At 43.0% G+C, this 280,852-nt stretch overlaps 4 protein-coding genes across 15 annotated transcripts; 1 reads left to right on the top strand and 3 right to left on the bottom strand.

The window, feature by feature from the left end:
- Window positions 1–43,404: 43,404 nt before the first annotated feature.
- elf3 (E74-like factor 3 (ets domain transcription factor, epithelial-specific)) lies at window positions 43,405–48,835 on the bottom strand. The gene is made up of 9 exons (XM_035778344.2): window positions 48,603–48,835; window positions 48,046–48,221; window positions 46,608–46,838; window positions 46,340–46,426; window positions 46,123–46,236; window positions 45,833–45,919; window positions 45,595–45,708; window positions 44,953–45,154; window positions 43,405–44,763 (listed from the first exon to the last, which is right to left on the bottom strand). The coding sequence occupies exons 2-9, from the start codon at window positions 48,212–48,214 to the stop codon at window positions 44,649–44,651; spliced, it is 1,119 nt and encodes a 372-aa protein (XP_035634237.2). The 5' UTR covers window positions 48,215–48,221; window positions 48,603–48,835; the 3' UTR covers window positions 43,405–44,648.
- A 26,967-nt stretch (window positions 48,836–75,802) lies between these two features.
- Window positions 75,803–85,643, top strand: apobec2a (apolipoprotein B mRNA editing enzyme, catalytic polypeptide-like 2a). Of its 2 annotated transcripts, XR_004826624.2 has the most exons (5): window positions 75,803–76,427; window positions 79,267–79,491; window positions 80,436–80,744; window positions 83,410–83,456; window positions 84,862–85,643. XR_004826624.2 is itself a non-coding variant. In XM_035778343.2 (4 exons), exons 1-3 carry the CDS (start codon window positions 76,069–76,071, stop codon window positions 80,737–80,739), a joined length of 888 nt encoding a protein of 295 aa, XP_035634236.1. In that variant the 5' UTR covers window positions 75,808–76,068; the 3' UTR covers window positions 80,740–80,744; window positions 84,862–85,643. The 2 variants fall into 2 exon arrangements, 1 of the variants encoding a protein (XP_035634236.1); XM_035778343.2 differs by lacking the exon at window positions 83,410–83,456 and having other exon boundaries at window positions 75,808–76,427.
- Window positions 85,644–86,877: 1,234 nt separating this feature from the next.
- Window positions 86,878–103,011, bottom strand: pth4 (parathyroid hormone 4). Of its 2 annotated transcripts, none has more exons than XM_035779432.2 (3): window positions 102,932–103,011; window positions 87,599–87,687; window positions 86,878–87,314 (listed from the first exon to the last, which is right to left on the bottom strand). In XM_035779432.2, exons 2-3 carry the CDS (start codon window positions 87,682–87,684, stop codon window positions 87,002–87,004), a joined length of 399 nt encoding a protein of 132 aa, XP_035635325.1. In that variant the 5' UTR covers window positions 87,685–87,687; window positions 102,932–103,011; the 3' UTR covers window positions 86,878–87,001. The 2 variants fall into 2 exon arrangements, with proteins under 2 accessions (XP_035635325.1, XP_035635326.1); XM_035779433.2 differs by having other exon boundaries at window positions 86,878–87,311.
- Window positions 103,012–110,095: 7,084 nt separating this feature from the next.
- On the bottom strand, window positions 110,096–257,010 carry LOC118388829 (plasma membrane calcium-transporting ATPase 1-like). Of its 10 annotated transcripts, none has more exons than XM_052527166.1 (24): window positions 251,503–252,060; window positions 251,242–251,399; window positions 213,735–214,262; window positions 176,636–176,833; window positions 176,179–176,436; window positions 175,765–175,890; window positions 172,752–172,877; window positions 170,775–170,810; window positions 167,700–167,882; window positions 163,827–164,041; window positions 163,360–163,602; window positions 162,991–163,125; window positions 162,659–162,768; window positions 162,291–162,528; window positions 145,651–145,830; window positions 145,198–145,285; window positions 144,626–144,732; window positions 139,979–140,170; window positions 139,609–139,822; window positions 139,203–139,414; window positions 136,178–136,285; window positions 126,111–126,293; window positions 121,691–121,780; window positions 110,096–115,894 (listed from the first exon to the last, which is right to left on the bottom strand). In XM_052527166.1, the coding sequence occupies exons 3-24, from the start codon at window positions 213,928–213,930 to the stop codon at window positions 115,652–115,654; spliced, it is 3,681 nt and encodes a 1,226-aa protein (XP_052383126.1). In that variant the 5' UTR covers window positions 213,931–214,262; window positions 251,242–251,399; window positions 251,503–252,060; the 3' UTR covers window positions 110,096–115,651. The 10 variants fall into 10 exon arrangements, with proteins under 10 accessions (XP_052383126.1, XP_052383116.1, XP_052383119.1 ...); XM_052527163.1 differs by having other exon boundaries at window positions 115,748–115,894; window positions 121,570–121,780; XM_052527156.1 differs by lacking the exon at window positions 121,691–121,780 and having other exon boundaries at window positions 251,503–252,059.
- Between the last annotated feature and the right edge of the window lie 23,842 nt (window positions 257,011–280,852).

Here is a 280,852-nt window from a genome sequence, read left to right as displayed (position 1 = left end):
TTAAAAAGAGAGGAGTGACGTAGCACATTTTTTCACGCTTCTTCAAGTAGGCTTTCCACTTTTAATTTATTTAGCAAAGGTAATAACAGATCATCACTTCCGACAGACACAAGCAAAAACTCGTTACATAAATGTTGCAGAAGCCTAGGCACACCAAAACATTAGAGATCTGACACGCTGTATGGAATGAAAACGAGACGATTTTTCAGTCTGTTCAACTGTAGGCTACTAATAATAGAGCCCAACAGTGGAGGTGTCACAATACCCATAAAACCTAGCGATCAAACAGGGAAGTTGTTTGTGGCGTGACATTGTGATAACCATGTAAATCTCTCGGACCAGGTGACTTATCAATATATTCGTCTATATTTACTCTCAGTTTAGAAAATCCCAATTGGCATCAAAGTAGACATCATACAAGACTACAAATCCCTGCAAGCACCTTTGCTAACAGGTATTGTGTAAATTTCAAACTTGCACAAGACAGTTCAAAGAATCATCAATTTAAAGAAATGTAGCCAATGTATACATTACAAAATGTAGATAACATTAAATATATAGTCCAGAGATTTGCCTTTGCCTCAATTCGGCCATTTTGTCCAGATCATCATGGCATTTGTAGTTCCTTATGATAACTACATTAGCAGCTTATTAGCATTTTATTTTGGGGGGGGTAAATACAGGCAAATATATTGATAGAAGTCACCTTGTCCTGGAGAGATTTACACGGTTATCAAAACTTAATGACAGCGTAAGCCTACACGAAACACAAAAATATGGAACCATTTCCTTGTTTGACCGCTAGGTTTTATGGGTATTATGTCATACTCTAATACTCTATAGCAGCTGCGTACAGTCTATGTGCTCTGTCCATCTGGTCAGGGTAAACAAATTGGTAACATTATGCATTTAAAGTCCATTTGTTTGTCAGGAGAAAATGTCAAAGTGATCAAATTTGGTTTACATGCAAACTTGGGCTGGCTAGACCTTTTCAATCCAAAATTATTCACTTGAATTAATCAATCAACATAATATTGATGACATAGATACAGTTTTAATTAGGCCTACAGTTGCATATGCCTGTGCTATGCAAACATGCATAAAGCAAGCTCAGCCCTGTGAGTTGTTGCCTCTGTCTAGATAGAGGAAACCCCCCTGTTAGTCTAGTCTAAATATAATTAATATAAAAGTATAAGGTTGCTGTAGTTTGACAGGGTTTTCATCCTCCCCAGGGCTTGTTGACCAAACCTTGTTGACCAAACTTATGGTGGCGCTGCTGTAATGGAATGTACAGTGCATTCGTAAAGTATTCTCACCCCTTGACTATTCCCACATTTTGTTACGTTACAGCCTTATTCTAAAATTGATTAAATAAAAAATATTCCTCATCAATCAACACACAATACACCCTAATGATGAAGCAAAAATAGTTTTTTAGACATTTTGGCAAATGTATATATACATTTTTTAAAAAACTTTACTTAAGAATTCAGACATTTTGCTATGAGACTCGAAATTGAGCTCAGGTGCATCCTGTTTCCACTGATCATCCTTGACATATTTCTACAATTTGATTGGATTCCACCTGTGGCACATTTTAGAAAGGCACACACCTGTCTACATTTGACAGTTGACAGTGCATGTCAGAGCAAAAACCCAAGCCATGAGGTCGAAGGAATTGTTTCATAGAGCTCTGAGACAGGATTGTGTCGAGGCACAGATCTTGGGAAGGGTACCAAAACATTTCTGCAGCATTGAAGGTCCCCAAGAACACAGTGGCCTTCATCATTCTTAAATGGAATACGTTTGGAATCATTAAGACTCTTCCTAGAGCTGGCTACATGGCCAAACTGAGCAATCGGGGGAGGGCCTTGGTCAGGTGACCAAGAATCCGATGGTCACTCTGACAGAGCTCCAGAGTTCCTCTGTGGAGAAGGGAGAACCTTCCAGAAGGACAACCATCTATGCAACACTCCACCAATCAGGCCTTTATGGTAGAGTGGCCAGACGGAAGCCACTCCTCAGTAAAAGGCAAATGACAGCCCGCTTGGAGTTTGCCAACAGGCACCTAAAGAACTCTCAGATCATGAGAAACAAGATTCTCTGGTCTGATGAAACCAAGATTGAACTCTTTGGCCTGACTGCCAAGCGTCATGTCTGGAGAAAACCTGGCACCATCCCTAAGGTGAAGCATGGTGGTGGCAGCATCATGCTGTGAGGTTGTTTTTCAGCAACAGGGACTGGGAGGCTAGTCAGGATCGAGGGAAAGATGAACAGAGCAAAGTACAGAGAGATCCGTGATGAAAACCGTCTCCAGAGCGCTCAGGATTTCAGACTGGGTTGAAGGTTCACCTTCTAACAGGACTCGAAGCTCACAGCCAAGACAATGCCGGAGTAGCTTCAGGACAAGTCTCTGAATGTTCTTGAGTGGTCCAGCCAGAGCCCGGACTTGAATCCGATCTAACATCTCTGGGGAGACCTGAAAATAGCTGTGCAGCAGCACTCCCCATCCAACCTGACAAAGCTTGAGAGGATCTGCTGAGAAGAATGGGGGAAACTCCCTAAATGCAGGTGTGCCAAGTTTGTAGCGTCATACCCATGAAGACTCGAGGCTGTAATCACTGCCAGAGGTGGTTTAACAATGTACTGAGTAAATGGTGTGAATACTTATGTGAAATTTCATTTTTTAAATGTTTATAAATTAGCTAAAATATCTAACACCTGTTTTTGCTTTGTCATTATGGGGTATTGTGTGTAGATTGATGAGGGGAAAAAACAATTTAATCCATTTTAGAATATCGCTGTAACATAACAAAATGTGGAAAAAGTCCAGGGGTCTGAATACTTTGTGTTCCCAGTCGAGTCCTGTCCTGCTCTCAGTGGAAGAGTTGATCTCTTCTCCAACACCGTCCATCGATGATGAGCCTGTCCTGCACTGAAGCCTCTGAACACCTCAACCCCAACCCCTGAAGTCAAGGCTCTGAACACCTCAGCTCATGCCTCATACTCTCATTCAGTCACTGCTGTGATCCCTTCCCAACACTGTGTAAGGAGCCCTTTCATTCCCATCCCCCATAATATTGTACTATAAATGTCTTTATTAAATGCTTTAGGTTAGAATAATTAGTCTTTCACAATTTATTTTACACGCTTTGTCGTCTCCATGCGGTCCGAGCCTATACTGTGGCTCTCCCATCCTCCTCAATTTTTCAAGTCACCACCCTCCACTGGTGCATGTGTTTGTGTTAGAAAATCCCAAACCGCAGAGGAGAATGCCACTAGTCTGCCTTTCCATTGTCTCGAATGCCTTTGTCCAACTCTCCTTTCAACATCACCTTGGTTTCTCACATCGATTATCTTTCACTTTCCCCAAAGCTGCCAGAACTAGATTCTCTGGTTCTTGCTAATCCCTTATATAGCAACGGTTCTGTTGAAGGATCGTTCTGCATCTGTCCCATGATGCAGAAAAACACATCATGGTGTTTTGATGTGGGAACTACCTGAGGGACTGATGTAAATACCTTACATCACTGTCTAGCCTTGCTACAGAGGCACTTTGCACCATAAATATGTTTTTATCCCTTTACCTGAACATACACCTCTTACCTTATCCTTAGCCATAAATGAGTTGTAGAGAGATACAGTAGTGAAAGTGAGGGGCTTGTAGATAAAGCAGTCAATGCTAGACTAATTCATATAAAAACAAAGCCTTTTTCATGAGAACCTTGTCCATCTTATCATCTGATCAGCAAGCAGCAATAAAATGTTGCCTGAATGGTAAACAAACCCTCACCAAACTCCTTCATTGGGTTTAGCTACTTTAATGGCTTTCACAGTCTGGTAAAGCAGCACGACGATCCCACATAGAAGTCTCTCTTCCAGATTGTTGAAAGGTCTGTAAACGTTCAAAGACGTTGCTCCTAATGTACACTATATTGAGAACAGTTGCTGAATCCATGGCTTTGGTAGGAGGCAGAGCGAATTGGATGAAAGAATGGTTTGCTAATCATTGATACGTTTTTTTTTATAATATCAGTCAATCATTTCTAAATGGTCATTTAGAAACTTAAACTTAGTAACACTCTCTGGATGCACTGCAAACCAAAATCAATTTTCCCAAGGTGAGGCTTGAGTGCCATATAAAACAAATATTACCAGATCTACTAGGTCCAGTTGATAAAAGTGTCTTTACTTCATGGGGTCTATGGAGACCCACATGCCCCAGGCCAGTGAGTGGGCACACTGTTCTACAAAGGCTGTATGTCTTCGGACATGAGATGGTGAACGAGATCCTGATTCTCTGCCATTCCATCATGGAAATTAACTGAGTTGATCTGATCTGTCTAGAAGCTGATTGGCTCTCTGCTTCTTGAGATAATCGGATCTCGGCTGACTGGAAACAGGTCCATGTTAACTGTAAACGAGCAACCGTCACTCGCCAAACCAGTCTTTAACTCAAAGAACGAACAACCCAAATCCATTCCTGACATCCAGTATTTCTCACCCGTTGCCTTGGTAGGAGGACTGGAAAGATTATTACTCTGCATGATTGCTGTTATGGTGTGTGTGTGTGTGTGTGTGTGTGTGTGTGTGTGTGTGTGTGTGTGTGTGTGTGTGTGTGTGTGTGTGTGTGTGTGTGTGTGTGTGTGTGTGTGTGTGTGTGTGTGTGTGTGTGTGGTCCTAAAACTTCCTTCTCTCATTATTATGGGTGAATACCTGGGCATATAGTCCTGTTATGTCTTGGCAGTGGCCCAGAAAAAGTATCAGACCATTTGTGTGACACAAAGATACAGAGACAGTTGAGGACTTCCTGACGGGCCACCCCCAGGTGGTGAGGGTAGGCAACAACATCTCCACTCCGCTGATCCTCAACACTGGGGCCCCACAAGGGTGTGTTCTGAGCCCCTCCTGTACTCCCTGTTCACCCACGACTGCGTGGCCACGCACACCTCCAACTCAATCATCAAGTTTGCGGACGACACAACAGTGGTAGGCTTGATTACCAACAACGACGAGACGGCCTACAGGGAGGAGGTGAGGGCCCTCGGAGTGTGGTGTCAGGAAAATAACCTCACAATCAACGTCAACAAAACTAAGGAGATGATTGTGGACTTCAGGAAACAGCAGAGGGAACACCCCCCTATCCACATCGATGGAACAGTAGTGGAGAGGGTAGCAAGTTTTAAGTTCCTCGGCATACACATCACAGACAAAATGAATTGGTCCACCCACACAGACAGCATCGTGAAGAAGGCGCAGTGGCGCCTTTTCAACCTCAGGAGGCTGAAGAAATTTGGCTTGTCACCAAAAGCACTCACAAACTTCTACAGATGCACAATCGAGAGCATCCTGGCAGGCTGTATCACCGCCTGGTACGGCAACTGCTCCGCCCACAACCGTAAGGCTCTCCAGAGGGTAGTGAGGTCTGCACAACGCATCACCAGGGGCAAACTACCAGGACACCTACACCACCCGATGTTACAGGAAGGCCATAAAGATCATCAAGGACAACAACCACCCAAGCCACTGCCTGTTCACCCCGCTATCATCCAGAAGGCGAGGTCAGTACAGGTGCATCAAAGCTGGGACCGAGAGACTGAAAAACAGCTTCTATCTCAAGGCCATCAGACTGTTAAACAGCCACCACTGACATTGAGTGGCTGCTGCCAACACACTGACTCAACTCCAGCCACTTTAATAATGGGAATTGATGGGAAATGATGTAAAATATATCACTAGCCACTTTAAACAATGCTACCTAATATAATGTTTACATACCCTACATTATTCATCTCATATGTATACGTATATACTGTACTCTATATCATCTACTGCATCTTTATGTAATACATGTATCACTAGCCACTTTAACTATGCCACTTTGTTTACATACTCATCTCATATGTATATACTGTACTCGATACCATCTACTGTATCTTGCCTATGCCGCTCTGTATATTGTCTCACTCCTCTTCAATGGCTGTCCAAAGTTGCTGGATATTGGCTGGAACTGGAACACGCCGTCGGACACGTTGATCCAGAGCATTCCAAACATGCTCAGTGGGTAACATGTTTGGTGAGTATGCAGGCCATGGAAGAATTTTAAAATGTTCAGCTTCCAGGAATTGTATTATCATGTTGAAAAATTAGGTGATGGCGTTGAATGATGATGATGGATGAAGGATGAATGGCACGACAATGTGCCTCAGGATCTAAAAACGCTATCTGTGCATTCAAATTGCTATCGATAAAATGCAATTGTGTTCGTTGTCCGTAGCTTATGCCTGCCCATACCATAACTCCACCGCCGCCTTGAAACTCTGTTCACAACGTTGACATCAGCAAACCGCTCGCCCACATGACGCCATACACGTGGTCTGTAGTTGTGAGGCCAGTTGGACATATTGCCAAATTCTCTAAAACGAAGCTGGAGGCGGCTTATGGTAGAGGAATTAACATTATTGTAAACAAATACGTGCACAATATATGAGTGAATTATTTTTTGTGCGTATGAAAAATGTCTATGATCTTTTATTTCAGCTCATGAACCATGGGACCAACACTTTATATGTTCAAATCAAATCAAACTTTATTTGTCACAAGCTGTTACAGATCCCTCTGGAACTTTCATTGCGCACACCTGGCCCCTATTCCCACTGATTGTATTTGTATATACAGTTGAAGTTGGAAGTTTACATACACCTTAGCCAAATACATTTAAACTCAGTTTTTCACAATTCCTGACATTTAATCCTAGTAAGAATTCCCTGTCTTATGTCAGTTAGGATCACCACCTTATTTTAAGAATGTGAAATGTCAGAATAATAGTAGAGAGAATTATTTATTTCAACTTTTATTTCTTTCATCACATTCCCAGTGGTTCTGAAGTTCACATAAACTCAATTCGTATTTTGTAGCCTTGCCTGTATATTGTTTCACTTGGGTCAAACGTTTCGGATAGCCTTCCACAAGCTTCCCACAATAAGTTGGGTGAATTTTGGCCCATTCCTCCTGACAGAGCTGGTCAGGTTTGTAGGCCTCCTTGCTCGCACACGCTTTTTCAGCTCTGCCCACAAATGTTCTATAGGACTGAGGTCAGGGCTTTGTGATGGCCACTCCAATACCTTGACTTTGTTGTCCTTAAGCCATTTTGCCACACCTTTGGAAGTATGTTTGGGGTCATTGCCCATTTGGAAGACCCATTTGCGACCAAGCTTTAACTTCCTGACTGATGTCTTGAGATGTTGCTTCAATATATTCACATAATTTTCCTGCTTCATGATGCCATCTATTTTGTGAAGTGCACCAGTCCCTCCTGTAGCAAAGCACCCCCACAACATGATGCTGCCACCCCCATGCTTCACGCTTGGGATGGTGTTCTTCGGCTTGCAAGTCTCCCCCTTTTGCCTTCAAACATAACGATGGTCATTATGGCCAAACAGTTCCATTTTGTTTCATCAGACCAGAGGACATTTCTCCAAAAAGTGCGATCTTTGTCCCCATGTGCAGTTGCAAACCGTAGTCTGGCTTTTTTTATGGCGCAGTGGCTTCTTCCTTGCTGAGCGGCCTTTCAGGTTTTGTCGACATAGGACTAGCTTTGTACCAGTTTCCTCCAGCATCTTCACAAGGTCCTTTGCTGTTGTTCTGGGATTGATTTTCACTTTTCGCACCAAAGTACGTTCATCTCTAGGAGATGGAACTCGTCTCCTTCCTGAGCGGTATGATGGCTGCATTGTCCCATGGTGTTTATTCTTGCGTACTATTGTTTGTACAGATGAGGGTGGTACCTTCAGGCGTTTGTAAGTGTCTCCCAAGGATCAACCAGACTTGTGGAGGTCTACAATTTTCTTTCTGAGGTCTTGGCTGATACCTTTTGATTTTCCCATGATGTCAAGCAGAGGCACTGAGTTTGAAGGTAAACCTTGAAATACATCCACAGGTATACCTCCAATTGACAAAAAATATGTAAAAAAATATGTCAATTAGCCTATCAGAAGCTTCTAAAGCCACGACCTCATTTTCTGAATTTTTCCAAGCTGTTAAAAGGCACAGTCAACTTAGTGTATGTAAAATTCTGACCCAATGGAATTGTGATACAGTGAATTATAAGTAAAGTAATCTGTCTGTAAACAATTGTTGGAAAGGTTACTTGTGTCATGCACGAAGTAAATGTCCTAACCGACTTGTCAAAACTATAGTTTGTGAACAATCCATTTGTGGAGTGGTTTAAAAATGAGTTTTAATGACTCCAACCTAAGTGTATGTAAACTTCCGACTTCAACTGTATGTGCCCTTTGTTCACCATGGTGGGATCGATTTTTGTTACAATGTCCGTTAGTGCGTGTGAGTACCTCTGCTGTGTGTTTTGGCTTTTGTGCCATTGTGGATTGCGCAGATGATTACGGGCCTCGTCCCATGTGTTAATCATCATGCGCTTGTTATTTTTTTGAGCTACTCCTTGCTCTTTTGTTTGGGTTTCCAACCTGTGTTGTTTTAAGTGTTCGTTTGGTCTTTGTCCTGCCGTAATTTGGGTACACATGCAATTCCTGCGTCTGTCTCCCGCATCATTCATACCAACGTGACATGTGCCAAACCGTGAAATGCTTACTTACAAGCCCTTAACCAACAGTGTTGTTCAAGAAGAGTTAAGAAAATATTTCCCAAGTAGACTAAAATAAAAAGTTACAATAAAAAGTAACACAATAACAATAATGAGGCTATATACAGGGGGCACCTTTACCGAGTCAGTGTGCAGGCTAGTTGAGGTAATCTGTACATGTTGGTGGGGGCGAAGTGACTATGCATAGATAACAAACAAACGGCGAGTAGAAGCAGTGTACAAAGGGGGGGGTCAATGTAAATTGTCCGGTGGCTATTTTATTAATTTTTCAGCAGTCTTATAGCTTGGGGGTAGAAGCTGTTGAGGAGCCTTTTGGTCCTAGACTTGGCGCTCCGGTACCACTTGCCGTGCGGTAGTAGAGAACACAGTCTATAACTTGGGTGACTGGAGTCTGACAATTTTATGGGCTTTCCTCTGACACCGGCTATTATATAGGTCCTGGATGGCAGGAAGCTTGGCCCCAGTGATGTACTGGGCCGATCGCACTACCTTTTGTAGTGCCTTACGGTCAGATGCCGAGCAGTTGCCATACCAGGCGGTGATGCAACCGGTCAGGATGCTCTCGATGGTGTAGCTGTAGAACCTTTTGAGGATCTGGGGACCCATGCCAAATCTTTTCAGTCTCCTGTGGGGGAAAAGGTTTTGTCGTGCTCTCTTCATGACTGTCTTGGTATGTTTGGGCCATGATAGTTCGTTGGTGATGTGGACACCAAGGAACTTGAAACTCTCGACCCTCTCCACTTACAGCCCCGTCGAATTGAATGGGGGCCTGTTCGGCCTAGCTTTTCCTGTAGTCCATGATCAGCTCCTTTGTCTTGCTCACATTGAGGGAGAAGTTCTTGTCCTGGCACTATACTGCCAGTTCTCTGACCTCCTCCCTATAGGCCGTCTCATTGTTGTTGGTGATCAGGCCTACCACTGTTGTGTCATCAGCAAAGTTAATGATGATGTTAGAGTCATGTTTGGCCACACAGTCGTGGGTGAACAGGGAATACAGGAGGGGACTAAGTACACACTCCTGAGGGGCCCTGTGTAGCGTTTATATTTTTATTGGTGTAAATGTAATTCAGGTAATTGAACCTATGTTGGTCAATTAGTTGTTTATTAACCAAAACCCCCCAGAAATGTTGGTTAATCACTCAGCACCAGTAGCCGATGTGAGTAAGAACTTTAAACAGGTTTACATTCACAAGGCAGTGGGGCCAGAAGGATTACAAGTACACATACTCAGAGCATGCGCTGACCAGCTGGAAAGTGTTTTCGCTGACTCCAGCCTAGTCGTAGGCTGTTCTTTCTGCTACCGGATGGCAAGCGTTACCAATGCACCAAGTTTGGAACCAACAGGACCCTGAACAGCTTCTACCCCCAAGCCATAAGACTGCAAAATAGTTAGTACGGGTAGCTATTGGTTAACTATTTAACTATTTGCATTGACCATCTTTTGACTCATCACTTAGGCTGCTGCTACTGTTTATCACCGGTCCTGTTGCCTAGTCACTTTATCCCTACCTACAAAGCCTTCAAAAAATATTCACACCCCTATACATTTTCCACATTTTGTTGTGTTACAGCCTGAATTTAAAATGGATTAAATTGAGATTTGTGTCACTGATCTACACACTTTAATGTCAATTTGGAATTTTGTGTGTAGAACAAAAATGAACAGCTGAAATTTCTTGAGTCAATAAGTATTGAACCACTTTATGACATGCCTTAATAATAAGTTCAGGAATAGAACTGTGCTTAACAAATCACATAGTGAGTTGCATGGACTCACTTTGTTCAAGAATAGTGGTTTAACATGCTTTTTGAATGACTACCCCATCTCTGTACCCCACACATGCAATTATCACTAAGGTCCCTCAATCGAGTAGTGAATTTGTAGTGAATTTTTGTTGTTGTTGATCATATTACTCCAGTGCAAGCCTCTCTACACTGGCTTCCTGTTAAGGCAAGGGCTGATTTCAAGGTTTTACTGCTAACCTACAAAGCATTACGGGGTGTGGTTAGAGCGTTGGACTAGTAACTGGAAGGTTGCAAGTTCAACCCCCCGAGCTGACAAGGTACAAATCTGTCTTTCTGCCCCCGAACAGGCAGTTAACCCACTGTTCCTAGGCTGTCATGGAAAATAAGAATTTGTTCTTAACTGACTTGCCTAGTTAAATAAAGGTAAATAAATGATATACCTACATGTATGCTACGGTCACAAGACACAGGCCTCCTTACTGTCCCTAGAATTTCTAAACAAACACCTGGAGGATTGGCTTTCTCCCATAGAGCTCCATTTTTATGGAATGTTCTGCTTACCCATGTGAGAGACGCAGACTCTGTCTCAACCATTAAGTCTTTATTGAAGACTCATCTCTTCAGAAGGTCCTATGATTGAGTGTAGTCTGGCCCAGGAGTGTTAAGGTGAACGGAAAGGCACTGGAGCAACTTGCTGTCTCTGCCTGGCCAGTTCCCCTCTCTCCACTGGGATTCTCTGCCTCTAACCCTATTACAGGGGCTGAGTCACTGGCTTACTGGTGCTCTTCCATGCCGACCCTGGGAGGAGTACGTCACTTGAGTGGATTGAGTCATTGACGTGATCTTCCTGTCTGGGTTGGTGCCCCAATTGGGTTATGCCGTGGCGGAGATCTTTGTGGGCTATACTTGGCCTTGTCTCAGGATGGTAAATTGGTGGTTGAAGATATCCCTCTAGTAGTGTGGGGGCTGTGATTTGGCAAAGTGGGTGGGGTTATATCCTGCCTGTTTGGCCCTGTCCGGGGGTATTTTCGGAGGGGGCCACAGTGTCTCCCTACCACTCCTGTCTCAGCCTCCAGTATTTATGCTGCAGTAGTTTATGTGTCGGGGGGCTAGGGCCAGTCTGTTATATCTGGAGTATTTCTCCTGTCTTATCCAGTGTCCTGTGTGAATTTAAGTATGCTCTCTCTAACTCTCTCGCTTTCTCTCTTTCTGTCGTTCTGTCTCTCGGAGGACCTGAGCCCTAGGACCATGCCTCAGGTCTATCTGGCCTGATGACTCCTTGCTGGCCGTGCTGCTGCTCCAGTTTCAACTGTTCTGCCTGCGGCTATGGAATCCTGATCTGTTCACCGGACATGCTACCTGTCCCAGACCTGCTGTTTTCAACTCTCTAGAGACAGCAGGTGCGATAGAGATACTCTGAATGATCGGCTATGAAAAGCCAACTAACATTTACTCCTGAGCTGCAGACCTGTTGCACCCTCAACATCCACTGTTATTATTATTTTACCCTGCTGGTCACCTATGAACATTTGAACATCTTGGCCATGTTCTGTTATAATCTCCACCCGGCACATCCAGAAGAGGACTGGCCACCCCTCATAGCCTGGTTCCTCTCTAGGTTTCTTCCTAGGTTCCTAGGTTTCTTCCTAGGTTCTGGTTTCTTCCTAGGTTCTGATATTCGCCGAATATCCCTTTTAGCATGGTGAAGTTATTAATTACACTTTGGATGTCGTATCAACACACCCAGTCACTGCAAAGATACAGGCGTCCTAACTCAGTTTCCGGAGAGGAAGAAAACTACTCAGTGATTTCACCATGAGGCCAATGGTGATTTTTAGACAGTTACAGTTAATGGTTGTGAAATGAGAAAACAGAGGATGGATCAACATCATTGTAGTTACTCCACAATACTAACCTAAATGACAGAGTGAAAAGAAGGAAGCCTGTACAGAAGAAGAATATTCCAAAACATGCATCCTGTTTGCAACAAGGCGCTCAAGTAATACTGCAAATAATGTGACAAAGTAATGGCATTTTTGTCCTGAATACAAAGTGTTATGTTTGGGGCAAATCCAACAGAACACATCACTGAGTACCACTCTTCATATTTTCAAGCATGGTGGTGGCTGCATCATGTTATGGCTGTACTTGTCATCGGCAAGGACTAGGGAGTTTTTTGGGGATAAAAAGAAACAGAATACAACTAAGCATAGGCACAATCTTAGAGGAAAACCTGGTTCAGTCTGCTTCCCAACAGACAATGGGAGACAAATTCACCTTTCAGCAGGATGATAACTTAAAACACAAGGCTACATTTACACTGAGTTGCTTACCAAGACAACATTGAATGTTCCCGAGTGGCCTAGCTACAGTTGTTCTAGCAATGATCAACAACCAACTTGACAGAGCTTGAAGAGACGTACCCAAAAAGACTAACAGCTTTAATCGCTGCCAAAAGTGATTCTAACATGTATTGACTCAGGGGCTTGAATACTTATCTAATCGATATACTTTTGTATATATAGTGTATGTGGACACCCCTTCAAATGAGTGGATTCGGCTATTTCAGCCACACCCTTTGCTGACAGGTGTACAAAATTGAGTACACAGCCATGCAATCTCCATAGAGAAACATTGGCAGTAGAATGGCCTTACTGAAGAGCTCAGTGACTTTCAACATGGCACCGTCATAGGATGCCACCTTGTTATTGTGAAGTGGAAACGTCTAGGAGCATTAACAGCTCAGCCGCAAAGTGGTAGGTCACACAAGCTCACAGAATGGGCCTGCTGAGTGCTGATGCGCGTAAAAAGTGTCTGACCTCGGTTGCAACACTCACTACCAAGTTCCAAACTACCTCAGGAATCAACTTCAGCACAATAACTGTTCGTCGGGAGCTTCATGACATGGGTTTCCATGGCCGAGCAGCCACACAGAAGCATAAGATCACAATGTGCAATGCCAAGCATCAGCTGCAGTGGTGTAAAGTTTGCCGCCAATGGACTCTGGAGCAGTGGAGTGATGAATGGGGCGGCAGGGTAGCCTAGTGGTTAGAGCGTTGGACTAGTAACCGGAAGGTTGCTAGTTCAAACCCCCGAGCTGACAAGGTACAAATCTGTTGTTCTGCCCCTGAACAGGCAGTCAACCCACTGTTCCTAGGCCGTCATTGAAAATAAGAATTTGTTCTTAACTGACTTGCCTAGTAAAATAAAGGTAAAATAAAAAAAAAATTAAAAAATGAATCACGCTTCACCATCTGGCAGTCCGTTGGACGAATCTGGGTTTGGAACCTGGCATCCGATGCATAGTGCCAACTATAAAGTTTGGTGGAGGAGGAATAATGGTCTGGGGCTGTTTTTCATGGTTCTGGCTTAGTTCCAGTGAATGGAAATTTTGAGACAATTCTCAATTCATTTGAGACAATTCTGTGCTTTCAACTTTGTTTGGGGAAGGCCCTTTCCTATTTCAGCATTACAATGCCCCCATGCACAAAGTGAGGTCCGTACAAAAATTGTTTGTCGATTGGTGTTGAAAAGCTTGACTGGCCTGCACGAGCCCTGACATCAACCCCATCGAACACCTTTGGGGTGAATGCCGACTGGGAGTCAGGCCTAATTGCCCAACATCAGTTCCCGACCTCACTAATTCTCGTGGCTGAATGTAAGCAAGTCTCCGCAGTAATATTCCAACATCTAGTGGAAAGCCTTCCCAGAAGAGTTGAGTCTGTTATAGCAGTAATATTCCAACATCTAGTGGAAAGCCTTCCCAGAAGAGTTGAGGCTGTTATAGCAGCACAGGGGGAGGGGTGGGGTCCATGAGCTCCATCAGCTCCATGATTTTGGAATGAGATATTTGACGAGCAGGTGTCCACATATATTATATTATATATATATATATATATATTTTTTTACAAATGGTAGAATATTTTCTTCCACTTGGACATTACAGAGTACTTTGTGTAGATCGTTGACAAAAAAAATGACAACGAAATCTTCAAATAGCGTTTGAATGTTTATTTATTTATTGTAAAGCAGTAAATTAACTTCAACTTTCAATTCCTTTCCTGTGGACCTCACTAAAACTGTTCCTGACATATTGCTTACCCTTTGACTGGGCATGTAGGAGGATAAATGCTTGAAAGATCTTCAATATGATTGGCTCTTATGGTAACATTGTGTGTGACTTCTGGTAAAGGAGATCCTATCAGGCGATTATCTACACACCATGAAAATACCTTCTGAGATATTGCATTCATTCCTATGGCTGAATAATTAGGCATATCTTCCCGCCATGCCTTGGCCCTGAAAAAGCATCACATGCAGAACTATATTTTATAACATGTGCCTGTTAAAATAGAAAATGTATTTGCTATCCAAATACTCACTGAAAAATGGCTGTTCTTTAGAGGACACAAGCAGATGTTGTCTGAATTATTTGAATGTTAATGCAAATAGGAGGTTACTGAAATACACACACACACACACACACACACACACACACACACACACACACACACACACACACACACACACACACACACACACACACACACACACACACACACACACACACACACACACACACACACACACACACACACACACACACTCTGTAAATGAATAATGACAGACATAAAAAAGGTACTGTCATGTCACTCAGAGTGAAATGTGTGTGTGCTTGTGTGCACGTACGTATGTGTGTACTGTGCATGTGTGTGTGAGCTAGTAAACTGTGGACAGCTTGGGCTTATTTTGACGTTTGGTTTATTACAACGATGGTGGTTGCTCTCTACAGAAATGAAGTAAAAGAAGCCACACCTCTGGAACCTTAATGTTCCTCGCTGGCTGCCATTTGGAGAAACTATCCAGGTCAACTACTCTGTGTGAGCTCCCGACAGGTTGTGTTGTAGAACCAGGTGAGAAATGAGCCCTGGCAGAATGTACATAGGATTTGGGGACAAACATTGTCTAAAGGTTTTCGAAACCATTCAGCATGCCAATGTCAATCACTGTGTAAATGTGAGGAAATAGCTTTGCGACAGGTATAGATAGAATGTCAATTTTAGATTGACCTTTTTGATGTATTGCCTATAAATCATTAAAAATAAAAAAGACAAAGACCAAAAGAGGATGTTATGAGTCATATGATAAACCTAAAATATTTTGTATAATTTTATCACAGGAATAAGTTGATTAACTTACTTATTTGACATCTGAACAAAATCTACTTTGTCAGTGAAAGGCAAATCATAATGGCCAACTCAGGCCTTTTTATTGGCCATCCACTTCCACAATACTGCCATTATCAGGCCTTTTTATTGGCCATCCACTTCCACAATTCTGCCATCATCAGGCCTTTTTATTGGCCATCCACTTCCACAATTCTGCCATCATCAGGCCATTTTATTGGCCATCCACTTCCACAACACTGCCATTATCAGGCCTTTTTATTGGCCAAAGGGAGATTATTAACCTCATAATGTGCTCTTATGTGTCTCTGCATCATAAAATAATCATATTTACAGTCCTGGTATTTTCTTAAATCACCAGAAATGGGCTTCTTGACAGGGCTTTATTTAGTCAAACCAGAAATCTGGTGAAATGGCACTGCAGAAAATGTCCATCAAACATGTGCCCTGAAAATGCATGATTTTCAAAGTATTTAATCATTGAATGTTTACTAGTTTACCCCACAGACCTTTAGGAGTGCCTGTGACGGGTGGCACTAGTGGTACAACATCTGTTTTGTGTGTGTTTGTGACCTACTACCCCTTCTCTTTCCTATGTACTTCTCTAGCAAATAGATACAGATATTTGTTAAGCTAAACCTTGCCTGAAGCCTGAAAAAGTCAGGCTCAACTGCTGCAAGGTAAAATCACATTAGTGAAAATAACATCTAATCACTGGTCTTTCAGATGGGCTCTTATTATTTTCACACTAACTCCCTTTCAGACAATTTTTGTGAACTCAGTGCGGTTCACTTAATGTTTTTGTGCAGTGTGAACTCTCCAAAGGAACTCAGACTCCTCAAACAGTCCCCGAAACGTACCGAACTTACACCATCTTCAGAGGTCGCTTGAGTTCCGTTCGCTTGAATTACCCGATCCGGTTCTATTTTTTAGGGAAATGTGAACACAAAGCTCCCCAGGTTCGCTTGTCATAATTTTTTGTATAGGCCTATTGATTAGCGATTGTCAAGGATGCACCAAAATGTAAAAATATGTGTGAAGTTCTTAGTTTCCAGTAACTGGCGCCGGAGAACATGGCTGACGTTTGACATTCTCCCAACCAATTGTGCTATTTTGTTCAGTTGTTTTGCGTTTTGTGTAACTTGTTTTTTAAATGATTGTGTACATAATGTTGCTGCTACCATCTCTTATGAATGAAAATAACTTCTGGACATCAGAACAGCGATTACTCACCGTGGACTGGAAGAAACTTTTTCCTTTAACGAGTCCGACGAGAAGGATATCCCGCTTTCACTGGAACCGGCCCAGGCAAGCGAGTATACTCCCACTGCCATCTGTTCTTCTTGCTAATGTGCAATCATTGGAAAATAAAATTAATGACCTACAATTAAGATTATCCTACCACGGGACATTAAAATCTGTAACATCTTATGTTTCAACGAGACGTGGCTGAACGACGAGACGGACAATATAGAGCTAGCGGGATTTTCCATGCATCGGCAGAACAGAGAGGGGTGGGGATGTGTGTCTATTTGTCAATAACAGCTGGTGCGCGATATCTAATATTAAAGAGGTCTCAAGGTATTTCTCGCCTGAGGTAGAGTACCTTATGATAAACTGTAGACCACACTATCTACCAATATAGTTCTCATCTATAGTATTTGCAGCCATCTATTTATCACCACAGAACGAAGCTGGCACAAAGACCGTTCTCAACCAACTCTATAAGATCATAAGCAAAGAAGAAACTGCTCACCCAGAAGCTACGCTCCTAGTGGCCGGGGACTTTAATGCAGGCTTTTACAATTTTTTTTACCAGCATGTGCAACTAGAGAAAAATCAATCCTAGACCACCTTTACTCAACACACAAAGTGTAAGGAAGTCTGTGTGTAGCTGGTGTATAGGGGTCAGGTGCAGGACAGCAGATATGAGTAAATAAACATATTTTACTCAACATATAATAAATGCTATACAAAAACAGAGCCCACAATAACAGACCTTCCTACATAGAAACAATCACTCACAAACAAACAGAATGTTAAATAATGAACAGGTAATTGGGGGATTGAAACCAGGTGTGTAAGACAAAGACAAAACAAATGGACAATGAAAAGTGGATAAGCGATGGCTAGAAGGCCGGTGACGTCGACCACCGAATGCCGCCCGAACAAGGAGAGGGACCGACTTCGGCGGAAGTCGTGACACAGAGATGCATACAAAGCTCTCCCCCACCCTGCATTTGGCTAATCTGACCATAATTATATCCTCCTGATTCCTGCTCACAAGCAAAAACTAAAGCAGGAAGTACCAGTGACTCACTCAATACGGAAGTGGTCAGATGACGCGGATGCTACGCTACAGGACTGGGGCGGCAGGGTAGCCTAGTGGTTAGAGCGTTGGACTAGTAACCGGAAGGTTGCAAGTTCAAAACCCCAAACTGACAAATCTGTCGTTCTGCCCCTGAACAGGCAGTTAACCCACTGTTCCTAGGCCGTCATTGAAAATAAGAATTTGTTCTTAACTGACTTGCCTAGTTAAATAAAGGTAAAATAAATACAAATTTGCTAGCACTGACTGGAATATGTTCCCCGGATTCATCCAATGGCATTGAGGAGAACACCATCATCGGTTTCATCAATAATTGCATCGACGATGTCGTCCCCACAGTGACTGTACGTACATATCCCAACCAGAAGCCATGGATTACAGGCAAGATCTGCATTGAGCTAAAAGGCTAGAGCTGCTCAAGGAGTGGGAGACTAATCCGGATGCTTATTTCCTCAGACAAACAAGCAAAGTGTCAATACACTCGTCAGATGTGGCAGGGCTTGAAAATTATTACTGACTACAAAGGGAAACCCAGACGCGAGCTGCCCAGTGAAGCAAACCTACCAGACGAGCTAAATGCCTTTTATGCTCGCTTCAAGGCAAGCAACACTGAAGCATGCACGAGAGCACCAGCTGTTCTGGATGACTGTGTGATAACGCTTTCGGTAGCCGATGTGAACAAAACCTTTAAACAGGTCAACATTCACAAAGCTGCTGGGCCAGATGGATTACAAGAACGTGTACTCAAGGCATGCACGGTCCAACTGTCAAGTGTCTTCACTGACATTTTCAACCTCTCCCTGACCGAGTCTGTTATACCTACATATTTCAAGCAGAAGACCATAGTCCCTGTGCCCATGGAAGCAAAGGTAACCTGCCTAAATGATTTCCACCTCGTAGCACTCACATCGGTAGCCGTGAAGTGCTTTGAAAAGCTGGTCATGGCTCACATCAACAGCATCCTCCCAGACACCCTAGACCCACTCAAATTCGCATACTGCCCCAACAGATCCACAGATGACGCAATCTCAATCACACTCCACACTGCCCTTTCTCACCTGGACAAAAACACCTATGTAAGAATGCTGTTCATTGACTACAGCTCAGCGTTCAACACCGAAGCTCATCGCTAAGCTAAGGACTCTGGGACTCAACACCTCCCTCTGCAACTGGATCCTGGACTTCCTGACAGGCCGCTCCCTCCTCCTCAAAAGGTTCTACAGCTGCACCATTGAGAGCATCTTGACCGGTTGCATCACCGCCTGGTATGGCAACTGCTCAGCATCTGACCGTAAGGCACCACAAAGGGTAATGTGATTGGCCCAGTACATCACTGGGGCCAAGCTTCCTGCCATCCAGGACCTATATAATAGCCGGTGTCAGAGGAAAGCTCATAAAATTGTCAGAGACTCCAGTCACCCAAGGTATAGACTGTTTTCTCTGCTACTGCACGGCAACCAGTTCCGGAGTGCCATGTCTAGGACCAAAACAGGCTCCTTAACAGCTTCTACCCCCAAGCCATAAGACTGCTGAACAATTTATATAATCGCCTCCGGACAATTTATATTTCACGGTAAAGTCTACACTGTTCTATTTGGTGCATGTGACAGATATAGTTTGATTTGATTTTGATCTATAGGCTAAGAGAGCTTCACAACACAGGACACAAAATCAATTCTCGCTCTTAAAGGGGCAGTAGCCTACATTGGGTTTACAATTTTCAACTGCAGCACTATTTAATCTGCAGTTATTCTTCTGCTATTTATTCTGTTACCAATAATATTTACATGTTAATAGTATTTTCTGATTACAATTATTATGTTTAATCCTTTAACTAAATGCAATCTATTAGTTTCCAAAATGTAAGTAGGCATACAGTATCTAGCTGTCCGATAACACATTCTGATGTAGTTGCTTGTCGTGCACTTTGTAAAAACTCAGAGTGCATTGACTTAATGTTGGAAAAAGATCTTGGTTTCTTTCTGTAAATAGCAATATGAATGTAAAGAGTACTCGGACAACAAAATAGGTCAAGTGAACTGGTCAAGTGAACTGAGCCCTGATCCAGAGGCAAGGGCAGTGTGAATACAAAGAGAACGGGGCTATTTTGGACTGAGATTGGTTATTTTAAAGAGGACTATATGAAATCACCCTTTTATAATGCTTCTGTTGAACTTAAACTGTTATCCAACATCCTCCCCCTCTTCCAGTCAACTCTTATCTCACCATGGAGTCTAGATTATTATGCATTTACAATCTTGTTTGTTCATACCTGAGAGGTGTGGGTTGTGAGTTATGACATGTACTGCCTGTAACACTTTATTTCGTTTGCTGTTGTACCACGGGGTCAGTCACAGGTCTACAATGTACAGGAAGTACAAATTCTCACCATGAAACACTACAGTGAAGTGTTTCAGTAAGAAATTATCTAATTTACCAATAAATAGGTCTTATATTTGATGGTTAGTGATCAATATTGTTATGTTTCTTGTCATTAGTTTATGTTTCTAAGGAATGTTTCTTGTCAGCTAGTCAATCTTGAATTTAGTTAAACAAACAAAAAGGTTTCGAAACGTACACCCACGTTGGATTTGAGCAACTGGGGGGGCATTGTACAGAGTCACTCAAACCTCTCGATTCTAAAAGTGACTGAATTATTGTTGAGTTTGTGGACAAGTCAACATAAGTGCCTAGGTCATTCGCTGTTACACTGTAGGTTTGATAAAGGGTCAAAGTAAAGTTAATGTTCATCCCAGGCAAAGTACTGATTCACAATGCTGGGTCTGATTTTGCATACCCACAAGGGAAGGGATTTCCCCTGACCTACCCCTTATTCCCAGGAAACTCCGAAACAAACAGAGGCCGTGTATTCACCACACAAAAATGTCTATTGATCTGCCTGTTCTGGTTAAACTTGGCTAAAGTACACATAACACACACGTACGCCACTAACACCTTTACCCAACGGTCCAAACAACAATGGATTTGTACATGGAAAAACAATGTGACTATGTTGTCACCAGCGTTTCCAAACACCCCTCGTACATTAGATACGATTCATCAACGCCTCGTGTTAGAGACCCATTCGCCATGTCATGTATTCTCCTTTCAGAATACAGGTTCAGACAATGAGAGGCTCCATGTCTATTTCAAACCATCTCCCCGAAAACGGTTTCAACTCTAGTTTCAATACAGACCCCAACATTCCGTCATGACATCTGGTGCCATACAGTCGAGGCATCAATCAGTTGACGTTCAAAAACGCATCCTCTGTTGGGATGACAACCCAATGTTTTCTGGAGGAAATGGTACGTGTGGTGACTTTGTTGCTCTGTATCGTTGTTGCCAAACAGTCAATGGATAGATTACGTAAGACACAGATGTTCATAGTGGATGACATTCAGAATTACTGTCATGATTACTCACTGTGTTTAAATACAGGCTTCTCCTTTTGTCCGAAATGTTAAGTGTTGAAAGTATTACCGTGGGCACCACGATTAGTGGCAATGTTGGTCCAGATCACTTTTTTTTAGGGAACTAAATTGAAGTTATTGGAATCAGTAAATCCCATTCTGTAAATTGTTAAGTTTGACTATTGTCCTATTGTGTTGGTCATTTCGGTGTAAATGCCCCAAATAGGTTTTGGCCTGCCTGTCAAATGACGGGATGTTCCCGCTGGGCAACCCCGGGTTGAATCAACATTGTTTCCCTGTCATTTACAACAAAAATAATTCAACGTGATGACGATGAATCATAGTGGAAAATCGGATGGATTTGCAAACAGTAATCAACGTAAGGGAATTTCATATTTTGTTTTCCACCCAACTTTGAACCTAAATCCAATGGCATGGTAGTTTTTGGGGGATTCACTTTGAATTCACTTTAGTTGACAACTCAAACAAATGTAAATCAAAACTAGACATTAAAATGATATCTGTGCCCAGTTCGTTGTGTGTTGCTAATGCTAATCTTGACCGGTTTCACAGAAATATTCCAATCTCAAAATTCTGTCACTTTTGTAATCTCACCCGATTCTGAGGCCGATGGGAACTGAGGGATGAATTTTAATTTTATTTAACCTTTATTTACCTAGGCAAGCCAGTTAAGAACAAATTCTTATTTACAATGACGGCCTACCAAAAGGCAAAAGGCCTCCTGCGGGGACAGGGGCCTGGGTGTCACGTCCTGACCTTAGTTCCTTTTTTATGTCTCTATTTTAGTTTGGTCAGGGCGTGAGTTGGGGTGGGTAGGTGGGTATTCTATGTTTGTTCTGTGTGTTATAGTTCTATGTGTTTGGCCTGGTATGGTTCCCAATCAGAGGCAGCTGGCAATCGTTGTCTCTGATTGAGAACCATACTTAGGCAGCCTGTTTCCCCACAATGGGTTGTGGGCAGTGGTTTTCTGTCTCTGTGTCTGCACCAGACAGAACTGTTTCATGTTGGTCTATTTTTGTTATTTTGTCTTAGTGGTCTGAGTTAAAATAAATATTAACATGGACAGTTACCACGCTGTGTTTTGGTCCGATCTTGACTACTCTTCATCAGACGAAGAGGAGAACCATTACACTGGGATTAAAAATAAAATATAAATATAGGACAAAACACACATCACGACAAGAGAGACAACACAACATAAATAATAATATAATATATATGCCATTTAGCAGACGCTTTTATCCAAAGCGACTTACAGTCATGTGTGCATACATTCTACGTATGGGTGGTCCCGGGAATCAAACCCACTACCCTGGCGTTACAAGCGCCATGCTCTACCAACTGTGCTACAGAAGGACCACAACACAGCAAGGCAGCAACACGACAACACAGCATGGTAGCAACACAACATGACAACAACATGGTAGCAACACAACATGGTAGCAGCACAAAACATGGTACAAACATGAAAGAGAAACCCTTTTCCTAAAACTCTGCTCTAATCCTGACAGACGGGTAGCATAGGCTGACAACAATAAGGGGGACAACAATAGCGTTACGACAGCGATTGTTGTGGCTGTTTCTACAGAAGAAGAGGGGTGGTCTTAGTTTACAGTGTCGAGATTCTGTTACGCAAAACCAGATAGAGGGAAAACAAAGGGTAATTGAGGTAGTGTGTTTGTTTTTGTGGGTGTGGAGTGCATGTGGGTCTGAGCATCCGTGTGTGAGCATCCTGGAGGCTGGGTTCAGAGTTTAGGGTTGTTTCTGTATCTGGAGTGCCATTTCAAATCCCTTTATGCACTGTGGTATAGAAGTTAGAGTTGGAGGACGATCTTACTCACATCCGTAGCCAATGTAAGACCTTTAAACAGGTTAAAACGGGTTAAAACGGATTACCAGGACGCGTACTCAGAGCATGCGCAGACTAGCTGGCAAGTGTATTCACGGACATTTTCAACCTCTCCCTGACCGAGGCTGTAATACCTACATGCTTCAAGCAGCCCACCATAGTCCATGTGCCCAAGATCGCCAAGGTAACCTGTCTAAATGGCTACGGCCCTGTAGCACTCACATCTGTAGCTATGAAATGCTTTGAAAGGCTGATCTTGGCTCACATCAACACCATTATCCCAGAAACTCGGGCCTTTCTAAGAAGCTATTTTATCACAGTAAAGGCATCCGCATGCTTCCCATCTGAAACAGTTCAAAACAGTTTGTGTATATATTATGAAATTTAGTTAATGTTTTTGTTCGTTTTGGTCTTTGGTATTTTTTCCCCCCAGCTGTGTGTTTACACATTCTTTTCTTGAGGCAAGCCAAAGTTCAGCATCCGAACTCTACGCCCCTTCGTCGGTGATTGGTCAACAGTACGGATTCTTCAATTAAGTGTTTGTTGTCATTCAATGACAGATGAGTAGTTTTCATGCACAGTTTTCCACTTGAGAAATACTCCCTCAAACGTACTTAATTCTGACTATTTTGAGGAAGTGTACTGGCTACAGCTTTCCAAGAGGGACAAACAGTAATATTGCACATTTTTCTCGTTTTTCAAGTGAAGATATTTTAAAGGAATATGCTAGCACACTCGTTCGGTTCACCTAGCCGAGTTCAGCTAGGTGCCAGCCGAACCAATGTATGAGGATGGCTTTTGCTACTTAACTGTTACCCAGAAATGATTTGATATTGAGATAAAAACAGCTGCCGTGATCATTATTTTTTTGTGGGTTAGGACAGCAATTAACAACACAAAGAGAAGAGGTGGAAGGAAATTCAGTGTTCCATATCATCAATGTGTGGAACATGTTCATCTGAACGCAACTCGTGATTCCACCCGAAATCAGCGTGTAACATTCAAGTGAACACCACTCATGATGTCATAAAACAACAACCACAACAACCATGACCGGTCCTGGATGTTCTGCCACTCTAGGCAAGAAAATAATCTGCCACCCCCACAGTAGGTTTGGCCTCGGGCCAATTTTTTCTCTCAGCTAAAAGTCGAAGGAACAGAACATAATAACAGCCCAGTTAATAGGCCTATGCTGCAAATTAAACACCATTTTTAACACATCAGGTTAGTAGGCTATATAATCAGTTCAATGTCAATTACACAGCCTAATATTTTCAATCTTTTACATTGATAAAATCACCAGTGCCCTGGACGTTCTACCACCCTAGGCGAGACAAAAATAATGACATCTTAGACGTCCTCATGAATATAAGCATGGCCCTTTCAAAAGTTACCTTTCCAATCAGACAGAGGCTTTACTGACACAGAAAACTGTAAGCTTCAACTGCTGGCTACTTGTCCGTTGTATAACCCAACAACAGAAGTGCTTCCCTAAAAGCTGCCTGGGTTGAAACAAACATCGCTCTTCAGAAAGAGAAAAGCTCAATGAAAAGGGACAGAATAGCAAAGTACATTTGTTTTATCCCCTCAAATATTATAGGCTACAGCTCAGCTTCAGATTGTCATAGAGAGGAATCATTGTATCCCCATATGCATTGCAGTCACATCTTTCGCGGGCATTTTTGCGCTTGTTTCTACCACAAGGCATCACAGAGTTAAGCATTATTTTGCCCTTTTCTTCAACAAAGGGTATTATCACGTTTCAGGTAAGACCCAAATGCAGACTGTGTTGAAGTAACAATGTTTATTAAAGCAAACAGGGGTAGGCAAATGAACAGGTCAAGGCAGGCAGGGGTCGATAATCCAGAGTAGTGACAAAGGCACAGGACGGCAGGCAGGGGCAGGCAGAGATCAAAACCAGGAGAGAGAGAAAAAGAGAGACTGGGGAAAAGCAGGAGCTGAGACAAAATGCTGGTTGACTTGACAAACAAGACAAACTGGCAACATACAAACAGAGAACACAGGTATAAGTACCCAGGGGATAATGGGGGAGATGGGCGACACCTGGAGGGGGGTGGAGACAAGCATAGGGAAAGGTGAAACAGATCAGGGCGTGACAGGTATGTGATACCCTCACTCAATTCGAGCCCTGGTTTTATTCAAACACACCAAGCCCTTCCCAGACACGGAGGTATTTCATCAGTGCATGCGACAGTATTGGAGCGTTTGGCTATACCAACATCTATGGATAGGATAATTGTGTCTGTCACTTGTTTTTTGGAAGATGAAGAAATAGCTCCAATTATATATGTAATTCTATGATTATGCCCATAAAACATTTGGGTGCACACGGTCCCTTACCAGGCAGAAGGGAATTTTACTGTAACCCCTGCATTAGATAGTTACAATGTTGCTATCACTATGAAACATACTACCTATAGTAGGACAACAAGTTTCTTCGTAATAGTATCCCACCTGTTATCACAATGGCAAGACCCCATAATTGTTACAATTACAATAAAAATAACACTTTTATATATATTCATATTCTTGTAGAACTGTAAAACAGATTAAGATCATTTGAACTTTGGAAACAAGTGCTTTCATAAATGCATGGCGGGCATCGTTTCGCTGGAGCAGTGTAAAATAAGCTTAAAGTCAATGACCCAGCCTTAACGAATTTAGTTTATTTACATATCGAATTTGATTGTCCAACTTCAGTTCCAGCATTTATTATATTTATTTAGTCTCCACCTACAGTGGTCTCTTTCCTTTGCTGGTGTCCTGCATTGCAGACAGCGAATTTTTTATCTCGGTAGCTGTCCACCTCATCGTTCTCGGCGAATGAATGACCTGTCCTTCGGCTTGTCATTCTCCACACTAGCTGATGGACATTGCTGCACGCTGATTCATTTCACCAGTGCATTTATTTGGTTTAGAGATTGTGCCTCTTTTCTCATTGTTCCCCAAAAAATATTAAATTCCTGATAGTTTTTGTCTCTTACATATGGTAGCAAATAGTTTCAAATCTCTATAGATTACTTTTAGCTAAAATTATATCCACTAGGCTACTGCCTTAATCACTAATCGTCTTCATCACACACAAACATAAAAAAATACAATAATTTAATTGGCAGATTCATTCATTAATGATTCACAATTGGATAATCCCATATGGTCACGCCCTGGCCATAGAGAGGCTTTTATTCTCTATTTTGGTTAGGTCAGCCTACCACGCTGCACCTCGGTCTCCTTCTTCAACCCACGAGAGTCGTGACAGAACTACCCACCACCAAAGGATCAAGCAGCATGGCCAGGAGGAGCAGGGATCCTGGGCCCGGGAGAAGAGGGAGTGGAGGACCTCATGAACATGGGAGGAGGTTATTGCAGGGGACAAGACCCTGCCATGGAAACAGGCGTAAACAGCAAGGGAGGATTGGCGACGATACCAGGAGTCATGGCAATGAGGCAAGCACGAGAGGCAGCCCCAAAACATTTTTTTTGGGGGAGCACACGGGGAGTGTGACAGAGTCAGGGTTCAGACCTGAGCTAACTCCTCGTGCTTACCGTAGGGAGCGTTCCAGCTCCCCGCATTGGATGGGCTAGAGTGGGCATCCAGCCAGGACAGATGGTGCCGGCTCAGCGCACCTGGCCCCCAGTGCATCTCTTCGGCCCAGGATATCCTGCGCCGGCTCTGCACATTGTGTCTCCGGTGCGTCTGCACAGCTCAGTGCGTCCTGTGCTAACGCCCCGCATTTACCGGGTGAAAGTAACCATCCAGCCAGGACGGGTTGTGCCGGCGCTACGCTCGAGACCTCCACTGCGCCTCCATGGCCCAGTGTATCTGGTGCCTGCTCCAAGAACCAAGCCTTCAGTATGTCTCCCCAGCCTGGTGAGTCCTGTGCCTGCTCCCAGAACCAGGCCTCCTGTATGTCTCCCCAGCCTGGTGAGTCCTGTGCCTGGCCTCCAGTGTGTCTCCCCAGCCTGATAAGCCCAGTGGCAGCTCCACGCAACAGGCTGCCTATACGTCTCCTCACTCCAGGGATGATCCATGGCCCGAAGCCTCCAGTGATGATCCATGGCCCGAAGCTTCCAGTGATGATCCATGGCACGAAGCCTCCAGTGATGATCCATGGCACGAAGCCTCCAGTGATGATCCATGGCATGAAGCCTCCAGTGATGATCCATGGCACGAAGCCTCCAGTGATGATCCATGGCACGAAGCCTCCAGGGATGATCCATGGCACAAAGCCTCCAGGGATAATCCATGGCACGAAGCCTCAAGGGATGATCCATGGCACAAAGCCTCCAGTGATGATCCATAGCACAGGGCCTCCAGCAACGGTCTCCGGTCCGGAGCCTCCAACGACGGTCTCCGGTCCCGAGCCTCCAACGACGGTCTCCGGTCCCGAGCCTCCAACGACAGTCCCCGGTCCGGGGCCTGCAGCGACGGTCCCCAGTCCCGGGGCCTGCAGCGAGGGTCCCCAGTCCGGGGCCTGCAACGAGGGTCCCCAGTCCGGGGCCTGCAACGAGGGTCCCCAGTCCGGGGCATCCAGTGAGTGTCCCCAGTCCAGAGGCGCAACCAAAGTGGGAGACGCCAGAGGTGGAGCGGGGTCTGCGTCCCGCACCGGAGCCGCCACCGAAGTAGATGCCCACCCGGACCCTCCCCTATAGAGTCAGGTTTTGCGGCCAGAGTCCGCACCGTTGGGGGTGGGGTACTGTCACGCCCTGGCCATAGAGAGGCTTTTATTCTCTATTTTGGTTAGTCCAGGGTGTGACTAGGGTGGGCATTCTAGTTTCTTTATTTCTATGTTTTGGCCACGTATGCTTCTCAATCAGGGACAGCTGTCTATCGTTGTCTCTGATTGGGAATCATACTTAGGCAGCCTTTTTCCCACCTGTGTTTTGTGGGTAGTTATTTTCTGTTTAGCTGTTAAGTTGCCTGACAGAACTGTGCACTTTGATTTTCTACTTTGTTATTTTGTTGCGGTGTTCAGTTTGATAAATATCATGAACGCTTACCACGCTGCATCTTAGTCTCCTTCTTCAACCCATGAGAGTCGTAAACACACACGTCACCATAGCTACCAAGGATAGTGGGACTGAACTTCGAGAGAAGTGGGAATGGGTTGGGGGTGGGAACTGCAGCATCGCTATAAGCTGGTGGCTGGGGTGCCGCGGGCGGTGTAGTAGCCGATCAGGGGCGCCCGGAGGGAGGCAGCCAATTGTGAAAATGCCATCCCAAATTCAAGTGCCGCCATAGGCGGCAGCTGAATCTTGCCTAATGGGAGGGCCGGCCCTAACAACAACAAAACAAAACAGAAATGCTATGTCATGTCATGCTGTCTCATCCACTCATTGTCTTAAAGCTCCAACGGCTGTTAGCATGTCACTCACAGAACCTTTTTAAAACATCTATTATGCTCTGTGTTGCCTAATGGTGGTATCTTGTTTGCCTTTGTAGTCTATCTATTATGCCATTGATTGTCTCATGGCAACTTTTTAGCCTTTGGGCTCACCGGTCGCATGGTGCATTAACTGCATGCCAAGCAGGGCAGTAATAAGGATTAAATTACACAGTCAAACATAATCCCACATTCACTATGTAGAGATAAGAATCTGTTGCTTTCGTTAGAGACCAAGGGTATATTCATAAGAGCAGTGTTCGTTCTGGACACCTAATACCCAATACTAACAAACCTGATTCAACTAATCAAGGGCTTGATCAATAGTTAATTAGTTGAACCAGGTGAGTTAGTACTGGTCTGGAACAAAAGCCTGCAAACCATGTGAGTTCCCAGCACCAGGACTGAGGAACAATGTGTTAAAGTCAACCTCTCAGAGAGTTAAATGTAGAAATGTGATAGAAGGAAAATAATGGGGAATGGTTGATACGCTCAGTCGGCTAAAGTTCATTTGGCATGCTGGATGAAAAGTAGAGAAACATATCTATTCCATGCATCATATCTCTTTCTGACTTCCTCGTAATGCTACATTAGTCATGAATGCATTACAACAATTATCAACACAAAGAGCAGAGTTGGATGGATATCCAGTGTACCATATCATCAGTGTGCGTAACATTCCAACTAAGCATTTACCGACGGTGACGTCTTTTGGACGTCTACTTTTGGCCCTGTAATCTTTTTTTAGTCTTTTTTTTGGTGCAGTTCGGACCAGCCTTGATTTCAACATTCAAGGATGTCTATTTGTTTTTAAATCTGAACCAATCATTGATTGCCTATATTTGGCCCAAACATAGACATCTATAATTGATTAAAATTTGGTCCAGTCCAGACTGGCCTTGATTTGGCCCAAACATGTAAACCCGAGATGCTGCATTTCTATGACATGAATTATGAATGAATTACAATTCATATTATATATTACAATTGGCAAAATGTACAATATGTTAAAACTTGCAATAGCTTATGAATTTGTAGCCTAGCTCGCTAACGTTATCCAGGATAGGGTTTAGGAGTTAGTAAGGTTAGGATTAAGCTTAAGGGAAGGGTTAGCTAAAAGGGTTAAGGTTAGGGTTAGGCGAAAGGTTAGCTAAAATGGTTAAGGTTATGGTTCGTGGACGGTTTAGCTAACATGCTAAGTAGCTGCAAGTACTAAAAAGTAAAAAAAAAAGGAAAGTAGTTCAAAATCTGGAAGTCAAAGAAATGCACACCTGGTGAGGTGAGGTGAGATGCTGGCTATTGGAGTTGAACACTTGAAAAAGAAAAGGAACTCCGCACACTATAGGAGCTCAGATGCAATAATCTAATACCAAAGTTTTGACAGCCATGCTGGTTTCATCAGAGTATAATGGACTACTTTGAACATTATCATTGCTGCCAGTTTTAAAGCTTTTGAAAGCTTAATGGGTGCAATAATAAATATTCTCTTGCAGTCTTAGCTCCTCTTTACTATACTAAGGATGGATATAGAATCATTGACCGAAAAATGCATCTATTCAACTTATATTCACCTTTCATTTAGCACCTAAAATGCACCTAATGTCAACGTCTGGAATAGACGTCTAAAAAACATATTTTCAACGTCATTATGCTTACTGGGATTGTTAATCTAAATGCAACTCCTAATTAGTGTGTCTATGTGTAACTAAAGATGGTGGAAAAAGGAGGATCGTTCACTCAGGCCATTTACCATTGAAAAATAATTGTCGGCCTCTCGAGTGGTCTAAGGTGGTCTAAGGCACTGCATCGAGGTGCTAGAGGCTTCAGTACAGACCTGGTTTCGACTGCAGGCTGTGACTCCAGGCTCACAGCTGTGCAACAGGCTGTGTCGTCCGGGTTAGGGGATGGTTTGGCCGGCCGGGATGTCCTTGTCCCATCGCGCTCTATCAATTCCTTGTGGCTGACACATTGGTGCGGCTGGATTCCGGGTTAAGCGAGCAGTGTGTCAAGAAGCAGTGCGGCTTGGCAGGGTCGTGTTTGGGTGGATGCATGGCTCTCGACCTTCGCCTCTTCCCAGTCCGTATGGGAGTTGCAGCGATGGCACAAGACTGTAACTACCAACTGGGGAGAAAAAGGGCAAAACATTTTTGGGGGGATTTGTCAGTTCCGGTGGGTTTGGTCACTGGGTCTGGTCTACTTAGTTAATTGACAAGAAAAAAAGAGTTGGGTGTCTCGCTTCCTTTTCCGCCACTCACAATTGTCCTAAACATCAAAACAAAACAGAAACGCTGTATCATGTCATGCTCCATCCGTCCTACACAGTAGGCACCAGCTGTTAATCATCATGTCATCATTTTCCAGCTCCAGGGGCTGTTAAAAGCAGTTAGCACGTCACTCACAGAGCCTATTAAAAACATCTATTATCCTCAATGTTGCCTCATGGTGGAAACTTGTTTGCCTTTTGTAGTCTATTTGTTATTATGTCTTGGATTGCCTCATGTTAACTAACTCGTTTGTCTTTGTCTATGTCTCTTTAAGTGTAGCAGGTCTTTGTGGTAATTATTTTCTATCTTTTCCAGAATTGAGCAACTCCATTGGGTGAGGCCGTGCTGTTCCTTGTGCCCATATAGTTTGTGTGTCAATGGCAATCCACTGGGCACAGACTGGTTGAATCAACATTGTTTCCACGCAATTGCAATGAAATTACATTGAACCAACTTTTATCCAAAATGAGTTTCAGTTAGCACCTGTATAAAGTTTTTGTAGTATATTAGTGTTAGTATATTTAGTACCACACCAACAGTCTCTTTGCAATGACTCTTCACACCTTAGCACAACACACTCGCTCACACATTCACTCACAAACTCTCACACATTCACTCACACATTCCGTCACGCGCTCTCACAAGTTCAGTCACACGCTCTCACACATTGTCACTCGCACTCACACATTCACACACATACACTCACACTCTCACACATTCACTCACAAACTCTCACACATTCACTTACACATTCCGTCACGCGCTCTCACAAGTTCAGTCACACGCTCTCACACATTGTCACTCGCGCTCACACATTCACACACATACACTCACACTCTCACACATTCACTCACACATTCACACACACATTCACACACACTTTCACACACTCACTCACTCACCCACTCTCGCACGCACACGCACGCTCGATTGCACACACAAACACACACCATGATTTACATTTATACTGTTATTAATTGTACAAAGTTATCGCTCAATTCAACACTTTTCTGTCCATATCTCCCCTCCCCCGGCACAGGTGTAAATATCCTACTGTAAATGTGTAAAATAAACTTTACTTGACTTTAATTGATATGGGGAGCATCCACATTTCGGGTGTTGCAAGCACCATAGCTCCGACTGCTCAAATGGCTATTCAAAGAAATCACCCTTCTTCTGCAGAAACAAGTGTAGCATTGTCACAAAATGGTGAAAAGTGCCAACCATTGGAGGATCATGACTCCATTGTCATATTCTTATTCATTAGCTCTGTTTGTGGTTTATTTAACTGAACAGCTTATATTAATAAACATCCAAGCCCCCAAAGCAGTGACGGGATGACAAACTGATTGAGCTTTTCCACAGAACTATTTTACAAGGCAGCAGAGATACAGAGGAGAAATAACGTCATGTTCCAACTACGTAACTTCTATGTAAGAGTGTCTGGACCTCCCTAACTCATCCTCCCCCTCTGCCCCTTACCCAGTCTAATAGATCCTGATAGCGGTGGATCAGGTGTATTATCAAAGCTCCCTCTCTAACAAGCATTTATTGACATGAGGCTTCTGCCAGTAACTGGATTATATTCCAGACTTCATGACTGTTGGGTGGCATTGAGCCATGACCTAATTAATGTATTGGTCCTGATGTTATTATCTGAATGCCAATTTGACAGAAAATAAATTAGAGCTTGGGAAATTAACTCTAAGTGGCTCATATGGCTAAGTGCCATATGTGTTGGATTTAGGATTAGGGGTCAGGGTTCAATGAAGCTTCTGGAGAAACCTTGGTATATTTGAGTAGCCACGTTACTCCTGACAACCATCCAACAGAGTGTCCCCTCAGCTGATTATCAGCTGTTGTCAAACATGTGGGTCTTGAAAGATTCTCTTCCTCAATAGTGTGCAGCGAATTCTATTAGATGAAAATCCAAAATGAGTATGACATCCTGGCATTTAAAGCATACTCAATTTGAGAAATGTCACATAATATACCCAAAATTGCCTACTAAACATACATACCTTCCACATACCTCCCTACCTACCACTCCACACATCCCTTTCCCACTCTTTCCCACTCTATGCCTATCAGACACACACACCCTCACTAACATACCTATTAATGACGCCACACACTTACACCCACACACCCCTCTTACACCCACACACCCTCTTACACCTACACTGCTGCTAAAATGATTGTTGATTCAATGTATTACTACCATTACGCTGCTATTCATTGATTATTGCCATTAATATCTATATATTTATCCTGCTACTGGTCATTATTACTCCTGTTTACATTATTACCTTTAGTATATCACCATATTATTTACATACAGTATTACTGCTACCAGTCACTTTTCAGCCCAGTTTACACTGCTTGTTTATTATTATTATTATTATTATTATTATTATTATTATTTCTTTCTCATGCTACCGGTCACTTTCTCCTAATCCCTGCCTACATGTACATCTCTCTATCAAATACTCCAGTATCCCTGCACACTGTAAATTTGGTACTGGCACTGACCCTGTATATAGCTTACTCTCCTGTTTTTCCCCCCCCCATTTCTTATTTCTTGTGTTTAAAAAAAAGTACAACTATTTTGATATTGAATACTGCATTGCTGGGAAGGGCTTGCAAGTAAAACATTTCACTGTACTTGTGCAAGTGACAAATCCAATTTGAAACTTGAAACTTACCATTTAAAACACAAGGACAGGTATTCGAACATGGCCAATCTTTTTTATTCCACTTTCACGTGGAACAACCCATAAACAGATAACAATCATGTGCTCATAGATGAGCTGCATAAAAAACACTCAAACTATACAGTTTTATCTCCATCTCTTCATTGAAAGACTCAATCATGGACACTCTTACTGACAGTGGTGTCTGCTTCCCATAATGTATAGTTGTCTGTACCTTCTTGCCTTTGTGCTGTTGTCTGTGCCAAATAATGTTTGTACAATGTTTTGTGCTGCTACCATGTTGTGCAGCTGCCATGTTGTGTTTCTACCATGTTGTTGTCATGTTGTGTTGCTACCATAGTGTGTTGTCATTTGTTGTTGTCGTCTCTCTTTATGTAGTGTTGTGGTGTCTCTCTTTTCGTGATGTGTGTTTTGTCCTATAATTGTATTTTTGCTCACACTGAGGGAGAGGTTGTTGTCCTGGCACCACACTGCCAGGTCTCTGACCTCCTCCCTATAGGCTGCCTCATCGTTGTCAGTGATCTGGCATACCACTGTTGTGTCGTCAGCAGACTTAATGATGGGGCTGGAGTTGTTATTGGCCATGCAGTCGTGGGTGAACAGGGAGTACAGGAGGGGACTAAGCACGCACCCCTGAGGGGCCCCCTAGGGCGGCCTGTCAGGAAGTCCAAGATCCAGTTGCAGAGGGAGGTGTTTAGTCCCAGGGTCCTTAGCTTAGTGATGAGTTTTATGGGCACTATGGTGTTGAACGCTGAGTTGTAGTCAATGAACAGCATTCTCCTGTATGTGTTCCTTTTGTCCAGGTGGGAGAATGGGTAGTATGGAGTGCAATTGAGATTACGTCATCTGTGGATCTGTTGGGGTATTATGCAAATTGGAGTGGATCTAGGGTTTCCTGGATGATGGTTTTGATGTGAGCCATGACCAGCCTTTCAAAGCACTTCATGGCTACCGACATGAGTGCTATGGGGCGTTAGTCATTTAGGCAGGTTACCTTAGTGTTCTTGGGCACAGGGACAATGGTGGTCTGCTTGAAACATATAGGTATTACAGACTCGGTCAGGGAGAGGTTGAAAATGTTGGTGAAGACACTTGCCAGTTGCACTGTGCATGCTCTGAGCACATGTCCTGGTAATCTGTCTGGCCCTGCGGCCTTGTGACCTGTTTAAAGGTCTTGCTCGCATCGGCTACGGAGAGCGTGATCACACAGTCGTCTGGAACATCTGGTGGTCTCCTGCATGCTTCAGTATTGCTTGCTTCAATGTGAGCATAAAAGGCATTTATTAATCTGGTAGGCTAGCGTCACTGAGCAGCTCGTGGCTGGGTCTCCCTTTGTAGTCCGTAATAGTTTGTCAGCTCTGCCACATCCGACGAGCGTCAGATTCGGTGGAGTAGGATTCAATCTTAGTCCTGTAATGACACTTTGCCTGTTTGATGGTTCGTCTGAAGGCCTAGCAGGATTTCTTATAAGCATCCAGATTAGTGCCCCACTCCTTGAAAGCGGCAGCTCTTGCTTTTATCTTGGTGCAGATGTTGCCAGTAATCCATGGGTTCTGGTTGGGGTATGTAGGTACGGTCACTGTGGGGACGACGTCGTCAATGCACTTATTGATGAAGCCGGTGACTGAGGTGGTATACTTAAGCAATAAGGCACGAGAGGGTGTGGTATATGGCCAATATACCACAGCTAAGGGCTGTTCTTATGCACAACATAACGCGGAGTGCCTGGATACAGATCTTACCTGTGGTATATTGGCAATATACCACAAATCCCGAGGTGCCTTATTGCTATTATAAACTGGTTACCAACATAATTAGAGCAGTAAAAATAAATGTTTTATATATATAATAATAATATATGCCATTTAGCTGACGCTTTTATCCAAAGCGACTTACAGTCATGTGTGCATACATTCTACGTATGGGTGGTCCCGGGAATCGAACCCACTACCCTGGCGTTACAAGCGCCATGCTCTACCAACTGAGCCACAGAAGGACCACGTCATGCCCATGGTATACTGTCTGATATACCACGGCTGTCAGCCAATCAGCATTCAGGGCTCGAACCACCCAGTTTATAATCCTCAGTGCCATTGGATAAATCCCGGAACATTTTCCAGTCTGTGCTAGCAAAACAGTCCTGTAGCGTAGCATCCGCGTCATCTGACCACTTCCGTATTGAGTGAGTCACTGGTCCTACATGGTTTAGTTTTCACTTGTAAGCATGAATCAGGAAGATATAATTATGGTCAGAATTGCCAAATTGAGGGCGAGGGAGAGCTTTGTATGCGTCTCTGTGTGTGGAGTAAAGGTGGTCTACTAGTTGCGCTTGTGTAGGGTGCCATCTTTCGGATGGGACGTTAAACGGGTGTCCTGACTCTCTGTGGTCACTAAAGATGGAACTTATCATATGAGTAGGGGTGTTAACCCTGGTGTCCTGGCTAAATTCCCAATCTGGCCCTCATGTCATCATGGCCACCTAATCATCCCCAGCTTACAATTGGCTCATTCATCCCCCCTCCTCACCCCTGTAACTATTCCCCAGGTTGATGATGTAAATGAGAATGTGTTTCAGTCAAATTACATGGTAAAATAAGGGTTAAATAAAATAAAATAAATGTGACATGCTGGTAGAAATGAGCTAAAACGGATTTAAGTGTGCCTGCATTAATGTCCCCGGCCACTAGGAGTTCCACTTCTGGATGAGCATTTTCTTGTTTGGTTATGACCTTATATAGCTTGTTGAGTGCGGTCTTAGTGCCAGCATCAGTTTGTGGTGGTAAATAGACAGCTACGAAAAATATAGATGAAAACTTTCTTGGTAGATAGTGTGGTCTACAGCTTATCATGAGGTACTCTACCTCAGGCAAGCAATACCTCGAGACCTCCTTAATATTAGACATTGCGCACCGGCTGTTACTGACAAATAGACACACACCACCACCCCTCATCTTACCAGATGTAGCTGTTCTGTCCTGCCGATGCACGGAAATCTACATGAGCTGGATGAGCATAAGGCCCTTAGTGTGTTGCACCTCTGAGGGGAGAAGAGGGAGTTCTGTGAGGGAGTTCTGTGAGGGAGTACAGTCCGGGTGTTCCTGCAGCTCATTCATTATGACCGGAGGAGAACAAACAGACATCAGCTAAACACATAATAAAAGATGAAAGGTGGGACAGAATGTGACCTTTTTATATACCGGCGCTGTTGAGTGGAACAAACTCCCACAGCAACTCAAAGCCATGCCGACCATAACTTCATTAAAAAGAATGCCAAAAGCTGGCTAATGATCAAGCAAAATAGAAAAAAACCCGGTTAATGTCTGTATGGAATGCTCTAGGCTATGACAATGTCGTCCTGTCCTTTGTTTTGTTTTGTGTTATATGTGTAACCCAAGTATGCCTCATAGGCTAGGTCTACTGCGTAGTTTAGGACTACTATGTTTGTTTGTTTATTTTTTTGACCTTTTATTTAAGAGGACACACAATTCAAACGTTTTGGTGTCATCCCCGATCATTGTATTGTGTCTGTCTATCCCTGTGTGCCTGAAGATGATATTACAAAAAAACTAATTCTAATTGTGCAATGAAATCCCAAAAGGCTGATGAACATTCTGATTGTAAATGATGGCATCATAAAGGGCTGTTGAAAATTCTGATTCTACTCAATGACATCACAAAGGTCTGTTGAATGTTCTAACTGATTCAAATTGATGACATCACAAAAGGCTGATGAACAATATAATTTGTTGTATATATGACATCACAAAGGAATCTTTAATCCATATAGAACATTTCTAGAATAGAATTCATAGGCTGCACCTCCGTCACACGCGTCATACCATTCTTATGAACATTATCAAGCCACCCTCTATTGGTACCATAGTGGTGCCCTAAAGTGGTGATAACCCCAGGCATTCTGGACAGAGGCTAACTACTGTTAGGTCTAAATCACACAATATTTAGTAGGAAACCAGCATTATCATGTCATCAAATTTACTTTAGACAGATGGCAATGTTGTCATTAGTTAGCAAAGTTTGTCAAAAATAGCAAAATGCAAAATGATGACAAATGGTTTTTCTACTAATTATTTGCCTCTTGAATGTCATTGCAATGCGCTTTTGATTAAATCTCCATCAGTGCTCATTGACGATGCATTGTGTAGAATTCAGTGGGCATCAGTCCAAAAGGAACATTTCAAGCAATATTGTGACGGAACACGCAACCACCCATGAATTCTATAAATAAAACAAATAGCACAAGAAATTTCCACAATGCAAAGGGTTGATCTTGCAATGCAGCCATGGTGGCATCTCTGTCCCTTCTTCTGACCAGTGCTGTGTGGGTGATTGCAGGGTTATACAAATGTTAGTTGTAGATGGTGTCCACATAGTTAGCAAACCATTCTGACTGTGCATGTTATGGAGTGCAGATTGATAGAATCAATCTGATCAGAGCTTTGAGCTATCAGTCTCACAGTATTATCTTTAAACACATAAGATTACCTATGGTCAGATAACCCGATCCCCAATCCAATACATTAACCATTAGGGAAAACAATCTGACCCTGCAACAGTTGTAAGGAGCAACTTATACCTTCTCTCAGTGTCAACAACTCCATCATGGAGAGGTGTGGCATTCCAGACCAGGGGGCTTGTCCTAGCAGAAACCATTATCTTTAAGAGAGGTAAGGGTTATGTCAAGATATTGTAGGTTTACGGTAAAGTTTGCTGATAGTGTAATAAACCTTTGACACGTTTACCAGAGGTATAGTGATTGTGGAGCAATAAGATGTGATAATGAAAAAGGTAATTTAGCAGATATTCTTATCAAAAGCCATTGACATTCAATTGTATGCAGTGTTTGTGGCCCTTGCTCAGACCTTACGGTCCCCGCGAAACTGCGGTACACAACTGGGGTCATCTGTTTGTTCATCTGCACCCGCCTGCAATTGCTATTAACCCATCTGCAACCGCCCGACAATATGTAATAATGTGAACATTTTGAGGCCTGCACCTGAACCTAACCCGGAAATATAGAAAATGCACTGTAGGCTACAGTCAGAGACGGTGCAACGATTTCTTGACAGGTGGTGCAGGATTTCCAACATTCTGGTAGACTATTTGTTCGTCAACTTGTGTTGTCAACTATATGTTGCCCTAGAAATGCCCTGAAGCTTAAGCTTATGCACTAATGCCAGATAGCCTAAAAAATAATGAAAGAAAAACCTTAATGTAGCCTATAGAAATAAATTGCACAAAAATGATACATTTATACATTTTTGTATGTATTGTTTTCCGTTTATTTGACCCGACCGCCACCCGCCCTTCATCCATACAATTTTTCATGATCTTAAACCCGGCTGCCCTGGTTATGAGTCAAGTCGTGCATCACTAGCATGCATGTACTGTGTGTGTCGGTGTGTCCTATGGAAAAAATGTATTGATTTCCCCCAAAATGAATTAGTCGATGTCCACACCTGTCTGTTTAAGCTAAAGCAGGGATGGGCAACTAAAGTCCCGCAGACTCACGGCCCCCCTTTTTATTTATTTTATTTTTATTTCACCTTTATTTAACCAGGTAGGCCAGTTGAGAACAAGTTCTCATTTACAACTGCGACCTGGCCAAGATAAAGCAAAGCTGTGCGACAAAAAACAACACAGAGTTACACATGGGATGAACAAACGTACAGTCAATAACACAATAGAAAAATGTGTAGGCAGTGTGTGGAAATTAAGTAAGGAGGTAAGGCAATAAATAGGCCATAGTGGTGAAGTAATTACAATTTAGCACTTTACACTGGAGTGATAGATGTGCAGATGAGGATGTGCAAGTAGAAATACTGGTGTGCAAAAGAGCAGAAAAACAAAACCAAATATGGGGATGAGGTAGGTAGTTGGTTGGATGGGCTATTTACAGATGTGCTGTGTACAGATGCAGCGATCGGTAAGCTGCTCTGACAGCTGATGCATAAAGTTAGTGAGGGAGATATAAGTCTCCAACTTCAGTGATTTTTGCAATTCGTTCCAGTCATTGGCAACAGAGAACTGGAAGGAAAGGCGGCCAAAGGGGGTGTTGACTTTGGGGATGAATAGTGAAATACACCTGCTGGAGCATGTGCTGCGGGTGGGTGTTGATATGGTGACCAGTGAGCTGGATCGGTAGGATGGTCAGTTTTACGAGGGTACGTTTGGCAGCATGAGTGAAGGAGGCTTTGTCGCGAAATAGGACGCCTATTCTAGATTTATCTTTGGAATGGAGATGCTTAATGTGAGTCCGGAAGGAGAGTTTGCAGTCTAGTCAGAGTCCCTCTGATCAACAAAAAAGAGTAATAATCAGTCGTGGGCTCAACTTACTGTTTCGAGGTAGAATAGTAGAATATGCAAGGTGCAATTTCGAAAATTTGGTTCTGCATCAACAGTTTTTCTCTTATGTCAGACTCTGTGATAGTCACTCAATTAGCCCATGTCAGCTAACATGTTTTAGATTGGTAAGATAGTCTAGTGGCCAGCTATCTATATTTGTAGTAATCAAGGTACAATTAGAGGCAATGATTTTGTTTGTCAGTCTCACTCAGATATCATATTAAAAACGTCAAATTTTCCTCTCTGCCCCATGGCAAAATGTGTAGGGTTGAAGCAAAATGAACTCTAAAATGTATAAATATTCTCTCCATATAAATGTTCTATAGATAGCCCGGTAACAGTTAAAAATGTTATGGAAGTATATATGGAAGTAGTTGTCCAAAAAAATATGTAAATAATTTCCTGATCTTTCTTTTAGTCTCTAGGGGTTTAATGAGTGACTATTGAAAGGCCATGGTCACTGTCTCTCTGTACACACACATAGAGGGAGAGAGAGAGTGGCAATAAAAGCTACATCCCCGCCCTCGCTATATTTTTCCTGGCAGCAGACAGAAGGCTTCCAGTAAGTTACGTGCTGGAGTCACATTCTGGCAGCCTGCCAAACACACCTGTTAGACAGGTATGTTGATCTAGCGGGGAGGTGTAGATACCCTTTGTCACCTCACTAAGGTGTGTGTGTGTGTGCGTGTATGTGTGTGTGTGTGTGTGTGTGTGTGTGTGTGTGTGTGTGTGTGTGTGTGTGTGTGTGTGTGTGTGTGTGTGTGTGTGTGTGTGTGTGTGTGTGTGTGTGTGTGTGTGTGTGTGTGTGTGTGTGCGTGCGTGTGTGTGTGTGTGAGATAGAGTGTGAAGAGGGAATGAGGGAGAGCTTTGAAATCCCTATAGTGTTTGTTAAAGGTGAAAGGCCTTTTAGTCTTGTGTTCTCCAATTGGAAAACCACAGCGCTTTTGATTTATGCATGTTTTCAACAGTGTTTTCAACGGTGCTTTCAACACGTCACATTACTACCCGCAGTGGGCACAGACATCAATTCAACGTCATTTCATTGAAATGACATGGAAACAGCGTTGATTCAACCAGTGTGTGCCCAGTGGTCAATCACAAGATGATTTTGTTGCTCTCATTAATCCTGGATGTTTCAGTGCGAATTCTTCCAGGCCTAAATAAGGCAATATCTTGATTTGTACAGGAACCTATGACCCAGCTCACCCAATGAAGAGTCTGGCATGGAATGGAATGCCCAGAAACTCCCTGCCAGAGTGTGGAGGTGTGTCTTCCTTAAGTGTGTGTATGTGTATGTGCACGTGCATGCATGCGTGCGTTTGTGTGTGTGTGTGTGGGAGTGAGCATCAGACTGAGATGTAAAACCATGTCGCAGCAGTGAATCCCAACTCAACCTCAATACTCTCCTGGCAACAGTGGAACCCTTGTAAAAAGTAACATCTATAGTCTCGTCTCTGAAACGTCACACAACACATACACTCTCATCCACATGCATCACGTGTCCTTAAACATGCGTCAGTCAATGAAAAGTGTGCCTTTGAACTTTGATACTTTGAACTAATATTTTAAGTAGAAATTGTGCACCAATATTGCATTTTAAAAGCCGGCACCGGAATTAAAACACGTATTACCTTTATGTAGTTAATAAATCCAATGTGAAAAGTGATAACTATAGTATCCTTAACTAGCATTAAAAAGTTAATTAATTCTTATCTAATTTAAAATATCTCCCTTGTTTCTGAATCAAACTTGTAATGTCAGCAGGCTACGGTAGCCTATGTTTCACAGGGGCAGGTAGCTTGCACACGCAGGTAGCCTACACATTTTCAGCTGGCATGCAGACACTATAATACGTTTCTGAGTGACAGAGTGAGGGCTTTGCATAGAGCTTTTTTTTGTTGCGTTTTTTTGTGGAATTTGGAAGAAAATCCAGGAACGTAAAAGAACGTTATTAACCGGTTACCATGCATTTAAAATAATGATTATGTTCCAGAAAAGAATACATCACTTTTGTTCCCGGTTCTGATTCTGTTCCTTGAAAAATATGCACACATGACTGTAAGTCGCTTTGGATAAAAGCGTCAGCTAAATGGCATATATTATTATAGGCACTTTTTTTATTTAACCTCTTGAGAGGGGGGAACATGTATTTATGAAGTTGAACATGTGCTCTTTATGACAGAATGTGAAAATGAGTTGAAATCCAACGTTTTTTTTTTACCAAGTTATACTTCTGAAAGGCACCGAATTGGTGAAACGGCCCTGCTATAGACAGTCTGTCACGGTTGCATGGTGTTTTTACAACATGACAACAAGAGCTGCAAGTTCCATTCAGCTCCATTTAGTTCCATTTAACACAAAAGAGAATTAGGGCTCTATTCAATTTGTATTGCTGAAGTGTTACTTATAACGCAATAGAATTGTAAAGGACATTTCCAATTGAGCCTATATCTGCAGCATTTACAGTGAAAGTTGTCTCTGCTAACACAGGAACATTGCCTTTGAATTTCAATCACGCTGTGACGCTGAATCTTAACCATACGGACTGAATAGAGCCCTTAAACCAACACACTCCAGTCGAGCCATCTCCAATCAATTCAGAATGCTGTGTGTTTGTGGGTGTAATGAGAGAGAGAGATTGTGTGTGTGTGTGTGTGTGTGTGTGTGTGTGTGTGTGTGTGTGTGTGGGTGCGTGCGTGCGTGCGTGCGTGCGTGCGTGTGTGTGTGTGTGTGTGTGTGTATATATATATATACATATATATATACATGCATACTGTACACTATGTGTTTGTAAGCAGCAGCCATCAGTTATGGTCCGTAGGCTGGGAATTGTCCCATCTGCCACACTACTCTACAATATGTCCTCTCAGTAAATACATTTGAATTGAGCCTGTCCATGTACTGATGGATCATGTTTGAACAGCAAGCTTACTGTTGCGCTGTAGCAAATCCGAAGGGTAGTTGATGTTAAAAAGCAAACACAGACAATCAGTCATTACTGTCGCCAGGGTGGTGGTAGCTAGGAGGAGTATAAGCTTACTCCTGTGCCAACCAGAGACAATTGCAACTGAGAGACAGGTGCAAAGCACTGCTTCATGTAAAGTAGAAACTTGACGTGTATCTGAAAACGGCAGTCGATTCAATTTTGATTACACACCTAGGATGACCTCTGTGCTAAATGTCTTGTTCTGTCAGTAAATAGGCCTTGACCGAGCCAGAAAGGCCCAACTTCTGTTGTTTGTTGTCTTGTCTGACGATGGATGGCAGGAGTCAGACTGCCAACTGACTCGTCCTCGAGATGAGATGTTATACTGAGGTTAAACAGGTGAAGACGTGAAAAAGTCATGTCAAGGGAGAGAATATAACTTTAATATATATTACACCGATTTAATTAGGAGTGCTTTTAATTTAAGTTTATGTTCAGTTGGGGTACTATGTGATTTTCTTTCAAACATAATAGTACATTTTGTACCAAATACACAAGGACACTTACATTATTTAAAACAGTTTATTTCCATAAAAAGGCTCTTAACTGTACAAAACAAGACAATGTGCTGTACATACATGCGTGTGAAAATATCACAAACGATACAATCTGAGATTGAATTCTTATACTCATGATATTGAGTGATCTAGAAGGAAACAGACCAGCTGCATAACAGAACTAATAATCATGAAGAACAGGAATTGAGCCGCTGATTTGTTTTAATCTGACGTAGGGCTCGTCTGGTGAGATACAAAAATATTAATATGGCTACAAAGGACACATACCTCATAGACAACATTCACGCTGAAACAGCGAAGTACACAACGTCGTATCACCGATAGTTTATAAATGAGTATCCCTTCATTTTGTTCCCTCTCCCTCTTCTCTATATTTTGTTTGTCCTCCATTTTGTCTCCTCCCTCCTTCATATCAGGTTTACAATTTAACACCAGACCTTATATACCCATAACTCCCAGAAGAGTAAAACACAACACGAGGCTCTTCTAACCATTGGCTCAATTTAGAAGTCAAAAGTTTGGCAACTAGCCGTCTTGCAAATAGACATAGAAAAATTATAGGCTGCACAGGGATAGACTGTCACTTGTTAAATATCAATAGAAACAAAAAACAATACAAACATATCCGGTGCTTACATTGCCACAGCAAAATTCATAATGCCCAGGTGGTTGTCATAGTGACACACAAGGTGAGTTACACCCATACAATGTAAATGTCTTCATTGTTATATTAATCAGACACTTTCATCCAAAGCGATTTACAGTCATGCATGCATACATTTCACATATGGGTGATCCCGGGATTTGAACCCACATTCCTGGCATTAGCAAGCACCATGCTCTACCAACTGAGACATCCAGTCATACAGGACCACTATTATCTAGAATATAACTGAAAACAAATTAACAGACACACCATCATACCTACCACTGGTAGGCACAGAGCGATGTCCACAACAATGCCCGATTCAAAATTGAAATACACATAATTACTGTACAATAACTATATTGGTTCATAAAACCTACTGGAGCCAAAAACACTGGCTTAAATTTTCTGCAACACCTCCCCTGGAAGAAGAGAAGTAAGTGTCTTTATATTCTTTCAGGTAGAGTAGAGCTGTCATCCAGAGACTGGGTCATCCTATCTACAATAGGACCCAGGGGAACTGGTCTGTCCAGTTTATACCTTCGCCACTCTTGGCCACTCTACCTGTCCTGTCTCCTGCCTTGTATCTCACATGCCATGCAGCTCGGTCTCTTCCACCTTCCAGCCGGTGGAATTCTTCCCAAACTTATAGACCAGCCGTCTACCATCCACTCTATCCAGGATCTCTCTCTTATAGTAGTATCTTTAGGAGGGAGGGAGGAAAGAGAGCCACAGGTTATTCTTATGACCAGGCAATGGTTTATCATTGTCGACACAAAAACAAATCTAACTTCATCCTCAACCGGTTAGCTCTGTTTAGCTTGGTTGCTAGGATTAGGGTTTCCATGGCTAATTGCCATGATGGTGCTACTACATTACCATGGTTTCCTACCTCATGGCGCGGCTGAGTTTCTCATAGGTCATGCTGCTGTTCTTCTTCTTCTGCCCCCACAGCTGGGCCACAGCCTCAGACTTGAGGAACTTGAAGACACCCTCACGGCGGTCCTCCCACTTCATCAGAGCATGGTTTTGGTTCTGCTCTGGGTGGATCAGGATGTCCCTAATGAACTCCCACAGGTGGGTCCCACGAGGCGCTATAGGGAGAGCTACCGTTAGGTGGGTGTAAGACAGCGCAGGTGTGTGTGTGTGCTTAAGCAAGCAAGGAGGAGGTAGAGCAGGTGTGCTTGTGTGTGTGTGCGCATGCGTGGGTGTGTTTGTGTGTGTGTCCGTGCGAGTGTGCATGTGTGGTTATTGGTCTATGACCTAAAAGCACCTGTGATGTTTTGACTGTGGCTGTTTTCAGTACCAGATGCAAAAATGTATGCAAATCACGTGACTGATAAAACTGTGCTTCTACAGAGCACCATTGAAAACAGTTGTTGACGTGTGTGTGTGTGTGTGTGTGTGTGTGTGTGTGTGTGTGTGTGTGTGTGTGTGTGTGTGTGTGTGTGTGTGTGTGTGTGTGTGTGTGTGTGTGTGTGTGCGTGTGCGCGTGCGTGTGCGTGCGTGTGTTAGAATGAGAAGAGCCACTCACCATGTTTGCTCTTTGTGGAGGTCTGGTAGAAGTGTTTGGGGTCTCGGCTGAGTTTGGGAGGTCTTCCTCTGCCTCTCTTCTTCATCTCTCCCCTCTCTGTCTTTATGTGCACTTCTGTCAAACACAACGGTTCCGGAGTTTAGAACACCAGACCGGCTTTCAAAGAGACATGCACTTTCAAGGCTCATCCATCTGAAGATCAAGAATGTGACGTGCACTTATGAAAAGTTGTACTCACTCGCGAACTGAGGGTAGGAGAACTCTGGGTCAGACTCACTGCTCCTGGATTCTGGAGAGCTGGGGTTCTGGAAGCTCAACATTCCACCTGGGGGCAGGAAGAGAGGAAGGAAAACACTTTCAACACGGCCGCTCCTTCGTCCTGCCTTGATCGATTAATAAGGCCATAGGCTCAGTGATACAGGCCAAACCAATCACACACTGATCGAGTGATGTGAGAAGATTTGGGGGAAGAGGAGATGAGAGGAGTGATGATAAAGGAGAAGAAGAGGAAAGAGGGACACCACTCACCTGACGAAGAGCTGTGCATGCTGTCGGACTCGTATCCGTTATCGCTGAGCGGCTTCATGTTTTCGAAGTTCTTGAAGATGTGTGAGAAGTCAGTGTAGCTGGTGTCTCTCACAACTGTAACAGTAACATCACAGTGTCAGCAAATGTGTCCTACTAACACTTGAGGCTTTGGCGTGGTAGGAGGAAGTGGGAAGAAAAGACGAGAGGAGGTGTTTACCTTCGTTCACTTCTACTGTGCTGAGCAGAGGGAAGTCTGGGAACTCCTCTAGGAAGTTGTCCAGAAGCTTACAGGTCTCATTCAGATCTGGAACCAAAATGACAGACACAAAAATACATTTAATGACTGAATCATTACTATATTGACAAATCAATTGTCTAAATTAAATTACTAAAATGTCTGTGTCTGTTCCTGGAGCCAAATCTAAGATTCCCCCTTTTACAATTATCAATAAAGTTGATTAATTTCACTTCCATCAGATCCTTACCATATTTGGCCTTGAGTTCCACCAGGCTCTGGTAGAGCTGAGTCCCGAGGGACATTCCAAACATGTTTAACAGCTGATCTCTGGTCAGTTGGCATAGTGTAGGTCCATCCGTGGAGCAGTAGGACATGCTCAGTGTGCTGGCATCAAACTTACTGCGCTCCACGTGAAAACTGATCCACTCCAAAACGTTCTGCTTGCTCCAGTACTGAGGGTTCAGGTCATACCATTGAGCTAGAGGAGGACACAGAAGTGAAGGGGGGAGTTAGATGTGTGCACTGTGTGTGCCTGTGTATGTTTGTGTGCGTTCATATGTGTGTTTTTTTTCTACAGCTTTTTCTTTTGTTGTTACATGTACATTTGTTTGTGGCACTTTATTTATTTTTTAAACTACAGTTACATAGCAAGAATAAAGTAATTTGATATAAAGTCAATCTGGATAGATAGTAATTATACATGATGTTTTCAGTCATAACTATTATAGAACATTTAAAATATAAAACCTTTGTCAATCTAACCACCCACAAGATGATAACTAACTCACGTTTTCCAAATAAATGACAACCCACCAAGAACGCAGATCCTGATCTGGACCTGTGAAAATCTGATTTTGTGGTTTCGCCAGGTCAGAATGTCTGGCTCTAGTTTATCTCTGCTCTGCTGACGCTCTGTCTAATCACCACTTACCACTCGCTATAGGCTACGGCAAATAAAATAAAGATTGAGACGTCTGCAAGATGAAAAGACTCTATTAAATACAAGTTAAACATTGTCCCGGTTAATGATTTAACAGCCTTCTAAATGAGGTCATTGCAAAGTTCAGCCAATCCCCTGTCTGTCTGACAGTTTCGCTTAAGGATATGCAGTATGTTTAATGTGTGCTTCGACTGAGTGTCTGCCAACAAGCTCAGCCAATAGGTCTATAGGCCAATAGGCCAATAGGTCTATCCAGGGTGAGGCAATGGGAAATATCCACGGACTTCACCAGCAAACACATCAACTAAAACCAAACAACCGCCAAAACTCATGACTGAATAAAGATCCTCGAAGATCCTCGAACTTTACACACATCCATACTGTGGTTTACCAGGTGATCAACACACAATGACATATTAGGGACTAAACTATCCCACATGCTGATAACAAAGCAGAGAAAGTTACACATCCTCCTCTTCTGTCATGATTCAGTTTGTGTCTATTGTTTCTTCCTTCAATAGACATCATGGTTATATCATCTTCTGGGTGTTCTCAGTTATTATTGTTATAGCATTGTTATAAGACGCCTATAGGGTCCAGGTGACCGCAGATGGAAATGAGTTGTTAGCTAAATCTGTCGAAATGCAGAATTTCTCAGTATATTGGGAATTCTTCTTTTTTTGTTGTTGTACACTGTCCCTGTCAAATAAATACATTTAAAAAAAGTATGAGTTACTGTTCTCACCCAGTATATTGCCACTGCATGAGGAAAGGTCTGAGAGGTGCAGCAGGTCTCCTACGGCGGGCAGAGACACAGTGGTGAGGCTGGGCTGCAGCGGCTCTGAGCTCCCAGTCTGGTACATGGTCATGTTAGCGTCGGTCAGGATCATACACAGCTCACTGGCAGACGACATGGGCTATCTACAACCAGGAGACAGTCCAGTTAGTAAGACATTACAATGCTGTTTATGGACACAGATTCATAAACAAATCTGTACATGGTTTCTCTAGGAGACAACTAGGAGACAATTGAGTGAGCCATTCGGTGCGTATACAAGGACGATCAACATTTGGATATTGATGTGTTAGTGAAACATGCCTTATTATAATTCATTGATTTGAAGTGGGTCACTGTGGTTGTATTTTGCATGTATGCGAAATATTTGTCTGTGTATGAATACACAGTTTTTCCTCCGGTGTGCATGAATATACGCAAAACATATGTTGTCAAGATGCTTGTGACCCCCGACCAAAACACCCACCCCATTACTCCCCAAAGAGCAACTCCATCTCCACACGTACCTGATTCTGAGGCGACCGACAGGTAGCGATGAACAGGTAGCGATGAACAGGTAGCGATGAACAGGTAGCGATGAACAGGTAGCGATGATAATACTCCACAGTTTGATTTAGAGTCCGGTGTTCAGGATTCACTCAGAGAGCTTGTCAGTACACTGTTAATCTTAACTCGATTTCTTCTCTCTCTCTCCCTTTAGCTCTCTCTCTATAAAGTAAAAGATGTACCTGTTGCTAGATTTACCTGTGTAAGGCTTTATAGCCCAGTAAGACAGGTGGGAGGGGCCAGGTCAGGCTAAACTGGGGGGGAATTCCATGGTACCATTAAGCCATGGCATGGGTCACACCCCCCTCTCTCTTCTCTCCACCTCCCTCTCGCTCTCTTCCAGAGAACAGTGAAAAACAAAACAAACCTGCCCTCCCGCTATGCCACCCCCGACACACTCCACGTAGTGCCTCCCGCCTCCCTCGCTCCTTCTCTCCATGAAGAAGCTCAAGAGCGTTGGCGGGTGTGTAGAATGGAAAGACAAAGACAGAAGGAAGGGGTGGAATGGAGGGGGAGTTGATGGGTGAAGAGAGTGAGGCTGGAATGGAATTAATGGGACGGTGTCAAACACATGAAACATATCGAAACCACATGTTTGACTCTGTTCCAATCATGCCATTCCAGTTCCTATCATATTTTCCGTCACTTTATTTGGCAGTGACAATGCACAACAAAAACATACGTTTCAAGAGAATTGAGAAACGATGCGTCGCACCAGATTTAGCTACTTTCCCGACATTGATACCTGCCACACACTCACTCACTTACACATGAGTGCACGCACACACACACACACACACACATTACCACTTCTGACATTTACGTTTATTTCTGAGGAATTAAGTCATTTGTTCCAAACATTTGCTGTTGACCTTAGCTCAGTGGACTGGTTCAGCCACAGCTCCACACATGTTTACCCAACGCAAGGACCTAACACTGCAAGTCATTCACTTGATATGGTTACCATGACGCAGGTTCAGTGGCCATTTTAAATAAGATATCCCAGAGAAATTGTCTGGCTTGCCAAAACAAACACAACATTAACTTTTCTGATTGGCTTTGTTTGCAGGGTCATAGTGGGACTTGTTAGGTGGTGGCAGAGGTGTTGCCTTAAGAAATTCTTCCTGGATCCTTTGTTTGAACTTCCCTAGTTAGCTGCAACAAAACACTGATGCCGGAGAAGAGGTAGAAGGAGTGGGGCCCTAGTCAGACTCAGGTGGCTTGCATACCATCCATCTATTCTGAGTATATTACTCTCTAATGTTCAGTCCCTGGACAAATAAAGTAGACAAGCTCAGGTCGAGGATCTCCTTCCAGAGAGACATCAGGGACTGTAACATACTCTGTTTTACAGAGTCATGGATCTCTCCGGATATATTGTCCCCGTCCATTCAGCCAGTGGGGTTCTCCGTCCATCTCATAGACAGGAAGAAAGAACTGTCTGGTAAAAAGAAAGGAGGGTGGGTTTGATTCATGATTAATAACTCATGGTGTGATTGTGGTAACATACAGGAAATCAAGTAATTTTGTTCTCCCGATCTGGAATACCTAACCATCAAATGCTGATCGCATTACCTCCCAAGATAATTGTCTTTGGTCATCGTCACTGCCATTGTACAGTTCCATTCAAAAGTTTGGAAACACCTTGGAAAAACCTGTGTTTGGAAAAACACAGGTTTTTCTTTATTTTTGCAATTATCTACTACTTTCAGCTTTGCTCACTCTTAGCTGTCATGCCTTCTCCTGCTTTCGAGGGCGCGCCAGGCTGCCCAGCACTATGCACTCCTACCACAATCATTATGCACACCTGTTTCCCTTGTCACGCGCATCAGCGATTCATTGAACTCACCTGGACTCAATCACCTGCTTTCATTACCTCCCCTATATCTCCCCTATAAAAAACTAAAAGGAGTGGCAAAAACCCTATTCCTCTTAAACATTTTAGAAACACACTTTAGCTGCCTTTAATGTTTAGATTTTATGTTGGAAAATAACATTCAGCAGTAAAAAAATAAAACAGGGTTAGAAGTTTTTTTTTTAGGTTTTTAAAACTTTGACTGGATATGGACATTCATTTAAACAAGGCATAAAAAATGGATATGAACGTGACCAGCTCTGTTCCCCACTTCAGCATTATTGGTCCTTCTGTAGCTCAGTTGGTAGAGCATGGCGCTTGTAACGCCAGGGTAGTGGGTTCGATCCCCGGGACCACCCATACGTAGAATGTATGCACACATGACTGTAAGTCGCTTTGGATAAAAGCATCTGCTAAATGGCATATATATATATATTATTGTCATCATGTCGTTTTTGTTTCCCTTGTTGTTGTTCCTGTCCTGTTCCATATCCTTTCATAATTAAATATTCACTCTCCGTACCTGCTTCTCTACTCCAGCATCAGTTCTTACACTTGGTGTTCTCTCAACCAGCTTTATGATGTATTCAACTGCAATGCATTTCAATTAACAGGTGTATCTTGTTAAAAGTACATTGATGGAATTTATTTCCTTCTTAATGTGTTTGAGCCAATCATTTGGGTTGTGACAAGGTAGGGGTGGTACACAGAAGATAGCCCTATTTGGTAAAAGACCAAATACATATTATGGCAAGAACAGCTCAAAGAGAAGCAAAGATAAACGACAGTCCATCATTACTTTAAAAAATGTTTTACAAATAAAGAAAAATTGTTGAATGAGTAGGTGTCCACATTTTTGACTGTATATTCCCCCTCATTCCGACACCTCAATGGCCCTCAAGGAACTTCATTGGGCTATGTGCAACCTGGAAACTGCATATCTGGAGGAATCATTTATTGTAACTGGGGACTTTATTAAATGAAATCTGAGGAAAATGTTACTGAAATTCTATCAACACATCTCCTGTACTGCACATGCAACACAGACCCTGGATCATTGCTACTCTCCCTTCCGGGATGGCTACAAGGCTCTCCCCAACTCTCCCTTCAGCAAATCAGATCCCACTCCCCCCCACCTGTAGGCAGAAACTTAATCAGGAAACTCCAGTGGTAAGGACTGTTCAAGGTTGGTATGACCAATCGGAATCTGTGCTTCAAGATTGTTTTGATCACTATGACTAGGACATGTTCTTGATTGCTTCTGAGAATAGTATCGATGTATACACTGACTCTGTGACAGGGTTCATCAGGAAGTGCATAGAGGATGTTGTTCCCACTGTGGCGATTAGAACTTATCCAAACCAAAAACTGTTCATAGATGGCAGCAAAACTGAAAGCACAAACCACCGCATTTACCCATGGCAAGGTGACTGGGAACATGGATGTGTACAAACAGACCTGCTATGACCTCTGTAAGGCAATGAAAGAGGCAAAATGACAGTATAAGGACAAAGTGGAGTCTCAATTCAACGGCACAGGCACAAGACGTATGTAACAGGGACTCCTGACAGTCACAGATTAGAAAGAGCTTAAACACCTTCGCCCGCTCCGAGGGGCCCGCAGACATGGGCTCCCATCGCTTACAAGGACTGTATGCTTTCATTCTTCGTGGCAGATGTGAGCAAGTCATTTAAGTGTGTTAAGGACCATATCACCTCCACCTTGACCCACTACGATTCGCATATCGGCCCAACAGATCCAAGGACGATGCAATCGCCGTTGCACTGCACACTGCCCTATCCCACCTGGACAAGATAAATACCAATGTAAGACTGCTGTTCATCAGTCTTGTACACCACAGTGCCCTCCAAGCTCAGGGCCCTGGGTCTGAACCCCTCCCTGTGCAACTGGGTCCTGGACTTCCTGATTGGCCAACCCCAAGTGGTGAAGGTAGGAAACAACACCTCTGCCACGCTGATCCTCAACATGGGGGCCCCACTGGGGTGCTTGCTCAGCCCCACCTGTATTCTTCACCCATGACTTCTTGACCACACACTTTCAAACTCAATCATCGAGTTTGTTGATGACACAACAGTGCTAGGCTTTATTACCTTATTATTCCTATCTTGCAGGAAATCACGCACAGAAGGAGCAGTATACATTTACATTTACATTTAAGTCATTTAGCAGACGCTCTTATCCAGAGCGACTTATAGCTGGTGGCATTGTCATGCTGGAGGGTCATGTCAGGATGAGCCTGCAGGAAGGGTACCACATAAGGGAGGAGGATGTCGTCACTGTAACGCATAGCATTGAGATTGCCTGCAATGACATCAAGCTCAGTCCGATGATGCTGTGACACACCGACACAGGCCATGACGGACCCTCCACCTCCAAATCGATCCCGCTCCAGAGTACAGGCCTTGGTATAACGCTCATTCCTTCGACGATAAAAACAAATTCGACCATCACCCTTGGTTAGACAAAACAGTGACTCGTCGGTGAAGAGCACTTTTTGCCAGTCCTGTCTGGTCCAGCGACTGTGGGTTTGTGCCCATAGGCGACGTTGTTGCCTGTGATTTTGGGTGAGGACCTGCCTTACAACAGGCCTACAAGCCCTCAGTCCAGCCTCTCTCAGCCTATTGCTGACAATAACTCAGGCAGTAACATGAAGTGATGGCGGCAGATGAATGGCACGACAATGGGATTCAGGATCTTGTCATGGTATCTCTGTGCATTCAAATTGCCAGCGATAAAATGCAATTATGTTCATTGTCCGTAGCTTATGCCTGCCCATACCATAACCCCATCACCGCCATGGGGCACTCTGTTTACAATGTTGACATCAGCAAACCACTCGCCAACATGACGCCATACACATGGTCTGATGTTTGTGAGACCGGTTGGACGTACCACCAAATTCTCTAAAATTATTTTGGAGGTGGCTTATGATAGAGAAATTAACATTAAATTCTCTGGCAACAGCTCTGGTGGACAATCTGTCACGCCTGCTCACGCTCTCCCTCTCTGGCGCTCGAGGTCACCAGGCTGCCCTTCATTACGCACTCCTGTCACCATAATTACGTGCAGCAGCACTCATTACCTGGACTCCTTCCCTTTGTTGATTGCTCTGTCTATAACTGTCTGCTTCCCCGTGTTTTCCCTGTGTTTGTATTGATGTCGTTATGTGTTATTGTTCAGACGCTGTCATGTCCTGTACCGTTCCATGTCTGCTGATAATTAAATGTTCACTCTCTGTACCTTCTTCTCATCTCTACCAGTGTCAATCCTTACAGAATGCAGACACCCCTAAAATAAGCATTAGGGAGTTTTGGTTGGTGACGTCAGTTCCGGGTGCTATCGCCGAGGGAACCGGTGGTGTCTCAGCTAGCTTGTCGGGCTTCTACGCCTTAGCTGGCTCGAGAGGTCGTCTTGCCTCACTGGGCTCAGCAGGCACCCACCCCACGTCATGCTTCAACCGGCCCATCAGGCTCCCACGCCTCAGCCAGTTCGTCTAGCTCCCACGCCTCAGCGGGATCGTTGGGCTTTCACGCCTCAGGCGGATCGTCTAGTTCCCACGCCTCAGCCGGCTCACCAGACTCCCATGCCTCAGCCTGTTCGTCTAGCTCCCACGCCTCAGCCGGCTCGCCAGACTCCCATGCCACAGCCAGTTCGTCTAGCTCCCACGCCTCAGCGGGATCGTCGGGCTCCCACGTCTCTGCCGGTTCGTTGGTCTTCTCCCCAGCCGGCTTGTCCAGCACCCATGCCTCGGCCGGCCCATCAGGCTCGCCCAGGTGGGATGCCGTGTGGCACCCGGGGTACTGTCACTCTTGCTCCCACTCTCCCTCTCTGGCGCTCGAGGGTGCCAGGCTGCCCTTCATTACACACTCCTGTCAACATCATTACGTGCAGCAACGCTCATTGGACTCACCTGGACTCCTTCCCTTTGTTGATTTTCCTGTCTATAACTGTCTGTTTCTCTGTGTTTTCCCTGTGTCTGCATTAATGTCGTTATGTGTTCTTGTTCAGACGCTGTCTTGTCCTGTTCCGTTCCATGTCTGTTGATAATTAAATGTTCACTTCCTGTACCTGCTTCTCGTCTCTACCAGCATCAATTCTTACACATTCCTGCAGTCAGCATGCCAATTTGCACGCTCCCTTAAAACTTGAGACATCTGTTGCATTCTATTGTGTGACAAAACTGCACATATTAGAGTGGCTTTTTATTGTCCCCAGCACAAGGTGCACCTGTGTAATGATCATGCTGTTTAATCAGTATCTTGATATGCCAAACTTGTCAGGTGGATGAATTATCTTGGCAAAGGTGAAATGCTCACTAACAGGGATGTAAAGAAATTTGTGCACAAAATTTGAGAGAAATTAGCTATTTGTGCGTATGGAACATTTCTGGGATCTTTTATTTCAGCTCATGAAACATGGGACCAACACTTTACATGTTGCATTTATATTTTTGTTCAGTATATATTTATATTCCACTCTCTGACATTGCTCTCTGACATTGCATCTGATATTTCTTAATTAATTAATTTTTCTGGATTATGTGTATTGTTTAAAAAAAAATATATATATTGCTTTTATTTTATTTATAATCCTATACGCTTTTCTGTTTATACACATGTTGGAGTGCAGCATGTTGATAACAGTCTAACTGGAATATACTGAGACGTGAAACTAAGGGTGAGCACCAGCTGGCAACTAGTCAATGTGTCATTAGCTGAAACTGCGTCTGGCTCAAAGAGAGCTGCACCGAAACTTGGAAACAGAGCAGAGGCAGTCGTTTGATTGTAGACTGAATGGGCAATTAGACAATAAACCACCCCTCAAATATACCTAATCCTTCCATTGTGTGCTGCAGAGCCTGGAGCCGTGTGGCTTTGGTGTGTGGTTTTTATTGTCAAGCCGATGGGGTACAAGGGGTTGTTGTGGCTCACTGTCACCTCTTAGTGACTGATAAAGGCCAATACACGTATACTGTAAGATTCTTCGGCGCAAAGACAGAGAGAGGCCTGAGTATCTTAGCTCATATCATTCAAAGGGTGATAATGGTTTTAATTCTACTTCTATCTTACAGTGTAACAGGTTAATGCATGAAATCTCTTGTGCGTCATTTCTTTTGCATGGGAAAAGGGAAAGGGTTCTTAAAGTGCTCAAGTTTGTATTTGAGTGAGGTAAGGCGTTGACTGTAGAGGTCAAAGGTTATCCTTGCCTTCCTGAGAAAGCAGATAAGTAGCATTATAAATAGCATTTCCAGTCACAGTATTGGCATGTTGTCAGTATACAGTGGCTTTAGTAGAGGAGTTTGATCAGTGGTTATAGTGTCCATGTATGACAGGGGTGGGCAATAATATCGGCTCGCGGGCCACATCAAGATTTCAAAATTCAGCAGAGGGCCGCGCAGATGTTTTGGGGACCGATTTGTTTGTCAAAACCAATTTGTGGGCCAGAAAAAAAGCAGGTATTTGAAAATGTATAGGTCCATTATAATTACTGCATACTTTATATCTAGTTTTAAACATTCAAGAATGACCTGGTGTTTTTTTAGTAACCTGAAATAGTAATCCCCCCCCCGGGCATAAATTGAATGGGCCACACTATATGGTTATTGCCTGATGTGTGTAAACAGTTATGCAGGTGAGGAGTTATGTCTTAGCAGCTTTGAAGTTGTGACCTCCAGAGTGATCTCTGCTGATTACCACTATCTGTAAAGAAGGGTAGTCATTTCCCCCAAATTTCACAACGCCAATTGTCCCCTTCCTTTCCATGTTAAAAGAGAAAACAGCGGTGAGGCAGGAATTCTGCCTGACAAAGGCCATGCAGCCGAAACACGTCAGAGTTTTTAAACTGTATTTCCATTGAATTTGCCATACAAATACATGGATTTGAATTAATTATATGAAGAGTGCCTTGGTCCTCCTTTCTTTTTGATGACCAATTTACCCCTTTTACCAAAGAGCCCCTTCTGTCTACCACAATCTACTACTGTGTACCTTAGTAGCGCTTCCCTTCCTCCTTTTTCTACATAGGCTGGAATGCTGTTGGACTGGTTGGTGTTGTAACACTGGCTTTTGTGTCCTTTGGGCATACTGGCGTGGCGTCAACAGGAACCATTCCATGACTTGTTTGTCAGTCTCTCCTTCTTTCTTGCCTCTGACATTACTCACACCTACTGTCATTGCTTGAAAGACTGGGTTGCCATGCTTTCCCTTAGAAGAGGGATGAAGAGTGAGAAAGGAAAGGAAGATAATTGGAAAGGAAGATGATTAAGAGTGTGCAGATAGACAGGTCTATGCATGTGTGTAGGGGTGCGCTTCTGCTTTAGACATCCTGTGTGTGTCATATCTTTGAGTGTGTGTGTGTATTTGTAGTAGTTCTCGTAGCAGTAGTAGTAGTAGTAGAAGCATTAGTAGTAGACCAATGAAGAGAGACCATAATTCCTCCCTTATAATTACTGAAAGAGCATTTCCTTTCAACATGTAACTACAATTCAGGTTAAACAGTGATTGTGAGATCTGTGTTTAGTGAGCTTTGGTTTGTTGGTGGTTTGCCAACGACCGTTAGAAAACCCCAGTTACACATTCACTAACCCTGGCACACACTAACCCTGTCACTGAGGAATCTCAGCATTGAGGGGGTCTGGAGGGCTGAGAGAGAGAGAGAGAGAGAGAGAGAGAGAGAGAGAGAGAGAGAGAGAGAGAGAGAGAGAGAGAGAGAGAGAGAGAGAGAGAGAGAGAGAGAGAGAGAGAGAGAGAGAGAGAGAGAGAGAGAGAGAGAGAGAGAGAGAGGCCAAACCACGACCAACAACACTGGACACTCTATGGAACAAAAAGCCTTCACTATATTATCCTGGAATATCCAAGGCCTGAGGTCATCTGCCTTTGGCCTAAAGAGCAGAAACCCGGACTTCACCAAAGAAATCGGTAATACAGACATTGTCATCCTGCAAGAAACCTGGTATAGAGGAGACGGACCCACTGGTTGCCCTCTAGGTTACAGAGAGCTGGTAGTCCCATCCACCAAACTACCAGGTGTGAAACAGGGAAGGGACTCAGGGGGTATGCTAATTTGGTATAGAGCAGACCTAACTCGCTCCATTAAATTAATCAAAACAGGAACATTCTACATTTGGCTAGAAATTCAAAAGGAAATTATCCTAACAGAGAAAAATGTCCTCCTGTGTGCTACCTATATCCCCCCACTAGAATCCCCATATTTTAATGAAGACAGCTTCTCCATCCTGGAGGGGGAAATCAATCATTTCCAGGCCCAGGGACATGTACTAGTCTGTGGCGACCTAAATGCCAGAACCGGACAAGAACCTGACACCCTCAGCACACAGGGGGACAAACACCTGCCTGGAGGTGACAGCATTCCCTCTCACATATGCCCCCCTAGGCACAACTATGACAACATAACCAACAAAAACGGGTCACAACTCCTGCAGCTCTGTCGCACGCTGGGTATGTACATAGTCAACGGTAGGCTTCGAGGGGACTCCTATGGTAGGTACACCTATAGCTCATCTCTTGGCAGTAGTACTGTAGACTACTTTATCACTGACCTCAACCCAGAGTCTCTCAGAGCGTTCACAGTCAGCCCACCCACTAACATTAAGAAATGCTATAGATGGAAGGAATGCAGTTTGGAAACCTACCAAAAAACAATTAGGCAACAACAAATTCAATCCCTTTTAGACAATTTCCTGGGTAAAACGTTCCACTGTAATAGTGAAGGTGTAAACTTGGCAGTAGAAAATCTTAACAGTATATTTGACCTCTCAGCTTCCCTATCAAATCTAAAAATCTCAAATAGAAAACCAAAGAAAATTAACAATAATGACAAATGGTTTGATGAAGAATGCAAAAATCTAAGAAAGAAATTGAGACACCTGTCCAACCAAAAACATAGAGACCCGGAAAACCTGAGTCTACGCCTTCACTATGGTGAATCACTAAAACAATACAGAAATACACTACGGAAAAAGAAGGAACAGCATGTCAGAAATCAGCTCAATGCAATTGAAGAATCCAAAGACTCTAACCACTTCTGGGAAAATTGGAAAACACTAAACAAACAACAACACAAAGAATTATTTATCCAAAATGGAGATGTATGGGTAAACCACTTCTCCAATCTTTTTGGCACTATAATAATATATAATATATGCCATTTAGCAGACGCTTTTATCCAAAGCGACTTACAGTCATGTGTGCATACATTCTACGTATGGGTGGTCCCAGGGATTGAACCCACTACCCTGGCGTTACAAGCGCCATGCTCTACCAACTGAGCTACAGAAGGACCACAAAGAGCAGAAACATATACATGATCAAATATAGATCTTAGAATCAACTATTAAAGACTACCAGAACCCACTGGATTCTCCAATTACATTGAATGAGTTACAGGACAAAATAAAAACCCTCCAACCCAAAAAGAACTGTGGTGTTGATGGTATCCTCAATGAAATGATCAAATATACAGACAACAAATTCCAATTGGCTATACTAAAACTCTTTAACATCATACTTAGCTCTGGCATCTTCCCCAATATTTGGAACCAAGGACTGATCACCCCAATCCACAAAAGTGGAGACAAATTTGACCCCAATAACTACCGTGGAATATGTGTCAACAGTAACCTTGGGAAAATCCTCTGCATTATTATTAACAGCAGACTCGTACATTTCCTCAATGAAAACAATGTACTGAGCAAATGTCTAATTGGCTTTTTACCAAATTACCGTACAACAGACCATGTATTCACCCGGCACACCCTGATTGACAACCAAACAAACCAAAACAAAGGCAAAGTCTTCTCATGCTTTGTTGATTTAAAAAAAGCCTTCGACTCAATCTGGCATGAGGGTCTGCTATACAAACTGATGGAAAGTGGTGTTGGGGGTAAAACATACGCCATTATAAAATCCATGTACACAAACAACAAGTGTGCGGTTAAAATTGGCAAAAAACACACACATTTCTTCACACAGGGTCGTGGGGTTAGACAGGGATGCAGCTTAAGCCCCACCCTCTTCAACATATATATCAACGAATTGGCGCGGGCTAGAATGCTAGAATCCGAAGTCAAATGTCTGCTGTTTGCTGATGATCTGGTGCTTCTGTCACCAACCAAGGAGGGCCTACAGCAGCACCTAGATCTTATGCACAGATTCTGTCAGACCTGGGCCCTGACAGTAAATCTCAGTAAGACCAAAATAATGGTGTTCCAAAAAAGGTCCAGTCACCAGGACCACAAATACAAATTCCATCCAGACACTGTTGCCCTAGAGCACACAAAAAACTATACATACCTTGGCCTAAACATCAGCGCCACAGGTAACTTCCACAAAGCTGTGAACGATCTGAGAGACAAGGCAAGAAGGGCATTCCATCAAAAGAAACATACATTTCAACATACCAATAAGGATTTGGCTAAAAATACTTGAATCGGTCATAGAGCCCATTGCCCTTTATGGTTGTGAGGTCTGGGGTCTGCTCACCAACCAAGACTTCACAAAATGGGACAAACACCAAATTGAGACTCTGCACGCAGAATTCTGCAAAAATATCCTCCGTGTACAACGTAGAACACCAAATAATTAATGCAGAGCAGAATTAGGCCGATACCCACTAATTATCAAAATCCAGAAAAGAGCCGTTAAATTCTACAACCACCTAAAAGGAAGCGATTCACAAACCTTCCATAACAAAGCCATCACCTACAGAGAGATGAACCTGGAGAAGAGTCCCCTAAGCAAGCTGGTCCTGGGGCTCTGTTCACAAACACAAACACACCCTACAGAGCCCCAGGACAACAGCACAATTAGACCCAACCAAATCATGAGAAAACAAAAAGATAATTACTTAACACATTGGAAATAATTAACAAAAAAACAGAGCAAACTAGAATGCTATTTGGCCCTACACAGAGAGTACACAGCGGCAGAAAACCTGACCACTGTGACTGACCCAAAATTAAGGAAAGCTTTGACTATGTACAGACTCAGTGAGCATAGCCTTGCTATTGAGAAAGGCCGCCGTAGGCAGACATGGCTCTCAAGAGAAGACAGGCTATGTGCTCACTGCCCACAAAATGGGGTGGAAACTGAGCTGCACTTCCTAACCTCCTGCCAAATGTATGACCATATTAGAGAAACATATTTCCCTCAGATTACACAGATCCACAAAGAATTCGAAAACAAATCCAATTTTGAAAAACTCCCAGTAGAAGTTCCACAGTGTGCCATCACAGCAGCAAGATTTGTGACCTGTTGCCACGAGAAAAGGGCAACCAGTGAAGAACAAACACCATTGTAAATACAACCCATATTTATGCTTATTTATTTTATCTTGTGTCCTTTAACCATTTGTACATTGTTAAAACACTGTGTATATATATATGATATATATATGATATGATATATGACATTTGTAATGTCTTTTCTGTTTTGAAACTTCTGTATGTGTAATGTTTACTGGTAATTTTTGTTGTTTTTCACTTTATATATTCACTTTGTATGTTGTCTACCTCACTTGCTTTGGCAATGTTAACACATGTTTCCCATGTCAATAAAGCTCTTGAATTGAATTGAATTGAATTGAGAGTGAGAGAGAGAGAGAGAGAGAGAGAGAGAGAGAGAGAGAGAGAGAGAGAGAGAGAGAGAGAGAGAGAGAGAGAGAGAGAGAGAGAGAGAGAGAGAGAGAGAGGACCAACTAGGGTCACCCAGCCACATAATAATACACACAAGCACAAATGACCTGAGACCACAGCACTCAAGGGAGTGATTGATAAAGCTTCCCCAACGTACAAGTGGTTATCTCCTCCCTGCTAACACAAAAAGACCATCCTGCTACTATACAGTGGGTAAATTCAAGTATTTCCCGTGAAATTCAAGTATATGCCTCAAAACCAAATGGTTACCTGGCCCACAACTACTCCCTTGACTTGAACAGCCTTTATGACCAGGTTCACCTATACAAGGCAGCCCCCCAACTCCCGCAAAAAGAGCCTCCACATGAAAGTCACACATACACACAGGCAATGAGCAGGCAAACAGGCCCAACCCCCACTCTTTCACTAGCCCAAGCCAATGACATAAATCAGATGCTCAGCAGGCTCTGCTCACACTTGCTGTTCTGAGGCCAAACCACACAATTAACAACATTGGACACTTTATGGAACACAAAGCCTTCCCTATCTCATCCTGGAATGTCCAAGGCCGGAGGTCATCTGCCATTGGCCTAACAAGCAGGAACCTGGACTTCACCAAAGAAATTAGAAATGCAGACATTGTCATCCTACAGAAAACATGATACGGTATAGAGGATATGGACCCACTGGTTGCCCTCTAGGTTACAGAGAGCTGGTAGTCCCATTCACTAAACTACCAGGTGTGAAACAGGGAAGAGACTCAAGGGGAATGCTAATTTGGTATAGAGCAGACCTAACCAACTCTGTTTAAATTGATCAAAACAGGAACATTTTACATTTGGCAAAAGGAAATGATCTCAACAAAGAAAAATGTCCTCCTGTGTGCTACCTATATCCCCCCACTAGAATCTCCATACTTTAATGGAGACAGCTTCTCCATCCTAGAGGGGGAGATCAATCATTTCCAGGACCATGGGCATGTACTTGTCTGTGGTGACCTAAATGCCAGAAAGGGACAAGAACCTGACACCCTCAGCACACATGGGGACAAGCACCTACCTGAAGGGGACAGCATTCCCTCCCCCATATTCAACTACGACAACATAACCAACAAAAACGGGTCACAACTCTAACACCTCTTGCGTATCGTGGGTATCTACATAGTCAATAGTAGGCTTCGTGGGGACTCCTACAGCAGCAACACCTATGTTAGGTACACCTTTAGCTCATCTCTTGGCAGTAGTACTGTAGACTACTTTATCAAATCAAATCAAATGTTATTTGTCACATGCACCATATACAACAGCTGTAGACCTTAGAGTGAAATGCTTACTTACAAGCCCTTAACCAACAATGCAGTTTTAAGAAAAAATAAGAAATATAACAAATAATTAAGGAGCAACAATAAAATAACAGTAGCGAGGGGGTTCCGGTACAGAGTCAATGTACGGGGGTACCGCTTAGTTGAGGTAATTGAGGTAATATGTACATGTAGGTAGAGGTAAAGTGACTATGTCTGGATAACAATGATAGTTTGTTGGTGATGTGGACATTATGGAACTTGAAGCTCTCAACCTGCTCCACTACAGCCCCATCATTGAGAACTGGGGGCGTGACCGGTCCTCCTTTTTCTGTAGTCCACAATCATCTCCTTTGTCTTGATCACGTTGAGGGAGAGGTTGTTGTCCTGACACCACAAGAGGTCTCTGACCTCCTCCCTATAGGCTGTCTCATTGTTGTTGGTGATCAGGCCTACCACTGTTGTGTCGTCTGCAAACTTAATGATGGTGCTGAAGTTGTGCATTGGTGAACAGGGAGTACAGGAGGGGAATAAGTGTTGCTTGCCTCAAAGCGAGTATAGAAGTTATTTAGCTCATCTGTTAGGCTCGTGTCACTGGGCAGCTCTTGGCTGTGCTTCCATAATCTGTAATAGTTTGCAGGCCTTGCCACATCCGACGAACGTCTAAGCTGGTGTAGTATGATTTAATCTTAGTCCTGTATTGACGCTTTGCTGTTTTGATGGTTCGTTGGAAGGCATAGCAGGATTTATTTTTAGCATCCAGGTTAGAGTCCCGCTCCATGAAAGTGGCAGCTCTACACTTTATCTTAGTGCGGATGCTGCCTGTAATCCCAGGCTTTTGGTTGGGGTATGTACGTATGGTTGCTGTGGGGGTGACTTCATCGACTTATTGATGAAGCCAGTGACTGATGTGGTGTACTGTACTCCTCAATGCCATTGAAAGAATCCCGGAACATATTCCAGCCTGTGCTGAGAAAACAGTCCTGTAGTTTAGCATCTGCGTCCTCTGACCACTTCCTTGAGCGAGTCACTGGCACTTCCTGGTTTAGTTATTGTTTGTAAGCAGGAATCAGGAGGATAGAGTTATGGTCAGATTTGCCAAATGGAGGGCGATGGAGAGCTTTGTAAGTGTTTCTTTGTTTGGAGTAAAGGTGGTCGAGAGTTTTTTTCCCTCTGGTTACACATTTAACATGGTGGTAGAAATGAGGTAAAACGGATAAAAGTTTCCCTGCATTAAAGTCCCCGGCCACTAGGAGTGTCGCCTCTGGATGAGCATTTTCTTGTTTGCTTATGGACCCATACAGATCGTTGAGTGCCTTCTTAGTGCCAGCATCGGTTTGTGCTGGTAAATACACAGCTATGAAAAATATAGATGAAAACTCTCTTAGTAAAAAGTGTGGTCTACAGCTTATCATGAGATACTCTACCTCAGGTGAGCAAAACCTTGAGACTTCCTTAATATTAGTTTTCGTGCACCAGCTGTTATTTACAAATAGACACAGACCGCCACCCATTGTCTTACTGGAGGCAGCAGTTCTATCTTGCCGATGGACCGAAACCCCCGGCAACTGTATATTATCCATGCCGTCCTTCAGCCACGACTCGGTGAAACATAATATATTTCAGTTTTTAATGTCCCGTTAGTAGGACATCCTTGATCGGAGTGCATCCATTTTGTTATCCAATAATTGCATGTTGGCTAATAGGACTGATGTTCGAGGGGGTTTACATACTCGCCTACGAATTCTCAGAAGGCAACCCGACCTCCGCCCCCTTTTTCTCAGTCTTTTCTCAAATGATGGGGATTTGGGCCCATTCCCGAGAAAGAAGTATATCCTTCGCTTCGGACTAAATAAAAATTATTTGTCCAGTTCGATTTGAGTAAATCAAATCAAATCAAATCGATTTGTAATTGCTGTTCTGATGTACAGAAGTTATTTTTTGATCATAAGTGATGGTAGCAGCAACATTATGTAAAAAATAAGTTTAAAAATAAGTTACAAACAACACGAAAAAACGAACGAAATAGCACAGTTGGTTAGGAGCAGTAAAACGGCAGCCATCCCCTCCGGCACCATTCACCAACCCAGAGTCTCTCAGAGCGTTCATAGTCAGCCCACTGACATCACTATCAGATTACAACCAATCACAATCTACCTGAACAGAGCAATAATCAACCATGAGGCATCGAAACCAAACAAACTGCATACTATTAAGAAATGCTATAGATTGAAGTAAGGTAGTGTAAAAACCTACCAAAAAAACAATTGGCCAACAACAAGTCCAATTCCTCCCAGACAACTTCCTGGACAAAATGTTATTGTTTTTCCTGTAAACGTGTAAAATTAGCAGTAGGAAGCCTGGACAATATATTTGACCTATCAGCTAACATATCAAATTGAAATTCTGTCAGAAAACAAAAGACACTGAGAAATGGTTTGATGAAGAATATAAATCCTGAGAAAGAAATTGAGGAGCCTATCCAATCAGAAACAGAAAACCTTAGATTATGCCTTCACTATGGTAAAACACTAAAATAATACAGAAATACACTAAGAAAAAGGAAGAAACAGCATGACAGAAAACAGGTCATTGTGATTGAAGAATCCATAGAATCAAATCACTTCTGGGAAAAGTGGAACACACTAAACAAACAACAACAAATTTTGGAGCTATCTATCCAAAATGGACATGTATGGATGAACCACTTCTCCAACTTTGTGCATATAACAAGGAACGAATAACAAAAACATAGATTCAGCTATTAAAGACTACCAGAACCCATTGGTTTCTCGAATTACATTGGATAAGTTATAGGACAAAATACAACCCAAAAAGGCCTACGGTGTTGATGATATACTATACAAAATGATTAACTATACAGATCACAAATTCAAAGTGGCTATTCTTCAACTCTTCAACATTATCCTCAGCATTATCTTGGCATCTTCCCTAATATTTGGAAACAAGACCTGATTACCCCAATCCATAATAGTGGATCTGGCTACTTCAATCAGTTATCGAATCCATTGCCCTCTATGGTTGTGAGGTCTGGGGTCCACTCACCAACCAATAATTCACAAAATGTGACAAACACCCAATTGAAAATCTGCATGCAGAATTCTGCAAAAATATAATTTGTGTAGAATGCAAAGCCCCAAACAATGTATGCAGAGCAGAATTAGGACTATACCCACTAGTTATCAAAATCCCAAAAAGAGCTGTTCAATTCTAGAACCATCTAAAAGGAAGCAATGGCCACACATTCCACCACAAAGCCCTCACCTACAGAGAGATGAACCTAGAGAAGAGTCTCCTCAGCCAGCTGGTTCTGGGCCTCTGTTCACAAACAGGCACCACAGAGCCCCAGGACAGAAACACATTTAGATCAAACCAAATTATGAGAAAGCAAAAATATCATTATTTGACACACTGGAATGAATCAACCAAAAAACTGAGCAAATTGGAATGCTATCTGGCCCTAAACAGAGAGTTACAGTGTCAGAATACTTAATCACTGTGACATACCCTAAATTAAGAAAATCCTTGACTATGTACAGACTCAGTGAGGATAGCCTTGCTATTGAGAGAGGCGGCCATAGGCAGAACTCGAGAGATGACAGGCTATGTGCCCACTGCCCAAAAAATAAGGTGGAAACTGAGCCACACTTCCTAACCTCCTGCCTAATGTAAGATCTAGGTGAAATACTGCAGTGTGCCTTCACAGCAGCAAGATTTGTGGCCCGTTGCCATGACAAAAGGGAGCACAAACAACCTTGTATTTATCTTGTATTTATCTTGTATTTATCTGTTTATTTATTTTCTCCGTCATACTTCAACTACTTGCACATTGTTACGATACTGTACAGAGACATTAATATAACATTTGCAATGCCTATGTTCTTTTAAAACTTTTTGTGAGTATAATGTTTACTAATGTGTTGTTTGTTCATTTCCCTTTTGTTTATTGTCTATTGCATTTGCTTTGACATATGATATGTTTCCCATGCCAATAAAGCCCTTTGAATTGAATTTCATTGAGAGAGAGAGAGAGAGAGAGAGAGAGAGAGAGAGAGAGAGAGAGAGAGAGAGAGAGAGAGAGAGAGAGAGAGAGAGAGAGAGAGAGAGAGAGAGAGAGCGAGAGAGCGAGAGAGCGAGAGAGCGAGAGAGAGAGAGAGAGAGAGAGAGCGAGAGCGAGAGAGAGCGAGAGAGAGAGAGAGAGAGAGAGAGAGAGAGAGAGAGAGAGAGAGCGAGAGAGAGCGAGAGAGAGCGAGAGAGAGCGAGAGAGAGAGAGAGAGAAAGAGAGGTAGAAAACAAGAGTGAGAAAGTGAGTAAGAATGAAAGAAGGAAAAGGAGAGAAAGAAAGGGCCGTGAAAACAGAACCTAGCCTGAGAGAAGAGAGGGGGGCTACAGCTCTCTGACCATGCCTACCTGGTTAATGTTCACACAGTCATGTGGTGTAATGCCTGAGAATCTGGGTACAGATTAGCATGGTCAACACAACCACAAATGTTTGAAATGACCTCATCTGGTTTGTGTGTGTTTATCTGTGAATGTGTGTGTGTGTGTGTGTGTGTGTGTGTGTGTGTGTGTGTGTGTGTGTGTGTGTGTGTGTGTGTGTGTGTGTGTGTGTGTGTGTGTGTGTGTGTGTGTGTGTGTGTGTGTGTGTGTGTGTGTGTGTGTGTGTGTGTGTGTGTGAATGTGTGTGTGAATGTGTGTGTGTGTGTGTGCGTGTGTCTGTGCGTGTGTCTGTGCGTGTGTCTGTCTGTCTGTGTGACCTACTTCCCTTTCTCTTTCCTTTGTGCTTCTCTATCAAATTGAGATGTATAGTATTTAGGCAAAACCTTGCCTGAAGCCTCAAAAAGTCAGGCTCAACTGCTGCAAGGTCAAATCATATTGGTCTCTCAGACGGGCTCTTAGACAAAGTTTCTATTGAATTTAAATTGTATAGAAAATCAACGTCTGTGTTTCTCCGCATCTTCTAGTGAGCTCTTATCTCACCATGGTCTAGACCAGGGTTTCCCAAACTCTGTCCCCCAGCACTACACAGATGATTCAAGTAACAAACTCATCATCAAGCTTAGATTATTTTAATCAGCTGTGTAGGGCTAGGGTAAAAAACTAAACGTGCATGGGGGGGCAAGGACCGAGTTTGGAAAACTCTGATCTAGACTACTATCCATTTGCAATCTTGTTTGTTCATCCATGAGAGGTGTGGGTTATTAGCCTCGTACGAACCATCCTAATCTCGCCAATTTACATTGTGTTACCGTGTAGCGTTACAAAGTGAAAGCTGGCGAGACCAGGAGGGTTCATACGAGGCTAACAACCAGGGAGGGAGGGAGGGAGGGAGGGAGGGAGGGAGGGAGGGAGGGAGCGAAGGGGGAGGGAGGGAGCGAAGGGGAGGGAGAGAGAGGGGTGAGAGAGAGAGAGAGAGAGAGAGAGGGGGGAGGGAGGGAGGGAGGGAGGGAGGGAGGGAGGGAGAAATAGTGAAAGAAGGAGAGAATGGCTCCTTAAATCATAGGCAATGAACTGTTCTCTTCTTGTAACTACTGTACACAGACACATTCATACTCCCCCCTAGTGGCAGAGTCATGAAAGTGCATGACAGATTTAAACGACCCGCTAATACCGTAATGGCATCAATCTCCAATCTTCAAATCCCATCAAAGCAGAATTTAATATGAGGATAATTTAATCATCATAGCATCATTGGTGTAAAATAGAGCTGATATCAGGACTATATTCAGTGGTTGACTATTTGACTGTATGCTTCAATGGTGACTGACTGGCTAATTCTGTTCGCCATTTGGCATTTTGCAGCGCCACATATAACCCTGAGAGCACCGTTTAGGGAGCTGGGAGCAGGGCAGGTGGTGTTGGAGATGGGAAAAACCCCTTCAGCATTAAGTTACACAGAGACAGATTTACTGTAGGCTAAATCCATTTGAATTCAATCACTTTTTGACAGCAGCCCTTTTGATTTGAACAAAACCTTCCATACATATTTGCCCATTGTAGAAGTGCTCAGAAAGTGACTTTTTGGACCTGAATGACAAAACATTCAAGAGATAAAGGTGCTCAAAGTACCTATTTTGCGTACACCATCACACCGTGAGACACGATGTCTGCATCACAGGAAAAGATACACGGTTGCGATTGATATAATTTAAAAGCTTTCAAACCGTGTCGTCAAACTGTTTAATTATTTATTTAAAACCTTAAACGTAAATTAACTAAATCTAAATCTTTCATGTTTTGCCTGAGAAATGTACAAACATTTTTGTCTTTTAAATGGTTGGAGGTCCACACATCAGAGACTGTTGACTTGAATGGGAATGTCTTTTGTTTTAAATTATAATGTCAACCCTCCATAGGAAACCTATTGAAATCATAGAAACATAGATAATAGAATAGACATTACCATTTAACTTGACATCCGAAGGTGAGGGAACTGGCGGCCATCTTTGTGGCAGTAATTAGAAGTTAACTTTACATTTCAATATCAATGGTGTAACAGCTTAATTGCAGTGGTCTGAAGGGATAGATCCATTCTATGAATTATATTTCCATGATTGAAATGACACCCATGCTGTATTCAAGAGCATGTTGTGTCTCAACCAAATGCGGGCATAACACAACTCTAGACGGGATACAGCTTTTGTAAAATTTGACTTCACAAGCATATTTTTTTTAGCATTTCACCTAATTATCCTAACCTGCTACGCTAGTTCTCTTAACCTGCTGCGTAAGTTCTCCTAAACCTGCTACGAAAAGTACATTTTGACAAAAGCTGTATCCCTTCTAGACAAAACCCACAAAAACATCAGAGGACGTAAAGTAGGGCCTAAGCTATGACATATGCGAATATGAAATTGTAGTTTACGCGTTTTTAGATAATTGACGTTAAAGGTTAAAGCACTATTCAAGACTGTATAAAATAGTTTCATAACCCAGTTTGTAAGCTTTGAAATGATATCAAACTCAACCGTTTATCTTTTCCAGTGCTCGATGTCGCATGGCATGGTGAGGTATTTTATCTCCTGAATGTTTTGGGATTCAGGTCCAAAAAGTCCCATTCTGACCACTTCTTCCATGGGTATTTTTATTATTGAATTCATATGGATTTACCCAGTACACACTGATCTGCTTCTTTACACTGTTGTTTCTCTATACTGGGAATGGTTCACTGCTGTGGATGGTATGTTCAGTGGGCCAAGGCCAAGGCTGTGAAAGCAATTGAAAGTAACTGTAACGGATGTGAAATGGCTAGCTAGTTAGCGGTGTTCGCGCTAAATAGCGTTTCAATCGGTGACGTCACTTGCTCTGAGACCTTGAAGTAGTAGTTCCCCTTGCTCTGCAAGGGCCGCGGCTTTTGTGGAGCGATGGGTAACGATGCTTCATGGGTGACTGTTGTTGATGTGTGCAGAGGGTCCCTGGTTCGCGCCCGAGTATGGGCGAGGGGACGGTCTAAAGTTATACTGTTACATAAACAGGTTTAATGTTTCTTTTATTATATTCACTTGCAAACCCATATGGTACACATCATGCACTGAGTGTACAAAACATTAGGAACTCCTTTTGCCCTCAGATACGTCATCAATTCGTCAGGACATGGACTACAAGGTGTCGAAAGCGTTCCACAGGGATGCTGGCCCATGTTGACGCCAATGCTTCCCAACGTTGGGTCAAGTTGCCTGGATGTCCTTTGGGTGGTGGACCATTCATGATACACACGGGAAACTGTTGCGTAGAAAAACCCAGCAGTGCCTGGCACCTACTAGCATACACAGTTCAAAGGAACTTAAATATTTAGTCTTGCCCATTCCCCCTCTGAATGGCACACATACACAATCCATGTCTCAATTGTTTCAAGGTTTAAAAATCCTTCTTTAACCTGTATCCTCCCCTTCATGTACACTAACTGAAGTGGATTTAACAAGTGACATCAATAAGGGATCAGAAATTTCACCTGGATTCACCTAGTCAGTCTATGTAATGGAAAGGACAGGTGTAATAGAGCTGGCGGGATTTTCCATGTAGCGGCAGAACAGAGAAGCTACGTCTTTTTGTCAGTAATAGCTGGTGCGCGATGTCTAATATTAAAGAAGGCTCGAGGTATTGCTCACCTGAAGTAGAGTACCTTATAATAAGCTGTAGACCACACTATCTACCAAGAGAGTTCTCATCTATATTATTTGTAGCTGTATATTTACCACCACAGACCGATGATGGCACTAAGACAGTACTCAACCAATTCTATAAGGCCGTCAGCAAACAAGAAGATGCTCATCCAGATGCGGAGGACTTTAACGCAGGCAAACTTAAATCAGTTTTACCAAATTTTACCAGCATGTCACATGTGCAACCAGAGGGAAAAAAAACTCTAGACCACCTTTACTCCACACACAGAGATGCATACAAAGCTCTCCCCCACTGTCCATTTGGCACATCTGACCATAATTATATCCTTCTGATTCCTGCTTACAAACGAAAACCAAAGCAGGAAATACCAGTAACTCGCTCAATACGGAAGTGGTCAGATGACGTGGATGCTACGCTACAGGACTGTGTTGCTAGCACAGACTGGAATATGTTCCGGGATTCATCTAATGGCATTAAGGAGTATACCACCTCAGTCATCGGCTTCATCAATAAGTGCATCGGCGACGTCGTCCCCACAGTGACCGTACGTACATATCTCAACCCGAAGCCTGCATCGAGCTATAGGCTAGAGCTGCCGCAGCGGGACATTAATCTGGACGCTTATAAGGAATCCTGGTTTGCCCTCAGACGAACCATCAAACAAGCAAAGCATCAATACAGGATTAAGATTGAATCCTACTACACCGGCTCTGAAGCTTGTCGGTTGTGGCAGGGTTTGAAAACTATTACGTACTACAAAGGGAAACCCAGACGCAAGCTGCCCAGTGACGGAAGCCTACCAGACAAGCTACAGTAAATGCCCTTTATGCTCGCTTTCAAGGCAAGCAACACTGAAGCATGCACGAGAGCACCAGCTGCTCTGGATGACTTTGTGTTAACTCTCTCGGTAGCCGATGTGAGCAAGACCTTTAAACAGGTCAACATTCACAAAGCCGTGGGGCTAGATGGATACCAGGACGTGTGCTCAAAGCATGCGTGGACCAACTGGCAATTGTCATCACTGACATTTTCAACCTCTCCCTGACTGAATCTGCAATACCAACATGTTTCAAGCAGTCCACCATGGTCCCTGTGCCTATGGAAGAGAAGGTAACCTGCCTAAATGATTTCCACCCCATAACACTCATGTCGGTAGCCATGAAATGCCTTGAAAGACTGCTCATGGCTCACATCAACAGCATCCTCCCGGATACCCTAGACCCACTCCAATTCGCATGTCGCCCCAACAGATCCACAGATGAAGGAATCTCAATCACACTCCACACTGCCATTTCCCACCTGGACAAAGGGAACACCTGTATGAGAATGCTGTTCATTGACTACAGCTCAGCATTCAACACCATAGTGCCCACGAAGTACATCACTAAGCTAAGGACCCTGGGACTAAACACCTCCTTCTGCAACTGGATCCTGGACTTCCTGACAGGCCTCCCCCAGGTGGTAAGGTTAGGCAACAACATGTCTGCCACGCTGATCCTCAACACTGGGGCCTCTCAGGGGTGTGTATTTAGTCCCATACTGTACTGTACTGACTCCAACACCATCATTAAGTTTGCTGACCAAATCAAATCAAATTCATTTATATAGCCCTTCGTACATCAGCTGATATCTCAAAGTGCTGTACAGAAACCCAGCCTAAAACCCCAAACAGCAAGCAATGCAGGTGTAGAAGCAGGGTGGCTAGGAAAAACTCCCTAGAAAGGCCAAACACCTAGGAAGAAACCTAGAGAGGAACCAGGCTATGTGGGGTGGCCAGTCCTCTTCTGGCTGTGCCGGGTGGAGATTATAACAGAACATGGCCAAGATGTTCAAATGTTCATAGATGACCAGCATTGTCAAATAATAATCACAGGCAGAACAGTTGAAACTGGAGCAGCAGCACTGCCAGGTGGACTGGGGACAGCAAGGAGTCATCATGCCAGGTAGTCCTGAGGCATGGTCCTAGGGAGAGACAAAGAAAGAGAGAAAGAGAGAATTAAAGAGAGCATACTTAAATTCACACAAACTGACCCTAGCCCCCTGACACATAAACTACTGCAGCATAAATACTGGAGGCTGAGACAGGAGGGGTCAGGAGACACTGTGGCCCCATCCGATGATACCCCCGGACAGGGCCAAACAGGAAGGATATAACCCCAACCACTTTGCCAAAGCACAGCCCCCACACCACTAGAGGGATATCTTCAACCACCAACTTAACATCCTGAGACAAGGCCGAGTACAGCCCACAAAGATCTCCGCCACGGCACAACCCAAGGGGGGCAACCCAGACAGGAAGATCACATCAGTGACTCAACCCACTCAAGTGACGCACCCCTCCTAGGGACGGCATGAAAGAGCACCAGTAAGCCAGTGACTCAGCCCCTGTAGTAGGGTTAGAGGCAGAGAATCCCAATGTAAAGAGGGGAACAGGCCAGGCAGAGACAGCGAGGGCGGTTCACCTTCCCACTCCTGGGCCAGACTACACTCAATCATATGACCCACTGAAGAGATGAGTCTTCAGTAAAGACTTAAAGGTTGAGACCGAGTTTGCGTCTCTCACATGGGTAGGCAGACCATTCCATAAAAATGGAGCTCTATAGGAGAAAGCCCTGCCTCCAGCTGTTTGCTTAGAAATTCTAGAGACAATTAGGAGGCCTGGGTCTTGTGACCATAGCGTACGTGTAGGTATGTACGGCAGGACCAAATCAGAGAGATACGTAGGAGCAAGCCCATGTAATGCTTTGTAAGTTAGCAGTAAAACCTTGAAATCAGCCCTTGCTTTGACAGGAAGCCCGTGTAGAGGGGCTAGCACTGGAGTAATATGATCATTTTTTAAAGTTCTAGTCAGGATTCTAGCAGCCGTATTTAGCACTAACTGAAGTTTATTTAGTGCTTTATCCGGGTAGCCGGAAAGTATAGCATTGCAGTAGTCTAACCTAGAAGTAACAAATGCATGGATACATTTTTATGCGTCATTTTTGGACAGAAAGTTTCAGATTTTTTACAATGTTACGTAGATGGAAGAAAGCTGTCCTTGAAACAGTCTTGATATGTTTGTCAAAAGAGAGATCAGGGTCCAGAGTAACGCTGAGGTCCTTCACAGTTTTATTTGAGACAACTGTACAACCATTAAAGATTAATTGTAAGATTCAACAGAAGATCTCTTTGTTTCTTGAGACCTAGAACAAGCATCTATGTTTTGTCCGAGTTTAAAAGTATAAAGTTTGCAGCCATCCACTTCCTTATGTCTGAAACACAAGCTTCTAGCGAGGTAATTTTGAGGCTTCACCATGTTTCGTTGAACTGTACAGCTTTGTGTCATCTGCATAGCAGTGAAAGTAACATTATGTTTTCGAATGACATCCCCAAGAGGTAAAATATATAGTGAAAACAATAGTGGTCCTAAAATGGAACCTTGAGGAACCCCGAAATGTACAGTTGATTTGTCAGAGGACAAACCATTCACAGAGACAAACTGATGTCTTTCCGACAGATAAGATCTAAATCAGGCCAGAACTTGTCCGTGTAGATCAATTTGGGTTTCCAATCTCTCCAAAGGAATGTGGTGATCGATGGCATCAAAAGCAGCACTAAGGTCTAGGAGCACAAGGACAGATGCAGAGCCTCAGTCTGATGCCATTAAAAGGTCATTTACCACCTTCACAAGTGCAGTCTCAGTGCTATGATGGGGGTCTAAAACCAGACTGAAGCATTTCGTATACATTGTTTGTCTTCAGGTAGGCAGTGAATTGCTGCACAACAGCCTTTTCAAATAAATTCGAGAGGAATGGAAGATTCGATATAGGTTGATATTTTTTTATATTTTCTGGGTCAAGGTTTGGCTTATTCAAGAGAGGCTTTATTACTGCCACTTTTAGTCACTTTTAGTGAGTTTGGTACACGGACTACAGGAAAAGTCGGGCCAAACATGCCCCCATTAACATCAATGGGGCTGTAGTGGAGCGGGTTGAGAATTTCATGTTCCTTGGTGTCCACATCAACAACAAACTATCATGGTCCAAACACACCAAGACAGTTGTGAAGAGAGCATGACAAAACCTTTTCCCCCTTAGGAGATTGAAAAGATTTGGCATGGGTCCCCAGATCCTCAAAAGTTCTACAGCTGTACCACCGAGAGCATCCTGATCGTTTGCATCACCGCCTGGTATGGCAACTGCTCGGCATCTGACCGTAAGGCGCTACAGAGGGTAGTGCGTACGGCCCAGTACATCACTGGGGTCAAGCTTCCTGCCATCCAGGACCTATATAATAGGTGGTGTCAGAGGAACACCCATAAAATTGTCAGAGACTCCAGTCACCCAAGTCATAAGACTGTTTTCTCTGCTACCACATGGCAAGTGGTACCAGACCGCCAAGTCTAGGAGCAAAAGGCTCCTCAACAACTTCTACCCCCAAGCCATAAGACTGCTGAACAATTAAAAATGGCCAACGGACTATTACATTGACGACCCCCCCCCACCCCCTATTTGTTGTGTACACTGCTGCTACTCGCTGTTTATTATCTATGACTTCACCCCTACCTACATGTACAAATTACCTCAACTAACCTGCACCCCCGCACACTGACTCGGTACCAGTATCCCCTATATATAGCGTTATTGTTATGTTATTGTGTTACTTTCTACTTTTGATTATTTTTTACTTTAGTTTATTTGGTAAATATTTTCTTAACTCTTCCTGAACTGCACTGTTGGTTAAGGGCTTGTAAGTAAGCATTTCATGGTAAGGTCTACCCTTGTGACAAATAGAGTTTGATTTGATTTGTTCCAAATGTTTTGTACACTCAGTGTACAAACCCGGCTCCCCACTTCCATCTTTATAACCATCCCCCTGCAATAACAAACACATTAATCAAGGCTCTCATGTTACATCGTACACAATAAATCCCTATCAAGCCTTTGCCCCCCCTGGGGTCCCTCCCCACTTCCCCCTCCCTCCTGCCACAACAGAGGGGAATCAGGGGGGTGCATCAGAGGGGAGTCAGGGCCGATCCCCTCCCCCTGGGTCTTTTAATAGACCTGGCTGGAGTTAGAGCAGCAGCTGCCGGAGTGTGTCTGCACCACCTCTCCCCTGTCCCTGTCTGTCCCCTTATCCTGATCTCTCTCTCTCTCTCTCTCTCTCTCTCTCTCTTTCTCTCTCTCGTTCCCTCTCTCGTTCCCTTTCTCGTTCCCTCTCTCGTTCCCTCTCATTCCTTCTCTCTCTCTCTCTACTACCCCTCCTCTCTCTTTCTCTCAACCCCACTCCTCATCTCTCTCTCTTTCTCTCTGCTAGCCCCTTCCTCCATCTCTCCGGAACCTTCCTGTCCTCTTTCCCCTATCTCTGCTTCCACCCCCAAACCCTTACCACATCCCCTTCTCACACACACTCAACTGCACACTTCACAATCACACACACCTCACACACAGGACTACCATTCCCAGACCAGTCACCATGGCCGACAAGAAGGGCGCTGCTGCCAGCAGCAAACTGTTGGTGAGGAAGAAAGAGAGGACGACAAAGACAGCGGTGACTGTGGAGGTCAAGAAAGAGGTCAAGAAAGAGGTGAAGACGGAGATGAAGATGGAGATGAAGAGGGAGGTGAAGAGGGAGGTGAAGTCGAGTTTAGTGAAGAAGGAGGAGAAGGTCCTGGCAGTGGGGGAGAAAGTGGAGGGGAACGGAGATGTCCCAATGGAAGAGGGAGCCACAGCTAACGAAGACGTGGCTAACGGGGAAGCGGCGGCGGCTAAAGCTAACGGAGCAAATGGGGAGTACGAACCCATTGAGCTGCCCCCCTGGGAGATCATCGAAGGGTGGGTGACAACAGATACCATGTGTGTGCGTGCTGTATGTCTGCTGTTGGCAGCTGGTTGGCTGTCATTCTCATTTCATTATACATACAGTGCCAGGGACTTGCCTTTCATATCATTACTATTCAAGTCGTGTTTCCTACAATACAGCTGAGTAGTTACATAGTAGTTACCAAAGTACAGAGTAACTTACTACTCTATATAGCAGTTACTATGTTCAGCTGAGTAATAACGTAGTTGTTACCAAAGTAGGCATAAAGAACTGAATGTAAAAGTGTTGCCAAATGACCTTTAGAGGGATGGCGAGGGTTACTTTTCCTACTCTGGAGAGAAAGATCCACTGTCATTCCAACATGACAGGAAGAAATGGCTTTAGAACGTTGTGAAACACTGAAAGACATTGTAGAACATTGTGGAATGTTCTACAACTCTGTTGAACATTGGAATGTTCACAGTGGTTTCGTTATGTCTGTCCATACGACTCAACATTGTGACAGCAGTGAAACTCTTAACTAAGTGGTCAAATGTTAGGTAGGAACATAGCCACTGAGTTTTACCATAAAGTCAAATTAAATCCAAAATGAAGGCATACTGTTTTGGTTAGTTTCCAACCCATTGAGGCCAGACAGAAAATGTAGGGAAGTTCCATTATCATTACCTTCACAGTGATGTCAGAGGGCTTAAATATGTCTCAACAGATTCCAACCGGCCCAGTCATTGGTTATCCACCAGAGGCCTAGATAGTAAAGTTGCACAGTCATTGGTTGATCATCTGTGAGTTTGTGTGTTAGCGTGGTGGGTCATGTTGCAGCAGTGAGGGGCTTGGTTCAGATATAGCTCAGGGGTATTTTTCCATTCTGAGATGATCTGTGTTTGGGTTCCTGTTTAGGGTGAGATTTAAGGGTCTTGGTTTGGGAGGTCATCTTGGGACTGAAGGGCCCAGAGCCCGGAAATACCCTCTGATTTTGTTTTTATCACCCCTCCATCTGGTGGATCTGTTGTCATCCTTTGGGTATGGCTGTGATGGGGGTAACATTTGTTAACACTGCAACAAATGGAATATAGACGGCGCATATGTTGCGAAAACCAAAGGGATAAAGTGTAATACTTCCCAGTCACCCACTTTGTATGGGTTTCAGCTATGTTTTCTGTATTACTTCAGATGTGTTGTCTTCTTGAAAGTGTCCTGACTTGGTTCAAACCAGCATGACAATATAAAAGGAACGCAATCAAAACCAGCACGACAACATCTAAGGAAGGAACAAGTGATAAGAAAAGAGTCATTCTCCATATTTTTGGGACAGGGCTTCTGTGTCTGTGAGTGTCACGTCTGGTAGAGCCCAGCCTGACTAATAGGAGATCTGCTAGTCAAAGGGGATTAAGACTCCGTTATGAGTTTGAAACACATGGCCCTCTTAAAACAGGACAGGCCCAAACAACAAACCCTCAGCAATTTCTGTGGACAGAGCCTACACATTACTCAGTCATTACTGGTGTATTCACTTCACAGTTGACTCAAGACATCCATTAAAAGCCTCCTTTAGACACACAAAATAGCTGACTCATAATCAAAACATTTGGACTGGGTCAGGTTTCCGGAATGCCTGTCATGATATGGACCTGCCTTCCAGAGAGGACTCCTGAAGAGCTGTGACAGCTTGGGAAATAAATGATCGTAAAAGTAGTGTGCACTTCGTCTAGTTTACGGTGAGGCACTAAAACTATTGTAGTCAACAAGCGACTGTTCCCCTTCACCATCTGACTACATCACAATATACAGTAGCATAGATTATTACTAGACAGGGTAAAAGTGGAAAAACAATTGAAATAGATGAGCTCAAATATGAGCTTTTTGCTCTTGATTTTGGGTTAGGGCAATGATAAAGGTTAAAAACAGGGTTTGTGAATAGAGTTGTGTCCATAGCTAGATAGTGTAGTCCTGTCCAGTTAGTACCAACCACGTACTATACCAGTGGGGTGATCTTGAGCACCTCAAGCCACACAAAGCCCTGGACCGCCATGGTTAATGTTGATGTGGGTCATTGAGTCAGAAGGCTAAAAATACAGAGCTGGCATTCCACGCTAAGCCACACCAATACCCTAAAATTAGTCCTGCGTACCCCCGTCTGTCTGATACAAGAAATAATTTGTTATTATATACATTTTTTTACCCCTTTTTCTCCCCAATTGGTAGTTACAGTCTTGTCTGATCACTGCAACTCCCGTACGGACTCAGGAGAGGCAAAGGTCGAGAGCCATGCGTTCTCCGAAACACAACCCAACAAAGCCACAGTGCTTCTTGACACAATGCCCACTTAACCACGTAACCATTTAGCCTTCTGACTCAATGACCCACATCAACATTAACCATGGCGGTCCAATGTGTCAGAGGAAACACCTTACACTTGGCGACCATGTCATTGTGCACTGTCCCTAGCCCGCCACGGGAGTCTCTGGTGCGCAATGGGATAACAATATCCCTGCCGGCCAAACCCTTCCCTTACCCGGACGACACTGGGCCAATTCTACACTGCCCCATGGGTCCCCTGGTCACGGCTGGCTGTGATTGAGCCTGGACTAAAAGCCAGAATCTCTAGTGGCACAGCTAGCACCTGCGATGCAGTGCCTTAGACCATTGCGCCACTCGGGAGGCCCTTATAGGAGTGATTCTGTAATGATAACTGTATAACATTTGTACTCTTAGAATAAACACTTCTATATAAATACGTTTGGGTTGACAAAATGTTCCAAAGTGAAATAACCTTGAATAGAGACCTGAAGGTAGAGAACCCTTCTCCCATTTGTTAAATTAAACCCATCCCCATATTCCCTCTCCATCCAGGGACCGCATCGACCCGTTCCAATTCAAGTTCCAGTTCAAGAACGTGGAGTACTCGTCAGGTCGTAACAAGACGTTCCTGTGTTACCTGGTGGACAAAGGGAAGGCTGATGCCGGTCTGCTGAGAGGTTACCTGGAGGATGAACACTCAGGAGCCCACGCTGAGCAGGCCTTCTTCCTCCAGACTCTCCCAGACTACGACCCTGCTGTCAAATACACTATCACCTGGTACGTACACTACAGGTCAAAAGTTTTAGAACACCTACTCATTCAAGGGTTTTTCTTTATTTTTACAATTTTCTCCATTGTAGAATAATAGTGAAGACGTCAAAATTCTGAAATAACATATGGAATCATGTAGTGACCAAAAAAGTGTTAAGAAAACTTCTGATGCCAGCTAAATAATTATAAAAATGATGGATATTACCTAACATTTAGGTACATATAAGTGTCTTATATCGGTTGAAAGCTTATATTCTTGTTAATCTAACTGTACTATCCGATTTACAGTAGCTATTACAGCGAAAACATGCCATGCGATTGTTTGAGGATGGCGCCCCACATCAAAATATTTTTCCACTGACAGGTTTCATAAATTTACAAACAGCGATAAAATATTCACTTACTTTTTAAAAATCTTCCTCTGATTTGTCATCCAAAAGCGTCCAGTTATAACATGTAGTGTTGTTTTGTTAGATAAAATCCTTCTTTATATCCCAAAAAGTCAGTTTAGTTGGCGCCATCAATTTGAGTAATCCACTCGTTCAACATGCAGAGAAAGGAATTTGAAAATCTACCACTAAACTTTGTTTCAAAAAGTCAAAATATGTTTCTATATACTCCCTAGATACCCTAAAATTTTATCAAACTATATTATTTCTTACAGAAAGACATATCGCTCAAATACAAGGTCTCCTGGTACATATCTATCAGACACATATCTGTGAAATACACCTGGTAACGATTGGCCAAACACACCTGGTCCATATCTCTCAAATACACCGTGACCTGTGAAATCTCTCTCAAATACACTGTCACGTCCGTACAGTATCTCCGCAGATAGCTGTGACTCGTTTCACAGAAATTTAGCAGCACTTAATGAAACAATTAGAACCCTAACTATGACCTCATCATCTGTGCCTAATTCAACTTTACCTTCTCCCCTGTCCCAGGTACATGTCATCCAGTCCCTGTGCGGTCTGTGCAGCTAAGATCGCAGAGGCCCTTCAGGCCAGGAAGAGCATCAAGATGACTCTCTTCTCAGCCCGGCTGTTTGAGTGGGAGGATCAAGACATCCAGGCGGGGCTGAATGCTCTGTCTCAAGCAGGGTGCAAGCTGAGGATGATGAAACCCATGGACTTCACCTATGTCTGGGACACTTTTGTGGAGAATGACGACCTAACGTTCACCCCCTGGGAGGACTGCCAGGACAACTACGAGTACTACCACGAGAAACTGGCAGACATCATGCAGTGACTACAGTGAGTTAATGTAGTGTTACTGTAGTATGACTACAGAATCTGGCTGATATCATGCCGTTATCGCTGTGAGTTACTGTGGTATTACTGTGGTACAGTGGTCACCAACCGGTTGAACACGATCAACTGGTCGACCTTCAAGGCATTCCTAGTAGATCACCAAACATTTCTGTAGAAAAGCCAACGATTAAAGGCTTGTTCTCCTTTTGTTCTTCGTGCTGCACTGTTGGCGGTAGGTGCACTTGATTCAGAAGCCCTGCACACTGGGTAGGCAAAGTGTTCCCATTTTGAACCATTGCATTTGTCTGAATAGAGAAACTCTGCCAACACGGCAGACCGGGAGATCTGTGGCTAACTCCAGTGCATCTACTTTGCTGGCCAATTGGATATCTCAAATCACTGTGCATACCTACAGCTTCCATGACCCCGTCCACAGCAAAGTGTGATGCTAGCCCACGTGAGATTTCGTAACTGTCAAAGAGCACAGCAAAGAGAGCCTGCCAAATATAGCAAAGAGCTAAAGTTTTTATGAGTGAGTTCATGTCTAAGTTTTGTTCAACACTGTCAACACTGTTTCTATTCAACACTATTACAAAACTTAAAACAAGCTTCTCTCTACTTCCACTCCCGCTGCAATGTATGCAAAGCCAAGTGTATAGATAGCCCTGCGTTTGTATTATTATTAGCAGCTCGTCGTGTCTATTTTAATATGGAGGAGTATTTCACTTGCTCTGGTCATAGGAACAACATGAATTTGTGCCTGAGGCAGTGTGACTTGAGGTTCGCCTCCAGGTGGAAGACTGTGTCTTCTCTCTAGTCAGTCTCACTGGAGGAAAGAGCAGGGACCGTGAGAGGCAGACCCTCTGCTGCTCTCTCCCTCCCTCGAGACTAATGCCATTGTCGTGTCTTTACTATCATTTACTGAAGACTGATAGTTTTTTATCAAAGATTCTCTGTAATGAGTTACTATGCGATCAACTGATTAATCACGTAACTAATTAACTGTGAAATCGGGGCACCAAGGAAAAATATTCAGATTACAAAGTTATCATTTCGTAAAATAACTTTTCAGATATTTTATCTGATCAATTAGTCTTCAAATTAATTAATTATTTACTTTACCTCACGTTAGTCTCATTCCAAACGTCATAATTTGTTCGTTATCTGCACGAACCCAGTCTTCACTGTGAGTCATCCATACATCAATTGTCTTAAATCATTTATTTATTACTAACTAAGTAATTCACAGAAATGCATAAACAAACAAACAAAGGTAAATGTAATGATAGGAGGATGTGCCCTTGTGGGCAAAACCGGCATGGCGGCTTGTTAGACAAAGGAGAAGTGGGGGTCAACTAAGAAGTCACCACAGAGTTAATAATTATAACAATTGAAATGCTAATCCTTTACACATGAACGCTCACTCATTCGGGAACAATTGCAATCAATATATATATTTACGCTCAGTGTGTCGTCTTGATGGCTGGTGAAAAGTCTTTCTTTTGTAGAATTTTCCGTCTCTCTACCTCTCTCTCTCTGTCTTGGTTAGAAGGGATAGTTCAAAGTGACATTCGTTATAGAATGGATGTTTCGGCGGTTGTCGTTCTTCGAGTTCAATGATTCCGAATTCCTAGCTGCAGACTAGTAATTAATATCAAAGACTTGTTCTCATTCTGTCGGTATCGATAGTCTAAGAGTTTAACCACGTGGTATGGTTAAAATATTCAGCAATGGTCTGCAACCTTTAGCCATCTCGTAATTGAGGTAAGCTCGGTCTGGTGATAATTTCTCAAAGTTGGGTTTTATTCGGAATGGCAGGAAAGGGCTATCCCAGGTTGTCTGACCCTAACTGGGCTCAGCGATGATCCTCTGATTTAGTTCAAATCCAATTCCCTTTTTGAGTTTTCCTTCATTAAACAGTCCAAAATCACATTGTAAAATTGTGTAAACAGTATCATACTCACTCATTCATCTTATACAACAATTAGATGTAAACCTTATATCTGGGGCTATTATATAAACAGCGTTATGGTAATGTAGCCACACCGTCTCCCATGAGCTTCCCAAGTTGTGACAAATGGACCAGTTCGTAGCTGGATTCTTCACCGATCTTTTACACTTTCTCCAGAACATGAGATGTGTTCGTACCTCAAGTTCTGTGAGGTGGAAGTTCAAATTTCCTTTGTCTCCATGAAAAACGACTCTCTATAAATTGTGTGTCGATGAGGTCTTCTCAGGAATTTACGACCTCTGACCACAGCAGCCTAGTTGAAGGAGGCAAGGAGAGGGGATGGGCTTGCTATGGGCCAACGTCATGACACCATGTTCAATCGATTATATATATCTTTTTATTTGACTAGTCAAGTCAGTTAAGAACAAATTCCTATTCACAATGACGGCCTACCCCGGCCAAACCCAGACAACGCTGTGCCAATTTGCACCGCCCTATGGGACTCCCAATCACAGCCAGATGTGATGCAGCCTGGATTCGAACCAGGGAGTGCAGTGACACCTTTTGCACTGAGACACAGTGCCTTAGACTGCTGTCCCACTCGGGAGCCCGATTGGCAACTTGGATATCTCAGAATTCCAACTTCAGTGCATTCAAAACATCTGGGAACTCCGACCTGAAATTCACTGTTGTCATGATTTTGTTTTTTTCCCCCAGCTGTCTTGAAAGCACCATGACCATCAGACCAGGTACCATCAGACCAGGTACCATCAGACCAGCAAAATAAAAAAGCAAATTATCTGCAAATTATTTATATTTATGCTCAACTGTGCCTCGCAACTTCTACACCAACTGATCTATTTAGTTATGGTCCGAGAATAAAAATATTGGCAGGCCAGGCATAAAGCTAATATGCTGTGATAATGTATGAGACCACATTCCTACAGAACTGTTTTCTGAGCGGTAGAGCTCACCTTGCTTTTTGACTGCGAAAGTGATCTTGAATCAGAAAAGGTCGGTGAACACTGCTATAGTACAACTAGAGACACTGACTGACATCATGCAGTGATCACAGTGAGTTACTGTAATATTACTGTAGTATAACTAAAGATAAACTGGCTGACATCATGCAGTGATCACAGTGAGTTACTGTAATATTACTGTATAACTAAAGAGAAACTGGCTGACATCATGCAGTGATCACAGTGAGTTACTGTAATATTACTGTATAACTAAAGAGAAACTGGCTGACATCATGGAGTGATCACAGTGAGTTACTGTAATATTACTGTATAACTAAAGAGAAACTGGCTGACATCATGCAGTGATCACAGTGAGTTACTGTAATATTACTGTATAACTAAAGAGAAACTGGCTGACATCATGCAGTGATCACATTGGGTGGAGGGAGAGGAACACACATATAGGCCATAGGCCAACATATGCACACTTATGCAGGCACAAATACACATGCAGGTATTCAGGGATGCAGTCATTGATCTCAGAAATGTGTATTTTTCTCATGCAAAACCAGTGAGGGGCCAGAACAATGAAGCCAACGAGGATGACGCCAGAGAGAAAGACAAACAGATACAGTTACTGTTTTCCCCTGGCTGATCCACTGCTGCCTAATGGGGACAGCTGCTAACATTTCTGGGGAGACTGGAAGAGGCAGAGGAGAAAGGAAGAGACAGGGGAGGTATGGAGAGACAGGGGAGGTGGGGAAAAGCAGGAAGGTAAGGAAAGGCTGGAAAAGACAGATCAGGTAGGGGCAGGGAGAGGCAGAGGGAGGCAGGGGGGAAGCAGAGACGTGCCTTGGGAGGGAGGCTGGAGATACAGGGGAAGGCAGGGGTATACATGGAGGCAGGGTGTCGATAAGCATTGAATGTTAGGGCCACGAGAAGGGGTAGAAGAGTCATCAATCAGCCTCATAACCAGTCAGTGTGGGATTAAGGCCTGGAGACTTGAAGTTTAGCTTCAACCCTGGGGTTCTGATCCTCAGAGAAAGCCTAAAGATTAGTTAGAGTCAATAGAGCGTGATGTGTAGTATTCCTGTTTTTCTGATGAAGCGATATCAATAACTTTTGAGTTGCTATGGATTTCAATGCTCGCTCATTCCCTCCTCTCTCTCTTTTTTTCTCTCTCTGTCTCTGTTGCTCTCTCTGTCAGGAATGTTGTCAGCCCAGAATTATCCCATCACCTGCCACCTCCACTATCTAAGGACCTCAGTGATGTGCACAGGACTCAACCAATCAGAGGGCAGTTTGTGTGCTTGTGCGTCAAGCCGTCCTGCTGTGTTTGTTTGCCTTTATGAAGCCAGTTCCAGACCACCTCCTCCACATGGAACTCTCTGTCCCAGCTTCCACTCTCTATTCTGGGGTTGTCCTCACAAGACACATGGATCTGTGGATCAATCCTCAACTTCAAGATAACAGCTTTGCAATTATGTACTATTGGTTATAATTCAAGTATAAAAAGTTATTTTATTACAATTTAAGTTATAATTCATCCTTCTCCTTCTGTCCTGAAAGGACGTTTCATAACTGCACCAATGTTGCCTCTGTCATCCAGAGGACTAGAATGATATTCTATGCATGAATATTCATATAGATATTGTTAATGACAATACCCCAAACAGTTAAGTTCTAGAGAATTAACAGATATGTTTGTTATTGTTATTAGGAGTAATTCAACATTTGTGAGTTATGAGATACGTTCAATATCTTTTACACATTTTAATGTAGCAAAAAAACAAACATGAATGTTACTTGGTGTTCGTTTTAAATAGTGATTGAATGATCCAACATTTCTTACAGAAAGAATGAATAGAGATTGTAGCGTCGCATGAGCACACGATTTCAACTTCAAGATTATATCGATCTGCCTGTAGAAATTTAAGCAAAGTACATTATTTATACACAGTGAAAATAAAGAAGTGTGGAGTTTTAAAAGTGTTCTCTTTTACTCATTTTTAAGTCATTGTTAGCACAAAGAGAACTGACAATTTGGATTTGAAATAAATGTGGTTGACCCCTTTTTTCTTGTTGTGACAACTAAAGCCATCTACTTCCCTTTAAATGATACTTCCCCCGGGCAACAAGTTTCCCTATAATCATCTCCACTAATAGGTTGAAAACCCAGTTAGAATCCATGGAACTCTGAGAGCAGAAACCCTTGGCTGTTGAGTTATCTCCAGCCTACTCTTAAGAGGACTGCCTCTAGTCTCCCGATGGGACAACCGAGCGCCAATCAGCCACTATTCACAGATTAGAGTGGTTCTATAATAGAGGGGTTCTATTAAAAGACTGTGGAATGTTCGTCGCACAATATTTACAGCACTGATACACTTGGAATATGTGAACGACCAGCAGAGGCAGGGGAGTCAAAGCAATCTGCAGATATTTCTGGGTCTCGGTTAATAAAGAAATTCAACAGAACATTAGAGTAAATTAGGAATCAATTAAGAATGATTGCGATCATCATCAGCAGATAAAGAAAAAGTATTTTAATGAGACGACCATGCATTGTTGCATACAGCACTAGTTGACATTTACAGTACATCTTCACAGAGATCCAACCTGGTCTCAGAGCATTTAGTGTTATTCTGCATGTAAATCCGAGTCACTCCATTTAGTATGATATGCTACCTTTCATATCATATGTATTCATTTGTGGATGTCCATCACCCATTTCATATGATTTGTTACAAATTAAAATTCATATGTGTTACGAATTTACAAAATGTACAATGTTATGAATTTGAAAAACATACAATATGTTATATTTTTCAAAATGTATGATATGTTAGAAATTCTAACCAGGTATCTAACGTTAGTTAGCTGGCTAAAGTTAGCTAGAATAGGGGTTGAGGTTAGGGGTTAGAGTTTAGTTGAGGAGTTAGGTCAAAGGGTTAAGGTTATAGTTAGGGTTAGGGTTAGCTAAAAGGGTTAAGGTTAGGGGAACGATCAGCTAAAAGGGTTAGGGGAAGTAGCTAAAAAGTAGTAAGTAGTTGAAAGTTGCTAATTAGCACAAATACTCGTTGTCCTTGATGACATTCAAACTCGCACTTTAGTTTATTTAGTGTCCCGGATTTACATTTACTATGTTACGTCTAGTCTATGAGACCAGGCTGAGAGATCTGATGGGTGAAAAACATGCCAAAAATAGCAGGCTCAAAGCAGATACCCATGAATAAAAGTCATGATCTGTTTTACTTTCATCTGCAGACTTTTAGTAGGCTAACATACTCATTGACAATCAAAGCAGCGACACAGAATGCGAAATAGAGATGGTTCGGGAGTTGTGGGGTCTATGGTTCCCCCTCAGAGAGGTCCATGAGGTTGGAGCTGAAGAAGTTTTTCATAAGTCTCTCCAGTGACCCCTTGTGGTTGTTGCTGGCCTCTCCAGATTGTGAGCCAGCAGAGTGTGGTTTGAGGGCAGGGGCGAGGCCCGGGGTGTAGCGCGGGATGGGGTTGAGTGCGGTGGGGGGCAGCAGGGAGGAGGAGCGGGTCTGGGCGGTGTGGAGCCCCTCCATGGCACTGGACAACCAGATGAGTCTCTTCAGGCTCTGGATGGTCCTGCCACGGTCATGCATCAGCTGGTGCTCCGTTACCGCTCGCCTGCTGGTGTGGAGGGGAGGGGAGGAGTGGAGGAAAGAGGAAGGGTGAGGGGGGCAGAGATATTATGTATTATTGAGCAGGGAGGGAGAGGAGTACAGTAATATCTTCTGGAAAATAATGTGATAGAAAGATGATTAAGGAGGAGAGACGAGGAGAAAGCTGTAGTGTGTAGTTTGCTCGCAACAAATACAAGGTGTGAAAAATAGACTTCAGGAACTTTCAGCATGTTTAAAAGTATATATAAATAACAATAAAGGAATTAACCTTAAGAGGAACCAGAGACTTACCTTTCATTCTCCTGACAGTGACCGACTGTGAAGACGACAAGAACCATGACAGCAACGGCCTGCACATGCTTTTGGGATACCAGCATCGTCTGCAGAGATCAAGCGTTCACAAAAACTTCATGTAATTCCTCAACTCACTGGGGCCATACTTGCGAACATTAGAAAAGTGTTTTCTGCGTCTCAAAATGCGCGTCAGCCAATTAAAATCGTTGATGTAGTTGCACGTGATTAAACGCAACATGTTAGCTGTTCCCATTACATAATCTGGCACATGTATCCCCATGCTAACCTGAGCAGTGGACAGTGATTATTTCCTGTAACAAATTCTGCATCCTTGACTAGTGTAACAGGCTGAAGTTTGTTCTTCTTGAATACAGCCTTCTGCCTCTGTCAGTCAAAGGTGTACCTCGTTCTATTTAAGGGTGTGATTCTAAAATCTGTGCTTAACTTTTGTTTCAGAGTATACCCTAACAATGGTAAAGGCTGGCATTGTCATAGGAGGATGGGAGAGGTGCCCATGATGTGGAGAAAATTGATTTTAAATCATTAGTGATGTTCTATGGTGCCCATCTCCGTTGGTGCCACTCTTCTTCTCCCCTGGCGTGCCCTCCTGGGTTGTTGGTATGTTTTGTATGTTGGCCGGAGTTAAACAACTTAAATGTGATAGCTTGATTATTTAATAATGGGCGGTGATGATGATGATTTAACTGATCAGAAGATTCTTTACAGAGTGGAAGGCGCTGAAGATGTTCCAGTCTAAACTTTCTATTGTGAATCACATAATTCCCATGCTCCACATTTAAAGAACCTGTGTTTTAGTTTCGGTAAATCCCCCACTTTATGTTTGATGACAGTCGGCAGAGAACGGAGCATTAGAATATTTTAAGCGTTAAATTAAATAATTTGAAGGTCATATTTTTTAGTATAGACATGGGATAACTATAGTTTGAAGTATGCTTTGTGGAATGTAATGATTGATTCCGTGGAACAAATAGCTTAGTTTTGAGGTGACTACATATTTGTGGAATGAGTATGCTATTTTGTTACGTTACAGCCTTATTCTAAAATCGATTAACTTGTTTTTTTCCCCCCTCTTCAATCTACTCACAATACCCCATAATGACAAAGCGAAAACAGGTTTTTAGAAAAGACAGAAATACCTCATTTACATATGTATTCAGGCCCTTTGTTATGAGACTTGAAATTGAGCTCAGGTGCAGCCATTTTTCATTGATCGTCCTTGAGATGTTTCTGCAACTTGGAGTCCACCTGTGGTAAATTCAATTGATTGGGCATGATGGTAAAAAGTGTAGAACCTGTCTATATAAGGTCTCACAGTTTACAGTGCGTGTCAGAGCAAAAACCAAGCCATGAAGTCGAAGGCATTGTCTGTAGAGCCCCCGAGACAGGATTGTGTCAAGGCACAGATCTGGGGAAGGGTACCAAAACATTTCTGCAGCATTGAAGGTCTCCAAGAACACAGTGGCCTCCATAATTCTTCAATGGAAGAAGGTTGGAACCACCAAGTCTCTTCCTAGAGCTGGCCGCCCAGCCAAACTGAACAATCGGGCCTGTACAGTAGAGTGGCCAGATGGAAGCCAGTCCTCAGTAAAAGGCATATGACAGCCAGCTTGAAGTTTGTCAAAAGCCACCTCTGGTCTGATGAAACCAAGATAGAACTCTTTGGCCTGAATGCCAAGTGTCACGTTTGGAGGAAACGTGGTATCATCCCTACGGTGAAGCATGGTGGTGGCAGCATCATGCAGTGGGGATATTTTTCAGTGGCATTGACTGGGAGACTAGTCAGGATCAAGGGAAAGATGAACGGAGCAAAGTACAGAGAGCTCTGTGATGAAAACCAGCTCCAGAGTGCTCAGGACCTCAGACTGGGGCAAAGGTTCACCTTCCAACAGGACAATGACCCTAAGCACACAGCCAAGACAATGCAGGAGTGGCTTCGGGACAAGTCTCTGAATGTCCTTGAGTGGCCCAGCCAAAGCCTGGACTTGAACCTGATCTAACATCTCTGGGGAGACCTGAAAATATATGTGCAGCAATGTTCCCCATCCAACCTGACAGAGCTTGAGAGGATCTGCAGAGAATAATGGGAGAAACTCCCCAAATACAGGTGTGCCAAACTTGTAGCTTCATACCCAAGAAGACTCTATACACACACACACATATATATATATATATATATATATATATATATTTATACCTTATGTTAAATTTAGTGCTAAATGGATATTGATTGCTGCATTGTTAGGTTTGGAGCAATTAAGGCATTTCACTGTACTTGTGAACATGACATTTGAAAACATATCTGGAAAGCTACAATTAATTTTATGATACCTGAACATACTGAACAGTATTTAATTTATTTGTACCTTTATTTAACCAGGCAAGTCAGTTAAGAACATATTCTTATTTTCAATGACAGCCTGGGAACAGTGGGTTAACTGCCTGTTCAGGGGCAGAACGACAAATTTGTACCTTGTCAGCTCGGGGGTTTGAACTCGCAACCTTCCGGTTACTAGTCCAACGCTCTAACCACTAGGCTACGCTGCCGCCATTTGCAAAATGTGCAAACAGTAATTTGGATGATTAACAAAAACCACTTTGAACGTCTTTGTTCATCTGAGGGCAAGTGTTCTTGTTTCAAACACACTATGCCATCTTTAGAGACAGGTTACTCAGAATACAAAGTAACATGATTTTCAACCTACCTTGCCTGTAGTCAGGGCCGCATTACCAAACGGGGGCCCCACCTCAAGGGGGCCCTCCACCACCCCCACCCCAAAAAATGGTTCAGGGGGCCCCCAGATGGCATATGCTAGCAAAATGTGTAAAATTACAGGATTACAACTTTCTCAACCCCATGGATTTTTTTTTAGAAGAACCAAAACGTAGCTTTAAAATGGCAGAATCCTCTCTCAGCTTCCTGTCAAAATGTGAACAAAAGCATGAGATGAGCTATAAAACAATACTATTTTTTTCTGCCCAATGGTAAAAAGTGTAGAATTGCAGGATATTAGCCGTTTTCTTAAAAAAAAAAGGTCTGTGCCTCGGGGCCTCAAATGCTGTAGTCCGGCACTGGCAGTAGTTGATTCAAGCAGGCAGTCACCTTGTCAAGACTTAGTAGCCATGCTTTGTTACTGTTAGCATTGTCAGTAACACTTTACACTTTACATTTTAGCTAGCTTTCCCAATTCAACACCTGTGATTACTGTATGCCTCGCTGTATGTCTCTCCCAAATGTCAATATGCCTTGTTCAGGTTAGTTATCATTGTTTTAGTTCACAATGGAGCCCCTAGATCCACTCTGCATACCCCTGTTACCTCCTTTGTCCCACCCCCCACACATGCGGTGACCTCACCCATTACAACCAGCATGTCCAGAGATACAACCTCTCTCATCATCACCCAGTGCCTGGGCTTACCTCCGCTGTACCCGCACCCCACCATACCCCTGTCTGCGCATTATGCCCTGAATATATTCTACCATGCCCAGAAACCTGCTCCTCTTATCCTCTGCCCCCAACGCTCTAGGCGACCAGTTTTGATAGCCTTTAGCCGCACCCTCATACTACTCCTTCTCTGTTCCGCGGGTGATGTGGAGGTAAACCCAGGCCCTGCATGTCCCCAGGTACCCTCATTTGTTGACTTCTGTGATCGAAAAAGTATTGGTTTTATGCATGTCAACATCAGAAGCCTCCTCCCTAAGTTTGTTTTACTCACTGCTTTAGCACACTCTGCTAACCCTGATGTCCTTGCTGTGTCTGAATCCTGGCTCAGGAAGGCCACCAAAATTCAGAGATTTCCATACCCAACTATAACATCTTCCGTCAAGATAGAACTGCCAAAGGGGGCGGAGTCGCAGTCTACTGCAGAGATAGCCTGCAAAGTAATGTCATACTTTCCAGGTCCATACCCAAACAGTTTGAACGACTAATTTTGAAAATTACTCTCTCAGAAACAAGTCTCTCACTGTTGCCGCCTGCTACCGACCCCGTCAGCTCCCAGCTGTGCCCTGGACACCATTTGTGAATTGATCGCCCCCATCTAGCTTCAGAGTTTGTCCTGTTAGGTGACCTAAACTGGGATATGCTTAACACCCCGGCAGTCCTACAATCTAAGCTAGATGCCCTCAATCTCACGCAAATCATCAAGGAACCCACCAGGTACAACCCTAACTCTGTAAACAAGGGCACCCTCATAGACGTCATCCTGACCAACTGGCCCTCCAAATATACCTCCGCTGTCTTCAACCAGGATCTCAGCGATCACTGCCTCATCGCCTGTATCCGCCACGGAGCCGCATTCAAACGACCACCCCTCATCACTGTCAAACGCTCCCTAAAACACTTCTGTGAGCAGGCCTTTCTAATCGACCTGGCCCGTGTATCCTGGAAGGACATTGACCTCATCCCGTCAGTTGAGGATGCCTGGTCATTCTTTAAAAGTAACTTCCTCACCATTTTGGATAAGCATGCTCCGTTCAAAAATGCAGAACCAAGAACAGATACAGCCCTTGGTTCACTCCAGACCTGACTGCCCTCGACCAGCACAAAAACATCCTGTGGCGGACTGCAATAGCATCGAATAGCCCCGTGATATGCAACTGTTCAGGGAAGTCAGGAACCAATACACGCAGTCAGTCAGGAAAGCTAAGGCCAGCTTCTTCAGGCAAAAGTTTGCATCCTGTAGCTCCAACTCCAAAAGTTCTGGGACACTGTGAAGTCCATGGAGAACAAGAGCACCTCCTCCCAGCTGCCCACTGCACTGAGGCTAGGAAACACGGTCTCCACCGATAAATCCATGATTATCGAAAACTTCAATAAGCACTTCTCAACGGCTGGCCATGCCTTCCGCCTGGCTACTCCAACCTCGGCCAACAGCTCCGCCCCCCGTAGTTCCTCACCCAAGCCTCTCCAGGTTCTCCTTTACCCAAATCCAGATAGCAGATGTTCTGAAAGAGCTGCAAAACCTGGACCCGTACAAATCAGCTGGGCTTGACAATCTGGACCCGCTATTTCTGAAACTATCTGCCGCCATTGTCGCAACCCCTATTACCAGCCTGTTCAACCTCTCTTTCATATCGTCTGAGATCCCCAAGGATTGGAAAGCTGCCGCAGTCATCCCCCTCTTCAAAGGAGGAGACACCCTGGACCCAAACTGCTATAGACCTATATCCATCCTGCCCTGCCTATCTAAGGTCTTCGAAAGCCAAGTCAACAAACAGGTCACTGACCATCTCGAATCCCACCGTACCTTCTCCGCTGTGCAATCTGGTTTCCGAGCCGGTCACGGGTGCTTCTCAGCCACACTCAAGGTACTAAATGATATCATAACCGCCATCGATAAAAGACAGTACTGTGCAGCCGTCTTCATCGACCTCGCCAAGGCTTTCGACTCTGTCAATCACCAAATTCTTATCGGCAGACTCAACAGCCTCGGTTTTTCGGATGACTGCCTTGCCTGGTTCACCAATTACTTTGCAGACAGAGTTCAGTGTGTCAAATCAGAGGGCATGCTGTCCGGTCCTCTGGCAGTCTCTATGGGGGTGCCACAGGGTTCAATTCTCGGGCCGACTCTTTTCTCTGTATATATCAATGATGTTGCTCTTGCTGCGGGCGATTCCCTGATCCACCTCTACGCAGACGACACCATTCTATATACTTTCGGCCCGTCATTGGACACTGTGCTATCAAACCTCCAAACGAGCTTCAATGCCATACAGCACTCCTTCCGTGGCCTCCAACTGCTCTTAAACGCGAGTAAAACCAAATGCATGCTTTTCAACCGATCGCTGCCTGCACCCGCATGCCCGACTAGCATCACCACCCTGGATGGTTCCAACCTTGAATATGTGGACATCTATAAGTACCTAGGTGTCTGGCTAGACTGCAAACTCTCCTTCCAGACTCACATCAAACATCTCCAATCAAAAATCAAATCCAGAGTCGGCTTTCTATTCCGCAACAAAGCCTCCTTCACTCACGCTGCCAAGCTTACCCTAGTAAAACTGACTATCCTACCGATCCTCGACTTCGGCGATGTCATCTACAAAATGGCTTCCAACACTCTACTCAGCAAACTGGATGCAGTCTATCACAGTGCCATCCGTTTTGTCACTAAAGCACCTTATACCACCCACCACTGCGACTTGTATGCTCTAGTCGGCTGGCCCTCACTACATATTCGCCGCCAGACCCACTGGCTCCAGGTCATTTACAAGTCCATGCTAGGTAAAGCTCCGCCTTATCTCAGTTCACTGGTCACGATGGCAACACCCATCCGTAGCACGCGCTCCAGCAGGTGTATCTCACTGATCATCCCTAAAGCCAACACCTCATTTGGCCGCCTTTCGTTCCAGTACTCTGCTGCCTGTGACTGGAACGAATTGCAAAATCGCTGAAGTTGGAGACTTTTATCTCCCTCACCAACTTCAAACATCAGCTATCCGAGCAGCTAACCGATCGCTGCAGCTGTACATAGTCTATAGGTAAATAGCTCACCCTTTTTCACCTACCTCATTCCCATACTGTTTTTATACTGTTTTTATTTATTTACTTTTCTGCTCTTTTGCACACCAATATCTCTACCTGTACATGCCCATCTGATCATTTATCACTCCAGTGTTAATCTGCAAAATTGTATTATTCGCCTACCTCCTCATGCCTTTTGCACACATTGTATATAGACTGCCCATTTTTTTCTACTGTGTTATTGACTTGCTAATTGTTTACTCCATGTGTAACTCTGTGTTGTCTGTTCACACTGCTATGCTTTATCTTGGCCAGGTCGCAGTTGCAAATGAGAACTTGTTCTCAACTAGCCTACCTGGTTAAATAAAGGTGAAATAAAATAAATAAATAAAAACTTTACATTGTTATATAATACTTTGGTAATTGTACACAAGGAATAGTGACTGTAATAATGCCATTATTATGCGATTTCCAAAGTCCTATGCCACAATGTTTCTATTGTAATCAAAGTTACTACACATGTATAAGAACTTTGTCAAGTGCTACTGTATTACCTTTGTCTAAGAGCGTCTGCTAAATGACTTAAATGTAATGTAATGTCTCACTCATTATGAAAATATATCTGTTAGTCATTTTGAAGCTTACAAAAGTGGTCTGTACTTGTGTTGAGGTGATTCCATTTCCCTCGTGTATTGTGCTTATGATCATAGATTTAGACTAATTCAACTAACGGTTGTAGTTTTTGGTAGCCATCAATTACACCGTTTTCTCATTCAAATAACTTAAATATATTCAAAATATTATTTGTTTTTCTGAGACCTGTATTTGAATATAATTTGTTGGGTTGCCTATTAGTTAACTTTATATAAACTATTGTATTGGTCAGTGGCGATTTTAGCATTTGTGGGGAATTATTTTTTCTTTTTTGATGCACACCAGCAAAGCCACTACACGACACATCATAACACTAAACAATACATGAATTGCACTATAATGGTGACAAACCGTGCCAACAAACTGTTAGGGTTTACATAAAACTGTCCCAACAGCAGTCCCAACACCTTACCACTGCTACACCTGGCTTTCAGCGGAGCCTTGTCTGGCAGCGAAACAGTCAAATTCAGCCTAATTCATTTCCTGGCATATTACATGATTTATGCAGCAGCATACACTACACTTTGGACTCCCATTGTTTTGCTATGCTCACTTGAACAGGAAGGTGTGGTGGCGGTCCTTCGTGGGCAAATTTTGTCATCAAACTTTGTCATCAAAGTCTGTCATTCTCTGGATTTATGGTGCTTTCAAGACAACTGGGAACCCTGAAACAAAAACAGGGTTGAATCATGATGACGTCAGTGAACTTCAGGTCGGAGCTCTAGAAAGAGGTCCGAGTTCCCGACTTGCAATTCAGAGTTGGATGACCATTCAAAAAGTATTTTCCCAGTGGAAGCTCGTTTTTTCCCCAGTTTCCAGTTGTCTTGAACTCACTGAAGTCTGAGATTTGCAGTTGTTTTGAGCACGGCAGAAGTCATTCTGGATTGACAGCATGGCCAATGTTGAATGTTGATCCTTTTAAGCTTGGAGAAGAGACCCTTAAAACCAGACTTGGACCACACACCCACTCCATTGAATAGCAGGCTAGTGATTGCTTTACAATGCTTGTAGTTAGCCAATGATTCTTTCCAAACCACTCTTTGTGAATTTATGATTTCCAACTTGTTGTGTATTGTTTGTGTCCAATGGCCGATGAGCACCGATACATTTGATCTATTATTTCTCTTCATATGACTAGAAATTAAAAGGATTTGCCAGTAGATTGCCTTGATTCATGATGATGAATGCTAGCTTGCTAGCTAAGATTTGATTTTGAAAGTATGATGTCCAATCAAAGCTACTGTAGATATGTGATTCTACATCATTTTATCTGTGGCCAATGACTTTGAGCCTTCTTGGATGGGCATTTTCGAGCTCTATCCGTAGATTTTGTGGTGACATAGTATCCCCATGAGTGACAGAACTCTGAGCCAATCACAGCGCAACTGTAGAACTCCCCACCACCACAGAAAGCCCTGAGCTAGGCTGGAACACCTGCATTTTGGAGATTCCTCATATAAGAAAGCAAAAAATAGACCATGTTTGTATGCAGCTTTATTAACTCAATTATTTTTTTAAAATATTTTTTTAAACATTATTTGCAAATGGATTAATTCCAAAATAACGTGCAAAACAGGCACTAAATATATATATATTTTTTTAGCTAAACAGGTTTGGCTCAAAACAGGTGCTCTGATCCACCTGCCCTTGATGACGGGTCGCTACTGGTATTGGTGCATTATGATTTTGTGTGCAGCCCTGGGTTGGCCTTGGTTTTAGGGAGCCTCTGAAGCCTGGTGTGCGCTATGGAATTTGGGTGAGTGGGATTGAGATGCGCTAAGGAGCGGTACTTGGCACGGTTGTGTCCATAATTCCATCACAGTGTGTGTGGCTTGTGGCCTGGCGGCTGGGTAAGTAGGTTGGAGGTGTCAGGTTGGAGGTGTCACTGCCATGAGGGAAGTTGGAGGGGATGTTGCTGAGAAGAGTGCTTCTCTGTTACGGAGATTATGGCTGCCTCAGTGACAACACACGGTTTGAGCATAGAGGGACTGGGCTCTTCGTTCGGTTCGGCTGTGGGGTGCAGGCCGAGAAATGGCCCATGTCATCAGTGTAACCAACGAGCGTGTAAGAGCCGCTACATGGTCAATCTGACATCGTCTTTAGTGGCCGTGTAGCATTTACTGAGATGCGGTATCCGCAGAAGTCAGAGCATTCTTACTTCTTGTGTTTCGCATATATGTTGCGAAGGGAGTTGCCAAGGAAGTGAGTTTATGTTTATACAGAACCTCCAAACGCCCTCATCAACCAGTCATGTCGATACTGAGCTATACGGACCGCACCGCATTGTTACAAAATGTGGGAGGCACATGGCGATTAAGTACGAAGCACGAACCCCAAGTACGGAGCCTCCAGATCGCATTTCCAGAGCAAGCATAACTTGGCTTCAAGCGGCTGACGAGGAGCTCCGGTAAGTAGGCCTACTATTGTTAACATTTGGCAACTGATCCTATGCACCAAGTATTTTTTTAAATATAATTATGAAGATGAAACAAATGATATATGAAGATAACTGTGCCAGTGTGTGCAAGAGAGTAGGGTATGACGCATTATAGAATCTGGCGAGCGACAGTACCAGTGAAAAGTTTGGACACACCTACTCATGCAAAGGTTTTTCTTTATTTTTACTATTTTCTACATTGTAGAATATTAGTGAAGATTTCAAAGCTATGAAATAACATATGGAATCATGTAGTAACCAAAAAAGTGTTAGGTTTTATATATGAGGTTCTTCAAAGTAGCCACCCTTTGCCTTCATGACAGCTTTGTGCACTCTTGACCTTCTCTCAACCAGCTTCATGAGATCACCTGGAATGCATTTCAATTAACAGATGTGCCTTGTTAAAAGTTAATTTGTGGAATTTATATCCCTCATAATGCATTTGAGCCCATCAGTTATGTGACCAGGTAGGGTTGGGATACAGAAGAAATCCCTATTTGGTAAAAGACCAAGTCCATATTAATGACAAGAACAGCTCAAATAAGCAAAGAGAAATGACAGCCCATCATTACTTTAAGACATGAAGGTCGGTCAATCTGGAACATTTCAAGAACTTTAAGTTTCTTCAAGTGCAGTCACAAAAACCATCAAGTGCTATGATGAAACTGGCTCTTATGAGGACCGCCACAGAAAAGGATAGGTTCATTAGTTACCAGCTTCAGAAAATGCAGCCATAATAAATGCTTCACAGAGTTCAAGTAACAGACACATCTCAACATCAACTGTTCAGAGGAGACTGCGTGAATCAGGCCTTCATGGTCAATTTGCTGCAAAGAAACCACTACTAAAGGACACCAGTAAGAAGAGGCTTGCCTGGGCCAAGAAACACGAGCAGTGGACATTAGACCGGTGGAAATCTGTCCTTTGGTCTGATGAGCCAAAATATGAGATTTTTGGTTCCAACCACTGTGTCTTTGTGAGATGAGGAGCGGGTTAACGGATTATGTCTGCATGTGTGGTTGCCCACCGTAAAGTATGGAGGAGGAGGTGTGATGGTGCTTTTCTGGTGACACTGTCTGTGATTTATTTGGAAGTCAAGGCACACTTAACCAACATGGCTACCACAGCATTCTGCAGCGATATGCCTTGTCATCTGGTTTGCACTTAGTGGAACTATCATTTGTTTTTCAACAGGACAATGACCCAAAACACTTCCAGGCCATGTAAGGGCTATACGACCAAGAAGGAGAGTGATGGAGTGCTGCATCAGATGGCCTGGCCTCCACAATGACCCGAGCTCAACCCAATTGAGATGAGGATGAGTTGGACCGCTGAGTGAAGGAAAAGCAGCTGACAAGTGCTCAGCATACAGTATGTGGGAACTCCTTCAAGACTGTTGGAAAAGCATTCCAGGTGAAGCTGGTTGAGAGAATGCCAAGATTGTGCAAAGCTGTCATCAAGGCAAAGGGTGGCAACTTTGAAGAATCTCAAATATACAATATATTTTGATTTGTTTTTTTGGTTACTACATGATTCTATGTGTTATTTCATAGTTTTGAAGTCTTCACTATTATTCTACAACGTAGAAAAGTCAAACTAATGAAAACCCTTGAATGAGTAGGTGTGTCTGTTACGTTCGTTGGATGAATTAGACCAAGGTGAAGCGCTGTAGGCGAACATCTTACTTACCGCGAGTGAGGTAGCACAGGACGTACTGGACTGAGGAGGCGTGATGCGTGGGACCGGTACAGGTGGCACCGGGCTGGTGACACGCACCTCAGGGTGAGTTCAGGGAGGCAGCACAGGACGTACTGGGCTGTGGAGGTGTACATCAGGGCGAGTGCGGGGAGCAGGGTCAGGACGTACCGGACTGGTGACACATACTTCAGGGAGAGTACGAGGAGGAGACACAGGACGTACCGGACTGGGGAGGCGCACTGGAGGCCTGATGCGTAGGACCGGCCCAGATTGCACCGGACTGGTGACACGCTCCTCCAAATGCTTACGTTGCAGCATACTCCTCGCCAACTCCATTCTCCGGTATCCCTCCTCGCACTGTTCTACTGAATCCCAGACGGGCTCTGGCACTCTCCCTGGGTCGACCGACCACCTCTCTACCCCCCCCAGGTTGTCTCTGGTTCACACCTCGGTCGACCGGTTATTTGGGGGGACTGTCCTTTGGGCTGTCTTTGTGGACGCGAACCCCGGTGTTGTCGTTGTTCCTCCCTCGCCGCCTCCGTCTGCTCCCATGGAAGGCGATCCCTTCTGGCCATGACCTCCTCCCACGTCCAGGATCCTTTACCATCCAAGATATCCTCCCATGTCCAGGATGTCTGCTCCTCCTGGCCATGCTGCTTGGTCTGTTTGTGGTGGGATCTTCTGTTACGTTCGTTGGATGAATTAGACCAAGGTGCAGCGTGGTAGGCGAACATCTTACTTTATTTAAAATGAACACCGAAAAACCAACAAAAATACAAAACGACCGTAAAGTTCTGCAGGCTACACAGCACCTATACAAAATCAAGATCTCACAAACTAAAGGGGAAAAAAAGGCTGCCTAAGTATGATCCCCAATCAGAGACAACGATAGACAGCTGCCTCTGATTGGGAACCATACCAGGCCAAACAAAGAAATAGGAAAACTAGAATGCCCACCCAAATCACACCCCGACATAACCAAATAGAGAAATAAAAAGGCTCTCTAAGGTGACAGTGATGAAACTTTTGACTGGTACTGCATATGGTTATGGTTCCCAAGTCAACTGACTGGTGATGAGAAGCTGGAGAAAATATGAAGAAACAAGAAGTTAACGAGATTGCATACCTTTTCGTTCTGTCTTTTTGCATGGTGGTTTGATATTTACTATCCCTTAAGTATCTCTTGAGTGAGCCTTTTGCGTGTTATTTTTTGACCAAACCTTTATTTACATGGTGTGTTTTTGTATTATTACCCTTTACCCTTATTTTATAAGATTTTGAGTAGAGTGCTTATTTGACTTTGTGTCAAATATGAGGACACATTCCAAAATTAAGATGGAATGGATTGAAGTTTGTTGTGGTTCTTGAACACAGCCTCTTGCCTCTGTCAGTCACAGGTGCACCTCAATCTAATAATAAAAAAAGTAAGTCGATAGATGCGCCTGTGGCCCGTGAGTCAAACAGTAACATCATTTTGGATATTAAATAGTTCTCCATATGTCTTTATGCTAGAGCCTTACCATTTGATGGAGTGGCTGCAGCTCAATTTTTGCCAATATAAAGATTGCTTTCACAATCCTCATGTCAGGCGCAATGTTATCTGCACATGAAAGGATTCGGACAATAAAATTGTCACAATCGTCTATAAAATCTGAACCGTTTGAGCTACAAACTAATAAGTCACCAATATTGAAAGGTATTCAGGGCAGTCAACTGAAGGTAACCCATTAAATGGCACAAAGTGCATAGGGGGTCAAAAGTGGCACAAATAAAGTTACCCAACATGGGTCTATTTTTTTTCTTCATATCTCTCAGATATAGGACAGACACTTTAAAATCTTATTCCTAAGGATTTATTTTCTGACTGTTTTGCCATGTGCAAATGTGTTATTCAATGTGTTTCTATGGGCTACAGCAGTAAAGGCCAAATTCAACATTTCATCATTTTTGTCCTTATTAAAAACAAATGGCAAAATGATCCATTTTATGACCATCTTCAAACAATTACATATGTTAGCTTCTTGGATAAAAGGCTTAGACCTACAGGGGCTGTTGGTATAAAAACGGTGATTTTCTTTTGTTTCAGGGGCTCACCTAACATTGTAAAGACTGGCATGTCATGGGAGGACGGGAGCAGTGACCACGGTGTCGCTCAAATGGAGGAGTTTAATGTTCAATGGCAAGAATGCCCGTCTCCATTGGTGCCGCTCTCTTTCTCCCTTGATGTGCCCTCCTGGGTTGTTGGTATGCAGGTTTTGTATGTTGGCCAGAGTTCAGCAGAACTTACATGCGACACCTTGATTATTGAATGACGATGATGATATTGATGACGGTATAACTCTGATTCCTTGGCCAGATGATTCTGTGCCGAGCGCTAAGCGCTGAAGATGATTGTTCCAGTCTAAGCATTCTATTAGTCCTATTATGAATCAAATCTATATTTGTGTATTATACCTGGCCTGTTTATTCCCAGGCTCTACTCCTGATTTGAAGAACTTGTGTTGAAGTTAAGTCCTGAGGACGTCCCGCTCGTGTATAACAAAGGCGGTGTAGTATTGGCTACGGGAATAGATATTTAGGTGTAAATTCCCCGCGCTACACTAGGCTACTACTAAAATGAGACAAAATTCTAAAAGGCATGTTTTCACATATGACAAAATCACACATTTTTGCGAATCTGTTTCGCACACAATCCATGTGCTTTAATGAGAAAAAAAAACCCATAAAGGTCTATACAACATTTACATTTATCGTACATCATTGACCATGGGTTCGAGCCCCCCCTCACATCAGCCATTTTCTTTTTTTTAAGGAAAACACTATTCACTTCTGGTCCTCGACGCTCGATTCAAATAACGTATATGTGGCTAAGTGGGTGATTATAATAACGGATATAACATGTTGTATACGTAATTGTAGGCCTAAACATCTACGTAATATAGCCTATAGTAGCGATGGTCATTTAGGTAGCGTTGCCAGTAGCCTATGTGTTGGTCTGCAAAAGAGGGACTCCAGCAAGAAGCTCCTCATTAAATGTATTTGTAATCTTCATTTACAAGGTTTTGGCGGCATTTCTCTTCTCAATACACTAACACAATAAATGTCATTATACATTTCAAAGAAAAAAAATAAATACATATATGAGTTTTGAGCCCATGCCACAATCTGCAACAATTTCAAAGAGCTAGGCACTCTATACCAGAGCGCTGTTGGAGAAGTCAGTCAAGCACGCATAATCTCATTGTTCGGATTATCACAACGTGCCGTTGGACTTCTGTTAAGGGCGCTTTGGTGAACGAATGTTGGATCAGGTCCAACTATGCCAACCATTTTATTTGTCTGATATGAGATTTGAACCGGATATAATCCCAGCCAGCTGTGCAGGTTAGCACAGAGCTCTGTTGGGAATAGCTAACGAACATATTTGATTACTTGCAGCTACGTCAACAATTGTAATTAGCTGAAGCACATTTTGAGATGGAGAAAATTGTCTAATCTTAAACTTTTTCTAATGTTCGCAAGCAATGGCCCAAATTTATTTTGTATCTGCATCCTACTGTATCTCTGCCTCTATTTGCATATTCCTTTGAGAACGAGCAACATTTTCGGTGTTCTAATGTTAAATCCATCGTTTAGGTGTTAATCTGTTCATCATCAATCAAACTCTCAGAAACACAAAAAAAAGACATGTTGACTTTTAGTAATTACCAACAGGAGTAATACAGAGTTTGTTTGCATAGCCCTTGGAGTACACACCGTTTGGGAAACCTCTTTTTGAATAAAATGATGTCATGTAGACATACATGGTAATAGCAGATACTGTGAAATAATGCTGAAATGTAATAACAGACTTGACACATTTAAAATGAGTTACCAAAGTGATTACTACGTAGTTACTCAATTCACACTTCACAACATAATGTATGATAAATTCCTGAAACAAAGTTAGTACACACGCCCGGAAATCAAGAATCTCTAGTCAGTAATGGTCAATTCTAATTTGATCTCTAGCCAGTTTACCTGTGGGGAAATTAGAAGGTATCAAGGTGTACTTACATATTCCCTGATACAGCTATAGTCTTCCCTGATTCCTCAGACTCTTACTGTATTAGCCCCCAGAGAGGGTGACATTAACCTTTTATACCTCTCCCTGACACACGCGTGCACACACACCATAGCTGACCTCACACATACACCCACACCCCTCGTTAATTAGGCTACACAGTCACACGTCAGACTGCTAAAGATAAAATGTCACTCCGTTTTTTTCCCTTCCTCAAATAGAGACACAAATCATTCCCTGCCATTGATATGCTAATATACAGTATGTTCAAATTGCCAAGTCAATGTAGGAATTAACTCCAATCCCAAAATGGATTTTCAAAGCTTTTTGTCTAGTGTCTATACTCTTTTGACTGGTGTTTTTCCCAGAGGAGGTAGGGATGTGAGGGGAAAACGTGCAATTCATCAGATTATTTGTATCAGCATAATTGAATTCCTCTGATGTTCAGGATTTGGGGTTTGGATAGCTTTCATCAGTTGAGGTATTGTCTACATTGTCTGGTTTAATGACAGGTAGGAGGAGGAGAGGATTTATAAGCATTGTCCAACAATTTCTCTCAAAGACAATTTTGAAAAACCATTAAATGAAAAGAGAGCGCTTTGAATAGGGGTGCATGTCATTCCAATGCATACCAAATCAATCTTATTTACAGTGTTTGTGAAGTACAAGACAAAGGCTGTTCAGCAACATCTTGATGCTTTGGGTCCTTGGGTATTGTGAGGAGCATTCAGATTCAACTTGAGTGTCAGTCAACAAACTGTAGCACAAGCATGAAGAAACAGAGAAGAGACTGAGTGGGCAGTAGGTTGAACTTCTCTGTTAGCATACCCACCTCACCTCACCACTAGTTAAGATGCCTGGGCCTTAGAGCTGTTCTGTTCTTCAGCTCTCTGACATAACACAACCCTCCCTCTAATGAACCTGCCACAGTGGAGTCTCCCGTTACCACGGCACTGAGAGAGTTGCCATTGGAAATGCAGTCGTCTTGACACCTTCCGGGCCAGGTTTCCCTAGGTGAGAAATGCAGCCCGCTGTTAAAGGTCTGTGGGCGAGAGAGAGAAAAGAAAAGGAAAAAGAAAAGAGCTTGGACAGTTACGGTATGCGTTTATAATGCTGGATTCTCTCACTGTTGAAGACCTCTGACCAGCAACCAACTACACTGAACACTAGTGTAAAGTGTTGGTCTCGCTGAAGTAAAAGATCCTAGAAATGTTCAATACGCAGAAAAAGATTATTTCTCTCAAAGTTTGTGCACAAATTTGTTTACATCCCTGTTAGTGAGCATTTCTCCGTTGCCAAGATAATCCATCCACCTGACAAGTGTGGTATTTCAAGAAGCTGATTAAACAGCATGATCATTACACAGGTGTACCTTGTGCTGGGGACAATAAAAGGCCTCTAAAAATGTGCAGACAGAATTCAGCTGGGTTAATGCTTTAAATTTCTCAACGGTCACCATGTTGGCATTAAAAGTTCCAACACGATTCCATTGTTGTGAGACGCCAACCCTGTGTTTTCAAATCAGGTTGAGGTAACAAAGCTACTTTTAATTGATTTAAATTAAAGATTCACCCATTTGAAATATCTTATTTATGCATTTTTGAGCAATGTTCTGTCTTTCCTTCAATTGTCCAACTGAGTTTAGCTGAACAACAATATTGGGTCTCAACGTTTCTTCAACCAATCAATTTTTTCAGAACATTGATTACTTCTAGGAGGGAAGGAAGTATGCAGTATTCATGCTCAGCCCTGACCTGACCTACTGTGGTTCCATTGATAAGGGATTATGCAGTATTCTTGCACAGCCCTGACCTACTGCCGCCCCATTGATTCAGAATGTATAGTCCCTCTAGTGGTGTGACGTCTTACTACACCCAGGCTATGTTAGAGATATGTTAGAGATTTTGTTCAGTAAAATTGCATCCAAAGTAAGGATGGACCACATCTGAAGGGGAACAGAATTGAACCCAACACAGGATAATTTTGATCTGGATTAATTTTCATTTTGAAAAACTAGGCCCTTAGTGACCCTGTAAACACACAAGCTGCCCGCTTGAGCACAGAATAAGACCTTGTGCTGTTGTTCTCATTTGGTAAATCATTTGGCCATGTACATAATTTCTTAGGCCATAGACTAGGAAAACCTCAATGTTTTAATGCTAGAATCTGAACGGTCCTCTTTCAGCTACAAAATATGGTACAGAGAATTTGATTGATGGCTTGATTGAATACCAATGTTGGAATACCTATGTTACCCACACGGTGGTGGTGTTTGATCATGTATTTGATGTCATTTAAAACCCTTTCTGACCTTGACTTCATGAAAGAGAAACAAATACTGTATATTTGCGAAAATGAGAAGGATCCAGAAAAAAAAGAAGTTGATGAACATGAAAAGAATGGACTAAGAGGATAAATAAATTACTCTTTCTTACAACTCTTCGAGCAACATCTCTATTCTTGGAAAATCAGCATGGACTTTTTCCATAACTAGAAGGCCTGAATGGACTAAGAGGATAAATAAAGAGGAAGGATCAAATGTGATACTGTATCAGAGAATAAAAAATAAAAAAACCTTCAATCGTGATTGAACACAAGATTGGCTGACTTGAATCACAAGACAATGAACCATGACAAAAAGAATCACGCTGAAACCAATGTATTTCAAATTCCAATGGCTTTATTTTATGTATATAGATTTGTTTATATATATATATATATTTATAATAACTTTCACCTCAATTGCTTGATTATCATTTTTTTTTGTTCTGTTAAATTCAAAACAACAGGACATAAAGACCAAGGCATTCCACATGATCATATATTACAAAAGAGTAAAGAAAAATTCAGGGTGCGTGCACATCGTGCACACACGTACATAATACACCGGCTTTTCTTTTAGTATAAAGAATTGAAATATGGGAAACAACTGCATCCATTGAGACATAAACAAGCACACAGACAAAAAGAAAGAGGAGCGAGAGGGAGAGAGGAGGAGAGCGCTAGAAGGTCCAATGCAGCTGTTTTTATCTCAATAGCAAATCATTTCAGAGTAACAGTTAAGTACCTTACGGCGATTGTTTTCAATTGAAATGGTCAAAAAAATAAGTACAAATAGCTTCTTAGCAAAGAGCAATTTTGCTAGGAATGTCTGGGAGTGGTTTGAGTGAGGAGGGGAAAACTGAAAACTAGCTGTCCATTTGTCTATTAACTCATTTACTGGTGATATCACCAGGCAGGCCTAAACTCCATCCCACCAAAACAGCCTAAGATTTCAGGTGGTCTTTTCAACAGCTCTTACACTAAACAGTCATTATCATAATTTTCACAATTTCACAGTAGGGGAGACGGGTAAATTGAGCCATTTTTTAAATATTCAGCATCACTCTGTCAAGGAAATAGTATTCTTTCTAACAAAGATATCTACATGTATTTAAATACATGTATTTGTACTGTAAACATTACAGTTTTTAAAACATAGTTTGTCCCAAAAAAGTGGTCTCTTAGCACAATTTATCCAGGGTATGGGATAAGTTAAACCTCCTACAAGTATCTGTACTAAATTAAATATTATCCATACCTTTCTAAAACCATGCCTATCTTTTGTTTCCCAAATACAACTCAACACAATCACAAATCGCATTTTTGTCTTTTAGTCATTTTGAAGCATCTTTAAACAAAGGCTTTAATAACTCAGAAAAACGTTGTGCCTTTTTAAAACACTTCAATTTGCTCATCTTGCCCCAAGGCAAACACATTTGGACTATATTAGCCCACACAGCCACAAGGATGCACTTTCATGCTTGATTTAGGACCTCATATTGTAGCTTTTAGAGACTGATGTATAACACATCTTAAAATGATCTACTTTGGTTTAGATACAAGCATCATGAAACCTCTACACAAAAGGGTTTCCAAACGGTTTTGTCCCACGACCCCATTTTAAATATTTTAAATGAATCGCGACCCCACCATATAAAGACAATAATGTAATCAATTGACAATGTTAACTTTGTAATTGGGCTATGACAGTCCATTACAAATCAGTCTGAAAGTATTTTTGAAAGTATTTAATTCTGCTGGAAATATGGGTTGAAGTGACTAAAATGCATCAGAAAGGTATTGGGAAGTTCAGATCCTCAGGCAATACTTTTGTATGATCTTCTGTGTAGAAAATAATGTATTGTTGATGATTTTCTTTTTTCCAACAGCCTGACTTATTGCCTGGTCTTGTCCACTCTGTTCTATTGAGTCATTGTGGGTATTGTAGAGGGAAACAAAAATACTCTTTCTAAACCGTTAGAAAGAGACACACATTAGGAAGAAAACAGAAATGGCTCTGTTTCTTTACAACCACTTGTAGCGGCTACCGGAGGCTACGGACCTAATGTTTTGATTATTGTCAGAGTTTCTCTCGCGACCCCATTTTTAAAAGACTCCTAGTTTGGGAAACGCTGCTCTGACACAATTAATTCATTTGATTTGGCTAAAATCTGTTGTTAAAAAAAAAAAATCTAACTGGCTTACCACTTTTTCCATATGGTTTCTACCTTCAGACTCCACGAAATGACTTTCTTAAATATTTAGTCAAATTATACATTTATTTTATTTGTATGATTTCCTTAACACAAGGGTTGCTCAAATTACCCCATAGGCTCAACTTAACCCACTCCCCCCTATTATTTCAACCTCATAGTGTGGAAATATATATAAAACGCAAGAAAATCACGTTTGACTGCACTGGGCCTTTAAGAGAAGAACTGGGAAAATAACTAAACAACAGTATTATAATTGTAGAATATTGTTGCATAGTTTGAAGCAAACATGGGTGACATTTTAGAATGATAATGAATCTTATTTACAAAAGGGGGATATGGAGAGTACAGCGAATGTGTGTTGTTGTGTCTGTATGTTTGTCAGGTGAGACACACACTGAGGAAAAGTGCTGCTTAAAAGGGCCTCCAAGAACATTTACAGACCGTTACTGTACCCACAGAAAATGAGCTTCAATACAAACCCTCACACACATATTCACACATTCATTATTATGCGCACACACACACACAAACACACACACACACACAATTCAAGGAACCACAGCAACGTATGTAATGAACAATTTCAGCCAATTGAATTCCTCCCTTATCTTTGATGCTGCGGTTGTTTCTCCTGCGTCAATCAAAAACAACATGCCTGACTGTTTCAGTATCTCAGCGCTGTGGGAACATGACCATGAAGCCAAAACGCATTTCGCTTTAACGCCAAACCATGCCGAGTGCCTGTCAGAATTAGTCATGATTGCATTAACGTCAGCACAGGCCAGGGTGATGAAACAACGGCTCATCCAAAGTGCGAGAGAAATTAGCAAAACACATTTCAAAAGCTGTCAGTGTTAACACAGTTCAAGATAACAAAACAAGACAGCGCTCTTTGAAATGGTTGAACAATTATGTTCACACCAAGCCAACCAGAATGAGTGATGGAACGCGGTCACTCCAACATGCTCAGATCAACCAATCAGCCGCCTTCTCGGACAGGTCTCCTTGGGAACAGAAATATTCAGAATATCTCTCGGTCTATGGAACTGCCTGGTTTCAACAGCATAGCTATGAAGAGAGACACCAGTTGAAAGCGGTGTTCAAGACGAGGCACAGCTGTGATGGTCACAGTAGCTGGTGATGTAAACGACACAGACTCAGAGGAAGAACAGAGGAGAAGCTCTCCTTCTCTCTCTTATGTCTTACTCCTCTGGACCAGCAGCTCAAGCGGAATACCATTCATTTGTTACCGAGATCGAATTCTTCTCTGGTGCAAGTTGGCCACGTTTTTTTAACTAGACAAGAGACGTATTGCCTCAAACATCTCTGCTCTGCCCCATAGCCCTTGGTGACTGCACGCAGACACACACACATACGCAGACACACACACACACAGATCTGAGCCCTGGCAATCTAAGCGAGTCTGGGCAGATGGTGCAGGACTATTAACATGGAAAGCTGGGGCCCCAAGACACACAGAGACAAACACACAGGTCTCACCGACAGAGCAACAGCCTTTCTAGGAAAAAACAACTAGCGAAATATTGAAAAGGAGAAAGACAAACTGTGGTGGTCGATTTGTGTACGAGCCACAAAGCGTCAACTAAAAAGAAACTACCATAATGGATAGAACTGTTGAATAGACCAGTGAAGAATCTCAGTAATCTAGATGCTGCAGCTAGAAGAGAGGTTGACTGCTGTTTGGCACTGACAGATGAGCGCTGTCCTTGGATGGAGGGAGACGGAATGAGAGAGGAGAGTTGGAGAGTTGAGGGAGGGCAATGAGGAAATCGATTCATGTGATAGGTGTGAAATGAGTTGATGAGCAAATGCCTACCTTGGTAGTGAGTGATTCTCCGTGGCTGTGGCTGGATGATGGAATAAACAATGAACAGCGTGGTATCATAATGACTTCTCATTTGGTGGTGAAATAGATTCAGCATGGGGGTACTGATTTAGGAATGTTCTAAAATGCCAAATAAAACCTCAAAGTAATGACTCCTCTCATGGATAAATAAAACGAATATTAACTGCAAAACTATTATTGCGTTATGCATGATAAACAGCAGTGTTGTGTGTATGGCGTTTTTGTTGGTTATCACATCAGGCCTCTGTGGTGAGATGGGGTAAAGTAGGATGGTCGACTGCATGGCTGCTGTGAGACACACTGGGAATGAACAGACACAGGATACAGTCAAGAAGTACCTTAGCTAATAACCAAGTAGGAATCATTCAACACTAGTGATGAAGAACCCAACAGGGACTTGCTACCTGCAGATAAAACCCTTCAATTGAACAGATCTTTGTGCAACTGAATTTAAGTCCCATTCACTCACACATCCACCCATTCCATATCTTCAAGGCAGCATCCTCTCAGTGTATGTTTCACGGGGGACAGAAACGGAGTCAAAATGTGTACGAGTTTGTACGTGCAAGTTTTGTTTTGAAAGCAAGTCAACGTTTGGGGTGTCTCATTCCATACTTAACCATGCAGAACATTGAACACATATTAAACACTTAGATTTTTTCCCCCCCAAATGCAGGTCTTTTTTCCCTCTTTTAGTACAGTGTGGTTTAAGCTACACAGAACACGAAAGTACCAATCAACCAGGTCGGACATATTGCTTTAAACCACAAAATTGTTTATACGTCATGCATGCCACATAGATGGTATTATGTTTATACAAAAATAACACCAGTGTCTATTACTGTGCATCATATCAATGACAGAAAGTTATTTTTCGGTCTTTTCTCAATTAGATACAATTGAAAATGTATTAAAAACACAAGAACTGGTTCGGGTAAATATCGTCCTACGTAAAATAAGGGGTTAATGACTTTAAACTGTGATATTCCAGTTTTCAAACCTTTTTTTGTTTGTTTTATTATTTACAACTGCGGAGAAGCTTCCCCAAAGAAATCCCCCAAATCGAAAGAAATAAAAAGCTGTCTAAGAAAGAGAAGCTTTAGAGAAGCAATGCAGTCCATTACAGTTGACAGGTATTGCACAATGCCTTAGCAATTTCATTTTGTCATACATGAGTCATTATTGAGACCTGTGCAATGAGAAGGAACAGATCTTACAGATTGGTCAGAAGCCACGGTGGGCTTATCCATCAGAGAAACCAAACATCGGCTTTATCAGGTCAGTCTAGCCGTTCTTTAGTTCTCCCTCCACCTCAGACATGCAGACCTGTTGGTCTGCTTCTGTTGTACAGTTGTGCCGAGGTACAAATAAACAAGAACAAAACAACAAACAAAAACATTGGGGTGTTTCTAGAGGATGGAGTACATGTTCACCTGTGGGATGGAATGGGAGGGAAACCAGTAAGAGATCACAACAGCACAACCAAGGCCATGGCAATAGAAGAGGGACAATCTTAGTGACGCTTCAAGCTCTTTGTAATTCTCTGTCCACGTTTACATGCAAAAACATTTGCTATTTTGGGAAGATGGAAAACAAGGAAAACACATTCACCTGACAATAATCGTTTAAAACAATCTGTGCAAAAATAAAAAAGGACAAAAAAGCAACGATTGTACAAAGCAAGACTTTGGCAGAACATTCTTAAAGCTATGCTCGGTGATCCCTGACTGGTTGCCCCCTGTTCATTACCAAGAGTTATAAGTTAAGTTCAACATCATCCTATGACAATATTTACACATACCAAATAGAGTAAGTCAGAAGAAAAGAAAGGATTCCAATTGAAAATGTGTCCCCAAAATGAGACTGTCTAATGATCGAACGGACACCACATCGAAGGCATCTAGTTTCTGTTTATGGACAAAAACAGGAAGAGGAAGTGATGTCACTACCAGTTTAACAGCTCTACTCTCTTCCCATAAACAGTGTTCTAAGCCATTAGAATTAAAAGGGTAATGCTGAATTTGGATGAAATTCATGCCCTCTTTGACAAGTCGACTAACGTCACTACACAGGCATCTGAGAGCACCGATCCTCACAAAATAAGTTAAACTCGCAGTCATATTAGTCTGAAAGAACAGAAAAAAATTAACAAATACATTTATATAGAGATTAAAAAATATATATATATATACCCCCAATTAATTTAGCAAATCTTCAATGTTCTGTATACTACCATGTTCGATTTCACTCACTTTCATTGGACCACATTTGATTTAAAGGGATAGTTCGGGATTTTGACAATGAGGCCCTTTATATACTTCCCCAGAGTCAGATGAACTCGTGGATACCATTTTTATGTATCAGTGTGCAGTTTGACGGAAGTTGCTAACTAGTGTTAGCACAATTTATTTAGCATTAGCCCCCGAAACTACCTCTAATTTCCTTCATACTGGACGCAGATACATAAAAAACGGTGTCCACGAGTTCATCGGACTCTGGGGAAGTACTGTAGATAAAAGGGTCTCATTGCCAAAATCCAGGAATATCCCTTTAAGCTATTGAAAGAAATAGCAGAATTTAAGATACTCTCTTTAAGACTGTATATAGTGAAAGGGAAAGGGGCGGTAAGACTAGATTGCTGAAAGAGTATGTCCAATCACATGACCTACAGTGAGTAAACAATTTATTTTAATTTAGTTAGCCCCAGCATCAGACGACCAAGCATGGTTTACAAATGTGGCATAAATATACTGTATATAGAACGGCAAAAACATGTTACACTGTCGATTGATCTTATTCATGGTCTGTACTGTCATCAAAACTCTTCAGCCTATACATATTTATATATTTCCAAAAAAGTACTTAATATAAAAATACAGAAGAAGAATTGTAAAAAAATGAACAAAAAACATTGAGTTTCTATGAAAATCATGCAAGAAAGCTTCCCCATAACTGTGTACTAAGACTCACGAAAGCAAGGGAATGAAGGAGACTAGCCGGTTGGAGTGAAGTGCAGCGCGAGCAGGCTTACTGCATCAGGCTGACTATGTTCTGTAAACATCGTAGTGGTCCATGACTTATATACTGTATCGGCAGTGACACATTATTTTGTCTTGGTTTTTTTGTTTGTTGGTCAGGGGGAATAGAAAGGAAACCTCAATAACGATGGGATACAAAACAACAACGACAACCTAGAAAATATGGCTCTGAGTAAGTAGAAAAGGCGCATCACCAGAGGGTTCTATCGAAGTAAGCAACCTAGATATGAAAATAAAGGTTGAAAATATGGCAGTAGTACATTACTGGTAATCGATAGCACACGTCCTGTCGAGGGCGTCACAATCTCTGTCACAGAGTTGGTGGCCGGAGGCGGAAAAGGGAGTCAGCCCAAGTTAACACTCTCTCTACCATATACAACAATGACCAGGGGAATCATGCACCCCAAAAAAATCTTAGGGGGCACAAAGTACGTGAGGATGGCTAGGGGGGTGGTCCGGAGGGGTGGTAAGCCCACCGACCATAAATTGGAGAATTTAGCATTTTTCAAACATCTGAAGCAGCTTTTTGTCCTGTAATCTAGAGCCATAATCATTATGCTTAATTCTATGTAAAAAAATGTATATTTTTCTGAATATTTAAGCATACCAAATGAGCTGTCTGTATCCTTCTGACTGGTGGTTCTTAAAAAAACAAACAAACAAAAAATACGTCTCTGCATCTCTGGTACAATATTGAAAGGAATGTGAGTCTTATTCAGTACATTTAGTTATTGCTTGCTTTTCTGAAGTCTTACCAACCTTGCCAGCGGGCATGCCAGCTAAGAGGACGACAAGCTAGCTACTCTAACTGTATTGATAGCCTGAAATGGTTTCTTGGTAGCTAGTTATATAAAATTGCTAAGTGTCTAGTAGTATTAGAGAGAGAAAAAAAAGGCCCGCAAAAAAGATATTTTAAACATGACAAATCTGAGGGAGCACGTGCCCCTGTGCCCCCTACGGGCATGACACCTCTGACGACAACATACACTACTGAATACAGGAGCTCTCATACACATCTCTGGTTGAGTCTATTTTTCTTCTTCTTCTTGTTAAGAGTATTCCTCTTATTGTTACACCATTATCTGTGGTTGGTTGACATGTGGGGATGTGCTGTGTCCCTATCCTAGCAGCCCGGAGGAGGGAGGGTGGGAGGGAGCGGTGCCGGGTGAGGAGGGAGGGGGAGATATTGGATTTATATCTGGGCCGCTCACGGTTGGCTCTCCCAGAGGCATGATGGGAGAGATCGATAGTCCCCCGTGTCACTCTGCAGCCAACACAGTGATGCTCGATAACAACATACAACACACTCACACCGGAGCTAACAGGAACAAGCCCAACGCCCCTTCGTCGACAGTGTAAAAACGAGGACTAGATTTGTCTTGCTAAGGTACAGAGAATAAATTTGTGTGGACTTTTTCATTTTTTGTGTGGATTTTTTGTTGTTGTGACAGACTGGAGCAAAAACAATGACCCATTTCTGTCCACAGGAATACGTACGCCCTAACCCCACCCCAAATAATGTTTCACATAACCCATCTCTAAACTCCCATTCCACTCAACACAGATGAAACACGGATAATATACGTCATGCATACGAGCGATGGGGGTGAAATATCATTCACTTCACTCTGACGTTCTTAATCGTACTCCATTATTGGCAGTTTCATGAGCTGCCAACTTACTCTCAAGGGGCTGGGGAAAACCAGAACCCTGATTGGATGAGATAAGGATGAGGTCATCGGATGAGGGAGATACCTCCACATCGTCTTGCCATGACCCTGCTCCACAGAGAGGGGGTGCCCTCTGGCTCTAGCCTGCTGCGAGCTTTACTTTGAAAATGTTGTTTTAAGAGAATTCACTTTTCTGTTAAAATATCATAGCATTCTTTACACTGTCCTTCAACAAAAACAGGATAAATCATAATGGAGTCACATGTCAAATGGACCCAGAAGAACCAAATTAAAGTGAGAGATGTTTAGATGATTGAACCTATATCGTTGAAACGCTGTAGACATGGTTTCCTGCATTGAACTGAGTAACCCATTAGTACATCCTGCTTCAAAACAGATCAAATGCATACATGCTGTACAATTAAAACACAGATTGACAAATAGAGAAGAGAAACTTAGTAGCTGAAAGCTGTTAATCACATGGGCCATGTACATCTGATCATCCAATCAGCTTGGAGCTTTGAGCCTATAAAGCATATATACAGTTAACTGCCAAAATAAAGGAAACACCAAAAGTGTCTTAAATAGGGCGTTGGGCCACCACGAGCTGCCACAACAGCTTACATTGCGACTTGGCATAGATTCTGACAAGTGTCTTGAACTCTATTGGAGGGATGTGACAGCATTCCTCCACGAGAAATTCCATAATTTGGTGTTTCGTTGATGGTGGTGGAAAATGCTGTCTCAGGCGCAGCTCAAGAATCTCCCATAAGCGTTCAGTTGGGTTGAGATCGAGGGACTGAGACACGTACACACACTTTAAACCCCCTATGCTCCTTTGAGGCCTCTTCTTCTAACCATGGAAGCCAAAATAATGGGCAACTGGGTATTTGTATACATGACGGGATGTTAATGGCTTAATTAGCTCAGGAACCACATCTGTGTGGAAGCACCTGCTTTCAATATACTTTGTATCCCTCACTTAAGCGTCTTCTTTATTTTGGCAGTTACATGTATGTACATACAATATTAATGTACACATGGGTATATTCTTAAAGTTCTGTGCCAGTTAGTGTATGCAGAGTATAAGCTAGTACAGAAGGATAAACATGTTGCGTTTCAGTTCTAGGCTACTCTGAGGTTAAAAAAAAAAAAAAAAAAAACTGATATAAAACCCCAAAGATGGACAGAAGGACAGGCTACGGCCTTCGACGGAGCAGATTGGTGGACCCCAAATGGTCCTTCCCACCCATGAGTTAGGGGCACAATGTGATTGGATGCTCTGCATGTCACTCTTCTGCACAGACTTAAAGGGCACACGCGACACAGTCAGTGCAAGCCGATGAGAATGGCAAGGTGGGGGTGGCCAGGTGAGAGGTGGGTGTAGGGTTCAGGAAGTGGAGGGAAGAGGTGAAGAGGGGGAGGCGCTGGGACCGGGACCCCTTGCCCACTCTGGGTGCACCCTCTGTGGGATGAGTCTAAGGATCTGAGGGGCGCACCGCTGGTCCTCCTCATGGTGGAGGAGAGGAACTGCAGGGGGGGAGCCAGCTGGCCGACGGGTGGATGGATAGATCAGAGCGGAGGAGAAGAGAGGAGGTGATCAGCAGGTGGTCTCGTGGCTGACGTCTAGAGCTTTCCCCCCCCCAGTCGAGGAGCTGGGGATGGGCTGGATCTCCATATCCACCTCATCGCTGCTGGAGTCCTCTCTCTCAGGGATCTGCGCCTCCTCCTCAGACAGGGGGACAAACTCAGGGTGGGCCATGAAGTTATGGATGGAGTTTCTGGATTCTGGGTTCTCTAGCCCCGGGTAAAGGGAGCTACGGAACGCATTGACCACCTTAATCTTTTAGAGAGACCGAAGAGAGAGAGAGAGAGAGAGGGGGGGGGGAGAGACAGAGAGACAGGGGAGATAAAGAGGGGAAAGATGGATAGAAAGAGAGATAAATAAAAAGGACAGTTAGTATGAGGGTCCTGGCTCGGTCTTCCTCTGTTGATGGCGATGAGAGGAGTCAGGCAGACAGGCAGGGGTTTATGGGTAATCTGCTGGGGGGGGCAAAAGGTGGTCAGTGAGAGGTGGGATGTGAAGGATTCTGGGATGTCATGGTTGCTCTTTGCAGTCTCGATCATTCACCGATCATTAAATCAAACAGCAAGCATAAAGGAAGACAAACAACCCCCAAATCATACACACAAAAACCTCCAGTCCACTACAATACAGTACATAAGAGCGAAGTGGGAAATAGAGAAGGAGCACCGCAAAACAAATAGAGCACAAAAACACAGAGTAATACTGAAATACCAACGAGGTGGGAACAGTTGATGATGACGGTGGACGGATATTTAGCAAGCATCAGGAGCACAACCACACAGCTACTTAATTCTACAACACCCCCCCAAACACCCTGACACATACAGTGCTATCTGAGGCTACAAGCTGCAGTCTCTTATCACTGTGACGCTAGGATGCATACCAACACACCAGCCTTCACACAGCTACAGAACAGCACAGCTAGCTGGCAGCATCTCAATGTTCTTCAATGAATAAAGGGATGGATGGAGGGAGTTGTCTGTTGGGCTCCCTGGTTGACGACCAACGACGAGTGGGATATTTGGTGTGATAGGTGGGAGTGTGGTGAGGGAAAGTGCAGGAAGAGCTAGATGATGAGAAGACGTTGGTAGAGGGCATGAAAGGTTGACGCTGCAATGGGGGAAAAAACATGCACTTCATACACACGCACAGTACACACTCAGCCTTTCACACACAAACACACACGCACAGTACACACTCAGCCTTTCACACACAAACACACACGCACAGTACACACTCAGCCTTTCACACACAAACACACACGCACAGTACACACTCAGCCTTTCACACACAAACACACACGCACAGTACACACTCAGCCTTTCACACACAAACACACACGCACAGTACACACTCAGCCTTTCACACACAAACACACACGCACAGTACACGCTCAGCCTTTCACACACAAACAGTACACACTCAGCCTTTCACACACAAACACACAGTACACACTCAGCCTTTCACACACAAACACACATGCACAGTACACGCTCAGCCTTTCACACACAAACACACAGTACACACTCAGCCTTTCACACACAAACACACAGTACACACTCAGCCTTTCACACAAACACACATGCACAGTACACACTAAGCCTTTCACACACAAACAGTACACACTCAGCTTTTCACACAGAAACACGTATAGTACACACTCAGCCTTTCACACACAAACAGTACACACTCAGCTTTTCACACAGAAACACGTATAGTACACACTCAGCCTTTCACACACAAACACACACACACAGTACACACTCAGCTTTTCACACAGAAACACGTATAGTACACACTCAGCCTTTCACACACAAACACGCACGCACAGTACACACTCAGCCTTTCACACACAAACACACACACACAGTACACACTCAGCTTTTCACACAGAAACACGTATAGTACACACTCAGCCTTTCACACACAAACACACACACACAGTACACACTCAGCTTTTCACACAGAAACACGTATAGTACACACTCAGCCTTTCACACACAAACACGCACGCACAGTACACACTCAGCCTTTCACACACAAACACACATGCACAGTACACACTCAGCCTTTCACACAGAAACACGTATAGTACACACTCAACCTGTGGTGTGGTGCAGATTATAGTCTAATGAGCTCTACTTTGGTGGACTGTATGTGGACCTCATCTCTACAATCAGCATCCAACCTCTGTGATGATTCTTGATATTTAAATTCTTATTTCAGGCAGACTTCTCTGGCTATGCGTGTATGTGTTTGTTTAAGAGAGCATTGTGATGTCGAACAAAATATATTTCCATTTTCATGGCTCCATTTCCGTGCCAGGAAGAAAATAGTCACACACACACACACACACACACACACACACACACACACACACACACACACACACACACACACACACACACACACACACACACACACACACACACACACACACACACACACACACACACACACACACACACACACACACACACACACACACGTACGGACATGGTAAAACAAAGATGAAAACTACTGGTCTGTTATTGTTACCCTGTAGTCAGAAAGGAGAGCGTCTTGGGAGAAGAGAGGGAGACCGAGGAGTAGAAAGAGACATACGAGTGGGAGAGGATGGAAACATACGCAGAGCGAGAGAAGCAAGAGATGAAGGAGGGCAACATGGGGAATTGTATCAGAGAAAACAGAGTGAAAGACAAATAAGAAAAATAGCAAAAGGTTTGGGAATCAAGGCCTACAGCAATTGGATCAGAAAGCGAAAGGAGAAAAGGTCATGGGTGAAAAAAAGAAGTGATCATGTTAAACGACCACCATCCAGCAGCTCTAAATGTGTGCATAAATTGGGGATGGGGTCAGGGGTGAAAGGTAGAAGGTGACCGCTTGCCTCAATACCGCATGAGCCTTTAAAGCTGATACAAATTCCTATGAGTTACGGGAAGAAAAAAAAAACAGCTACTTCAATTCCACTTTGTATTCTCAGTCTTACATGACCTATTTAATATATTTAGATATTTTCCACACTGTACTCTTCAGTCCTAACCATCCTTTCTTCCTTTTAATCATATTCACACGTTTTCCAGAGACTTTAGTTCAATTTGCAAATCCGTTACCTGCACCACCTCTTCCTTTACTCCAGAACCTCAGTGTGTGACAAGTGTCTCTGCAACCTTGCAGTCCTCTAATATGGGTTTGTGTGTGTGCGCGTCTACATTTGTGTGTAGTTCTCTAGGTTTCTAAGTCCTCTCATATCCGTCTGATCTCTGTGTGACTCTCGTGTGAACGTGTTGGAGGTTGCGAAGATACACCAGTGTACCACAGGCATCCATCACCCTTTTTACATAACAAAATGTGGTAGAAATATATGGCTATCTTTCTTCCCCATAAATCCCTTTTAGTGAGAAAAAAGCAGAGTGAGATGCAGAGGCTGTCATGGAGGAAGAAGTCAGCTCTGAGGTTGCCAGCCAAGTCTTTAATTTTTCTTTTTTATAAAACACACACTGAGTCATAAGTCCTCCCTGAATAGCGGAATGACAGGGAGAGGGAGGAGAGAGAGAGGGAAGAGAAGAAGACGAAGACAGAAAGACGACAAGGCGAGAGAGAAGGAGAAAGAGAGATTGAGGGCAAGGCAGAAAGAAAGATGCATGTGAAGTAGAAAAACGAGAGGGCCTCATCCATACATATGAGTTAGGGGGCAACTGGAGAAGAGAGACAGGGCGCGAGAGAGAACGAGAGAAAGGGGGAAGGCGAGAGAAGGGAGTAGCTGCAGCATCTGTCAGCCATCTCCCTGCAGCCCTCTGAGGGTGTGAGGGTGTGTGTGCGCACGAGCGAGTGTGTGTGTTCGTGCGAGAGTGTGTGTGTGTGTGCGCGTGTGTCTCTCTCAGTACTCTGTTGCTGGGCAGACGACATGTGTGTGTCTTGGAGGGGTGGGGGGGAGTGCTGTGTCGTGGTGTGAGGAATGACGTCCCCCTTTTCTTCCCTCTCACCTCTCCATCCCTCCCTCTAGCAAAGGGCAAGGTCATCCCCCATCCCTCTGATCCGTACAGAGGAAGCTGCCTATCATATCTCACATGACTTGGCTCATCTCTCTTACTAAAACAGTACAACACCATCACCGGAACGAATGGACTCTCTATACACTAACCACGCAGATGACTGCATGACTTCTGACACAGAATCAATCACTCACACACTCATTCAGTCATACACAGACTTTCTCCTTCTCCACACATGTATCCTCAGGGCTGGACATGGAGATGGCTGAGCTATCAGTGACCGACTGTGACCGTGACCAACTGTGACCATAGCCCTTTAAGGTGCCCCGTGTGTCTTTAGTAACAGTTGGAGAGAAGGTAGAAGATACATGCTTTCTGATATGTTGCCACTGGAAGTAGAAACAGGAATCTGAAAAATACTAAACAAGACAGAGACAGAGACACAGACAGAGACACAGACAGAGACACAGACAGAGACACAGACAGAGAGACACAGACAGAGACACAGACAGAGAGACACAGACAGACACACAGACAGACAGACAGACAGACAGACAGACAGACAGACAGACAGACAGACAGACAGACAGACAGACAGACAGACAGACAGGACAGACAGGACAGACAGGACAGACAGACAGACAGACAGACAGACAGACAGACAGACAGACAGACAGACAGACAGACAGACAGACAGACAGACACAGACAGACAGACAGACAGACAGACAGACAGACAGACAGACAGACAGACAGACACAGACAGACAGACAGACAGACAGACAGACAGACAGACAGACAGACAGACAGACAGACAGACAGACAGACAGACAGACAGACAGACAGACAGACAGACAGACAGACAGACAGACAGACAGACAGACAGACAGACAGACAGACAGACAGACAGACAGACAGACAGACAGACAGACAGACAGACAGACAGACAGACAGACAGACAGACAGACAGACAGACAGACAGACAGACAGACAGACAGACAGACAGACAGACAGACAGACAGACAGACAGACAGACAGACAGACAGACAGACAGACAGACAGACAGACAGACAGACAGACAGACAGACAGACAGACAGACAGACAGACAGACAGACAGACAGACAGACAGACAGACAGACAGACAGACAGACAGACAGACAGACAGACAGACAGACAGACAGACAGACAGACAGACAGACAGACAGACACAGAGAGAGAAGTGCTGAGGCAGCTCAGTAAATGGAGTGATGCACGGTTATTAGACAATGCAATTAACCCTTCGCTATTAACCCCCGTGAGACCTCCTGGGCCCTGCCTCAGATAACGGCCTCTCAGATTAGGGCCTGCCTGCGGGATTTAACCTTTTCAGATTATACCCTGTGTGAGATTAGCCAGTCCAATTATCTCTCTACCGAGGCCGCTGTATTGCCGGACAGCCAGGGAAATAAAATGGACGTCAGGATTCCAGATGATAGGATTTTCAGAGTTAGGACTGAGACAGATTTGGCTCTTTGTAATTCCTGACAATTATTTTAGGTTGATCTCGTCTCACGGCGAGGTCTCACCTGGGTTAATACATGCAGATCATATTAGGAGTTTGGAGAAGTCCAACCCCCAGGATGCACTGGGAAAGCCATAGGAAAGCCAGAGTGAACCGAGGAGAGAGTGAAACCGAGGAGAGAGTAAATAAAACAACGAGAGAGAAAGGGAACAAAGCAGACATAGAACAAGAGAAAGATAGAGAGACAATCATAGAGAGGAAGTAGTCAGCAGGCATCGGCAGGCTGTGGATGGGGTAATGACGGCATGTCAGCAATTAAATCAAGAAATCAAACAGTCAGTCATGCAGCATTCTGACTGGAGGAGAGGGAGGAGGAGGCGGCAGAGAAAAGATAGCTTGTTGTTAAGGGGTCGCCATCGCAACCGCTCACTCACTGCCTGCAGTGGAGGGGGAAGCAGCGGCGGCGGCTGCAGGAAGGGGCGTGGCCCCGGCAGAGTTGGCAGACAGGGAGGAAGAGGAAAGCCCTACGTGGGTGGGGCTAGAGACAGTTTTGGCGTCGTTGTGCTGGCTGACCACAGAGGGCTGGCGTCTCAATGCCCCCGGGACCGGAGCCTGACCCGTCTGGAACGTATAGACCACGTCCATCTGCAAACAACAGCCCACAGCATAGTCACAAGAAACAGAGACGTAGGGAGAGAAAGAAAGAGAGAAGGGGGCAAGGAGAGAGGGAGAGATAGAAAGAAGGGAGAGAGGAAAAGAGGAAGTGAAAAGAGGAAGGGAAAGATATCAGAAAGAAACATTGTATGGGCAGAGCAGACAGTGGTTATTGCACAAATTTAGAAAATCCCTAAATCGTTAGTTGGACAGAACAGGGGATTGGAGAGATTGAGGAAGAGGGGAATGAATGGAGAGGGAGAGGACTGGAAGGCCTGCCACTGAATGAAAGGGATAATATTTTGTGACAGAGGAAAAAGGCTGAGGGCACTGGTAGGAGCGAGGGAGGGAAACAAACGAAGACGTCAGAGAGTGTTCCTACAGGCCACTGATAAAGTTTGGTGCAAAGTCGTCCTCCTCTTGCCAATTATGTCCTGGTTGTATTTGACTAACCAGCCGTGCTGACACACATACATCCTAACCACACAGCCCACCAGGATTAGACAGAGGGAAGGGAGGGGAGTCAGAGGGGCAGATAAGGACCTAATTACCTCACTGCCTCTCTCCATCACCCCCCCCACACACACACCTTTCTCCCTTCTATCCTCCCTCCTCAGGAGAAAGAGAGAGAGGAGTGCTCGACTGAATCTCTTCCTTTATCAGTGTGATGGAGGGAGAAAGGGAGGATGGAGAGAGGACGGGAAGAGGGTGATAAATAGGGAAATTAAACTGAGGAAGTGGAACGTCGGAATGGGAATTAGAATCCGTCTCGAACGACACAGAAACCAACTTGGAAGAAACTAATAAGAACGGTCAATTATGGCGTTGTGTCCCAGTAAATGAGGAACATTTGTCAACAGTAAAATATGTTATTCAGTTCTAAATCTACACACATACGAATAAATACCTTAAAACACAATATAAAAGACAAAACATCTATTTCTTTATTATTCTGGTCAACCGTATTGAGACTCTTTCCATCGTAAAAAAAAGACAGTTAATGGACAATAGCAGAGGGAGAGAGGGCTAAAGGACGAGAAGAGAGAAAGATTCAGAAACAAATGTGAGACGAAGAGTTGCATACTTCAGATGAAGAAGAGGGTAGAAGGTTAGTCAGTTACAGGGTGCACAAACAGTATAGGCTTCTGGAGTGTGTGTGTGTGTGTGTGTGTGTGTGTGAGAGAGAGAGACAGAAAGTAAAAAGAGAGAAAGTGAGCGAGAGAGAAACAGACACTAGAGAGACGGGACTGGAGTCTTCCACAGCCCTGTAGATAATGAAATAGTTCAACGTTAAAGCAACCCACATCCCTCCATCCGCACCCCCAACGGCAGACCGAGAAAGGCTGAACTCTTTTTGACCCACTGTACGAGAGGGACGTATACGTTTACATCCAAACAACACAACAAGCTAATCATCCTTCGCCCACTCTACAGGGGTTTTTGCTGCAGGTATGTTGTTTCAGCGTTGTTTCAGCGCTAGCGAAGGCTAATGAGGCCCATAGGGACACAGAAATAGCCTCCGGACATGCTAGCGCTACGACTGCCTATAGCTCACTCCTGTAGGAGGGGAGAGCAGCACTGCCGAACCAAAGCTCGGCTTCTGGAAACGTCTCCATAGGCCTACTTTATTGTAGCGTTCACGGCCTAGGAATCCCACTCACGGGGCCGAAGAAAAGACCCAACTTGGCCGATGCACCGATGCATTGTCGGGAAGAACGGGACAATTGGCCCAGAACAGCGCAGCATGGCTGGCCCTTAAACACGTAAAGCTTACATTACTAATATGCATGTAAATCTCTCCTGGCTCAAAGTAGAGGAGAGATCGACTTCATCACTCTTTGCGTTGACTTGTCGAATGCACCGAGCTGTCCGTTTAAACTACTAGCACAGTTTGGACACCCATGCACACCCCAGAAGACATGCCACCAGAGAGGTCTCTTCACAATCCCCAAATCCATAAGAGTATATGGGGGGTTCACAGTACTACATAGAGCCATGACTACATGGAACTCTATTCCAAATGAATTAACTCATGCTAGCAGTAAAATGAGAAAGGGAAGAGATAAAAATACACCTTATGGAACAGCGGGGGACTGTGAAGAGACACACACGTTGCATTTTGTATTGTAGATATGTGACAGTAGAGTGGTGGCCTGAGGGCACACACTTAGTCTGTTGTGAAATGTATTGTAACATTTGTAATTATATAGAACTGCCTTAATTTGGCTGGACCCCAGGAAGAGTAGCTGTGAAATCTGGTGGGCATGGGAGTGGTGCCATCTCTACTGCACTGTGCGCGTGTGTGTGTGTGTGTGTGTGTGTGTGTGTGTGTATGGAGACAATGGACCTCTGCTTCCTCTCCACCTCCAATAGTCTTGCCACTCGGATTTCTTTGAGCAGTGGTGGCGCATGCAACAAATGTCCCGCAATTCGACATATTCTGCCATGGAACCAAGAGACAATTCTGCAGTTTGAAAGCTAGTTTCTTGCAATTCTGCACATTTTACCATTGCCTTTTTTGCTATCCATGTGCCTCAAATATGAAAGGGCCCCATTCCATGACATTTTGGGGAATTTCAGATTCACCCTGACTGTGTAGGTTTTATTCTGGAGGTTGTTAGTTCTCAAAGATGATCTAATAAATATATAGGTCCATTATCTTTTCTACATACTTTATATCTGGTTGTAGTCATTTACATTTACACCGAAACTGTTTTACCATCACAAAATGTATTAAATGCAACACACACACACACGTCAAAAGTTTGGACTTTTCTATGTATGTGACCACCCCGGGGGTGTGTATGAGTCTCCTTCCGATACACCCACAGAGGAAACCCAGTGGAGTCCCCTGGCAGTTAAAGGGTGCGTGTGTGTGTCCCACTACATAAGGCGATTGGAGACCTGGTGAAAAGCTCTATTTGAATACAGTCTCTAAATATAAGCTAGCCAATGGTGTGTGTGTGCGCAACAGGCAGTAAGTGTGTTTCTGCTCCTCATCTCCCATCACAGTAAGTCTCTTCAACCCCAAGGCTGTGTACACTGAGACAGTTGGAGAAAGAAAGCGAGAGAGGGAGGGAGGGAGCGAGAGAGGGAGCGAGAGAGCGAAAGCGAGCGAGACGATCCTTTGTAGCAGCAACAGCAGTATTAGTATGATCCTGAGAGTCATCCATTATAACTCTCCATCAGGTTATATAGAGATATGTCTAGTTGTGTTGGTGGGTAGTGACTATCGCTAAAGGCAGGCCTCCAGTGTGTCTGAGTCGGGTTTCCACTCCCCCACCTGGGGGCCCAGAGCTACTGACACCTTACATCCCAGGACCCATATTTACAAAGCGTCTCAGAGGAGTGCTGACGTAGGATCAGCTCCCCTCTATCCATATAATCGTATTCATTGTGATCGAAAAGGCATAGCTGATCTGAGATCAGCTACTACCCTGCAACACTTGATACATACAGCCACTGGTATCTGATCTCCTCTTGATATTATCCATCTGGATCCTGACTCCCAACCCACCATTTTAGGGATCACCTAGTTAGACAGCTATCCAGCTAAGGGGTCACAAGTTAGACAGTAGAGACAGAGGTGGCATAGTGACAGGAAATCAAAGCCCAGACATCAGACTCTGTCACAGTCCCATTGTCTCCCTCAGACGACAACACACACCTGCCTTTCTTCACAGGAGGCAGCAGCAAAATACATCCCAGAGAAAAACCCTTACTTAAATGCTTAACTTTCAGAGAGACTTAGAACTAGCCTGGGTACCAGTCTGTTTAGCTAGCATTCCACTCCTTGTACTCTGTGTCATTGCAAAATCTTTGGCACATGACACAGATTACAAGGAGGGGATTGCTAGCTCAACAGACTGGTGCCCAGGCTAATTTAGAATGACGGAATTTTTTAAAAGTCGGCTGAAACAACCACACAATATCAGCACAACAGTTATCAAAATGGTCACGGTGACGAAATATGTTGTCTTATTCTTCCCCTTGGAGAACAGACAGCAGGTTAAAGCTCCTCACAACAGGGAGGACAAGGGGGAAGTATATCCCTCCTCTCATCACAATGCAGTGCTTCTGTAGCTCTTCTCATCTCTTCTCGGTCTTTACCTGTGAACACTGGCGAGGGGAGAGATGGGAGAAAGGGGAGGGAGAGGAATATCCAACCCTGTCAACCCCTTATAGATGGTCCTCTCCTCTCTTCTCCTCCTCCTATACCTGCGGAACCCCTGGAGGGGACTGGAAGGAAAAGAGGGAGATCGAGAGGGGGGCTGCTAAAGCGAGAGCAGGTGATGGTAGTTGAGGACCCCCTGGTGCGTACCTGAGTCTGGATGCGGTTGAGTCCCCTGAACCAGAGGACCTGTCCCCTACGGAGCTCCATCTCAGCATGGTCGATCTCGTCATCCCCCTCGTTCATTTCGTTTTCGGGAACATCCTCCTTATGGGTGCCGTGGCCAGCCTCCTTCAGGAACTTCAGGCGGTGGGTGGGGATGGCTGTGATCAGCTGGAGGAGAGAGGACGCGAGAATGTTTGAATAAACAGTTTCTCTCACTCAGCACAGTAGGAGTAGTTAAACACCCTGTAATGACGCTGTGTGATTGTACTGGGGAACGGTCGAGATCATCTGGGAAGAAAGAGCGCAGTGCACATGAGAACAGTCAATTTGGTGCATTAACATTCAGAGCCACATACAGTGCCTTCAGAAAGCATTCACACTCCTCGACTTTTTCAGGAGAATAAAAGTGTGCTTAACAAGTACCATAATACGCTGCATGGACTCACTCTGTGTGCAATAACAGCGTTTAACATGATTTTGAAATGACTTCACCATTTCTGTACCCCGCACATACAATTATCTGTAAGGTCCCTTAGTCGCGCAGTGAATTTCAAGCACAAATTCAACCACGAAAACCTGGGAGGTTTTCCTATGGTTCGCAGAGAAGGGCATCTAGTAATTTTACACTTTGGATGGTGTATCAATACACCCAGTCACAACAAAGACACAGGTACCCTTCCTAATTCAGTTGCCAGTGAGGATGGAAACCACTCAAGGATTTCACCAGGAGACAAATGGTTATTTTAAAACAGTTACAGAGTTTAATGGCTGAGATAACAGAGGATGGCTCAACAACCTTGTAGTTACTCCACAATACTACCATAAATGACAGAGTGAAAAGAAGGAAGCCTGTACAGAATACAAAATATTCCAAAAACATGCATCCTGTTTGCAATAAGGCAGTAAATTAAAACTGAAAAAAATGTGGCAAAGAATTGCACTTTATGTCCTGAATGCAAAGTGTAATATTTGGGCCAAATCCAACAATACACCACTGAGTAATTTTTTCATGAATGGTGACGGCTGCATCATGTTATGGGTAAAAGCTTGTAATTGGCAAGGACTAGGGAGTTTTTGAGGATAAAAAGAAACGGAATGGCGCTAAGCACAGGCAAAATCCCAGAGGAAAACGTGGTCCAGTTTGCTTTACAACAGACACTGGGAAACAAATTCACCTTTCAGCAGGACAATAACCTAAAACACAAGGTCAAATATACACTGGAGTTGCTTACCAAGATGACATTGAATGTTCCCGAGTGGCCTAGTTACAGTTCTGTCTAAAATCGGCTTGAAGATCTATGGCAAGACTTGAAAATGGCTGTCTAGCAATGATCAACCAATAATAAAGAATAAATGGGCAAATATTGTACAATCCAGGTGTGCAAAGCTGTTCAACTTACCCAGAAAAACTCACAGCTGAAATCGCTGCCAAAGGTGATTCTAACAATCAAGAGATTGAATACTTATCTAATCAAGATTAGTTTTATATTCCATTTATTTTACCAAATATTTATATTTTTCTTCCACTTTGACAGAGTATTTTGGGTAGATCGTTGAACAAAAATGACAAATCAATTTTATTCCCACTTTGTAACACAAACAAATGTGGAAAAGGTCAAGGGGTGTGAATACTTTCTGAAGGCACTGTATATACACTCTCCTATGTATTCATTTGGACAGTGAGGCTAAAACCCTTAATGTCTCTATAGTCAACGATTTTAGAATTGAGATCAAAGGTACGGTGTTACGTTCCCCATTTCACCTTTTATTTGAGAGCATGCTGAATCGTTTAAAAACAAATGCACTTTAATCGAGTCCACCCCTTTTGAAAGTACATTTAGTCAAAAGTGTGCATTGGGGTCAACATGGTCCATGCCCCAACGATTTGAGGAGGGGAGTCACCTTTATTGTAAATAATAATATATGTTTCTGAACACTTCTACATGAATGAATAATGATGTGTGAGAACGTTTCAGATGCACACAGATCATGCCTCCAAAACCTGTCACATAGGGCTGTCACACTGGCAGTCATGAGTCAAGACCGCAGTAAAAATTCAATTTGCCGTTGAGTCACGGTAATCTCCTCTTATGCACATGGTAGTAGTACACACCAACTCGCTAACAATCGTCAGGTCACTATTGACACTACTCTATTGTCCCTCAAACCATATTGACATCAATGCAAAAGCAATCGAAAATCACATCAAAAACACGTATCAAAACTGTATGCATTATAATAATAAAAAAACTCGCCTCACTGTGATTGATCAATTTGAAGAAAGACATTTTTACAACAGGTTGAAACTGAGTAGAAAACATGGTCATTGTGAACGTTGTTTCAAAGCCTAACACAACGACCTGGACAGCGCTTTCTAAAGCGATAATGAATTAAAAACACCATATGCATGTTAGAGTTTAAGCATAGGCCTATATACGAGCCCAGGTCGAAAGAAAATCAGAATTAAAAGAATGATTGTGATATTATACATTACATAGCCTACACATATTAAGCAAGGCAAAAAAAACTGTTTTAACATCTTTGGTTTATAACTGGTAGCCTAAATTAAACAAATTCAGCGTGAGTGGCAGCGTAGGCCTTTGACCTATCAGCAAAGACCAGATTCAATCGAGAATAGACTGATGAGTGAAAATATGATCACTTGGAGAACAGCATGTACAGCCTGAGGCAAGGAACAGAGTGCAAGCTTTCTTTTGCAACTTTCTCATATCAAATCAAACTTTTTGTCACCTGCACCAAATACAACATGTATAGCCCTTACTGTGGAATGCTTACTTACAAGCTCTTAGCCAACAGTGCAGTTAAAAAAAAAAAAGAGTTAAGAAAATATTTTCCCAATAAACTAAAGTAAAAAAAGAATAAAAAGTAACAAAATAATGAGGCTATATACAGGGGGTATCAGTACCGAGTCAATGTGAGGGGGTACAGGTTAGTCGAGGTAATTTGCAGCTGTTAAGGAGTCTTTTGATCCTAGAATTGTCTCTCTGGTTCCGCTTGCCGTGTTGTAGAAAAAAACAGTCTGACTTGGGTGACTGGAGTCTTTGACAATTGTTTGGCCTTTCTTCTGACACCGCCTAGTGTATAAGTCCTGGATGGCAGGAAGCTTGGCCTCAGTGATGTACTGGGCCGTACACACTACCCTCTGCAGAGCAGTTACCATACCAGGCGGTGATGCAACCCGTCAGGATGCTGTAGCTCAGTTGGTAGAGCATGGCGCTTGTAACGCCAGGGTAGTGGGTTCGATCCCCGGGACCACCCATACGTAGAATGTATGCACACATGACTGTAAGTCGCTTTGGATAAAAGCGTCTGCTAAATGGCATATATAAAGGATGCTCTCAATGGTGCAGCTGTAGAACTTTGAGGATCTGGGGACCCATGCCAAATCTTTTCAGTCTCCTGAGAAGGAAAAGGTGTAGTGCCGTCTTCACGACTGTCTTAGTGTGTTTGGACCATGAAAGTTCATTGGTGACTCTCGACCAACTCCACTACAACCCGTCAATGTTAATGGGGGCCTGTTCGGTCCACCTTTTCCTGTAGTCCACGATCAGATCCTTTGTCTTGCTCACATTGAAGGAGAGGTTGTTGTCCTGGCACCACACTGTCAGGTCTCAGACCTCCTCCCTATAGGCTGTCTCATCGTTGTCGGTGATCAGGCATACCACTGTTGTGTTGTCAGCAAACTTAATGATGGCGTTGGAGTTGTGTTTGGCCACGCAGTCGTGGGTGAACAGGGAGTACAGGAGGGGACTAAGCACACACCCCTGAGGGGCCCCAGTGCTGAGGAGCAGCATAGCAGACGTGTTGCTGCCTCCCCTTACCACCTGGGGGTGGCCCGTCAGGAAGTCCAGGATCCAGTTTCCACATTCACTTTTAACAAGGCACACCTTTTCATTGAAGATCATTCCAGGTGAAGCTGGTTGAGAGATTGCCAAGAGTGTGCAAAGCTGTCATCAAGGCAAAGGCTGGCTACTTTGAAAAATCTCAACTATAAAATATATTTTGATCACTAACACTTTTTTGGTTACTTCATGATTCCATATGTGTTATTTCATAGTTTTAATGTCTTCACTATTATTCTACAATGTAGAAAATAAAAAAAATAAAGAAACCCTTGAATGAGTAGGTGTGTCCAAACTTTTGACTGGTACTCTATATGCAGGAACACATTCAATTGGAGAACCATCTAATGAGTGAACATGCAAAACATTCTTACGCGAGTTTTAAAACAACATACATTCTATTCCCCCCCCCCCCCAATAAGTACAAGTTTTAAAATCAGTAAAGGATTCCTGCATAGCTATAAAATCTGAATGCAGTTGACACAGCCAGATCAACAGTCAAGGAAATAGCATACATAATAGTATCACCTGCATATAGATTAAGTTGACCATTTTTACCAGATTGACCAACAGTGTTTATATAAATAGAAACAGGTCCTACAATTGACCCCTGTGGTACACCTTTATGTAGCAAGAAATTCAGACTCAACCCCAATCAATCACGATGGCCTGAGTTCTGTCACAAAGATAATCATAAAACAATGAACAGGCATCAGAACTCAGGCCTATCTAGGACAACTTAGTCAATAAAATAGCATGATCAACAGTATCAAAAGCTTTTGACAGGTCCACAAACAAAGCAGCACTTTTAATTTTATTGTCTAAAGCATTGACAAGTTCATTAACAACTAGAGATGTTGCTACAATAGTGCTATGGCCAGGCCTAAACCCAGATTGGTTTACATTAAAAATACATTTCTCAGATAAAAAAAAAGTTGTATATTTACCAAGATTAGAGAATCTTAGCTGGACAAGAAAGTCTTGAAATGGGGCGATAATTATTAAGATCACTACTAATCACCTCTCTTATGGAGTGGCAGCTCAAAAGCTGATTTCCATACTTGGAAAATTTCCTGATAACAATATAAAATAAAAAATGAGGGTTATTGAGCCAACATTGATGGGCGCTGCACACTCAAGCCGACCAGGATCCAATTGGTCGCCCCCTGTGGATTTATTGTTGTCTGTTGCTAGCAAAGCATCCAGGACTTATTTTTTAAATAGCTTAAAAGAAAAGCTTTCACTATCATTTCTCTGATAATTCAGCAAATTTCTCCTATCAGCATCCAACCCAATATCATTTTGAATAGACTAGTAAAACTCTACATCAACCCAGGTCCTTTACGATTTTTTAATTCACATGGAAACTCCAGCTCAAACAAGCTATGCTCAATAGGCGGTTGCAGGCCCTGTCTGATGGTTGACATTGAAATAGTTGGTATGGCTATACGTTTGCATAGAACTGCACCATTTGGTCTATCCCCATTAGGAAAAGAGGAAGGAGAAGAAATTTGAGATACTTTTCCAAGGTTAGCGCCATAGGGTCGGAGGCCGCAGCCAATGTCAATATGAGGAACTCAGAGTAACCAATGATGGAATGTTATAAACTGACTTCCATGGGCTTTGGTTGCTATTGCGCAACAGCCCAAGCCCTCTACATGATTTGAAAACCGAGGGGGTATTAAAGTTTATGGAATTCTCATTTGAACTAAAAGCACTGGGTGAGCAGACCACATACTCCTCTCTTGAGCTAACAATAGCAGAACTAAGAGGAATTCAAACTAATGGGTACAAGATTGCAACTGACAACACACCCAACAGTAACGTTTAGAGAGGATTGGAGATATGAGTGGGGCTTGGTACGTACTCGGAGTCAATATCTTAACGCGGCCTTGAAAGATCGGGTCCAGGCTCTGAGATGGTTTGGGTGGAGTACATAATCCCCGTAGAGTATCTTTTGTTACCAAAAAGTGTCAAAATTGTCAATAAAAGTTAGGCCATGTGAGTAACACTTTTAAACAGGTTAACATTCACAATGCCGCAGGGCCAGATGGATTACCGGGATGCATACTCACGAGCATACACTGACCAGCTGACAAGTGTCTTCACTGACATTTTCAACCTCTCCCTGATGCAGTCTGTAATACATGTTTCAAGCAGACCACCATAGTCCTTGTGCCCAAGAACGCCAAGGTAACCTGTCTAAATGAATATCGCCCCATAGCCCTCACATCTGTAGCCATGAAATATTTTGAAGGGCTGGTCACGGCTCACATCAACACCATCTTCCCAGACACCCTGGACCCACTCCAATTTGCATACCGCCCCAACAGATTCACAGATGGGGCAATCTCTATTTCCCTCCACTCTGCCCAACGCCTATGTGAGAATGCTGTTCATTGACTACAGCTCAGCCTTCAACACCATAGTGCCCTCCAAGCTCATCACTAAGCTAAGGACATTGGGACTGAACATCTCCCTCTGCAACTGGATCCTGGACTTCCTGATGGGCCATCCCCAGGTGGTGAGGGTAGGCAACAACACATGCGCCACTGTGACCCTCAACACGGGTCCCCTCAGGGGTGCTTTCTTAGTCTCCTTCTGTACTCCCTGTTCACCCATAAATGTGTGGCTGTGTACAAATCCAATACCATCATTAAGTTTGCTGAAGACAACGGTGGCAGGCCTGATCACCGATGACCATGAAACAGTCCATAGGGAAGAGGTCAGAGACCTGTTATAGCGTGGTGTGAGGACAACAATCTTGCACCACACAAAGGAGCTGATCATGCCCCCATTTACATTGACGGGGCTGTAGTGGAGCTGGTCGAGAGCTTCATGTTTCTCAGTGTACTCATCCCTAAGGATCTATCATGGTTCACACACAACACAGTCATGAAGGCACGACAACGCCTCTTCCCCCCTAAGAGGACTGAAAAGATTTGTCATGGACCCTCCGATCCTTAAAGGGTTCTACAGCTGCACCATTGAGAGCATCTTGACTAGCTGCATCACAGCTTGGTATGGAAACTGCTTGGCATCTGTCCACAAGGCGCTATAGAGGGTACTGTGTATGGCTGGGGCCGAGCTCCCTGCCATCCAGGACCTCTATACCAGGCGGTGTCAGAAGAATGCCCCAACAATTGTCAAAGACTCCAGCCTCCCAAATCATAGACTGTTCTCTCTGCTACCACGCGTCACCAAGTCTGAAACCAACAGGACCCTAAACAGCTTCACCCCCAAGTCATAAGACAGCTAAATAGTTAGTTAAATAGTTAGTCATTAGGTTAGTCCGGGTAGTTATTAGGTTATCTGCATTTACCCTTTTTGCACTAATTATATGTTCATATGTACCTCAACTACGTTGTAGACCTGCACATCGACTCCGTACCCCATGTACAGTATATAGTTAAGTTACCGTTGCTCATTGTGTACTTATTATTAACCTTGTAGACCTGCACATCAACTCCGTACCCCGTGTACAGTACATAGCTAAGTTATCGTTACTCACTGTGCATTTATTATTACTTTTAAAATGATTTCTCAATTTTCGTTCTCTCTGCATTCTTGGGAAGGGTTTTCTACACCGGTTGTTTACAAAGCAGCTAATGATTTGAGTATACCATTAAAGAGCTCGGACTTGAAAATAACACCTTGTCTGATCTAAATGTAATAGGTCCACTGGTTTCTCCTCCCATCATATTTATTGTCAGGCTCATGCATGAATAATGTTTCATATGAACTTACACGGAGTGTACAAAAAGATTCCTAATATTAAGTTGCACCCACTTTTGCCCTCAGAACAGCCTCAATTCATCAAGGCATAGACTCCACAAGGTGTCGAAAGCGTTCCACAGGGATGCTGGCCCATGTCGACTCCAATGCGTCCCACAGTTGTGTCAAGTTGGCTGGATGTCCTTTGGGTGGTGGAGCATTCTTGATACGGTTGAGTGTGAAAAACCCAGCAGAGATGCAGTTCTTGACACACTCAAACCGTTGTGCCTGGCACCTACTACCATACCCTGTTCAAAGGGATTCAAATATTTAGTCTTGCCCACTCACCCTCTGAATGGCACATTCAATCCATGTCTCAGTTGTCTCAAGGCTTAAAAATCATTCTTTAACCTGTCTGCTCCCATTCATCTACACTGATTGAAGTGTATTTAACAAGTGACATCAATAAGGGATAATAGCTTTCACCTGGTCAGTCAATGTTTTGTATACTCAGTAACTCAATTAAATTAATGGTCTGAAATTCATTAATTTAAAGCATTCCCTCCATTTTTCCCAGCAATAATGCCACTTAAGTGCAAGCAAGGTCATTTCCCAGGCCCGAACTGAAGAAAGGGTTGTCCACAGAGAACTTACTAAATTACTGTAATTTTATGGTGTTGTCAGCATAGAGATACATGGGCCTCCCGAGTGGCGCAGGGGTCTAAGGCACTGCATCACAGTGCAAGCTGTGCCACTAGAGATTCTGGGTCAAGTCCACGACCGGGAGACCCATGGGGCGGAGGACAAATTGTGGAGGACAATTTGCCCTGCAACGTCCAGGTAAGGGGAGGGTTTGGTCGGCAGGGTTGTCCTTGTGCCATCGCGCACGAGCCACACCTGTGGCGGGTCGGGCACAGTGCACGCTGACACGGTTGACAGGTGTATGGTGTTTCCTCTGCCACATTGGTGTGGCTGGCTTCTGGGTTAAGTGGGCATTGTGTCAAGAAGCAGTGTGGCTTGGTTGGGTTGTGTTTTGGAGGACGCACTGCTGTCGACCTTCGCCTCTCCCGAGTCCGTATGGGAGTTGCAGCGATGAGACAAGACAAACTACCAATTGGATACCACGAAATTGGGGTAAAACAAGAAATAAAGAAAAATACATTTCAATGTTGCCAGCCAGTTTGTCTTCATGTGACTGTTTTTAAGACATGGGTTGGTTAAGCAGAGAGATATGGTAGGATTCCTCAACTGGTAGCCCGCGGGTGGTTTTATTTGGCCACCAAAGTTCTGAGCAAAAATAAATAAATAAAATACAATTTTTTTAATGGTTTATTGTTGGACATAAAAGACTGTAAAAACACCAGGAAACCAGCTCCAGGTGATTTTAATTTAAGACATCTGTTCCCAATTATTCCCATGCATAATAGAGAGACACATGCCATTTCGGATGCAGCCTAAACCAAACTGCATTGTCAGTAGAAGGGTGTCAAACTTTCTTGCTGTATCATTCCTTAGGGTAGAGATATAGATACTAAGGTAATGTGGTGCTGCGTTATGTTCTCTTGTCTGCATTTCAAACAAGGTACGCTTATGTAACAAGTCATGATGACTCAAATTCATTTAGTCACCTCTGAACGATTATGCTTTCAAAGACTCCCACACACAGACAAACACAGAAATGTATATGCATGCACGTACACATGCTGGAGGGCATCATCATGTAATATTTTAAAATGGGCGATTCAAGCCCTGAATGCTGATTGGCTGACAGCCGATTAATGATAGGCGGATACAGGGAGACTTACACTCGCTTGTTCTACCTGGTTTTACAGAGAGATCTCTCTCTCTCCGCCTCCTAGCTGAATTCAGTGTGGGGAAGCTCGTCTTTGAGGGTACAGGCTCCTGTCTATAGACAGTAATGAGATCTCTTTCTCTGTATATATGAGTCTGTGGGTGTGAGTGTGTAGGTGTAAAGTGAGAAGAGCGTGTGTCTTTGAACGTGTGTGTGTGTGTGTGAATTCATGCAGATGGAGAAGTGTGTGTCCATGTCTTTGAACATGTGTGTGTGTGAATTCATGCAGATGGAGAAGTGTGTGTCCATGTCTATGAACGTGTGTGTGTGTGTGTGTGTGTGTGTGTGTGTGTGTGTGTGTGTGTGTGTGTGTGTGTGTGTGTGTGTGTGTGTGTGTGTGTATATATATATATAGTCGCAGAGGGAGTATTGTGCTGGGTTCTTGTCCTCTGGGGTGTGGGCAAATGTGGGCCATGCTGCTTTCATGTGCGCCAGCGCTTATTACCACAGTGACGTATGTGATGGTAACCATGGAACGCAACTGCTTTGTGTTCCTGAACCCGTCTCAACATAGCAACAGTTCACTGGCACCTATAGTACCAGCTGCCTCACGCACCTATAGTACCAGCTGCCTCACGCACACACAGACGCACGCACACACAGAGATTGTTTGTGTGTCTTACCTGTCCCCAGAGCAGCTCTCCCACTCCAATGAAGACACACCAGAGCCACTGGTCAATGCTCAGAGCTGTGCAGGAAAAGGGCTTTCCTCCAAACTGGACAATGACAATCTGAGACAGAGACACAGAGTGAGTGTGTGTACCTGTAGATCTAATAGACACTAATACAGATGGAGAAAGTGTGTGTGAGAAAGAGTGCATGTGGTGTGTGTGAGTGTATGCCTGGTTGTGTTAGAGTTCGTTTTAGTCCTCATTTGGACTAATATTCCAGAGTGCTTACACATAAAAGTGCAATTTATAATACAATCACATGTTCATATATAACACACTGTTACAAACAGACATACACTGACGTATTGACCAGATAAATACTCTTGACAGTCTGAAAAGATAGATTGATAGATCTACCCTAGTCTGCACAACCTTCCGATTTAGTATATTTAAATTGTTCTAAAGTATTGTTTGAATTTATAAAGTATATTGAAAGGTTTCTGGTTTGCTCAGATTAATTCATCTATTTCTTCATTGCTCTGAATCAAAATATTATTTTGCCCATTTCTCTTTTCTGCCAGAATGACTCAGATGGTGGACAATCTATTCCTAGTATTGACTGAATGTTTGTCTCTTAACAACTGAATACGTAATAATAAGTGGACCAATGCAGCTGCCCTGCGGTACTTCATGAGGGAAAGAAAATTACCAATTGATCAAGGCGGACTCTTTTCTGACAGTTAGATATGACTGTACCCAATTCAACACTGCCTCCTTAAACCCATGGTGCAATATTTTTGATAGATAGAGACATACCCCAAGCGACTTACAGCTGTAATCGCAGCAAAAAGTGGCGTTACAAAGTATTAACTTAAGGGGGCTGAATAATTTTGCACGCCCAATGTTTCAGTTATTGATTTGTTAAAAAAGTTTGAAGTATCCAATAAATGTCGTTCCACTTCATGATTGTGTCCCACTTGTTGTTGATTCTTCACAAAAAAATACAGTTTTATATCTTTATGTTTGAAGCCTGAAATGTGGCAAAAGGTCGCAAAGTTCAAGGGAGCCGAATACTTTCGCAAGGCACTGTATATCTCTGTTACTATGTGTGGCCTGGTCAAACCCAGTACCTATGTCATCCAGAGAAGACACTTTTGAGCTAAGAGGTCTGTACACACATCCTATCAATATGGGTGCCTGGTGAGGCAGATGTACGAGGCTATAGTGTATCTATCTACTTGACATACATTAAGGTCATCCCTAGGGCTGTGGAGGTCACAAAATCTTGTCTACTGGTGATTGCCAAGCAAATAATTGTCAGTCTCACGGTAATTGACCGTTAATTAGCATAAACACACTTAGCATCTCCTGGCTTCCAGCCTACAAGCCACTGATGCAGACCTTCGTAAGATACATTTTCCTGATCTGGCTATGCCATATGGCTGTGGGCTACACTAGTTCATTTAGTAGACCAGATCTGGTTAGAATTCCATGGCATTATTTTATAGTATGAAGAATACAAGTGAACAAAGCTGAATAAAATAGGAATTTGAGGGAGTGCGCACATTCGGCTATACTGTGTTGAGCGATTAACAAAGAAATAGGTCCCCCTATAGGCTTAATTTAGAGTTCTTAATGTTACTTGTTCTACAAACGTCGGGCTGTATGTTTGATTCTTAATACATTGTAAAGCTGCATGATGCGACTAATGATGATTTGAAAAAAGCAAACAGGTGCCGAGTTTGAAGGTAGGTCTTGAAATGCATCCACAATTAGCCCTATCAAAAGCTTCTAAAGCCATGACAATTTCCTGGAATTTTCCAAGCTGTTTGAAGGCACAGTCAACTTAGTTTATGTACATTTCTGACCCACTGGAATTGTGATACAGTGAAATAATCCGTCTTTAAACAAAGTAGATGTTCTAACTGACTTGTCAAAACTATAGTTTGTTAACAAGAAATTTGTGGAGTGGTTCAAAAACGAGTTTTAATGACTCCAACTTAAGTGTATGTAAACTTCTGACTTCAACTGTAAATATAGTAGGCCTGGCCTATAGAAATCTGATGGCATCCTCCTCTTTTTAAGAGGCCATCACTCTGTTTTCTCTAGCAATTGCATAGCCTTTAGAAATATTGCGCAACATGAACTCATTGGGTCTCATGTAGTGTTTGATACGATTTGCCATTACATTTGCATTGATGTCAGAGTGATTAGAGGGACAATAGAGAGCTGAGTACCAGGCAGTTAGCAAGTTTGGTAGGCTACTAATGTCCATCAGCAGCATCAGAGTTTGTAGAAGCCTAATTACTGTGACTAAACGGTCACGTGGAATTTGACTGCCTTCATGACTCGTGACTGCCGGTGTGGCGGTAATAGGTTCGCTGCAACAGCCCTATAGTCATCCCTCCTCTTGAAAGGTATAGGATTCTGAATGTACAACGCTACACCTCCATCTCTATTCCTGTCCCATCTATGTTCATTTGCCCATCGTTAACGGATGCATCCAAATGCGTTTTGGTTAAAGCTAGAATGTGAATGTTATTTATGTTGACCAAGTTCAAAACCTCATTTATTTTATTAGGAAGGCTACATACATGAACAAGTTCAAAAACCAGTAGAGCATGTATTTGTTGTCGTTGAAGTCGTGATGATACACGACAACACACAAGCTCAGGTTTGAGCGACGCTTTAAAATTGCCAGGGAGTGATTCTAGAGTCCCAATGCAATTGCGTTGCCCGTTGACGTAAAGTCTATCCATCACCAAGGAGACTCGTTAGTTCAGGCAATGCTTTTTGTTTTCATGACGGGATTTTTTTCTTCTTTCATTGATCTCCGTGGGGAAGTGATCATTCATTCCAAAAGCAGTGCATCTTGAGTTCTCCGCCCCTGCTCTTCACCATCTACTTTCCTTGTGTGTGTGAGAGTGTGCATGTTAGTGTGTGTGTGTGTGTGCGTATATGGTGTTTGTGAGTGTATGCATATTTGTGTGTCTACAGTATGTGTGTGTTTGTGTGTGTCTACAGTATGTGTGTGTACCTGCAGGATGAAGGTTCCCATAACCACGCTACAGAAGATGGGGTTACGGTAGATGGCCTCGAAGACGTTCCTCTCTCCGTGGATCTTCCTGGCGTTGATCTCGTTGAACAGCTGCATCATGACGAACACGTTGAACACGATGGTGTAGTGCTCCGACGGTGGTGAGTGAAGAGGCGCGTTACGCCCGCTGTCAATATTAAAGAAGTTCTCTCCTGGGAAAGGGGAAGAGCAAACAGGATAATATATTTCAATTTTTGTTTAAGCATACGGTCTCGAGATTTCAGCGTGGTCTGACTCTGTGTGTTCCAGCGGGGTCTGACTCTCTGTGTGTTCCAGCGGGGTCTGACTCTCTGTGTGTTCCAGCGGGGTCTGACTCTCTGTGTGTTCCGGTGTGTGATGGTCTCACCAGCGAACAGCAGGGTGAAGATGATGGTGAGCTGGTAGACGGCATGACCCAGGATATTCTTCATCATGGTGCGGGAGATCAGGGGCTTGTTGCGGCCATACGGCTTCCTCAGCAACAGGGACTCGGTGGGGGGCTCAGTGGCCAGAGCCAGGGATGCCAGGGTGTCCATGATCAGGTTAACCCACAACATCTGCACTGCTTTCAGAGGAGAGTCCTGGAGAGAGGGAGGAAAAGAGGGAGGTGGAGTGGAAGCGTGAGAGACAGAAAGAGAGAAAGCGAACGAGGGTGGGAGAGAGAGAGAGAGAGGTGGTGTGTGGGGTCTAAAAAAAAAAAAAAAAATTCAAGAAGAATCAAAGGGTAAGTGTGTGACCTGTGTGATGCAGGCGCCAGTGAAGGCCACGATGACGGCCACCACGTTGACAGTGAGCTGGAACTGGAGGAACTTGGAGATGCTGTCGTAGACGTTGCGGCCCCACATCACAGCCTTGACGATGCTGGTGAAGTTATCGTCAGTCAGAATGATGTCAGATGCTTCCTTAGCCACATCTGTACCGGCAATACCCTATCAGGAGACAGAGATGGAGGTGTTCGGTTTATAGGGATGATGATGAGGCTGATGATGATAGAAATGGCCGTGATCGTTCCCATTGTTTTTATATATGCTATTACATATTCCCTTTAGGCCTATTAACAATGAATTACATTTATATAGTGCTATCGATTACATCTCAATTGCTTTACATTGTATGGGGAACTAACCTAATCCACCACCAACGTATAACACCAATCTGCTGTGCCTGGCTGATAACGGCAGCCATTTTTTTGCCAGTAGTGACCTCAGTTCGGCCGGCCGTAATAATAAAGGTTCAATAAAAGATGCAGTCAGTCAGGGACATGAACCAGCTACATCATTGCCAGCTGACGAGTGGTGAGCGGTTCAGCACAAAATGGCTGCCGTGCATCAGCCAGGTGGATGAGGGTGAGTAACTGTGGGTCAGTGTTAAGTGTCAAAGTTTGAGTCCCGGTGAAAAGAACTAGCAAGCAAACCGCCTGCATTTCATGACATATTGGTACTGCATTCCACCCTTTTAACATCTGCCCCTTTCTCCTCTAAATCATGTGAGTCAATCAACTTTGGAGAAAAAAAGGGAAGGAGACAAAGTCTAGCTATTAAAATGTATTTCATCTCTCCGTGACCCTTCGTCTACACAGAACATTTGGGGCCACTAATACCCAAGGCTATATCATTATCCTTTCTATTTTCAATTACTGTGCTTTTAATTTTCTTCTCTTTCCCTCAAAGCTTTGTTGAACTCACTTAGGCCATTTTCCTCATTACATACAATGACAATGAGTGTTTCATGAAGATCTATGTGGGACTATAGACTCTGTACCAAGTCGGTGTTTTCCTCACTTTTCTATCAGACACAGTGGTCAGATAGTCTGCCACCATGTACTGTCTGTTTAGAGCGAAATAGCATTGAAGTTTACTTTGATTTTTTGTGGTGTCTTTCCAAATCGGTGATATATTTTATTTTTGTTTTGTGATGATTTCGTTGGGCCAGATTTTCTGAGTGCTGTCATGAGGCTCTATGGGTTTGGTTTGGGTTTGTGAACTGAACCTCAGAACCAGCTGGCTGAGGGGACTCTTCTCTGGTTTCATCTCTTGACATTGTAGAGCTGTGTGGTGGAATGTTTTGGGGTCACTTGTTTTTAGATGGTTGTAAAATTTGATGGCTCTTTTTGTTCCATTCGAATGAGGGGGTATTGGCCCAATTCTGCTCTACATGCGTTATTTGGAGTTTTTCTTTGCACTTGCAATACAGTCTTGCAAAACTCTGCATGCAGTATTTCAATTGGATGTTTGTCCCATTTGGTGAATGAATTAGAGAGTGGACCCCATACTTCACTGCCATATAGAGCAATTGGTTCTATAACTGATTGGAACATTTTGAGCCAGATTCTAATTGGAATTTCAATTTTAATGTTCCTTTTAATGGCATAGAATGCTCTTCTTGCTTTGTCTCTCAGCTCATTCACAGCCATGTGAAAGCTACCTGTGTTGCTGATATTTAGTCCTAGATATGTTTTTTTTTTTGGTGTGTTCTAATAGAACTGTGTCCAAATAGAATTTAGATTTCTCATCCTGATTTCCAGACCTTTTTTGGAATATCATTATATTAGTTTTTTTTTAGGTTAACGGTCAGAGCCCAGGTCTGACAGAACCTGTGAAGACGATCTAGGTGCTGCTGTAACCCCTCTTTAGTGGGAGACAGCAGCACCAGGTCATCTGCGTACAGCAGACACTTGATTTCAGTGTTGTGTGCGGTGATACCAGGTGCTTCCGATTCTTCTAAATGTTCTTGCCAATTCATTAATGTAGATGTTAAATAGTGTTGGACTTATTGGGCAGCCCTGTTTCACTCCCCGTCCCTGAGAGAAGAAGTCTGTTTGCTTGTTGTCAATTTTAACCGCACATTTTTCACGTCACCCCGCTCCTCCGCTCTCTCCACTGGCTTCCAGTTGAAGCTCACATCCGCTACAAGACCATGGTGCTTGCCTACGGAGCTGTGAGGGGAACGGCACCTCAGTACCTCCAGGCTCTGATCAGGCCCTTACATTCCGGAGACACCTGAAACCCCACCTCTTTAAGGAATACCTAGGATAGGATAAAGTAATCCTTCTCACCCCCCCTTAAAAGATTTAGATGCACTATTGTAAAGTGGCTGTTCCACTGGATGTCATAAGGTGGATGCACCAATTTGTAAGTCGCTCTGGATAAGAGCGTCTGCTAAATGACTTAAATGTAAATGTAATGTAAATTTTGTTTTTAGTGTACAATGATTTAATAACATCATAGGTTTTCCCTCCAATACCACTTTCTATTAGTTTGTAAAAAAGACCTTTGTGCCAAATTGAATCAAATGCTTTCTTGAAATCAACAAAACACAAGTAGATTTAGCCTTTGTTTTGGTTTACTTGTTTGTCAATTAGAGTGGGTGTAAATGTGGTCTGTTTAAGATAATTTTTTAGAAATCCAATCTGACTTCTGCTCAGGACGTTGTGTTGGTCAAGGAAATGGTGTAGTCTGCTATTTATAATACTGCAGAGAATTTCCCCCAAGCTTCTGTTAACACAAATTCCTCTGTAATTATTTGGGTCAAATTTGTCTCCATTTTTAGATTGGTGTGATCAATTCCTGAAACCAAATATCAGGGAAAATACCTGCAGTGAGGATAATGTTGAAGAGTTTGAGTATAGCCAATTTGTGGATGTATATTTGATCATTTAATTTCAAATACCATCAGCACCACAGGCCTTTTTGGGTTGGAAAGCACATAGTTTTCTCCCCAATTTCGTGGTAATTACTATCTTGTCTCAATTGCTACAACTCCTGTACCGGCTCGGGAGAGACGAAGGTTGAAAGTCATGCAACCTCCGATACACAACCCAACCAAGCCGCACTGCTTCTTAACACCGACGGGTTGGATGCGCGCTGAGGAAAGACCGTGCACCTGGCAACCTTGGTTAGCGTGCACTGCGCCCGGCCCGCCACAGGAGTCGCTGGTGCGCGATGAGACAAGGATATCCCTATCGGCCAAACCCTCCCTACCTGGACGACGTTATGCCAATTGTGCATCGCCCCACGGACCTCCCTGGGGCGCGGACCCAGAATCTGTGGTGGCACAGCAGTACAGCGCCCTTAACCACCCGGGAGTGTCTCTCTCGCGCAGCTCGCTCTCAAGCAGCTCGCTCTCTCGCTCTCAAGCAGCTCTCTCGCTCTCAAGCAGCTCTCTCGCTCTCAAGCAGCTCTCTCACTCTCAAGCAGCTCTCTCTCTCAATTCTCTCCTCCTGTTTCGGAGGACCTGAGCCCTGGGACCATGCCTCAGGACTACCTGGCCTGATAACTTCTTGCTGTCCCCAGTCCACCTGGCCGTGCTGCTGCTCCAAATGCTACCTGTCCCAGACCTGCTATTTTCAACTCTCTAGAGACAGGAGGAGCGGTAGAGATACGCTGAATGATCGGCTATGAAAAGCCAACTGACATTTACTCCTGAGGTGCTGACCTGTTGCACCCTCGACAGCCACTGTGATTATTATTATTTGACCCTGCTGGTCATCTATGAACATTTGAACATCTTGGCCATGTTCTGTTATAATCCCCACCCGTCACAGCAAGAAGAGGACTGGCCACCCATCATAGCCTGGTTCCTCTCTAGGTTTCTTCCTAGGGAGTTTTTCCTAGCCACCGTGCTTCTACACCTGCATTGCTTGCGGTTTGGGGTTTTAGGCAGGGTTTCTGTACAGCACTTTGTGACATCAGCTGATGTAAGAAGGGCTTCATAAATAAATGTGATTGATTCTATGAACTGGTCTTCCTGGCTGTGGGGTCTCCCCGTTAGTGTGACACAGGCTCGCAGAGGGAGTGTAGTCTGAATGAATGTAAAGGGGACTATATTGGGATGGTATTTAACTGAACCACAAGGACGACTGCTAATCTGAAACAAGGCTCCTCACAAAGGCATACTGACACGGGCTGCCAAGCACACAGATCGACAACACAGTCTAGACAACACAGTATAATTACACATGTACGCTCACACACACACACTCACTCTTATTCTGTAACTCCCAAACCCAGAGTTCTTTCTACGAGGGGTGCAGTGTGTGTGTGTGTGTGTGTGTGTGTGTGTGTGTGTGTGTGTGTGTGTGTGTGTGTGTGTGAGAATGTAGTGGGGCTTGTCTGGTGATAAGCAGATTTATCCATTCGTTACTCCCTCTAATGATTTATTATCCAATTACACAGCCATCTTAAATGGGGGCACTTGGGGTAAATTGGAGAGTTGCAGAGATGAGGTTTGGGCAAAATTAGCTTGTCATGGCTGTTGTGTATTCGTAAATACTTACTAAGTTCTCGCTAACAATTATTGTCTGAGAAAATAGAGGGAGTAAAACCGGAAGGAAATTAGTTACAAGGGAACCATGAAAACAGACCGATATGAATAGAGAGTGTTACCATAGCGAATCCGACATCGGCCTTCTTTAGGGCGGGGCCATCGTTAGTTCCGTCGCCTGTCACAGCCACCACCTGTCGTGTCTCAAGGACGGTGCTGTCCATGATACCTGAGGGAGAGGAACAAGACCACACCCCTCAGATATCAGTACACTGGACAGCAGTATACACATTCTCTGAGGAATGGAATTTTGTTGGATGAACATAACTAACAAATGTCGGTCCCCCAATATTTTGAAATGGCCTTTTACCCATTTCATTTGCTTTTTCAGTGACTGAAATTCAGTGTTTTTTTTTCCCAGTTAGTCTTCTAGTCAAGAGTCTCCACATTCATGACCAACACCTGCGTTATGCCTCATCTGGCCCGTAACTCTCTCTCCACCCCTCCACCACCCCCAACTGAGATGAAACAGGCTAGTCTTTGAAGAAAACTGGGTTGGGCTGAAGGGGATGGCAGTGCTAGAGACCCCTGGGTCCGCTGTGTGTGTCGATCACACACGAAAGAGAACACATTTTAGGAAGGAGGAGGGGAGTAAAAACAAGAAAAGGAGAGATGTGTGACAGCTTTAACCCACCTTTGACCAGAGTGTGTTTGTCAGTGGGAGAGGAGCGAGCCAGCACACGCAGCTTGGGCCACACCTTATCCAGACGCTCTTGCTCCACCTAGAGCACAGGAGGACACGGAGTCAGAGGGACTGAATCTCGAGCAATGAAGAACTTAAAAAATGCATCACTCCCAATGTTAGTACTACTACTAGGACATAATTTAAGTCCCCAAGCCTGTCTAATCTTTAATATATATATATATATATTTTTACCTTTAACTAGGCAAGTCAGTTAAGAACAAATTCTTATTTTCAATGACGGCCTAGGAACAGTGGGTTAACTGCCTGTTCAGGGGCAGAACGACAGATTTGTACCTTGTCAGCTCGGGGGTTTGAACTTGCAACCTTCAGGTTTACTAGTCCAACGGTCTAACCACTAGGCTACCCCTTTCAAAATAAAAAAAGTCCTGTGGTGTGTCTCACCTCTCCCTGGTCGTTACGGATCAGCTGGTTGAACTCTTTGCCCTCCAGACACAGGAAGTCTTCACCCGGCAACAGGATGCCACACTTGGTTGCTATGGCGCGGGCAGTGTTGATGTTGTCCCCGGTAACCATGCGCACGGTGATGCCGGCCTTCTGGCACTTGAGGATGGCATTAGGTACCTTAAGGGGAGGGAGGAGAGAGTCATGACTTGAACATCACTACAAGGACATTGATCAGCCAGTATTCTGTAGTTATATATCCACTTCACAACAACATTCCTTGGTATAGTATCAGTGCTGATCTCAGGCCAGTCTGTGTAAGGTATATGTTTGTATCTGAGTGATTCTGTATGTATATTCCCCTCCATATGTTCCCCACTCCAGGGTTAGTCTCAGTAACAGTAAGTGTCGGATGTTATTTTAGTTTCTCTCTCAGCATGACAATGTGAAGCCCTGACAGCTTTTGCTCATTCGGGCCTGACCTCTCAACCCGCTGTGTATGCGAGACGCTCTCTCTGTGTGTTTGAGTGAGTGTGTATATGTGTCTGTGCTTGTATGCGAGCTTGTGTTTGAAGTCCTGTGTAATTATCCACCCTCAGGCATGTGATGAGTCACTTCTCATTAGACCAATCAGATTACTTATTTATAGATCATTAGAAACCCCCCACAGTTGTCTGCCTGTCAATCACACCGCTGAACCCCAAACTGGCACCCCCACCTCCCACCTCCTCTGCCCTCACATAGACCACTAAACATGTAGCTACACTCTTTGCGTAACCCTCTCACACCCCCAAAGTAACAGAGAACCGCAAAGAAACAATAGAACCTTGACCCACTATGGTGGAATGATCCCATAATAACACTGGCAGACCACCTCATGCAAACATCCACTCACGCCCTAACGCAGAACAACTCAGGGGCATGATGGACTGATACGACGTTAGTTGTAATTAACTAGGCTATTCTTTGTCACCGGAGGTGGGCAAGGTGTCGCCTCTACCGGAGAGTTGACAACTGGAAGAGGGACCCACGCATTAAGGACCAGGGTATGTGAACAGTTGGCTAAACTCGTGGGTTAGGAGTTTGAGCTTGTTGCCATAGGTTTATGAACCAAAATACTGAAATGATAAACCATAATTTCTTTGGAGTTTACTTTATTGGCCATTATGCCAAATGGCTGCCACTGGGCTATATAGCACATATTTGCGGTGGCAATTCCAAACATACTATTCCATCTAATGATGTATCCGTTATAGCCTATATAATAAACAGATACCAGCCTACAAAGACAACGCATTGTTTATCTATATGTTTAGTCATGTTATAATCATGAATAGGTATAATGCTGGTAATCAGACTTTTGAAATCAGTGGAATGCCCAGTGGAAGAAGAGAGGTCATTGCCAAATGTGGAGAGTCAAAAAGAAAACACAGAAGGCTGTTGTATAAAACACCCGTCTCCGGATTACATCTTCAAACTAAAGGGCAACCATGGCATCCATGACAGAGAGGGAGAAGTGTTCATCCATGTATACGGGTAAGAGTCTAGCTAAATGGGTCTGTATGATCTATGTAGTAATATTATTTGTATCTCAGAGATACATTTGCATTGCTAGTAATAGCCTAATTAGCTAGCTAGCTAACATTGAACTTAGTTGGTTAGCTTTAGACACCTGCAGATTCATGCATGGTGCATGGTAGTATGAGTTAGGATTAATTTATGGTTGATTGTTTAGCTAGCTAGCCACATGTCTAAACAAAATATTATACTATGCAAGTAACCATTTCACTGTACCGTTTACACCTTCTGTATCCTGTGCATGTGACGAATAAACTTTGATTATATTTGATATAGTGTGTGTTTACCAAAGACAAATGTGAAGAACAATATGGCCTGCTTCAAAGTCAGATTAGGATATAGGCCAAGGACTAGATAAAGTGTATTTTATTACTACTTCTTACTACAACTCACTACTTTTAGTCTTGAAATCTTTGGTTGTTTACTACACTACCCTATTCACCATGTTTAGCACAAGGCCTCACATGTGAATCCTTAAAGAGATGGGTGGGGCTAAGGCTTAAGAGGATGTGAAGGATGCTGAATGGGTGTAGACAAAGAAGCGCTCTCCAGTAGAGGGCCTCCTGAGTGGCGCAGTAGTCGAAGGCACTGCATCGCAGTGCTTGAGGCATCACTACAGCCCCAGGTTCGATCCCTGGCTGCGTCGTGACCGGGAGACCCATGAGGCATACACTACATGAAAAAGTATGAGGACACCTGCTCGCCGAAACATCTCATTACAAAATCATGGGCATTAATATGGAGTTGGTCCCCCCTTTGCTGATATATTTAAAAAAAGAATAATACTATTTCACCTTTATTTAACTAAAATGAATAAATATCAAGACATTCAACCTTTCTCTTAAAGCTTATATTATACTGAAACTATATCTAAATCCAAGCTGGTTTTCCAGGAGGAGACTAAGTGGGACATCCGACGTTTAAAAGGGGGCTCTTTGCTGTTATATAGATTAAAACTATCAATTTCCAGTGGATTGTAACCCTGTTTAAAGTATTCTTATTTTTAAATGGAGGTATACAGAGTTTTCTAAAATTACAATTTATCCTCCAGAAGAGGCAGAATCTACACGACCCTTCAAAAGTTTGGGGTCACCTAGAAATGTCCTTATTTTTAAAAGAAAATCACATTTTTTGTCCATGTTAATAACAAAATTGATCAGAAATACAGTGTAGACATTGTTAATGTTGTAAATTACTATTACAGCTGGAAACGGCAGATTTCTTAAATGGAATATCTACATAGGAGTACAGAGGCCCATTATAAGCAACCATCACTCATGTGTTCCAATGACACGTTGTGTTAACTAATCCAAGTTTATCATTTTAAAAGGCTAATTGATCATTAGAAAATCCTATTGCAATTATGTTAGCACAGCTGAAACTGTTGTGCTAATTGAAGAAGCAATACAATTGGCCTTCTTTAGACTAGATGAGTATCTGAAGCATTGTGGGTTCGATTACAGGATCAAAATGTCCAGAAACAAAGAACTTTCTTCTGAACCTTGTCAGTCTATCCTTGTTCTGAGAAATGAAGGGTATTCCAAGAAATTGCCAAGAAACTGAAGATCTCGTACAACGCTGTGTACTACTTCCCTTTACAGAACAGAGAAAACTGTCTCTAACCAGAATAGAAAGGAGTGGGAGGCCCTGGCGCACAACTGAGCAAGAGGACAAGGACAAATACATTAGTGTCTAGTTTGAGAAACAGATGCCTCAAGTTCTCAACTGTCAGCTTCAATAAATAGTACCCGCAAAACACCCGTCTCAATGTCAACCGTGAAGAGGCAACTCTGGGATGCTGGCCTTCAAGGCAGAGTTCCTCTGTCCAGTGTCTGTTCTTTTTTCCATCTTAATCTTTTCTTTTTATTGGAGAGTCTGAGATATGACTTTTCCTTTGCAACTCAGCCTAGAAGGCCAGCATCCCGGAGTCGCCTCTTCAATATGGCTAAACACCAATGTACTGAGAGAGATGTATAAGAAAGGTATGTTTATGAATGACATTTGAACAACGACGGTGTTACAACCAACTCATCCAGGTGTATGGAAAATATAACCAACTCATCCAGGTGTATGGAAAATATAACCAACTCATCCAGGTGTATGGAAAATATAACCAACTCATCCAGGTGTATGGAAAATATAACCAACTCATCCAGGTGTATGGAAAATATAACCAACTCATCCAGGTGTATGGAAAATATAACCAACTCATCCAGGTGTATGGAAAATATAACCAACTCATCCAGGTGTATGGAAAATATAACCAACTCATCCAGGTGTATGGAAAATATAACCAACTCATCCAGGTGTATGGAAAATATAACCAACTCATCCAGGTGTATGGAAAATATAACCAACTCATCCAGGTGTATGGAAAATATAACCAACTCATCCAGGTGTATGGAAAATATAACCAACTCATCCAGGTGTATGGAAAATATAACCAACTCATCCAGGTGTATGGAAAATATAACCAACTCATCCAGGTGTATGGAAAATATAACCAACTCATCCAGGTGTATGGAAAATATAACCAACTCATCCAGGTGTATGGAAAATATAACCAACTCATCCAGGTGTATGGAAAATATAACCAACTCATCCAGGTGTATGGAAAATATAACCAACTCATCCAGGTGTATGGAAAATATAACCAACTCATCCAGGTGTATGGAAAATATAACCAACTCATCCAGGTGTATGGAAAATATAACCAACTCATCCAGGTGTATGGAAAATATAACCAACTCATCCAGGTGTATGGAAAATATAACCAACTCATCCAGGTGTATGGAAAATATAACCAACTCATCCAGGTGTATGGAAAATATAACCAACTCATCCAGGTGTATGGAAAATATAACCAACTCATCCAGGTGTATGGAAAATATAACCAACTCATCCAGGTGTATGGAAAATATAACCAACTCATCCAGGTGTATGGAAAATATAACCAACTCATCCAGGTGTATGGAAAATATAACCAACTCATCCAGGTGTATGGAAAATATAACCAACTCATCCAGGTGTATGGAAAATATAACCAACTCATCCAGGTGTATGGAAAATATAACCAACTCATCCAGGTGTATGGAAAATATAACCAACTCATCCAGGTGTATGGAAAATATAACCAACTCATCCAGGTGTATGGAAAATATAACCAATTCATCCAGGTGTATGGAAAATATAACCAATTCATCCAGGTGTATGGAAAATATAACCAATTCATCCAGGTGTATGGAAAATATAACCAACTCACCGTACCTCCGACACAAAAGAAATGGAAAATGCAATGAAGTAGTTTCTCTGCCACCAATTAAAAATGTCAAATCCTTGAAATTGTAAAATGTATCAGTTTCACTTACGGTCTAGAGTGTTGACAAATATGCCGCATAAAATTCAGGATAGTTGTCTCAATACCATGGCATTGGGTTTATGAACTGATCTACCGAACAATTGATGCATCAATTTAATCTATCATATTAAATTATCGCCCCACAGAATCAAGAGAGAATCAAGAGAGAATCAATAGAGCATCTCTATGGTACTGTCCATCAGAAGCTTGTTTTTGGAGTCAGGTCCAGGAATGGTTATTATGACATAATATCAGGGTAAGGTTGACCTGCAAACTGTATTGCTGAGGGATTTGAAGGACCACACAGTCAATAGGAAATATAATTGTGCTCTTGGCTAAATTGTTTATTTTTGGGGCAATTTTGTCAGAAATGCTGCAAACTGGGAGGTTCAAGTCCCTAGTGAGACACCATGGGAGAATGGTGGGATGAATTGCGATAGGAAATGGTAGAATTACTTATTGGGAAAGAGGGGTTGATCTGTGGCTGTCTGAATGGTGGAATTGATGGGTGTTGGAATAATTATATACACAAATGTACAGTGTAAATGTTTGAGGTCATCCAATCAGGGGAAAGGGTGGGAATGGGATTTTTGTACGCTTTGCATTTCACTATTTATGTTTTGTGGTTTGGTTTCATGCTGTGTGCTGTGTGTGTGTGCTGTGTGTGTGCTGTGTGTGTGCTGGTCCTGGTAGTTATTTGTGCGCTCCACCCGGGCGCCTGGCTGTGCTTGGTTTTTCCTGCCTTTGGAAAATCCATTTGGGCCAGGGCCTTGCTGGTGTCTCGGGACGGGTGGGGGCGAGCGCACCATCTGACCAGAGCACTCACTGATGGGAGCAGCCATTTGTATTGTCTGTATTGTATTATTACTTGAAAAAAAAAAGAATTATATATAAAATTCAAAACAACTCACAAACCTACCATCACTCACTCTCCGATGTTCCACATTTCTGGACTTTAGTCGAAAACCATGATAATATCCCTGATACTTTGCATTTTCCCCTCAGTTATGCATTTGAATAATAAAATGACACAGGTGTCCTTTCCTCATTTATCATGGAAATGAAGTGTTCCTCATCTCCATAATTAATAGATGATACGAGTAAATCTTCGACATACCAGCAGCTCATTTCAGAGACGCCGCTGTCATGAAAGATCAGCACTAAAGTGCACAGCCATTATACTGGCGGCTACAGTACAGTATCTTTCATCTAGCAGCTAGCCGCCCTTTCCTTCCAACTCTATTGGGAAATGGTAGAGTCAGTCACCCACTGGCTACGAAGCTATTTCCATCCACTCTTATCTGCTGCTGCTTGACATTCAAAACTCTAATGACTATCAGTCTGTCACGTGAAGAACACAGCAGGTGGCGGTTGGGCGGAGCAAGGAAATAGCTAATATGTCACAGTCACACTCTCAAAAATGGCTACATTAGATTTACATAATACTGTTTTCACCAAAGTTCAGTGCTCTGTGAGATTACATTTGCATTCTAATTATCAGGTTTACGGGCAATATGGCTCTGGCTGGAGCTATAGAGAATACTTTTTGTAGGAGACAACAGGGACATTTCAGTCCTCTAGGGCCACAGTGGAGTGAGGTGGTGTGTTCAGCTGGGGGGCATCCTAATAAAATACTTGGGCTTCACTGAACGGGCGTCACTTACATGTGATGTGTGTGTGTGTGTGTGTGTGTGTACGCATGTATGTGAGTGAGAGTGTGTGTGTGTGAGACTGTACACGTGTGTGTGTGTGTGTGTGTGCAGATGAGCTTTTCAATCATACTCGCAGTTATTTACATTTACATTTAAGTCATTTAGCAGACGCTCTTATCCAGAGCGACTCACAGCACAGCAGAACTTGGATAACAGCACAGCAGAACTGCATCACTGGCTTTATAACATTGATTTGAACATGTTGATTTGATACACTGTTAACATCAGTGTCATATGCCCCAGTAAGCAATTCTAGTGCCTGTAACTGTATTTAGACATAGCTTATTTAAAACAAGTTGGGGTTTAATTTTGATTCGAAATTTTAGGCCTCATCAATAGTCAATTTAATCGTGCTTATTGACAATGTTTGGCATGTCCATGGCATGTACACGGCACCTGGAGTAAAAATGATCCATACTGTTCCCGGAAACAGAATCGTTCTTTTAAAAGCTTGGCAACCGGTTAATAATGTTATTTTACACTCCAGTTATTTTTTTTCATAGTCCCACAACAAAATGCAACAAAGCGCCTATGCAAAGCGTATTTATGCTTCCTGCACCTCCCCCTCCGAATCATAGGCTACTTTACTGAAATTACAAGCTTGATTCAGAAGACAGGGAGAGAGATTTCCTATTAGACGAATGGATAAACGCTTGCTGATGACACTATAGGGCGAGTTATCAGGTTTAATTTGGTTTGGATTTATTAACTACAAATAAATATGTAAGACGCATTTTTAATTCTGGTGCCACTCTGCACACACAAGCGTGTTAACTAGCTAGTTCAAAGGACATTCACATATTAAAGCAACAGACTATGGAGGGTTTTACGCACATTAAACTTTTCACAGAAGCTGGACAAAGATCTAATATAAAGAGAAAGGGAGAATGTCCACTCACTGCTCCCAAATATGTTCTAGAAGACATTATGTAACCATCTTACAGAATGCATTAACACTTTCTCATCATAAAGCTAGGACTGAATTATTCTAAGAAATGTGCAACATGTTGAATTAAACCGTCTCCCTCTCACTCTAATATTGAATATCTTACTCCTTCCACAGTCAAGAGACTCAAACTAATCTTTGGGCTTCTTATAATCTTCTTTCCTCTCCTCTACCCTCTTTCACCGTCTTATCCCTCTCCTCTAATTAAACAAGAAACAAGCAATATGTATTTTTTACCCATATATTTTTTAAACAAAAACAATATTTCTTAGTAGGTTGGGGTCAGAAGCATGATATCATAAAATCTGCAGGATTACAAAAAAGACGATGCATTGCAGTTGAATAAGCTTTCGTTATTGTAGCCTAGGCCTTAGAGTAAAGGAGGGAGGGCTTGGTTTTTAGTCATGTGAAATGGAAAACGAGAAATTGTTTGTAAAAGGGTCACCATCATCATCTCATCTCTTGTTCCATGATGGGCATATGTACACAGGCAGCCAACATGGAGTTTTTATTTTTACACACGTCCAAAACGGGAGCTTGCAAAATAGTAGTAAAATTCCGTTCGCCAAATAATAGTTTGCCAAATTTCAGTTTAAGCAAGTATAATATAGAGAATCTTTGTACCATCTAAACCGCTGTGAAATATATTTTCCATAACCAAACTATTGTGTTTTCAGCTGTTTGATGCTGGTGTCCAAAACCGAAAGTAAAAGACAAAAACAAAACTTAAGAACGGGAAGCATAGAAACAGCGCACATAGAACAGATCTATCAGTTCTTAGAATTTATGTCATTCGCATTGAAAGCAAGTCTATGTGAATTTGGTCAGGTCAGCCAAAAAGTTACATATTGCAGCTTTAAACAAACTTTTTTGTGAACACATGTTTTGTTTACGTCATCTGTTGCAGCTCAATTTGATTACAAAACCTACAATGCAATGCTCTCGGTCTGGGCTGGCTGGTTAACTAGCTAGCAAACGTAGCTACACTAGGGTGACCAAACGGGAACAGTCCCCGTTTTTGGTGGCCTGTCCCTGACTAGAGATGTACCCGGAAATGTGACCGTTTTTAATTGTGTGTTCAAAACAGACCACAAAGTGAAATAATATTTTAGGTGTCAAGAAAGACCAGGCAACAGAGCCTACCGGTTGACGTCTCAATCACATTGTGCTTGTTTTGGCCAACAGAGGGGGCTGCTCGCTATAGTAGCTTCATTCACTCTTCTTCTTCTACTACCAACTACTTAGTCAAGCTAGTTGTAGAGAAAACTGCTGTGGAAAACTCTGCCAGAAGCTATTAAGTGTCAAGTGAATCCACAACGTCACCACAAATGTCTTTTCAAGCCAGGTAAGTAAGTTACAATCATTTGTGTTACTAGCTAGTGATGTTATGTCACAATTTATTATATAGATAGATGATCTGCTCTATAAGGTTTTAAATAAGTTATACTAGCTAACGTTAGTCTACATAGACAAGTTAGCTAGCTACTGTCATGGTAGCTAGGTTATGAATTTTATTAAATTAATGGATAATATTAGCATAATGTTTTCTGTTAGAGAGTGGAGAGGAAGGAGACGAGGAACACTGGATAGGAAGAAGAGTGAAAGAGAGGAGAAAAGGTTAAAAAAAATATTATTACAGAGCCTGCAAATGTATTATTCCAAACTATGTTTTTGAGATTAAATTTAAAAAATGGGTCAAGCAAAGGGAATCTGTTAACCAAAGTATTTGATCTAATAGTGTACTATTTATTATTAAAGATTGGAGCAGAAGGAGAAGAGAGTGAGAAGGAACAATTGAGTAAAAAGAGTGAAGCGAGGAGAGTGCAGAAGAGTGAGGTGGAAAGGTAAAGAGAAGGAAAGGAAGAAAGAGAAGGAAGACTGAGTGAAGACCAGAGGAGGAGCTAGATTGGAGGAGAAGGAAAGAGTTGAGAGCAAAGAAGAGTGACACGGAGAGTGAAGAAGAGCAGACAGAGGAGGTACAATAGCTCGTTCCAAGAAATGGAAATGCCACTTTAATGACAACATGATGAAAGAATTTCCATTTATACACTCAGATCAAGAATGGTTCACTGCACCCTTTGTAATTCCTCTTTTTCAATTGGCAGCGGGGAAAGAACAGCAGTGGAAGAACATGAAAAAGCATAAAGCCTCTGATTGGCTGTGTTGGTTTGCCCTCTGTCACCACATTCTTCAAAAAGGTAGAGCCTTCCCAAGAAGAATATGATTTAGCTGTGCAGGAGGGTGTCTTTGCATACCACACTATGCGACACAATCATAGTTACAGATATATGGACTGCACAGCACAACTGACACGGAAGCTTTAGATCAGGTTGAATTTGTGTCCCTGTCCATTGGTGCGTCCAATCATAGACATGATGGCAGCACATCTGTGGAAACAAAACTGCTTGATTTTGTTGAATTGAAAGGAGAAACAGCAGAGGGAATTGCAGAGGAGGTCCTGGTGTTCATCCAAAAATGGAACCTGGAAAACAAAGTTGTGGCATTCTCTGCCGACAACACAAATACCAACTTTGGAGGACTGAATAGACTGGGGAGGGTGAATGTCTATACCAAAGTTTAAAATAATCTGCAGCGGGAGGTGATTGACTTAGGTTGTCCTGCCCACATAATTCATTACATAGACAGAACAGATTTGCATATGATTCCCCTTGATGTTGAGTACCTGCTCAAAGATATTTTCATATTTTTACCAGAGTAGAAAGACTGAAGAGGTTTTGTGAGTTTGTTTGCCAGGAGTACAATAACATTTTATTACACAACAATGTTCGCTGGCTGTCCATGCTCCCTGCTCTAGAAAGAATGCTGAAAATGTATGTGCCATTGAAATCCCCATTTCCTTTCTGAAGACAAATGCCCTGTTGTCCTGCAAAAACTGACTGAACTTTGTCCATGGAAACTTGACTGTTCAAGATGCTTGAAGGCCAGGACCACTGTGCCGTGGAGTCCGCTGCAATTCTGAGAAACGTTGATGCAAAATTGACAGCAAGACGTGATGAAAACATCACTCCAGTTTTGGTCAGAGGACTTCTGAGAGAGCTAGAGGAAAATGGAGCAATGTCTAAAGAGAGGTTTCTCCAAACATCCCACTCATTCTTCAATATGGCTGTGAACTACATGCAAGCAAAGATTTACATGGTCTCCATTTTAAAAAGGCAACCTCTGCGAGAAGAGATCCAGAAGGCAGCAGCCACACTGCAGAAAAAAATGCCCCAATGTGACCATCAATGAGGATGCATTGTGTGATGAGGTTACTGCCTGCAAGAGTTCCTAAAGGGGGGAATCGCTTGAAGAATGGAAAACATCTGAAACACCGCTTAGTCAGAGATGGAGCACGGTGGTTACCCACTTCAAAGAGAACGACATCCCACACACTAACCTGGCTAGATTAGCGTCTGTTGTCATGTGCTTACCTGGAAGTAATGCACCAGTCGAGAGAGTGTTCTCCCAAATGAATGATACAGTGCCTTACTTTCAGTGCAGCAAACTCTCTCCAGAAGTTCAGTGAGGATCTCTGAATGATCCAATGTTGACCTAAATGACTAATGATGATAAATACAATCCACCTGTGTGTAATCAAGTCTCCGTATAAATGCACCTGCACTGTGATTGTCTCAGAGGTCCGTTAAAAGCGCAGAGAGCATCGTGAAGAACAAGGAACACACCAGGCAGGTCCGAGATACTGTTGTGAAGAAGTTTAAAGCCGGATTAGGATACAAAAAGCTTTAAAAAAAGCTAAACAAAAAGCTTTAAACATCCCAAGGAGCACTGTGCAAGTGATAATATTGAAATGGAAGGAGTATCAGACCACTGCAAATCTACCAAGACCTGGCCGTCCCTCTAAACTTTCAGCTCATACAAGGAGAAGATTGTTCAGAGATGCAGCCAAGAGGCCCATGATCACTCTGGATGAACTGCAGAGATCTACAGCTGAGGTGGGAGACTCTGTCCATAGGACAACAATCAGTCGTATATTGCACTTTATGAAAGAGTGGCAAGAAGAAAGCCATTTCTTAAAGATATCCATAAAAAGTGTTGTTTAAAGTTTGCCACAAGCCACCTGGGAGACACACCAAACATGTGGAAGAAGGTGCTCTGGTCAGATGAAACCAAAATTGAACTTTTTGGCAACAATGCAAAACGTTATGTTTGGCGTAAAAGCAACACAGCTCATCACCCTGAACACACCATCCCCACTGTCAAACATGGAGGTGGCAGCATCATGGTTTGGGCCTGCTTTTCTTCAGCAGGGACAGGGAAGATGGTTAAAATTGATGGGAAGATGGATGGAGCCAAATACAGGGCCATTCTGGAAGAAAACCTGATGGAGTCTGCAAAAGACCTGAGACTGGGATGGAGATTTGTCTTCCAACAAGACAATGATCTAAAACATTAAGCAAAATCTACAATGGAATGGTTCAAAAATAAACATATCCAGGTGTTAGAATGGCCAAGTCGAAGTCCAGACCTGAATCCAATCGAGAATCTGTGGAAAGAACTGAAAACTGCTGTTCACAAATGCTCTCCATCCAACCTCACTGAGCTCGAGCTGTTTTGCAAGGAGGAATGGGAAAAAATGTCAGTCTCTCGATGTGCAAAACTGATAGACATACCCCAAGCAACTTACAGCTGTAATCGCAGCAAAAGGTGTCGCTACAAAGTATTAACTTAAGGGGGGGCTGAATAATTTTGCACGCCCAATTTTTCCGTTTTTGATTTGTTAAAAAAGTTTGAAATATCCAATAAATGTCGTTCCACTTCATGATTGTGTCCCACTTGTTGTTGATTCTTCACAAAAAAATACAGTTTTATATCTTTATGTTTGAAGCCTGAAATGTGGCAAAAGGTCGCAAAGTTCAAGGGGGCCGAATACTTTCGCAAGGCACTGTATATGGACAGCAGCAAGAAATAGGTTCCTACCATCAAGGACATGCTTATTGTGAAGACAAAATTCATCCTCCCCTGCCAGGAGTTCATGGAGAAGCTGGCCAAAGACAGAGCAATCCTCATGAAAATACATTCTTCTGAGAAATGAACAATTAGGTTGGTATAAGTCTATTATGTCGTTACCAATCTCCTCATCATCTTATTTCTTTATTATGTTATACTATTGTCTCTGTTTTTTCAATTTTGCTCATGTTCTCTTCTGCTCTTATTCTACCAGGACCACTGAATGGCTGTTCAGTTCGGACAGTTCTGTCTTGTCTGTAGTGTTACTGTAGTATAGTTGTTTTCTCTATATTTAATTGATAATAACATTGGATATTTTAATGACATATTGACCGCCGAACTGGAAATGTCCCCGGGTTTTCATTTCAGAAATTTGGTCACCTTAGGCAACACACAATAACATCAAAGTCAATACCAGCATGTGAAGTAGCTAGCTAGCTGTAAAATCGGCTAAACAAATTGCGCTATATACTTAGGAGTCCATCTCACAGAGTTCAACTCACAGTTGCTATGGCAACACCAGCCCTTTCCCACGTTTCTCACAGACACACTGGCAGCTTCATTAAATAAAAAACACCAGTCTCAACGTCAACAGTGAAGAGGCGACTCCGGGATGCTGGCCTTCTAGGCAGAGTTGCAAAGAAAAAGCCATATCGCAGACTCGCCAATAAAAAGAAAAGATTAAGATGGGCAAAAGAACACTGGACAGAGGAACTCTGCCTAGAAGGCCAGCATCCCAGAGTTGTCTCTTCATTGTTGACGTTGAGACTGGTGTTTTAAGGGTACTATTTAATGATGCTGACTGTTGAGGACTCAAAGTTTCTCAAACTAGACACTAATGTACTTGTCTTCTTGCTCAGTTGTGCACCGGGGCCTCCCACTCCTCTTTCTATTCTGGTTAGAGCCAGTTTGCTCTGTTCTGTGAAGGGAGTAGTACACAGCATTGTACGAGATCTTCAGTTTCTTGGCAATTTCTTGCATGGAATAGCCTTCATTTCTTAGAACAAGAATAGACTGACGAGTTTCAGAAGAAAGTTATTAGTTTCTGGACATTTTGATCCTGTAATCGAACCCACAAATGCTGATGCTCCAGATACTCAACTAGTCTAAAAGGTCAGTTTTATTGCTTCTTTAATAAGAACAACAGTTTTCAGCTGTGCTAACATAATTGAAAAAGGGTTTTCTAATGATCAATTATCCTTTTAAAATTATAAACTTGGATTAGCTAACACAACGTGCCATTGGAACACGGGAGTGATGGTTGCTGATAATGGGCCTCTGTACGCCCATGTAGATATTCCATTAAAAAAAGGGTTTTTATTTCAAAAGCAAGGACATTTCTAAGTGACCCCAAACTTTTGAACAGTAGTATATATGTGGACAGCGCTTCAAATTAGAGGATTCGGCTATTTCAGCCACACATGTAGGAGCAACAACGCCTCAGCTGAGAAGTGGTAGGCCACAAAAGCTCATAGAATGGGACGTGCTGAAGTGCGTAGCATAAAAATCACCTGTCCTCGGTTGCAACACTAACTACCGAGTTCCAAACTGCCTCTGTCAGCAGAAGACCTGTTCGTCGGGAGCTTCATGAAATGGGTTTCCATGGCAGAGCAGCCACACACAAGCCTAAGATCACGCTGCGCAATGCTAAACGTCGGCTGGAGTGGTGTAAAGCTCGCCGCCATTGGAACAGTGGAAACGCGTTCTCTGGAGTGATGAATCACGCTTTAATATCTGGCAGTCCAAAGGACGAATCTGGGTTTGGTGGATGCCAGGAGAACACTACCTGCTACAGTATACAATTAATCTAGACGATTCTGTGCCTCCAACTTTGACAACATCTCTTTCCTGTTTCAGCATGACAATGCCCACATGCACAAAGCGAGGTACATACAGAAATGGTTTGTCGACATCGGTGTGGAAGGACTTGACTGGCCTTCGCAGAGCCCTGACCTCAACCAAATCGAACACCTTTGGGATTGATTTGAACGCCAACTGAGAGCCAGGCCTAACATCTGTCCCCGACATCAATGCCCGACCTCACTAATGCTCTTGTGGCTGAATGGAAGCAAATCCACGCAGCAATGTTCCAACATCTAGTTGAAGCCTGCCCAGAAAATTGAGGCTGTTATAGCAGCAAAGGGGGGACCAACTCCATATTAATACCCATGATTTTGCAATGAGATGTTCGACGAGCCGGTCCCAGCATACTTTTGGTCATGTGCGGTGCGGCAGGTAGCCTAGTGGTTAGAGCGTTGGACTAGTACCCGAAAGGTTGCAAGATTGAATCCCGAGCTGACAAGTTAAAAATCTGTCATTCTGCCCCTGAACAAGGCAGTTAACCCACTGTTCCAAGGCCATCATTGAAAATAAGAATTTGTTCTTAATGGACTTGCCGAGTTAACTAAAAGGTTAAATATATATATATATATATATATATATATTTTTTTTTTAGTAAGGCAGCAAAGGGGGGACCAACTCCATATTAATGCCCATGATTTTGGAATGAGATGTCCGGCGAGCAGGTATCCTCATATCTTTTCATGTAGTGTATGCCTCATGGGTCTCCCGGTCACGGCCGGCTGTGACGCAGCCTGGGATCGAACCCGGGGCTGTAGGGATGCCTCAAGCACTGCGATGCATAAAATGCCAGAGCGACAGTTTACACATGGCGAAATTGACAAGTTTTTTTTTTAAAGCTACAAATCCAAATAATTCTGATTAAATGAATCAATAAGGTAGTACATAACAATTAATTACAAGACTTGCACCGCCTTAGCGCCAGCTGAAAATATAGCCCCCGTACATTGGGTTTCATGTCTAAACCTCTGATACTGTGGACAACATCCACACAACCTCCAGTCAACCTCCAGACAACACACTACACAGCTAATCTAACCTCTTAAGTCGACCCTCTACTTGTTCGAACATTGTGTTAAAAATCGCGCAACATTTCAGCGCCCTGCTTCTCATGCCAGGAATATAGTATATGCATATGATCAGTATGTGTGGATAGAAAACACTCAGACGTTTATAAAACTGGTTAAATCACGGCTGTGACTATAACAGAACGTGCGTTTCATCGAAAAGCGCAGGAAAATATGATCACTGAAAATTGGAAAATATATCAATGCGCCACTTGCATGTATTGTCTATGGGAAAGCAAATTAGCTGGAGCCGAGATTGCAATTCCTACAGCTTCCACACGATGTCAACAGTCTTGTCATTTGCCTAGGCTTTGTTTCTTGGTCAAACGAAGAAGAGACAGCCCATTTCTTCAGGTCTCCGACCGGATATTTTGGTTGAGATTTACCCGGACATTATTTCCAGACGTACAGCTATAGAATACACATCGCCTCGTGATCAATTTGATCGCTTATTAACGTTTACTAATACCTAAAGTTGCATTACAAAAGTATTTCGAAGTGTTTTGTGAAAGTTTATCGTCGACTTTTTTAATTTAAAAAAATGACGTTACGTTGTAAGACGCTATTTTTTTCGTTGATCACACAGTCTTCATAGATCGATATCTAGGCTATATATGGACCGATTTAATCGAAAAAAAAGACCCAATAGTGATTATGGGACATCTAGGAGTGCCAACAAAGAAGATGGTCAAAGGTAATGAATGTTTTATATTTTATTTGTGCGTTTTGTGTAGCACCGACTATGCTAATTATTTTGTTTACGTCCCCTGTGGGTCTTTTGGGGTGTTACATGCTCAGATAATAGCTTCTCATGCTTTCGCCGAAAAGCATTTGAAAAATCTGACTTGTTGCCTGGATTCACAACGAGTGTAGCTTTAATTCAATACCCTGCATGTGTATTTTAATGAACGTTTGAGTTTTAACGAGTGCTATTAGCATTTAGCGTAGCGCATTTGCATTTCCAGATGTCTAGATGGGACGCCTGCATGTCAGGTAGGAGCAAGAGGCTAAGCAGTGTCCAGCCATATCCAACCTCAGCTCTGAAGGGATCAACTACAAAAATCCCACAATTATTTATGCGCTTTCTGATCAGGCTGAGGGTGTCCACCCGTGTGTTTTGTTCATGCAAAATATGTCTTTCTGTGTCCCACCTCGTGTCTGACGGGATCCTCGATGCCGACCACACAGATGCAGGTGAGCTCATCAAGGATATCGCCCTCGTTGTCCCAGTCTGGTTCTCCTGCCTCGGCAGGGAAGTCCCTGTAGGCCACACAGATTGTCCTCAGACCGTCACAGGCCATGGGCTCAATCACGTTCTTCACCATCTCGTCACGGTCCTTAGGCTTGAAGATACGTGGCTCCCCGTTCGTGTTCAGGATATGAGAACATCTAGAGAGGGAAGGGGGAAGAGATGTTTAACTCATCACATCGCAGATGATCAACTCCATCTTTCTGTTTATCTATCTCTGTGTATCCGTTCATCAGGGAAAGACAAGACCAATCTCCCTCCCTCCCGTACTTGCGTAGGACGATCTCGGAGGCTCCCTTGCTGTACATGCGGAAGCCACTACCGTCTGTGTTCTTCAGCACCGTGCTCATGCTCTTACGGGACGAGTTGAAGGTGTACACCTTGAAACACACCAATCAGTTATAACTATCATATTACTCTATATTATTATAGTACAGTAGCTTGTGTATAAGTTAGCTCTCTGTAAGAATAATGGGTAGTAGGTTATTTGAACATTCTCTCTTGGGGCCACCGGGAACAAAACACACATATACATACATTAGATAGACAAGTTACAGATTGCACCATTAACGTTATGGATACATTTTGAAGCAGCTACACACCTTGTACAGACTCTCTTCGGGAATCTCGTCCCTGATTGGCTGGTAGTCTCTCTTCAGCTCCAGCACGAAGCCCAATAGGGAGCACTCTGTCTTGTTGCCGACGTGGCGGGGCAGACCTCCCTCCTTCTCTGGGGACTGGAGCAACAAAAACGTTACATATAACCTACATACCGTATCCTACCAACATACCGTATCCTACCAACATGTATATTTCATGAAGACATACAGCAAAAGGGGCATTGAAACATGCATCATATAGAGTGTAAAAGCAACCATGTAGATATGCACTAGAGAAGAAGACACTATGCTTTCGTGTGTGTGTGTGTGTGTGTGTGTGTGCGTGCGTGCGTGCGTGTGTCTCTCTCTTACCAGAATCTTAGTAGTATAGGCTGAGTTGATGGCGATGCTGTTGACCATGACTTCCAGAGTGAATGGTTTGATGACGTCAGGTTCCGGTACTTTCTTGTAGTGTGTGTCTCCCAAGTAGGCCTGCACCACGGTCATACGGTTCATGGTGAGGGTGCCTGTCTTGTCAGAGCAGATGGTGGTAGCGTTCCCCATGGTCTCGCATGCATCCAGGTGACGCACCAGGTTATTGTCCTTCATCATTTTCTACACAGGGGACAAGACAGACAGTAGAGGTTAGAGCTGTGTGTGTGTGTGTGTGTACCTGACAGAGTAAGTCTGGGAGATGGTGACAGCTAGCGGCAGCCCCTCTGGCACTGCCACTACCAGCATTGAGTGTGTGTGTGTGTGTGTGTGTGTGTGTGTGTGTGTGTGTGTGTGTGTGTGTGTGTGTGTGTGTGTGTTCACACTGTGTGTCTCTCTGTGTGTACCTTGACAGAGTAGGCCAAAGAGATGGTGACAGCTAGGGGCAGCCCCTCAGGCACAGCCACCACCAGAACAGTGACTCCGATGATGAAGAACTTGACAAAGTACTGGATATAGATGGGGGTACACTCCTTCAGCCATGGGCGACCCTGCACCCCGAACGTGTCAATCACGAAGTACAGGATGAGAATGATCACCGTCACAGCTGACATGATCAGACCTGGGCATAGGAGATGAAGTAGAGAGTTGCAATCCTGCTGTCAAATCCAGGAAAAGGAATATAAGAACGATGATGTGTGTCCTAACGTTTTTAAGACCTTCTCTGCCTTCCCAATCTGCATGGTCCGTCTCTGTGTGTGTCTCTCTATGGTTTTTCTGTCTGTGTGTGCTCGTTAGTGTTGTCACAATACCAGATTTTTTTTATATTGTGAGTTTAATATCAGGATAGTCGATACCGTCACAATATCAGATACCAAAACGATATTACGGCAAAACAAAAATAAGGCGCATTATTAGCCAAAGTCACAGAATGGCACTTCCAGACAGATCTTTTGAGTTCAATATCATTACATGCATACAATCAATCTAATCACATAACAAAACGGTCATCATTTATTTCAATGATAAATCTCGGTTGATAAACTGGGTAAGTCAAGATGTAGCAATACAGGTGAATGCATATTCAATAGGAGTGTGCACATGCATTGAGTTATTGAGCTTCGTTTGTGTGATTACATGGGGCTATAGATGAAAAACGGTTTCCATTTGGGACTAATTGTGTTGTACTGATCAACAACATTTTCACGCAAGCAATCTCTTCTTTTATAATAGTGTGCATGGTCTATTTAAGACCCATGATGTCATTCACACAGTTTGAGGAACAAGCAAAGATCACCTTGACTGGGAGAGACATGAGGTTTGTGACAATCAGCTTTTAAAATCAGCAATATTTTTGCATTATGGTTAGCATATTATCACAAAGAAGGTACAATGGTGGTACATTGATGTTAGCTTTATCTGTACAGTGCCTTCAGAAAGTATTGATAATCCTTCATTTATTCCACTTTTTTGTGTTACAGCCTGAATTTTTATTTAACTAGACAAATTCTTATTTACAATGACGGCCTACCGGGGGACAGTATAGGTATCGTTTCTCACCAATCTACACGCAATACATAATGACAAAGTGAAAACATGGTTTTAGAAATGTTTTCAAATGTATTGAAAATGAAATGCAGAAATATCTCATTTACATAAGTATTCACACCCCTGAGTCAATACATGTTAAATCACCTTTGACAGTGATTACAGATTTGAGTCTTTCTGGGTAATATCTAAGTGCTTTGCACACCTGGATTGTACAATATTTGCACATTATTATTTTCAAAATTATTCAAACTCTGTAAAATATTTATTTGTTATCCTGATAAAAAAAACACCCCAGTTCTTAATGATTACAAGCATACCCATAACATGATGCAGCCACCACTATGCTTGAAAATATGGAGAGTGGTACTCAGTAATGTGTTGTATTATTTCCAAACATAACTTTTTGTCCTGAATACAAAGTTATTTGCTTTGACACTTAAGCAATACTGCAAAAAAAATGTAAGTGCAAACAGGATGCATGTTTTGGAATATTTTCTATTCTGTACAGCCTTCCTTTTCACTCTGTTAATTAGGTTAGTATTGTGGAGTAACTACAATGTTGTTGATTCATCTTCCATTTTATCCTACCATAGCCATTAAACTAACTTTAAAAAAAAAATCATTGGCCTCATGGTGAAATCCCTGAGCGGTTTCTTTCCTCTCCGCCAACCGAGTTAGGAAGGACGCCTGTATCTTTGTAGTGACTGGGTGTATTGATACACCATCCAAAGTGTAATTAATAACTTCACGATGCTCAAAGAGATATTCAATGTCTACTGTTTATTTTTACCCATGTACCAATAGGTGCCCTTCTTTACGACACTTTGGAAAACCTCCCTGGTCTTTGTGGTTGTATCTGTGTTTAAAATTCACTGCACGACTGAGGGACCTTACAGAAAATTCTACATGTGTGGGGTACAGAGATGAGGTAGTAATTAAAAATAATAATTTGAACCATTATTATTGCACACAGAGTGTGTCCATGCAAGTCATTGTGTGACTTGTTAAGCACATTTTTTACTTCTGAATTTATTTAGGCTTGCCATAACAAAAGGGTGTTCAGCTTTGTTTTTTAAATTAATTTGAATTAAATTCATTTTAAAATGTCTAAAAATTATTCCACTTGGATATTATGGGATATTGTGTGTAGGCCAGTGACCAAAAAAATAAAAAAATTCAGGTTGTAAAAAAAAAAATGTGAAAAAAAGTCAAGGGGTGTGCTGTACTTTCTCTATGCTGTTCTATGCTCTTAGTAGATGGACTAAGACACATTTGACAGGAGTAAGACACATTTGACAGAAGTACAGTAAGTAACAAAAATACTAAAACCAAACCGTTTTCTATGTTCTAGTATCGAAACAGTACAGACGTTTGGTATACCGTGCAACACTAGTGTCGTCATCAATCTACACACAATACCCCATAATGACAAAGCAAAAAGAGGTTTTAGATAAATACCTTATTTACAGAATTATTCAGACCCTTTGCTATGAGACTTATTGAGCTCAAGTGCATCATTGAGACTTATTGAGCTCATCCTTGAGATGTTTCTACATCTTGATTGGAGTCCACTTGTGGTAAATTCAATTGATTGGAAATAATTTGGAAAGGCACACACTTGTCTATATAAAGGTCCCACAGTTGACAGTGCATATCAGAGCATAAACCAAGCCATGAGGTCGAAGGAATTGTCCGTAGAGCTCCAAGACACAATTGTGTCGAGGCACAGATCTAGGGAAGGGTACCAAAACATGTCTGCAGCATTGAAGGTGTCCAAGAACACAGTGGACTCCATCATTTTTAAATGGAAGAAGTTTGGAACCACCAAGACTCTTCCTGGTGCTGGCCGCCCGGCCAAACTGAGCCATCGGGGGGAGAAGGGCCTTGGTCAGGGAGGTAATAAAGAACCCGATGGTCACTCTGATAGAGCTCCAGAGTTCCTTTGGGGAGAACCTTCCAGAATGACAACCATCTCTGCAAGCCTTGATGGTAGAGTGGCTAGATGGAAGCAACTCTTCAGTAAAAGCACATAACAGCCTGCTTGGATTTTGCCAAAAGGCACCTAAAGGACCCTCAGACCATGAGAAACAAGATTCTCTGCTCTGATGAAACCAAGATTGAACTCTTTTTGCCTGAATGCCAAGCGTCACCTGGCACCATCCCTAAGGTGAAACATGGTGGTGGCAGCATCATGCTGTGGGGATGTTTTTCAGCAGCAGGGACTAGGAGACTAGTCGGGATTGAGGGAAAGATGAACAGAGCAAAGTACAGAGAGATCCTTGATGAAAGCCACCTGCTCCAGAGTGCTCAGGAACTCAGACTGGGGCGAACCCTAAGCATAGAGGCAAGACAATGCAGGAGTGGCATCAGGACAAGTCTCTGAATGTTCATGAGTGGCCCAGCCAGAGCCCGTATTGAACATCTCTGGAGAGACCTGAAAATAGCTGTGCAGCAACGCTCCTCCTCCAACCTGACAGATCTTGAGAGGATCTGCAGAGAAGAATAGGAGAAACTCCCCAAATACAGGTGTGCCAAGCTTGCTGCGTCGTACCCAAGAAGTCAAAAGGCTTACTAAAAAACAGTTTTTCCTTTGTCATTATGGGGTATTGTGTGTAGATTGAAAGATTGAAAAAAAAAAAAACAATTTAGAATACGGCTATAACGTATATCGTTTTATGTCCATCTGTGTGTGTGTCCATGTAAGTGTGTATCTCCGCCTCGGTCCTCACCTGCCTTCCCGATCTGCACGGCCAGTTTGGTGAGTTTGCCCTGCAGCACAGACTTCTCCTTCTTGTTGACCTGAACCTTCTTCACCCGTTTCACCTCAACCTCAGGCTCCTTCTCCTCAGACTCAACCGCCTCGTCACTCTTCAGGGGCTGGATCTCCAGGGCAATGCCGTCCTGGGTCTTAGCTATTGGATAGGGTAACGGGATGGGGAAGAGGGATGGGTGGGATAGAGGGAGGGGGTAAAGGGAAGTGGGATAGAGGGAGGTGGAGTGGGAGGTTGAGCGGAGGGAAGCATTTAGTAGTGGTGTGGGGAAGGTTTTGTGGGGGGGGTTAAGATAGTGATATGAGGATGAAGATGATCGGTGGGGAGGTGTTGTTGAGTCGGGGAGAGGAGCAGCAACAGTAAGGGGATCAAGGAGGGGTTGGGGTGAAGGGCAGAGAGACAGAGAGTTTGTGGTTCAGTTACGGTTGAAAGAGAGACAGACACAGTCAGTCACCAAACCACCAGACTCCGGTCCTGAACAGTGATCCACTGAAACAACTCCGCTGCAGATCACTTAGATCTCTTTAACCAGAACAAATCCCTTAAGGTGATCAACACTGATGTTATTATGTGTTGTTACCTGTCAGGTTGATGGAAAGTTCAGCAATGTGATGTATTCTTCATTAAAGGAAAATCGGTATTCATTTTTTTTTTTTTTTTAAATCGACTGATTGTTTAAGTACTCTTATGCATAAATGAAACATTATGAAAGAAGGTATTGGAAAGAGAAAACACATAGCACAGAATTCAGCAGGAAATGCTTGAGATAAAAGGATTTAATGATACAAAACGGATTTAAAGCAGCAATTTAACGATATACAACTTGTCCCAGAGTCTATGGAGAAATTTTTACAGCATTCATATAAACAGAGAATAGATTCAGAACAAGAGATACAGGTTGTACATTTTACAATGGTTCATTGTCGGGGGATTGTCAACTGAACATTTTCCATCTCTGCTACAGAGCTCAGTCATGTTTTACATACGCAAATATGAGATTTGCATTTCACCACTTCAACAGCTTAGATTTGCTCTGTTTGTTCTCTGGGAGCATTGTGATCTCGGTGTTTCATCTTCATTCTGCCAACAACCTGGCACTGCAACAATTCATCTATTTTACAGTAGAAATAATCCACAATATCTAAGGGTGAGTATAATAAAGGTGATAAAGTAATGGATGAATAAAGATATCAGAATTCTATGGTAATCAGTGCCTTATGCATTCCATTTGTGGCACATGCAACACTCAACACTAGTCAGTTCACACAAAAGCAGTACATTCACAATCTAAGCAGGATCATTTTGTACTGTCTACTTATGTTGTTTTTGCCTAGATAATATGACTTTACATGAGTCCCCCTGTGCTGAGCAGAACAGGCCACCAGTCTCAACACAAAACCCATTAGAACAGACCAGAATAAACACAGCCACACACTGACTGGACTGGCAGACGGACGGACTGACTCACGCACAGCACTTACAAAACGCAGCACGGACCACGCACCACGACGAAGAAGGGGGGGCGAGTGTGTGTCACGGAAAGAAAAGAAAAACATGTCAACAAACAAAGGAACCGACAAACTGCAAAAAGATACCCCCCCAAAAAAACAAGCAGAGCGATACAACCACCACAAAAAAAGAAGAGAAGGAGAGTAGTAAAGAAGAGGTAGAAGAGGAGGCTGCAAATCTCCAGAGGTAGTTTTTTTTTTTGCGAAAGAGAGGGAGAGAGAGAGAGAGAGACAGAAAGAGAGGTAAAACAGTGATAAGAGAGTACGAGACAGCATGAGGTCCTGAGCAACATCCTGGAAAGAGGCAACAGTGAGAGAAATTAAAGAAAAGAGAAACAATAGAGAAACAGACCAGACAACAATCCACAGCCAATTGATACTGTCAGGGTGCAATTCCCACACTGAGCCACTTCCCAGAGCTAATGCTGTCTCCTTAACACCTAGAGACTAGTGTTAGATATTCTAGTATTCTATTATAATTCTATTAAGATCCCTTCTCTTTTACACTAAGCCCAGTCACTATTGCCAAATTCCCAGATTCATGAAATGTATGTGGAGCATGGTATCAGGGGTCCTACAACTCCCATTCCATTACCTCTCAAGAGCCAGAGATGACTTGGCGTCCATAAAGCTACACTGGGTTCACTGCAATTAAAATAAGTATGTAGACATTTTCAGAATATGATATGTTGTGAAGTGAATGCAGGTCAGGTCGACATGTCCCAATTAATTTGACCTTCTCCAGCAATATTTCTCCATGCTTGAAAGGAGAGAATCTGTTCACTAGTGATAAAGTCCAAGGGCGAGGGGAAAGAGAGGGCAGGAGGGCTGGGGAGGTGTAAGTAGCAGATGCTCAGGCCCTGGGTGGCTGGGGGACGGTATGGTGTGTGAGGGGGGAGGCAAAGCTTGGATGAGTTCTGAATAACACGCCACAGAGGGTGGGAGGGAAGACCCGTCCAGGCCAGGAAAGCCGGGAAGAGCTACAACACCCGGGTCCTTTGTTTAATGTATCTGACCTCTCCACATCTGACACACACACGCACACACATTTTTTTTTTTAAGTACTTTAATTAAACCTTTATTTGTTGAGATGAAAATATATGTGGAATGTATCTTTTCAATCTCAACATAGCATGTGAGGATGGTGAAACTTCTAGAACTAATCCCATTGCAGCTCTGTGTGAGGCGAGATAAAGCTAAACCCATTTAGCTCTATAAGGGTTAAAAATCTACTGGAGTTAAATAGCTCTGAATGATATAACTGTCAATAACAGTAATGCTGAATGCTAACCCTAGCTAGCTTAGTGATTGGGTCTGCTACGGTGGCATTGACAGCCTACCCCACTTTTCTCTGTGTGCCAGTGGCAGGTGAGAGTTGCATCCTTTCACAGGTAAAGCGAGACGAGAAGAACCTCCCCTTTTCAGCAGGTGGAGGGAAGCGAGAGTGAGAGAGACAGAGTGAGACGGACACGAGACTCCCAGACTGCTGCTGAATGGAGAGGGGAGGGAGGGATGGAGGGGTTACCTTTGTTGCGATTTTCGGGGGGTCCTTGTTTTTTACCTGTTCAGACAGAGAGAGAGAGTGCGGAATGCTGACAACATGGCTTAAAAGGAAATTAAAAAATCATAAAGCCAAACAGAACAGAAGATCAAAACAATAGAAATTCACGTGTGTTGGGGGCTGGAACGGGCCATCAGAGGAGAGAGAGCACTAGTTTGTTTAAGGCTGTAGAGTATTAAGTAGAGCATCCACCCATAGACAGCAGGTCGGTTACTGATGACTGGTTTCACTGGACTCTTGTCTGTTTCAGTCAATACATGTGTAACTAACGGTAGTAAGTTTATAAAAACACACACACACACACACTCACACACACTCACACACTCACACACACACACACTCACACACACTCACACACACTCACACACACTCACACCTCGGTCTTGACATTCAGGGAAGCAGTCATTTCAGATTGATGTCAGACAGACGAAGAGGCTGCACTGCCGCAGGTTTTTCTCCTTCTGCCTGAGATTGGTGGTGAAGAATTGGGGGGTGTATGTCAGTTCAAGATGTGTGTAGCCCTGAAGGTGGGGTGTATGTGGAGATTAGATGTGTGCGTGAGTGTGTGTGTAACAGTTGTCAGCAAAATGCCCTGAAGTCTCTGCCCCCTCATCTACTCTATGAGTAACTGTATCAGTATGTGTCTCTGGCAGAGGTGTGTGTGTGTGTGTGTGTGTGTGTGTGTGTGTGTGTGAGCATGAAGGGGAAGTGTGTGTGCATGAGTGAACGCATGAGAGGTGAGTTTCTGTGTGTGTGTGTGTGTGTGTGTGTGTGTGTGTGTGTGTGTGTGTGTGTGTGTGTGTGTGTGTGTGGGGTGGAGGTGACACAGCACTCTTTCTGTTTCCATCCTCGCTGTACACACCTGTCTCAGAGGAAGACAGCCATTTCAACATCTAGTGTGTGTGCCTGTGTTGCAGCCAGTGTGTGTGTGCGCCTGTGTTGCAGCCAGTGTGTGTGTGTGCCTGTGTGTGTGTGTATCTCGCCAGTACTTGCTCTGATCTACTTTCTTATAAACCCAAAACATTAAGATCATGATGGTGGCGCTCTGCAGTTTCATGAACAATTGAAATCACAGTCTAATTCTGTGATGCCATGAGATGCCAATTGGAATGAGTTGTTGCCTTGCAGCTCCCTCCTCTGAGCAGGCACATTCAGCCCCTTTAGAATGAATGCCTGAAGAACTGAAATCTTAGCAAAAAACTCTTACCAAACAGAAAAGAAGACGTGGCAAAGTGTTAGTACGGAATACACGCTTATTAGAGGCCATATTGATAGATACACAGATCGAATGTATTGGCAGGCCTCTGTTGTTTAACGTGATCATATCTATCCACGTCAAGTCCCTTGAGAGGTAGATGCATGACAGATGTTGAACACATACAGTGATGTCCCCGCTTTAGCTCTTCTCACTTCAGCGCCTGTGACGTCATAGATTTAAGTAGGTTAAGTACAGGGTTCTGACAATGGCGTTCCAGTGTAGTTAGAACAGATACGAAAGGGGGAGGGGGGGGGGGGGGATGAAGGAGTGGAGAATAAAATTACCACCCATGAACAGAACCCCTTCTGGGAAGGAGTGGTCTAGAAAGGGCCTTGGCTTGGATGTGAAATCTAACACCAAGGATTCGATTAAAGAAGGGTAGGACAGCGAAGACAGTGACACTGAGCATTCAGAATGGAACCGCTGGCCTCCATAGTACAGTGTCTATCATGGCCGTCCCATTCTTCGCAACAACATTCTAGAGTTCAGCAGACTCAACCTCGCACCAGAATCTTACCTCAGGGAACCAGCAAACCGAGAACTCACGTAGAAAGACCGAGAGAGCTCGGCGGGAAAGAAACGCAAAGGAAGGAGACCACTTGTAAAAAGCAAGTCACTGACTCTCTGTGAACTGTGACCATGGCGACATGCGTTTTGTCAATTGTTCCCCGTTCATCTCTCACCTTTCTTGATCTTCTTTTCCTCATCGCTGTCTCCTGCCCCCAGCAGAGTGAAGATGATTCCAGTCTGGGAGTTGAGACCCACCGCAGACACCACCATTCGGCCTGATCCCTCCATCACATGGGTGCCTGGAGGAGGGAGGGGAAGGAAAGAGAGAATACTAGCACATAAACAGAAAGGCCATGACTGTGCTACAGTATACTGTACGTATGAATGGCTGTACTGTATGTTACTCCATGGTGTCCTCCATTTTCAGTCTCCATATACTACATCACATGCTTCATGTTATCATGAAGGGGCGGCAGGGTAGCCTCATGGTTAGAGCGTTGGACTAGTAACCGAAAGGTTGCAAGTTCAAATCCCCGAGCTGACCAGGTACAAATCTGTCGTTCTGCCCCTGAACAGGCAGTTAATCCACTACTCCTAGGCCGTCATTGAAAATAAGAATTTGTTCTTAACTGACTTGTCTAGTTAAATTAAGATACAAAAAAAAAGCTAGAATCCTTAGTTGCTACACCAATTGTTGGACTTCTAAATGAGTGATATATACCCATTGATTCCTGAAGACTATAACCTATGCGTAAACGCCTCATGAGCTTATTTCAACTTTCGTACCCCATCAGAACACAAAGTACAAGATTGTTTTAGACCAATGTTTGTAAACAACAAATGTAAACACAATTTGCATAGCATAAAAATATGCTTAAAACTATAATTGGTATATCATGGATGGTCAGTCCTATGAATTTGAGAGTGGTAACATTTTTTTAGGCCCTTCCCACAGCTTTTTACAAAAACAGAAGTGGGATGAAAGCTTGGATAGTTTGAATTGCGGATTCTATCTTTAAAGGGGCAAAATGGATGTAGCAACTGCATATTACCCCTTTTAAAGACAAAGTTCCTGACTGGAATATGTTCCGGGATTCTTCCGATGGCATTAAGGAGTACACCACATCAGTCACAGGCTTTACAGTGACTGTACGTTTCTACCCCGACCAGAAGCCATGGATTACCGGCAACATTCGCACTGATCTAAAGGGTAGAGCTGCCGCTTTCAAGGAGTGGGACTCTAACCCGGAAGCTTATAAGAAATCCCACTCTGCCCTCAGAAGAACGATCAAACAAGCAAAGTGTCAATACAGGACTAAGATCGAATCATACTACACCAGCTCCGACGCTCGTCGGATGTGGCAGGGCTTGCAAACTATTACAGACTACAAAGGGAAGCACAGCCAAGGGCTGCCCAGTGACACGAGCCTACCAGACTAGCTAAATAGAGGCAAGTAACACTGAAACATGCATGACAGCATCAGTTGTTCCGACAACAGTGTGATCACGCTCTCCGCAGCCAATGTGAGTAAGACCTTTAAACAGGTCAACATTCACAAGGCCACAGACGGATTACCAGGACGTGTACCCCGAGCACGCGCAACAAATTGGCAAGTGTCTTCACTGACATTTTCAACCCATCCCTGTCCGAGTCTGTAATACCAACATGTTTCAAGCTGACCACCATAGTCCCTGTGCCCAAGAACACCAAGGTAATCTGCCTAAATGACTACAGACCCGTAGCACTCACGTCTGTAGCCATTAAATGCTTTGAAAGGCTGGTCATGGATCACAAACACCATTATCCCAAAAACTCTAGACCCACTCCAATTTGCATACCGCACCAACAGATCCACAGATGATGCAATCTCTATTGCACTCCACACTGCCCTTTCACACCTGAACAAAAGGAACACCTATGTGAGAATGCTATTCATTGACTACAGCTCAGCGTTCAACACCATAGTGCCCTCAAAACTCATCACTAAGCTAAGGACCCTGGGACTAAACATCTCCATCTGCAACTGGATCCTGGACTTCCTGACGTGATGCCCCAGGTGTTAAGGGTAGGTAATAACACATCTGCCACACTGATCCTCAACACGGGGGCCCCTCAGGGGTGCGTGCTCAGTCCCCTCCTTTACTCCCTGTTCACTCATGACTGCACGGCCAGGCACAACTCCAACACTATCATTTAGTTTGCTGATGATACATTGGTAGGCCTGATCACCGACAACGATGAGACAGCCTATAGGGAGGTCAGAGACCTGACCGTGTGGCACAAGGACAACAACCTCTCCCTCAATGTGATAATTGTGAACTACAGGAAAAGGAGGTCCGAGCATGCTCCTATTCTCATCGTCGGGGCTTTATAGTTGAGCAGGTTGAGAGCTTCAAGTTCCTTGGCATCCACATTACCAACAAACTAACATGGTACACCAAGACAGTCATGAAGAGGACACGACAAAACCTATTCCCCCTCAGGGGACTGTGTTACAGCTGCACCATCGGGAGCATCCTAACGGTTTGCATCAATGCCTGGTAAAGCAACTGCCCGGCCTCCGATCACAAGGCACTACAGAGGGTAGTGCGTACGGCCCAGTACATCACCGGGGCCAAGCTTCCTGCCATTCAGGACCTTTATACCAGGTGGTGTCAGAGGAAGGACCTAAAAATTGCCAAAGACTCCAGCCACCCCAGTCATAGACTGCTCGGGACTGCTTGCCGTGCGGTAGCAGAGAGGAGTGCCAAGTCTTGGTCCAAGAGGCTTCTAAACAGCTTTTACCCCCAAGCCATAAGACTCCCGAACAGCTAATAAAATGGCTACCCAGAGTATTTGCATTGCCCCCCCCCCCTCCTCCTCCTCCTATACACTACTGCTACTCTCTGTTATTATCTATGCATATTCACTGTGACAACTCTACCTACATATACATATTACGTCAACTACGTCGACACCGGTGACTCCGCACATAGATTCTGTACCGGAACCCCCTGTGTATAGCAACACTATTTTTATTTACAGCTGCTATTTAACTATTTGTTACTTATTTGGGGGGGTATTTTCGAAGCATTTCACTGGTCTACACCTGTTGTATTCGGCGCATGTGAAAAATACAATTTGACTTGATTTGACTGGGATATTGAATGTCTGATAATAGTGATGTTATTAACAGGCGCTCTCACCGGACAGCAGCATGGGGTCCTTCTCCAGGGACTTCCTGACTTGGTCTGATTCGCCGGTCAGAGAGCTCTCATCGATCTTCAGGTCGTTGCCCTGGATCAGGATACCATCAGCTGGCAGCAGGTCACCTAGGAAACAGTGACACAGTTATATGACTGCGATATACAACGTCTCATCATATACCCTACCTTGGTGCATTCGGTCAATGTGTTACCTCATTATATTGGTTCACTGTATCCTGTCTGGGGTATATTACAGAATGTTGAATTCAAGCTATATCTTTCACCGTGTTTTAACGGAACCCTGTCTCACCATATTTGATCTGGGTGATGCCTTACCTTGTTTTATCTGAACCATATTTTACTGCGTTTTAATTAAACCATGTTTTAATGAGTTTCAAATGAACCATGTCTTACCATATTTGATCTGGGCGATGTCTCCTGTCACCAGTTCGGACACGGGGATCTGGATGACCTGGCCCTTGCGAATGACGGTGAACTTTTGCTCCTGCTCGATGCGGTTCTGCAACCCACGGAACTGCTTCTCCTTGCTCCAGTCGTTAAACGCTGTCACCAAGACAACGATTGCCACAGAGAACAAGATGGCGGCGCCCTCGATCCAGCCCGCCTGCGCCTCCCCCTCATCCTCCACTCCTGACGCTGTCTCACCACACACTGGGGAAACCAGAACACAACCATTTTTAATAACAGACAAAAACACAACCATGTCAGTGGAACAGAGCTGAAACACCACCAGGTCAATAGAACAGGAACAAAACATGGCCAAGTGAATAATACAGGACCAACACTTTTACAAACACTCTTCATTCTCCCACCTGTCCAAAACTGCCCCGGGTTAGGGTGTACTACTCACGCTCGCTATCTCCCCCAGGGGGGTGGTAGAAGGACAGGCCCAGGGAGATTACAGCAGCAATCTCCAGGATGATGAGAGTAACATCCTGTAGGGCCTCCCATACCAGCGCCAGGAAGGACTTAGGCTTTTTAGGAGGGATGAAGTTCTTCCCAAATGCCGCGTGGCGCTTCTCCAGATCCACTGGGTTACCAGACAGACCTGAGAGAAATGGAGGAGGAGGAGAGGGAAGAAAAGGAGGAGGAAGGAGAAGAGACAGTTAATAGAGTAACCAGTTATCATAGAAATGCATATAACGAGATCAAAACAATAGATGTTGAATATATACACTTACTATAAAAAGGTATGAATACATAACCCGTCAGGGTTAGAAGTCTTTAGGGTATTCTATAGGAAGTGGTGTAAAGTACTTAAGTGAAAATACTTTAAACTTTTACTACATTCCTAAAGAAAGTAGATGTACTTTATACTCCATCCATTTTCCTAAACACCCAAGCTAAGCAGGACAGGAAAACGGTCCAATTCACACTCTTCTCAAGAGAACATCCCTGGTCATCTCTACTGCCTCTTATCTGGCGGACTCACTAAACACAAATGCATCGTTTGTAAATGATGTCTGAGCGTAGGAGTGTGCCCCTGGTTAATTGTAAATAAAATAGTACCATCTGGCTTACTTGATGTAAGGAATTTGAAATGATTTATTACTTTCACTTTTGATACTTAAAAGTATATTTAAAACCAAATACTTTTAGAATTTTCCTCAAGTAGTATTTTACTTTTACTTGAGTAAAAGTCTAGATGTCTTAATAGAAAATTACTCAAGTATGACAATTGGGTACTTTTTCCAACCACTGTCTATAGGTTGCTGTATAAGTCTGGGTACAAACGTCTAAAATGACTTTTGTAGTGAAACATCTACATCACCCTTTCTTTATCTGAGGATAAACATGACAACAATGGCTGTTGCCATACCAAACAGAACCAAGTCGAGCTGACAGTTCAAACACACCCATCCACACCCCATGTCAGCCTCCCGCTGCTGTCACAAGCTGCTAGACAACCACTGCCAAAGACTTTGAATTTCAGTTGGACAAAACCACACATCGGTCCGACAAAACATAATATCCCTTTGGTACATTTTTCATCAATCAAACCGCTAGATGATCTGGTATTGTCCTATTAAGATCAAAAATATTTTTAATACATTCTGAGTAAGATATCATCACCTCATGGAAATCTTATGATTCATACATGTTGCAAATAAATCTAGAAAACTGCAATTAAAAAAAAATACAAAAAGGAGGTCAGTCAATGAGATCCCATGAGGCGTTTGAAATTATCACAAGGGTGTTGAACACATTGGGCGCATCCCAAAATGGCAAGCTACTCCCTATGAAGTGCACTACTTTTGACCAGGGCCTATAGGGAATCGGGTGTCATTGGGGATGGAGCTGTCATGACTGTTTCCTGTCCTCTGGGATTGAATGTCGGAAGGATCAGACAGTGAATCAATTATGCTTTAGTCACTCCCACATTGGTCCAGGATTTAACCACTCTCCCTGCTTCGTTCAATCTTTCACTCAGCAGCTTTACACTATGTCCTCGTTCTATCAATCTCCCTCGTAGTTCAAGTTCTATTCAAATAGATCAGCTACTGAGATATGTGGCTAGCTATGGATAACTGGTGAGGTGTATAGGATACATCGATAGTACAGCACACTAACAGTTATACAATATCAATAAGTTCAGAATACATTTAGTATTGACATGGCTAGTTATGGTAGTGCATGACTGGTGAGTAGATCCACAACTAAAGGCAGCTAGTCATGCTAACATGCTGATGTATTACACTGCTGATATGCAGAACTGTAGTTAGCTATGCTAACTACACTGCTGATATGCAGAACTGTAGTTAGCTATGCTAACCGGATAAATGTGAGAACGAGCTGGATGAGCAAAACACAGTATACAGAGTCCCAGCCCTCTACGACAGATGCCCCTTAAAACCACCATCATATTGCTTTCCCGCTACTGTGAGCCAGCTGGACAACCGGAGGGAGGGAGGGAGGGAGGGATGGAGGGTTAGAGGGGGGCAGGGGGTGGGTGAGGCAGTGGGGAAGAAAGGCAGAAGGTGAGGGAAGTGTGAGGGGGGACTGTCTTATGTTGCTAAAAACAGCTGGACGTAATGACGTCAAACCCCCCCAAAATATTGTTATGCAAAAACCTTGAGTGTCAAATAAAAATGGAGTGGTTGAAGTATTTCCATTATTCAGGCAAGTTGAATATTAATACATTGTCGACAGTCTGCATACCCTCCCACCTATCGGTTCCACGTCTCAGGAAGACCGCAAAAACAGCATGGATAGAAGGCACTAATTTAATCATATTTGCCATATTCTAATAATTTTCATGTGCCAATGTATCCCACCGGTTCGTGCCATGGTGAAACTTGCACTCCTGTAGATCTGAAATAATTTGATGACGAAACTTGCATCCAGCCAGCCAGAAAATCAAGATGAAGCAATTCAGGCATTCTTGAAAGTCAAGACAACCCTTGTCCTGCAAAGAAGCATTATTTTTATAGTTTAAAAATAGATTCAGCAAGCAGTAGGAATTTTGAATTCAAATGTAGAGTTCAAAAAAACAAATCGTTCCCATTATGATTTTTCGCAATAAAGAAAGTTCAGCAAGATAAAAATTCACCCGTCGAACAGTTCTTGACAACATTTCTCCGATAGTTGCCGTGACCATTAAACATGCCGCAATGTTTTTTTGTTGTGACATTGCTTTTGTCAAATAAAATTGGGTCAACGGAAATCTGCCTATAGTTTTGATACAGCAACCTCCAATAGCTAACAGAGAACCATCGCTGAATTTACAGTACCAGTCAAAAGTTGACACACCCACAAGGGATTTTCTTTATTTGTACTATTTTCTACATTGTAGAATAATAGTGAAGACATCAAAACTATGAAATAACACATATGGAATCATGTAGCAACCCAAAAAAGTATTAAGCAAATCAAAAAACATTTTTTTTTTTTAGATTCTTCCTAGTAGCCACCCTTTCCCTTGACAGCTTTGCACACTCTTGGCATTCTCTCAACCAGCATCATGTGGTAGTCACCTGGAATGCATTTCAATTAGCAGGTGTGCATTGTAAAAAGTTATCTTGTGGAATTTCTTCCCTTCTTAGTGCGTTGTGTTATGACAAGGTAGAGGTGGTATACAGAAGATAGCCCTATTTGGTTAAAGACCAAGTCCATATTATAGCAATCAATAACAGCTCAAATAAGCAGAGACGACAGTCCATCATTACTTTAAGACATGAAGGTCAGTCAATTCGGGAAATTTCATGGTCGAATTGCAGCAAAGACACCACTTCTAAAGGACACCAATAAGAAGATACTTGCTTGGGCCAAGAAACTTGAGCAATGGACAATAGACCAGTGGAAATCTGTCCTTTGTTCTGATGAGTCCAAATTTGAGATTTTTGGTTCCAACCACTGTGTCTTTGTGAGACGCAGAGCAGGTGAACGGATGATCTCTGCCTGTGTGGTTCCCCCCGTGAAGCATGCAGGATGTGTGATGATGCTTTGCTGGTGACACTGTCTGTTATTTATTGATAATTCAAAAGGCACACTTAACCAGCATGGCAACAACAGCATTCTGCAGCGATACAACATCCCATCTGGTTACACTTAGTGGGACATTCATTTGTTTTTCAAACAGGACAATGACCCAAAACACCCCTCCAGGCTGTGTAGGGGGTATTTGACCAAGAATGACGGAGTGCTGCATCAGATGACCTGGCCTTCACAATCACCCGACCTCAACCCAGTTGAGATGGTTTGGGACGAGTTGGACCGCAGAGTGAAGGAAAAGCAGTCAACAAGTGCTCAACATATGTGGGAACTCCTTCAAGACTGTTTGAAAAGCATTCCAGGTGAAGCTGGTTGAGAGAATGCCAAGAGTGTGCAAAGCTGCCATCAAGGAAAAGGGTGGCTACTTTGAAGAAACTCAAATATAATATACATTTAGATTTGTTTACCACTTTTTTTGGTTACTAAATGATTCCATGTGTTATTTCATAGTTTTGATGTCTTCACTATTATTCTACAATGTAGAATATAGTACAAATACATAATAAAAACCCTTTAATGAGTAGGTGTGTCCAAACTTTGGACTGGTACACATATTAATGATTTCACATAGAATGGAGCAGGTATGGTAGGGAGCATAGAGGCAACGAGATGGGATTTTCATTGTAAAATGCATCTGAAGACTTTTTTTAGCAGAGTTCAAACTGTCATGTAAAGCATTGCTATCCTGTTGTCTACTATAATAAAGTAAACATCTAACATTACTTAATTCTTTGGGGGTTCATTTAGTATTTAGTAGCCTATGCATAATTGATTGAGAAATACCACAGCCCTAAAGTGAACAGTTGAAATTAATCAAGACAGCTGATCGGATTCGATAAAAAGTTAAAGATTCTGTTGCATTTCAAAAAATGTAACACAGTATGTAACACACTTAAATGTCAAACAACTATGGAACAACATTGTTTGATTTAGTGACCGGTGTGTTAGAACTGTTTATGTTTTATTAAACAAAGACAAATTACAAACCAGGTTTTCGTAGGTTTTGCATATTGACATGCAATTCTGATTGGTAAGGTTTCACATCAGCATGGTGTTGACAAAATGTGTCAAGTAGAAGTCTGCTAAGTAGAAGTCTCCTTTATCTCCTTTTGACTGTCACGACAGACCTAAATGACTTACATCAAGTAGCATAATACAAAGGTTATAAATGGAATATACACAATTTACGGTTATTGTAGAAGATATTAAAACTGTACAAGAAGCAAACATTGGGTGACTTGATGACAGCGATTGTTTTCCAGGCCCTCCTCCGTCGATGCTACTTGTTGAGCCTAGAAAGTGGACAGCTGAGAAGATGGGCTAGAATAAGATGTAATAACTTTGCCCGTTTGGGTGAGGGTCATAAAACCCCTTTTCTCTCTCTTCCCCTCAGCAGTTTATGACCCCCCCCCCCCCATGAATACCAAAACTCTCCCTCTCCACTCTATAGAATGGACTTTGCAATAAATCATTTGTTACCACAGAGAGAGACTTTGCAAACTTAAAAAGGTTGGGAAATGGAACAATGTTTCTGTAATCCAACCAGTTGAAAGTGTCCGTTGGTACAGATCAGTTGTTTTCTGGGACATTATATCTGATGATAGGATGACATAAATTGTATCGTGGAAAGTCTACACATTCTAGTTATCAGATTCACATTGAATTGTTGTGCAATTTAAATGTTTCAATATAAGATAACATTTCATTTTAGCCTTCTAAATGAGAGAATTGTTTTCACAAGTAATTTATGCCCATCCAGGGGCCACGCCCAAGTGAACAGACATTGGTTGGAGAGGGATGAAACATGCCCTTCTCTTCCCCAGTATAAAGCCCCCATGACCCAATTCACGTCAGACTAAGTAAACCTAAGCGTGAGCTGTGGTTTCAAAATGGTTAGGACCCCTACAAAATGATAAGACTAGAAAACCATCCCATGTGGAGCTTTGGCTACATGGCTGGAAATGGTTCAACTCTGAGACTATCGATTCACTGCAGAATGAGTGAGAAATTCTAGACGACACTAATTACTAGACTGCGGCTAGAAATGACATAAACCTGGGACGAGAACACCGACAACCGCCGAAGCAACTATTCCATGAGAACATTTCTGAACGATACTCTGAAGTATCCATTCTAAACATCTACAACCACGAAAGACTTTGTGACTTCTGGGAAAGTTAATCAGAGACAGATGAACCCTACAGGATGATCGAGGATTCCAACAGAAGACAACAACGACATACGGGCATAAATATAAATTGCAATTTATTTTCGAATGAGCGGCCATTTATAGACAAAGGATTATCATTTCAATGAATAAAATTATAGACTAATGAATCCATTTGTCTTTCCCGCTCTCTCAGTCCCACCCCTTTCTCTTTGTCTACCAAGCTGTCATATCGGCTTAGCCCACTAGGGATTTCTCCATCATTGTTGGTAACCAATATCTACTGTTTCTTTTTATGTATTTCTGTGATTATTTAGTTAGTAAATAAATAATTAAGCCAATTTGTATATTGCTGATTAATAATTAATGCCAGGGTTCATACAGATAACCAAGAATTTTACAACCTTCACATGAGACTGATAGAAGGTAACAATTAATAATGAATGGAAGACTAATTGATAAGATATTAAAATATCTGAAGAGTCGATTCGGGAAATACCACGTGATTATAATAGACCATTTGCATACTGTTTGGATGGTTAGGCCTACTATATGCACACAGCCTTCCAGATGCATGCCCACAGATAAGGCTAAGAACTGCAACTCCTTCATGGTTAAATGATCTATCTTGAATGGAAAACAACAACCTACAACAACTACTCACACAAAGGTTCTCTCTTCCTATCTGATCAACTCTCACCATCTACACCAGAGACGACACAGACATTGTCAGCTATCGTGACAAATGCATGTGTGAACTCTGTTGAAATGGCACTCTCACTACATCCTGTTGGAGGGAGTGATACTGAACAGAGTCCACCGCAGGGAGCTAGTGTGCACGGATGTCTCGCTAGCGGATTGGGGGGCAGTGTTCAGAGGAATGACAGCGAGCGGACGCTGGAGCCCCCATGGAGTGGCAAGCACATCAATGTGCTGGAGATCAGGGCGGTTCGCCTGGCACTCCAATAGCTCCAGAAGCATGGAAGGGAAGCATGTTCTGGTCAGATCAGACAACGCGGTAGCGGCGTATATCAATCACCATGGCGGACTGAGATCATGGCACCTCCACAAATGGCTTCCGAGCTCTTGCTGTGGGCTTAGACCCCGGTTAACGCACATCCACGAGGTCTTGAACCGTGTAGCGAACCTGCTTTTGAGAAATGGCCTGCTGAAGGAGGACTGGAGTCTACACCCTCAGTTGGTGTTAGAGCTGTGGGAAAGGTTTGGGAGAGGGCAGGTGGACCTGTTTGCATTCATTGTCCCAGCTGGTTGTAGATGTCAGACAACAAGATCTTAACTAGCTGAATCGGAAATTATGAATCAGGGTTGGACTGAAAACCTAGAGGACAGTAGATCTCCAGGAAGAGGATTGGGCAGCCCTGCTCTAGACCCTCTGGGTTTGGATGCCCTCGCTCACGATTGGCCAGCAACAACACTTTGTGTTTCCACCATTTCCCCTGATCACAGCTACGCTAGACAGGGTCAACTTGAAGGGCCACCGGCGGCTCTTGATAGCCATATACTGCTCTCCAGGTTTATGGAGAGAGTTAGTCTGTGTCTAGTGAAGGCCCCTTCGGTGTGAAACTGAGACCTTGACGTGGTGCTGTCTGCACCTTGCTAGGCCACCTTTTGAGCCCCTGGGTTAGCGTCTTTGAAGCACTGATCCATAAAGGTGGCATTTCTGTTGGCTATTACCTCGACTAAGAGGCTTAGTGAACTTCATGCTCTTTCAGTGAGCGCTGAATGTTTCCGAATGGGTGCAAACAAGTGCAGTGTTATCCTCCAGCCTTGCCCCTCTCATGTCAAAGGTCCTGTCTGACAGACACGTGAACCGGCCCTCGCATTTACCTTCCATGGCTGCAAGTGGGCTGGATTTTTACCCTTTCTCTTTGCTGTGCCCGGTGAAGGCACATGACACTTACGTTACACAGACTAAGACAAAATAACAGTCGGATCAGCTGTTCGTATGTTATGGTGAGAGTTCTGGGGAAGAGCCTATCGAAACAGAGATTCTCACATTGGATTGTGGACACTATTACTACAGCATATCCACTGGCTGGCCGGCCTTTGCCATTTGCTGTAGTGGCGCATTCTACTAGAGGAGTAGGTACATCATGGGCCCTGCCCCGAGGAGTTTCCCTTGATGAAATTTGCGCCTCGGCAAGTTGGGCGTCGTCTAGCACTTTTGCTAGGTACTATCGAGTCAATGGGGCTGCCGCGGACCAGGTCAGGATAGCCGTGTTGGGTGTTGCCTCCACTTCCTTAGAGGGGGATGGAGGGACACAGCAACCATGACTGCCCTGAGTTCAGTCCGACAAGATTATGCTCGTCTGGCCATGCCTAGTTCACGATTAATCTGGTATTGTGATGCCATATTGGAGTGATCAAATACAGACGACGCAATCGCAATCACACTGCCCTAACCCATCTGGACAAGAGGAATACCTTTGTAAGAATGCTGTTCATCAACTACAGCTCAGCATTTAACACCATAGTACCCTCCAAACTCGTCATTAAGCTCGAGACCCTGGGTCTCGACTCCGCCCTGTGCAAGTGGGTCCTGGACTTCCTGACGGGCAGCCCCGAGGTGGTGAGGGTAGGAAACAACCACTCCACCCCACTGATCCTCAACACTGGGGCCCCACAAGGGTGCGTTCTCATCCCTCTCCTGTACTCCCTGTTCAACCATGACTGTGGTTACGCATGCCTCCAACTCAATCATCAAGTTTGCAGACCACACTACAGTGGTAGGCTTGATTACCAACAACGATGAGACGGCCTACAGGGAGGAGGTGAGGGCCCTCGTAGTGTGGTGTCAGGAAAATAACCTCACACTCAATGTCAACAAAACAAAAGGAGATGATTGTGGACTTCAGGAATCAGCAGAGGGAGCAGCCCCCTTTCCACATCGATGGGACAGTAGTGAAGGTGGAACGTTTTAAGTTCCCCGGCGTACACATCACAGAAACTGAAAAGGGCCACCCACACAGACAGCGTGGCGAAGGCGGCGCAGCAGCGCCTCTTCAACCTCCCGAGGCTGAAGAAATTTGGCTCGTCATCAAAAACACACAAACTTCTACAGATGCACAATCGAGAGCATCCTGTCGGGCTGTATCACCGCCTGGTACGACAACTGCTCCGCCCACAACCGTAAGGCTCTCCAGAGGGTAGTGAAGTCAGTACAGGTGCATCAAAGCGGGGACCGAGAGACTGAAAAACAGCTTCTAACTCAAGGCCATCAGACTATTAAACAGCCATCACTAACATTAAGTGGCTGCTGCCAACATATTGACTCATCTCTAGCCACATTAATAATTGGATGTAATAAATGTATCACTAGCCACTTTAAACAATGCCACTTTATATAATGTTATATGTTATATAATGAGATGAGTACTCTATACCATCTACTGCATCTTGCCTATGCCATTCGGCCATCGCTCATCCATATATTTTTGTGTACATTTTCGTATTAATTCCTTTACACTTGTGTGTATAAGGTAGTTGTTGTGAAATTGTTAGATTACTTTTTAGATATTACTGCATGGTCGGAACTAGAAGCACAATCATTTCACTACACTCACGTTAACATCTGCTAACCATGTGTATGTTTAAATTGCATTTCACTATTAGTTTTACACAAATAATTGTAAATATTCAGCAATAAAATTGCCAATTGTTAATGTTTTATTTAAAGTACTGACGATGGGTGTACTGTTGCTTGTAAATGTTGTGTCTGTGTGCTTACTGTGACTGTCACCCTGATATTAGCCACTAGGTAGCTACTTCCGACGCGTTGCAGGACAAGTAGTGATTGGCAAGAGGGAGTGAAGGACACTGTATCCCAGTGTTGTTGCCGTTCACGCCCGCCACATTGAATAGACTGCATGTATGTATCAAAGTGACATCTAGATGGTTATCAATTAGTAATTTCTTGTTTCGGTTACTATCCTTCCTAAAGTCATGGCTACAGCTACCGCCGGCCACACAGTGATAAAGCTGCCCAGTGGGAAGGTTGGCAAGGACCTCGATACAAACACCGGTGCACTGGTCGCCATGTTAGTTACCGCCAGCAATACAGATTCCCAGGCACCTCGATACAACCTATACATTCGCACCGATTTATTGACTCGTCATGCAGCCCAATCAGCCACGCAAAATGGTCTTGAGTGGCAACAAATCTGCCCAATCAGCTGATTCCATACACCCACTCCTTTTGACACACCCACGCGCCCATACACCGGTCGCCACATTGGCTTGCAGCTACCCATACTTGCTTTATAGCCCTACCAGACTGTTAACCGTGTTGCAAACATCCATGTAAGCTCACGAGATCAGGTGGCTTGTGAGGCTAGAGGAGGAACGTGCTGTGGCCAAATAAAATAAGGAAAAAGAGAGGGAGAAAAAAAGCCCCAAAACAAAGCACCGCTGCCAAGCGCTCTCTGGTTGGCTATCTGTCAGGATCTGAGTCTAGTCTGGAGATTGGGTGCTATCAGAAGTGACAGAGTATTGTCTGTGGACACTGGCTGTCTGCCTAGAGTCCTGTTCTGTTAGTCTGGCCTCCCAGTTACCATGATAAATGTGAAGCGTTGCTGTCACTTTTTCGTCCCTCTATTTCCATGGGCAGTGATACGGGAGCAGGTGCAGAGGGAGGATAGAGGGAGGGAGGGAGAGGAAGAGGAAAATAGGTATAGAGGAGGCCGTATGGAAAGAAAGAAAGAATGAGAGAGCGAGAGAAAGCGAGAGAGGAAAACTGAAAGGAAATCCATCTTGCCGCAGCCTGACAGAAAACACATACAAGACAACCGTCGTTCAGCGAAGTCGAGGGGTTATGGGATGGCAGCCGCAGAGGGGGCCAATGAATAATTTGGGAGAAGTTGCCGTGGAAAACAGAAGAAGCGAATGATGAGGTGTCTGGGATTTCAGGGGCATCGTCTGCACACAGACAAGCATGACACAGCAACGGGTTGTCAGGCTAGGCAACAAACAAAAAAGTTGCCAGGTTGAGTCATCGTCACCATTTATAGCCTTTTTAAAAATATATATTTTTACATTTAACCTTTATTTAACTAGGCAAGTCAGTTAAGAACAAATTCTTATTTACAATGACGGCATACCCGGACTACACTGGGCCAATTGTGAGCCGCCCTATGGGTCTCCCAATCACTGCCCGGTGTGATGCAGCCTGGATTCAAACCAAGGACTGTATTGACGCACCTTGCATCGAGATGCAGTGCCTTAGACCGCTGAGCCACTCGGGAGCCCAAATAGTCTGAGGCAAAAATCAACAGATAGGCGTTTTATTTGTCACATGCACCGGACATGTGCAGTCAAACGCCTTTATAGTCTTGGGTTGCCAGTTTGGGAGACATCTCTTAGTGATCTTTTAACAGGGTATTACGTGGAATAATGTATTTCTGTGGATGAAACTTAATTTCTCTGAATAGAAGAACACATATTTCTGTGAGTAGCCTAACATAAATCAAAGCACAAACTACTTATCAAGCAGCATGGCCACATGCTGATTACATGAGTTTCTGTTCAAATGTGTATTATTATTAGCTCACTTTGCGTTTTATGAGAACACATGCCTTCTCCTGACACTTGCTAGTGGCAGCAGATTTGCAGAGGAACACGCTGTGAATGTAAAGATGACGACGTCAGGCTTTCCCTTCAGAAAGGGGAAAATGGATCGAGTTGATGAGATTATTCTCTGTTGTCTATAGCCCCAAAACTCAACTCTGGACCTCGAAGCCAGTTCCACTGCTTTTTATTTTATTTTTCTACTCCAATCAGGGACTGATTTAGACCTGGGACACCAGGTGTGTGCAATTAATTATCAGGTAGAACAGAATCAGCAGGCTCCGAACCACGTAAGGTAAGAGTTGAATACCCAGGGGCCCAGTTTCCCGATAGCGATGGAATTTAGGCTTAGGAGTGTTTTAACGATGCATTTTGCCTACAACGGACAAATATTTAACATGCGTTTCCCAAAACACTGCGGAGAGAGAACGATCGCTACGTGCAATGTTGGAGCATGTGTCGATATACAGTTGAAGTCAGAAGTTTATGTAAACTTAGGATGGAGTCATTAAAACTAGTTTTTCAACCACTCCACAAATGTATTGTCAACAAACTAGTTTTGGCAAGTCGGTTAGGACATTACTTTGTACATGACAAGTAATTTTTCCAACATTTATTTACAGACAGATTATTTCACAGTATCACAATTCCAGTGGGTCAGAAGTTTACATACACTAAGTTGCCTGTGCCATTAAACAGCTTGGAAAATTCCAGAAAATGATATGGCTTTAGAAGCTTGTTCCCTGTGGTAATAGGCTAATTGACATCATTTGAGTCAATTGGAGGTGTACCTGTGGATGTATTTTCAAGGCCGACCTTCAACCTCAGCACCTCTTTGCTTGACATCATGGGAAAATCAATAGAAATCGGCCAAGACTTCTACAATTATTTTTCTGATCTCCACAAGTCTGGTTCATCATTGGGAGTAATTTCCAAATGCCTGATGCCACGTTGATTTGTACAAACAATAGTGCACAAGTATAAACACCATGGGACCACGCAGCCATCATACCACTCAAGAAGGAGATGTGTTCTGTCTCCTAGAGATAAATGTACTTTGGTGCGAAAAAGTGCAAATCAATTCCATTGTGAAGATGCTGGAGGAAACGGGTACAAAAGTATCTATATCCACAGTAAAACGAATCCTATATCGACATATACCGCTCAGCAAGCAAGAAGCTACTGCTCCAAAACCACCATAAAAAAGCCAGACTACGGTTTGCAACTGCATATGGGGACAAAGATTGTACTTTTTTGGAGAAATGTCCTCTGGTCTGATGAAACAAAAATATAACTGTTTGGCCACAATGACCATCATTATGTTTGGAGGAAAAAGGGGGAGGCTTGCAAGCCGAAGAACACCATCCCAACCGTGAAGCACGGGGGAGGCAGCATCATCTTGTGGGGGTGCTTTGCTATAGGAGGGACTGGTGCACTTCACAAAATAGATGACATCATGAGGTAGAAAAATTATGTGGATATATTTAAGCAACATCTCAAGACATCAGTCAGGAAGTTAAAGCTTGGTCGCAAATGGGTCTTCCAAATGGACAATGACCCCAAGCATACTTCCAAAGTTGTGGCAAAATGGCTTAAGGACAACAAAGTTAAGGTATTGGAGTGGCCTTCACAAAGCCCTGACCTAATTCCTATAGAAAATCTGTGGGCAGAACTGAAACTGTGTGAGCAAGGAGGCCTACAAACCTGACTCAGTTACACCAGCACTGTCAGGAGGAATGGGCAAACATTCACCAAACTTATTGAGGGAAGCTTGTGGAAGGCTACCCAAAACGTTTGAACCAAGTTAAACAATTTAAAGGCAATGCTACCAAATACTAATTGAGTGCATGTCAACATCTGACCTACTGGGAATGTGATTAAAGAAATAAAAGCTGAAATAAATCACTCTACTATTATTCTAAAATTTCACATTCTTAAAATAAAAGTGGTGATCCTATCCTAAAACAAATAGGCAATTTTTACTAGGATTAAATGTCAGGAATTGTGAAAAACTGAGTTTAAATCCATTAGGCTAAGGTGTATGTAAACTTCTGACTTCAACTGTTAATGAAATCAAAAGAAAGGGAGCGTTGCTCTAGGATCAGCATTCTTTATTCAAATCTTACCTTAGCATTATTTCACAATACTGACGACAGATGAGCTTCTAGACAAATATTTCCACCTACGGCTGCACATTTTGACGCAAGGTTATTCTAACGCTTACCTGATAAAAATGCATTAAACCTCTGATTTGGCACATCATGCCATATACTGAGACAAATTACAGACAGTAGCCTAGCCTAGCTTACAAGTAGTAAAAAAAAAATAACTCGATTGAACACAAAATGTATTTCAATATGATTAAAATAGGCCCACAGCCTACTCTTTATTTTTTAACGCAGTCATCTCAGTTTCCATTTGACTCATATTTGCATACGTCACGTGGTTGTATCAATTGCAGACATTGGCAACTCTGTACTGAAGTTCTCGGTCAGTGGAGATGGATACACCATGTGATTCTGTTTAGCAGAGATCTTCTGTGTTAAAAAATGACACGGAAGGGCATCCTTTCCGTCCTTTCCATCCTTTCCTCTCCTCCTTCAGTCTGACCCATGCCCTTCCATCTTATCTCCTCCATTTCTCTTTCAATTCCCCCTCTCTATGTGTGGATCACCGACTTCAATGTGCTGCTACATATGGCCGCTCATCAGGGTAAACAGCTAGCCAATTGAGAGTCAAACCCACCCACCTCTTCTTCGCCTCCCTCCATCGCCCCCCTTCTCCTGTCTCTCCCTTCCTGCTGAAGCAATACTTGGGTTCTTCCATCCATAAAAGTCAGCCATTACACACACACACACACACACACACACACACACACACACACACACACACACTCCCTTCCTGGGTTCTGATAAAGTGCCCTCCGTGCCAACTGGCCTGTGAAGGCTGCTACTGCATATCTCTCCTTCCTTCTGTCAATCTTCCCTTGCTCCATCTCCCTTTATATCCCTCGTTCATTCTCCCTGCCTCCACTTCTCTATCATTCCCTCTCCATCATTCGGTCACCTTTATTCTCCTCACAACATCTCCCCGCTCCTTCTCCCTCACTTCCCTCCCTCTTAGTGTTGAGCGATTAGCTGAGATTTCTTTTCAGTTTGAATTATTAGCCGATCTGGAACTTAGTCGGTAGTTGTAGTTTTAAAAATGAAAGCACAGAGGGAGCACAGAGATACACAGGTGACTGCCCAAATAAAGGAAATGCCAACATAAAGTGTCTTAATAGGGCCACCATGAGCTGCCAGAACAGCTTCAATGCACCTTGACATAGATTCTACAAGTGTCTGGAACACTATGGGAGGGATGTGACACCATTCTTCCTCAAGAAATAGCATAATTTGGAAAATGCTGTCTCAGGCGGCGCTCGAGAATCTCTCGTGTTCAATTGGGTTGAGATCTGGTGACTGAGACGGCAATGGCATAAGGTTTACATAATTTATGCTCATTAAACCATTAAGTGACAACTCTTGACCAGGGGGCCATAAAATCATGGAAGCTCTGCAGATTTTGTTGTAAGGATACAGAATCAATAGACCAATTGGCATTGCCCTCTGGTAGCCTGTTTCTAGTCTCAGGTTCAGGAATGGCTGAAAATGAATAGCATTGATCTAAAATTGACCCTAGAAATAGTACTGTGAGGAGATCTGGAGAGACCGGGTCAGTCAATTACTAATATGCTAATACACTTAGTAAAAGTATTTATCTTCAACACACAAATCTGTAGATTCTATTCGATTAGATAGAAATTGTGTGTTAAACATCATAGCATAGTTGAAAGATATGTGTTGCGTAGACACCCGAAGTGGGTGGCCAGCAGAAATAGATGGGATGGGCTGAGGGTTAGTATGTGGAATTGGAGACAAGTGGGAGTGGAGTTGCTGTGTGTGTGTGAGTGAGTGAGTGAGTGAGTGAGTGAGTGAGTGAGTGAGTGAGTGAGAATGATGGTCAAAAGATAAAATTTAAAAAGTCTAAATAAAACATAATAAAAGTACATTTGAATGACACAGGTGTTTGTACACGTCTATACACAAACTATCGTTCAAATAAAACACATACAAGAACACACACATACATGTAATAGTGCCAGACATGCACACAAACATATACAGTTGGCATTGCTGTTATGATTTCAGTTGTCCTTGATGTCCTTTGTTTTAAATGTATTATTATTATTTTTTATTGTTTTGCCTTGTTGTTTTCTTCTGTCTTTTCCTTTTTTCTCTTTAGTTCATTATCTTAGTTGTTGGTGCATTGGGGGGGTTCTTGGGGGTGGGGAATGGAGTTAATTGCATTGGGGGGTCTTGGAAGGTTCGGGTTTCACAAGATTGTGATCATGAAAAAGGACACTGATGTATATTTTATATCACTATCATGCACAAACACCCTCACACAATAAGGATGGCTCTGTTGCAGAAAGACTGATACATGTTTGATAGTGTCTTGATGCTGTATTGTTTGTCCTTCATGTTCTAATAATTTAATGTTACCCCTTCCTTGTGTTTTCTGTTATAAATAATAATAAATAAATTAAACATTTAAAAAAAACTCTTGCCCTGTGGATGATGGCCCACCCAGCAATTTTTTATACAAGACCCTACGCATGATGCAATGTTATTTGCTTAATTAGCTCAGGAACCCCACCTGTGTGAAAGCACCTGCTTTCAAAATACTTTGTATCCCTTTTTTAATTGTTTCCATTATTTTGGCAGTTACCTGTAAATGGTGGCTGCTACTGCCCGAGCAGAGATGAGATGACTTGAAATAAAATAATAAAGTCATCAAATAAAAAGAAATGTAATAAACACAACTTATTTTATTAAAGTAAAGGATTGCTATTTTTTATGAAATAGCTATAATAAAGTCATCATACTAAAACAAATACACATTTATTGTACTAAATAATGTAAAACAAATCTAAAAACGAAATTGAAAACTGTCAACATTGTCCAAAAACCGAACAAACCTCAAAAATCACTAATCACTCAGCAATACACACTCCCTCATTTTCCTCTCTCAATCTCATCCCCCAATCTCTCCTGTAAGCAGTGTTAAAGTTGATAAAACCGGAACAGTCCAATAAGGGTTGATGTGTGTCAATGTTTTACTGTTAACGGCCTGTGCCGCCTTTTTACTGCAAAGGCAGCCAAGTGTTTTTATGTGCGCTCCGACACTTTTACTGGGTTGGGAATTAGTCCTAGAGCATCGGAGGCTTCCCAGAGGTAGAGCTGAAAATCAAGGGCTTCTCCAGCACAAAAGAGAACACTATCTGTATAGACATGTACAACAATTAATTTTTTGGCGTTTCTCCCTCTAAAAACTTCTTCCCGAGCCATGTTTGAAACCATGGTGACCACATTGTTGTACTTGTGTACCATGTATCGTCAGAAATTTAAACGGACTCTCAGCAAACATTTTAGGGGTGTAAGATTAAAGAAATCACTTTAAGATGCCCCCATAGTTCACTGCTAGACCTGATGATAAATACCATCCACTGAGACCGCCCACTCCGGGGGAAACACCATAGGGAGCCAATCAAAATAACCCCTCGGGCTCCTTTCCTTCCTCAGTGGCTTCTGGAGGACACAGGCTTCTCTGAATCACTCATCCAGACTGGCGGAATCCCAAAGTTACACCCAAGGGCCCATTACCGGGGGCGATGGGTGTCAAGGTTACTGAGATATATATATATAAATAAGTGAGTGAGTGAGTGAGTGAGTGAGTGAGTGAGTGAGTGAGTGAGTGAGTGAGTGAAAATGCAAAAATGACTCGATAGGAGAGTAATTAAAATAAATAAATAAATAATAATCACACTATTGTGAGGTAGGCCTTTACACTCGTACCCGGGTTGAAAATGGCACTGAAAAACTCCTAAATTGGAACTCAGTGGCCGTACAGTAAAGATCTGTACTTGACGTCAGAACTCTGGCTCCGTGCATCATAGTGCTTCACTTGAGCACCTCGTGCGACAAGAAGTTGCCCCAATCCCTTACGCTAATTGGGCAACTTTGCACATCTGAGTGAGGGAAATGCTGTAAATGAAGAGCACTATGTAATTTGAAAGATTAAACATGGAGGATTATAATAAATACCACTGATGTCATACAAGCAAGCCAAACATCCGTGTGTGCACGTCACATTTCCATATCATAAAACACATGTAATATACAGTGTAAACCTTTATGGCCACTAATCTTTAATGTACATTCACAAGATGACATGGCGTCATACCCTGGGTTTTTCTGAAGATAATGAAGTTGTTTGTCTTTTGTGATGAAAATTCACTGCGGCACAAGTACCCGAAAGCACTCATGACTCTTTCTATGGGCACCATAATGATGATCAGTTTCCCTGAATTGCATTGTGAATGACTGCAATGTCAAATTTGATAACTTAGCTAGTCATGTTGGCAATAGAACAAGCTTTCAGGTGCTCACCTGACCCTGATTGCTATTTAAAAAATGGTATGTTTTGGATTGCATAAACAACAACCGTAATTGTGTGATGGCGGTGATGCAGGGTTGTGTTCCAAACAAAACAACTAGAAGTGTGCTTTGCTCTGCTTCCTCACAACGAGGAGAGCTAAAAAAAAAAAAAACACACCTTATAGTTGAAGACTCTTCTTTGAATCATAAAAAGTGCATTGAAATTACTTAGGAACTGTACACGCCACGTAGACACCAGTTAGCCCTCTCACTAAAACCCGTGTCATCGTTTTGTCTTATGTTGCACCTACCCCACATTTTCCAGGAATATTCTTATCATGTTACTGAATGTAGTATTTTCAGAGATCGTTCTCAACAGATACGACGAAAAATACAGCAAATGTAAAAATGCACCTCAAATCAACAGTGAAATGTTTGGATTCAGTCTTGTCAGGTGAACGGTTGGGTCTCCACTTTGAGAGTAATCATTTTACCATGAATTCCAAACTGTTCCCTTTCAATTGCTACCATGGTTATGCATATGATTTTCATATTTCTTGTGTAAGAAACATTTTAATTTAGCCCTATCCATATAAGCCAATTCTCATGGGTATAAAGGGTTAGCGGGTGAAATAGCAGGAATGGAAACCATCGGTGAAGCCATTTTGATAATTACACACGTAATAAAATATAAGAAAAGGCTCTACTGTTTATACAGAGCGATAAAGAGTGTGCGTCTGTGAGCGACAGAGAGAGAGTGAGTGAGAGAGACAGAAAATCTGAATAAAAATACATCAGAATCAGATACAGTCCACCTCAAACAGGACACACCCATTATCTGGAGGAGGCCCCTTCCCATTATGCACGTTTCGTTCTCTCTTAGACAGGGGTTCTCAAATCTTTTGAGTCTGGGGACAAATTTATAAATCAGAACACACAAGATAATGCATTACAGTGCATTTATTAAAAAAAATAAAAACATTTTTTTTTTTTTTGGGGGGGTACAATAAATATTAAGTTGGCATTACATTTTATAAAAAAATAAAAACATTTTTTTTTTTGTGAACTGTAAATATTATTGGCACATTTATCCCTGTGAGTCTCCCAGGCCCAGGGTTAAGAAAATAAATGATAGATTAAATGGTATTGTATTAGACCCCCCACATTTATTCCAGGGATCCCTTCACCAACATTTGTTTAGTCTGTTGTTTTCAGTAATAAACTATTTAAAAATCTGCTCTGACACCACATACGTCTTGTGGTTCCTGAACACATGGGCAGCAGCAGGGCACAAGCTCTCATGGAGGGAGGCCAAGTTGCCCTCTCCCTCTGCCTCTCCCCCTCACCCCCCTCTCAAACCCTGTGTCCCACTCTCTCCCTCTTCTCAATCCGCCATCCTACCTCTCAATTTCTCACTTCTTTGCACTGTCATTTTATCTCTGTCTCCCACACTTTCTCTCCTACTCCCCTTATATATTGTATTCTCTCTCCCCATAATATTCCTCTTTTACTCAATCTTGTATCCTAATTACCACACTGTGAATGTGCTTCATTCATCTCCAGACAGCTTGATAACTACATTTGTTCCCCTTCCCCTGAGAATCCCCGCCTGCTCTGAAAGATGCATGAACATATGCATCACACAATCACACATCACACGCTCCACGCCTTCACACACCATCTCCACCGTCATCTTGATCACTTGTCAACAACCATTGAAAAAAGCTTGTTAACATGAAAGCACAGTAACGAGGGAAGCCTGGGCTTACAGTAAATCACAGTGGCTCCAGATCAGCAGTCTATATATGCACTGTCCGAGTAGAGAGCATACCTGGCTATACTCTAGATTTGATTGCTGAGGATCCCCATTAGCCGACGCCAATGGTGACAGCTAGTCTTACTGGGGTCCGACATAACTAAAAAGACATTACAGACAAAAATACTTTAAACATACATGTCAGTACATAAACACAGCAAGAGGGTCACATGAGGGATAGGAGTTGTGCCATGAAGTGTTGCTTTATTTGTTTTTTGAAACCACATTTGCTGTTCACTTGCGCTATATAAGATGGGAGTTCCATGCACTGATGCCTCTGTGTATAATGTGTACATTTCCTTGAATTTGATATGGACCTGGGGACTTTGAAAAGACCCATGGTGGCATGTTCTTCTTATAAAAACAAGTGATGCAGTCAGGCTTTCCTCAACTCGTAGCAAATTGAGACTGGCATGCATAGTATTAATATTAGCCCTCTGATTGCAATTAAGAGCAAGACGTGCTGCTCTGTTCTGGGTCAGCTGCAGCTTAACTAGGTATTTCTTTGCAGCACTTGATCAAATGACTGGACAATAATCAAGATACAATAAAACTAGAGCCTGCAGGACTTGGGAGTATGGTGTCAAAAAAAATCAGAGCATCACTTTATAACAGACAGACCCCTCCCCATCTTCACAACTATTGAATCTATATGTTTTGACCATGACAGTTTACAATCTAAGGTAAGACCAAGTAATTGTCTCATCAACTTGTTCAACAGTTACACCATTCATTTCCAGATTCAACTGAGGTCTAGAACTTAGGGAATGATTTGTACCAATGCTCTGGCCATCCATTCCAAAACAGACTGTCACTGTGTTTCAGTGACTTAATTGACTGCTATTGCTGATGCATATATGGTTGAATCATCAGCATACATGGACGCACATGCTTTGTTTAATGCCAGTGGCAGGCCATTGATAAAAATAGAAAAGAGGGCCTAGAGAGCTGCCCTGTTGTACACCACACTTTACGTTTGACATCAGAGAAGCTTCAATTAAAGAAACCCCTCAGATATATTAGATAGATCGCTCTGAATTCAAAATATGGAATGAGTTGAAAAGCCATAACACATACGTTCTCAACAACAGGTTTTGGTCAAGAATATCAAAGGCTGACTGAAATCTAACAGTATTACTCCCACAATCTTATAATTATCAATTTCTTTCAACCAATCACCAGTCATTTGTATCAGTCCAGTACATGTTGGGTGCCAATCTCTAAAAGCATACTGAAAGTCTGTTGTTAATTTGTTTACAAAGAAATAACATTGTATTTGGTCAAACACAATTATTTCCAACAGTTTGCTAAGACCTGGCAGAAAGCTGATAAGTCTGCTGTTAGATCCAGTAAAGGCCACTTTACCATTCTTGGGTAGCGGAATAACTTTAGAATGAATATGTATGCATGTGGTCCTATGGGGCTCAGTTGTTAGAGCATTGAAACTTCAGGATCAAGAGTTTGATTCCCACGGTGGACACCTATGTGAAATCGTATGCACGCCTGAATGTATGTCACTTTAGATAAAAGCATTTGCTAAATGGCATATACAGTACATTCAGAAAGTATATTTTGTAAACCACAAACACAGGTGTGCCAAGCTTGTAGCGTCATACCCAAGAAGACTTGAGGCTGTAATCGCTGCCAAAAGGTTCTTCAACAAAGTACAGAGTAAAGGGTCTGATACTTATGTAAATGTTGTACATTTGCAAACATGTCTGAAAACCTTTGTCATTATGGGGTACTGTGTGTAGATAGTTTTTTTTCTCTCATCAATTTCATCCATTTTAGAACAAAGCAGTAATGTAACAAAAAGTGTAATGAGTCAAGCGGTCTGAATAATGTCTGTATGTATGTATGTATGTATGTATGTATGTATGTATGTATGTATGTATGTATGTATGACTCGTTTCAGGAAACTAGGCATATGTAGCACGTCACTACTTCACAGGAGCAGCATTTGAACGTAAACAAATGTTTTATCAAAATGCGTTTTTTGGAACATGTAAACTTTCATGTGCCTTAATAACATAACTCATATTCCACCCATGAACACAAATAAAATGGTTAAATTACGAGCCTCGTTCGTTTAGCCACGGAAACTTCCCGCTAGCCATGATTGGTCGAGATAATGGATGGGCTGGACATGCCAAGAGATGAGTTTGGATTCGTCTGGCATGTAGCATGCTCCATAACGTGAGCTGTTCAGTATGTGTTGACAGTCCGTTCTACTGCGCAGTTTTTGAAAAATAAAACATTAGCCACTACAAACGTTTTGCTACTTTACTCAACATTGATGCACTGAAATTAGCAGTTAGAAAAAGAGATGGGTTACTTTCTGCACACACCACGGTCAGTGTGAACCAGAGTGACTGGACACAAACAAGTTGTAGCTGCAAACAAAGCAGAGTTAACTTCTTCGATATAGGGGGCGCTCTTTTAATTTTTTGGATAAAAAAACATTCCCGTTTTAAACAAGATATTTTGTCATGAAAAGATGCTTGACTATGCATATAATTGACAGCTTTGGAAAGAAAACTGCAAAAATATTATCTGTGAGTGCCACAGAACTGATGCTACAGGCGAAACCAAGATGAAATTTCAAACAGGAAATGCCCCAGATTTTGAAGGCGCTGTGTTCCAATGTCTCCCTATATGGCTGTGAATGCGCAAGGAATGAGCCTACACTTTCTGTCGTTTCCACAAGGTGTCTGCAGCATTGTGACGTATTTGTAGGCATATCATTGGAAGATTGATCATAAGAGACTACATTTACTAGGTGCTCGCTTGGTGTCCTCCGTTGCAATTATTGCGTAATCTCCAGCTGCGTTCATTTTTCCATTTGTTTCAGAGGAGAAACCCAACTGCCACGAATGACTTCTAATCGAATAGATGTGAAAAACACCTTGAGGATTGATTCTAAACAACGTTTGCCATGTTTGTCGATATTATGGAGTTAATTTGGAAAAAAGTTTGGCGTTGTATTGACTGAATTTTGACTGAATTTTCAGTTTTTTTTCTTAGCCAAACGTGATGAACAAAACGGAGCGATTTCTCCTACACATAATATTTTGGAAAAAAATGAACATTTGCTATCTAACTGAGTCTCCTCATTGAAAACATCCGAAGTTCTTCAAAGGTAAATTATTTTATTTGAATGCTTTCTTGTTTTTGTGAAAATGTTGCCTGCTGAATGCTAGGCTTAATGCTATGCTAGCTATCAATACTCTTACACAAATGCTTGTGTAGCTATGGTTGAAAAGCATACTTTGAAAATCTGAGATGAGTGTTGTTAACAAAAGGCTAAGCTTGTGAACCAATATATTAATTTCATTTCATTTGCGATTTTCATGAATAGTTAACGTTGCGTTATGCTAATGAGCTTGAGGCTATGATTACACTCCCGGATACGGGATTGCTCGACGCAAGAAGTTAAATGGTTCCAGTCTGCCGTGATGCGTTCATCCATGTACATGGATAAGAGTCTAGCTCCATTTTCAGAAATATATATGTTTCAAATTTAGCCAGAAAGTCATTTTTATTGCAAGTTAAAGCGTCCTGTTAGTTAGCTAGCAAATGTTACGTTTATGATCTGTGTGGTAATATTATTTGAAATCAGAAAACTATTTGCATACTAGTTAGAGACTAATGTTAGCGATCTCCATGACTGCACTTCGACCGGATTATTACATGACCCATGAAATTAGCCAGGTGTGTCTAGGGGAGATTATGGCCATCTATTGTATTTCATGAACACGTGTCTAGACAATAGTGACCCATCCACCTATCTAGATGTGGCTGGGGGGTGTTTATAGCATTTCTTTCACATGACCCATTAATTTAGACAAGTGTGTCAGTTAAGCATCATCTAATAAGGATGAAATATTTATATTATATGCGAGTAACCACTTCAACGTACCATTTACACCTTCTCTACATTGTGCATGTGACAAATACATTTAGATATTTTATTTGATATAGCGTGTGTTTACCACATGTGAATCCTTAAAGAGATGGGTGGGGCTTAAGAGGATGTGAACAACGCTGAACGGTGTAGACGAAGAGCTCTCGAGTAGGTGTACCAAAACATTCAAGGGCCATTTTCTCAAAAGTGGGAATACAAGTTTATCAACTTTCAAAGCAGAATTACCTTCTCATTGTTCCTCAACTGCAGTGCATGATAGACGATTTTGATAGACGAGTCTCTACTTTTATACAATGTAAATAAACACTATTACAAATTTAGCTACACAAGACTGAATCGAGACAAAATCAGGGGCATTAACATGCTGCTATAACAGTGGTGCAGTGGTCTAAGGCACTGCATCTCAGTGCAAGAGGTGTCACTACAGACCCTTGTTCTATCCCAGGCTGTATCACAACTGGCCGTGATCGGGAGTCCCATAGGGCGGCACATAATTGGCCAAGCGTTGTCCGGGTTAGGGGAGGGTTTGGCTGTCATTGTAAAGTAAAAATTTGTTCTTAGCCGACTTGCCTAGTTAAATAAATAACAACCTCCACTCTTCTGGGAAGGCTTTCCCCCAGATGTTGGAACATTGCTGTGGGGACTTGCTTCTATTCAGCCACAAGAGCATTATTGAGGTTGGGTAATGTTTGGAGATTAGGCCTGGCGTGCAGTCGCCGTTCCAAATCATCCAAAAAGGTTATCCAAAAAGGTGTTCGATGGGGGTTGAAGTCAGGGCTCTGTGCAGGCCAGTCAAAGTTCTTCATCACCGATATTGACAAACCATTTATGTATAGACCTTGCTTTATGCACAGTAGCACTGTCATGCTGAAATAGGAAAGGTCCTTCCAACTTTGAGGCAACAGTTTGGGGAAGAACAGAATCGTCTAGAATGTCATTGTATGCTGTACTGACAAGATCTCTTCACTGGAACTAAGGGGCCTAGCCAAAACCATGAAAAACACCCCCACACCATTATTCATCCTCCATCAAACTTTACAGTTGGCACTATGCAATGGGGAAGGCAGCGTTCTCCTGGCATCCGCCAAACCGAGATTCGTCCTTCGGACTGCCAGATGGTGAAGCGTGATTAATCACTACAGAAAACGCATTTCCACTGCTCCAGAGTCCAATGGCGGCAGACTCTGCAGCACTCCAGCCAACATTTAGCATTGTGCTTAGTGATCTTAGGCTTGTGTGCTGCTGCTTTGCCATGGAAACCCATTTCATGAAGCTCCCAACAAACTGTTATTATGATGACGATGCTTCCAGATACCGTTTGGAACTCAGTAGTGAGTGTTGCAACCGAGGACAGATTACTTTTACGGGCTATGTGCTTCAGCACTCGGTGGTCCTGTTCTGTGAGATTTAGTGGCCTACAACTTTGACGAACTGACTTGTAGGAAAGGTGGCATCCTATGACGAGCTCTTCAGTAAGGCCATTCTACTGCCAATGGCTGTCTATGGAGAATACATGGCTGTGTGCTCTATTTTAATACACCTGTCAGCAACGGGTGTGGATGAAATAGCTGAATTCACCAATTTGAAGAAATATCCACACATTTGTTTGTTTGTTACATACAGTACCCGTCAAAAGTTTGGACACACCTACTCATTAAAGGGTTTTTCTTTATTTTACTATTTTTCTGCATTGTAGAATAATAGTTAAGACATCAAAACTATGAATGAACACATATGGAATCAAGTAGTAAAAGTGTTAAACTATCAATCAATATATATATATATATTCTTCAAAGTAGCCACCCTTTGCCTTGATGACAGGTTTGCACACTCTTGGCATTCTCTCAACCAGCTTCACCTGGAATGCTTTTCCAACAGTCTTGAAGGAGTTCCCACATATGCTGAGCACTGGTCGGCTGCTTTTCCTTCACTCTGCGGTCCAACTCATCCCAAACCATCTCAATTGGGTTGAGTTTGGGTGATTGTGGAGGTCAGGTCATCTAATTCAGCACTCCATCCCTCTCCTTGTTCAATTAGTCCTTAAACATCCTGGAGGTGTGTTGGGTCATTGTCCTGTTGAAAAACAAATTATAGTCCCACAAAGCGCAAACAAGATGGGATGGCATATCGCTGCAGAATGCTGTGGTAGTCATACTGGTTAGGTGTGGCTTTAATTGGAAATAAATCAATCACAGACAGTGTCACCAGCAAATCACCCCCACACCATCACACCTCCTCCTCCATGCGTCACGGTGGGAAACACACGTGCAGAGATCATCCATTCACCTACTCTGCAAAAATCTCAAATTTGGATTTCCACCGGTCTAATGTCCATTGCTCATTTTTCTTGGCCGAAACAAGTCTCTTCTTCTTATTGGTGTCCTTTAGTAGTCTTGTCTGGCCTGATTCAAGCAGTCTCGTCTGAACAGTTGATGTTGAGAGGTGTCTGTTACTTGAACTCTTTGAAGCATTTATTTGGGCTGCAATTTCTGAAGCTGGTAACTCTAATGAACTTATGCTCTGCAGCAGAGGTAAATCTGGCTCTTCCTTTCCTGTGGCAGTCCTCATGAGAGCCAGTTTCATCATAGCTCTTGATGGTTTTTGCAACTGCACTTGAAGAAACTTTCAAAGTTCTTGAAATGTTCCACATTGACTGACCATGTCTAAAATTGATGGACAGTTGTTTCTTTTTGCTTTTTTGAGCTGTTCATGCCATAATATGGACTTGATGTTTTATTAATTAGGTCCATCTTCTGTATACCACCAGTACTTTGGCTCAAATGCAATCAGAAGGAAAGAAATTCCACAAATGAACTTTTAACAAGGCAGTCCAGGTGACTACCTCATGAAGCTGTTTGAGAGAAGCTGTCATCAAGGCAAAGGGGTGGCTACTTTGAAGAAGCTTGTTTAACACTTTTTTTGATTACATGTGTGTTATTTCATAGTTGTGATGTCTTCTCTATTATTCTACAATGTAGAACATTGTAAAATAAAGAGAAATTAGTAGGTGTGTTCAAACTTGACTGGTACTGTATACACACACACACACAAAAGTAATGTCCCTGTGTAGAGCATAGTAACCTGTACTTTTACTTCAGACTGAGTGTGTACAATGTCCCAATAGAGAACATAGTAACTGGTCTGCTCTTATTGGTTGAGAATGATGCAAATGTGTGGCTAATTAAAAAGCTCACATCAAGGGGGACGGCGTGGTGTAACAATTAAAAGCTAGCACCTTATGGCGAGGGTGTACGTTGAGGGGTGTAGTCACGACTCACTGAACTTTACATATCCTTTGGGGGCAAAGGATTTAAACATTTATATTTTTAACAAACAACATTTTTCAAGCTTACCACTACCTCAAACTGTTGAACGGCAGGGACAAGAACGCAGCCCACAGGCAGAGGTAAGGGAGGAGAGTGGGAGATGGGGGATGAAGAGAGAGAGGGGAGATATAGGGTGAAAAGAGCTAGATATGGAGAGAGAGGTTTAGGGATGATGAGGAGTCAGAGCGTGAATGAGAAGATATAGGGGAAGAGGGAGAGGAGCTAAAGGGGAATGAGGGAGAAAGAGGGAGAGACAAGAGGTAGAGTATACTAGTTGGTTGGCAGGGAAGAGGCCTGCATGTCTTTTAACTTCTGGTGCACCTTCAACAGACATCCATCCCTAGGTTGTGTGTGTACTGTATGTGTTTTCATGTATGTGAGAACAAGTGAAATTGCAGTGACTATCCTTGTCACGCACCCATAGTTCCCAGTAAGAGTGGAGATGCACAATTTCTCACATCACTCATTTCTAAAAGCATCTATGACATAATGACATCTGCATTGTCCACTACAATGCATATCTGCTGGTTGACCCAGCAACAAAGCTGGTAGTCATAGAGCCCAGTCCAACCAATCAAATCAAAGCTATCACAGGGCACACACTGGTTTGTACTATGCTACACTGTATTTCCCCAGACTATGACCTTGAAAGAGATAACAATGCTTTAATTCACTAACGACGTTGGAACATTAGCCTACTTCTGAATTGGTCTTTTTTTTCTGAACAAAACCACCCTACGGGTGTCAGTAGAAGAATACGTTTTTTGTTTTTCCAACCAAACCAAGATGGCTGCATGTCTGCCTCAGTGACAGTCTGCAGTGGAGCGATAATGCCCAGATTGTCCATCATGTGGTCTGTCCATTCCACATGAATTTAGAGTAGCCTAGAGACCAGATATATTTACACTGCAACGAGAATAAAACACCCATCTCTCTCCCCCTCATTCCCTCCTAACTTCTCAATTCAAGAAGCATTATTAGCATTACAAGAAAGGGGATGCCAAACCAAATTATGACAAAAGCATCTACCTGCTCTCTTTCAACTTGGAGTTCACCGGGTTTTACAAAACCTTTTCCAGTGCAGACAGTTTAGATATGGGACGATAGCTATCCAACCGTGACGGATCTCCACCCTTATGTAAGGGATGATGTAGGCTGCTTTCCAGACTTTTGGAATCATATTACTTGCCAATGAAATATTGAATTTGTGTGTGAGAGGGTCAGTAATGATCTCTGCACCAGTTTTTTTAAATACATTTTTTTAAAGTTCAATTAGTCCGGGCTGACCACTATCTTAATATCAAAAGATTTGAGTGCCTTTACAACTTCTGAAAGCGCAATCTCGGTCAAATGAAATAGATGAACCGTAGGTCAGCTTGCGACAGTTTCATGCACAGCCTCATTCGAGATGTTAGGATGGAGTTCATTAAATTAAATAAATGCTCAGCCTTAGAAAATTGCTCATTAAACATGTCAATCAGTTTATTCAGTCATGTCCATTGAATTTGAGGTCAACTTCAGCGGAAGACCAGAGGAGTTTGTGTTTGCATTTATGGACTTAATGGTTTTCATTAATTTCGTCAGGTTACTGAGGGTTGCCTTGATAGATTCGTGATAGAAGCTACATTTGCATTTCCCTATTAACAAAGTGCACTTATTTCTCAGTGCCCTGAATAATTGCCATTCAGCCTGGGAGTTGCCCTTTCTGGCTTTGGCCCATTGTGTATTTCATTTATGGATCAAATCAGATAATTCCCTGTACTTTTTAAGAGGGGCGTGTTGATCACAGATTGTAGAAAACATGGAATGAAAATAGGAGAAACATTCTTCGATGTCAGTAATGTACGCAATCCTATCCCAGTTGCAGGCGGAAAATTTGTACAGGAAAGCCTGCTCACAGAATTGCTTAAAATGATGTTTGACTATGAACCGAGGGGGCACTTTAGGGATTTTAGTGTCTAATGCAAGCAACTTTACATTGATCACTTAAATCATTAGCTATGGAAAATATTAACAGCCTGGTACTTATGCAGATTGTTAGTTAGAATAACAACAGTAAGTGTGGACTTGGAGATGTATTTTGGGTTGGGTCTTGTGACTGCATTTATCAGTTGAGTAAGATTCAGTCCTCTTATAGCCTCAAGAGTTTGGAGAGTCCCAGTCTTAGTTTAAAATCGCCCATGAGCACCATTTTAATGTTTTCCCCAACCCCGCAGTAGTTCAGCCAGAGAATCCAGGGATTCTACTTTTGCAGATGGAGGAATATAACATCCTATTAAGTCTAACTTCACAGCATTTCCGATGCTAAAAATGTTGGTTTAGATAAAGACCTTTAGTTCAATAACCACATGAATGTCTTTAATATACTCCGTCGCTTAACCATTATAACCAGCCAAGCCTGTAATAAAACACCTTGATTTGCTGCTTCCTCAAATCCCTCTACACTTAGAACACTTAAAAGATGCACGATGCAGAAATCGCTCCACCATATCCTGGTTGCTAAAATACTAATAGTTCGACTTATTTCAGTTTGTGACAAATCAAGCAAGTATAGTGTAGAAAATGATTGTTCCAGCTAAACCATTGTGAAAGAAATTCTCCATAACCCAAAATATTGTATTTTCAGCTGTTTGAAGCTGGTGTACAAAACAGAAAGTACAAAGACAAAAACTAAACGGGAAGCATAGAAATAAGACATAAAACATCTACCACTTCCTACACTTGCTTTCAATGAGAATGACAGATCTATAACTCCCATTTCTATGTGAATGAGTCACCCAAAAGGTTACATATTGCAGCTTTAAAATAATACAAACTAAAGTAATCTGATACAACAAACCGTTTTAAACCAGACCAAATCTTGTCGATAAGAAACTTTAAAAAGCATGTCACAGTAGGAATCAAATGGTAACACAGTCGGACCTCTCTGAAAGATAAAACCTGCTGTACTGTCAGTCAAAGTAGGGTTTGGTAGCTTTTCTGGGGTAAGGAGAGTTATCAAAAGCAGAGACAGGCAGCTATAACCCAGATATGCAGCTATTAAAACCTTAAGTGCCCTAAAAATGTTCAGCTGTAGCCTACAGGTCTAGTTAAGACAGAAACCAAGTGTGTGCCCTAGCGAGGCAGCAGCGGGACCTGTAGAACAGCAAATCACCGGTGACGAGTCTACCTGGCGGGCGTATCCTGGGCTAGCAAACCCAGCGCATCTAGATGTTCTGTCACAGGGTAGATACTGACCTCCGGCTTCCACCACCCAGCACAGCAAGGCAGGAGAGGACACCGGTAGATTGGCAGAACACAGGTGAAGAATCTGACTGTCGAAGAGTATCCAAGGCTAGTCAGCCCAGCGCATCTAGACAGTCAGTCAGTCACAGCACAGCTATGTCCTCACAGCTTTCAGGGAAGGAACCACCCCGTCACGGTCTCTTCGTGTAGAGACAGCAGACGTCACTATGTGGTTTCCTTGCGATTTTAACACTTGGATTACTTTGTTGCGTTCAGTGTTGTTCAATGACAACTCTCGCAGCCTATAACAGTATTGCAAACAATACGATCAACAGAACTGCCCTGCCACCATCTTGATACATTAGAAGGGAAGTAAATTTGCAGAGCATTCAGAAAGTATTCAGACCCCTTAACTATTTACACATTTTGTTACGTTACAGCCTTATTATGATATTGATTAAACAAAGAAAAAAAATCCTCAATCTACACACAATAGCCCATAATGACAAACCAATAACAGCTTTTTAGAAATTTGTGAAAATGTAATTAAAGATAATTTACTTGAGTATTCAGACTCTTTGATAAGAGACTCGAAATGTTGGTCTTGTGCATCAATTGATCATATTTGATATGTTTCCACAACTTGATTGGACCTGTGGTAAATTCAATTGATTGGACATGATTTGGAAAGGTACACACATCTATATAAAAAGGTCCCACAGTTGACAGTGCATGTCAGAGCAAAAACCTAGCCATGAGGTCGAAATAATTGTCCGTAGAGCTCCGAGATAGGATTGTGTTGAGGCACAGATCTGGGGAAGGGCACCCAAAATTGTCTGCAGCATTGAAGGTCTCTACAAACACAGTGGCTTCAATCATTCTAAAATGGAAGAAGTTTGGAACTACTGACTGTTCCTAGAGCTGGCCGCCCGGCCAAACTGAGCAATAGGCGGAGAAGGGCCTTGGTCAGGGAAGTAACCAAGACTCCGATGGTCACTCTGACAGAGCTCCAGAGTTTCTCTGTGATGGTAGAACCTCCCAGAAGGACAACCATTTCTGCAGCACTCCAACAATCATGCCTTTATCGTATAGTGACCAGACAGAAGCCACTCTACCATTCAGTAAAAGGCACATGACATCACACTTGGAGTATCCCAAAAGGCACATAAGACTCTCAGACCATGAGAAACAAGATTGAACTCTTTGGCCTGAATGGCAAGCGTCACATCTGGAGGAAACCTGGCACTATCCGTACGGTGAAGCATGGTGGCAGCATCATGCGTGGGGATGTTTTTCAGCAGCAGGGACTAGGAGACTAGTCAGGATCGAGGGAAAGATGAACGGAGCAAAGTACAGAGAGATCCTTGATGAAAACCTTCAGAACACTCAGGACCTCAGATTGGAGCGAAGGTTCACCTTCCTACAGGACAATGACCCTAAGCTCACAGCCAAGACAACACAGGAGTGGCTTTGGGACAAGTCTCCGATTGTCCTTGAGTGGTCCAGCCAGAGCCCGGACTTGAACCTGGAGAGACCTGAAATAGCTGTGCAGCCATGCTCCACATCCAACCTGACAGAGCTTCAGAGGATCTGCAGAGAAGAATGGGAGAAACTCCCCAAATACAGGTGTGCCAAGCTATATATACACATTTGAAGTCGGAAGTTTACATTCACATTAGCCAAATATATTTAAACTCAGTTTCACAAATCCTGACATTTAATCCTAGTAAAAATTCCCTGTTTTAGGTCAGTTAGGATCACCACTTTATATTAATGTGAAATGTCAGAATAATAGTAGTGAGAGATTTATTTCCATTTTTTATTTCTTTCATCACATTAGCAGTGGGTCAGGTCAGAAGTTAACACACACTCAATTAGTATTTGGGAGCATTGCCTTTAAATTGTTTAACTTGGGTCAAACGTTTCGGGCAGCCTTCCCCAAGCTTCCAACAATAAGTTGGGTGAATTTTGGCCCATTCCTCCTGACAGAGCTGGTGTAACTGAGTCAGGTTTGTAAGGCCTCCTTGCTCGCACACGCTTTTTCAGTTCTGCCCACAGATTTTCTATAGGATTGAAGTCAGGGCTTTGTGATGGCCACTCCAATACCTTGACTTTGTTGTCCTTAAGCCATTTTGCCACAACTTTGGAAGTATGCTTGGGGTCATTGTCCGTTTGGAAGACCCATTCGCCACCAAGCTTTAACTTCCTGATTGATGTCTTGAGATGTTGCTTCAATATATCCACGTAATTCTCCAGCCTCATGATGCCATCTATTTTGTGAAATGCACCAGTCCGTCCTGCAGCAACACACAACATGATGCTGCCACCCCTGTGCTTCATGGCTGGGATGGTGTTCTTCAGCTTGCAAGCCTCCCCCTTTTTCCTCCAAACATAACATTGGTCTTTATGGCCAAACATTTATTTTGTTTCATCAGACCAGAAGACATTTCTCCAAAAAGTAGTGGCATCTTCCTTGCTGAGCGGCCTTTCAGGTTATGTCGATATTGGACTCGTTTTACTGTGGATATAGATCATTTTGTACCTGTTTCCTCCAACATCTTCACAAGGTCCTTTACCGTTGTTCTGGGATTGATTTGCACTTTTCGCACCAAAGTACGTTCATCTCTAGGAGACAGAATTAGTCTCCTTTCTGAGCTGTATTATGGCTGCGTGGTCCCATGGTGTTTATACTTGCGTACTATTGTTTTTACAGATGAACGTGGTACCTTCAGGCGTTTGGAAATTGCTCCCAAGGAAGAACTAGACTTGTGGAGATCTACAATTATTTTTCTGAGGTTGGCTGATTTCTATTGATTTTCCCCTGATGTCAAGCAAAGAGGCACTGAGTTTGAAGGTAGACCTTGAAATACATCCACAGGTACACCTCTAATTGACTCAAATGATGTCAATTAGCCTATCAGAAGCTTCTGTTTAAAGGCATAGTCAACTTAGTATACATAAACTTCTGACCCACTGGAATTGTGATAAAGTGAATTATAAATTAAATAATCTGTCTGTAAACAATTGTTGGAAAAATTACTTGTGTCATGCACTAAGTAGATGTCCTAAACGACTTGCCAAAACTATAGTTTGTTAACGAGAAATTTGTGGAGTGGTTGAAAAAGAGTTAATGACTACAACCTAAGTGTATGTAAACTTCCGACTTCAACTGTGTGTGTGTGTGTGTGTGTGTGTGTGTGTGTGTGTTATATATATATATATATATAATTATAAATATAAAGATATATATATATATATATATATATATAAAATAATGACATTTACACACACAAAGATTTCTAAAAACCTGTTTTTGCTTTGTCATTATGGGGTATTGTGTGTAGATTGATGAGGGAAGAAACGATTGAATCAATTTTAGAATAATGTGGAAAAAGTCAAGGGGTCTGAATACTTTCCGAATGCACTGTAGATGTTTCACATCTCTGGAAGGTGGCTAAAACATGCTTCCCCTCAATATGAGATCTGTATGGAAAACATTTACATTAGACATTTTAGTGATTTAGCAGATGCTATTATCCAGAGTGACTTACACTAAGTGCATTCATCTTAAGATAGCTAGGTGAGACAACCACATACTGTATCACAATGAAATATACAGGATACGAACATTCCATTACAGCTTAACAATGGATATATAGGTTTTTGCAACAACAAAAAAAACTACCTTTTAATTCACATCTAGAATCTATGAATAAAACATCTAAGTACAGTAATATTTTGGACAAACACTAAGGTAATCATAAGCAATCATTTCTGGTGAAAAAACACACGTGAAAAATTGGTGGATATAGCACTTTGGAAATAAGCTCATTTATTTATAACATCAGAGACCAAGAACGTCAAACTAAGCCTGGTCTAATCGCCATAATATATTCTAAGTGAATCTCACAAGTACACTCAAAAATACAGGGGTGACCCCATTCTAGTCTTCATCACTCTTAAAGGCAGTCTCGTGTAATACTGTAATCCTGCGCCTTTCCTGCCATGGCGCTAGCAGCATAACTGAGCTGATGTGTCATACAACCCCACCCACCGAACAGGGAAATCCTGGGCCAATGAGGCTGGGCCATTAGCTGCAGGCACAGCGATGAATCACTGCTCTGCCCGTGTCATATATGCCTACATGCCACGCCATTCTAACCGCCTCCACAAGAGAGCTAGGGCGTGTTTACACACATCTAACTAGGCGTATATCCTAAGTAATAATGTCTAGTTGTTTCTTTACCTTGCTGGACTGTAAGTTTCTCCCCTTTGCCTAAAATAGTGATGTGTCATGTTCTAATTCTGTGTAAGCCTTGCCTACGTAAATTGTTATGGAGTCCCCCGTGCTCCATACCCTGGACACCCGTGTTCGATACCCTGGTCCCCCCGTGCTCGATACCCTGGTTGGATAACTTGAGCAGATCCAGTCTCAAACCTAGGTTGGACAGCAAAATCAGCAGGAGCAGAAGCATTGCATTGTGTTTTCAAAAAAACAGTAGTGTCTCTGGAGCAAACAACACTACACTGAACACAACATAGCAGAGAAGAGCAAATCCCATGAAACTGTACTTATGGCAATGCTGAGTGTGTCCAAGAGTGTGTGTGTGCGTTTGTATGCACTTTTGTTTGTGTATGCAGGCATGCATGTGTCTGTGTGTGTACGGGCACGTGTGTGTCTGTGTGTGTACGGGCGTGTGTGTGTGTGTGTGTGTGTGTAGTGGGTGGAGAAAAGGGAAAAGTGCCTCTCCTATCTGTGTAGTAGTTCAGGTGAGTGTTAATGGAGGTGGTAAAGTGTTGTTAAGGTGGAGTTTAATGCTCATCTTTCTCTCCTCTCCCGCCTCCACTGATGCACCACAGAGTAATGAACCATAGAGATAAAACGACTGGATCCATCTCTAGGAAATGAACAACCACATTTATCCTGGATCAGGTGATGCACTTAGTGCTACTGCATCAGTATTCACATGTTCCCAAATGGCACCCTATCCCCTATACAGTGCAATGCTTTTGACCAGAGCCATATAGGTCCTGGTCAAATGTGGCGTACTACAGTATATAGGGAATAGGGTGGCATTTGGGATTTTAAAAAACATTGTAGTTGGTAGATAACTAGCCAGCCATATCAAATAAGGAAGTGTTCTGCTAGCTACAGTACTGTGTACGGAAGCGGTACAGACGGATAAAGATATACATTTGTTACATGCACTGGGCTGTGGCGAGATGAGAGTGACGTCATTGTCAGAGAAGCCCCCCCGGTGGATAGAACACTTACTCACACAGCCAAGGGACTGAAGTAGAACTGTATCGGCAAGGCAAACCGAATCCTAGACAGGTCATTTGAGCCGAGCGGCCCCTTCTTGTCTTGTGAAAGGAAGAAAGTGAATCCGCGCACTAAATAGCGGCATTATGACAACAGTGATATGAGATGTCAGGCTTCTGATGCCCATTTGCTTACAAAACAATCAGAAGAAAACCCATCTTGTTTTCTACTGAAATTAACCAGCCTTTCGTTATGTGTTTGAGTGCCTCCCCCCCTCCATCCACCAGTCAGTCCACTGAAAACATAATTATGTTTCCTTCATTAAAAATAGTCATTTATTGTGCAGAGAACAGCGCTACAGCTGTCCCTTGATTACTAAATGGAATAGAGCAATGATCTATGAAGTCATTAGGGCTACAGTGTGGAACTAATTCCAACCCTGGAATGAACCGCAGAACCAAGGAGGGGCGCGAGAGAGAGAGCGAGAGAGAGCGAGAAAGTAGCGGTGGCCATTTTCTACTCTCAACCCATAGTTGATCAGCTGTCAGATATCATGTGATTAATCTACTCTGAGTGATTCCAATCGTGTATGTACGTGTGTGCACGTGCGTAAATGTTCCGCTGATAAATCAGAGTGCAAGTTGTTGGTGGCGAAAGATTATCTCCTTGTTTCTAAAACCAGCCCGGGGATGGTTTGAAGGCCTGGTTAGCAAACGGTGTTGAACTCATTAGCAGTACGCCCATAGCCACACCTGCGCTAATGGATAGCATGTGCAGGAGGGAGCAGTTAAAGGAATACTTCACTAGCTAAAGGCTTGCTGGGGACTGGGGAGTGGCTGTACAGTGAAATAGATACTGTATTGGGTTAAATGGTTAGCATTAGCAGGTCATTGAACTTGCACAGTCCATACTGGACCTATATTATACATATATTATGTACTTCAGCCTGTATTTTCAAAACTTTGGGTAGGAAACAGCAACGATACAAATGTCCTACACACAGCATCACTTAACCTCCATAATTAACCCTTCACTCTCTGCTGCTCAAACGGATTTTAAAATCAGTCATGTCAGAGCAGTTTAGCCCTGGGACTCAACCAGCAGCCTAACTCTGGCCATGGGCCCTATTCATGGGTTACCTGTTTCCTCACAATATTGTTTTGAATGTTTGAGTGAATTTTTTTGGGGTCATTGTCATTTAAGAGGACATTCTTTCTACAATGTATTCTTTCTACAAGGTCACCTGATTTTAGCTAGCTAACTTGAGGCATTGCTAGCAATTGTTGACGAACTTTGCTAGCTAATGACAACATTGCCATCTGTCTAAAGTACATTTGACGACATGATAATGCTGGCAAAGTTGTTTCCAACTATACATTTGACTACTTTCTCAATGTCGTCGTATTTTCAGGCACTATTGTGTAATTTAGACGAAACCATATTTAGCCTCTGTCCAGAATGACTGGGCGCTTATCATCACTTTAGGGCACCACTACTGTGGTGAGTAGATGTTCATAACAATGGCATGACATTACCAACAATGGCATGATGCGACCGAGTGACAGAGGTGCAACCTATGAATAAGGATCAGATATATGATGACGTCATTATAACATTCAGTAGGGCTAATGGGGTGATACAGTAATGTGTGAGTGTGTGTGTAATGTCCCTTACCCTCGATGGGCGATGTCTTGAGCCTGCGGCAGACCCCCTGCACGTCTCCGTAGGAGTTGGCTATCTTGGTGACGGCCTCTCCACTCCTCAGCTCCATCAGCTCTCGGAGGTCCATCACCGTGATGCCAAAGTCCCCCTCCTGGTTGCCATCGGCAACAGAGTTCCCGGGAGGGTGGTCCGCCGTGTTGTTGGCCATTTTGTCGTTGTTGGATTGTTTTTCTCTTTACTCGCCTACTGTCTCTCTAAGATCACTGTGCGTGACAGTTGTAAACTAAGAACTGGCTCGTAGTGCGGAAATAGTTCAATAGTACAACAAGGAAGTCCAAGTCACCTAAGGGCTTCAACACCTAAGTCCTTACTTTGTGCAGACAGGAAATGTGGGTATTGTAGTAGTATTGAGTGGTGGTCTCTCTGCCAGGTGTGGGAGATGAACATCAGTGGACGAGCGTCTGGACCCGGACGTGCATATTATCTACCAAGGAAACAGTGGAGTCATGTTCCGTTGGCCACTTCTTCTGTTCCACAAAACTGCAAGAGAAAGAGACAAGAAAAAAAAAAGGTTTTAAAACATTGAAAAAGTCTAAATGAATATAAACCACAGGAATAGCTTGCTATTGAGGATTTCTAGCAAATACTACAAGATCACCACCACATAACCAGGAAAAAAGCAAACCCTTAAATTATTGTAGGAACAGTATGGCAGTGGTTCCCCAAACTGTGGGGCGGGCGGGCGAGGGGGGTCATTTGTAATTTAAGGAACTCAGCCCGGTTTGAAACGTACTCTTGAAAGTTACAATTGCAGAACGCGCAAGGTGCATTTACAAAATTGGGTACGGCATCGTCAGTTCCTCTTCGCGTTAGTTATTGCAGACCTTAGAGAGCGATGTATAACTACTCAGAAAGTGTCCAGATCAACCAGCCCATGTCAGCTAACGTTTTTTTTATATCAAGTTTTTGTTGTTGCCCATTGTCATTTTTTTGGGTCACACAAATACTACACGCATACACATTCGACACTGCAAAATGTACAGAATTGCAAGAAAAGTGGAGGAACTGAGATCAGAGAAGAAAATGCCAAAACGCTAAAGAGATTCTCAAAAGCAGAGAGCATGTGATTCTCTGAATGGGAAAGACAGCCAATGCTTTGCATCGAGGTTGAACAATTCCTAAGGACAGGCCAGACAGTGAGAAACATATTTAGGATAATCCGACTCACTTGACACACACAGACCCTTTGTTTGTATAAGATTAGCCGTCTCGCAGTAGATCCAACTGCTTGTCCCAAAACGACTGCTTTTCACATAGAATCCTAATTCCCCTATATGGAGGCAGAGGATAAAGACGCCATGGGAATCACCATAGTGACCTGGTTCTATGACACCAGTGCTATAGAGTAGTTATCAGTGGTGTGTAGCTGTAGAGGAGCTATAATAGATTGTTACTATCTCCCATACAATACAAAGTCTAATACAGCAGTCTTTAATGCAGCGCTGTGTTGAAACTGACTGGAAGGAAGAGGACATTATGCTAATGTGAGATAACACTCTGGACCACTCCTCTGAGCCAGTGTTTGTGTGTGTGTGTGTGTGTGTGTGTGTCCCAATCCTCTGGGTTCTCCATGACATACTAAACACCCCAAATGGAGGTCTGCCTTTGATGTGTGCTTATGTGATAAGAACTGATGTGCTGGAGTGTTACTCTCCGGATTTCCATTCTCTGTCTCACAGGTCAGAAATACACTCATGCACACGCACATCCACACCAGGGTTTCCGTTAGCCGGCAACAGCCGACTTTTGGCCGATAAAAATGATCTCTCATACACACCCCGATTGCCTTATTTATATGCACCTGATGCTGAGGAGGGAGAGCGAGAGACGAGCCTTGGCCTAAAGTTACTGTTGATTGCGAAGATGGAGGCCATTTTCATTGGAGCAAAATGAAAGTTAGGGGGGAAAGTATGCCGATAGTGATTTATAATAATTTATTGTATTATTATTATTAGTCTATTTATTCATCTAAACCAGTTGTTTAATATGCAAAAAAAGTGTTTTGTTTCATTCGGTTTTCTCAATACGATCTGCCTTTTTAATTGTGTGCTCCATATTTAGTTTACGACAGGTCAAGGAGACCTGCCTATTGCTGTCATTTGTTGGATACGGTAAGCACTAGACTTTGTTGGTAATTGCTGCAATATAGCCTGTTCAAAACATTTGTGAATGTTTAAACCAGTTCACAAGTGTTTTATTTCATTCTGTTGGGCCATTTTCTTTGGCCAAATTAAGTTCCAAATGTAATATTGTGTTTGACAAAATATAATATCCTGCTCTTATTTTGCCTATAAACAATGGCTTGACTTACTTTTGAAATTACCCAAATAAAAGTTTAGAAACTTTTGTGAAGGTGTGGTGTTGTGTGGCAGTGCGCACCAACTGACTCTGAAAGTTGAACTTGAGGTGAGGAAGAATGTTTTAGGCCTGCCAGAGTGAATCCTATAAATTAACAATATAATGCTCATCATTAATTATGATAGAAAATTAACGAATTAGTCTCCTTGTGCACGCCTATATCATAGCAGACGCAGTAGCCCATCTGAAAGGCATGTCAGTGCAGCATTCTACCAGCTCTAGGTCTAACCTTTATCTTCATTTATATATATTTTTAAAATATTAATATCGTACAGTGAATGCCTAAGCCTATAGGCATATGCATGCAACACCCTGGTGTGTTTAGTGCTCAAATCAGCTGAATAATTATTGTTTTAGGAAAGTAAAAACCAATAATGCAAATGGACAAGAAAGTTTTGCATAGGCTACGCACCGAAAACACAAGGAATAGTGTTTTAGAAATGTGTAATTAAGGTTGTTCTTAAGGACACGTAAATGTGGCTCATTTGGCCAACATCGCTCGTTTATTGATGGTGCTGGCTGCTTGGGTGGACGCCCTAATGGGTTACGCACCCCAATACATATGGATGACCGGGTCATTTTCTCAAAATGTCAGATAAATGTAAATAATCCCAGTCACTTGGCAAATTTTCCTAACAAAAACCCTGACACACACACACACACACACACACACACACACACTATAATTAGCCTAGGAGCGGTTATTTTATATATGGGAAAGTGGTGTGAGGTGGTTTGCTTGTGAGAACCTGCAGGAAGGCATGAACCTAGATTGGGTTAATATGCTCTTCTTTATACTCTGACATCTTCCCTGGAATTTGATAGAAATATAAAACAAAGAGCACCTCACTGATTTAACCTCAGGCCTTTCACTGAAGCAGTTAGACAAAACAACCACCATGGCCATGTACTGCTCCTCAATGGAAGTTTCCACACACTTAGGTTGGAGTCATTAAAAAAAAAAAAAAAACTTGTTTTTCAACCACTCCACAAAATCCTTGTTAGGAAACTATAGTTTTGGAAAGTCAGTTAGGACATCGAATTTTTCCAACAATTGTTTTCAGATTATTTCACTGTATCACAATTCCAGTGGGTCAGAAGTTTACATGCACTAAGTTGACTGTGCCTTTAAATGCTTGGAGAATTCCAGAAATGTCATGACTTTAGAAGCTTCTGATAGGCTAATTGACATCATTTGAGTCAATTGGAGGTGTACCTGTGGCTGTATTTCAAGGCCAACCTTCAAACTCAGTGCCTCGTTGCTTGGCATCATGGGAAAAATCTAAAGAAATAAGCCAAGATCGCAGAAAAATATTGTAGACCTCCACAAGTCTGGTTCATCCTTGGGAGCAATTTCCAAAACACCTGAAGGTACCACGTTCATCAGTACAAACAACAGTATGCAAGTATAAACACAATGGGACCACACAGCCCTCATGCCGCTCAGGAAGGAGACACGTTCGGTCTCCTAGAGATGAACGTACTTCGGTGTGAAAGGTGCAAATCGATCCCAGAACAGCAGCAAAAGGACCTTTGAAGATGCTGGAGGAAACCGGTACAAAAGTATCCATTTCCATAGTAGAGGTCAACCGATTATGATTTTTCAACACCGATACCGATTATTGGAGGACCCAAAAAAGCTGATACCAATTAATCTGATTATTTTTATTTATATATAATAATGACAATTACACCAATACCGAATGAACACTTAATATAACACATCAATTTAGTCTCAAATAAATAATGAAACGTGTTCAATTTGGTTTAAATAATGCAAAAACAAAGTGTTGGAGAAGAGTAAAAGTGCAATATGTGTCATGTAAAAAAAGCTAACGTTTAAGTTCCTTGCTCAGAACATATGAAAGCTGGTGGTTCCTTTTAACATGAGTCTTCAATATTCCCAGGTAAGAAGTTTTAGGTTGTAGTTATTACAGGACTATTTCTCTCTATACCATTTGTATTTCATATACTTTTGACTATTGGATGTTCTAACAGGTACTTTATTATTGCCAGCCTAATCTCGGGAGTTGATAGGCTTGAAGTCATAAACAGCGCAATGCTTGAAGCACAGCGAAGAGCTGCTGGCAAATGCATGAAAGTGCTATTTGAATGAATGCTTACGAGCCTGCTGCTGCCTACCACCGCTCAGGTCAGACTGCTCTATCAAATCATAGACTTACTTATAATAACACACAGAAATATGAGCCTTAGGTCATTAATATGGTAAAATCCAGAAACTATCATCTCGAAAACAAAACGTTTATTCTTTCAGTGAAATACGAAACCGTTCCGTATTTTATCTAAGGGGTGGCATCCCTACGTCTAAATATCGCTGTTACATTGCATAACCTTCAATGTCATAATTATGTACAATTCTGGAAAATTAATTACGGTCTTTGTTAGGAATAAATGGTCTTCACACAGTTCGCAACAAGCCAGGCGGCCCAAACTGCTGCATATACCATGACTCTGCTTGCACAGAACGCAAAAGTAGTGAGAAAATGTCCAGAGTTAAAAGAAATTCATGTTAGCAAGCAATATTAACTAAATATGCAGATTTAAAAATATATACTTGTGTATTGATTTTAAGAAAGGCATTGATGTAACGACAGTGATTTTTTCACGAATGCGCTTGTTAAATCACCCGTTTGGCAAAGTAGGCTGTGATTCAATGATAAATTAACAGGCACCACATCGATTATATGCAACACAGGACAAGCTAGATAAACTAGCAGTATCAACCATGTGTAGTTAACTAGTGATTATGTTAAGATTGATTGTTTTTTATAAGATAAGTTTAGTTTAATGTTAGGTAGCACCTTACCTTGAGTGCAAAGTAATCAGCCATAACTGGTGTCCAAAAATGCTGATTACAGATTGTTATGAAAATGTCCCTAATTAATAAATCGGCCATTCCGATTAATTTGTCGACCTCTGATCCATAGTAAAACGAGTCCTATATCATCATAACCTGAAAGGACGCTCATAAACAATGATTGTACTTTTTGGAGAAATGTCCTCTGGTCTGATGAAACAAATTTAAATGTTTGGCCATAATGACCATAGTTATGTTTGGAGAAAAAAGGAGAGGCTTGCAAGTCGAAGAATACCATCCCAACTGTGAAGCACGGGGGGTGGCAGCATTATGTTGTGGGGGTGTTTTGCTGTAGGACAGACTGCCGCACTTCACAAAATAGATGGCATGAAAGGCTTGAAAATTATGTGGATATTCTGAAGCAACATCTCAGGACATCAGTCAGGAAGTTAAAGCTTGGTCGCAAAATGAGTCTTCCAAGCATACTTCCAAAGTTGTGGCAAAATGGCTTGAGGACAACAAAGTCAAGGTATTGGAGTGGCCTTCACAAAGCCCAGACCTCAATCCTATAGAAAATTGTGGGCAGAACTGAAAAACCGTGTTCAAGCAAGGAGGCCTACAAACCTGACTCAGTTACACCAGGTCTGTCAGGAGGAATGGCATTTTTACTCTGATTAAATGTCAGGAATTGTGAAAAACAGAGTTTTCATGCATTTGGCTAAGGTGTAGGTAATCTTCCGACTTCAACAGTATATACAGCTTACCATTCAAAGTGAATGGCTATCTATATTGCTCCCCCAAGAAGTGTGTTCCTCTCTCTATGTTTGTGTGTGTGTGTGTGTGTGTGTGTGTGTGTGTGTGTGAGCGAGAGAGACTTTCCACAGAGGGGAAGTGACCTGGCCTCTAGAGTTTCAATGATGGCGTTTTCAGCAATGCTTCTGGACAAAGAGTTGGTAGACGCTGCATACTGATGTAACCAGTATGCATGTGTAAATGCCACATGAGATCAGTTTCCAAACAAAATCTATTGACTTTGAAATGCCAGCAGTCGCCTGGGGACCATTAAAGGGCCACTAAATGGCTCCCTAAATTAGGGGCCCAAACAGTGAGAGCTTTTAGACAACATACAGTACACTGCAATACACTATATACAGTGCCTTGCGAAAGTATTTGGCCCCCTTGAACTTTGCGACCTTTTGCCACATTTCAGGCTTCAAACATAAAGATATAAAACTGTATTTTTTTGTGAAGAATCAACAAGTGGGACACAATCATGAAGTGGAACGACATTTTATTTGATATTTCAAACTTTTTTTTGCCTTTTTGTATCCACATCCGGCTTTAAACTTCTTCACAACAGTATCTCGGACCTGCCTGGTGTGTTCCTTGTTCTTCATGATGCTCTCTGCGCTTTTAACGGACCTCTGAGACTATCACAGTGCAGGTGCATTTATACGGAGACTTGATTACACACAGGTGGATTGTATTTATCATCATTAGTCATTTAGGTCAACATTGGATCATTCAGAGATCCTCACTGAACTTCTGGAGAGAGTTTGCTGCACTGAAAGTAAAGGGGCTGAATAATTTTGCACGCCCAATTTTTCAGTTTTTGATTTGTTAAATAAGTTTGAAATATCCAATAAATGTCGTTCCACTTCATGATTGTGTCCCACTTGTTGATTCTTCACAAAAAAAATACAGTTTTATATCTTTGTTTGAAGCCTGAAATGTGGCAAAAGGTCGCAAAGTTCAAGGGGGCCGAATACTTTCGCAAGGCACTGTATACAAAAGTACGTGGATAAATTAGTGGATTCAGCTATTTCAGCCACAGCCAATGCTGACAGGTGTATACAAATCTTTGGCAGTAGAATGGCCTCACTGAAGAGTTTAGTGACATTCAATGTGGCACCATCATAGGATGCCAACTTTCCAACAAGTCAGTTCATCAAATTGATGCACTGCTAGAGCTGTCCCGTTGAACGGTAAGTGCCGTCACTGTGAAGTGGAAATGTCTAGGAGCAACAACGGCTTATCCGCAAAGTGGCAGGCCACACAAGCTCACAGAACAGGACTGCCCAATGCTGAAACGTGTAGCGCGTAAAAATAGTCTGTCCTCGGTTGCAACACCACAGAGTTACAAACTGCCTCTGGAAGCAACTTCAGTACAAAAACAGTTAGTCGGGAGCTTCATAAAATGAGTTTCCATGGCCGAGGAACTCTTCCCAGAAGAGTGAAGGCTGTTATAGTAGCAAACGGGGGACCAACTCCATATTAATGCCCATGATTTTGGAATGAGATGTTCGATGAGTAGGTGTCCACATACACGACCAAAAGTTTGTCCCCAAGTCACCAGCCTCTCCCCTTCTATCGCTCTATCCCCCTTTCGCTCTCTCTGTATTGTTCTCACCCTCACTCTTATCCTCCTCTGTGCCGCTCTTCATCTCTCTCTTCCTCTCTACTTAGTTAACGTGGTCGTGAATACACGGTATGAAAAACAGCCGTAAGCATGACTTTTACAGACTTCTTCTCGTTTCCCACGGTCACTTTGCTATAAACCACATTAACCATCCTCGATCCATCGGCCAGAGAGAATGAGCACCACCGCCCCCAAAATGAACAACAACAACAACACAGATCTGTGACACGTCTCTATACGAGAAGAGATGTTTATTAACGTCGATGGGTGAGGATCTAGCTGCCTGTTAAGACAAGCTAATCAACTGGCACGCTCATTTTACCAATAGTCATTTCATTAGTGAAATTAGCCCAAGCGCCGGAGCATCTCCAAGACCAAGAAAATAACGCAGATGCCTCTGCTTGTTCCCTCATTATGCAAAACAGCGCGGTGATGTCATTAACACGGAATGCAGTAATTATAGCTATTGTGATGATACAATTAGGGAGAGAGGGGGATGTGAGATGGAGAGATGAGGAATGAAAGAATGTGAAAAACAGGAACGAGGAGAATTATCTAATAATTCACTTGAATGTCGAAATGATAGGGGGGGGGGGGGTACCCTCATTATTCTAGTAACATGACCTGATTAAATACATCCAAACTATGGCCTATGTCACAGCGATGGGAGAGAGAGGGTAGAGAAAAGAAAATACAGAGAGACAGAATACCTTAGAGAAGTAGACAGATAACATGGAAGAGAGCAGAGTATCGAATAGCCAAAGAAAAGGCTGTGTGCGCCCAGCTACTACTAGCTGAGGGATTCCCTCTGAGTAAAGGAAGTGAGAGCAGCACAAATACAAGGCATGTGGCCAACTACCTACACTTCCTTATTCACACAAACACACAGCATACAGCAGAGCACAGGGAGGTTCTGTTTTAACAGCGTGGCTGGGTATTTGACTAACTCCACACACACACACACACACACACGCACACCACTCCACCCTGATCTGCTACCAGGCCTGTTGTCAAGTAACTCACCACTTACACTGTAATCATCACTAGATACTATTCAGAATACACCGCCAAGCTACTGAAGAGCCCCACTTTCTCAACTCTGGCATGGAATGATGTAGCGAGGGAGAGATCAAGAGAGAGCGAGAGAGAAATGTGAGAGAAAAATGAGGATATAAAAACAGAGGGGGTGGAGGAGGAGGAATGGTATGCATATACTGTAGAGAGGGAAATGAGCTAGATGAAAAAGGAGAGCAGTAAAACAAGGAGGCACATATAGTAAGTAGAAAGGCAGATCGAACAAAAGGGAGCGAGGTAGAGTAGAACGAGAGGTAGTGTAGAAAGAGAAATATGGATAACCCACCAGAGCAATAACGTTGCTAATGTGTCTCATTAAATTACATTCCTGTGTTGTCCTTCTAAATTGCTATTAACAATGGACCATTGAGGTCTGTTGTTTTACTCAAATCTATCTGAACCATAATTTATTTGACAAATGCCTTTGTTTGATTTGGCAATGTATTGGTTTTCATGCCAATAAATATGTTTTAATAATTCAAATTGAGGGAGAGTAGAAAAATCGAGTAGATTTCTATGAGAAGGGCAGACAAAGAGGTAAAGTTAGAAATATAGATAAAGTAGATGACATGTTAAAGAGGGGTAGAGTCGAAAAAGAGGTAAAGTAGAAAGAGGTAAAGGAGATGACATGTTAAAGAGAGGGAGGGCAGCAGGTGATTGTAGCTTTAACGGTTCAAAAGATAGAGCCACATTTGAAGGAAGAAAACTGAAACCGCTCTGTTTATTAAAACCTCATCTTGCTGCTACTGGAGGTTAACGACGTAACCCCGGTTCCGTGAACCATCGCGCTTTTTTTTTCTTCCCCAGAGTTTCTTTCGCAACCCCATTTTCAAATCAGGTGGCCCCACATGGGGTCGCTATCACCAGTTTGGGAAATGCTGCTCTACTGGCTCAAAGACCATGAGGCTACATGACAGCCTATGCTAGGAACAAAACCTGCTCTCCCTCATCCTCTTTTTCACTCTCCCTTCCCTTCTACCCCGGTCTCTTTGCCTCTTTCTCCCTCTCCCTGTCCCTCTGGGGAGTGTCCCAAATGGCACCCTATGCCCTATACAGTGGGCTCTGGTCATTAGTACTACACAGGGCATAGGATGCCATTTGGGACTCAGCCAATGACTCCATATAAGCTTTGTCATTCTGGACAGAGCACTCTACTGTTGATCTGCTTACTATCGGCCAGCTGATGAAATTAGTGACCACGGTACCTCAGGCTAGATCTGTGTGTGTGTGTGTGTGTGTGTGTGCGCGTGCACAGAAATATAGCAAACCAGGAACAAATTGTCTTACGACTATTAGAGCAAACAGCTCCTACAGTAGATACCCAAAGTGTACATGCAGTATTACTACAGTACTGGAGATATAAATAATTATTCAATACGCAGTGTGTGGTAAGTGAATGTTAAGCGTGTAAATTCCCAGTTACACACTGCTACTCCCATTCCGCTATTCTCTCACTTCTCTTCCTCTAGTACTAGGCCACTTCAATACAACGTGCTGTGAAGAGTGGCAGCAGCATTTACCAGTGAATAAGTGAACAAGGTAAATCCATTCGAACACTGACCTTTCATTCCAGCCCTTTACTTGACAACAAGAGGACATTGACAGGACATGGCTGCCTGGTTTAAAATGGTAGCATATTATTTAAGGCATCATAACCCCGCTAGAGAGGAGAAGAAAAAAAAGAAGTAGCGATAGAAAATGTCTGGAAGAAAAAAAGCTTGACATCTCATTCATACTAAACTGTTAAGCGTCTAGTAGGTATTAAAAAGTGCAGGATCAAATTGAGAGTTTTCAAAATCATACTTTTCATGATTAGGTGAAGAAAACAAATATACCGTCATGAACCGACATCAAATGATAGTTAAGAGCACTCTATCCTGTATCTAGAACAGAAAACAAATAAGGAAGAAAAGTGGAGTGCAGCAACAGCAGCAACCTGGGAGCAGCTCTTCGGAGTAACAGTTGCTGGGTTGGTGATGGAGAGAGGGTCAGTGTATTTTTTTGGGCCTCCTATGTCCAAATACTTAAAAAAAAAATATATATATATATATATATATATATACACACACTTGTGTGTGGAACCAGTATTTATTTTTCATATTTTAGTCATTTAGCAGAAGTTCTTGCTCAAGGACACGTCGGCAGATTTTTCACCTAGTCGGCTCAGGGATTTGAACTAGTAACCTTTCAGTTACTGGCCCAACACTCTTAACTGCTAGGCTACCTGCTGCCTAGTCTAACAAATTCTTAATGGCACTAACAGTTTGCAAATTAGTTTAAGTGGAAAATAGAGGGGACACATTTATTCCAGAACTGCAGCTCGTTGTTGGAACAATCAACCAGTCCATTTTGAATTGTTGCTAAAACTGTCGTCACTTGGCAAGGAATGTGGCTTGTGTATCCCATCAGTTTTTAACAGCCACTTATACCTGTAGGCCTAACGAGAGTGTGTACGCACACTCACGGTCGTAACGCAACTGAGTGAGCCATGGAGGGAATCTAGGGAGAAGAACTGTGTGATGTTTGGTATGGATTATTTTCTGTTGTGCCCCCACAAATCCACATGTCAAATCAAATTTGTGGTCTTCAAAAACATTTCACTTGCCTGCTCAGGCATCCACAAACCACATTCCCCCAAATTGTTTTACAGTGTTTTTACATTTAAATGTATTCATTTATTTTTAAATCTCTGGTAAAAAAATAAAAAATAAACATTTTAAATACATTTTTAAAAAACAAATCAAACTTTGGCGTCCTTCCAAGTACTCGAACACTCATGTCCACCTCTACACCCTCCGTTCATCCATCAGCAGTCCGGGTATTCAACAGGTGGGGATGGAAAAACAGATTGGCTGGAGGCGAAACAGATCACAAACACTGGTAAACGAATTAGGGAGGAAAGGGAAATGGGGAAGGGGAGGTTAGTGACACAGGTGAAATATGAAGAGCTGGGTTTGTATTCTAATGGAGGTAGAAAGGGGAGCACAGAGATGAAGAGAAGAGGGGGAAAGAGAACAAGAGGAGAGAATAAGGTTCAGTTGGTAGGAGACAGAACTCTTCACCTCTATCATTCTCTTGGCCCTCAACTTCTCCCTCCTCACCTCTCTCCTCCCTGCCCTTTCCCAATCATCCCTCCTTGCCTCCTCTCTTCCTGCCTCTGCAGACACACCTGCCTTGCATACTAAAGCACGGACTGCGTCTCTCCCTCTCCTTCCCTCCCTGCAGAGCAGACACGCAACCCCCCACTCACAGACTGCACCAAACCCCACCTCCCCCCCTGCCACTAAGAAAACGTGGCTGTGGCCACACCCTAGACAGTGGGGAACTTGCCCAGTCGCACCCAGCAACAGCTCAAAATCAGCTTTACAGTTCCAGCACCACATGCTATAGCTGGCTGATCGCTTACGGTCCTATACTGCCTACTAATGACTCATACATCCCATGTGATGTAAATTGTAAGCACACGCACACTGCCAACACTTGCTCCACCCACACCCAGTATGGTGTGCACACACACACGCAGATCACAGTTGACTTCAGAGATGGATTAATATAATAAACAGTCTTAACATATAACACTCCATAGGGAAATCAGGCCCTTCTCAAAGAACCAGCTTCAGTTCAACTGTGCTTACTCTCACTACAACACCACACAATCTCAGAATACACAATCTCAGAGTAAGAGAGTACGAGAGTACGAGAGAAGCATTGAAGTGTGTTATTCAATAAGCTAATGTTTTGCATTCAAACACACTGTCCACTCCCCTATTTTTAGATGAGTCAATATAAAAACCTAGATGATAATATCCAGTAAATCACAGCTAAACAAACATTATCTTAGCATGTGGTCTGTGTTTGTATATGCAGTGTTGTGCTGCCTCTGTTCTAAAGAGCTGACCAGTTGCTGGTGTTTACCAATGAAAAAGCTGCAACAGGACAGAGTACACAGACAAACATCTCTCCCCCTCCGCCTCTCTCCCCCTCTCTCCCCCTCCGCCTCTCTCCCCCTCCGCCTCTCTCCCCCTCCGCCTCTCTCCCCCTCCGCCTCTCTCCCTCGTTCCACTGTTGCAGTGGCAGAAGGATAAAGCAGGAATGAAGGAGACCACACCCTATCTGCAGTCACATGACCTGCCTGGAGGAGGAAATCCCTTACTGCAGAGAGAGGTAGAGAGAGAGAGAGAGAGAGAGAGAGAGAGAGAGACGGAAGAGAGAGAAGAAACTGAAAAAGACAGAGACGGATGGGATTTTAAGAGTACACAGAGAGAGAGAGAGAGAGAGAGAGAGAGAGAGAGAGAGAGAAAATAGATTAACCATGTAAGTAGAGACAACAAATGGAGTCAGGCAGCAAATAAGAGGCAAAGAATGAGAAGGGGGAAAACATGGAGGGAGAGGGGGCGAGGGTTGGTGGCCAGGCAACTCTCTCCCTCTTCTCCTCAGACACGTTGAACTCATTTGTGTTCTCAAACATGCAGTGAGCAGAGCCATAGCTGGCCAGCCCAAATCACAAAGACACCTCCCAACTCCTCTCCTCTAATCCTCCTCTCCTTCTCATCCCTCTCTCCCGCTGTGTGTGTCTGGTAGGCGCCTGGCCCTAAGGTATGAACAAGACATAACATCAGCGAAGACGGGTGGCACACACCCCAACACCCCAGACTATATAAGGACACAACTACAATAAGAAACTACACACACAGCTCTATATAAGGACTCAACTACAATAAGAAACTGAATACACGCACGCACACACAGGACTCAGCTATAACAAGAACCTACACACACACGTCCATATAAGGAGCTGACAACAGTCAAATGGAAATCACCAAAAAATGCAAACATATTTTACATGTTGATCCATTAGCAGATGCTTCCCATAGCAACTTACACTCAGTTCTTTCAACTAAGGCAGGTAAGACAACCACATATCATTCATTGCAAGTAAAACATTCCAAAGAAAATCTGCTATTAAAAAAAACACACACATTCAACCATGTAATCTGGTTACAAAAAAAAACAAATCCATTATGTTACCCTGTAAATGTAATCAGTTACCTTACCAGCAAAAATATTATTGTCAGATTACAGATAGTTTTGAAAAGTAGATGATTTCTTCTTGGATTACTTTTAAAAATCAGAAAGGATGCTTCTGAAAAAAATACATTATGACACCTTTCTGTTCTCTCAATGACATTCAATTCAGCATTGAAAAAAGTTTAAGTTCGTTCCACCACGCTCAGGTGGAACAAACAGAGACCACTATGAAGACACACCAAATATGGTTGATGGATCCCTTTTGTCTTCTTCAGAAAGAAGAAACAGAAAGTAATCCGATTACATTACTGAGTTCAGGTAATCCAAAAGTTGTTACTGATTACAATTTGACAGGTAACTAGTAACTAACATTTAGAAAGTAACCTACCCAACCCCACACAGCTTTACATAACGACCTCCTGTACAGCTCCACAATGCCAGAAGGTTTTGACCATTTTCCTCCTCTTGGAGTGCATCTGAGATATAGTACACTATATGGTCCTTCTGTAGCTCAGTTGGTAGAGCATGGCGCTTGTAACGCCAGGGTAGTGGGTTCGATTCCCGGGACCACCCATACATAGAATGTATGCACACATGACTGTAAGTCGCTTTGGATAAAAGCGTCTGCTAAATGGCATATATTATTATTATTATTAAATAAATAGCTGGAGACACAGACAGACAGCACCACCTGAGTCACCGGAGGACAGATGGAGTGGATCAGAACATGGAGGCTCGATCTGGGACGGGCTCTGGAAGGCATGTTGGCACACAGACAAACACAACGACATGCCAGGGTGCTCACAGAACTAGGATGACTATTACATGAATGTACCAGTGGCATTAGAAAAACCAAAGTACAGAGCAAGTTACTTCACAGTAAAAAAATAAAAACTATTTTCTGGTGATCTGTATTCTTTCTCCGTGTGTCATCAGTGGTTCCCTTTTCCATCCACTGTGAGACCCAGGGATCTCTAACCCTCACACTGGTCAGAGCCAGAGTCACAACATCTCCATGGCAACCCTCATTGATAAAGAACACACACACACACACACACACACACACACACACATCTCCTACTCCAGGGTCTTCCTGCTGCTGGGATTACATTTGGGTCTCACAAGCACATACACAGTCAGGTATAGACAGTGGACAAAAACACTATTTATGGCCTCTCCCTCTTTCAACCTTAGCAAATATTAATGAATTTAGAGGAATTAATAGTTTCCACCCTGACACTTTATATTTCAGATTCTTCAAAGTAGATACCCTTTATCTTGACAACAGCTTTGCACACTCTAGGCATTCTCTCAACCAGCTTCATGAGGAAGTCATGAATCAGGGCTTCATGGTCAAATTGCTGCAAAGCAACCACTACAAAATGACACCAATAAGAAGAAGAGACTTGCTTGGGCCAAGAAACACGATTAATGGACATTAAACCACTGGAAATCTGTCCTTTGGTCTGATGAGTCCAAATTTTTGGTTCCAACTGGATGATCTCGGCATGTGTGGTTCCCACCGTGAAGCATGGATGAGGAGGTGCGATGGTGTGGGGGTGCATTGCTGGTGACGCTGTCATGATTTATTTAGAATTCAAGGCACACTTAACCAGCATGGCTACCACAGCATTCTGCAGCGATACAATCAATGTGTTATTTCATAGTTGATGTCTTCACTATTCTTCTACAATGTAGAAAATAGTAAACGATTAAGAAAGACCCTTGAATGAGTCGGTGTCCAAACCTTTGACTGGCACTGTAGGAGTCTACTTTTAACAACTGCTGCTGAACCTTTTACTAAAACACATTTACTTGAAGAGTACAGACGTACATTTTGGCAACAGAATGACAGTAAAATCTCCAAGTTTACGTGACCACGTTTTCCAAAAACAATGTTAAACATCTACTCTAAATAAAGATTCAAAAGATGTCTATGGAAAGACTGGGGTGTCAGCTATGATTATTATGACACCTTGACTTTGAGAAAAATATTTACAGTAAGTGAAGTGGATCAACACTTGGCAAACAGAATGACATCATGGGTCCTCGATCTGTACTTTCCAGAAATGATTAGTTATGAATGTAATTTTAGTCATGGAGGTGTATCCTGAATATGTACACAAAAAAGGTAGACAAATGTAATATCCTCCTTTGCATGTTTGGGTATTATTCTACAAACTGGTTACTATTTTAATGAGCTCCGCCCCCAAACAAAACCACATTTGGTATAGTAAAGTAGTGTAATATTCAGTAGTCATGTATATTACATTACACCTCTACTATCCTTTATTATACTGTATTATCCTTTTCTATACTCTGTCCTTTTCTTTGCTATACTCTACTGTAGTATCCCTTTCTTTACTCTACTGTAGTATCCCTTTCTTTACTGTATTATCCTTTTCTTTACTGGAGTATCCCTTTCTTTACTCTACTGTAAGTATCCCTTTCTTTACTCTACTGTAAGTATCCCTTTCTTTACTCTACTGTAGTATCCCTTTCTTTACTCTACTGTAGTATCCCTTTCTTTACTGCAGTATCCCTTTCTTTACTGCAGTATCCCTTTCTTTACTGCAGTATCCCTTTCTTTACTGCAGTATCCTTTTCTTTACTCTACTGTATTATCCTTTTCTTTACTCTACTGTATTATCCTTTTCTTTACTCTACTGTAAGTATCCCTTTCTTTACTCTACTGTAAGTATCCCTTTCTTTACTGTATTATCCTTTTCTTTACTGTAAGTATCCCTTTCTTTACTGTATTATCCTTTTCTTTACTGTAGTATCCCTTTCTTTACTCTACTGTAAGTATCCCTTTCTTTACTCTACTGTAGTATCCCTTTCTTTACTGTATTATCCCTTTCTTTACTGCAGTATCCCTTTCTTTACTGCAGTATCCCTTTCTTTACTCTACTGTATTATCATTTTCTTTACTCTACTGTAGTATCCCTTTCTTTACTCTACTTTAGTATCCATTTCTTTACTCTACTGTAAGTATCCCTTTCTTTACTCTACTGTAAGTATCCCTTTCTTTACTCTACTGTAAGTATCCCTTTCTTTACTCTACTGTAAGTATCCCTTTCTTTACTCTACTGTAGTATCCCTTTCTTTACTCTACTGTAGTATCCCTTTCTTTACTCTACTGTAGTATCCCTTTCTTTACTCTACTATAGTATCCCTTTCTTTACTCTACTGTAGTATCCCTTTCTTTACTCTACTGTAGTATCCCTTTCTTTACTCTACTGTAGCATCCCTTTCTTTACTCTACTGTAGCATCCCTTTCTTTACTCTACTGTAGCATCCCTTTCCTTACTCTACTGTAGTATCCCTTTCCTTACTCTACTGTAGTATCCCTTTCTTTACTCTACTGTAAGTATCCCTTTCTTTACTCTACTGTAAGTATCCCTTTCTTTACTCTACTGTAAGTATCCCTTTCTTTACTCTACTGTAAGTATCCCTTTCTTTACTCTACTGTAAGTATCCCTTTCTTTACTCTACTGTAAGTATCCCTTTCTTTACTCTACTGTAAGTATCCCTTTCTTTACTCTACTGTAAGTATCCCTTTCTTTACTCTACTGTAAGTATCCCTTTCTTTACTCTACTGTAAGTATCCCTTTCTTTACTCTACTGTAAGTATCCCTTTCTTTACTCTACTGTAGTATCCCTTTCTTTACTCTACTTTACTGTGCTCTAATGCCACTGCGGTTGGTGACTATGATTTCCTATAGTGGCCAATTACATTGCAGTCATTCTGTTACTGATCTGTCACTGTTACCAATTTGGTAACATCGTGACATGTTTTAGTCACTTAATAATTCATAAACAAAATTGCTATCCATAAAAAAAATCTTAAAGATGTGTGTCTTTGGTAACAGAATGACAAGACACTAGGCAATATTTGTTAAACTTACAGAAGGCAAATCATTTATGCAAAACTAAATATAAAAGCTTATATTAGTTGTCAGGGGCCATTTCTTCAACATGAGTGTGTTTTGATGTAGTCCTAATAGCGTTTAAAGACTCTCTCCATCTGTGTGACCAGAAATCAAAGCCTTTGCTTTTTATTTTTTTAAGATGGAAAATAGTCATTTCCCCAAAATAGACTCTTAGCTTTCAATTGACACAAAATGTGGTGTTGGTGCTCTTGGGGCTTTTAAGAGGAAATTACCCGTCTCTCTGTGTGTCCTGGTCTGGAATGTCACCACACTGATCTGGGAGGGCGGGTCTGAAGCAGAGACATGATCACACCCCTGCCCCTCCCACCCCACACCACCACACACAGGCAGGCATGAAGACACAAGCATTCTCACAGACATGCATACACATGCACACTCACACAAACATACAGGCTTGTAAGTAGGCATAGGCTTGCACCCAAGGAAATTCAAAAATGATGCACGCACACACTATAGTTTCATGCATTAAGCTCATTCTTGGCATTCCTGTCCCGTACTCCATTCCTCCCTCTTGCCGACTTACTCTGGGTGGACGGTGGAATCACATTCCTCTGAATGTAAAACTACACAACGTGTGTTTTCTAAAAGCTTGTTGTAAAGAGAGATTATCGAGGAAACCTTTGGCTAAAGCAGGACTCTCTCCTCCCTCTCAAATGCTTCCACCTTCCATCTTTCCCCTCTACCTACCTTTTTGGTTCCTTATTCCTGTCGTTCCCTCCCCTCCTCCCTCTTCCACTGAACAGAACAATGAGCTGTATGTGTGCCCAAGCACTCTGAGCCACTCCCAGGGGTGCGTGGGCTCTGGTTCCATTTAGAAATTATTCCATGCTGTCAGCTACTAAATGAGAGGGCCCGCTCAGAGAAGAGGGAACGAGACAGAGGGAACGAGTAGAGAGAGCGCGGGGGGTAGATTGAGACCGAGGTAAAGAGTAGAGTAAGTGAGAAAAATATTTATGCAAAAGAGGCAAGAGAAAAAAAAACACGTGGAAAGAGGAAGGGGAAGGAATATAGCGAGTACATTCGAGACAAGATGCAAGAGACAAGGAGACTGAGCTCAAATTGTTTGAGGAGAGAAGAACGATAGACAGAGTGAGGGGGAGAGAAAAAGGGGGAGAGAGAGAGCGAGAAGAGGAAGGGACCTGGTGAGTAAGCATGAGACAAGAGGAGAGACAGCTAAAAATATTTGAGGGAAGAAGAACGATAGAAGAGAGAGAGGGGGGGAAGAGAGAGCGAGTGAGAGGGAGGGACATGGTGAGTAAGCACGAGACACATGGAAAGAGACAAGAGGAGAGACTGAGCTAAAAATGTTTGAAGGAAGAAGAAGAATCGAAGAGAGAGGGGAAGAGAGAGCGAGAGGGAAGATGAAGGGCGAGGGGACATGGTGAGTAAGAATGAAACACATGGAAAGAGAGGGCAGAAAGAGAGAGAATTGACTCATGCAGAGACCAAAGGACAAAGAAACAACTAACCAGAGAAACGTCTGGGTGGGGGGACAGCAGTGCACATGAAAGAAAGTGAAGAAAAGGTGGATATGTTACATGTTGCCATAGTGATGGTGAGTCCATGGACAATTGCCAAAAGCCAGTCCCTTGTACTAGTAGCCAAATACACAGACCGTCTCATCTCTAGCTGATCCTGTTGGTTTTGGCCCAGGCTCATCTTAAACTCTTTAGAATGTGAATCTGGTCCCTCTGTCCCATAAAAAGAAGGGTTGTTGAAACATCAACTCACAGAGCAACCAAACCTAGCTCTAAAAACAACATCCAACCATCTCTCAGAGTTGGTGAAAGCTCGAGAGAAAAAATAATTCCTGCAACAGGCATTTAAGCAAATTCATGTAAAAGGCTTTTTTTTTTAAAACATTGAAGGACAAGTTGTGTTAACTCTACTTGGGTTGTGGTTGGAGTTGACACGAATACACACATGATAATTGTGCGTGTGTAAGTTTTCCATCTCACATGGGAATGTTGCCGCTGATCATGGTTGACTGCTGTCATTGAATTAAAGTCCTTAGTCTTGGCAGCTCTACGCTATGTGTGTGTGTGTGTGTGTGTGTGTGTGTGTGTGTGTGTACACTTGTTAGTGGGAATTTACTGCACTGACAGATGACTTAGGCTTCCATTACAGCCGGCCAATCAACACGAGGTTGACATTCAGAGATGAGCGCAGGCGGACAGAGAGGTACACCAAACACACCCCAACCAACCGTCAGCCACAATTAGCCACTTTGTTTTCATTATGCATGATACTTGAATGTATTTTTTTACCCTGTAATTCATCATTTTTATTTTTTTTGTGTGTAAATCTCTATTTATTTGTTTATCTGCCTTAGGTACTTTCTGTTGTATGGTTTGTGTTATGAATACTTGAAAGGAGGTGACTTACAAGCCTTTCAGAGTTCGTACCTCTCCTGCATTGTTTTTGTTTGCGTATTAATCTCTCATATTGTTTTACATTTTCTTGAGAGCAAATACAAAAAACTAAATGAACACACACACACACACACACACACGGTTTTGCAGTAGCAAAGACATAGCTGTGTAGGAGTGGACGCTCACGTCACATCAGCACAAAACCCTTTTACTGTACAGGGGCCTATAAACCCCCTTCAGAATAGGAACCCTTGTTGACCCCACTGGCCAGAAGAAGTCCCTTCAAGCCAGGCTTGACCAGGAAAAGGCCCCAATCAAGCCTGCTATCTTCATCCAGGGCTATAGAACATATTATAGAGAAACCAGAAGAGCCCCAGCTGAAATGTTTTTTTTTCTCCAGTATATGACTGGGCAATAAAGTCCTGATCCAGAGAGGCCTACTTCCACTTGACCATGGAAAGTGACAAGTCTTTTTCTAAGAAAATACGCCTACTCATTCAACAACGGACCAAGATCGAGACCACCTTTCCTAACAGCACATCAAACATGAAGGACTCATAACATCTTGGGGTTGGTGTAAAGTACGTTGTGTGACATTATTTTGTTTTTTTCCTATGTTATTGCAAGGGATAATATGCGCATCACAAGTAATCATGCAATGTGTAACCTAACCAATGCCGGTTTGGTGCCTTGGAACGGCAAACCTCATTTCATTCCCTATTGGACTGTTTCTGTGAGTGTATGGTACACACAGAACATTCTATGGACACTTATGGACCAATTCCTAATTTCTCCAATTGGCACAAACATACCAACACCCGAAGACCCTCATTCTATCTGTTGACTGTAACTACACAACTAAATTGGCCTTTCTCTCCCCAGCATTGGCATGAGGTGTAATGTGTAGCTCTTTAGGTTAACGTTAAAGCAGCAATAAATCAGTAGAAACAATAACAAATAAGATTCCCCGCCCCGTTGTGGTAAAAATCTAAGGGATGGGGCTGGAGAAACGTAACCACTCTCAAATTCATAGACAGAGCTGTGGATGCAAGGACTGACCATACAAGGACTGACCATACATGATATCAAAATTATAGCTTCAACCATGTTGAGGCTTTATAGTGTGTTTACAAAACGGCGTAAAACCAGCTTATATTTTGGGGTCTGATGGGGTACAACAGTTGAACTAAGCTCATGAGGCATTTAAAAAGTTACAATCTTTAAGAATCTATGGATAAATATTTTATTTAAACTTTATTTTACTTGGCAAGTCAGTTAAGAACAAAATTCTTATTTACAATGACGGCCTACACCAGCCAAACTCGGATGATGCTGGGCCAATTGTGCACCGTCCTATGGTAGTCCCAATCACGGCCGGTTGTGATACAGCCTGGATTCGAACCAGGGTGTCTGTAGTGCCGCCTCTCATACTGAGATGCAGTGCCTTTGACCGCTGCGCAACTCAGGTGCCCAAAAATGGATATAGCAACTTCTGATTGGAACAGGATCATTTAAACATTACTTGCCCTTTTCAGTTCGTCCCTCCATTCCCAGAAATATAGGAAATAGTATTTCACAGTATACACCCGCGTGACCTGTTAAGTATAGTGGAGTGTGTAAATGTCGGTCTATCCAAATTGAGAATATCTAACAATTTGCTGGAATTTTTTTATTTTATTCATACATTCCCTGTATCGATCATATGCCATTATCATTCATCCTGTAGCCATTGATTCATTTTATCTGTCGTTTTCTGATACAAAACAAGCTTAAGAAAACATACGAATTCATGAATGTGATACTAGACTCATCAATATACCTTCAGATAAATCAATTATTAATAATATCCCTATTTTTTTGTTTGTTCTAAGTGTCATTGTTAAGGTCACTTATAAGCCAGGTCTTCATGTACAATTTATTTTCCAATAAACGGACTGGTTCCCAGATTTAAAGCATATATTAATTTGTCATTAGAGATATATTTTTTTATTTATAGTAATAACTTGACCAATATCTCTTAAAGCTGGGGATGTCCAGGCTATTGCAACACCTACAGATGTAGGATCTTAATTTGATCACTTTTGTTGCTGAGAAGTTTCCTGCACAGAAGGAAAAGCAAACTTGTAGTGTATTCAAGGTTTAAAAAGACTTCTAAAAAGTTTGTAAATTCCACTTAAAAATGTCAGACTTGATTTTCCCTAACGAGAAATGTACTAACCCCATACAAAATAAATGCCCATTCATTATAATTCACATAATTCATTTCCTGTTTCTGGGGGATTATTTTCCTGCTGTAGAAAACTGGCTCAAATTAAGATCCTAGATCTGTATCAATGAATAGTTACACCTCCATGAATGAACCAAGTCATTTCACTCTCAGCACTCTTACCTATAGGGGACTTTGAAGGGGACTCCTTTGAAGTGCATATCAACATCTGTGCTCTATAAAGCCTTCTCAATCAGCGCCCATGGCTAATGAGAACCAGAGGGCTCACAGGGAGGGGAAAAAACCTTTGATTTAGACCAGGTTTAGACCAGGCCTCGGATGAGTTAGCTGGCAGCTGACCCCCACTGGGCTGAGCCTACATCCAGGCTGAATGAAGAGATACGGTCACCTGGTTCAGATAAGCGCCTGATCAGATGTGGAGGTATCCCCAGGTACAGATGAGCTTGTGTTGGCCTGAACACCCATGTACAGAAAAGACGGGGCCTCTAAACCAATGCTATTTAAAGGGAAGCCCTTTCTGGGGAACATTGAAACAGTCCATGTAAGCCTGTAGCTCTGCAGTAGTCTGTCGTTGGAGCTATAGGACATGTCTTAAACAAGCTCAGGCGAAGCGTCGCTGACTGCTTGTCCTCTCTGTGTGTGCGTGTGTGTATGTGTGCGGACCAAGCTCAGAGGTCTACTTTAGCACCAGCGGATCCTTGTTCTCCTAATTGCGACATGTCTTGGCCGTTAGTGCTAGCAGGCCGTGGTTACGCTAGCAGTCTCAGAGGATATGCTAATCTCTTAATTAGAATCGCTCAGAAGAGCTTTCAACAGTCTACCACTCTCCCGCTCCTCCCCCGCTCCCTTACTCCCATTCTCCCCACTTCAACACCACCATCTCTCATCTAGTGTCCTCTCTGCGCCCCTGTTTTCCCTTTGAATCTCCTTTCCATCTACCCTCCTCAGCTTTCACTCTCCCCTCCATCGCCCCTTTCCTAACCTGTCCCCCTCTTCATCTCTTGCTGTCTAGGCCAGCCAGGTCACCCGTGATACAAGTCAGTATTTGACATCCATCCATGTCAGGAGATGTGTAAACTGACCACCAGGGGCAACAGTGAGCACTGTTACTTTCAAGTAGGTTTCAGTTGTGGAATATTTTTGTATTTAAAAAAAATGTTACCTTTATTTAACGAGGCAAGTTCGAGGCAAAGGTTGCAAGTTCGAACAAATGATAAAAAGTAGTTTTTATATTTTAGCCTTAATCCTATCCCAATCCTTAACCCTTACCTTAACCATTCCGAGTTAATGCCTAACCTCAAGAATTTGGAGTGAATGCCTAAACTTAACTTTAAACACCACAACCTAAACAATTTAACATTTGAGAAACATGGATGTACATCTAATTCTGAAGTGAGACAGAGCCGGTAGGTCTAGGCGCTGGCTACAGAGACTGACAATGAAAAACTAAAACTAACAGGTGGTTAGATGACAGTGTGCAATTATGCTAATTACACAGCGTGAAGGCTGCTAAGTAAACATCTGACATGATATTGCAAAAACCAAAGTTGAAGCTCTCATTTCCGAAGTGCTCTGTGGGAGAAAGAGACGGCCCTTTAGCCACAAATGCCTAATTCTCCATTTCTCGCCCTCCCCTCCCTCCCTCATAGCACCTCTCGCGGCAAGTTCCACACACAATACCTCAAGGAGATTGGGCGGGGAGAGAGAAGATGGGTGGCTGAGGGAAAGGAGAGTGTATAAATCCCCTGAATTGGAAAAAAAAAGTGTGTGTGTTGAGGGGGGCTACAGCAGTGATTATCAGATAGCACAGAAGGTCCCTCAGATAAAGGCCAGTCATATCATCCCTCTCTCTCCATCACTCTCCCTCCCCCTCCCTCTCACACACAGATGCATCTAACTGCATCAATTGACAGAGAGAGGGAGCCTACCAGTGCTTAAGGATGAGAGAGGCACCATACCAGCCTCCCACAAATCCCAGCCTGTATGGAGTCCAACACAAATCAGGGTTCGGCGTGAACGCCTGTTCACATACCTGCTTCCCCATTCACACACACACACTACTTCTAAAACGGGCTCTCCAGGACTGGAGCTTTTAAAAGTGGAGATATTTTTACATTAAATGTGATGCACAGGATGCAATCTCTACTGGCAATATTCCATTTTTGAGTAAAGTACCTTGCAGTGGATTAAGTCTTTTTGGACCAACAGCTTGACATTGTGTCAATAGGAAGTCAACAGTTTCACAGAGGAAGAAAAACAAACGCTGTTAAAGTGGTCTACTTTGGAGACGGTAACACAACAGCTCTTATACGGACAGACCCATTATAGAACCCCTCGCCCTGGAGCGTAGTGTCACTGAGCATGCTACCAGTGTGTGTGGCCAGAGGTTAGAGGCAACAACAAAAACTACATCTGGTCCTGACCCTATTCAGCTGACCTCTTGTTCGATTGATCCCAGAGACACCGGTGGTCACGGGCTGGCCCTATCCCCAAACAGGCATGCTTTGGTGTTTACAAAAGATTGATTCAGAATTATGGTGGTCTTGTTTGGGATACAATGGCTGAGCTGTATAGGCTTACAGCCAACTCCCCGATATATTCAAGGACTTGAGACTAATGAAATCAAGCACTAAACTGAAGCAAGTAGTACAAAATGTATTTGAATGGGACATGGTGAACTGTGGTGCACTGGAAGAGAATGACACGTATCAGGAGTAGTAGTAGAGAGCAGAATCATATTACGGAGGGAGATCGGTCCACTTGGTTGGATGGCATGTTACTACTGCCTCTGCTGGTGTCATGGTTTCATTCATAATGACAAGCTGGGTTCCACTTCTAATTCCATTCATGTAGGTTATATGCTGGCTTGGCTACACACCCGGTGTTGTGTTGCATTCTGGGGCAGAACACCCCACGTCAGCCAATGACCCTGAGCCTGTCTTCTAACCAATCACTCAGAGGCATGCTGTCAAGTGACATCACTCTGGATTACAATAAAAAAAAATATATATATATATATATATATATATATATATATATATAATACACACACACACACACACACACACACACACACACACACACACACACACACACACACACAGCTCAAAAAAATAAAGGGAACACTAAAATAACACATCCTAGATCTGAATGAATGAAATATTCTTATTAAATACTTTTTTCTTTACATAGTTGAATGTGCTGACAACAAAATCACACAAAAATGAACAATGGAAATCAAATGTATCAACCCATGGAGGTCTGGATTTGGAGTCACACAAAATTAAAGTGGAAAACCACACTACAGGCTGATCCAACTTTGATGTAATGTCCTTAAAACAAGTAAAAATGAGGCTCCATAGTGTGTGTGTGGCCTCCACGTGCCTGTATGACCACTCTACAACGCCTGGGCATGCTCCTGATGAGGTGGCGGATGGTCTCCTGAGGGATCTCCTCCCAGACCGGGACTAAAGTAGTCGCCAACTCCTGGACAGTCTGTGGTGCAAAGTGACGTTGTTGGATGGAGCAAGACATGATGTCCCAGATGTGCTCAATTGGATTCAGGTCTGGGGAATGGGCGGGCCAGTCCATAGCATCAATGCCTTCCTCTTGCAGGAACTGCTGACACACTCCAGCCACATGAGGTCTAGCATTGTCTTGCATTAGGAGGAACCCAGGGCCAACCGCACCAGCATATGGTCTCACAAGACGTCTGAGGATCTTATCTCGGTACCTAATGGCAGTCAGGCTACCTCTGGCGAGCACATGGAGGGCTGTGCGGCCCCCCAAAGAAATACCACCCCACACCATGACTGACCCACCGCCAAACCGGTCATGCTGGAGGATGTTACAGGCAGCAGAACGTTCTCCACGGCGTCTCCACTCTGTCACGTCTGTCACATGTGCTCAGTGTGAACCTGCTTTCATCTGTGAAGAGCACAGGGTGCCAGTGGCGAATTTGCCAATCTTGGTGTTCTCTGGCAAATGCCAAACGTCCTGCACGGTGTTGGGTTGTAAGCACAACCCCCACCTGTGGACATCGGGCCCTCATACCACACTCATGGAGTCTGTTTCTGACCGTTTGAGCAGATACATGCACATTTGTGGCCTGCTAGAGGTCATTTTGCAGGGCTCCTCCTGCTCCTCCTTGCACAAAGGTGGAGGTAGCGGTCCTGCTGCTGGGTTGTTGCCCTCCTACGGCCTCCTCCACATCTCCTGGTGTACTGGCCTGTCTCCTGGTAGCGCCTCCATGCTCTGGACACTACGCTGACAGACACAGCAAACCTTCTTGCCACAACTCGCATTGATGTCCCATCCTGGATGAGCTGCACTACCTGAGCCACTTGTGTGGGTTGTAGACTCAGTCTCATGCTACCACTAGAGTGAAAGCATCGCCAGCATTCAAAAGTGACCAAAACATCAGCCAGGAAGCATAGGAACTGAGAAGTGGTCTGTGGTCCCCACCTGCAGAACCACTCCTTTATTGGGAGTCTTGCTAATTGCCTATAATTTCCACCCGTTGTCTATTCCATTTGCACAACAGCATGTGAATTTTTTTGTCAATCAGTGTTGCTTCCTAAGTGGACAGTTTAATTTCACAGAAGTGTGATTGACTTGGAGTACCATTGTGTTGTTTAAGTGTTCCCTTTATTTTTTTTGAGCAGTATATATCTCAAAAAAAATAAAGGGAACACTTAAACAACACAATGGTACTCCAAGTCAATATATTGGCCAACATTGACTACTACTAAATGTCACAAATAGCACTTGGCATGTGCAGCAAGGTCACATTGTATAATTAGAGATGATTTACTAAAGCGACAAGTGTTTAGACTAAACAAGACTCATTCGACCCTCAAGACATTGGAAACACACATACATTGTGTCATAGCGCACACGCACACACAGAGAGAGAAGTGCTAGTTCTTTAGAAAAATGAGTTTGTCAGCTTCAGATGACTGTTTTGCACGGTTGTTCCTCTACTGCAGTCACAAGATGGTCCCAGATGTTGAGGCACAACAAATGTCGTGGTTATAAGTGTGTTCAGCAAACCACCAGCATTCCTACCTCAGTGCCACCGCTTGTTTTAAATGAAGTCATGCTAATGCTACTGGAATGTGTGCTAACCAGGTTTGCTTGAGACAGTGACGCAAACACAGAGAGCCATTGATACTTGTGGGATGGGACGGGCGTATCTCACAATCCTATCTCACAGTCCGCCCAATCTATACGGCTTCGTCCTCATTCGCCCTTCTAGAATCCACTCTCTTTGTCTCTGTTCTGTGACACAATCAGCTTACTCAGCAGCTAGACGCGATGTATAGAGTCGACCAGATGTTTCAGTCCATACAAGAGGCGTGTAGGAACTACACAATTACACACAGCATCGGTATGAATGCACCCATGTGCTTTTCGGTCTCCGCACCCACTCGCTCTCCCTTTCCCCTTCTGTAAGGCCTCTTGTTTAAAATGGGACCAGCACGTCGGGCAGCAGTGGAAAAACACGTTATTTACAGCATTCATATGATCATAACGCAGAGCTATTTAGGTCATGGACAACGGCGCCTTTGATTGTTTGACACACACGGAAAGGTTTGTCCTAAACCTCAAATAAGCAGGGACTCTGATACACGCAGACTAGCCAGTTTAATTCAATTAACACCACTGAGCATATATATATTAGCAGACTAAATGTTTTCGAACTCTGTCAGGGGAATGAACGGACATGTAGAAATCGGTTGGTTTATGCTGTATAAAACGTGGAATAACCTCTTTTCTGTTAGTGGAACAGTTCGGTAAGGTTTCCAAATATGTCCGTTTCAGGTTTTCCAGCCAACCTGCACATTTCATTTCAGTATAATATTCCTATTTCCTTCTTCCATTTTGGATTTGAAGTTGGGCCAGTCAACTGAATGAAGTTCAGTTATATATATATATATATATATATATATATATACACACACACATCTTCAGTAAACAGCCGCAGTAGGAGAGAACAGCACAGCCTCATTGTGTTCAGTAATAATGTCCAAACAGCACCACACCCTGTTTCTCAACCCAAATAGAACATTCAGCATTCAACACCCATTCACTGCTCCAGACACAGGACACACACACACACACCCAACAGCTAACGATGCACAATCAGTTTTAATACAAAACCCTGTTTTAATAGCAGTGTGTGTGATTTGTAAACTAGCTTATTGTAGCGCATAAATATCCGAGCAGTTAATCTCTGTGACGATGTGTGTGTGTGTGTGTGTGTGTGTGTGTGTACATGAGGTTAAGGCGGTGACCGCTATAAACACTCGCTTGTCTGGAGGCTGGTCTGGATGGATAGATCACACCCCAACTCCCCCATCCCAGAGAGAGAAAGAAGTGGGAACGATGAATGAACCGAGAGATAGATGAGGAAAATAAGGGGTGATGGGGGAAACGAGGAAGGACGAAGGGGGGACAGGGGGGGTAGGAAGGACAGGGAGCAGAGAGAGGCAGAGAACAAGGGGATGGAGGGAGGGAAGGAGGCAGTGAGCCAGAGAGTTCCCTCTTGGCATTGGGCCCGGCAGCTACATCTGACGTGTGTTACTGTTACTCCCAGACTTGAAACATACAAACTACAGCACTAGAACTACATACACTGGCTACATAAACACACATTTAACTACACAACTACATCACACACACACACACTCCAACTCCCCCATCCCAGAGAGAGAAAGAAGGTAGAATGATGAATGAACCGAGAGATACCGAGAGACAGGGAGGAAAAAGGAGTGACGGGGAAAACGAGGAAGGGGGGCAGAGAGAGGCAGAGGGAGAGAACAAGGGGATGGAGGCAGTGAGGCAGAGAGTTCCCTCTTGGCATTGGGCCCGGCAGCTACATCTGACGTGTGTTACTGTTACCGCCAGACTTCGAAACAACTACAGCACTAGAACTACATACACTGGCTACTTAAACACACATTTAACTAAACAACTACATCACACACACACACACAAAAGCTGGCTACATAAACACAAACAGATGTAAGAGGGACAGAGAGGGAGAGGCCTCAGCCCAGTGTCGTTAAAATATCAGGAAGTGAAATGGCGAGGAGAAAATATGCATGTGGAACACAGAACATGAGGAAACCATCCAGATCTCCACTTCCTCTGCGCCTACAACACTCCACCTCGGACCCCTTTGTCCCACCCCCTCTCCTGTCCCCTCATCCACCTCTCCTCTGTGAGTTTAACTGCCGTACTGTTACCATACATAGTGAGTTCAGTAAACGAGTGCAATGCGTCGCGCTCCTTCTCTGGAGCCAACGTGAGCTCCACGACCAGTGCATCGCTCTCCCTCTCTCCGTGCAAATACATTCCATTGGTTCCAGTAAATGACTACACTTCATCCGAACCTCACCACTCTCCCTCTTCTCCTCTCCCTCCCTCTCCCTCTCTCTCTGCCCGTCTCAAATTGCGCTTCAGGTCAGCTTTATTATAGCAAGAGTGGCAAGGCCAAGCAAAGTGGGACAGACTATGATATTAAAAACAACAAATCATTATGGCAACAATAATAGGTATAGCGAGAGACCGGACATTTCTTTTGAACACTACTGTGATTATCTAAAAAAGCATATTTTGCTTTGAATATCTAAAAATAAAAAAAGACGTGAGACAGTGTGCTACTAAAATGCAGAGCCTTGCTATTTATGATCGTCAACCATTTGCTCTGATAGATAAAGCCACAATGAACAAACGGGCGTGCATTAACCATGCTGCTGAGGATGACAAAAGAATGCAGGAAATAACTCAAGGAGCCTACCATCTAAGAGTCCCTTGCTTCACTATGTGTGTATGAATATAGGTGTGCTCTCAATGTAAACAACCACCTGGGTTGGGTACTAGAGTCACACCTGTTTCATCACCCACAGCATATGTTAATGGCCCCCTTTCACGGTCTCCATATAATCCTCTTGCCTCGGACTTGCTCTCCTCCCGCTCACAATCCCTCTCCACCCCCCTTACTCATACCTGTTCTCTCTATGCCTCTCTCCTTCATTAGCATGTTTTCTAATCAATCCAACGTCTTCGTCAGTGTTCCACATTTTTGCCTGTCTGCTAATATCCACACACACCCTTGCAGCAGGGACAAAGAGTCACATTGTTTGGCACCATAGATGAACTCAACAATGACAACTTCACGTGTTCAGAAACCGGTGTGTGTTTGTCTTAATGAGTACGCCAGTGATGTTTTGTGATAATGAGCTGAAGCCGCACGCCCCCCCTCCCCCCACACACACACACCTCTACTCTGTGTCGATCCTGTCAACACGCCACAATCCCACAATGCACCACAGGGACTCTCAGGGGACACTTCACTTCCACGCTCTATTAATACAACTCACAACACATCTAGCAGCTGTGTGTGCGCTGAGGTGTCACTTCACACACACACACGATGGAGCCTGCTTACAGCTCATCACATCCTCAGCAGCAGTCTGCAACACCTTAACGAGAAGTTCATCATGACTAAACACACATACAGAACAAAAACACTCAAAACAATTTGCCACGATGACGAACAAAGGAGAGAAAAGGAGTGGAGAGGAGAGAGCAGAGAAGAGTGTTGCATTATAATCCGAAACTTCTGTACTTTTTCGATACAAGAACAGGAAAAACGGTTCGGTACTATAATTATTTTGTTATTTTTCCCCTTCGGTACTTCTATCAAACGTGTCTCATGTCGTCTACTGATTGAGAGAATCAAGTCTATCAGTGCAGCCGATGCCCCCTTAAAGCGCAACGTGCCTGCTCTACTTACTCATTGCTAGCTCTAGCCTGAACCACTGCACTCACATGGAGTCTGGCCTGCATCACCACTTATGCTGCACAGAAGCTAACATTTACATTTTAGTAATTTAGCAGACGCTCTTATCCAGAGTGACTTACAGGAACAATTAGGGTTGAGTGCCTTTGAATAATGCAATATGGCATGTAGCTAGAAATGTCAAAAGTGTTCGCAAAACAATGTCCATTACAGTCTAGAACACTTTACAATGCAAGAAGATACCAGTACCTTCCAGCTTTGTAGATTAACTTTCCTTGCTTACAGCTGAATATAACATCAATTCACTACCCTAGTACCTTGTTTGTGATTAAGCAAAAATACTGCTGATATCATAGCTGAATGTAGGCGTAACTGGGACATATACACACCCACATGTGTGTGTGTGTGTGTGTGTGTGTTAGACTAAATCTATACATAAAACATATTATATACACCCAGGTGGCGACACTCATCTCTGCGTGCCTGGCAGTTATACTATATATAAAGTATGTGGACATCTCTTCAGATTAGTGGATTTGGTTATTAACAGTCCCACCCGTTATTGACCGGTGTATAAAAATCGAGCACACAGCCGTGCAATCGCCATAGACAAACATTGGCAGTAGAATGACCTAACTGAAGAGCTCAGTGACTTTCACCGTGGCACCGCCATAGGATGCCACCTTTCAAACGGGTCAGTTCATAAAATGGCTGCCCTACTAGAGCTGCCCCAGGCAGTTGTAAGTGCTGTTATTGTGAAGTGGAAGCATCTATGAGCAACAACAGTTTAGCCGCGAAGTGGTAGGCCACAGAATCTCACAGGAGGGAGCCGCCGAGTGCTGAAGCGTGTGGCATGTAAAAATCGTCTGTCCTCGGTTGCAACACTCACTAACGAGTTCCAAACTGACTCTGGAAGCAACGTCAGCACAAGAACTGTTCGTCGGGAGCTTCATGAAACAGGTTTCCATGGCCGAGCAGCCGCACACAAGCCTAAGATCACCATGCACAATGTCAAGCGTCGGCTGGAGTGGTGTAAAGATCGCCTCCATTGGACTCTGGAGCAGTGGCAACGCGTTGTCTGGAGTGATTAATCCCGCTTAACCATCTGGCAGTCCAAAGGAGGAATCTGGGTTTGGTGGATGCCAGGAGAACGCTACCTGCCCCAATGCATTGTGCCACCTGTAAAGTTTGGTGGAGGAATAACGGTGTGGGGCTGTTTTTCATGGTTCGGGCTAGGCCCCTTAGTTCCAGTGAAGGGAAATCTTAAAGCTACAGCATTCAATGTCATTCTAGACGATTCTGTGCTTCCAACTTTGTGTCAACAGTTTGGAGAAGGCCCTTTCCTGTTTCAGCATGACAATGCCCCTGTGCACAAAGCAAGGCCCATACAGAAATGGTTTGTCAAGGTCAGTGTGGAAGAACTTCACTGGCCTGCAGAGCCCAGAGCTCAACCCCATCTAACACCTTTGGGGTGAATTGGAACGCCGACTGCGAGTCACATCAGTGCCCGACCTAACTAATGCTCTTGTGATTGAATGGAAGCAAGTCCTGCAGCAATGTTCCAACATCTAGTGGAAAGCCTTCCCAGAAGAGGAGGCTGTTATAGCAGCAAAAGGAGGCACCAACGCCATATTAAATCCCCATGATTTTTCCCCATAATGATATTATCAACATATGTCCACATACTTTTGGTCATGTAGAGTAGCAGCACCATAACACTGCAGGCCTATATCGATCTCCTCTCTCTTTTCCAGCTGGGATAGGACTCAGAACAAACTCACCCAGCAATGCAGGCTTAACACCCTCTGTGTGTATGTGTGTGCGTGTGTGTGTGTGTGTGTGGCCCTTTCTGAGATGAGATAGGGTGCTAAAGGGGGCTCTTGGTTTCGGGGGCTTAACCTCTGCTATGAATCGTGACTCTGAGACTAACTCGATTCTTAGTTCACTCAATCCTGAACATGAGGAGGAATGGGGCAGGGGATGGGGATTGAAGAGAGGAGTGGAATAAGAAGAGGGTTGAGGAGCGGGGATTTGACCGAGGGAAAATAAACCAGTCAGCCTCTGCATGAGCCCAATCTTTTTGGAAGATGTCCCCTATTCCCACCCAAATCGGGAATTGAAACATCACCGCCCAGAACAAACAGTCCTGTAGAAAAACCTTCAATAATGGGTTAGCGGTGGTGGTTACATGAAGCAAGAAAAATGAAAAACGTAACAAGAGAAGTGAGTATAATGGACGTTGGAAGTTGCATTCTATTTAGATCTCTACTGATGAGGTTTCCTAGAGGGACACAGTTCTGGCAGGCCACCAAAGCCCACCCAGAGCGTAAGACAAAATATAGAACATGTACAATTAGTTGGGAAGATGCAGCACAGTGAATACTAGAATATTAATTATGGTAGTCACAAATATGGAACAATTGCGGCACAATAACACTACAGGCCCGCAATACACACCAACTAGCATAACAAACACCTAAAAAAAAAAACACACACTAACAAAACAAACACCACAATACGGACCAACAAAACACTAACAAAACCCAATAAAAACAAATAAAAAACACGTAACACAGAGCCCGTCAACCCTGTAGCAACGTGTGCAAGACACATTCACAATAACACAGTTTAGACAAAGAGGTGCAGTATGACAGAGTTTTGTCTGTGTTCAAACCCTGGACAATAAGGATGTGCCTCCGTGTGGTCCTGATGATACCAACACAAAGGTTGTGGGTTCAATTGCCCCAGGGAATTCATGACAGTACAGGGAGTGCAATCCAGTCTTCTAAATGGCATATATTATTATCCTTGTGGGCCCCTGGGACCAACACTGAAGAGTAGCATACTGTCCCAAGGGTATATATTAGCTTAAAGGGGCAACCTCCCCCATCAACCTTGGCAGACAAGTCCCCTCAGGCACAGTGGAGATTTGAAGGATGGATGAGCAAGAAGGAAGCTGATTAGATAGAAGAGACGGACCAGTAGGAAGCTGAGAATGATTAGGGTCGGTAGCCATGATGTCTTTATGATGGGACTGATGACATTTTGTGAATCCCTAACTACCCCCCTTGCCCCTTACCCCCCCTTGCCACTAACTCGCTTTGAGGGACCTCCATTATCACGTGTTGCTGAGAAAACTCAGAGGGTGACTTCCAGAGAGTGGCATGGCGGAGACACCGGGGCAGTCATTCATGCATGTGACTAGTGGATTAACGAGGCAGAAAAGGATGTCCCACGGGATCATGGGACAAGGACAGAGGACACAATCCTCTGCTCAAAAGTTGCTGACCCCTGCCAGATCTTACAACACCTGGATAGGCAGGCATCTTATACGTATCAGCTCACGTACTATATTATAGCAATAAGTCAGTCGACGCCGTGGCATGCAACCATTGGTTGATGCCTGCGACGTTTGCGGAGGGGAACGCAATCTATATGACAATGTCACACTGAGAAGCTGACGTCACCATTTGCTGTTCTGTCTGGAGTACGATGGAGTTCAGAGTGAGTCTTGAACCAGCAAACCTGCAATTACTTTCTGCTATAAAAAAAAGGTCGATACCCTTTATCAGAGGGACGAAACACACTTAAGAGAGATGTTTGCTGCCTTTCTCAGACAGTCCAAGATAATAAATAACCGGCATATCACCATACAGACGGGACAGAAAGAAAGGACAGACACACAGCACTATGCATGCATGCAGTGTCATTTACTATATTGATAATGTGAGTGTTATTGATCAGGCTGTGAGTTGAATTGATCAAGTTGACAGACAGGACACAGAACATTCCCTCAGTCAAAGAGATGAATGAGACACACTATATTAATAATAATAAAAATAATGCCTGTGACAGATGATGCTATACATAGAGAACCAATCAAAAGTTTGGACACACCTACTCATTCTTGTGGTTTTTCATTATTTGTACTGTTTTCTACAATATAGAATGAAGTGAAAAGACACCAGAAACTATGAAATAACACATATGGAATCAAGTACTAATTTTTTTTATTATTTGTTTTTTTAGTGTTAAACAAATAAAAATATAATTTTTATTTGAGATTCTTCAAAGTAGCCACCCTTTTGCCTTGATGACAGCTTTGCACACACCTGGCATTCTCTCAACCAGAATGCATTCAACTAAAAGGTGTGCCTTGATAAAGTTGTAGAATTTCTATCTTGATAAGTTTGAGCAAATCAGTTGTGTTGTGACAAGGTAGGGGTGGTATACAAAAGAAAGCCCTATTTGATAAAAGACCAAGTCCATATTATGTCAATAATAGCTCAAAAAAGCAAAGAGAAACAACAGTCCATCATTACTTTAAGACACGAAGGTCAGTCAATACGGAAGATTTCAATGTTGCAAAAACCATCAAGCGCTATGACAAAACAGGCTGTCATGAGGACCGCCACAGGAAAGGAAGACCCAGAGTTACCTCTGCTGCAGAGGATAAGTTCATTAGAGTTACCAGCCTCAGAAATTGAAGCCCAAATGAATGCGTCAAAGTTCAAGTAACAGACACATCTCGAAATCAACTGTTTCAGAGGAGACTGTGTGAATCAGGCCTTCATCGTCAAATTGCTGCAAAGAAACCACTACTAAAGGACAGAAGAGACTTGCTTGGGCCAAGAAACATGACCAATGGACATTCGTCTGGTGGAAATCTGTCCTTTGGTCTGATAAATCTCAAATTCTGACTTTTGGTTCCAACTGCATTGTCTTTGTGACACAGAGTAGGTGAATGGATGATCTACCACAGCATTCTGCAGCGATACACCATCCCACCTAGTATTCGCTTAGTGGGACTGTCATTTGTTTTTCAACAGGACAATGACCCAACATACCTCCAGGCTGTGTAAGGGCTAAGAAGGAGAGTGATGATGGAGTGCTGCATCAGATGACCTGGCCTCCACCCAATTGACATGGATTGGGATGAGTTGGACTGCAGAGTGAAGGAAAAGCAGCCAACAAGTGCTCAGCATATGTGGGAGCTCCTTCAAGGCTGTTGGAAAAGCATTCCTCATGAAGATGGTTGTGTGTAAAGCTGCCATCAAGGCAAAGGGTGGCTATTTGAAGAACCTCAAATATAAAATATATTTTGATTTGTTTCACACTTTTTAGGTTACTACATGATTCAATGTGTTTTTTCATGGTTTTGATTGCCTTAACGTTCATTCTGCAAGGTATAATCAGTCAAAATAAAGAAAAACCCTTGAATTAGTCAGTGTCCAAACTTTTGACTGGTACTGTGTGTTACAGCATTAAAACACACAACAAATAGTAGTCATTAAGTTACATATGTAATGTTTTTCTGAGGCTGTTCCTGAGGGGAAGGTGTAGCCTACAGTATGATTAGACATTTTCAGTTTACTGCAGCAGTCACACCTAGTCTAGTCTAGAGTGAAGGTGAAAGTGCGTATATGGGATAAAGGCCGGCTTTAAAGGGGTGAGATCAACCTGAATGTTCTGAATATAATAATATTGCAATAATTAATAGCCGTGGTCCCTGACACTCCGCTGCGGGAGGAAAACAACAGGCAGATGACCTCCAAAGGAGGTCACACAATCTGAAAAATAGTCACGAGCAGATTTTGCGGGGTCTCCCCCTGAAGAAACGCAATAGCGCGATGACACACCCAGAAAAAGGAAGGAGAATGGAGAGGAGAGCCGATGCCCATCCCTTGGAAATTATGTAAGAAGGATTTACTTCTCACAACGAGCGAGCGCTTGTTAATTAAACAAGGTTGTCTCTTCTCTTTCGAAGCTCGAGCTAAACATTCTGTTTGAGTCAAAAAAGCACAACCATTCACTACAGTTAACGTGTAGAATCTGAACTAGGAACAACTAATGGATCACGCTAAACCGGCATATCCAATAATGCAGACACACAGCGACGCACAGATAAATACACGCACACGCGAGCACGATCAAATACACACGAGACGACCCTGATGACAGTTGCGCATTGCCGTCTGTGACATTTACGCGGATTCTCCAAATAAAACGATAGGATAAACCCACGAGCGCATAAAATGCCTCCCCAGACATGACCAACCATTCATTTTTTACCGGAGACAAACTGTTGCGACAAACACTCATTGGTGAAGGACACAGACTCCCTGTCTGAATAGTAGCCCCCCCCCCCATACGGAAATTAGCTGTTCCCACCTATAAAACATCAGTGTTTATTACCAAACTAGGAGAGGTTGTTTATTGCAACTTGACTATTTTCTCCCAGCAAGCCTGAACTCGTTATCTGTAGACAACAGGCGGATGGTGCATTGGTAAAGCCAGTGCAAAACACACGCATCGCACGAAACCACTAATTCGTTCCACTCATACACCTGTGGTAAATAACATGACATTTGGAAGAGAAGGGTAGAGGCAGCAGTCCTTACCCGGATGCTGAGGGCGGTTAGGTAGCCTACATGACAACCAGACGGCGGGAGATGGTCTAAGTGAGCGCTCCTCTCAGGTCACCAACACACACAATCACACTGCACTAGCGGGTAAATCCACTATCCCGTATCTCAGTCTTCTTCCGCTTCTGTCAGAGCTGGGTAGTGCAAAAGGTATTTCAGTGAGTAGGCGTACAGTTTGACACCGAAAAACACTACACATACACACAAAATAAATCAGTGCCTATATTGATATTGTACCTTTGAGATGGGGAAAGAAATCAGTGAGATGGGATTTACCACTATGTGATCGGCGCAAATATGCGAGCTGTAGAAGTGCAAACTATAGCCTACGGTTTTGTTTTTTCCTCATCTGGGCTCCGATGTGACAACTGTGGCATTGCACAGAGACGGGCTTGATCGTGGTACTTTGTAGATGTTCCTTTTGTTTTAGATATCGGTAACTTGACGTGAAGTGTGTGACAAACTAGACCAACGCGTTATGAGTCCCAAATGGAAACCAACTGTTGAGATTTCACTTCGAAAACTAACACCCTTCCTCTCCAAATAGGAGGAAAATATCGCGCAGAGGAAGGATCCTCTTGGTGGTCCGAATGCACAGCAGCAGTCCCAATAGATGCACTCCGCAAAGTTTCTTGTTTTGTCTTGGCTAAATTGTGACTGGGTTCACGTCCATCCGCAGTCAAAAAAAAAAGTACAGATAAACGCGACCAATCTCCGAACTATAGAAAGATCGGTTCACCGATTTCCGTGGCTGGAAAAACGAAAGAGATATACAGCGTCTGAAGCGAGCGCCGCCACGGAGCGGGAGGGGGAGGCGGGCGGAGGGAGAAAGAGGGAGGGACAAAACCGGGATTACCCATTTAAAGTGGATCCTTGAGGAGACATGATCGTTTCTCTTGAACAGTTGAATCGATGATCGCTTGAATAGTCCCGTAATGGCATCAGGAAACCTATATAATTAATTATCATATTTCCGTCCCAGGTCTGCGTTGTAGCTTGTCTGCTCTGCCCTCCACGGTGTGATTCATGAAATGGATCAATTTAGGCCTAGGCCTGGTTACATGTCTCCAATACAGGAATACATGTTTGATTAAAACTCCACAAGTAGCCTAACGTTTAGTAGAATAAGAATGTACCTATAGGCCTAAATAGTGTTTCGGATTATGTTGGGCCCAATAGAAATGAGGCACTTTGAGGCACTTTTTATTACATTATTAATATATTTTTTGTTTAATTTAACTAGGCAAATCATTAGAATAAGAATGTAATGTTTCTGAGCAAATCTACATGATTCTGGGTAATCATGAATGAATGGTGAGTAATGATAAGTGGCAAAGTTACAGAGATGATGCTGAAACTAGTTTCACAACATTTGTTCACAACGAACGTAGGGCAGCGCACAATTGGCCCAGCGTCGTCCGGGTTAAGGGGAAGTTTGTCCGGAAAGGCCGTCATTGTAAATAAGAATTGGTTTCTTAACTGACTTGCCTTGTTGAATAAAGGTTAAATACATTTGTGAAAAAAACACAATACGAAACACAACCAAAACAAACTGCAAATGCATCCAGCAAGTTTTGCTAGGAATATGGGACCAAATACTAAACTTTTGACTACATTTAAGTGAATTTGTCCAAATACGTATGACACCTTCAAATGGGGGGACTATATACATAAAGTGCATTTATTTCTAAATGCTAAAACGGATATGTATGAAAATACCCTCAAAATAAAAGATGACGTTCTGTACTTTCGCCTCATATAAAACATTTGATCTCAAATCCAAAATGCTGGAGTATATAGCCAAGTTTTAGCTCCTCTGTCCAAATAAATACGTAGTGAATTGTGTATAGCCCAAATACAGCAGATCATGTAGGCTACTGATGATACATGGTTTATATGACTGCAGTGGTTGTTTCCAAGGTAGCGGTTTAAGTACCTTCTTAGCAAAGAGCATTTTCTCAAGCAAGAATTTTGGTAGGACTGTCTGAGAGGAGAGAGGTCAACTGAAAATGAGCAGTTATTGGCAGAGAGGTTTGTAAGTCTGTGTCCTTTTGGTCTATTTATCAAATTTACTGTACAGTGATGTCACCATGGAAGGCCAAAACTCCAACCCACCAAAACAGGCTGAAATTTCAGGCGGTCTTTTCAAACAGCTTCTAGAGTAAAAGGGCATTATCATAATGTTCTCAATTTCACAGTATTATTCCAACCTCATAGTGTGGAAACATATACAATAAATCACGTTTTTGACTGCACTGGGCCTCCAGTGGGTTCTACAAAGCTAACATATGAAATTATTTAAAAATGTTCATACATCGGACACTACAGGCCTTTTCGTGAGAAGACCGATTTACAGGATGTCTCATGGTCTGACAAACACCACTCTAGCTCTGCCACCTTTCACCGCAGATGTGGAAGGGCGACATGGGCTCTGCCCCAAGATATCTCCAGTATAAACCGACAGATGTTGATGGGGATTTGTGTATTATGCTAATTAGATTTCATCGGGGGCACGGAATCCAACTCTAGTGGGTTAAAGGTATTTAAAAAAATAAATAAACTCACTATAAAAATACACATTATGTGCACGGGTAGCCATGGAAACGACCGGTCATACTTGTCAGCACATATATGGAGAGATTTACATGCATTTCTATCTTCCCTCTATGCTCAAATCATAGAAATAATTCAATTATTTGATGAATTAATATAATTTATGAAAGTGGACATTTGACTCAAACGTTCCATGTGCTGTATTAGTATTTGTAAACACTGAGCAAAAATAGGTTAAAGGTAGAAAAATAAATGCAGTCTGGTTGAAACAATGAGATGGGTTGCTAAAATATTAACGACCATATGTAGATAACAGTGTGTTCTAGGAACACAAACATGTTATTAGCTTGGAGAAAAAGAGAGAGAAAGAAAGAGAGAGAGAGAGGATGGTCTCAACTCTAGCATAGAGTACAATGATTTCAAATGTAAATGAGTTCAACGTGTGTTTAAAGTTGTGTAGCAGAGTCGTGAGAGTGAAGTTGTGTGGCAGAGGGGGTTCGGTAAATTATGCTTGCATAATGAGCAATCTTGCCCGAAGATTTGTTTTTACCACAAAAGTTAACGCCAAGGCCTTTTATTAATGACATTTTTATTTCATTTTTATTTAACTAGTTCTGTGCGCCATCATGGTCTTAGGGTTAGGGTTTGTTTTTTGGTTTGATTCCTGGTTTGTGGTTATGGTCAAAAACAGAGACACAAATAAGGAAGTCACAAATCGATATTGTCATACCTTTGTGCCTGAGTTATCCCTCTGAGCTAAAGCCTGTGCAATAGTTAGGGGAGCTAACTAGCTAGCTAGTCTTCAGTTTTCTGACAGTTTGAACATAGTTCAGTCAGTAAACCACCTTTACTGCATCTACATATAAGACCTGATAGAATACAGAGGCGAGAATGTATGCCCAAGGCCTATACGAAACGCCAACGCACGAAAACACTGCATCTGATATTCATGAGCACCTGTTCTACATGTAGGCGTTACAGGCTGAGAGGTGCCAGTCAACATCTCAGCTCTTCTGTGACTGACACCCTCCCTTTGCACTTAAAGGGATAATTCAACACCAAATATTACAGGGATAGAACAACAACAAATATATAATGGAGAGGTCAACACCAAATCGTTAAGGGGTAGTTCAACACCAAATATTAGAGGGACATTTATAAAACAAATATAAAAGGGACAACTCAACGCCAAATTTTGATTGGACAGGTCAAATTTGAAAGCAAACAGGTCAACACACCATAGAGCACAAAATCTACATGTTTAAAGTAGTAATTTGTCTTCTTCTTTTATGTTTGAAAAAAAGCAAGAAGCTAATATTGCCGATTTACTGACACATGCAGTGCTGTGACTCCTGAATCTAAACTTGTCATTTATTTATTGTAGCCACTAGATGTCAGCGATATAGCTTAAAGCCATTGACATACCATAGGCAACACAATTTGAAGAAGAAGACAATGCTCTGATCATTGGCTGATCGTTCCAAGGCCATATAGGAATCCCCACCCAGTTGACTACTTTAAAAGGGTGGAAGCCCTCAATGGCAATGTCCATGCTAAAACAGGTTATATGATTCCTCTATCTGTCTCTATGGTCAACACCAAACGTTAAAGGGGAAGTTCAACACCAAATCTTAAAGGGATAGTACAACACCTAATCTTAAAGGGTAGTTAAACACCAAGGTCGGGTTTCCCTGCAGACAACAACCAGGTGTGTTGAAGCGTGATGCTAAAGTTCTCCGCTGTTTTGTTCCCGTAGCTACCACGTTGTAGCGGCGTGAAGCGCACCTGTGCACATACTCTGTGTGACTTTGTGCTTATCTCAATGGGCTCGTTTGAGCGGATAATTTTTGTCAAGTTGATGGACACCGCCCGTCAAAGAGTGTTGCATTCTGGGGGCATTTTTTCCGACTTGCGCATAAATGTCGACTGCATTTAACTTTACAAAAACCATGCGATGTTTTGACTGCAGTCGACTGCAAGTTTCTGCAGTTTCTGATTTCATCCTGGCAACACTGCCATGTTGATCTGAGCCTTGCTGTCGGAAAACCACATGAGTGTCTGACTCTCGGCTGTCGCAGATGCACCTCCCCCGGCTCCACTCCTCGACTTTTGGTTGCTTTATCCACTCAAACAAGCCCAATATCTGCGGTGTTGCTCGTGGAAACGTCACCTCGCCGAGTCTCCCTTTAAATGATGAAGTCAATCTCAATGGGACCCGCCAGATTCAGGGGCCTGATGATAACCAAACTAGCAAAAAACTGAACATAATGAATGTCTTATTTAAATTTGATTTGAGTTAGTTTTGGAGTCAAAGATAATAGTTTCAGTATAGTTTTAGTTTTCCAAACAGGTTTATTAATTATTTTATTTTATTTTACTAAGTAGTTTTTTCATGATTAGTTTTAGTTCAAGTTTTAGTTTACTATAATAACCTTGGTGTGTGTGTGTGTGTGTGTGTCCATGCGTGCACGTGCAGATGGTTAATTCACCCTCTGACAGGTCCCTGCACTGCAGCATTAGAGATAGAGCAGGTATCAACCCTCCTCTTCCTTCTTATCCTCCTCCTCCTCTTCCTCCCATACGTTTTTGAACGTTTCCTCTCTTTCTATTCTCCTCCTTTTATCTATCATTCCCTCCATATATCCTCTCTGTCTTCTCCTTCTTACTCTTTTCCCCCCATCTCTTCCTGTCTTCCTCTTTCGCTGTCATCTCTCTCTCTATCCTCTTTTTTAGAGTCTCTCATTACCTCTATCCCCAAGCTTGTTGACTCTCTCTCTCTCTCTCTCTCTCTCTCTCTCTTTCTCCCTCTCTCTCCAAAAACATTGAAAATGTTTCCCCTCTGTTTCTCTTCCCCTCCCTTTCTCTCTCTTTCCCTGCCCCATCTATTTACTCTCTTCTTCTCTGTGTTGTGTAAGACAAAGCCTCCGTGGGCTGAGCTTTGCGTAGCTGGACAAACACACAGATTAACCAGTACATCTACAGCACCGAACACAACCCATCTCTTCATCTCCTCACCTGGAGCCTTGATGACAGGATAGACACGCGCATTACCAACCGTATCACCAGCCGTATCACCAACTGTTACCATCCACTCAGGTTGGGTTAATGGAGAAAATGCATTTGAGTTCTTGTGCTCTCACTCCTTCTGTCACTGTCTCTCCTTCACCTCTATCCCTTTCTTTATCCCAACCGTCTCTCTCTCTCTCTCTCTCTCTCTCTCTCTCTCTCTCTCTCTCTCTCTCTCTCTCTCTCTCTCTCTCTCTCTCACACACACACACACACACACACACACACACACACACACACACACACACACACACACACACACACACACACACACACACACACACACACACACACACACACACACACACACACACACACACACACACACACACACCCTTTCCTTTCCCTGCCTGTCTACCCTCCAGAGAAGGGATGTGATATGTAACGGTGAAACCTGATTGGCTGTTGCTGGTAGCACTGTCCCATATCCCCTCGTTCTGTTCTTGTTGCCATAACAGCCTTGTGTATCTAATGTCAATACAGCGCTGGCTAGGAGAAGAGAGTAGAGGAGGATTTGATAGGAGGGAGGACGCAGTATCAGGGATAACTCTTGCTAGTGAAGGAGAACTCAATCAGCTGTAGCTCATTGTGGAATTTCTTTTGGCTTGTTTTAGGACTGACACCTGTTTTGAGACAATGGTTTTGCTGACTCGATGTGTCAATAGAAAACGCCAAGAGCTTTTGGTGTGTAATAGTGTGTTCCCAGGTTTGGGGACCCTTATAGATTCTAGCAGACATTTTATGTTCAGGTATAAAAGTGTCCCTTGCTTGTCTCTCCCTCTATCTCTTTCTTCCCTCTCCGTTTGTTTCTCTCTCCTTTCTCTCTGTGTATGTGTGTTCTATTGGACATATTTGAAAGTATTTAAAAAAACAAATCCTATAAATAGCCTACATTTTGAATGTATTTTCAAATTGTCACGACTTCTGCCGAAGTCGTTGCCTCTCCTTGTTCGGGTGGTGCTCGGCGTTCGACGTCACCGGTCTTCTAGCCATCATTGATCCTTTTTTCATTTTCAATTGGTTTTGTCTTGTCTTCCCACACACCTGTTTTCAATCCCATTCATTACCTGTTGTGTATTTAACCCTCTGTTTCCCCTCATGTCTTTGTCAGAGATTGTTTTATTGTCAGTGTAGTGTGATTGTTGTTTAGGTGCGCGTCGGGTCCTCGTACCCATGTTTGTTTGTTTATGTACAGTTAGTGTTATGGAGCATACTCGTTGGACTTTATTAAAAGACTCCATTTTACACTCCATTTGACTCTCCTGCGCCTGACTTCTCTGCCACCTAATTACACCTATGCATGACACAAATACTTATTTCACATCCAATTGTAAATATCTGTGTTAAATGCATGGGGGTGTATTTGAGTCAGTGTATTTAGTAAGTATTTTCAAATATTTTCCAGGTGTAATTCCAAATACTGTCCATTCCAAAATTCAACTACTTATCTTAAAAAAGGTGTGTCTAAGTACTTACTTTCAAATGTCTTTGAAAGTATTTGAAATACCCTAAATAGTATTTGAACCCAGGTCTGACACACACACATGCACACACACACACATACATGCACACACACACACATTCATTTTCACTTTCACTTTCTCACCAAGAAGTAATTGTTTCCAAAATAGTGAGTAAGAAGAAGGAGAGATAGAGATATAATGATCACAATTATATTTTGGTGGAAGGAGACATCCCCCTGACCTACTGAAGAACTGTTGTAGCTTGTTAAAAGGGTATCCCTAGAGGCCTAAGCTTATCATCAAAATACTTTATAGTTACACATTTGGTAAGAATTCAAGTATAACAACACAGTTATCAATCAGAGCGTTTAAACATGTATTTGCTAAGAGAAGAAACTGAAACAGAACATCCTTCAGAGCCAACTGCATGTAAAGCACAGTAACCATAGTTACCTGGAGTCAGCGAGAGGGAGACCACACAACGAGAACATAATGCAGCCCTGGTGGTCTTTCACATTCCCTTTAAAGGTTTCCTTTCGAGTATAGTTTTTTTCAATATATACTCACTTAAAATAAAATGTAGTCACCACTGGAGTAACGCAGTTTCTCAGGACCCCCCCCCCCCTTGAATGGGTGATCAAGACAGCCACTCAAAGTATAGCCATGGTGCTGAAATTGCGACATGTGTATGCGGCTGCATACCCATCAAATCAATGATAGGCTTTCTGTGGTGCCAGGGCATGTGTAGCTTTGCTTCAACTAATGGATAAATGTTTGTAATTTTCTCAGGTGAAACCTAACGTTTCACAAAGCTATACACAGTGTCACAATGCTGCCATTTTTAGACTGGTGGCTGGTGGTAATAATGTAGTTACTTGTTCAGTAATTAAAGTTGGAAACTAAAACATTGCAAAATACATTTTCTCTGCAACAGCATACTAATCAGTTACCAATGCATTTTTTTTATATAAAAAAAGAAATGACCCTTTTTCAGGACACTGTCTTTCATAGATCATTTGTAAAAATCCAAATAACTTCACACATCTTCATTGTAAAGGGTTTAAACACAGTTTCCCATGCTTGTTCAATGAACCATAAACAATTAATGAACATGCACCTGTGGAACGGTTGTCAAGACACTAACAGCTTACAGAAGGTAGGCAATTAAGGTCACAGTTATGAAAACTTAGGACTCTAAAGAGGCCTTTCTACTGACTCTGAAAAACACCAAAAGAAAGATGCCCAGGGTCCCTGCTCATCTGCGTGAACGTGCCTTAGCCATGCTGCAAGGAGGCATGAAGACTGCAGATGTGGCCAGGGCAATAAATTGCAATGTCCGTACTGTGAGACGCCTAAGACAGCACTACAGGGAGACAGGATGGACAGCTGATCGTCCTCGCAGTGGCAGACCACGTGTAACAACACCTGCTCAGGATCGGTACATCCGAACATCCCACCTGCGGGACAGGTACAGGATTGCAACAACAACTGTCCGAGTTACACCAGGAACACACAATCCCTCCATCAGTGCTCAGACTTTCCGCAATCGACTGAGAGAGGCTGGACTGAAGGCTTGTAGGCCTGTTGTAAGGCAGGTCCTCACCAGATATCACTGGCAACAATGTTGCCTATGGGCACAAACCCACCATCGCTGGACCAGACAGGACTGGCAAAAAGTGCTATTCTCTGATGAGTTGTGGTTTTGTCTCACCAGGGGTGATGGTCGGATTCGTGTTTATCGTCGAAGGAATGAGCATTACACTGAGGACTGTACTCTGGAGCGGGATCGATTTGGAGGTGGAGGGTCTGTCATGGTCTGGGGCGGTGTGTCACAGCATCATCGGACTGAGCTTGTTGTCATTGCAGGCAATCTCAACGGTGTGTGTTACAGGGAAGACATCCTCCTCCCTCATGTGGTACCCTTCCTGCAGGCTCATCCTGACATGACCCTCCAGCATGACAATGCCACCAGCCATACTGCTCGTTCTGTGTGTGATTTCCTGCAAGAAAGGAATGTCAGTGTTCTGCCATGGCCAGCGAATAGCCCGGATCTCAATCCCACTGAGCATGTCTGGGACCTGTTGGATCGGAGGGTGAGGGCTATGGCTATTCTCCCCAGAAATGTCCAGGAACTTGCAGTTGCCTTGGTGGAAGAGTGGGGTAACATCTCACAGCAAGAACTGGCAAATCTGGTGCAGTCCATGAGGAGTAGATGCACTGCAGTACTTAATGCAGCTGGTGGCCACACTGTTACTTTTGATTTTGACCCCCGCTTTATTCAATTTCTGTTAGTCACATGTCTGTGAACTTGTTCCGTTTATGTCTCAGTTGTTGAATCTTGTCATGTTCATACAAATATTTGCATGTGAAATTTGCTGAAAATAAACGCAGTTGACAGTGAGAGGATGTTTCTTTTTTTGCCGAGTTTTACAACTGTCCTGTATAGGCTCCCTGAACCTGCATGACATGAGCTGTCCTCATGCTCTCTCTTAGCATGAATAAAAATGTATTGTGCTTTAAACCAGTCTATTAATGGTAAATAATACAGTCAGTCCGCCATGAAAACACAAGCTTACTAGGGGATTGTGTCATTATGCAGTGTACTATCTAAAGCTATATAGTGTCTTTTGCTGCTATTTGGCTGCCATTTATAAACCTTTTATTAAAAAAAATGTCACATGAAATAGCCTAACAGTAACCAGGTTTCCATCCAAACTTTTATGCGACTAAAGTACATGTCAGATAAAACATTTCATGACAGGCCTGATGGAAACAGAGCATTTGTATGTAAACGCTCCAAACGTTGAGGAAACAAAACATGCTAGACAAGGTGAGATGTTTTTGTGTCGGGAATAATTACTTACATGAGACATGTCGATGGAAAGGCATTGACGCACAAATACTGACATAATGACCATCATATCGAAGTAAACCTGGAGTCACGCGATGCAATGTGGTGTGGTCCTCCCACTACAACTTGTCGGGAAAGCACAGAGTTTATTAGGCTACAGATGCAATAAGTGATGATGAACTTCACAGGGTGGTGAAAGTGCAAGGTGATGAGCTTCATGCTCCTTTCCAATAAATATCTAGGGTCTTGTTCTGGTGACATGACCGTCGATGCTTGGCTGCTATCTGTCCATATAATCTCATCATATGGACAGATGGACAGCGCACGTATCAGTGGTCGATACGTGCGCTGTAGCCAACAATGTGCAGATAGTGCGGTTGGCTAGAGTTCTCTTGCCAATACCATTGTGGGCACACATTATATAAAGCAAACATTTTTTTGTGAGAAAACCATCGGTAGAGTTAAAAATGCAATGGAAAATGTAGTGGGAATTTAAGAGAAAAATGCATGTGTATATACATCATCACGCATAGCCTTGTATCTGCAAGAAGTCCATTTGATGGAAACATCTCTAGTGGGGAAATGCACATATTGTTTTTATGCAGATTTTAGAATATTTGCATGAAAATCTGTCGCCAATTGGATGGAAACCTAGATAGTGAGGAAAAAATTAGTCGGCTTGAGGATAAATAAATTCAGCCACTTTGATGAATTCAGCAGTTTTTTTTTCTGGCTAATAGCCTACAAAAATGGCCCGCAATATTGAAGGTCAATTCAATTAAATCAAAATAAATCCAACTTGAGAGACTCCCTGTCACGTTCTTACCTTAGTTCTGTTGTTATGTCTTTGTTTAGTTGGTCAGGGTGTGAGTTGGGTTTGTAAAGCTATATTATTTTGCAGGGAGGGAGAAAGGCAGAGAGAGAGAGAAGGATGGGGGAGAGAGAGAGAAGGACAGAGAGAGAGAAGATGGGAGAAAGAGAAGGACGGAGACCTGGAGAAAGATCTTATCATCAGGCAGGACCTCCTTTAATGTCAACCAACGGGCCTGCGAGGATACACACACGCACACATACATATACACGCATGCACACAAAGCACTGCACAGCTCAGTGGGACTAGCTCAGTGACGGGTTGTCCCATAGTGAAGCCCAAAATAAAGTACTAATGATGCTGTAAGCATTTGCTCTGGGTAATACAATAATATCATCTTCCATTCTCTAGCTTAGAGACAGATGCATGGCCCCTGCAGGGTGGCTGTGACCAACTCAGTAGACTGCTCCTTCATACACTCTGTAGCAGTCTACTAGGGTACCCTATTGGCCCTGGTCAAAAGTAGTGCACTATATAGGGAATAATAAGAATAATAAGAATAATACATGGGACTTATATAGCACTTTTCAAGGACCCAAAGATGCTTTACAATTATAGAAATGAAAAAAAGAAAAAAAAGAAAATCATCCTAAACAAGACATAAATGAAGAGAGGGGTGGCCTCAAGAAGGGAAAGAGTGAGATGTATCAGTCTATGGGGAGAGGATTGGGATTTGGATATGGATTTGAACCAGATTTAGGGCAGAGGGTAATGTAAGGGTTAAATGCTGCTTTTTGCTTGTGTTTGTGTGTGTTGCGGGAAGGAGGGGGGTGCGCATGTGGGTTGGCAGGGGAGAAGAAGGTTTGAGAGGTAAGAGGGTAGAAGGAGAAGATGGTTTGAAAGGTAAGGGGGTAGAAAGAGAAGATGGTTTGAGAGGTAAGGGGGTAGAAGGAGAAGGACGTTTGAGAGGTAAGGGTGGGCAAGGTGGTGTAGTGCTTTGTAGATCAGAAGGAGGATCTTGAAATCAATGCGTTGGGAGACAGGGAGCCAGTGGAGTTCACAGAGGACAGGGGTGATGTGCTGCCAGGACTTGGTGTGGGTGAGTCGGGCTGCAGAGTTTTAAACCATTTGGAGCTTATGGAGGGAACTTGAGTTGATCCTGGAGTGTATTGAGTTGCAGTAGTCAAGACGTGAGGAGAAGAATGCATATGTGAGGGTTTCAGTGGCAGGATAGGAGAGGGAGGACCTGACTTTGGCAATGTTGCAGAGATGGAAGAATGAGGATTTGACAGTCTGTTTTATGTGGTGGTCAAATGAGAGGGTGGAGTAAGCAGGGTTAAAATGGGACAGCAATGGTGAGGGGTTCAGATAGTTCTGACAGGAACGATTCATTATCTTTAGGAGGACGGTACACAAGTATAGTGGTCATGGAAAAAGATGATTTGTAAGCAAGGTATTCAAATGAGGAGACACTCGGGAGAGACAGTTCAGTTATTTTGATTTTAGAGTTGAACAGTACAGCTAGGCTGCCACCACGGCCGGTGAAGTTTGGGATGACAAAGGTAGCCATAACCAGCAGGAGTAGATTGGTTAAGAGAAAATAAATCACCAGGATGTTGCCATGTTTCCGTTAGGAGGAGGAGGTCTAGCTTGTTTTAAGTCAATGGAGTAAGGGGGCTTTGTGGTTCATGGATCGAGTGTTGAGGAGACCAAAGTTAGTATTGTGATGCTCGAGAGTTGAGTTTATGGATAGTCGTAGGCTGAAGGGGGTGTAGGCAGTCATGGTTTACAGTACGAGATGATTGGGAGCAGGGCGCGAATGAGACCAGAGAGAGTTAATCCTGCTACCAGTAGTATAGTTAACAGACCAGTTGCGGCGTGAGCCACGATGCAGGTAACGGTGTCAGAGGAGAGACGTCAGAGGAGAGACGATAGTTCTTATTCCGGCGGGGAAGCTCAAGGGGGGAGTAGTATTTGGTCTGGAAAAAACAGGGAAGGGGTTGTGGTACATGGGCAATATACCACAGCTAAGGGCTGTTCTTATGCACAACGCAACGCGGAGTGGACACAGCCCTTAACCGTGATATACTGGCCATATACCACAAACCCCTGTGGTGCCTTATTGCTATTATAATCTGGTTACCAGCGTAATTAGAGCAGTAAAAATACAGGTTTTGTCATACCCGTGGTATATGGTATGATATACCATGGCTGTCAGCCAATCAGAATTCAGGGCTCGAACCACCCAGTTTATAATGAAATTTAAAGACTAATTATGTAATATGCTATTCTATAGTTGAGGAAGACACAAGTAGTCGTGTTTGTATTTGATATTATGAAGATGTTGCCTGAGGATATTTTATCATCCCCATGTCAATATAGAGGCGCCACTACAGACCCTGGCTCGATACCAGTCTGTATCACAACCAGCCGTGATTGGGAGTCCCATATGGTGGCGCACAATTGGCCCTGTGTTGTCTGGGTTAGGGTTTGGCCAGGATAGGCCGTCATTTTAAATAAGCATTTGTTCTTAACTGACTTGCCTAGTTAAATAAAGGTTAAATTAAATAAATAAATAAAACATATCTACTGATCTCTCCCTGATTAGAGGGGTAGAATGAACCAATAGTGCTACTGACCCCAAGGCCTGAGTTGATGAAAAAAGACTGCTATATGGTTAGCGATCAATTAAAAAGGCATCTGTGGAGCACAGTACGTCCTTCTGTGCTTTAGCTTGGGGACACATAATACATAATGACATCGGAGATGACCTCTGGACCGCTGAAGATGGAGGCTGCATCCCAAATGGCACCCTATCACCAATATAGTGCACTGTTAGGGACATAGCCCTAGGGTCTAGGCTCTTTTGTCCTGTTTTCCTGTTCTCTCTGTCACATTAGCACTTAGTCACCCAGCAGATGCTCTTAGTGGCTTTCAGGAAGAAGGACTACTAGGAAGTACACAGGAAGATGTCTGAAAAACATCTAACCCCGCTCCAATGTTACTATAGCTACAGTAGCTGCAGTCGAGGCCAGGGCTGATAGAGCTCAGTACCACAGCTCTGTCTTTCTAAACACTCCTGTTCAATCTGTCAGCTAGACCCAATGCCCTGCCACTCACACCTGATGAAGAGCTCCTGCATCACTCCCCCATGACTGTGTGTGTGTTAGAGCGAGAGAGCGTTATGTGTGTGCGGAAGCTCAAGCTGTCAAACTCGACAGGTAAGATCTCTCCTTATAGGGCATGTGTGTGTGCACCTGCATGTGTGTGTGTTTCCGTCTGTGTGTGTGTTTGTATGTGTACCTCAGGAGGAAGGCAGGGATCAGGTTGGAGCTAGCTAACCACTTGTGAATCTTTCCACCATCTCTGAGGTGCCCTGGCCTGCTTCGTTAACATATGCGAGACCTGCTTGCCTGACACCTGCTCCCTGCATGCCTCCCTCCCTCCCTACCTCCCTCCCTCCCTCCCTCCCTCCCTCCCTCTCTCTCTCTCTCTCTCTCTCTCTCTCTCTCTCTCTCTCTCTCTCTCTCTCTCTCTCTCTCTCTCTCTCTCCTTGGACGGATAGATGGAAGACTTAGAGGGATGGAAAAAACAATGTATTAAGTGCAGGACCATCCTCCTCTGGGAATTTCATAAAAATCAAAATAGTGAAACATTAAAAAAGTTAGCCTTTTTAGATAAAACTATACTAACTATATTCACATATCCCCAAATAATTGATTAAAACACACTATTTTGCAATGAAGGTAGCCTCAGCAGCTCTCAATAGCCTCAGCAGTACTCTGTAGGGTAGCACCCTGGTGTAGCTGGAGGACAGCTAGCTTCTGTCCTCCTCTGGGTACATTGACTTAAATACAAAACCTAGGAGGCTCATAGTTCTCCCCCTTCCATAGACTTACACAGTAATTATGACAAGCTCCGGAGGACGTCCTCTGACCTATCAGAGCTCTTGCAGCATGACGTTATCCACCCAATCAAAGGATCAGAGAATTAATCTAGCACCAAAAGCATTTTATATATTTTTTTGTTTTTTTGTTTGTTTATCTGCTGGCCCCAGCCGCGAACACAGGCTCTGTCTATAGTTAACCGACCCTCTGCCCATTCATCGCCATTTTACCCGTTGTTGTTTTAGCTGATTAGCTGTTGTTGTTGTCTTAGCTAGCTCTCCAAATCAACACCTGTGATTACTTTATGCCTCGCTGTATGTCTCTCTCATATGTCAATATGCCTTGTATACTGTTGTTTAGGTTAGTTATCATTGTTTTAGTTTACAATGGAGCCCCTAGTTCCACTCATTATACCTCTGATACCTCCTTTGTCCCACCTCCCACACATGCGGTGACCTCACCCATTATAACCAGCTTATCCAGAGATACAACCTCTCTTATCATCACCCAGTGCCTGGGCTTACCCCCTCTGTACCCACACCCCACCATACCCCTGTCTGCACATTATGCCTTGAATCTATTCTACCACGCCCAGAAATCTGCTCCTTTTATTCTTTGATGTCCTTGCCGTGTCTGAATCCTGGCTTAGGAAGGCCATTTCCATACCCAGCTACAACATTTTTCGTCATGATTGAACTGCCAAGGGGGAGGTGTTGCAATCTATTGCAGAGAGAGCCTGCAAAGTTCTGTCATACTTTTCAGGTCTATACCCAAACAGTTTGAACTTCTAATTTTAAATATTAACCTCTCCAGAAATAATTATATCACTGTTGCCACCTGCTATCGACCCCCCTCCGCTACCAGCTGTGCCCTGGACACCATTTGTGAATTGCTCGCCCACCATCTAGCTTCAGAGTTCGTTCTGTTAGGTGACCTAAACTGGGATATGCTTAACACCCCGGCAGTCCTACAATCTAAGCTAGATGCCCTCAATCTCACACAAATCATCAAGGAACCCACCAGGTACAACCCTAAATCCGTAAACATGGGCAACCTCATAGACATTATCCTGAACAACTTGCCCTCCAAATACAACTCCGCTGTTTTCAATCAGGATCTCAGCGATCACTGCCTCATTACCTGTATCCTCTGTCAAACGATCCCTAAAACACTTCTTCGAGCAAGCCTTTCTAATCGACCTGGCCCGGGCATCCTGGAAGGATATTGACCTCATCCTGTCAGTCGAGGATGCCTGGTCATTCTTTAAAAGTAATTTCCTCAGCATCTTAGATAAGCATGTCCCATTCAAAAATGCAGAACTAAAAACAGATATAGCCCTTGGTTCACTCCAGACCTTACTGCCCTTGATCAGCACAAAAACATCCTGTGGTGGACTGCCATAGCATCGAATAGTCCCCACGATATGGAACTGTACATGGAAGTCAGGAACCAATACACGCAGTCAGTCAGGAAAGCAAAGACTAGCTATTTCAAGCAGAAATTTGCATCCTGTAGCTCTAACTCCAATACGTTTTGGGACACTGTAAAGTCCATGGAGAACAAGAGTACCTCCTCTCAGCTGCCAATATTTCAATAAGCATTTCTCAATGGCTGCCAGACCCACTGATTCCAGGTCATCTATAAGTCTATGCTAGGTTAAGCTCCGCCTTATCTCAGTTCACTAGTCATGATAACAACACCCACCCGTAGCACACATTCCAGCAGGTATATCTCACCGACCATCCCCAAGCCAACATCTCATTTGTCGCCTTTCCTTCCAGTTCTCTGCTGCCAGTGACTGGAATGAATTGCAAAAATCGCTGAAGTTGGAGACTTTTATTTCCCTCACCAACTTTAAACATCAACTATCTGAGCAGCTAACCGAGCTGTACATAGTCCATCTGTAAATAGCCCACCCAATCTACTTACCTCATCCCCATACTGTTTTTATTTTATTTACTTTTCTGCTCTTTTGCACACCAGTATCTCTACTTGCACATCATCATCTGCTCATTTATCACTCCAGTGTTAATCTGCTAAATTGTAATTATTCGCTCCTATGGCCTATTTATTGCCAACCTCCTCATGCCTTTTGCACACACTGTATATATACAGTGCCTTGCGAAAGTATTCGGCCCCCTTGAACTTTGCAACCTTTTGCCACATTTCAGGCTTCAAACATAAAGATATAAAACTGTATTTTTTGTGAAGAATCAACAACAAGTGGGACACAATCATGAAGTGGAACAACATTTATTGGATATTTCAAACTTTTTAACAAATCAAAAACTGAAAAATTGGGCGTGCAAAATTATTCAGCCCCCTTAAGTTAATACTTTGTAGCGCCACCTTTTGCTGCGATTACAGCTGTAAGTCGCTTGGGGTATGTCTCTATCAGTTTTGCACATCGAGAGACTGAAATTTTTTCCCATTCCTCCTTGCAAAACAGCTCGAGCTCAGTGAGGTTTCAACAGAGTTCAGTGAGGTTTCCACAGATTCTCGATTGGATTCAGGTCTGGACTTTGACTTGGCCATTCTAACACCTGGATATGTTTATTTTTGAACCATTTCATTGTAGATGTTGCTTTATGTTTTGGATCATTGTCTTGTTGGAAGACAAATCTCCGTCCCAGTCTCAGGTCTTTTGCAGACTCCATCAGGTTTTCTTCCAGAATGGTCCTGTATTTGGCTCCATCCATCTTCCCATCAATTCTAACCATCTTCCCTGTCCCTGCTGAAGAAAAGCAGGCCCAAACCATGATGCTGCCACCACCATGTTTGACAGTGGGGATGGTGTGTTCAGAGTGATGAGCTGTGTTGCTTTTACGCCAAACATAACGTTTTGCATTGTTGCCAAAAAGTTCAATTTTGGTTTCATCTGACCAGAGCACCTTCTTCCACATGTTTAGAGCTTGGGAAATCTTTTTGTATCCAAATCCGGCTTTAAACTTCTTCACAACAGTATCTCGGACCTGCCTGGTGTGTTCCTTGTTCTTCATGATGCTCTCTGCGCTTTTAACGGACCTCTGAGACTATCACAGTGCAGGTGCATTTATACGGAGACTTTTATTACACACAGGTGGATTGTATTCATCATTATTAGTCATTTAGGTCAACATTGGATCATTCAGAGATCCTCACTGAACTTCTGGAGAGAGTTTGCTGCACTGAAAGTAAAGGGGCTGAATAATTTTGCACGCCCAATTTTTCAGTTTTTGATTTGTTAAAAAGTTTTAAATATCCAATAAATGTCGTTCCACTTCATGATTGTGTCCCACTTGTTGTTGATTCTTCACAAAAAAATACAGTTTTATATCTTTATGTTTGAAGCCTGAAATGTGGCAAAAGGTCGCAAAGTTCAAGGGGGCCGAATACTTTCGCAAGGCACTGTACTTTCTTTTCTCTACTGTGTCATTGACTTGTTTGTGTTATTGGCTTGTTTATTGTTTACTCCATGTGTAACTCTGTGTTGTTGTCTGTGTCACACTGCTTTGCTTTATCTTGGCCAGGTTGCAGTTGCAAATGAGAACTCGTTCTCAACTAGCCTACCTGGTTAAATAAAGGTGAAAAAAAGGTTTCAACAAATTAAATTCTTACAAATTAAGGAGAAGAGAGAGAGCGAGAGAGAGAAAGAGAGAGGGAGAGAGATATTTGCCTGTATTTTTTAACTTTCACTTAGCTAGCAGTGCAGCTAGCTAGTTTAGTCTACTCAAACAGAGGGATGTTATGTTAGCTAGCTGGCTTTGGCTATCCAACACTGGAAATCTTCCAAGTCAAGGTACGTTTTTGAATTTGTTAATTTATTGTGCCGGAGTAACTGCTAAACTGCTTTCTGACTATACACTGTAATGCGTTAGTTCTAGTATCTATGTTCACTATGACTTGACAATGATGTAGGCTGTGTGTAGCGGTCCACAAGTGAGGGCAAAAAGTGAGAGGGGGAGAGTGTAGATAGTTGCGAGAAGGAATTACTGTATATATACAATGATCAAAGTGATGATGCTGTTTGCGTGTGATCAGGGGTGTTTTCATTCAGCCAATTCTGTCTGAAAACGTTTCTTAAATGGAAGCAAACAGAGCAAAACGGGGATAAAAATACCTGATATCGTCCAATAAAAACGTACATTTGGAAATGTTGGACTAATAATTACACCCTAACTCAGCTAGAAGCAGGCAAGAGTGTGCAAAGCAATATTGAATCTGTCACAAAATTCTCTCAACCTGTGCACCTACATTGTAAACTTTAATTTATAGGCTAGGTTGTAGCAACAGGGAACATTTCAGTATCATGTAGTAGCCTAAACCTATCGATGTTACATTGAGCTGGGTTAAATGGAATATGAAAGACAATCATACAACATGCTGTAATAGAAATAAGGCCATGCCCATTACAAAAAAGTATCGTTCTCCCTCATATTAAATGGCACTGACCGCCACTGATGGAATAGTGAGATGGAGGAATGGAATTAAGAATAAGATTAGGGATGGAAAGAAGGGATGTAACAGTAATGGAATAAAGTGATATAATGGATGGATGAAATGGAGGAATTGAAATTAAGTTGTATATTGGAGGGAGGGATGGAAGGCTAAATGTCAAAGGGGAATCCATCAGGAGATGTCAGCTATTAGGAGTGAGATAGAGGAAGAGCGAGAGGGGTGTGTTCCTAACTCCCCGCTGAAGGATGCCAAGCAAGGTGTGTCCGATGCTGGGTAGGGAGAGGAGCCTTGCCTCCCTGGCTGGAGCTGCTCGACGATCCCTGTCATGGAGCGTGTCAATGTAATTACCACTGCCCAGGGGGGCAAGGGGAATGTTAGAGGGTTTGATAAGGTGTGGCCTTCGCACTGAATGGACCCAGATATCATCTTCAAACCCGAAATAAGATCACTCACCCCCCCCTCCATCAACAGAGAGTGAACCATGACATTTAACAGAGATGAAAGGAATACCACACAGACTCTCACGGTCATCATTATTCAATATGAAAGAACGTACCCATACAGTTCAACACTGGCAATGCCATTCCACAGGATAGGCATTAATCGGTCAATAGACAAGGGCATTCACACATAGTCCTGTCATGAAATCAACATTACCTGAAATAACAAGGGACATTATGCACATACAGTGAGGGGAAAAAGTATTTGATCCCCTGCTGATTTTGTACATTTTCCAAAAGAAATGATCAGTCTATAATTTTAATGGTAGGTTTATTTGAACAGACAGAATAACAATAACAAAAATCCAGAAAAACGCATGTCAAAAATGTTATAAATTTATTTGCATTTTAATGATGGAAATTAGTATTTGACCCCCTCTCAAACAGAAAGATTCCTGGCTCCCAGGTGTCTTTTATACAGGTAACGAGCTGAGATTAGGAGCACACTCTTAAAGGGACTCTTAAAGGGAGTGCTCCTAATCTCAGTTTGTTACCTGTATAAAAGACACCTGTCCACAAAAGCAATCAATCAATCAGATTCCAAACTCCTCCATGGCCAAGACCAAAGAGCTCTCCAAGAATGTCAGGGACAAGATTGTAGACCTACACAAGGCTGGAATGGGCTACAAGACCATCGCCAAGCAGCTTGGTGAGAAGGTGACAACAGTTGGTGCGATTATTCGCAAATGGAAGAAACACAAAATAACTGTCAATCTACCTCGGCATGGGGTTCCATGCAAGATCTCACCTCATGGAGTTGCAATGATCATAAGAACGGTGAGGAATCAGCTTAGAACTACACGGGAGGATCTTGTCAATGATCTCAAGGCAGCTGGGACCACAGTCACCAAGAAAACAATTGGTAACACACTATGCCGTGAAAGACTGAAATCAGACCAGCTGGCTTGTGTGTTTACGGACATATTCAATCAATCCTTATCCCAGTCTGCTGTTCCCACATGCTTCAAGAGGGCCACCATTGTCCCTGTTCCCAAGAAAGCTAAGGTAACTGAGCTAAATGACTATCGCCCCGTAGCACTCACTTCCGTCATCATGAAGTGCTTTGAGAGACTAGTCAAGGACCATATCACCTCCACCCTACCTGACACCCTAGACCCACTCCAATTTGCTTACCGCCCAAATAGGTCCACAGACAACGCAATCTCAACCACACTGCACACTGCCCTAACCGATCTGGACAAGAGGAATACCTATGTGAGAATGCTGTTCATCGACTACAGCTCAGCATTTAACACCATAGTACCCTCCAAACTCGTCATCAAGCTCAAGACCCTGGGTCTCGACCCCGCCCTGTGCAACAGGGTACTGGACTTCCTGACGGGCCACCCCCAGGGGGTGAGGGTAGGTAACAACATCTCCACCCCACTGATCCTCAACACTGGGGCCCCACAAGGGTGCGTTCTGAGCCCTCTCCTGTACTCCTGTTCACCCACGACTGCGTGGCCATGCACGCCTCCAACTCAATCATCAAGTTTGCAGACGACACTACAGTGGTAGGCTTGATTACCAACAACGACGAGACGGCCTACAGGGAGGAGGTGAGGGCCCTCGGATTGTGGTGTCAGGAAAATAACCTCACACTCAACGTCAACAAAACAAAGGAGATGATTGTGGACTTCAGGAAACAGCAGAGGGAGCACTCCCCTATCCACATCGATGGGATAGAAGTGGAGCGGGTAGTAAGTTTTAAGTTCCTCGGCGTACACATCACGGACAAACTGAATTGGTCCACCCACACAGACAGCGTCGTAAAGAAGGCACAGCAGTGCCTCTTCAAACTTAGGAGGCTGAAGAAATTCGGCTTGTCACCAAAAGCACTCACAAACTTTTACAGATGCACAATCGAGAGCATCCTGTCGGGCTGTATCACCGCCTTGTACGGCAATTGCTCCACCCACAACCGTAAGGCTCTCCAGAAGGTAGCGAGGTCTGCACAACGCATCACTGGGGGCAAACTACCTGCCCTCCAGGACACCTACACCACCCGAGCCACTGCCTGTTCCCCTGCTATCATCCAGAAGGCGAGGTCAGTACAGGTGCATCAAAGCAGGGGGCCGAGAGACTGAAAAACAGCTTCTATCTCAAGGCCATCAGACTGTTAAACAGCCACCACTAACATTGAGTGGCTGCTTCCAACACACTGACTCAACTCCAGCCACTTTAATAATGGAAATTGATGTAAAATATATCACTAGCCACTTTAAACAATGGAACTTAATATAATGTTTACATACCCTACATCACTCATCTCATATGTGTATACTGTACTCTGTACCATCTACTGCATCTTGCCTATGCCGTTCTGTACCATCACTCATTCATATATCTTTATGTACATATTCTTTATCCCTTTACACTTGTATAAGGTAGTAGTTTTGGAATTGTTAGGTTAGATTACTCGTTGGTTATTACTGCATTGTCGGAACTAGAAGCACAAGCATTTCGCTACACTCGCATTAACATCTGCTAACCATGTGTATGTGAGAAATACATTTGATTTGGTTTGATTTGATTTGAAATCCTGCAGTGCCCGCAAGGTCCCCCTGCTCAAGAAAGCACATATACATGCCCGTCTGAAGTTTGCCAATGAACATCTGAATGATTCAGAGGACAACTGGATGAAAATGTTGTGGTCAGATGAGACCAAAATGGAGCGATTTGGCATCAACTTAACTCGCCGTGTTTGGAGGAGGAGGAATTCTGCCTATGACCCCAAGATCACCACCGTCAAACATGGAGGGGGAAACATTATGCTTTGGGGGTTTTTTTCTGCTAAGGGGACAGGACAACTTCACCACAACTTCCATGTACCGTCGAATCTTGGGTGAGAACCTCCTTCCCTCAGCCAGGACATTGAAAATGGGTCATGGATGGGTATTCCAGCATGACAATGACCCAAAACACACGGCCCAGGCAACAAAGGAGTGGCTCAAGAAGAAGCATATTAAGGTCCTGGAGTGGCCTAGCCAGTCTCCAGACCTTAATCCCATATAAAATCTGTGGAGGGAGCCGCAGGTTCGAGTTGTCAAATGTCAGCCTCGAAACCTTAATGACTTGGAGAAGATCTGCAAAGAGGAGCGGGAACAAAATCCCTCCTGAGATGTGTGTAAACCTGGTGGCCAACTGCAAGAAACATCTGACCTCTGTGATTGCCAACAAGAGTTTGCCACCAAGTACTAAGTCACCATGCTTTTTTATAAATGTTTTAACCCATCTACCAATAGGTGCCCTTCTTTGCGAGGCATTGGAAAACATCCCTGGTCTTTGTGGTTAAATCTGTGTTTGAAATTCACTGCTGGACTTAGGGACCGTATATCTGGAAACCTGAAGAATGGTGGTGGCAGTATCATGCTTTGGGGATGGTTTTCAGCGGCAGGGACTGGAAGACTAGTCAGGATCGAGGGAAAGATGAACGGAGCAAAGTACAGAGAGATCCTTGATGAAAACCTGCTCAAGTGCTCAGGACCTCAGACAGGACCTCAGCAGGACACCAACCCTAAGCACACAGCCAAGACAATGCAGGAGTTGCTTCAGGACAAGTCTCTGACGGCCGGCCGCCCAACAACCTGCCCGCTTGACCCTATCCCCTCCTCTCTTCTCCAGACCATTTCCGGAGACCTTCTCCCTTACCTCACCTCGCTCATCAACTCATCCCTGACCGCTGGCTACGTCCCTTCCGTCTTCAAGAGAGCGAGAGTTGCACCCCTTCTGAAAAAACCTACACTCGATCCCTCCGACCAGTATCCCTTCTTTCTTTTCTCTCCAAAACTCTTGAACGTGCCGTCCTTGGCCAGCTCTCCCGCTATCTCTCTCAGAATGACCTTCTTGATCCAAATCAGTCAGGTTTCAAGACTAGTCATTCAACTGAGACTGCTCTTCTCTGTATCACGGAGGCGCTCCGCACTGCTAAAGCTAACTCTCTCTCCTCTGCTCTCATCCTTCTAGACCTATCGGCTGCCTTCGATACTGTGAACCATCAGATCCTCCTCTCCACCCTCTCCGAGTTGGGCATCTCCGGCGCGGCCCACGCTTGATTGCGTCCTACCTGACAGGTCGCTCCTACCAGGTGGCGTGGCGAGAATCTGTCTCCTCACCACGCGCTCTCACCACTGGTTTCCCCCAGGGCTCTGTCTGTCTAGGCCCTCTCCTATTCTTGCTATACACCAAGTCACTTGGCTCTGTCATAACCTCACATGGTCTCTCCTATCATTGCTATGCAGACGACACACAATTAATCTTCTCCTTTCCCCCTTCTGATGACCAGGTGGCGAATCGCATCTCTGCATGTCTGGCAGACATATCAGTGTGGATGACGGATCACCACCTCAAGCTGAACCTCGGCAAGACGGAGCTGCTCTTCCTCCCGGGGAAGGACTGCCCGTTCCATGATCTCGCCATCACGGTTGACAACTCCATTGTGTCCTCCTCCCAGAGCGCTAAGAACCTTGGCGTGATCCTGGACAACACCCTGTCGTTCTCAACTAACATCAAGGCGGTGGCCCGTTCCTGTAGGTTCATGCTCTACAACATCCGCAGAGTACGACCCTGCCTCACACAGGAAGCGGCGCAGGTCCTAATCCAGGCACTTGTCATCTCCCGTCTGGATTACTGCAACTCGCTGTTGGCTGGGCTCCCTGCCTGTGCCATTAAACCCCTACAACTCATCCAGAACGCCGCAGCCCGTCTGGTGTTCAACCTCCCCAAGTTCTCTCACGTCACCCCGCTCCTCCGCTCTCTCCACTGGCTTCCAGTTGAAGCTCGCATCCGCTACAAGACCATGGTGCTTGCCTACGGAGCTGTGAGGGGAACGGCACCTCAGTACCTCCAGGCTCTGATCAGGCCCTACACCCAAACAAGGGCACTGCGTTCATCCACCTCTGGCCTGCTCGCCTCCCTACCACTGAGGAAGTACAGTTCCCGCTCAGCCCAGTCAAAACTGTTCGCTGCTCTGGCCCCCAATGGTGGAACAAACTCCCTCACGACGCCAGGACAGCGGAGTCAATCACCACCTTCCGGAGACACCTGAAACCCCACCTCTTTAAGGAATACCTAGGATAGGATAAAGTAATCCTTCTCACCCCCCCCCCTTAAAAGATTTAGATGCACTATTGTAAAGTGGCTGTTCCACTGGATGTCATAAGGTGAATGCACCAATTTGTAAGTCACTCTGGATAAGAGCGCCTGCTAAATGACTTAAATGTAGATGTAAATGTCTCTGGATGTCCTTGAGCGGCCCAGCCAGAGCCCGGACTTAAACCCAATCGAACATCTCTGGAGAGACCTGAAAATAGCTGTGCAGTGATGTTACCATTCCTACCTGACATAGCTTGAGAGGATCTGCAGAGACTGGGAGAAACTCCCCAAATACTGGTTTGCCAAGCTTGTAGCGTCATAACCACGAAGAATTCGAGGCTGTAATCACTGTCAAAGGTGCTTCAACAAAGCACTGAGTGAAGGCGCTGAATACTTATGTCATATTTCAGTTTAATTCTAAAAACCAGTTTTTGCTTTGTCATTATAGGCTATTGTTTGAAGATTGATGAGGGAAAAAAACTGTTTTATCCATTTTAAAATAAGGATGTAATGTAACAAAATGTGGAAAAAGTCAAGGGGTCTGAATACTTTTCGAATGCACAGTCTATACACAAGTATGTGGACACATCTTCAAATGAATGGATTTGGCTATTTCGGCAACACCTGTTGCTTACAGGTGTATAAATCGAGCACACAGCCATGTAATACCCGTAGACTAACATTGGCAGTAGAATGGCCTTACTGAAGAGCTCAGTGACTTTCAACGTGGCATCATCCTAGGATGCCACCTTTACAACAAGCCTAAGATCACCATGCGCAATACCAAGCGTCGGCTGGAATGGTCTAAAGATAGTCGCCATTGGACTCTGGATAAGTGGAAAATACGTTCTCTGGAGTGATGAATCACACTTCACCATCTGACAGTCCGACGGACTAATCTGTCTTTACCAGGAGAACGCTACCTGCCCCAAAGCATAGTGCCAACTGTAAAGTGTGGTGGAGGAGGAATAACGGTCTGGGGCTGTTAATCATGGTTCGAGCTAGGCCCCTTAGTTCCAGTAAAGGGAAATCTTAACACTAGAGCATACAATGACATTCTAGACGATTCTGTGCTTCCAACTTTGTTGGGAATGCCCTTTCCTGTTTTCAGCATAACAAAGCCCCTGTGCAAAAAGCAACATCAATACAGAAATTGTTTGGAAGAACTTGACTGACCTGCTCAGAGCCCTTACCTCAACTCACATTGAACACTTTTGGGATTAATTGAAACGCCGTCTGCGAGCTAGGCCTTAATCTGCCAACATCAGTGCCCAACCTCACTAATGCTCCTGTGGCTGAATGGAAGCAAGTCCCCTCAGCAATGTACCAGCATCTAGTGGAAAGCCTTCCCAGAAGAGTGGAGGCTGTTATAGCAGCAAAGCAGGGACTAACTCAATATTAATCCACATGATTTTGAAATTAGATGTTCGACGAGCATACTTTTGGTTCTGTAGTTTAAATATGAGGCTCATCCTCCATATTTATCTATGGAAGATAAAGGGCATAAATTACATGGTCAATGCATTTATTTTATCCTTCAGATGGGTATCAACGTGTTATTAGATAAGGGACACATACATGCAGAGAAACGCACACACACGCACACACACACACTACCATTCTGGTATTGCATTTTGATTTGATCATGGACTAGCGCCAGTCGGAACAGCAGGAGGTATGTGTGTGTATCATGGCCATAAGACTGAAGCAAGTGTGCATGTGTGTTTGTGTTGTCAAGAGGTAAATTATTGCAATGTGTTTGCAGATGTGTGTGTTTGCTGTTTGGTTTATTTCAGACGACAGGGACTCGTCTTTGTGTGTGTGTGTGTGTGTGTGTGTGTGTGTGTGTGTGTGTGTGTTGTTGGATAGAAGGACAAGACAGGACATCCACACCATTTCTTGATTAATACTAGGAAAATACAAATAGGATTACATACCAGTAAACTAAAACTAAAAGTGTGCCCCCATTATCAACAAATGGCAATACAGTACCAACCCAACTTCCCTCACCTCACCTCACCTTCCATTCCATCCCAATACACACAGTTTTCATTTCCAGCTAAACAACAACTCACTAAGCCCCTAAAGAGCAACCAATCCCTCTGAAATTGGCCTATGTGGCGTCGATATGAGTTAGAAACATTTAATCTAGTGTCAAAATTGATTACAAAGTGTAAATAGGATCATTTTAGTCATAAAGTCAGTCTCATTGAAAACAGAATCTGGAACCTCAGTGTGTCACGAGTAAATACAGGTTGGGTTTGGATTACAATTATGTCAACAAATCATACCCTCTTCTGCTAAACTCCACGTGCAAATCCACCCCTCCTCCCACTTCGCTCCCCTTTACTCGAATTAGTCTGGCCCTGGCGTGTTCTGCTTGCATTCATTTGGAACAGGGCTGCCTCCCGGGCGTGAGCCAGGTTCCTCGTTCAATGCCAAAGGTAAAAAGAAAGGTAAAAAAAGTGACTAATTAGAATGTGGAGTAATGAGTAGGATCTGTGTTTTTACATGCAAAAGTTATTACTTTTGATAAAAAACTATTCCCAATGAAAACAAGTTTCCAAAAATGTAAATATATATATATATTTTATGGAAAGGAGATGTTATATGTTTCTGGGCGATGCACCATGCTGCCTTGATGACAATATGACTGAGTGGCGCAGATTAATGTTAGATTTGGGAAGGGAGGTCCTCTCTCGACGCTTTTCCCCGTTCACGTTAAGGGCCATTGACTGGTGCCTCGGTGCTCGGCATAATCGGATCCACCCATTGAATTGGGCAGAGGTGTGTAACGACCAGTGGTGGTTAGTACAACCAGAGATCCTGGAATATAATGAACCCCTCTGCAGGGGAGGCTACTGAGGTGAGGACGGCTCATAATAATGGCTAGAATGGAGCAAACGGAATGGCATCAAACCATGTGCTTGATGTATTTGATACCATTCCACCTATTCCGCTCCAGCCATTACCAAAAGCCTATCCTCCCCAATTAAAGTTCCACCAACCTCCTCTCACTCTCTGGTATAACTTGGCAAATGACGTTAGATAATGTTATTGCTGGTTATATAGCTATACTTTGATAATGCGAGCCAGGCAAGCTAACATTTTAGCTAACGTTAGCATAGCTAGCTAGCTAGATAACTATTTACCTAGCTACTGCATTATAACTTAGTTAGGTCATAGCTCATACAAGTTTCTAATGTATTTTGTAGATACTGCTGGTTATGTAACGTTATCATTTGATAATCCTAGCGAGGCAGGGTAGTTAGCTAGTGGCTAGCTAACGTTAGCTAGTGGCTAACTAACGTTAGCCTACAAATTAGGTGTCTGGTTAGACTGTAAACTCTCCTTCCAGGCCCATATCAAAAATCTCCAATCCAAAGTTAAATCTAGAATTGGCTTCCTATTCCGCAACAAAGCATCCTTCACTCATGCTGCCAAACATACCCTTGTAAAACTGACCATCCTACCAATCCTCGACTTTGGCGATGTCATTTACAAAATAGCCTCCAATACCCTACTCAACAAATTGGATGCAGTCTATCACAGTGCAATCCATTTTGTCACCAAAGCCCCATATACTACCCACCATTGCGACCTGTATGCTCTCGTTGGCTGGCCCTCGCTTCATACTCATCGCCAAACCCACTGGCTCCATGTCATCTACAAGACCCTGCTAGGTAAAGTCCCCCCTTATCTCAGCTCGCTGGTCACCATAGCATCTCCCACCTGTAGCACACGCTCCAGCAGGTATATCTCTCTAGTCACCCCCAAAACCAATTCTTTCTTTGGCCGCCTCTCCTTCCAGTTCTCTGCTGCCAATGACTGGAACGAACTACAAAAATCTCTGAAACTGGAAACACTTATCTCCCTCACTAGCTTTAAGCACCAACTGTCAGAGCAGCTCACAGATTACTGCACCTGTACATAGCCCACCTATAATTTAGCCCAAACAACTACCTCTTTCCCATCTGTATTTAATTTATTTATTTATTTTGCTCCTTTGCACCCCATTATTTTTATTTCTACTTTGCAAAACTACCATTCCAGTGTTTTACTTGCTATATTGTATTTACTTTGCCACCATGGCCTTTTTTGCCTTTACCTCCCTTCTCACCTCATTTGCTCACATTGTATATAGACTTGTTTATACTGTATTATTGACTGTATGTTTGTTTTACTCCATGTGTAACTGTGTCGTTGTATCTGTCGAACTGCTTTGCTTTATCTTGGCCAGGTCGCAATTGTAAATGAGAACTTGTTCTCAACTTGCCTACCTGGTTAAATAAAGGTGAAATAAATAAATAAATAAAAAAGTTGAATTTGTAAGTTAATTTGTTGGTCATCCAAGTGTATTTTGTAATGTCTAAGGCAAAACTAATTTGATTTGATTTGATTTGATTCATATTCCATTCAACCAGTTCAATGTAACAGCGATAGGTTTAAGCTACGACATGATATTCTGATTTTCCTACAGTATGAATGAAAGTTTACAACGTAGGTGCACACAAGTCAAGACACAAATTTGAGGCGACAGACAGTGACACATGGACAGACAGTGACATTCAATACCGCCTTACACACGCTTGCTTGCATCTAGCTGATCTAGGTTGTAATCATTAGTCAGTTGCAACAGTTGCAAACAAGAGTTTCTATTGGACAAATTCAGGTACGTTTATCCCTGTTTTGTTCCTGTTACGTCCGTTGTTGGAATGAGACCAAGGTGCAGCGTGGTAAGTGTACATCTTTCTTTATTTTGATGAACACCAAAAAAACAACAACAGATTAACAAACGTAAAATTCTGCAGGCTATACAGCAACTAACAAAATCAAGATACCACAGCTGAAGGTGGGAAAAAGGGCTGCCTAAGTATGATCCCCAGGGCGTAACAGTTCCGTTTGCTTCCGTTTAAGAAATGTTT

The sequence above is a fragment of the Oncorhynchus keta genome, chromosome 10, assembly GCF_023373465.1.
Source record: "Oncorhynchus keta strain PuntledgeMale-10-30-2019 chromosome 10, Oket_V2, whole genome shotgun sequence".
NCBI lineage: Eukaryota > Metazoa > Chordata > Actinopteri > Salmoniformes > Salmonidae > Oncorhynchus > Oncorhynchus keta.
The sequence above is the reverse complement of the archived record's forward strand: the minus strand, read 5'-3'. Positions and strand labels throughout refer to the sequence as shown.

Bases quoted from the DNA above. Each gene is read 5' to 3' on its own strand.
- elf3 (XM_035778344.2), bottom strand. From the start codon at position 48,214: ATGTCGTCTGCCAGTGAGCTGTGTATGATCCTGACCGACGCTAACATG. The intron at 45,920-46,122 runs GTGAGTGGTGTC...TCCTGCCCCCAG, and splicing joins CATGCACAGCTCTTCGTCAG to GTGGAATGTTGAGCTTCCAG. The intron at 45,155-45,594 runs GTGAGTGGCTCT...CTCTCCCTATAG, and splicing joins CTCCACAAAGAGCAAACATG to CGCCTCGTGGGACCCACCTG.
- apobec2a (XM_035778343.2), top strand. From the start codon at position 76,069: ATGGCCGACAAGAAGGGCGCTGCTGCCAGCAGCAAACTGTTGGTGAGG. The intron at 76,428-79,266 runs GTGGGTGACAAC...CTCTCCATCCAG, and splicing joins CCCTGGGAGATCATCGAAGG to GGACCGCATCGACCCGTTCC. The intron at 79,492-80,435 runs GTACGTACACTA...CCCCTGTCCCAG, and splicing joins GTCAAATACACTATCACCTG to GTACATGTCATCCAGTCCCT.
- pth4 (XM_035779432.2), bottom strand. From the start codon at position 87,684: ATGCTGGTATCCCAAAAGCATGTGCAGGCCGTTGCTGTCATGGTTCTT. The intron at 87,315-87,598 runs GTAAGTCTCTGG...CCTCCACACCAG, and splicing joins CACTGTCAGGAGAATGAAAG to CAGGCGAGCGGTAACGGAGC.
- LOC118388829 (XM_052527166.1), bottom strand. From the start codon at position 213,930: ATGGCCAACAACACGGCGGACCACCCTCCCGGGAACTCTGTTGCCGAT. The intron at 162,529-162,658 runs GTACGGGAGGGA...TTCCCTCTCTAG, and splicing joins TCCGAGATCGTCCTACGCAA to ATGTTCTCATATCCTGAACA. The intron at 139,823-139,978 runs GTCACACACTTA...CCCTCTCTCCAG, and splicing joins CTGGCGCCTGCATCACACAG to GACTCTCCTCTGAAAGCAGT.